This window comes from Carcharhinus amblyrhynchos, chromosome 9 (assembly GCF_965287045.1).
Source record: "Carcharhinus amblyrhynchos chromosome 9, sCarAmb.v2.hapA, whole genome shotgun sequence".
In the NCBI taxonomy this organism is placed as follows: domain Eukaryota; kingdom Metazoa; phylum Chordata; class Chondrichthyes; order Carcharhiniformes; family Carcharhinidae; genus Carcharhinus; species Carcharhinus amblyrhynchos.
The window spans coordinates 21,082,513-21,326,993 of NC_137332.1; the positions used below are offsets into that span (position 1 = coordinate 21,082,513).

At 43.7% G+C, this 244,481-nt stretch overlaps 1 protein-coding gene and 1 long non-coding RNA gene across 5 annotated transcripts in view; one reads left to right on the top strand and one right to left on the bottom strand.

Moving 5' to 3' along the window:
* The window catches only part of LOC145348315 (uncharacterized), a 21,342-nt gene extending 17,182 nt beyond the window's left edge, over positions 1-4,160 (bottom strand). Inside the window, exon 1 of the long non-coding RNA XR_013887927.1 lies at positions 4,076-4,160. This is a non-coding gene — a long non-coding RNA (uncharacterized LOC145348315). The remainder of the gene's footprint in view (positions 1-4,075) is intronic.
* A 105,717-nt stretch (positions 4,161-109,877) lies between these two features.
* On the top strand, positions 109,878-233,669 carry LOC145347635 (palmdelphin-like). Of its 4 annotated transcripts, none has more exons than XM_080195287.1 (9): positions 109,878-109,933; positions 162,512-162,559; positions 179,451-179,531; positions 183,454-183,584; positions 198,531-198,645; positions 200,909-200,933; positions 201,027-201,146; positions 214,987-216,096; positions 233,236-233,669. In XM_080195287.1, the coding sequence occupies exons 2-9, from the start codon at positions 162,515-162,517 to the stop codon at positions 233,280-233,282; spliced, it is 1,674 nt and encodes a 557-aa protein (XP_080051413.1). In that variant the 5' UTR covers positions 109,878-109,933; positions 162,512-162,514; the 3' UTR covers positions 233,283-233,669. The 4 variants fall into 4 exon arrangements, with proteins under 4 accessions (XP_080051413.1, XP_080051412.1, XP_080051414.1 ...); XM_080195286.1 differs by lacking the exon at positions 109,878-109,933 and adding an exon at positions 133,136-133,346; XM_080195285.1 differs by lacking the exon at positions 109,878-109,933 and adding an exon at positions 160,702-160,752.
* The last annotated feature ends 10,812 nt before the right edge of the window (positions 233,670-244,481 follow it).

Consider the following 244,481-nt stretch of genomic DNA (forward strand, 5'->3'; position numbering starts at 1 on the left):
TATTTATGCTTTTAGCAAAGGAGTGCAAATGATGTGAGGAAAACCATTTTTTAACCCAGAGCGTAGTTGGAGTACGGAACAAACTTCCTGAGAGACTGGTTCGAGTGAGATAATCAAAAGGGAACTGGATTCCTATCTGAAAAAAAATGGAATGTGCGTCGTTCCAGGGATAACCAAGGGTTAAGGCAGGGGAGTGGGACGGGATAGAATGCTCTTTCAGAAAGCCAGCACAGACACAGTGGACCAAATGGTCTCCTTCAACAGAAAAATTCTAGTTGAACTCCTGGGTAATTGTACAACTGACAGACACCACCCTGAGTACTCATGTTGACTCCTCCGACTCTTCCAATGTGATCTGACTACGGCCCACCACCCAATTAACCTACTAGCCTCTCTGGCCACCCCCTCTTCCTCCCCGACATCCTCTCTAACCTGATTTGACTAACCTCTGCAGCAGGAAGCACTCCCCAGCCCTACCCTGCCATGGGACCTCGACCCAGATGGGAGAATTCAACCCAATGTTTCCAGTTGTGACCTTTCAACTCTTGGTTCTTTTTGGGTCTAGTGTAATTTTGCATTTTACAACATTTATGCATTCATTAGTCTTGCTTCCAATAGGTTTAATAAATCTGCTCTTTTTTTTCTTGGCGGATAGGCCAACCCTTTCACTCTCTTCCACTTTCTATAACATGTCACATCTTCGTGGACCATCTTGGACCATGGCATTTGTCTTCCTAATGCTGATAGTCAAATCAAACCTTTGCAGCCGTGAGAGAGTTCAGAAATATAGATGGTGTCTTGAAGAGCGTTCCATTTCACTTCTGAGCGGGGGACATGCCTGATCAATTGAGTTGAGGAAATGTTGGGTTTCTTTGGGTGGGCAGTATTGCTGGCATTGATGCAAGGGCAAAATTTCTGCTTTCAATTTCAAGGGCTGCGTATAAATCTGGTGCAGAGTAGAGAGTGATCTGCATCGTAGTTAACACTGGTAACTGTATTTTGAGAATGTTGCTCAGAATGTCACATCTGAAAATGGATGGGATCCAGCTGGTGTCAGTGCCCTGAACTTGGACATATCCATGGCATCCTTGTGGTGCAGTTTATGTTGAAGGAGGAGTAAGGTACACAAAATCCTTGGTAACAGCAAAGCTCATGTAGTCTCTATTGATTCTCATGTATCTTTCCAGAGGCAGGATGTTCCTTATGATCTGCAACCACTGTTGTGTTGAAATCTCCCAGTTGATAATGTTGTTCTGGCTTAGTGGCTGGAACTCTACCACCTTACCCACCATAGGATCGGCATGGGCGATGGTCCAACAACAGAAATCTCCATTGACCTCAGGCGGGAATTTCCAATCTCGCCTGACCAAGACTGTAAAATCCCACCCAATGACTCTGCAGATAGCAGAACTGATATGTTGGCCTCCATATTTAGCACAGCATTGGAGCGCAGATACTAATAAGATTAACTGGTGCTGTTTGAGGTGAGACGGGTGGCAAGAACAGAATTTTGAATTTTTTGCAGGGGTTTCCATCATCGAGAGTATCAGGTTCCTTACAGAGAAGCCTGCACCTTGCTCACACATTTCCAGAAAAATCTTCACTTGCCAGGTGAAGTGGAAAAGGATGAGAGCTTCAATTTTCTAGATGTCCAGATAACGAAGAACCTGTCTTGGTCTCTCCATGCCAATGCTATTGTTAAGAAAGCCCACCAATGCCTATACTTTCTCAAGGAGCTAAGGAAATTTGGCATGTCTGCTATGAATTTTATCAGTTTTTACAGATGCACCATGGTAAGCATCCTGTCCGGATGTAAAGTTTAAAGTTTATTTATTAGTCACAAATAAGGCTTACATTAACACTGCAATGAAGTTACTGTGAAATTCCCCTAGTTGCCAAAGTCCAGTGCCTGTTTGGGTCAATGCACCTAGCCAGCACGTCTTTGAGAATGTGGAGGGGAACCAGAGCACCCTCTCCTTTCCTTCTCCTCTACAAATTCTATAAGCGGTAAGCTTTGTCCGTACAGTGCACAAGAAGCAATACTGAATACCAATACACGTGACAATAATAAATCAAATCAAATCAAACTCAAAAATGTACTGTTTTTCGTTCAGTGATCTGCTCTCACCAAGCCTAGTCTCTTGTAATGAAGCGATGTCAACATTGACATCACAGTTCAGCCTACCATACCTCCCCTTTCATTTGTCCATGATAAGTAAATTTGTAAGTGGGTGTTTGTATTTTCTTATCCTCCGAGTGAATGATTCAATTTGAATAACCTAGCAGCCAGATTTTGTGTATTTAAAAGCGACTAAGGTTATTTTCTTTCTCAGAAACATTCCCTGGAAGGTAACAAAAACATGGTGGGCCAAATTTTACAAGAATAACTTTAGATGCCCAGCTAGCGGGAAAATGGGGGAATTGAAGGACTGTTTTTGGTGAGTTTTCACACCCAATCTTGTGCACATAGTGCATGAAGAAATGGTTTAGACTATTTCTAGCTGCTACAAGCAGCAGGCTGGGCTTAATTCACCAGCCAGCCTGCAGAGGGATCTATTGAGCGTGCGCAGATCTTTGATTCTGACCATGCGTAATAGCAGCAGCAGAGGTCTAACAGACAGAGAGGTGCCAGCACTCTACTGCTATAAGCAGTCTGAACAAACCATCCCCCCAGGGCTCACGACTGATCACAAGCCATACACCACCTGAAATGCAGCCCCCAGCACCCCACCACCTCTTCCCACCATCGCCCAGACCAATTGCACCTCCCACAATGATCGCAATGCAGAGCAGGTCCCCCCTCACCGTCCCCCCTCATATTGATTGCCTGCAGATTGGCAGTGGCCCCCCTCCCTCCCTGATGGGGCTGCCCCTTCACACCCCAGCCCACCTATGAGGCTGCACCGTTTATAAACCCTGCCTCATAGGTTCCACCCCCGACACTACTTGATGGGTGTTGCAAAATGTAGGTTGGCACTGCCAGAATGATACTGCCCAAGGGGCACCCATCTTTGCCCTCAGCCTACCCTAAAGGCTTCAATGGCCTCTGGTTTGGCTAGTGAGGAAAACACTACTGTTCCTCGTTCATGAGGCACAGGTGTATTCCTTGCCAAAGAGAACCTCTCCTGGCAAGGCCAGAAAGGCAAGTGACCCCAGAAGGTTGAGTTCCGGGCTTGCTCATGCCATGTAAATTAACATTATAATACTAACCTCACTGGAAACCTGGCTCCATAAGATCACAAGTGCTGAGAAATTGAGCGTGATCCTGATTTCTTGGCTCCCATGCAATTTTACTGGTTGGTTCTGCCCATCGATGGGCAGGCCGAGCTAGTAAAATCCCGGCCGATATCTCACTCACTCGACTTACTTACACTAACACAGACATACACAAAATTAGATATAGATAAAGAAAAGTAGTAATTATAAAACGTCTCTATTTTGGTGCAGGCTTGATGTTTCTTAGATGAGTTGATACATTGGTTGGAATGAAGGTCTTGAAAAAGCAGCAAATTCTCTCAGTGTTTGCGTAAGTTCTTGTTGTTGATCTGTCCGCAAATGGATTTCTCAGGTGAACGTGAAGGTGGAACAGGTTCAGGAGAGAGTGTCCTTATTTCTCTTTCAAGATATGATAGGCAAACTACTTGGCTGCTTAACTAACTGCAATGATCTGATTTTGTTTTTTGTAGGACTGTCTCTCTCTCTGATGGAATAAATTTGAAAGTCTGAATATCAATTTGAATTTGTGCTCTCACAGTAGCAGGGAGCAATGATGGCCCCCATATCATGTGACCTCAAACCACTAAAACGTCTGAAAGGAATGAAACAGGATGCACCAACCAACATCGACCAGGGCACCAGCGATATCATAGAATTATAGTATCAGAGAATCCTCCAGTGCAAAGGGAGGCCATTCAGCCCATTGAGCCTGCACTCACTATAATCCCACTCAGGCCCTATCCCAATATATTGTTGTTCATTCACTGCCGCTGGGTCAAAAAATTGGGACTCCTTCCCCAACCACACTGTAGGTGTACCTTTGCCACATGGGTTGCAGTGGTTCAGGAAGGCAGCTTACCTGAATGAAAAGAAGTCTATTCTCTAACCTAAATTACTGGGAGTCACAATCTAAGGTTTCTTTGTCCTCTCAAGAGATAAAACATTCCATCCAATCCACCTAGATAAAGAAAAACAGTAATTATAAAATGTCCTCAGAATCTTTTTCAGTCTTTTTAAAATGTAGCTTTTTAAAAGTATATGTAGTTGTTAAAATTCACAGCATTGTTATTTTGGTACTGGTATGACACTATCAAGTTCCATGTCAATCATTGCTGTCTTACACACATTATGAACTTGACCATATGAACAATAATCATTAGTCAGTTCTATGCACACAACCCTGGCATCCCAGGTTGCCAATCAAGCGAGATCAGTAGATGGCGGACATCAGCACTGACAACTGGGAGATAGTGGCTGATGACTGTGACCTTTGGGGACTGATAGTTTGGCGAGGCATTGGATGAAGTGAGCAGAATAGTTTAGAAGCTGAGAAGGGGGCCTGTAGAAAACAGAGACACTTTCTCAGCCCACTATTGTCCTCTGCAGCAAAGACTGCCTGCCATGCCAAACTGGGGCCTTGAGCCTTGCCATCATCTTGCAAGATGGAAACTGCCATCATTATATCCTCGTTTAGCAAGAAATCTAGCCAGGATGTTGATAATTGGTCGTGTGAAGTACAACCATTTTTCAATGTCAGAAGGAACTGACCCTTTGAGTTTTTCGCTTATACACTGTATGTCCATTATTGTCACATTAGATCAGTGTACTTTAGAGCAGCAAAGTACATTTATTTATCATAATCAGTAATGAATAGCCTGCTTAATTTTATAATACATTTAATATTTGTTAACGCCATTTTAAGACAGAGTACCTTGACACAATTAAGTGAACAGATTCATCACAGTCATCAGTAAGATTGGAAACATGTTGAATGACCATATTCTCAATAGAATAAGAAAACTGAGAAATCTAAGAGTACAGATACACTGGTCTTTAGAAGGAAAATCCCCTTCTGAATGTCTTTGTAAACCTTTCTTGTAAATATCCACAAAAATGGCAGATGGGATCCTGACTGCTGAAAATAGTATAGTTGCATCCAAAAGCAAGTATCTGACAAGGAATCTTGACAAGATTCTGGTTAAATTATAGCAAGAGTGGTGGATAACTAATTATAGAGAGATTATCAGAACGAGGGGAAGAAGCAACATTTGATTAAAAGCAAAATACTGCGGATGCTGGGATCTAAAACCAAAAGGGAAAATGTGGAAAATCTCAGCAGGTCTGGCAGCATCTGTAAGGGGAGAAAAGAGCTGATGTTCCGAGTCCAGATGACCCTTTGACAAAGCAACATTTGATTTATTAAATAACACGGGGATGAGAAGGACTCAGCTTTACTGAGTGGTTTAGAACATTGTGCTGCGTTGTTTGAATGGATCAGGGGTTAAGGGGAAATCTAATGGAAATGTCCAAAAATTTGCAATGTGCTGAGGATATAAGTAATGAAGGATAATTTCCACAAGCTGGGGGAATGGAGAATCAGGTTCATAACCTGATACAGAATTACTGAATGACCTCCTTCTGTGCAGTAATTTCTGTGATTATATAATGCACTGACAGTCCATATTTAATGAGTTTGGATGCCAACCCTGTATTTTTGGCAGAACAATGTGCTTGTCCTATTATTAATTTCTGCATACTTTCAATGCCAGCCAAACTAGTAATTTATTGTAAGCTCTCCATAATGTTCTGCAGGTGAAAAGAGAAGGAAGATTTGTAATGGCGATGGAAATTTCAGAGACCAGGAGAGAAAAGGTGACCATCAAACAGCACCCAACCTTTTTTTTTCTATGTATCCTAACCATTTTGGGTGACATGGTGGTGCAGTGGTTAGTACTGCTGCCTCACAGCTCCAGGGATTTAGGTTTGATTCCTGGCTTGGGTTACTGTCTCTGTGGATTTGCACATTTCCCTGTGTCTGTGTGGGTTTCCCCCAGGGTGCTCCAGTTTCCTCCCACAGTCCAAAGATGTGGGTTAGGCTGATTGACCATACTAAATTACCCATAGTGTCCTGGGACGTGTAGGTTAGTGGGGTAAATGTGTAGGGTGTGGGCCTGGGGTGTAATTGTTGTAGGTGCTGTCTCAGTAGGCCGAATGGCTTCCTTCTGCAGCGTAGGGTTTCTATGATTCTATTAACAGTGTAAGCCTCCTACATATAAGCAACACTTAATTCTGGATAATCTGGGGCTTTGAAAAGTCGTAAGAGTTGTTTATGCGGAAGAATGTAGTTGGCATGAATCTCAAAGCAAAGCTTTTTTGGCATCAACTTTAGCAATGGAGGAAATGTGAGGTCAAAATTCCAGTACCTTTGTAAAATAAACAAGGGCTTTCATTGTCCAGTTGTAGGTCCAGTTGTAATAGAAATTAGTGAATAAGGTCAGATAAGTGGAGAAGACCATTGAGATAAAAGAGGAACAGAGGCTTCAGCTAATGGAAATTGGAGGATGAGCCATCAACTGCGTCACATGGAAACTCGGTTGCTATGGTTACGGCTTTACAATGATAAGTAGTCAGCTTTGAACAACCTCTGTGTATGATTGCATGCTGAAGCTAGATGAAATCTGGTTTAACAACTTTTTTCTCACAATCAAAGAAATTTTGATTAAATGTGATTAACTGATTAAGAACAGTTATGCTTAATTTAAGAAAAAAACAGACAACATAAGCGTTCTTATTTGTCACAGGAATTTGTTGCTGGGTGACAAAGTATTCAGAAAGGTTCTTCTGCCATCTACATAATGAGTGGCTTAAAGAAATTTATCAACATACACAGGTCATGTGACCTTTCTTTCTGTAAATATAAATAGAATCATAAAATCATGGAATCATAGAATGTCTACAGTGCAGAAGGAAACCGTTTGGCCCATCAAGCCAGCACCAACTAAAATCCCACCCAAGCCTGATCCCCGTAACCCCACATATAGAACATAGAACATTACAGCGCAGAACAGGCCCTTCGGCCCACGATGTTGCGCCGACCAATTAAAAAGCAATGACCCTCTAACCTAAACCAATCCCTTTCCATCCATAAACCTATCCACGGATCTCTTAAACGCCCCCAAACTAGGTGCATTTACAACTGCAGCAGGCAGGGCATTCCAATCCCTCACCACCCTCTGGGTAAAGAACCTACCTCTGACATCCGTCCTATAACTACCACCCCTTAATTTAAAGCTATGCCCCCTCGTGCTAGCTTTCTCCATCCGAGGAAAAAGGCTATCACTGTCCACCCTATCTAAACCTCTAATCATCTTATATGTTTCAATAAGGTCCCCTCTTAGCTGCCTTCTTTCTAACGAAAACAACCTCAAATCCCTCAGTCTCTCCTCATAGGACCTCCCCTCCATACCAGGCAACATCCTGGTAAAACTCCTCTGCACCCTCTCCAATGTCTCCACATCCTTCCTATAATGTGGGGACCAGAACTGCACACAATACTCCAAGTGCGGCCGCACCAGAGTTTTGTACAGTTGCAACATGACGATGCGGCTCCTAAATTCAATCCCCCTACCAATAAACGCCAAAACACCATAAGCCTTCCTAACAACCTTATCTACTTGATTCCCAACTTTCAGGGATCTATGTACACATACACCTAAGATCCCTCTGTTCATCCACACTATTCAGAGTCCTACCGTTAGCCCTACACTCTACATATCTGTTATTCTTGCCAAAGTGAATTACCTCACACTTCTCCGCATTAAACTCCATCCGCCACCTCTCGGCCCAGCTCTGCAACTTGTCCAAGTCTCCCTGCAAACTATGACACTCTTCCTCACTATCTACCACACCTCCGACTTTGGTGTCATCAGCAAATTTACTAATCCACCCAACTATACCCTCATCCAGATCATTTATAAAAATTACAAACAGCAGTGGCCCCAAAACAGATCCCTGAGGCACACCACTCGTAACTGAACTCCATGACGAATACTTACCATCAACCACCACCCTCTGTCTCCTATCCGCCAGCCAATTCCTGATCCAATTACCTAAATCACCCTCAATCCCATACATCTGCATTTTCTGCAGAAGCCTTCCATGGTGAACCTTATCAAACGCCTTACTAAAATCCATATACACCACGTCAACTGCCTTACCCCCATCCACCTCTTTGGTCACCTTCTCAAAAAACTCAATAAGGTTAGTAAGGTATGACCTACCTGCCACAAAACCATGCTGACTATCTCCAATCAATTCATATTTACCCTGCTAATCCCGCTGACAATAAAGGGACAATTTAGCATGGCCAATCAACCTAACCCGCACATCTTTGGAGAACTAGAGGCTTACAGTATTAAAATCTTAGGTTAAATTTGCCAATGATTGCAGATTTTCCTATTTGTTCTGGGACGGTAATAATGATGAATGTTATCATTGATATAGTTGCTAACAACTGGTGTCTATTTTAACATTATTTTCTATTTAACCTTTCACAGGGTGGGAACCTCACTGGCAAGAGTGAACATTTTATTATCTATCACTAATTGCCCCTGAGAAAGTGATGGTCAGCTACATACATACAAGCATACAAATTAGGAGCAGGGGTAGGCCCTTCAGCCACTCAACCTTGCTCTGCCAATGATTATGATGAACGCTGATCCATTATGGTACATAGTAAATGGTACATAATGCCACTACTTTGGCTAGTGGTGAAGGGGGTGAATGTTTAAGGCAGTGGAGGAGTTGGCAATTAAGTGGGCTGTCTTGTCTGGCACAAAATTGAGGTTCGTAAGTGTTGTTGGAGCCACAATCATCCAGGAAGTGGAGAGTATTCCACATGCCTGACTTGCACCTTGTAGATAGTGGAGCAGGTTTGGGGAGTCAGGAGGTAATTCATTTGTCACAGATTATCCAATCTCTGGCTTGCTCTAGTTACCGCATTATTTATTGACTGATTCAATTTTAAGCTTCTGATCAATGGTGACCACCCAGGACATGGATGCTGTGAGATTACACAGGAATAATGCTGTTGAATGTCAAGCAGAAGTGATTGGACTCACTCCTATTGGAAAGTGTCATGGCTTGGCATTTATGTGCCACAACGTTACTTGACAATTATCTGCCCAAGTCTGAATGTTGTTCAGGTCCTCCTGCATTTGTTCATGGATTGATTCCTTATCAGATGAGTCGCAAATGGAATTGAACACAATACAATCTTCAGCGAACATTCCCACTTCTGCCCTTTTGATACCAGGGAGGGCATTTATGAAGCACCTGAAGATAGTTGGGGCTAGAGCACTGCCCTGGGGGAGCTCCTGCAACCATGTCTTAAGGCTGAGAGAAGTGGCACCCAACAACCATAACCATCTCACTGTGTGCTAGTTATGACTAAGCAGTGGAGAAACTTCATTTCTACTAGGGGTTCTTGACGTCACACTCAGTCAAAAGTTGCCTAGTCATCAAAGACAATCCTTCTCAGCTCACCTCTAGAAATTAGCTATTTTGTCCATGTTTGGACAAAGCTTGTAAACAAGTTTGGAGCTGAGCACCCTGACAAAATCCAATCAGAACATCTGTGAGCAGGTTATCACAGAGCCACTGATTCACAGAATTGTTACAACAAAAAGGAGGCCATTCAGCCCACTGTGTCTGTGCCAGCTCTTTGCAGAAGTGGTTTACCAAGAGTCACTCACCTGCCTCCACACCCATTACCTTGCCTATTCTGTCTTTTCAGCTAACAATCAATCCATTCTTCAGTACCACGAGCGCCTCAGCTTCCACCACATTCTCAGGCAGTGCATTTCAGATCCTCACCACTCCCTGAGAAAGATCTTCCTTCATATCACCGTTACCTTTCTTGCCAATCACCTTAATTCTAAATTTTCTTATTGTCAATCCTTCTACCAATGTGAATGGTTTCTCTTTGTCTACTCTGTCCAGACCCTTGTATGTTTTGTCTGTATAGCATGCAAGAAACAATACTTTTCACCGTATGTCAACACATGTGACAATAATAAATCAAGTCAAATCAAAATCAAATCATGGTTTTGAAAAATCCAATTAAATCTCCTCCCAACCTTCTCTCCTCCAAGAAAATCCGTCCCAATTTTCCCAATCTATCTATGTAACTGAAGTTCCTCCATCCTTGTGATCATTCTTATGAATCTTCTCTAAACTCTTGTAAATGCTTTCACATCTAAAGTTATTGCTGAGTAGGTGCTGTGTGATAGTATTCTTGATGACCCTTTCCATCATTTTGCTGATTGAGAGTAGACTGATGGGGGTGGTAATTAACCAGATTGGGAATTAGTAGGGTAAAATATGTGGGGTTATGGGGATAGGGTTGGGGGAGGGGGTTTAGGCCAGAGTAAGATGCCCAGTTGGAGAGTTGGTGCAGATTTGAACGGCCAAATGGCTTCCTTCTGTGCTGTAGGGATTCTTTGATCTTCGACAACCACCTGAGAGGACAGACAGGGCTTTGGTTTAATATCTCATCCAGAAGAAGGGCATCTCTGACAGTGCCATACACTTAGGACTATCCTGAAACACCAGCTAAGAATTTGTACTCCAGTCTCTGGAGTGGGGCTTGAACTCATGACTTTCTAATTCTGAGGTGGGAGCGTTACCTCTGGGTCATGGCAAAGGACGAATGTACTCCTTTCGATGTCTTCTATTTTGCTCCATGCAGGGTCTCCAACCTCTGGTTTTGCTGGTTTAGTGCCTCCGATGTGACTGCCATTACTTGGCTTTTAGCATCAAAAACAGTTTTTATTTTTCCCACAAAACGTTACCCGATAAACCAAAACATAAAATTGGTGCTTTCATAGATATCATAGAATCCTACATTGCAGAAGGAGGCCATTCGGTCTGCACAGACCACAATCCCACGCAGGCCCTATCCCCATAACCCCATGCATTTACCCTAACTAGTCCACTAAGGGGCAATTTATTATGGTCAATCCACCTAACCCACACATCGTTGGAGTATGGAAGGAAACCAGAGCACCTGAAGGAAACCCACTCAGACACGGGGAGAATGTGCAAGCTCCACACAGTTACCCAAACTAGGAGTCGAACCAGGTCCCTAGCTCCGTGAGGCAGCAGTGCTAACCATTGTGCCACCATGCTACCCCTGGAGTATGTGGAAAGAGCGGCTGGTTCTAAATCTTTCCAAAAAAGCTTTTGGAAGCCTGTTGGTAAAAGATTTCCTGTTGGCAGCAATAGTATCTTAGGGAAGAAGCTATTCCAGCATTTGTCACATTGACAAAGAATTTCAAATCCTGAGGCTTTGATACTTACAGATTAGAAAGTTTAACAACATTTCACATGGAGACTTCAGAGGTCGGTAAAAATAATAGCCGAGATTTTCGCTCCCTGTTCTAGCGTGCAGAGACAAAGAGAATTCCCCTGCTCCGTGAACCAGTTCTTTATAAATGGCCTCCAATTTCTGTTCTGGGGAAGGCAGGCTGGATTAGACCCCTGGTGCGATTGTGGAGGCTTTTGGGTGCAGAGGTGGGCTGGATGGAAGGCCTGCCTCTGTGTTCTGGCAAATTTGTTTATGTTATTTTAAAAAAAGATTAAAATGATGAACAGGCCCCCAGCCTTCATCCCTCACCAATCCACCCACCCCTCCACGCTCCCCCTGTCAATTTTTGCCATCTCATGCCCCTCTACCCACTCGCCCTGGCCCCCTCATGTACCAATGCCTCCTTCATCCATCTGGTACTTTATAGCCCCTGTGGAAACTTAAGTGAAAACTCATGCACCCTACCTACCCTGTGTCCTTTGCCTTTACCTGCACCGTGCCAAATCACCGAGTATCCTCTGATACTTCTTTGACAGGTCTGCGGTAGCCCCTTGTCAGCTTTGACAGTCGCTTGAAAGCTCTGACGGTTGAAAGTTTGACCATTCCTTAAAATCATGACTGTTTTTTGAGAGCTGGGCAGTTCTTTGACAGTTCCTTGACAGCTTTGGCAGTCCCAATGAGTTTATCTCTTTTTACACAATCATGTTAAAAGGTCTCCTTACCTGTCCCAAATGGGACCTTATCTCTCCCAAAGATATCTCAGGATCATATCTGAAGGGGAACCCTGTCTCTCCAAAGGGGTATCCTGGCTATCCAAATAAATCCACCAAGTTCAGACGTCCTCTTATCTAGTCTAATTGCCCTTTTCTGTTTCACATTACTGATTTATCAAAATCCCAGTTGAGTGGAGCCAGCTGATGATTTAAATAGTCGGCTGCCTCTATGAATCATTCATGCACAATCCCAGCCCAGCTCCAGTCCCACCCCAAGAAATATAGGAAAAACTGTATTAGGGGTGCAGGAACTAAAATTTTCAGCTGTTTCTGGGATTTTCACCATGATGGAAAGCCTCTTTGTCATAGTGGATGTCTGGGGCTATGAATTTAGTTGCAATTGTTAAGTTTAGATTTCCTTTAAAATGCTGCACATGGCATAGTGGCACAGTAGGTGGATTGCACAGTGGCACAGTTGTTAGCACTGCTGCCTCACAGCACCTGGGACCCCGGTTCGATTCCCAGCTTGGGTCACTGTCGGTGCACATTCTCCCTGTGTCTGCATGGCTTTCCTTCGGGTGCTCTGGTTTCCTCCCACAGTCCAAAGATGTGCAAATTAGGTGGATTGGCCGTGCTAAATTACACCTTAGTGTCAGGGGAATTAGCTAGGGTAAATGCATAGGGTTACGGGGATCTGGGTGGGATTGTGGTCAATGCAGACACGATGGGATGAATGGCCTCCTTCTGCACTGTAGGATTCTATGAATATTTTCTATAAGCCAGCATTGAAAAAAATCAGCCAGAAGCAAATTAGGTCACCTCCCATGGATAACAACATCACATTGCCCAGTGTATAAACACAAATATAATTGCTCATTGCCCATGGCAATTACTAAATAAACTATCAGCTTAAGCAATAACTGTTACAAAAAATTGACAAACAAGCTCTTAATATTTCCATATGGCAATCTTTCGTCTATTACTCTTGGGGTGAAGTCAAACCATTTTAAACAAGTCCAGATTAAGATGGCATCAAAAGACCATGCAACTGTTAAGTGTTTAACCCCATTTTATTGTGAACAATAATTCATATGCAATCGTTTAATATGTTAAACAGTTATCTTTCACAGACCAATTAAATCACAGAATGTCATGCAGTAATAAATCAAATCTTCAAACCAGGATTGATGATTCACCTCATTGTAAATACAACTGATTTTTTAGAATAAGGTGACATTGTCTTTTTGGAAGAAGGGCAATATGAGTAATTGAAGCAATTGGAAGCTTCAACCAGGACATCACAGTAATGACTTGTCTTCCCATGACCTCTGGGATTATCGAATCATTGTGGCGTTTCTGCCTATTGCACCTTTGCCAGCTCTCTATTGAGCAATCCAGCTAATGGCCTGACTCCACTGGAGTGAAGAGGGGACATTCAGAGCACCCGAGAGAATTGGGCTGTGGGGAAGTGCTCCCTGGGCATTGGCATCTTGGCAGTGACAGTATGAGCCCCTGGCACAGCCCAAGGGGCAAAGTACCAATGCCCAGGGGGCACCTTGGCACTGACCATTGGGAATGGGGCAGTGCCAAGGAGGTGGGGCCTATGTGAGGTGGGGTCAGATGGGGCAGGCCTAATGGGAGCAAGGCCTAGGGGGCAATCGGTGGGTGTGAGGGGGTCCAGTTACCGCTCTGCACAGGGATCAGTGGAGGAAGGAGGGAGGTCCGTGATAGGGGCATGCTGCTGGGGTTGGTCAGCCGTTGGGGGAGCAGGGATGGGGGAGTTGCTAACCACTCTGCTAATATGCCATTACTTATCTTCAGGCCCAGAAATCTTGCCATTAATTCCATTCCCCCTAGGCACTGTCTCAACTGCCCAGAACTTTAGTAGCTTCTGATCCCTATGTCCTCCAACACACAAACTGACTACTTGCTACCCTATGCTATCACCTGCCTTTTTCCCAACCTGAACTCACCTGAATCTCCCGTCCATACCAGAATCTACTATTCCAACATTACCCACCATCCTGCATACCTATTCAGCTTATCCACCATTCTATTTCCCCTGTGCTAATTCTGACCCAGTCGTTGCCCTTGCCGAAACATATTAGCTCCCAATCCCCTAGGACCTCAAGTTTAAAATTCACATTCTCAGGATTCAATCACTTCATGGCATCAGCACTCTCGAGCCCTTGTGGCATTCTGCAGCCCTACAGATCATTTCCCCCATAAACATCCCATTATCTGTCATTTCCCTCTTGCATTTCCAGTTGGCTTCAAGCAGCCTTGCCTTCAGTAGTCTCGACTCCATATTCCAAAATTCCATCCCGAAATCAGTCTGCACCCCCGCATCCTTCTCCTCTCAGGCCCTCTCTGTCAGTCCTTTTGTTCAGCCCTTCTAATAGCTCCGTCTTTGGCTTGTCACCCATTTTGTTGACCGCCTGTCGAATCAACTTGGAATGTTTCCTAAATGGTGAATATGGTAATGGTATATATGGAAATAGTTGCTGTCTTTGCTGTCATGATCACTGAACACCCAAGAGACAGAACACAGCTGACAGCCTGAAAGATAACATTCCTGCTGTAGAATTGCAGTTTGAACAAAGGGATAAGTTCATCCTTCAGAACACCCGGTGGGAAGAGAGGAAGGGAGGTGTCTTACTTCAGATCACATTTCACAAAAAGTCAACCTCCATGGAGAACGCAAAATTAATTTTACAAAATGTTCCACCACAATTTTCTTTAAATACCTTCTGCAATTTAAGCAATTACATGATGAAAGGCTTGCCAGAGAATGTGAAGTAAATGGCGTCTATTATCCTGCTGCTGAGCTTCGAGGGTGCAGAGTCTATTCACTTGCTGTGCGCTACTAAGAAACGGCGACAGCCAATGGCCTCTAGAATAAGAATTCTGTGCTCGCCTTGTTTGTGAGGCAAAAAAAAAAGCAAATGCATGTTCTTCCTTGTTTGCCTGCAAACCTTCTGAGTCCCTCAAATGCCGCGACACATTTCCTTGGCACAGCAAGCCACGAGGATAGGGCTTTAATTGTCGCATAAATCAATCCTAAGCCACTTGCCTGCATTTCAAATTTTCCCGTCGCTCTCCCTTTCCATTATCGGGAAAGGAAGGATGCTGGCAAGGGTGCTGGTTCGTTCTGGGCAGAATGAGCTTCTCAGATTATTTTGCCACCAGCAGTTCATGCCCTTTTTTAAGACTGGCAACAAAATTGCAGCCTTTTTCAACAAGAGTCTGTTAGAATGACATGGTGGTGAGCGAGGCTGCCAGATCTGCAGGCACATAAATTGTAGGGCTCTGTACTGCCAGCTGTGTTGCCCTGAAACGATCAGTTCTCCCAAGAGCCTGCTGCTTTTCACACTAAACGCACGGGGAACAGAACAAAACATTCAGGCGTCTGCTGGATGAAGGAAGACCTGTTTTCTAAACATTACAGGGATTGGCGCGTTAAACTGGCTGCCACCATCTTGCCACGAATAAATTGACACAAATTGCGAACCGGTCCATTTATCAGCGGAGGGAATGAAAAGTTGTAATATGTTCATTTGTCGGGCCTGACTGTTTTACAACATTTGCAAAATACTTTCTCAAAGTGTGATAAAATCTCTTTGCCCATCGAGCCATATAACCTTGATTGATGGTGGTTGTAAACCACAGCTGAAAGGCCCTCACAATCCCAAGTCAGTTATATGGTTTTATGCAGTTTTTATTGGGCATAAACTGCTCAACTTTTTAAGTAGTAAATGATATAAGACTCAGAAATTAATGGAAAGGGAAATAATTCATACACATCCAATGTGTTATGACTAGTATATGTGTCATTATCACTTTTTCATCCACATAGGACATGTAAACTGTAAACTGAGCGACTGTTATACCAACACAGTCAATACATTAGAATTTCAAAGTGCTTTTAGTGATGAATCAGCTGGCATTTGCTTTTAGCTGGTTTGTGTTTATACTCTATGCAAACGCTGTAAGAAGCTTGGAATTATGGCCTGAATTTTTCGGAACCCCAGCATTTAGAGTTTTAAGTTTTATTTATTAGTGTCACAAGTAGGCTTACATTAACACTGCAATGAAGCTACTGTGAAAATCCCCTAGTTGTCACACTCTGGCACCTGTTTGAGTACACTGAGGTACAATTTAGCATGGCCAGTGCACCTAACCAGCATGCCTTTCGGACTGTGGGAGGAACCAGAGCACCCGGAAGAAACTCATGCAGACATGTGCAGACTCTATACAGAAGAGTGACCCAAACCGAGAATCGAACCTGGGTCCTTGGCATTGCGAGGCAGCAGTGCTAACCACTGAGCCACTGTGACACCCACTATGACGGAGTGCCAGTGGGGATTGTATTCCCACCCAACCTGACAGCCCAGTGCCATTTCATGCTCAAATGAGCATTGATTGGCAGGGGGTGAGACTTCCATGCACACTTGGAAGGAAGTCCGACCTTGGAGAACTGTCAGCCAATCTGATCTCCAGCCCATGCAAGAAGATTGCTGTGATGGCCACAAGAGGTACTGCAGTGCTGCGTCCAGGACTAAATTTTGGGAGCTGGTATGAAGGTAATTGGTAAGTGTCCTGGGCAGGGGAAGGTGTGGGACTCTTGTGGGAGCTTTGGTTAACAGTGGTTAGGCTGCTGCTGATGTATGCCTGGAGGTGATCAGTCCTTGAGAAGACGGTTCCCCAAGTCAATAGGGGGCTTTTAGTGGAGGTACCCACCACCTCCCATCACTGCGTTGCCCAAGATCAAGAATCTTTAACTGTCCTATTTCCCATTGCCCACAAGCCTAACAGTTGAGGCTGAATGGGAAAAGGTTGTTAAATGGCTGCAGGGTCCTTAACTGGAGCAACTTCTTCACTCAAAGGGTGGTGAATCTCTGGAATTCTCTGCCCGTTGAGGTGGTGGAGGCTGCCTCGCTAAATATTTTTAAGACGCAGGTTGTTGGGTTTTTGATAAGCGAGGGGATTAAGGGTTATGGGGAGAGGGCGGGAATGTGGAACTGAGACACGACAGATCAGCCATGATCTTATTGAATGGCGGGGCAGGCTCAAAGGGCTGGATGGCCTACTCCTGCTCCTATTTCTTATGTTCTTATGTTCTTAAAGACAGGCTTGTCATTCAAGATCTTGCCCACCTCAGCTTAAAATTCCATCAGGTCAGGGTGGGGGAGATCCTGGAGAGAATGCTTTACATGCAATTTCCCTCCTCCAGCTTCAAAACCATTGGAAGGACCATCAAATTCTGGTCTATGTTCTGCTTTGACATAGAAATCATGGAATAGAATCTCAGAATGTTGCCTTGGTACCGCTCCTCTTCTATGTCTTAACTTTTGCAAAAGTGCAGCCCTTTGTCCATTTCCAAGTATTAGTGGGGTGTCCACCCCACCTCTGGGATAATTAGTGGTGAACTTGGACATGCTCTGAAGAAATTTTTAGGATCCTGGGAGCTACAGCACAGAATGAGTTACTTTTGAGCTGCAGTAAATAGTTGCATAGACAAATGTCGCAGTCATTCTGTATCAATTCAGAAACACAACCAATGGTAGCGTTGGTTGAGGTAGGAATGTTAACCAGGACATCAAGTGAAGTCACTGATCTTCTTTCAAATGGTGCCCTAGCACGCTTGGAATTCAATCAAACCATTTCAACAAGCAGATGGAGCTTTGGATTAATAGTTCATCAAATTTATGACTATCAGTACTGCGCTCTCTCACTTATATGTTGTACTTGTCCTAATGTTACCTGTTATGCCATCGAAGACAGTTGAAGCAATTTTTAATGTCTATCATGCAATGTGCAATGCACTTTGAGATTGGGAGAAGTTAGTCATGCTGAGGAATAAGATGTCTTCCACTTAACACGTCAGTAGAATTGTTCCTTTGTACGTTTGAGCAGTGCAGTTTCCCCACATACTCTGTCTTGTGTACAACTGAGCTGGCACAGTGGTTAGCACTGCTGCTTCACAGAGCCAGAGACCCATGTTCAATTTCTGGCTTGGGTCACTATCAGTGTGAAGTCTGCATGTTCTCCCTATGTCTGAGTGGGTTTTCTCCAAGTGCTCCAGTTTCCCACAATCCAAAAGACAAGCTGATTAAGTGCATTGGCCATGCTAAATTCTCCCTCAGATTATTTATTAGTGTCACAAGTAAGCTTACAATAACATTGCAATGAAGTTGCTGTGAAAATCCCTTAGTCGCCACACTCCAGCGATGAGGAGATTTTTACAGTAACTTCATTGTGGTTCTAACGTAAGCCTACTTGTGACACCAATAAATAAACTTTAAAAATTTTAACTTCTCAAATCAGGAACACCATCAATTGGATATAATGCTATTGATTAGTTGGAGATAAGTACCACTGTTAAGTGTTCATATTGAGACTGTTTGTAATAGACTTGTGAATATGTAATTTTGCAAACTCCTTTTGGCAGGAGTTTAATAAAATTAGAAAGATCATGAGCAGTACATGCAGGACAAAGTGCAGCCTACATTGCATGCAATGGACTCTGTATGCAGGATGCTGCAACTGAGATATACTCTGCAGGATCTAATGGGCAGAATACGTAAGCTGTTGGGGAGGGATGGTAATCTTTTGAAGACAATACGAGCCTAAAAAGCAATCAGCTCCCAAATGACAATCAATCACAGAGCCCCTGAGTTAAGATAGGGGAAAAATAGGCAATGGGTACAGCAGGAAGTGTTATATATTTCATCCTCTTCAACTCTGGAGTGCTGAGGTTGATTGCAATGGCTGTGCTGCTGCCTGAAGTGATGCTAATTCCATGTGAATCAGGAATGAAACTCAAGGCTCTCCTGATCTGCCAGACTCAAGTACTCAGGAGAAACACTTGCTGAACTGCCAGGGTGCTTCAGCATAACACTTCTCACTGCGAAGCGCGCTCTCTGTGAAAGTAATGAATTCTGAAGTATTGAAATCACTTAACAAAAACACATCAAGCCTTCATTGAAATTTCTACTTAATTTTTTCCAACCTACAAGATCTGCAAAGGAACCAGTGTGCATGGATACTAGGATTAGATTCTTTTCTGAACTGCCTGTGATAATGAACTAACAATTAGTCATAGTTGAGAGAGGGCATTACCATGGCAGCAATTTTTCAGACTGCCAAGGCACTTTGTCCAATTATGTGATGCACGCTTATCTCCCAGCACTACATATTTCAAGGTGTGCTATTTTAACTTGCAGCAGATTGGGTGACGACTTGTAAACCACTAATTAAGCCATTCCTAATGTTTCTACGAATTGCAGGCTGAGAAACGTAGCCAATGTCCCCTGTAACACACTGAAAGGATAAACTGATTCAGAGCTGTGGACAGCTTTGAGGACTACTGAGAAGGCAAACTCTTCGAGGGCAGACAGGCAACACTAAGCTGTCAAATACAAAAGAAGGGTTGGCAGAGTTTCACTGACCTGCTCTCCCACAGATTGATGGCTGGGCGTCTGATGCATCTGAAAAACACAGCAGGTCAAAGCTTGAAATATTAAGCGTAGCATTATACAAATATGCAGGTCAATTCTGCTCCATCCTGCAGATCAAAGAGTTCTGAACAGAGATCAGAGCTCATCCTTTACCTAACACTCAATACGTAAGTGAAATGGGCACATACTTGACAAATTAATTTCAATATAGCTAAATGTGAAGTAGTGTATTCCGACAGGAAGAATCAGTAGGCCATATATTAGCTTAGAAAGTAAGAGTCTGAATAGGGTTGAAAAGTAAAAGGTTCAAGTGGTACTCATTCACAATCACTGAAAGTAGAGACAGGTTAATAAGGCCATGAAAAAAAGCAAGCCTAGCGCTGAGGTTAATTTTTAGAGGAATAGAATTGGAAAGCAGGGAAGTCATGCTATATTTGTCTGGTAAGACCTATATTGGTAACCATCCTTGCAGTGTTAGTAGACACAGTTCTGGTATTTATATTATAAGAAATAAAGACATTGGGGAAGATGGTAAAATGATTTGATTTGATTTGATTTATTATTGTCACATATATTGGCATGAAGTGAAAAGTATTGTTTCATGTGCACCAAACAGACAAAGCATACTATTCATAGAGAAGGAAAGGAGAGAGTGCAGGATGTAATGTTACAGTCATAGCTAGGGTGTAGAGAAAGATCAACTTAATGTGAGGTAGATCCATTCAAATGTCTAATGGCAGCAGGGAAGGAGTTGTTCTTCAATCGGTTTTGGTACGTGTCCTCAGACTTTTGTATCTTTTTCCCGGCAGAAGAAGGTGGAAGAGAGCATGTCCAGAGTGTGTGAGGTCCTTAATTATGCTGGCTGCTTTTCTAAGGCAGCGGGAAATGTAGATAGTGTCAACGGGTGAGAGGCTGGTTTGAGTGATGGACTGGGCTTCGTTCACAACGGTTTCTGGTTTGTTACAGTCTTGGACAGAGCAGGAGTCATATCAAGCTGTGATACAACCAGAAAGAATGATTATCAAGCTCAATATCAGAGGATATTTAGAAAGGATTGAACAGGCTGGGGTTCTTTTCTCTTCTGAAGAGAAGTCTGGGAGGGGGCTCGATGGAGGTTATTAAAATCCTGAAGATTTGATAGGACAGAGAAGATACTTTGGCTTGAGCAATATTGAAAAACCAGCCTGTGCCTTAAAGGTCAGTGTAGCTTACTTACCTTCACTTGGCCTTGGAAACTTGCTGCTGGACACAGATCTCACCAGCCTGAAGCAGACGGTTAGGTAAGATAGAAATGGCTGAATTTCAAGTTAATAATTACGAGTGGAGTGACAAACTATCTTAATTGTTTCTCCATTGGAAGTTACGGGCCTATATGTCCATTTGAAGAAAGTCCACCTTCACTAATGGCTTGCGGACTCTTCACCCTGATGTAAAACATCATTGAGCTCCTAGTTGTGATACTTCCCTCCAGTACTTAGTGCATGCACGAGGTGCCTATCCCAACAGGCAGAAAGAGAATTAGAATGACACCATGGCACTTCAAAGGCAGACCCAAGTTCCTTGAAGGGTGCAAGACTTTAAAGTACTTTCTTTCCTCAGTGTTTCCAAGAATCATTTGCGTACTATGGAGGAACGTGAACCTTTCCAAAATTTAACTCCACGTTCACCGTGGATTACATATCCAGCTTTCAACTGATGAGAGTTCCATTGTGCTTACCAGGGTTACAACCTATTAGGAATGATCATTTTGACAAGAACGCAAAAGGCAACAGCTACCCATGGAATTGCATCTCATATAATCATGGAATCCCTACATGTAGAAGGAGGTCTTTCAGTCCATGCACTGATTCTGACAGAGCATCTTAACCTCACTCTATGCCCATAACCCCTTGCATTTACCCCGCTAATCCCCCTAACATTCACATCTTGGGACACTAATGGGCAATTTAACATGGCCAATCCACCTAATTGGCACAACTTTGGACTGTGGGAGGAAACCAGACCACCCAGAGGAAACCCATACAGACACTGGGAGAAGATGCAAACTCTACTAAGACAATGACCCAAGGCCAGAATTGCACCCTGGTCCCTAGCGCTGTGAGGCACCTGTGCTATCCATTGTGTCACTCCTTGTAATCAGGGCAGAAAATGGACAAAGAGAGCTCTGACTGCTACAGGACAGCAACACAAATTTGTCATTTTCCATGAATTATAACTTATAATACTTAGGCTGGAATTCTCTGTCTTGTTGTTCTCTTGCTGCTACCACTGCCAGCAAGAATGGGAATTTGGCACTCAGCTAAACCTCCTTTCGCAGTGCCAAGACTGGAGAATCCCAACCGCAGGTGAGATCAGAGAATACCAGCCTTAGTTTATAATACCCAGGTCATTATAGTTGCTAAAAGGGGCATCATCTATTGTAACATGTATGGTAATAACATTCCCATTTACTGATATGCTTCACTTTATCAGATTATAGCCAAAATGTGAAAATGTGTGGGCACAACAACACTTTTGAAGAACCAAATAGGCATGAAAAGTCAAAGCGCCTCCTCTGTGAAGTTTTGATGTCCTTATCTGAGGAAGGATGTCCTTGCTTTTGAGGGAGAACAGCAAATGTTTACCAGGCTGATTCCCGGGATGGTAGATCTGTCACATGAGGAGAGACCAAATCGGTTAGAATTATGTTCACTGGAGTTTAGACGAGTGAGAGGGGATCTCATAGAAACTTAGAAAATTCTAACAGAGTTAGACAGGGTAGATTCAGAAAGAATGTGCCCAATGTTTCCCAGAACTAGGGGTCATAATTTGAGGATAAGGGTTACTCCTTTTGAGACTGAGGTGAGGAGGAATTTCTTCAATCAGAGAGTGGTGAATGTGTGGAATTCACTACCACAGGAAGTAGATGAGGCCAAAACATTGTTTGATTTCAAGAAGAAATTAGATATAACTCTTGGGGCTAAAGAGATCAAGGGATATGAGAGGAAGGCGGAATCAGGATACTGAATTTGGTGATCAGCCATAATCAAAAAGTATAGACTCAAAGGGCTGAATGGCCTCCTCCTGCTTTTATTTTCTATGTTTCAATGATTCTATAACTTTACATCATAGATTCATCAGAAATACAAGTAAGTCACTGATTAAAAAGAGAACAATTTTTCTACATGACAGATAATAAGAATCTATGGCTGACATCCTGAGGACAGAAAACCATGGGAAATTAAAACAACACAAATGCATATTTAGCAGCATTAATGCAAATTTTAAACTTACTCTGTGCATGCAACACCATCACTTTCAGCAACCCAAATTTAACATTACCTCTGAAGCAAATGAGAAACTGACTGTGAGGTACTGAAACGCAGCTAACTAAATGGTTTAGGCCTCTGCTTCCAGAGATAGTATTTACCCTACAGTTATTACAAGATTGCATTTGGAAATGTTTGTATCTGGATAAAGTGCATGCCTTGCACTACAAACGGGTCAGATTCCACAGCATCAGCAACTATAAGGTATGTTACAGAAATGACTTAAGTGATTTTTTAAGGTTAATACAACATCAAAACCCCTCAAAGCATGCTGCACAGATTTCAATATGAACATGCAAAGGCAGGATATTGCGATTGCAGTAAGTTGAAATTGTGAAAGAACAAATTGTTCCAAAAGTTTCACACAAATCCATGCTGAACTTTCTGAAGTCACCAGAAAACAACTGCTGCCAAATTACTAATGCCAGAAGATTCACTGACAATAAAAACAAAACTTAGCATGTCCAGGCAGCTTTCCGATATCCTGTGCCTTTGCACTCTTTGCTTTGTGCTTTTTTATTCTTTAAATTCTGCATCCACATCACTGGTGCTACTACCACTAGCAATTTCCCTCCAAACTTGGTGGATCTTGCAAGCTTTGAATTTCCATTGTGCCTTTTTCTGCACTTTGCATAGCAAGGGAAATTTCTCACACCTTCTTTACTGATATTTTTATTTCTGCTAGCAGTTCATTCAGTATGGCAGTATAATCCACCCCACACATTAACCGGTCTCTCAACATCACATTAAGGCAAACCCATCTGCACAACATTTAGCCACTTGCCTTAACCTCACCATGAAAGTTGCTGTCACCACCCTGGGGGCTCTTGACATTGGACTAAATTCATATCACTGTATAGTTACCAAGGGCTTCAGGTGATAATGCCTTTTTACTATTTCTATGAGTTCTTTGAATGTTTTAGTGTCAGGGATGTCCGGAGAAGTCAAGATCCTGATCAACTTGTGGGTTCAGTCATGACAATCTGTTAACAGAATGACCTTGTTTCTCCTCCACTCCCATTTATTTGATTTGAAGAGATATCGCAGGCGTTCAGTGTATTGAACCCAATCTTCCAAATTATGTTCGATTGGCTCAAGCTTTGTGAAAAGAGGCATTATGATAACTCAGTGGCTCCTGAATAGATATGCTTCCAACAACTTGTACATAAGGTCTGCTCTGCCATTCTTTGTGGCAAAAGGAAAGCGCTTAGTTAATCCTTGAGGCCAAATGCAATTTCTTGGAAAGTGTGGCGAGCACCAATTGGAGTAACCAAAGAACACTTTACTCTAATTAATTAATTAATTAACTCCATACAGAGAGCGAGAAAGATGATAACAATGACTTCGACTCCAGCCTCCACACTGACTGGGAGAGCCCACACCTAGCCGCAGGATTTGCGTGCTTCAGCCCGACTGGCCGAATGCATCACATGATCCTCCAAAACCCTGCCCCTTAAAGGGCCTCACCATTACAGTTATAAATGAAGGGCTTCCACCTTGAAAGAAGGGGAAAGGGAAGAAAATTTAATAGGTGATGCATGATAATCTATAGGACAGAAAAGATTGATCCTGAACATTACCTAAGTGACAAGGGTAAGTGGGGTAAACATTAGCAAGAAATGGATTCATTTCTGACAGAAAGAAATCTCACAAAACCAGCTTAAAGTCAACAAGTTTATTACTTGTTGGACTTTAAGCTGGTGTTGTGAGATTTCTTTCTGTTTCACCCCAGTCCAACACCAGCATCTCCACTTCATTTCTGACATCAGGAAGCATTTTGCCATACAATTAATTTCCTTTCAAATAATCCAATGGATACCTGAACTCTGGAATCATTCAATAGACATTTGGTGGCTTTGTTGGTGAGATGGATGAACCTCCTTTGCCTGTTTTTGTTTTCGCTCTTTAGCTATCTGTTCATGGGCAATTTAGGACCAGCATGGTTTCACAACCATGATAAATGCTGTGCAGGAAAAAGAATTGTTTGGACTATGGCTGGCTCTACAGCAAAAATATACTCATTGGTTGGAGCATCTCACAGCAATCTACATACAAATAAGCCAACTTGACCTGACCTGAGGAAGGAGTGTGGTGTATAATTAACATCATTTTGATTTTATTTGATTTGATTTATTGTCACATGCATTAAAATACAGTGAAAAGTATCGTTCCTTGGGCGCTATATAAAGCTTCATAGAGAAGGAAACAAGAAGGTGCAGAATGTAGCGTTACAGTCATAGCTAGGGTGTAAAGAAAGATCAACTTAACATGAGGTAGGTCCATTCAAGAGTCTGATGGCAGCAGGGAAAAAGCTGTTCTTGAGTCTTGGTAAGTGACCTCAGATTTTCGTAACTTTTTCCTGATGGAAGAAGGTGGAAGGAACAATGTCCGGGGTGCGTGGGGTCCTTAATTATGCTGGCTATTTTGCCAAGGTAGTGGGAAGTAGACAGAATCAGTGGATGGGAGGCTGGTTTGCATGATGGTTTGGGCTACATTCATGGTCTTTTGTAGTTTCTTGTGGTCTTGGGCAGAGCAGGAGCCATATCAAGCTGTGATACAATGAGAAAGAATGCTTTCTGTGTGCATCTGTAAAAATCAAACAAGGCAAAAAGTAACATTGAAAGTAGCCGACAGGCAAATCTGCTCTAATAGCTCTATAGTACTCACCGCTGTTCAAATTGATTAATAAAACAATGATAATTGCTGGGAACCTTTGACCTTGCCCATGGCTGGGACTCTCTGATCTCGCTGAAGTGAATGGAGTTTTGGCAAAGCGCCAAATTCTCCTTTCCCGCTGGCAGTGGTGATAGGGTGAATGTGATTGGAGAATCCTGTCCATTGAATCATGGTGTAAAATATGGCCAAGAATATCTCTGCACGTTCCAGGTCAATGATTTGATTTTTGATTTGATTTATAATTGTCATATGTATTAACATACATAGAAAGTATTGCTTCTTCCATGCTATACAGACAAAGCATGCCATTCATAGAGACGGAAATGAGAGAGTGCAGAATGTAGTGTTACAGTCATAGCTAGGGTATGGAGAAAGATCAATTTAATGTAAGGTAAGAAATTGAATTAAAACATTGTTAGAGAATTTAAAATAGTTAGAATGAAGTTTTAGAGGCATAGAATGAGACTAAAAAATAGAATTAGAAGACATGCTGGGCACAGCTTGTAAGAAGTTGCCTCGCTCCAGTGCCATCTTGGAAACGAGGAAAGAGAGAGCCAAATTCAATAAGAAGAATACTCATGAAGACAGCTAAGACCATGAATGCAAGCCAGCTTGCTACTGTTTGTTATCTGAATCTTCTATTGTCACTCAGATTGTGGAAAAGCAAATTGCGTGGAAGGCACGGAAAGTCTGCAGAGAGATCTGAATAGGCTGAGTGAGTGGGCGAGGACTTGGCAGATGGAGTATAACGTTAGCAACTGTGAGGTTATCCACTTTGATAGAAATAATAGTAGGAGGGATTATTATTTAAAGGGCGAAAAGCTGCAACATGCTACAGTGCAGAGGGACCTGGGGGTCCTTGTGCACGAATTGTAAAAACCCAGTCTGCAGGTGCAGCAGGTGATCAAGAAGGCAAATGGAATGTTGGCCTTTATAGCGAGGGGGATAGAATATAAAAGCAGGGAGGTCTTGCTGCAACTGTACAGGGTACTGGTGAGGCCATAACTGGAGTAGTGTGTGCAGTTTTGTTCCCCGCATTTGCGAAAGGATATATTGGCCTTGGAGGGAGTGCAGAGGAGGTTCACTAGGCTGATGCCGGAAATGAGGGGGTTAGCCTATGAAAAGAGATTGTATAGACTGGGTCTGTACTCGATAGAGTTTAGAAGGCTGAGGGTGAATCTTTTGGAGATGTATAAAATAATGACGGGGCTAGATAGGGTAGAGGTAGAGAGATTCTTCCCACTTAGAAAGGATAGCAGAACTAGTGCGCACAGCCTCAAAATAAGGGTGGGGGTGGGGCAGTTTAGATCAGAGTTGAGGAGGAACTTCTTCACTCAAAGGGTGGTGAGTCTCTGGAATTCTCTGCCCGTTGAAGTGGTGGAGGCTACCTCGCTAAATACATTTAAGTCACGGGTAGATAGGTTTCTGATAGACAAGGGAATTATGGGTTAAGGGGAGAAAGCAGGAAAGTGGAACTGATCCACTTCAGATCAGCCATGACCTTGTTGAATGGCGGGGCAGGCTCGAAGGGCTGGATGGCCTACTCCTGCTCCTATTTCTTATGTTCTTATGCTCTTATGTGATTGTGGGGCTTTGTTCATTAATGGATTAGAGGTGTTATAAAATGCTAAACTAAACAAATAATACATGAAATGGCAGCTTTATTAAGGGAACAGTGATATCAGATTTATCAGAAGCTTATGACTGGGATTTTCTGTCTGCCACAGCAAACAAAGATGGGGATGAGAAAAATATGATTGAATGGTGCAGCAGACTCTGTGAGCTAAATGGCCGAATTCTGCTCCTGTGTCTTATGAACTTATGGACCTGCTCTGTGAGTGGAAACAAGAAATAAATCAGGTGATTGAAGAAGGTGTGCAGAAATGTGCAGGAGATCACCAAGGTGGAGTGGGATGAGGGATTTGAAAATGAGGACAGGGTGAATTGCTGCAGGTGTTCCCCCACTCAGCCACTGTAGCTTCTGCTTTTACCTTGTTTATTCCTGGGGCTCTTCGGTGGATGGGCGGAATAATCCAATGTTCTTCCTGAAAGTCGATTTACTGGGGCCAGAGGCAGAGTGGAGCGAGAATGGTTCTGGAGCAGGTGAAGTTGACAAGCAAGGACCAGCAAGGAATGTCAGAGAAATCACACTGTGAAGGTCAAAGGAGTGGATGAAAGCATTTACACACACCAGTATGTTTGCGGCTGGAGAATTTTCATCTGTGTGTGTGTATGTACATTTTTTCTTGTCACCTATTTCAATAGAGGTATTAAAGCTGTTTATTTGAAAGGATTGATTAAAATTGAGGAAAAGGGAGCTCGTATAGAAGAGCTCTTTGACGATCCATCACAATTTATATCCATAAAGGCCCTTTGCGAAGATAAGCAAATGTGATCACCTATTTTAGTAGAGTTCTGACAAGTCTGCTTTTAATCCTTTTGCAATAGTGTTTGAGAATGCCCAGCTCCTTGCCATGGCAACAGGTAGCATGTTAGTGCATACCTTTAGTATGAGATTGCAGTGTTTCTGTACATGGCACTGATGTCACAGCACTTTTTGGTAGGGGTTGCTATGGTAACACCTTCTGCTTGCTGATGCAGAAAGTGAACATTTGAGTTTTCTTTTCACATATATAAAACCCCAATTTGATTGGATTGTAAAAACATAATCAACATGATGAAGCAATGTCAGATTAAGAGGCACAAGCAAATACTGTAAGAGAATGTGTTTTTGAAAAGGAGTGGAATATGCAGACCAATCCAGCTCAGCTGTCACAAGTATATTTGTTAAAATGATGCAATTAGCAATCATATTTCTGCGGTTGGAGCTAAGATTCGAGATACTGATTACTCATGGTCCATCTCCCCATTGTTGTGATCTCAAAACATGCCAGTTTCCATGTTCCCCTCTTTTTTCTAAATGTTCTCATTTTTAATGAAATACTAATTAATGTTATATTTGACGGAGTGACAGATCTACAGCAACAGTAATGAAATATGCAGTGATTCTCAAGATGAAGGGCCGTTCACAACCTTAGTTTATTTGCAGGTCTGCACAGTCGCACATGATAGGTAGGAATAATCGCAGTGCCCAATTTATCCAGTAACGCCCACCAGAGAACAATTTCACAGAACATAGAATGAATAACTTCCTCCTCCACAGCTCCAGTACATTTCTCGCTTTGAGGATTCCATTAAAAATCACTTCTTTGAGATGAGGGTTATCAAATGTTTCATTTTCATCCTCTGCAAGATGGTGAGAAAAGTTCCTGGAAGCTTTTTTATAATTTTCTTATACATGCTTGCCATGCCATATTTAAGAAAGCACACGAACCTCTCTACTTCCTCAAGAGATTAAGCAAATTCAGCATGTCTATTACGACTCTCACCAATTTTTATGGATGCAATACAGAAAGCATCCTTTCTGGATGCATCACAGCTTGGTCTGGCTCCTGCTCTAACCAAGACCGCAGGAAACTAGAAAGGTTTGTGAACAAAGCCCATCATGTAAATCAGCCTCCCATCCATTGACCCTGTCTACAATTCCTGCTGCCTCGGAAAAGCAGCCAGCATAATCAAGGATCCACACATCCCAGACATACTCTCCGCCACAATCTTCCATTAGGAAAAATGTACGAAAGTCACAGATCACATATCAACTGACTCAAGAACAGCTTTTTCCTTGCTGCCATCAGACTTTTGAATATACCTACCTTATATTAAGTTGATCTTTCTTTATGTCCTAGCTATGACTGTAACACAGGATATATGCACATTGGAAAAAAAAAATGGACTAGCTAGTGACAGGCAGCATGGTTTTGTATAGGGAAGATCACGTCTCACCAACTTGATTGAGTTTTTTGAGGAGGTGATTAATGAGGGAAGGCTGTGGATATAGGTTATCTGGACTTTAGTAAGGCATTTGACAAAGTCCCACATGGTAGACTGGTACAAAAATTAAAGTCACATGGGATTGAGGATGGGCTGACTAGATGGATACAGAACTAGCTTGGTTATAGAAGACAGAGAGTAGTGGTGGTGGAGTATTTTCTAGTATTGGCTAGTGATGTTCTGCAGGGATCAGTGCTGGGACCTCTGTGGTTTGTACTATATATAAACGATGTGGAGGAAAATGTGGGTGGTCTGATTATTAAGTTTGCGAATGACATGAAGATTGGCAGAGTTGCTGATTTTCGGAGGATGCAACAGGATATAGATAGATTGGAGACATGGGCACAGAATTGGCAAATTCTGGACAAATGCGAGATGATGCATTTTGGACGATTAAATTTAGGTGTGAATTATACTGTAAATGGCAGAACCCTTAGGGATATATTACATACTGAGCAATTGGGCGTGCAGGTCCACAGTTCCCTAAAAGTGGCAATGCAGTTGGCCAAGATGATTAAGAAGGCATATAAGCATGCTTGCCTTCATCGGCCAGGGCATTGAGTAAAAGAGTTGGCAAACCATGTTGCAGCTATATAAAACCTTGGTTAGGCTGCATTTGGAGTGTTGTGCGCAGTTCTGGTTGCCAAACTCCCAGAAGGACATGGAAATTTTGGAGAGAATGCAAAGAAGGTTCACCAGGATGTTGCCTGGTCTCGAGGGTGTTGACTATAAGGAGAGATTGAATAAACTAGGATTGTATTCACTGGAAAAATAGAAGTTGAGGGAAGACCTGATAGAGATCTACAAAATTATGAGAGGCATATACAGGATGGATAGTCAGGAGCTTTATCCCAGGGTGGAAGTTTCGATTACAAGGGAGTATAGATTCAAGGTGAGAGAGGGAAATTTTAAGGGAGATGTATGGATGTGTGAGGGAGGTTTTTCACACAAAGAGTGGTGGGTGCCTGGAACGCGCTGCCAGAGGAAGTGGTGGAAGCAGGCACATTAGCAACATTTAAGAGGCATCTGGATATATACATGAATATGGAGGGAATGGAGGGATACAGACTGAGTCAGGAAAGATTTTTTTTCAGTTTAGTTAGGGCATCATGATAAGCACAGGCTTGGAGGGTTGAAGGGTCTGTTCCTGTGCTGTACTTTTCTTTGTTCTTTTCTTTGTTCTACTACATTTTGTACCCTCTCCATTCCTTCTCTATATACGGTATGCTTTGTATAGCGCACAAGAAACAATACTTTTCACTGTATACCAATACATGTGACAATAATAAATCAAATCAAATCCGTGCCAACTCATGTGAACCTCTACCCCTACCCACCTACCTACGGCCCCTCCTGTCTACCAGGCCAAATATGAGATTCTGAGTGGACTTGGCAGGATAGATACTGAGAAGATATTTCGCCTTGTGGGAGAATCTGGAATGAGGGGGCACAGTTTCGAAACAAGGGGTCATTGGATTAAGATGGAGGTGAGCAGGAATTTCCTCTCTGAGAATCATTAGACATTTGGAATTCTCTTCAACAGCCAACAGTGATGGTTATGGAGGGGTGGGGGGAGTGGAGGGGAGGGGTGGGGGGCACAGTGACACGGTGGTTAGCACTGCTGACTCACAGCGCCAGGGTATCAGGTTCAATTTGGGCATTGGGTCACTGTCTGTGTGGAGTTTGCACATTCTTCCTGTGTCTGTGTGGGTTTACTTCAGGTGCTCCGATTTCTTCCCACAGTCCAAAGATGTGCAGATTAGGTTGATTGGCCATGCTAAATTGACCCTAGATCAGGGGGATTAGCAGGGTAAATGTGTGGGGTTGGAGCCTGGGTGGTGTTATGTGGTATAGACGCAATGGCCTGAATGGTTTCCCTCCGTACTGCAAGGATTCTATGTCATTGAATATATTCAAGGCTGAGTTAGAGTTTCGATTGACGAGGGAATCAAGACTTATAGACGACAGGCAACAAAGTGGAGGAAGGGCACATCAGATCAACCATGATTTTAATGTCTAGCAGAGAAGGCCGAATGGCCTGCTCCTGTTTCCTTTGCTCCTATGTTCCAACCGTTTAATTAAAGACTGATGTTTGGGGCTGAACAGCTGTTTTGATATTTGAGGCCAGCTGGTCTATTGTAGAGATGGAGGTTGGACATTTGATGAAGATGGTTTTTCGAATACAGCTTGAATCTGTGAAACACTCTGTATTTTTACCGAGGTGAAGGGAGGATTATGAAATTCTGCTTTCTCAATTTCCCCACTCCATCAGGTCAACTTCCAATAACATCTGTAAACCATTGATAATAATCAGAAAGGTTGTGACTGCTGTAAATTAAACTGATCAAACAGTATCCTTAATCTTTCTTCACAAAGATACCTTTTGCAGCAACTTGCCAATATCCTGTCAAAAAATAACATGTGTGTTTCTCCAGTGGAACACGGATAATTTTACAGTGGGGCTAGAATTGATCTGGGTATCTTGATCTTTAATAACCTTTGAATAAACTTTAAAACAGCAGATTTGCGCTCCTGAGGTAGGGCTGCCAAACCTCCAGATTGGCCTGGAGACTTTGGGAATTGAACATCAATCTCCAAGATACTGCTGTGTGCAACCCTGGAGAAATATTACTGGGATATTAAAACATTTCTCTTTACCAGCTATAGCAATGTTGAAAATGGGAACTAAAGGCTGTTTGGTTGACAGTCAATCACCATCCAATTGGGCAATGAGTCTTTTTGCTCTCCAATTTGTGTAGGAAGGTATTATATCATAAGAATGGACGTGTTGGCCAACCACTGACCATGTGGCAAGATCTTCAGGCATACACTTAATTACAGCTGGCAACTCTAGTGTACAGAGTGGGGAAACTACTTGGCTAGCTGAACCTGACTCAAGAAAAACTGCCCTGAATACTAGGATCTTCACTCCAGGGAGCCAGGTGTACACTGGATTCAGATACACCCGCCTCAGAAACAACATGGAGGTAGCCACAGGGCCTGCCATGTGCCAAGACAGACTATTGAAAAGGCCCGACTTGCTGCTCATTCAAATTTTTTTATTTCATATTAGACCCTCTAGCCCTCATCATTCGGACCACCACAGCCCTTACCCACTCCCCATCAATGCTAACTCATTCCACCTATGGTCCTACCCACACTTCATTGGCACAGTGGTATGAGAAGCCAATCAGTGCTCCTCTTGCATGGTCCTGTATGGTCCCTTATAATTTCCATACAAATATCTGTCCCTCCACCCAGCTATATGGTTCCTTATACCCAATATACCAAGTTAGTGTCAACTCATGACCACCCACACATCATCCTTTGCCCTTACATTGATGCCAGCTCACTTAGTATCTACCATTGCCGATTTCAGGAGCCATGCTGAGATGAAATAACATCTTGCAGTCGACCAAAGGCAGAAATATGAGCATGACAGAGAGATGGTTAATTGTTAAGGACGAGATCAGAAACTCCAAGTTATTTTATGAAGTCATTTATGAAGTTTACATCTGATTTTGGACATTCGAGTGAGCATAAGGTGTTTTACTTCAGATATTATTCAAATGATCCACTAGGAAGCTTTCATCAAAACAAATTTTATTTAAGAACACAGAATATCACAAAAATGTTAACATAACATTTACCAGTTAAAGTATCAAACATGACAAAATACAAATCTTAACAGCTGACCATCTCTATTGTACCAATTTAGTAGTATCCCCCACAGACTTTAATTCCTTCTTTTAGAACCAGTTAGCAGAGAAGCCAAAGTTTCTTATGTGGGTATTAGATTTTCTGTCTTTTGACACTTCTGGAGAATCACCCAGACAGAGACCTGTCTCATGCAACAACTTCAAGAGAAAACTTCAACCACAGACAGTAGAATCTCAGAGAAAAGGGCTTATTTCTTGGCAGATTCCAGATTCTACTTCAGACAGAGCAAGAGATTACAGAGAAAGCAACCTCTCTCTAAAAATCCTAAAATCAGACTGCTTTGAGTTTACTGTGAAAGCCTAGCCTTATCCAGTCATATGACCTTACCTGTCAATCAACCTAATCAAGTATAGCTCTACAATATCCCAGGGGAAAACACACAAAAAAAAAACGCTGCACTAGTTCAGATTTAAAAAAAACATTGCAGCCATTAAGATGAATTATGTTATTGCAATAATAATAATACAGTACTGCTTCATTCAGGCAAAAACAGCTCCAATAAAATGGAAGGGATGAGTAATCACATTCAGCACAGAAACATGACTAAAATACATTTCTTCAAGGCACTTTCAAGCGGTTATCAGATAGGCACATGGAGCACACCAGAATGACAGGGAGTGGAATAGCGTGATCTTGGGTTCAGATGTAGCTTGGCACAACATTGAAGGCCGAAGGGCCTGTACTGTGCTGTACTGTTCTATGTTTCTGTGCAGTTTTTTCAAACAGGCTCTGGTAGTTTAATTTAGGCACTTACTTCTGTAAGCAGTGACCTCTAATTGTTACTGAGGCAATATAACAGGCACTTTATTTATTTTTAATCTGGGCCTAATGCAGTGCACTGGAATTTTATGACCCTTTTGGAATTGTTGGGTGGAGCATAACTGACAGGTCAGGTGCTGCCTTTGGGCAGTTTTTTTTCTCTCCACAGGAAAAGTCCAAGGTTTTAGTTTCATTTTTATCAGAAGCTGTTTAGACTGCAGACTGAAAACAGTGTTTTTGTCTCTCTCTCTCTCTCTGTCTGGAGTGAAAATCCTGGTGTCTGTCGGTTGCTAATTAGAAGCCAAAGGCAAGCAGTGTTTCTCCCTCTCTCTCTCTCTCTTTCTCTCTCAAAGTGTGCTGAAGGTTCAAGGAGTAGAAAACCTCAGTGTTTTAATTCAACGTCCAAAGGACTAATTCATAGCAGGTATTGAAAAGGTGAAAAACCCAGCATCACGTGAGTATACTTGCTTTCTATACCAAGCCTGGAACAGGATAGAACATAGAACATAGAACATAGAACACTACAGCACAAACAGGCCCTTCGGCCCACGAGTTGCGCCGATCACATCAACACCTACCAACCTACAGACCTATCTATAACCCTCAATCTCATTAAACCCCATATACTCATCCAGAAGTCTTTTAAAAGACCCCAGCGAGTTCGCCTCCACCACCACTGACGGCAGCCGATTCCATTCACTCACCACCCTCTGAGTGAAAAACTTACCCCTAACATCACTTCTGAACTTCCCTCCTTGCACCTTAAATCTGTGTTCTCTCGTAGCAACCATTTCAACCCGGGGAAATAGCCTCTGAGAGTCCACCCTATCTCTTCCTCTCAACATTTTGTAAACTTCTATCAGGTCGCCTCTCAACCTACGTCTCTCCAGGGAAAAGAGTCCCAGCTCCCTCAACCTAACTTCATAAGGCATGCCTCCCAGTCCAGGCAACATCCTTGTAAATCTCCTCTGTACCCTCTCAATAGCTTCTACATCTTTCCTATAGTGAGGCGACCAGAACTGCGCACAATACTCTAAATGAGGCCTGACAAGGGTCTTATAAAGTTGCAGCATTACCTCCCGACTCCTAAACTCAATCCCTCGATTAATGAAGGCCAGTACACCATACGCCTTCTTGACCACCTCCTCCACCTGCGAGGCCGATTTAAGAGTCCTGTGGACCCGGACCCCAAGATCCTTCTGTTCTTCAACACTACTCAGACTTCTGCCCTTAATAGTGTACTCGTTCATCCCGTTGGTTCTGCCAAAATGGACGACTACACATTTATCCGCGTTGAAGTCCATCTGCCACTTCTCCGCCCAGTCCTGCATCCTATCTATGTCCTGCTGCAACTCTTGCCATCCTTCCAGACCATCCACAACACCACCGACCTTAGTGTCATCAGCGAACTTACTTACCCATCCCTCCACTTCCTCATCCAGGTCATTTATGAAAATGACAAACAACAAGGGTCCCAGAACAGATCCTTGAGGCACTCCGCTGGTGACTGACCTCCATTCAGAAAAAGCCCCATCCACAACCACTCTCTGCCTTCTGCAGGCAAGCCAATTCTGGATCCACAAGGCCAAAGGCCCTTGGATCCCATGCCCTCTCACCTTCTCAAGAAGTCTTGCATGGGGGACCTTATCAAACGCCTTGCTGAAGTCCATGTACACTACGTCCACGGCACTTCCTTCGTCAATGTGTTCAGTCACATTATCGAAGAACTCAACTAGGCTTGTAAGGCACGACCTGCCCTTGACAAATCCATGCTGACTATTCCTGATCATGTCAAACCTCTCCAAATGTTCGTAAATCTTGTCCCTCAGAAGCCTCTCCATCAGCTTGCCAACTACTGAGGTCAGACTCACCGGTCGGTAATTTCCCAGGCTATCTCTGTATGTATGTTTGTATGTTTGTGGGACTTGTTTGAGTTGGAACAGTATAGTTGGCTGCTAAGGTTCATACAATATCAAGGTTGTTCTCTTATAATTGGTAAATGTTATGCTAATTTTCCTTATTATATGTTAACGGTGTTCTTAAAGAAATTTTGTTTGGGATAAAAGCTTCCTAGTGGGTCACTCAAATCAAACCCGGAGTGAAACATCTTATGCTTATCTACGCCAAACTCAAAGGTAAAGTCTTATGGTCTCGGCTGACTTCATAAAATACCTTGGAGTTTCTGGCCTGGCTCATAACAAATATCAGTACCCCTTTTTGTTTCAGATGAACTGTGTGCCTGGGCAGCATGGTGGCACAGTGGTTGGCACTGCTGACTCATAACGCCAGGGATCTGGGTTCAATTCTCAGTCTGGGTCACTGTCTGCAGAGCCTGCACTTTTTCCCTGTGGTTTCCTCCGGGTGCTCTGGGGATTTTCACATTAACTTCATTGCGGTGTTAATGTAAGCTTACTTGTGACATTAATAAACTTTTTTTAAAAAACGTTATTTCGAAAAGCAAAAGAAAATACCCAACACCCAATAATCCCTACACCAGGGCAATCATGTGTTACGCAGCAGCACTCTGAACCAAATTGAACAGCAGATTATGTTGTGGTAGGAACAGTGGTACGATGGTTATTCAGTCTGTGCCTTTAAAAGACACTGAGCAACAGTGTAGGTTTAAAAAAAGAGCTAATATATGCTTACACTTTGCATTTGTGAAAATATTTACTGATGATTCTTCACTGCGTCTGGAGCACCTCAGGCGTTTCCTGTCAACGAGAGCCAGCTCATTCCAGGAATCAATCAGCATCCTTTACCAACATCACACTTTGGCAGCAGCTTGATATTTTCCTTTGAAATAAAAGCCCCGAAATTTGAAATAAATAGAACTGTCGCTGGATTTTGCTTCTCCTGCGACGCTGGGGGACCAGGCCACAATTGCTAAGCGCTGCTGCGTGATGTGGGGCTGGAGTGGTATATCAAAGAAAATGATTGGAATGAGAATCAGGTAGATTTGAGAGCAAGTGGGAGAGTCACACTGCCTGCTTACCACCTGTGCAGTGAAGAGACAAATCTACCTCAACATGCTGTCAGAAATAAACCAGGGGCTCATTAAACTCAGATACGAGACATGGGCAAGGTTGTGTTCTGTGTTATAAGACATATTCACTTCATTTATATACTATAAATACATAAAATGGCACTACAGATAATATATTCTGTTGCTAGACCTGAAATCCGATCTTAATTTTGGGCTTTCTGCCATGACTATGTTGTGTGTGACATTGTTTTCTGAACCTGTTCATCACCTCAAGTTACAAAGGATGACTCTGGCAGGTAACTTTTTTTTATCATGGTAATTTGGTCTTCTGATTTCCAACATGGTTTGTTTAGAAGCGAATTGTCAGTAAATCTGGTCCCAGGGGACTCACTATTCCTCCTACTTCATAATAGAATTGAATAGTAAGTGTAATGTGCAAGGAAGCTTTTGCTGGATATCAGGATGAACGGGTTGGAGGGACCACTTCAATTTGGGGAGAACTCATGGAAAGGCAGGTGAGTGGGAAGGCCAGAAATCCCAGTGACATGGTGATCCAGCTGAATTTGATGGTCGAATCTCATTGTCATTTTACTATTAATTAGAACTATAGAACCCCTACATTGCAGGAGAGGCCATTCGGCCTATCGAGGCTGCACCTATTCTCAGACAGAGGATTTTACCCAAGACCTCTGCCCTGCCCTTTCCCTGTAATCCCACACATTTAGCATGGCTAATCCCATCTAACCTACACATCTGGGACATTAAGGGACAATTTAGCATGGCCAATCTGCCTAACCTACCTCTTTTCCTATCTTTTCCCATCCACCAGATTAAAAGGCTGATCGAACAGTTTGGACCCGTATCCATTGGAGTTTAGGAAAATGAGTAGTGATTTTTTTTTAAAAGATCTATATATTTTCACAGGATGTGGGTGTCACTGACTAGGCCAGCATTTCTCCTGGGAGGGAGGGGTGGATGAGAGGAATGGCCTGGGAGATGGGTTGGACGCAGTTGAGAGCCGTGTCAACCACATTGGGTAGAAAACTATGATTGAGGAAGAAGGAAAACATATCAGTATCATTTTGGAAGTGAGACACTGCTCTCTACCTTCCCCTCAATCCCAGAACCAGGATAGGGCCTCACTTTTCACCTCACCAGTCTCCACATTCAAAGGATCATCTTCTGTCATTTCCACCAACTCCAGCATGAGGCCATTACTCAACATATATTCCCCTCGCCCCTGTTGTCAGCATTCCGCAGGAATCATTCTCTCCTGGTCCATTCCTTCATCACACCCAACAACTCACCCACTGCCAATGGCACCTGCCTACGCAACTGTAGAATGTGCAACATCTATCCTTCACCTTCTTGCTCACCATTCCAGGTCCTGAATGCTGTTTTCAGGTGAAGCAGTGCTTCACGTGTACCTACTTCAATCTGACCTATTGCATACGCTGCTCCCAATGTGGTCCATTCTACATAGGAGAGACCAAATGCAAGCTGGGTGATCACTTTGCGGAACACCTTTGGTTTGTCCGCAAGCTGGACCTAGACCTTTCTGTCACTTGCCAATGCAACACACCACCTTGCTCTCCTGTCCACACGTCCATCCTTGGCCTTTTGCAATGTCATAGTAAAGCCCAATGAAAACTGAAGGAACAGCACCTCATCTTCCGATTGGGCACTTTACAGCCTTCTGGACTGAACATTGAGTTCAACAACTTCAGAGCATGAATTCTCCCCTCCACCTTCACCCCATTTCTTTATTTCATCCCTTCTTTTTACCTCATTCATCTATTTTTATTACTTCATATACTTATTGTTGTTTTTCCACTTTTGAAATCTTGATCCCCATTTTGTTTTAAAAACCTGTCCCACCCCCACTCCCCGATCCCCCTCAGGGCCAACTGCCACATTCCTCAGGTTGTCCTCTGACAATCGCTGCCTTTGTTCTGCCATTTAAATATTCTGATCTCTTTGTGGACACTCTTAGCGCCTTTCTCAGCCTTTATTATAGAACATAGAACATTACAGCGCAGTACACGTCCTTTGGCCCTCAATGTTGCGCCGACCTGTCAAACGAATCTAAAGCCTATCTAACCTATACTATTCCAATATCATCCATATGCTTATCCAATGACCCTTTAAATGCCCTTAATGTTGACGAGTCCGCCACTATTGCAGGAAGGGTATTCCACACCTTTACTAGTCTCTGAGTAAAGAACCTACCTCTGACATCTGTCCTGTATCAATTACCCCTCAATTCAAAGTTATGTCCCTTCATACTGGCCATCACTATCTAAGAAAAAAGATTCACACTATCCACCCTATCTAATCCTCTGACCATCTTGTGTGCCTCTATTAAGTCACCTCTGAACCTTCTTCTCTCTAACAAAAACAGCCTCAAGTCACTCAACCTTTCCTCATAAGACCTTCCCACATACCAGACAACATCCTGATAAATCTCCTCTGCACCCTTTCCAATGCTTCCATGTCCTTCCTATAACGCGGCAAATAATTATCGCGATATATCTTTCCTTTGTCCAATTACAGCCTCCCACCCACCCTCATAGTATAAACCATGTCCAATTTTCTATTGTCTTCAGCTCTGGTGAAGGGTCATCCAGACTCAAAATGTTGGTGCTAATCTCTCTCTGCTGATGCTTACAGACCTGATGAGATCTTCCATCATTTTCTGTTTTTGTCTCTTTTAAGAAGAGCTGTACCTTCAGTGCTGTAAGATACAGGACTATGGGCCGGGATTAGAAAGGGCATCTGGGTGTCCTCGGGCTGACATGGACAAGATGGATTGAATGGCCTCTTTCTATGCTGTAACATTTCTATTGTTCTACAGTTCTAAGTGGTGGAGCTCATGCGATGTAGCTCCAATTATTTGGAGTGTGCATCAAACAGAATCAGGAACATGGAACACATAAAAGACCCGGTGAACCCCACATGCACGCACACCCAGGGCTTACCAGGTGACTCCCATGGTTATAGGGAGGCTGAGGTGGGGAGTTTTTGATTCTCCTTGGCATGACTCACATTATGCGACAAGTCAATAATGTTGGCATCATGGCTAGGCCACTAGACATGGCTCCTGGCTATGGTTTTCCCATGTAAGTGGCCAGCCTGGCCTTTTTGTTTCCTAAGTTCAGGAGCTGAATACCAGCTGGAGGTGATATTAAGTCTGATCCCCCGATGATGGAGACTCCAATCCCCATATGCATTTCCCTTTTTAATGGGTGGCCATTTACTAACAGCTCCACCATTATGAGGGCAACTTTTGTCATGGCAATGCCATTTAATTGCATTGTCTCAATTCCTGGTACTGGGCACATCTGCAAGGGACAGTCCAGTACTGGCCTTCGCCTTTTTTTGAAATAGCGTGTTTTTTTTTGTCTGTTTTTATATCTTAGCCTCAGTTGTGGTCTTCTGCAGCACGTGGAATAGCCCTCGATATGTCATCTACAACATCCTGGGACATACTCCCGAGGAGTCTGAAGGCTGTTCCTAACCGTCCTTGAATGGCTGGTAATGTGACTCAGGCTCCACCACTGAAAAGGATCCTGAGATATTTTATTAATACCAACACTCTCAGTTGAGGGACAGACATTGCATGAGGCCCCTCCTCCCAGTTGGAGGACACTGCTATCTGATGTCCCCTTAAGTTCCTGCGCTCCTTTCTCTGTACTCTCCAGTGATAATCTTTAGATCCAAATTGGGTTCTGCCAATAAGTTTTTTTAGGCTGTCACATTGTTTATTGTATAGACCAATCAATCTCTCAACATGTCATTCAGAGGTGGCCCAAATTCACAGTGCTCTACCAATTTTTGCAGAAATTCAGTGACAGATTCCCCAGGGGTTTGCCCTGTTATGTTAAAATGTCATCACTGCACTTTTATGGAAGGTTTTATAATAGCTTTTAACTGAGTCCATTAAAGGTTTCAGAATCAGGGACAGCCGGGTAGATCAGGCTTTTTGATACATTGAAGGTTGGGACCCACATGCCATCAACAGGATCACTTTCTGCTTCTTGTTCCCGTCAATGCTGTTGGCCCAGAAAAAGATTATTCATGTGCGCTGCGTATTGGGCCCAGTCTTCTGTGCTTGCATCATAAGCTCCAAGTTTACCAAAAAGAGGCAATTTTCTTACTGAAGGCTTACTTGTCTCAACAGTAAAGACAGTCCCAAGGGAAGATAAAACTCATTTTACTCTTCATTGCCAATGTAATAGTCTTATCGAGGCCAGTCTTATGTCACCAATCATCCATTTATTTACAGTGTGTTCAAAAAAGCATTCAATGACTACAGATAAGCCCCGAGTTCTTCGGCTGCCAGCCTGAATGGAGCCAGTTAGTCTTAAACCACCCCTTCTACCATCACCGCCACCCCCCGCCACTCCAATCCCACTGCTCCTTCCCTATATTAGGCAAACCTCCACTTGCCTAATTGAGGAACTTATATTATGATGAAGCCCACAGAGAGATCTGTTGATGATCCCTCATGGCCATCACCACACTAACCATGATGTCTTGGATGTAAATAGTTGTCAATAAATAGTTTCAATAAAAAATAGATACTGACTGACTATCTCCAAGTCATCAAATTTATTTACTTATTTGTGTCACAAGTAGGCTTACATTTACACTGCTATGAAGATACTGTGAAAATCCCCAAGTTGCCACACTCCAGCGCCTGTTCAGATACACTGAGGGAGAATTTAGCATGGCCAATGCACCTAACCAGCACGTCTTTCGTACTGTGGGAGGAAACCGGAGCGCCCAGACGAAATCCACGCAGATACAGGGAGGACGTGCAGACTCCACACAGACAGTGACCCAAGCTGGAAATCGAACCTGGGTCCCCGGCACTGTAAGGCCGCAGTGCTAACCAATATGGCTGTCCCTATAATGAAACCTCATTGGGTGAATATAGTGAATAGTGAGCTTGAAGACAAGTAAAGGGGAGTACACAAAACCAATACATTCACCACCTTTTAATTTTAATCCCACCCCTTCTCCCATTGGTTGTGGAGTGCAGGGGAGGGGTCTTGATAGCAACCCAATTTGAAGAAGATTACACAGTATTTGAAAGTATATTTCCATCAAATTAAGGTTTTCCCCTGTGTAAGTAGCAGTGGCGTAGCTAGAGGGTAGCTAGCGACCGCTCCCTCTGAGCACATTCTTCAACGGGGTGTTCCTCACGGGCCCCTCAGATCTCTTCCCGAGATCTGAGGTCCTCGATCCGTGCACTGCAGTCGTGGGATGCGATATGGATGCGGGGACTTCAGGCAGCGAGAAAGGCATGCAAACTCCTGAGAGGGCATGCAATCCCCCGAGAATAACTGCAGAGTCCACGAAGGACATAAATATTCAGCCACCCCAACGAAACCAACCATCCCTCACTGACGGACATCACCAGCCGAGATTGGTGAATAAATAGATTCGGTGATTATCACTTGAAGAATTTAAACCACTACAGATCCAACATTGGCTGCTTTAATTTAATTTATAATAAAGTAATAGATAACTTTGCTAGAATGAAGCCTAGACAAAAGAGGCTGTTGTAGTTGCTTCATACCTTTTTCATATAGCTTTGTTTTGTTTTACATTTTTACGTTTAAAATGTAAAATAATTAAATAACACACGTGTTTTTATGATGTTTTGATCTTAAATACAAAATAAAAATCTATAATGAATTTTAAGTTATTTGGTATGCGTCAGGGCACCTTTTTTACGAGCTCGTTCCCCCCTAATTTTAGAACTTGGCCACGCCAGTGGTTGGTAGTCAAAACAAATTAATTTTAACCAAGAAAGAAATGAATGAGTTCGATAAGAACTCACTGGCCAGATACGAAAACTGAAATAGGACATCAGGTCAATCATAACTATCGGATCAAGGCAGGTGAAGGGTTAACTTAAAAGTAAATGCAAATTAGCCCCATAAAGCAAAATATTTTACAGATCAAGTGTGTTTTCAGCACTGCCAGCCCATCTCCTGTATTAGATATAGATAATTACAGTGTTATTGCCAGCTTGGCTATTTTTCATGAATTGTGGGTGTAAACAAACTAACTGTAACAATGGCAAAATACTGGATATGTACAGTCACCATTTGTGAAGAGAATAGGCAGGTTAATGTCTCAGGTTATAGAAGATATTGTTTCCTGTTTTTGTTCCGGATTGCCCAGTGTTTTTCCCTCATTCTTTTGCTGCACATGACAGGTTAATGAAATGATTCAATGGTACATGAGGAATTGGCCAGCATCAATAGGCTGCCACATTGCATTTTCACCTCCAGGTCATGGGCTTGAAACCAGCCCTTTGGAGAGGTTTGAGGAAAACCCTTCTGAACACATGAATGCCAGTCCTGAAGATCATTAACCTGAAAGCATGACCGCGATTCATCACAAATAAGCAATAAACTGTGTTGATGAAAATGGCTGGTGTAAGGTCGAACAAAAATCATAACCATTTAGTACAAGGTGCTCCGCACCATCAGAGATTAAAAGAATATTTAAAAAGGGTTATCTTCATCAAATAGAGTTCAACAAACGCTTTTTTAAAAAAGTGCACAATGCAAAGATATACGCCATGTCAAACTGTATCAATACACAGCTGTTTCTGAGTGATTTAACATTATCTAGGTAGCACGCAACATCACAGAGGGTACAATTCTCCCATCTGGGTTAAGTCTCATGTCAAAGGGCAGGAATGGGGTGGAGTTGGGTCCTTAATTATGCTGGCTGCTTTGCCGAGGCAGCAGGAAGTGTGGACAGAGTTAATGGATGGGAGGACAGTGAAAAGCCACACCATATCTTCTGGTCCTGACATTATTAATTATACATCATGCATTATAATGAATCCATCACGCAAACCAGCCTCCCATCCATTAACTCTGACCACACTTCCTGCTGCCTCGGCAAAGCGGCCAGCATCATTAAGGATTCCACACACCCTGGACATTCTGTCCTCCACCTTCCCCCTTCCTGAAAAAGATACAAAAGTCTGAGGTCACGTACCAACCGACTCAAGAACAGATTCTTCCCTGCTGCTGTCACACTTTTGAATGGACCTACGTTGCATTAAGTTGATCTTTCTCTACACTCTAGCTATGACTGTGACACTACATTCTGCACTCTTCTGTTTCCTTCTCTATGAACAGTATGTTTTCTCTGTATAGCGCGCAAGAAACAATAATTTTCACTGTATGTTAATACATGTGACAACAATAAATCAGATCAGATCAAATCAAATCAAACCTGGGATTTTAGTGCCATTTTCCGTGGATGGGCATGAGTTCCACTATCACATTTTGGTGCCATATTTGAACAGGCGCCCAACATCACTGACCCACTGTTGAAGAAAGAAGATGGACTTCCTGAAAAAGAAGTTGGATCTCCGGGAACATTCTGAGACCGGAAGATGGACCTCATGAAAAAGTAGAGGGATCTCCAGAAACATTTTCAGGCTGGAAGAACTCCTTGATGACACTGAATCTTAAAGATCAACCTATGGATGCTGCCTCAACCATTGCTGTGGTGTACTGTAGTCCAGGCTTGCCAGCCACCTCCATTCTGAGATCTGGAGGCAGCCCCAGGCTTTTTCCTAGTAAGTCGTGGTGTGGGATTTCCCAACTGTTCCTGCCAGCGGGATTTTCCAGACCAGCCGATGGTGACCCTCTATCTCGTGTTTCCCAGCGGAGAAGGGTGTGAACAACAGGAAACCCCGGTGACAGCAGCGGGACTGGAAGATCTCACCTCCGACCAACTTCAGGGTGCCTCCACTGCTGCAAAGCACACCATGGGGGAAGAGGGGGATGTAAAAATCCCACCCCTGGCTTCTGCATGCCATGTTATTTCCCAATCCCCCCTGGGGTTGTGGAGAATCGGGTGTGGTGGGAAGATTCTAGTTGGGCTTTCATCTGCAGCCCAGTAGTGGGATGCAAATCAGTTTTACGTTGGCCTCCAGCAGGTTTCCTAGTATGCTATGGTGGGCATTAGGAGTAGATCCAGGAAATTCACAATGATATAAAACTGATTATTGGATCCTGCCAAATTCTCTGCACAACTGTCACCCAGCTCATCATTAATCCTGCCCACATGGACATGGGAAAATACTGCCCAGAATCTTCACAGCACAAAAGGAGGCATTCAGCCCATTAAGTTTGCACCGACTCTCTGAAAGAGCATTTAATCAAATCCCACTCCCAGTCTAATCCCTGTAACCTTGCATATTCTCGCTTTTCGGATCGCAATCCAATTCTGTTTTGAATAACTCGATCCAAGCTGTCTCCTCCACCCTCTCAGGAAGTTTGTTCCAGACTCCACCCATTCTCTGGGTGAAAAGAATTTCCTCACATCTCCTTTATTCCTTTTGCTAATTGTTTTGAATCTGTGTTTTCTAGCTATTGATTCCCAGTTGAGTGGGAGCACTCTCTCACCATTTACCATGCTGATACCTATCAGGATCTGGAATACCACTATCAAATCTCCTCTCAGCCTTCTTTTCTCCAAAGAAAACATTCCCAACCTCGCCAATCCATCGTCATAGCTAAGTTTCTTATCCCTGGAATCATACTCATGAATCTCCTTTGTACTCTTTCCAATGTCTTCACATCCTTCTCAAGCATGACATCTAGGATTGTACGCAATGTTCTAGATGAGACCTAGCTGGTCTCTCATAGAAATTCAACATGACCCCCTCACTCTTGTACTCAATGCTCTTATTAATAAAATCTAAGGGGTGATCTTAACCTCTCGCCACATTGGCCGACAGATGGGTTGAGCTGATAAGATTGAGAGAGAGCTGAGAAATCAGGTTCGCGCCCGATTTCTCGCCTCTCATGATCTTACCGGGCCGGATATCCAGCATTCAACCTCATGCCCGGAAAGGAGGCAAAGCTGAATATCTTATTTTTATTTAATTAAATGTTAATTTAAATATAATTAGCAAGGCTGGGACAGATTCGCTCGGGCTCACTTATCTATGTGGCCTTGTCAGGGAAGGTTCCCTCCGTCAAGGATCCCAGCTGGTCATCCACCAATGGGGACCTGTTGTGACAGCCTCACCGGTAGAACCGGAGGCCGTTGAGGCCCCACCAGGAGGTCGGAGAAAGGGGACTACCCTTTGGGCAGTGCCAACCTGGCACTGACAGCCTGGCATGCCAACTTGGAACCCTGGCAGTGCCCACTGGGTTCTGGGCAGTGACAAGGGGATGGGGCCTGAGTGGAATGAAGTCTACTGGGGAGTGGGGCCAGACTAGACATGGGCTGTTCGGTGAGGCAGAACCACTGTCACTCTGCACGGCCATCGGTGGGAGAAGAGAGGGAGACTGCTGCCACTCTGCAGCAGTGATTGGTGGGGCAGGGAGAGCAGCAATCATTCTGGGTGGAGGGGTGCTCGCAATCATTCTGTGTAGATGAGACTTGCAATCATTCCAGTGAGGTGGGGGGGGGTGCTCACAATCATTCCAGGTTGTGTCTGGGTGTGGTTCATGATAGGCCATGGAGCCCTGTGATAGCAGGGGGGTGGGTTTAGGCCATGGAAGCTGGCTATTGCAGCAGGGGCACTGACAGGTCTCCGTTGCTCTCAGAGTACAGAAGTCTGCACACGCTGCTCTCAACCAGCTTTTGGGTGATGTGGTCACTGCCCTCTCCCCTGCTGGCAAATTTCAATTTTACCAGTATTTTTTTTGAACCAGGGTGGTAAGATTTGACTTTTAAATTTTAAAAAAGGCATGAATTTCTCCTGTTTTCATGCTCATTTCGCATTTCAAACTTTTTTGGTAAACACGCCCCCTCAAATACTATATGCTTTGTTAGCTTTGCTCTTAACATGTCCCACCATCTTCAATTACTTATATACATATACAACAAGTTTTGTCTATTCCACCACCTCCTTTAGAATTTCACCTTTTATTTCACATTGACTTTCCATTTTCTTCCTGCCAGAATGAATCAGCTCACAAGTTCCTGCATTGAGGTTCTTCTGCCGCTTGTCTGCCCAATCTATCAATATGCCTTTGTCCTGCTGACATTCAAGGCTATCCTTATTGCAAACATTTCCCACCTTCGTATCATCTGCAAATTGTGAAAAGTCATGTCCTGCAGAATACCTACATCATTAATATACATCAGGAAGATCAAAGGTCCCAACAGTGATTTCCACCCCCACCACCCCCCTCCAGGGAACTCCACTATAATCCTTCCTCCAATCTAGAAAATAACCATTTACCACCACTCTGTTTCCTGCGACTCAGCCAATTTCTCATCCAAGTGCCAACTTCCCCTTTTATTCCATGAGCTAGAATTTTACTCACAAGCCTGTTGTGTGGCACCGTATCAAATGCCCTTTGAAAATCCATATATACCACATCAACAGTGTTGCTCTTACCAACCTTCTCTGTTACCCCCTCAAAAAATTCTAGCAAGTTATTTAAACATGATTTCCCCTTAATTAATCCATGCTGGCTTTCCTTAGCTATCCTGCACTTGTCTAAGTGACTATCAATTTTGTTCCGGACTATAGATTCCAGAACTTTCCCTGCCACTGTGTTTCCAGCTTTATGTGTGCAACCCTCTTTGAATATTTACAATTTTCCAGTACACTGTCACCATTACTGTTTCTAAGGCAGACTAGAAGATTATAACAAGTGTCTTGCAATTTTCACTCACACTTCCATCAGTACTCTTAGATTCATCTGATCTGGTCCTGTTACATTATGAATTTTAAATAAAGATAGCATTTTTAACACCTCATCCTTCTCAATTGTAAATTATTTAAGTGTTCCAGTTCTTCCTCCCTCACCTTGGTCTGGGAAACATATTGTTCCTTTCTGAAAACAGATGTGAAGTCCTCATTTATTTTGATGTGATTTGATTTGACTTACTATTGTCACATGTATTATCATACAGTAAAAAGTATTGTTTCTTGCGTGCTATACAGACAAAACATACCGTTCATAGAGAAGGAAATGAGAGATTGCAGAATGTGGTGTTACAGTCATAACTAGCGTGTAGGGAAAGATCAACTTAATGCAAGGTAAGTCCATTCAAAAGTCTGACAGTAGCAGGGAAGAAGCTGTTCTTGAGTCGGTTGGTACGTGACCTCAGACTTTTGTATCTTTTTCCCGAAGGAAGAAAGTGGAAGAGAGAATGGCCAGGGTGCATGGGGTCCTGAGGCAGAGGGAAGTGAAGACAAAAATCAGTGGATGAGAGGCTGGTTTGCATGATTGATTGGGCTACATTCACAACCTTTTGTAGTTCTTTGCGGTCTTGGACAGAGCAGGAGCCATACCACGCTGTAATACAAGCAGGAAGAATGCTTTCTATCATGCATCTGTAAAGGTTGGTGAGAGTCGTAGCTGACATGCCAAATTTCCTTAGTCTTCTGAAAAAATAGAGGCATTGGTGAGCTTTCTTTACTACACAATGTCAGCATGGGGGCACCAGGATAGGTTATTGGTGATCTGGACGTCTGAAACCTTGAAGTTCTTGACCCTTTCTACTTGATCCCCATTGATGTAGACAGAGTCATGTTCTCCTTTACACTTCCTAAAGTCGATGATGATCTCCTTCATTTTGTTGACATTGAGGGAGAGATTATTGTTGCCGTACCAGTTCACCAGATTCTCTGTCTCTTCATTGTCTGAGCTCTGATCCACCGCAGTGGTGCCGCCAAGAAACTTCAAAATCAAATTGGAAGGGAATTTGGCCACACAGGCATATAGGTATATAAGGAGTATAATAGGGGACTGAGAACACAGCCTTGTGAGGCACCGATGTCTCATCATTATTACCTTCACTATGTCTCCTGCCTCATGTACAAGTCTCTTTTTCATCCTTAATTGGTCCCATTCTATCTCTCATCATTCTTTTATCATTTACATGTTTAAAGAAGATTAAAGAAAAGGATTCTCTTTTACTCTACCACGCCAGAACAAAGATTAATCTTCGTTAAAGGCTTATTTTATAATGCTTTATAACCTGGATATTAAACATCACCTTAGTGGAGCATGGAGAGGATGATTTAGCATCTCCATTAGAAATCACCTGATTTTATTTAATGGAATGAAATTCAGGCAGGTTCTACAATGCACACACACATATACCACCTAATACCCCTCTCAGCCTCCTCAACCACCTCCATCCCAGCAATCCACCGTCCTGTAGTTCATGTTTCTGCATCACCACCACTCCCCCGCCCCAAAGATGTTTTAAAAACCCCAGATTGAGGTGGGGAGGGGACACAGTGGTTAGCACTGCTACCCCACAATCCAAGGACCAGAGCTCAATTCTGGCTTTGGGTGACTGTCTGTGTAAACTTTGTACATTCTCCTGTATCTGCACAGATTTCCTCCCAGACAACAACGGCATGCAGGTTAGGTGGATTGGTCGTGCTAAATTTCCCCTTAGCATCAGGAAGGTTAGCAGATAAATATATGAGGATAGGGCCTAGGTGGGATTGTCGTCAGTGCAGGCTCGATGGGCCAAATGGCCTCTTTCTGTACTGTAGGGATTCTATGATTCTTTGGTCATGAAAGTCTACCTCTGGAGCTTTTGAAGGAACAGAGAAGGACATCACACGTTAAGCTTCTCAGTTGCAGTCCAGTAATTAAAGACGATGCAAGTACAACTTCTTCACAAACTCATTTTATTCTCTTTGACAAATCCACATACACACCCAACACCCAGTGCCACCTGTAATCCCTTTGTATAGCCCAGTGAGCACAATTAAACAATTAACATACAAATTTGGTCTAAAGTGGAAGGTTGGAGTTAACCCATTCCTAACATCAGAGTTTTGGTCAACATCTTGTTCCTGTGTAATTGATTTTGGAAGCATTGCAGCCAGATATCAAAAGCGAAAAGTAAAATGTGTCCCATTTACCACCGTTTACCTCAAAGAGCATGAAACGTCACAAAAAAAGTCATTTCTCACTGCTTTAGCATAAGTATATGGCCTTCCTCCATTTTATCACAACATGGTTCTGCAGTCATGGCACATGCAGCCGATTATGAGGAAGGCCAGATCGTACAAGCTCCTGATCCTGGCAAAGAGGGATATGAGCCAAGATATCAAATTGGAAATTCAGGAGAAGACGAACACAGAAGCCTCATTTTAATGGACAAATGTCCTGTGTCGATCCTTGACCTCTATATGTCAATCCCCAAACTCATTCTCACACACAAAGCTTTGTGCCAAGAGCACATCTTTGTTAAAACTAAATTAAGTACAGACACAGATACGATTTGTATTTCACTATGATAAACCCATCAATGCCAGCTGCTGTAAGGATTAGGATCTTATTGCCTTCAAACCTAGATGACTTTATTGTAACAAAGACATGCTAAATGGAATTTTTGCAATTTCAGCAGATGAAATACAACACCTCATCTTCTGATTAGACTTATTACAGCCTCAGAATCATAGAATCCCTACAGGGCAGAAGGAGGCTATTTGGCCCATTGAGGCTGCGCTGATCACATTCCACCCAGGCCCTATATCTGTAACCCCCCATATTTACCCTGCTAATCCCCCTGACACTGAGGCCAATCAATCAACTTCACCCACACATCTTTGGATGTGTGGAATTTATACATTCCAGGCTCACTGAGTTCAATGGCTTTAGATTGTAAACATTCTCCTCCATCTCAACTCTCAACTTAAAATTCAAAAATTGTTTTTTTTTCCCACAATACAACCCCCACCCACAACTGCCAAACCCCCTCCCACTCACCCTGGCCCCCTCACTACATCTTCACAGGTATGTCATCTGTCACTTGTTCTTTAGTTTTGCTTTCACTGAGCACAGACCTTATTTCTCCCTTTAACACACAATCTGATATCTTACTTTTATACCACTATCAGCCACCTACTGTCCTTAACACAGTCATTAAACATTTCCTTTGTCTTGTACCCTACACACTTTTGTCACAGTCATCCAGACTTGACTCTATTCTGTCTTCACAGATGCTGAGATTTTCCAGCATTTTCTGTTTTTGTTTCAGATTCCAGCCTCCACAGTATCTTGCTTTTAGCCCATAGGCTTTGCTAATTGCTCTCTCAATATCTTCTGCCACATGCACATGAACCCCTAGGTCACTCTGTCCCTGTTATGTCTTAGATCAATGCAAGCAGTGGCTGTAACATTGGCCCTTGGGAAACACAACTTTCTATCATCTGCCAGTCTGACAAAACAATTGTTTGCCACAACTATCCTTGAGCCAATTTTTTGAAAATCTCAGTTGATATACTCCTACTCCATGTGACTCAATCTTGTTAACCAGCTTTTATTTGGTACTTTGTCGAATGATTTTCTTAAATCAATATAGACAATATCCACTGCTTTCCCTTCTTCAACCTTCTCATTCACTTCACCAAAAGGATCAATTAGATTAATCAAGCACAATCTGCCTATTACAAACCTGTGCTGCCTCTCCTTAATTAACTGAAACCTCTTCAAGTGCCTGTTGCATTTTTCCCTGATTATTCCCTAAGTTAATTTGAGTTTGTTTATTTGGTTGGTGTCAAAAAAAAAGAGATCCCTGATTATTGTGTGGTTGAGGTGGTGGCACAGTGGTGTTGTCGCTGGACTAATAATCCAGAGACACTCGGTGATGTTCTGGAGCAGGAAAACATATCCTTGACTATTATGTTCACAAAAAGAGTTTCCTGATCATTGTGCTCACAAAAAGAGTTCTAACCTACCACTGATGTGAAAAAGAACATAAGAACATAAGAAATAGGAGCAGGAGTAGGCCATCTAGCCCTTCGAGCCTGCCCCGCCATTCAATAAGATCATGGCTGATCTGTCGTGGCTCAGTTCCACTTTCCCGCCCTCTCCCCATAACCCTTAATCCCCTCTCTTCTCAAGAACCCATCAACCTGCTTCTTAAAAATATTTAGCGAGGCAGCCTCCACCACTTCAACGGGCAGAGAATTCCAGAGATTCACCACCCTTTGAGTGAAGAAGTTCCTCCTCAACTCCGTTCTAAACCGCCCCCCCTTTATCTTGAGGCTGTGCCCCCTAGTCCTACTGTCTTTTTTGAGCGGGAAGAGTCTCTCCACCTCTATCCTATCCATCCCATTCATCATCTTATACGTCTCAATGAGATCTCCCCTCATTCTTCTAAACTCTAACGAGTACAAGCCTAGTTTATTCAGCCTCTCCTCATAGCTCAACCCCCTCAACTCCGGTATCAGCCTAGGAAACCTCCTCTGCACTCCCTCCAAGGCCAAAATATCCTTGCGCAGGTGCGGCGCAGGTCTGCAGGTATAGGAATGTCCTTCTGGGCTTTGTTGAACAAGGGTATCGCAGTTGCCACTCTCAAATTCCCTCTTACCTCCCCCACATCTAAGGAAAATTAGAAGATCATGACAAACCCTTCAGCTATCTCCACTTCTGCATCTGTTAGCAATTTTGGAATGCAAGCCTTCTGGGCCAGGTAATGTATCCAATGTAAGCATAACCAGCCCTTCCAGCATGTCCTCCCTATCAATTTGTAAACTTCCATTGCCTCTACCATCTACACAACTGCCATTATTTTGTGAGCATCCTTGGTACGGGCAGCACGGTGGCACAATAGTTAGCACTGCTGTCTCACAGCACCAGGACCCAGGTTCAATTCCGGCCTTAGGTGGCTGTCTGTGTGGACTTTGCACATTCTCCCCATGTCAGCGTGGGTTTCCTCTGGGTGCTCCGGTTTTCCCCCACAGTCCAAAGATGTGCTGGTTAGCTTGATGGGCCATGCTAAATTGACCCTAGTGTCGGGGGGATTTACAGGGTAAGTGTGTGGGATTATGGGAATACAGCCTGGGTAGGACTGTGGTCGATACAGACCCGATGGGCTGAATGGCTTCCTTCTGTACTCGAGGGATTCTGTGATTCTATGTAAACTCCACTGCAAAGCATTCATTAGGTATTCTATGCTGGAATGGTGGACTGAGTGATGAGAGCAATGTTTTATTGGCTTAGATGAAACTATTGATGGATTCGTGTAAAAGTTCCAGCTAATGATAAAATCCCTACCGTGCAGAAGAAGGCCATTTGGTCCATCAAGCTGACAACAATCCCACCCAGACCCATCCCCATAATCCCACAGATTTATCCTGCTAATCCACCTGAGACCAAGGGGACAATTTTACCTTTGCTTTGCATCTGTTTTCAGGTGGTAAAATGCGTCGTAAAGCAAATAACGCGATTGGTGCCAGTTTTCATGACTGGGGCCATTTTATGAGCACTGGATTTCCGGTGCAGTCAGCCAGAAATGGGGGAGAGGCAGTTTAAAGTATTTAAATTTATTTAAATGCTGTTTTACATCTGCTTAGCGAGCCCAGCGCGCAATCGTCTGGACCTCCCTGTATGATCTCTTCGGGAGATGTTCGCACCAGTGAAAAATATATGTGCCCCCCATGAACAGGGAGCAGTGAAGTTGGCCTTGATGGTGTATCCGGAGGCCATTGAGGCCCCGCAGGAATCTGTGGGAGGGGGAGGGGGGGTTGATGTTCCTTGGGCAGTTCCAGGCTGGCACCTGGACAACTGGGCAGTGCCAGGAGTGGGACTAATGGGGCAGGGCCAGTGAGGGGAGGAGCTAGTGGGGACAGAGCTAATGGGAAGAGGGGCCACGGGGTGGGGCAAGTGAGGATGGGGCTAAGGGGGCAGTGGATGCAGGACGAATACAGGCAGGGCTGATGGGGAAAGGGGGCCCACTGCCACACTGCAGCGATCGGTGGGGAGAGGAAGAGGGATGGACAGGAGACTCACTGCCGCTCTGCAGTGATCGGTGGGGACAGGGAGGGAGATGGGGCCTACTGCCACTCCGCAATGATCGATTGGGCGAGGGAGAGGGACAGAGAGGGATCCACTGCCACTCTGCAGTGATCGGTGGAGGAAGAGCGGCAGGTTCACAGTTGGTGAGGTGGGTGGTCTGAGATCAGTCTGGGCGGGCGGGGGCATGGAGTGTCGGCGGGAACTATATCTCGGGCTGTGGGCCCTCACGATTGCTGGGGGCGGGAGAGGAAGCTGCTTCAGGCAGTCTGCACTAGCAGGGGACTGACAGCTCTCTCTTTTCTGTCAGGCCCCTGCGGCTGCAAATGCGCGTGTGCAGCACCAGAGGCCTGCACATGCGCACTACCTCCCTCTGCAGGCTTTCGGGCACGTTAAACTACACCCACAAGCTTCTGCAGTGAGCAACAGGCTCGCTTAGAATTTTGCAGGCAGAGTGTAGATGGGTGAGCCTGAAAATATGCCCAAAACACAGATCTGAAAGTCTCAGTTTCAAGTCCGCCCAGCACTTCGAAATAAAGGTAGAGTTGCCCCCAACGAATCAATTTTACCTTGGCCAATCTGCCTAACCTGTACATTTTTGCAGTGTGGGAGGAAACCAGAGTACCTGAAGGAAAGCCACACAGACACGGGGTAACGTGCAAACTCCAGACAGGCCAAGCCGGAATTCAAACCCAGGTCCCTGGAGCTGTGAGGCAGCAGTGCTAATCACTGCCACCACGCCGCCTAGATCTAATGGTTGAACTTAATCACTCCATCGTTTCCTGGCACTTTTGCTCTTATTAAGAATAGCACACGCCATTAATGCATCATTACTCTGGGATACATTTCCAGCAAACTGAGGCCCAATTTTATATGACCAAGCAGATTGGGCCATTGAATGTTTGAACCATGTCATGTGCTAACCCACATTCACGTTAAGAAGAGCAGGGAAAACAAGCTGGAAATTGATGACCATGGGTTTGTTTTTCCTGATTCTGTGCCTAAGTTCACTGAGTGACTTGGACACAGGAAACTATGGGAAGTTTCATTGAATGGATTGCATGCACACAAAGGAGTCCACCAAATTTCCCATCTATACGGGGGATTCTCCCAGTGCACTGTGCTGCTCTAACACATCAGCGGAGGCCACTTAGGGGACTCCACGTCAGGCATCATGGCTCCTGTGCATCTCCAGGCCCCGGATTTCCAGCAGCGTCAGCTCCATGCCAGAAATCAGCACGGAACTGATTTAACTATCGAAATCACCAATTTAATGCTATTAGCAGGCCCAGGACTGAAGTCTCCGGGCCCGCTAGTCTCTCCCCATGCCACTGCCAGGAGTGGTTCACTCCAGCAGGGTTTACAACAGCTCCCCACTATTAGGGAGCTGATGATTCCACACTGCTGGAGTGAAGGGAGACCATGGAGCCCCTCCAGGAGATCAGGGGTAAGGGGGGGGGGGGGTGGTGCTGCCTTGACATTGCCAAACTCACACTGCCAGCCTGATCCTTGGCACTGCCAAAGGGGCAAAGTGACAAAGCCCAAGGGGCACCTTGGTATTGCCCAATGGGCATTGGGCAATGCCAAAGGGGCAGGGCCAGAGGGGGCAATGCCCATTGAGACGGGGCCTATGTGGGGAGATCAGTGGAAGTGGGGCATTCGGCTGCCACTCAACACTTGGGATCAGTAGCAGAAGGAGGGAAGGGGCTAGTCATTGAGATGGGGGGGGCGGCGGGGACAGTCATGCTTCCACGGAGTAGTCACACTGGGGAGGTCAGGACTGTCGGGGCTGAGTGGGAGATGGGGTTCGGGCGCATTGAGGCGGGCCCAGGAAAGGGAGTAGGGAGTCAGGGCTGGGCCAGAACATCTAGGAGGCCAACAATCAGGGGGTGAGTGAGTCAGAGGGGCAGCGACGAGAGGTTGTGGAGCTGGCCAGCGATTGAGCAGGCTAGTGGTCAGGAGGCCAGCTGTGCATGTACCAATCCCCGCATTGATAGATTAGCACATGCACAGGGGCCCACAAGCGGGCCTGGATGGGGAACACAAGCGAGCTTGGATGGGGAACACAAGCGGGCCTGGATGGGGAGCACAAGCGGGCCTGGATGGGGAACACAAGCGGGTCTGGATGAATTCAGCCCCAGGTCCACTAATGAAATGGAAATAATGATTTCCATGTTGTAATCAGCTCCGCGCCAATTTCCGGCTTGAAACTGATAACTCTGGTCATCTCAGGTTGACCCAGTCGCGGAGACCGTGATGCCCAGCGGGAAGCCCGCAAGATGGCCTCGAGGGCTGATGTTTTCCAGCCCACTGTGCTGCCAGAGCAGCTCAATGAGCTGGGAGAATCATCCCCATGGTATTTGGGCTCCTTCTCTATAAAAATTGATAGGAGTAAACAAGGGTCTTTAAATAGTGATGGATGTTACTAAATTATCAAAAAATTATGACAAACCACTGTGGATATCATCATGAAAGATGTCATGCTAAGGACTGCGAATATTACTAATTATTGATCTAACAATTCTCATTCAACCCCACAGTTTCATGTGTCTATCTGCTATATTTGCCTCTGCGGAATTGATTGCATTAGCTGTCACATTACTCCTCTGAAATATCTAAACTACTTAATTTACTTTTATTAAACAATTTGTTGTGAACCTCACTGGAATTTCATTTTTTTCAGTTTGCAGCTTCGAAAAGGCATGCTGACAGATCGATAATACCTGACACATTTCAGCAAAACTGTTTTAAGGAGACAGGAAGTTGTTTAATGGTGTCCCTTCATCTCGAAGCCTTTTGCTTTCAATGTTTTCACGTCTTATTGAAATTTTCTTCTTTCTCCAATTATAATAACCTGGCTTAGTTGCGTTCATCTCTGAATCAACTGCCGCTCCAGGATTATGTAAGCTCCCTAATAGTGGGGAGCTGTTGTAAACCACGCTGGAGTTAACCACTCCTGGCAGTGGCATGGGGAGAGATTAGCGGGCCTGGAGACTTCAGTTCTGGGCCTGCTAATAGCATTAAATTGGAGATTTCAATAGTTAAATCAGCACAACAGAAATGCTGTATGTTTGGAAGTCCAAAACTCAAGATAGTTCTCCGATAGGATTCTCCAGCTGTTCGCGCCAGCGGGATTCTCCGATCCCACCGGTAGCACACATGTGTTTCCTGCCAGCACAGGAATTTCCATTGACAGTAGCAGGACCAGAGAATCCCACCGCTAGCAAACAATGCGCCACCTCCCACTGGTGCGAGCACGCAGCTGGGAGACTGGAGAATCTCACCCTAGGTATTAATTGAGAGTGCAACTTTAGACAGGGTGTAGAGGTTTGGTGAGAAGAGAGAGTTCAGTGAGGAGGAAAGGGTGGTGCTCCCGGGTTTTCTAACTTTTTTCCCCTGTGGGAATTAATTTCTGCTGTTCTACAGCGGAAGTGGAGAATTGTTGGTGAGTATCTGTTGACTATCAATAAATAGTCAAGGTCTACTTTTCCCAGGTTGGAAGACTCAATTATGAGGGGGCATAGGTTTAACGTGCGAGGGACAAGGCTTAGAGGAGATGTATGTGGCAAGTTTTTTACACAGAGGATGTTGGGTGCCTGGAACGCGCTGCCAGGGGAGCTAGTGGGAGCTGATACGATAGGGACTTTTAAGGCACGTCTGGACAAATACATGGATAAGATCGGAACAGAGGGATGTGGTTGCTGGAAGGGTAGGGAGATTTTAGTTCAGTCGGGCAGCATGGTCAGTACAGGTTTGGAGGGCTGAAGGGCCTGTTTCTGTATTGTAATTTTCTTTATTCTTTGTTCTATTTTCTGAAGGTTTAAATTTGCTCTGCAGTTTGTGATAAGACTAATAAATATCTAAAAGAAAATAATAGGATAAAATAATTAAGTAATTATTTAAAAATCATAAGTAAGGTGATGTGTCAAGGAGACAACATACAGAAGCCCATGGATACTAGTGTTACCCAAGGACAAGCACACCTGCAATAAGTTTCTGCAGCTTGAGGAGCTTTGGCTCTGAGTCATTGAGACACTGCAACACATCAAGTAGAGGGAGAGTTAACATTCCTTCATTGTCACTGGGTCAAAATCCTGGAACTCCCTCTCTAACAGCACTGTGGGGGCACCAGACATACATTACAGTGTTCCAAGAAGGCAGCTCACCACACCTTCTCAAGGGCAATTAGGGATGGGCAATATATTGCTGGTTTAGCCAGCAATGCTAACATTCCCTTCAGAAACAAAACAAAATGCAATTAGTTCCACTTCCCTAATATTTCTCTTTGAAACACACCAATTTTCTTTTGTACTCACTTGCACCATCCTTTCAGGCAGTTCATTCCAGATCACAAGAGAGTAAGATGTTTTCTCTTCATAGCTCCCCAATGGTTCTTTTGCTAATTATCTAAAATCCATGTCCTCTGGTTGTGAATCATGTATTGCTTTCTCCTTATTTAATCTTTCAAAACATCTTGAATGCTACCATTGCACCTCCCCTCAATCTTTTCTCTATGGGGGTCAATCCCATCAGTCCAGTTACCATTCCAGTAAATCTTCTCTGCACCCTATCCTCTTCAGCATGTGGAGTTAAAGTTCCAGGAATACTAGTTGTGGCTGAAAGGCAAGTTATTGCTGTGCCTTCCTTGGGCTGGTATAGACATGACAACTTAACTGTTCCTCTCAATGCTGTTTGCATGATCTTTGCTACAATTCAGGTGCTACATTTTCCCATGTTAAAATTTTAGTTGGATTTCGAAAGGTAATTTACTTTTGGGAATATTTTCAAGACACAGCAGACTAATGCAAAACGGGTTTAGCCCAACTACCTCAGGGAACAGTCACACAGAATGGAAACAATATATTTGACCTCATGCTGACTGACCCAGGTAAAGTGAATAATGGGTGGGGAGCTAGACAGCTTGGAAAATGGTGGAGAAGGGACAATATTTTTGGTCTTGTGCGAATCCAGATTTACATCCTCTGCACAATAGGAAACCATTATCTTCATTAATAAACATCTAACATTGACTTCACTTTGCTATAAGGAGGTTTACAAGAGGGAGAAAGATATGTTGCATCACTTCTTGTGATTATGTATCCTGACTCATTAGTATATCACATGGTTAGAATTAACCCCCTATACTACATCACATCCCAAGGCTGGAGTTTACCTGTCCTGCCCGCCACGGGAATCGGAGCGGGCGAAGGGTGGAACGTGGAAAGGTCTGCTGACCTCAGGTGAGATTTTACATTTTCAGGATGGGCGAGGCTGTAAAATCCAGACCCAAGTCTCTGATTCTTCCCAATACACTACAGAGAGCATTGGGAGAGAAGTCCAACATGCTCCGGCTGCAATAGCATATTAACAAAGGTGAGAGCAGTAATAGCTGTGCTGTTCAATAACCAGAATCCACAACCACCCTGGCCTGTGATGAGCCCTCCAGCAACATCAAGGTGGCCTCCTGGCAGTTCCTTTAAAATTCATTCAAGGGATGTCGGTGCCTCGAACTGGGCCAGCATTTATTGCCAAATTTGCAGACAACACTAAAATAGGTGGGAAAGCAAGTTGCAACAAGAAATAAGAAATTGACAAATTACTATGGATAGGTTAGTCGAGTGGGCCAAAATCCGGCAGATGTAATTTAACATGACTAAGTGTGAGGTTATCCATTCTGATCATAAGAACATAAGAAATAGGAGCAGGAGTAGGCCATCTAGCCCTTCGAGCCTGCCCCGCCATTCAATAAGATCATGGCTGATCTGTCGTGGCTCAGTTCCACTTTCCCGCCCTCTCCCCATAACCCTTAATCCCCTCTCTTATCAAAAACCCATCAACCCGCTTCTTAAAAATATTTAGCGAGGCAGCCTCCACCACTTCAACGGGCAGAGAATTCCAGAGATTCACCACCCTTTGAGTGAAGAAGTTCCTCCTCAACTCTGTTCTAAACCGCCTCCCCTTTATCTTGAGGCTGTGCCCCCTAGTCCTACTGTCTTTTTTGAGCGGGAAGAGTCTCTCCACCTCTATCCTATCCATCCCATTCATCATCTTATACGTCTCAATGAGATCTCCCCTCATTCTTCTAAACTCTAACCAGTACAAGCCTAGTTTATTCAGCCTCTCCTCATAGCTCAACCCCCTCAACTCCGGTATCAGCCTAGTAAACCTCCTCTGCACTCCCTCCAAGGCCAAAATATCTTTGCGCAGGTGCGGCGCCCAAAACTGCACACAGTACTCCAGCTGCAGCCTCACCAATGCCCTATACAGCTGCAGCAAGACCTCCCTACTTTTATATTCAATCCCCCTCGCTATGAAGGCCAGCATCCCATTCGCCTTCCTGACCACCTGCTGCACCTGCAAGCTGGGTTTTTGCGACTCATGCACAAGGACCCCGAGGTCCCTCTGCACTGTCGCCTGCTGCAGTTTTTCACCACGTAAGTAATAGGATTGAAAAGGCCAACTTCAAAATGTTTCGCTGCAGGCTGATTTGAGTATTCTCATGCACGTATCACTGAAAGTTAGTATGCAGGCGCAGTAGGTGATAAAGAAAGCAAATGGAATTTTGGCATTCTTTGCTAATGGAATAGAGTATAAAATTAGGGAAGTACAGTTGCAATTATATAGGACATTAGTGAGACTACACCTAGTGCACTGTGCACAGGTTTAGTCTCCTTTCTTGAGGAAGAATGGTTCAAAAAGGTCCACTAGATTGATTCGAGGGATGAAAGACTTGTCTTATGAAGTGAGATTGAACACTTTAGGCCTATATTTGCTGGAGTTTAGAGGTTTAATTGAGGTATATAAGATAGTAAAGGGGATTGACAGGGTGGACCTTGAACAAATGTTTCACTTGTTAGACATTCTAGAATGAGAGGCCATAGCTTTAGGTTTAGGATGGCAGATTTATAACAGAAATGAGGAGAAGCTGCTTCACTAAAGAGTCATGAACCTGTGGAACTTTCTCACAACAAACACAGAAAATGCTGGAAAATCTCAGCAGGTCTCATAGCATCTGTGGAGAGAGAGTAGATGCAATGATTCAAGTCAGGATGACCCTTTGTCAGAGCAGGTTTAGTCCTGAGTTCAGTGAATGCTGGAGAAGTTGGATAGGTTCTTGATTAGTACTGGAACGAAAGGTTATGGGGAGTGGGCAGAAAGATGGAGATGAGGCCGAGATGAGATCAGCCATGATCGTGTTGCATTGCAGAGCAGGCTCGTGGAGCTGAATTGCCTACTCCTGCTCCTATGTTCTTATGTTCTTATGTCCTTATGTCAAGGGCTGACACTCTCACCTCACCTCTGGAATTAAGCTCTTTTGTCCACATTTGAACCAAGGCCTTGCAATGAGGTCAGGAACTGAGTGAACCTGGCAAAATCCAAACTGAGCATCAATGGGCAGGTTACTGTTAATCAAGTGCTGACTAATAGCATTGTTGATGACCCATTCAACACTTTAATGATGATCGAAGTTGACTGCTGCTGCAAAAATTGGCCAGGTTGGATTTGCCCTGCTTTTTGTGTACAGGACATACGTGGGCAATTTTCCACATTATCGGGTAGATGCCAGTGTTGTACTGAAACAGCTTGGTTGACAGTGCAGCAATCCTGGAACACAAGTCTTCAGTACTACTGCCAGAATGATGCCAGGGCCCATAGTCTTTGCAGCATCCAGTTCCATTGGCCGCTTCTTGATATCACGTGGAATGAATAGAATTGGCTGAAAACTGGCATCTGTAATGCTGGGAGGCTGTGATGGATTCTCCACTCAGCACTTCTGGCTGAAGATTATTGTGAATACCTCAGCCTTACTTTTTTGCATTATATGCTGGGCTCCTATTACTGAATATATTTGTGGAGCCTCCTCCTCCAATGAGTTGTTTAATTATCCGCCTCCATTCTCGGCTGGAGGTAACAGGACTGCAGAGCTTAGAGCTGATCCATTGGTTGTGGGATTGCTTAGCTTTGTCTATCACTTGCTGCTTATGCTGCATTTTGCGCAGGTAGTGCTGTGTTTTTGCTTCACCAGATTGAAACTTCATTTTTAGGTATGCCTGATGCTGGTCCTGGAAGATTATTCAGTGAACCAGTGTTGATCCCCGAGCTTGGTGGTTATGGTTGAGTAGGGGACATATTGGGCCATGAGATTGTGGTTGAGTACAATTCTGCTGCTGCTGATGGCTAACAGTACCTCATGGGTACCCAGTCTTGAGTTGCTAAATCTGTTCGAAATCTATCCCATTTAGCACGGCGGTAGTGCCACACAACACAATGGAGCATATTCTCAATGTTAACACAGAACTTTATCTCTACAAGGGCTGTGCAGTGGTCACCGATACTGTCATGTAACAGATGCATCTGTGCCAGGAAGGTTGGTGAAGATGAGGTCAAAAATGTTTTATGTGGTAATCAGCAGGAAATTTCCTTCTCCATGTTTGATGCTGTGACATTTCATGGGATCTGGAGTCGATGTTGAGGACTCCCAGAGCAATTCCCTCCCAACTATATACTACTATGCTGCCACCTCTGGTGGGACAGGATATACCCAGGAATAGTGATGTCTGGGACCTTATATGTAAGGTATGATGTTGTCAGGCTGTTGCTTGTCAAGTCAGCGAGACAGTTCTCCCAATTTTGGCACAAGCCCTGAGATGTTAGTAAGGAGGACTTTGCAGGGTTGACATGGCTGAGTTTGTTGCTGGCATTTCCGATGCCTCAGTCAATTCCCAGTGATCTGGTTTTATTCCTTTTAGATGGTGGTGGGGGGGTGGTGGGGGGTTAGTACTGCTGCCTCACAGCTCCAGGGACCTGGGTTCAATTCCAGCCTCAGTTAACTATCTGTGTGGAGTTTCAAAGTTCCCCCTGTGTCTGCGTGGGTTTCTTCCAGGTTCTCCAGTTTCCACCCACAATCCAAAGATGTGTGGGTTAGGTTGATTGGCCATGCTAAATTGTCCCAAGGCGTGTAGATTCAGGGGATTAGCAAGATAAATACATGAGGTTATGGGCATAGGGGCTGGGTGGGATTGAGTCAGTGCAGGCTCGATGGGCCAAATGTTCTCCTTCTGCATTGTAGAGATTCTATGATTCTAGATTGTACAGTGGTTTAATATAACTGAGTGGCTTGCTGGACCCTTGAAGAGGCCATTTAAGAGTCAACCACATTGCTGTGGATCTTGTCTCATATGTAGGCCAGACCAGATAAGGAATGCAGATATCCTTCCGTCAAGAGAATTAGACATTCTTTCCAAAAGACCTTTATTTCCAAAGGCTCCCACCACCCAGGGAGGGCCAGCCAGTGATAATGGCCACTCACGTGACATCACCAGAGGTTTCAACCCTCCAATTGCAGGGACCTGCCTGTTTGCCTCTCTCTGATTCACAGGATACCTGAATCCTACGGTGCAGAAGGAGGCCATTCGGCCCACCGAGTCTGTACCAACCACAGTTCCATTCAGATTGTATTCCCATAACCCCACATTTATACCCTGCTAATCCCTAACACTAGGGTCAATTTAGCATAGTCAATCAACCTAACCTGCACATCTTTGGACTGTGAGAGGAAACCCATACAGACATGGGGCGAATGTACAAATTCCACACAGACAGTGACCCGAGGCCAGAATTAAACTTGGTCCCTGGCACTGTGAGGCAGCAGTGCTAACCATTCTACTACTGTATCCCCCTCACTGTGCCATCGCAATAGTTTGAAACACCGCTGGAGGAATTTGCGGACAAAAGTGAGGATTATAAATTTAATGCAAGTTTTCTTTTAATTCATTTTATGGGACATGAGTGTCATTGGCTTCATCAGCATTTACTGCCCTAACAGCCCTTTCAGAGGCAATCGAGAATCAACCATATTGCTGTGGGTCTGGAGTCACATGTAGCTCAGACCAGGTAAGGACAGCAGATTTCCTTCCCTAATGGACATTAGTGAACCAGATGGGCTTTTTTATGACGATCAACAATGGTTTCATGGTTATCATTAGAATTTGATTTTTTATTGAATTCAAATTTCACCATCTGCCATGGTGGGATTCAAATCCAGGTCTCCAAAGCAATACCCTGGGTTTCTGGATTATTACTCCAGCAGTTCTCCACCATTATAAAGCCTGGTTGGTATACACTGTACAAATATCAAACTACATAACAATTATACCATGACTTTCATGACCAGTGGACATTTCAAAGTGCTGTACAGCCACTGACATACAGTTGAAGGGTAATCACTCTTGTGGCAATGATGTGGAAAAGATTCTATGTGTTTTCCATGGAGATGCTGAAGACACAGCCTACTTTCAAAGAAAAGTTGGAACATCTGACTGTTGAACAAAGCTCAAGTTGTTGATTAACTCTTTCACCTAGCAGCCTATGAATATCTTTTTTAAATGACCAATTGACACAAATGGTTGTGTTTTCCCAAAAGCAATACAAATTAATGTTGTTCCCATTACAGACAATCCAACAAGGTAGCACAGTGAAGATCAGTAAAGTGGTAAGATCAGAAGAGTCATGGAGTCACAGAGGTTTATAGCATGGAAACAGGCCCTTCAGCCCAACTTATCCATGCTGCCCCTTTTTTCAACCACTAAGCTAGTCCCAATCGCCTGCATTTGGCCCATGTCCCTCAATACCCATCTTACCCATGTAACTATCTATATGCTTTTTAAAAAACTAAATTGTACCCACCTCTACTACTTCTACTGGCAGCTCGTTCCAGACACTCACCACCCTCTGTGTGAAAAAAATTGCCCCTCTACACCCTTTTGTATGTCTCCCCTCTCACCTTAAACCTAAGCCCTCCAGTTTTACACCCCCTACCTTTGGGAAAAGATGTTGACTATCTAGCTGATCTATGCCCCTCATTATTTTATAGAATCGATAAGATCACCTCTCAGCCTCCTACGCTCCAGGGAAAAAAAATCCCAGTCTATCCAGCCTCTCCTTATAACTCAAACCATCAAGTGCCGGTAGCATCCTAGTAAATCTTTTCTGCACTCTTTCTAGTTTAATAATATCCTTTCTATAATAGGATGACCGTGACTGTGCACAGTATTCCAAGTGATATTTGGGTAGTGAATACTGCTAGTATTAATAACTGCCTGTATTAAATTTTACTCTCTATTATGTTAACAGACCTGTAAACCTATTCATTCAAATATGATAACACCTTTTTTAGGTAGCAGCAAGACAAATGTTGTTAATCGTTTGTAGGATAATATCTTACAATATTAATTTCTTCCCTAATATTTTGCCTATTTTAAAATTCAACTAGTAAGAAAAATACAGGTATACTTACTTATGTAGATTTGGTCAGTTATTAATATTGATACAGCACTAGATCATATATTATACATATGTATTCTATACATATATTATATACATATATGTTAACAGCTGCTTATTCTGTGAGACTTGCAAATTATGATCCAGTAATTTGGTTTGCCTTTTATTTTCCACACAATATATTCATCATAAGATGACTTCCGTAATAACATAAGATTTTATATTCCTCATCAGTCGTGGTTCAGGGATACAATTGGCAAGGTATAATTCACCAAGAAAAATCAGGATGAATCACGGGAAAGTCTTTTGAGACGATTTAATGAAAGGCTGCATTAAAACGTCAAAAATGTAAAGTGCTCGAAACAAAAAGGAGTGTTTGCTTTTCTATTTTAAATGGTGCACAGTTTGAATCCGCCATACCCAGAACTCTGAACCCACAGCCACTGCGGCCCATGTAAATAATCGCCATGGAAACGATGCTGAGAAAATTGCCTGACATGCTGACAGCTGCTCTCACCTCCTTAATGACTAGCTATTTGCTTCCTTTTCCCTCGTCTCCCGAAACTATATTAAATTTAAATGCAATCAAAGCGAGAGCTTCAATGAATTTTGTAGCCAATTGTTGGAGAATAAATTCGCCCCATCTTCATCACTTCAGTGTGATTCGGATGATTACAATGTTGATTACCCAGTGTGTCTGCACAAAAGAAGAGGGCACTGCATCTTTAATTTGCCACCGCGGGAGATGTTTGATTGGGCTCTTAATGATAATGTTAACACCATTATGAAGAAGCAGCTCTGTTGATTGACCAACTCGGAGTTGGTCAATCCCATCCACCACAATCAAGAACAGGTTTATGATTCCCCTGGTGCCTTAATGAATGGGTTTAGGCAGCGAGAGATCAAGCAGGTTCCGAGGGTTGTCAGTGCCCATCACATTGGAGTTCACAAATGTACAGTGATTACTTGAACAGGGGAAGAATGGAAGACAAATGGAAGCAGCCAGCATAACCAAGGACCCCGCACTCAAGATCACAAGGAGCTACAAAAGGTCATGAACATAGTCCCATCCACAAACCAGCCTCCCATCCATTGACTCTGTCTACATTTCCCGCTGCCTTGGCAAAGCAGCTGGCATAATTAAGGATTCCACGCATCCCGGACATTCTCTCTTCCACCTTCTCCCATCAGGAAAAAGATACAGAAGTCTGAGATCACATACCAATCGACACAAGAGCAGCTTCTTTCCTGCTGCCATCAGATTTTTGAATGGACCTACTCCTCATTACATTGATCTTTCCACCTTAGCTATGACAATGGCACTGCATTCTCCACTCTCTCCTTGCCTTCTCTATGAACAGTATACTTTATTTGTTTAGCATGCAAGAAATATTTTTCACTGTGTACTAATACATGTGACAATAATAAATCAAATTAAAATGGTAACCGTGAAATTGTCCTCCAATCAAAAAGCAACTGCCCTCAAAAACAACATCACCCGAAGCTCTGGACACAAACACCCTTGACCAGTTAGACAATTTGGTTAAGGATCATTACAAACCCCGACGTTCCGTAATCGTGCAAAAATACTATTTTCATTCTGCAGCTACAGTCTCCAATCTCGTGGCCACACTTTGACAGCTAGCTGGGCACTGTGAGTCCAAGCATTCACTGGGAGATATGTTAAGGGACCGTTTAGTGTGCGGGATCAACAGCCCCACACCCAAAAGAAGCTGCTTGCAGAAACCAAGATTTCACTGGAGAAGGCACATGTGGTGGAGGTACAGGGCCTTCGAGTAAAGAAATATGTCAACCACTTACACAAGAAAGTGGAGCCAACTCCAAGTGATGAGAAAGTGTTCCCCGCATCAATTTTGACTGAGGTAGAAGAAGGATCCAACTAGACCTTAACTCCAGAGATGGCTGGCACATCCACCCATTCAGAGGATCCTGTATCAGCAGCTGCTGAAGATCCCCTTTAGAGAATTGCAGCACTCCACAAGGATCCGGATGTCTCCAGACCAGCTGATGTTTTGAAGTTATGATTTATGGCAGCATGGTGGCACAGTGGTTAGCTCTGCTGTTTCACTTCTCCAGGAACCCAGGTTTGATTCCCAGCTCAGGTCAACGTCTGTGCGGAGTTTGCACATTCTCACCATAGCTGAGTGAGTTTCCTCCGGGTGCTCCGGTTTCCTCTCACAGTCCAAAGATGTACAGATTAGATTGATTGGCATGCTACATTGCTCCTTAGAGTCCTGCAATGTGTCAGTGAGAGAGATTAGTAGGGTAAATGTGTGGGGCTGTGGGGATAGGGCTTGGAGTGGGATTGTTGTTGGTGCAGACTCGATGGGCCGAATGGGCACTGTGGGGATTCTATGAACTGTTCTCTGATGGTGTTGCATTTGTAATATTGGTGTTCCTCTGTCTACGCGTTAACTGTTTTTCTTTTGTTTTATCATAGGTAGCCCAAGAAGTTACAAGTGAAGGTTTGCGATAGCATGGCCCCTTTGAGGGGGGCGATTGTTCATGGGCTACGTGACCGGACCAGAGCCAATGGAGCATGAGCACATGAACCTAGGCCAATCAGGAGTAAGTGCGAGCAGTCCTGGTGCTGGAGGGCTTTGGTCGAAGTTAGAGCATTGTTAGGATTAGACCTCTATTGTTTGTGCTGTTGAATCCTCCGTGTAAATAGTTCTTCTGGCCAATAAACCCTTTAGTTATTTGTTTGCCACATTGAGTCAGCTTGGGTTATTACAGTGGGCAATGTGGCGTTGATGGAAATCATTGATCTTGGTCACAAATAGAATATGGCGTTGAATTATCAGCCGTTCATGCCAACGGGATTCTCCAGTCCTTCCGGCATTGCACGGGTTTTCCGCCGGCATGGGGTGACATCAATGGGAATTTCCATTGACAGCAGTAGGACCAGAAAATCCACTAGCAAGCTACATGCCACCTCCCACCGGTGGGAAACGTACAGCTGGGAAGCTAGAGAATCTCACCCCATGGACTTTGAAGTCCAGTTCAAGATCAGAGAGTAAAACCTAAAATGAATAGATGGAGATGGTGATGAAGTGTTAAATTTTTGCCTTTACTATTTGAACATCAAGCATTGTCGAGGCAAAGGACACACTGGAAAATATGGGGGGAGGTTTTCACACTGGTAAATGCAAGCTGTTCAGTTTTCTCTCCATTGAAATGAAGTGTAAAAATTGACACACTTTGTTTTGTGGGGCTTTTTGCACATTACACCACATCTCACTGAGCTCCCAAGGCAGCTTCTCATCACGATGAAAGACTAGAAATGAAGCAAACGGTGAGGCTAACCTTCATGACAGTGGTAGATCCAATGCTTTAGGTCTGATGTCATGTGTTACTTAAATAGCTTAAACCTGGTATGAAGGCCGTAAAGCCCCAGGGAAGGAGAGGCAGATTACTGACAGGCAAATAACGGGAACAAACTGTCATTTGCTTCTAATCATACAACCAAAACAAAAGTGTTCCGAGAACTGCAGATAGTTCCTGTGCACTGCTTAAAATACCCTGTCACCTTCCCTCTCAAGTGTCCACAAACTCTTAAAACATGTTAAGGTATGGGACAATAATCATACGTATAAGACCTCCTCCAAAAGCTGTGTTGGGAATAGTCTTTACCCTATAGAGATTTTTTTTTCCGTTAATGTAAGGATCTCCAGGAAATGCAATGCTGGCACTTACTGCTGGCATCTCACTGGGCAACGCCCTCCAAAACTGACCCTGCTGGAATTTTCAAGTTTAATTGGAAGGTACCTAATTTACATGAGGTCAGTAGGCACAAGTGCCACATGGGAACCTGCCTGGTGCCCACTTTCCATGTGGCCCTGCACCTGCCAATGACCTAGGATTTGCTGCCCAAGTAGGTCCTGATCCATCTGACCCTATTCCTCATACGATGACTGATGAATCTCTTCATACAGAAAATACCAATCCCCATATCTACCCTGGATGTCAAATGAGCCAGGATTTGCAAATTCTCCCCTTGAGGAAATCCCAAACTCTTAGTTCCGCACTTGACAACTCTCACTTTTTTGGGGGCTGGTGCAATTTCTCCACCGCTACCCCCTCCTCCCCCCACCCCCACACGCCCATCCCTCGACAAGGCTGGCTGCAAAATTGCGGAGACTCATTGCAACAAGATCCCTGTGCTTTTACCGGCATGTTCCAATGGTCTCCTGCCATTTTCCAAAGGCGCCGGTTGATTTCTGGGTGTACAGCTTATGCACTGGCCTGTTAAATGTAGAGTTGTTTCAATTTTTAATCTGTTGGCATTTGAAATGTAATAACCATTAATTTTTTTAGGGTTCCGCTAATGTTTGAACGGAAAGTTATCCTGGGTGGAGAGGGGGATGGGAAATGTGGGGAAGTGGGGCTGGAAAATGAGGGTGATGGAACAATGGGTGTTGATTTTATGTGATCTGATGAAACAGTGAATATACGGCATATTTATAACAAGCTACAGCACAAGTATAATCCACAATTAAAAACCATCACAAGCAAAATGTTGTTTTTCTGTGTTCTGAAGATATACTGTCACCATCAGGCCATTTGCTAAAAATTAAACAGTGCCAAAATATTGCAATGTTTTGCTCTTTTTTTAATGTATGTTTACATATTTCTGGCCAAGGTAGAAGGAAATTTAGGATTTTTTTGTTATGGGTTACTCCTTCATCCACCAAATTTCAATCAAAATGTTCATGCAAAATCCTCTGCCATCCTCATTCTCTCCTTCACCCTTAACACTGTTCACCACACCAACCTCCTCCCCAGTCCATTTTCATGGTTCCATCATGTTATCATTCATAATTGTTGCAACATAGTCTCTCATTTACTTTAACCATTCATGTTAACACTATTATCCCTGGCAACGCCAAGACACAGTTCTATTTTTTCCATCATCTAAGTGTTACCTCAGGAAACCACATAGAAACATACACCAGCTTCCATATATATGACACCCAACTCATTCCCTGCCTCCATTATGGATTGCAAATACAATTCCTTTGGCTATCATTGAGTCCTGGATGACATGCTGTTTTCTAAAGGGGCAGCATGGTGGCATAGTGGTTAGCACTGCTGCCTCACAGCTGCAAAGACACAAGTTCCATTCTCGGCTCGGGTTACTGTCTGTGAGGCATCTGAACGTTCTCCCCATGTCTGCATGAGTTTCCTCCAGGTACTCTGGTTTTCTCCCACAGTCCAGAAGATGTACTGGTTAGATGCCTTGGCCATACTAAATTCTCCCTCAGTGTACCCGAACAGGCACCAGAGTGTGGCAACCAGGGGATTTTCACAATAACTGCATTGCAGTGTTAATATAAGTCGATTTGTGACACTAATAAATAAACTAAAACTTAAAACTTAAACCGGAGTTCAACATTGGCAATGAACAATATAGAACCATGAGCAATAGAACAACATAAAATTTTCAGGCTAGAAGCTTGCCCATCCATGCTGGAATGTTCTACTCACCATCCCTTCCCTTACTTCATCTCACCCCATCAACGTATCCTTTAGTCCTTTCTCTCTATGTATTGATCTATCTTCCCCTTAAATGAACATGTTATTCTCTTCAATTATTCCATGTGCTGATGAATTCCACATTCCTAGTGCTGTCTTGAGAGAAAACAGTGGCATGTTGGCACGGTGATTAGCACTGCTGCCTCACAGCGCCAGGGACCTATGTTCGATTCCAGCCTTGCGTGACTGTCTGTTTGGAGTTTGCACGTCCTCTCTGTGTCTGTGTGGGTTTCCTCCAGGCACTCTGTTTTTCTCTCACAATCTAAAGATGCCCAGGTTAGGTGGATTGGCCATGCTAAATTGCCCCTTACTATTCCAAGATGTGTAGGTTAGGAGTAAATAAGTGGGGTTACGGAGATAGGGTGGGGTGGGATTGGGTAGGATTCTCGATTGGCAAGTCGGTGCAGGCCCAAAAGCCCAAATGGCTGCCTTCTGCACTGTAGGGATTCTTTGATTATATGAATACAATTTTTCTGCAGTCCTCTGGGAGAGAAGAGCTAACGAGGCTCTGATGAAGGGTCATCCAGACCCAAAACGTTGACTCTATTCTCACTTCACAGACGCTGCCAGACCTGCTGCGATTTTCCAGCATTTTCTGTGTTTTTTTTTCTGATTCCAGCATCCACAGTATTTTACCATTATTTTCTGCGTTCCTAATTGGATTTATTGGTGATGAGATAGTATTCGTGGCCCTTCGTTTTGGACTCCTCATGTCAGTCCTCAGTCTTTTCTTCTATTCTGAAGCCTACTTTTCATTCTTACGAGCACTTGGTGCCGCTAGCATCAACTCTAAAGCTTTAAGTATCTTCTCAGGCTGAATTAGTGAGACTCTGACCTCCATTTTCACCAAGCCAGGTTGACTTAGGGACCCTTTACAAATGGCAGTTGGCCCCCAATTCCGGAATTCCTGACCGCATTCCCAGGGTATCGAATTCTTGGGAGTACCTTCACGGACTGGCACTTAGCCAAGCCTCATTATGTATGCTTGACTGAGAACTCAAGTTACCATAATAATAGAACATGCAATCTGCAAAGAAAACATTGCTTGATTGACAGTGTAGGTGCTCCGATTTCTGCAATGCTTATTCACACAAGTTGCAGTTTCAAGGTTTTTTTAATTTTTGAAAATTCAAAAAGCTTGAATAATTGACATTTTTATTAGCTGGCAATCAAGACTTTCTTTTCAAACATAGAGTGAATTAGTTTTTTTTAACACATACCAAGATACATAGAATAACAGAATTGTTACAGTGCAGAAGAAGGCCATTTGACTATTCTGTCTGCATCAGCTCTCTGACTGACATGCTGCCATTTTCCTGCCTTCCCCCCACAGGCTGGCATGGTGGCACAGAGGTTAGCGCTGCTGCCTCACAGCAAAATTAAACCTGGCTTTAATTTCAGCCTCGGATGGCTCTGTGTGGAATCTGCACATTCTCCCCATGTTTGCGTGTGTTTCCTCCAGGTGCTCGGGTTTCCTCCCACAGTCCAAAGATTTCAGTTTAGATGCATTGCCCCTTAGTTTCAGGGAGATTAACAGGGTAAATACATGGGTTTATGGGGATAGGGCCTGGATGAGATTGTTTTGGTTAAGTCTTGATGGCCAAATGGTCTCCTTTTGCACTATGTCATGTGCAGGGTTCCATGACAACCCTGCACATGACTCTTTTCAAATAATCATCTAATTCCCTCTTGGATGCCTCAATTGAATCTGCCTCCAATGCTCTCTCATGCAGTACTTTCCAGACCCTAACCATACATTGTTCAAAAGAAGTGTGTTTTTTACTTATTTCCTTTGCTTCTTTTATTAATTAGTTTAAATCTGTGCCTTCTGGTTCATGATTCACCAATGGGAACAGTTTCTCACTGTCTATCCTGTCCAGGTCCCTCACGATTTCAAATACACCTATTAAATCTCCCCTCAGTTTTATTTTCCCCAAGGTAAAAAGTCTCAGTCTTTCCAATCCATCTTCATAACTAAAGTTTCTCATTCCTGGGACCATTCTTGTAAACTGCTTCTGCATTCTGCCTTCGCATTCTTAATGAAAAGTGTTGTCCAGAATTGTATGCAGTACTCCAGCTGAGGCCTAATTAGTGTCTTGTACAAGCTCTTATACTCTATGCCAGCTTAAATAAAGGCTAGAATACTTTATACTTTACAAAATGCTTTTTCAATTCATTCTATCATCTTTATTGACATGAGCATATATACCCAGGTCCCCCTACTCCCGCACCCCTTTTGGATTTGTAACCTTTATTTTATGCCTTCTCTATGTTCTTACTATCAAAATGTGTCACCTCACATCTCTGCACACTGAACTTCGTTTGCCATCTACCATCTACTCCATCAATTTGTCTATGACTTTTTGAAGCTCTACATTCTCCTTCCCATAGTTTACACCAAGGGGTTCATTGGTTCTGGAAGGTATACAGTGGGTCAATAGGCGTAGCTTGGCACAGAGGGCCTGAGGGATCTGAGAGGGCGGATGGTTGGACAAAGGGTTCATGAGGAAAATGAGAGGCATGGGGTGCTTTGAAGGGCAGAACTTGTCATGGGGGAATGCAGGGCCTGAGGGGCTGGGTGGCGGGGCACATAGGGAGCATGAGGGATCATCGGGAGTGAGTGGGGAGGGTAGAAGGGGAACATGAGGTGGCATGGATAGAGCATGTGGAGTGTTTGGAGAGGGTAGGGGATTTGAGGGCCTTTGTGTGCTTTATTTTCATTGAGACAAAGTCTGGTGGCACCAAGGCCAGATCTTTTAATCAGCCTATTTCCACATCCAGCAGGTCATGTGGCTGCCTCTGCACTTCTTCCCATGTCAGTTAACCTTACCCCAGCCCACACCCAGTCTCCTGCAATAAAGCCCCCGCCTTTGTGGGCGTTTTCTCACAAGATGGATGGATTGAGCCAGGAATTTTTGCAACTCCCCTTACCTACCTCGAGGATAAAAATCTAGACCTCTGGATCTGGTTGGATTAAGACTGCTCCTTTCCACCTCTGATGAAATATCCCATCCAACTGCATCATTTGCCACATCTTTATTGCCTCAGAACTTGACATCTCCAATATTTTCCTCACCAAACTGCTGCCCTCAACTCTTCACCAAATTCTAGCTTGTTGGGCAATCCATGTCCTATAGTCATTTTACATTCAAAAGTACCTCATTGGCTACGAAACAGTTTGAGGCATCCTCAAGTGTTGAACGACCCTGAAGAAATGCAAATCTTGCTTTCTCTATCTTCTCATAATCCCATCCTGAATAACTGTGATCAGCTTCAAGGTTCTTTTTTCATCATCAGTACCTAGGGTCTTTTCACAGTAACTTCATTGCAGTGTTAATGTAAGCCCACTTGTGACTAAGAAATAAACCTTAAACTTTTATGGCTTCACTTAGTCCTTTTCCCGTCCCTGCCCTCACACACCAGGTATTTTTATTCTACAAAACTAAAGAGCCAGCAATTATTGTTTTTAAATCTCCTTCAGAGATTCAGACCTAATCTCAGCTTGGGCTCAGATAGGGATTACTTCCACTGTTTGGTACATTTGGAAGTCTGGTTACAACCACTCATAATCATTAGAACTTAGGGGTGGCATGGTGGCACAAGGTTAACACTCCTGCTTCACAGTGCCAGGGACCTGGGTTCAGTTTCTAGCTTGAGTCACTGTCTGTGCAGTACATAGAACATAGAACATAGAACATTACAGCGCGGAACAGGCCCTTCGGCCCACAATGTTGCGCCGACCAGTCTTATTTTAAAAAAAAAACATTGACCCTCTAATCTAAACCAATCCCTTTACGTCCATAAACCTATCCACCAATCTCTTAAACGCCCCCAAACTAGGCGCATTTACAACTGCAGCAGGCAGGGCATTCCAGTCCCTCACCACCCTCTGGGTAAAGAACCTGCCCCTGACATCCGTCCTATAACTACCCCCCCTTAATTTAAAGCCATGCCCCCTCGTGCTAGATTTCTCCATCCGAGGAAACAGGCTATCACCATCCACCCTATCTAAACCTCTAATCATCTTATATGTTTCTATAAGATCCCCTCTTAGCCGCCTTCTTTCCAGTGAAAACAACCCCAAATCCCTCAGTCTCTCCTCATAGGACCTCCCCTGCATACCAGGCAACATCCTGGTAAACCTCCTCTGCACCCTCTCCAAAGCCTCCACATCCTTCCTGTAATGTGGGGACCAGAACTGCACACAGTACTCCAAGTGCGGCCGCACCAGAGTTGTGTACAGTTGCAACATGACGCTGCGACTCCTAAATTCAATCCCCCTACCAATAAACGCCAAGACACCGTACGCCTTCTTAACAACCTTAAACCTGCGTGGGTTTCCTCCGGGTGCTCCGGTTTCCACCCACAGTTCAAAAGACGTACTGGTTAGGTGCATTGGCCATGCTAAGTTCTCCCTCAGTGTACCCAAACAGGATCCAGCAACTAGGGAATTTTCATAGTAACTTAATTGCAGTATTAATGTAAGACTAATAAGTAAGGAGGTTCCATTTCCCCTCCGTCCCTTGCCTCTCTCAATGACATTCTTCTTTGCTCTGGGTGGCCACTGTCCCTCCAACAGGCCTAAGAACACCCTCTCAACCTCCTGTCACCTCCTTCACCATGCTAGTCTAATATTCCTTTCCAGTATACTACCTGAAGAGATACGGCAGGAGTGTGTCAGAAGGGCCATGGACATTTGTTTGGTTCCAAGCTGCTTATGTCCAGCACAATTTCCTGCCAGCATCCATTCATGAACAGTTACATTTGCGGATAGGTGTTGGTACCAAGTGCAGGGACATTCATAGGATTCCTACAATGCAGAAGAGGCCATTCAGCCCACTTATTCTCCACCAACTCTCCAAAAGAACATTTCAACCAGGCACATGCCCCCCCTTCTCTGCCCTATCCCCATAACTCCACACATTTATCATGGTCAATCCACCTAACCTGCACACCTTTGGTGCTAAGGGGGAATTTAGCATGGCCAATCCACCTAACCTGCACATTTTTGGCACTAAATGGAAATTTAGTATGACCAACCAACCTAACCTGCACATCTTTGGCACTAAGGGGGAATTTCACATGTCCCATCCACCTCACTTGCATATCTGTGGCACTAAGCGGAAATTTAGCACGGCCCATCCACCTAACTCGCATGCCTTTGAAGTGTGGGAGGAAACTGGGGCACCCAGAGCAAACCTACGCAAACACGAGGAGAACGTGCAAAATCCACACTAAGTAACCCAAGGCTGGCATCAAACCTGGGTCCCTGGTGCTGTGAGGCAGCATTGCTAACCACTGTGCCACCGTGCCACTAAATGAGAAGAGGCCATGCCATATTAGAATAGACAAAACTCTTCATCCAATATTACAATCAAGGAATGGGTTAAATTCAGCCAAAGGAAAATCTCCCACTTTTAGACTGATTCTGAATGTATTCCGGCACATTCACCAGAATGTATTCACTTCTCCATCAAACCTCAACAGAAAAGATCCTTTGACTTAACATAGTACTTCAACATAGTAAAAACGGATGATGCTGGTTTTAATGGAAAGAGCGCTGGTCGATTCTAGCCTTGGAAGTGTATAAATATAGAGAGCAAAATACATGAGGGAAAAATAAATGAAAGGGGGTTAAACATTTATTTAATTTTCTAGTTAACAGAATGACTATTGCAAATCAAAATGAAGCATGAATGAAATATTTCATCTCTTTTGGTTCTCGGTGTAACTGAGTGCTGTGAAGCAGTTCAATGGCTGTGGAACGTTTGAGCATTCAAAGCTTGTCCCTGTCTTAGAACATAGTCTGCTATCATCAATAAAAGCTTTTACTTTTGAAAGACTGCAAAACACATCCATTTTGAAGGGAATTTTTAATGAGGAACGGTATGCATTAAATATTTATCTGCTGGCCCCACATGTGACACAATATGGGAAGAAATTAACTTTGCCTCCATTAATTAAAATCTGAATATATCTTCAGGAAGTACAACAGTGTGGTTGATAAGAGTCATGTGTTTCTTGCTGGGTTAAGCAATGAGCCTTTCCCATTAAAAATATAATATATACTGGAACCCCGGTTTTAAATTGGCACTTGTTTAAAAAAATCAAATACATTTAAAAGAATGTTACATTTAAAAGACCGTTACATTTCAAAGACTGTTACATTTAAAAGACTGTTACACAGAATTATTTAATTCAAAGTGTGATTTAAGGTAAAGGGGGAATGATACAGAAATGAAAGACGTTCTTATATCATTGATTGTACAAACTGTCTTTCTTATGTACCGTATTTCAATAACTGCACTACACGTCAATCTAAATCTATCCTGGGGTGTGGTTAATTAGATGCTTCTTCCTGAGCATCTTTTGTGCAGCTTTCCACTGCTTAAGTATAGAATTGTCATTAAGCATTCTGATCATGAACTATCTGGATCTGTCGGGGCAAACGCTAAAGGGACTACTCCTTTTCTCCCCAGTCATCAACGCTACACACCATTCCTGTCCAATCCCAGTTGCAGTAAGATGATTCCGAAGTTGACGTTAAACAAAAATCTTGACTGCTGGTGGAATGTTATTGTGTGAGTTAAGCACTTAGAGTCTTCCAGCGTGTCGGAATTCAAATCAAACTGTGAATCACCTTGATCAGCCCCGACATGGAGATGATAGTTGATTTCCAAGCTATAAACAGATTTACACATGGAGGGAGTTCATGGAAGAGCAATTTATTGGTTATATTTTAAAGGTCACTTCTTTAGCCTTGAGTGAAGCTTTGCATGTGAATTATTACTTTGGGGTGGCGAGAGAGCTAAGTTGTAATTTATTGCCATCTAGTGGTCATTTTTTTAAAAAAACAATGGCCAGGATTCTCCCAAAAAAGTTCTAAGCGCCAAATTCGCATAAACACGCTGTTCTTTTGCAGCAGGATTTTCAAAATGAGTCTCCCACACTCTGTGCACTGCAGAGTGCCCTTGTGTGAATCACGATGAAAATTGACGGGCTGGGTCTATACTTGCTGGAGAGGCTGGCAGCATAGCGCTGAGAAGGCCACTGTGCATGTGCCGATCTGTCATAGTGCTGATCAGTGCACGCGCAGTGGCCCCGCACTGCCGGCCTCCTGATCGCTGGCCAGCTCGATCGTTGGCCAGCACAATAGCCCTGCATTGCTGCCCCTTCGACCTCCCCAACCCCACCAATCGCTGGTCTCCCAGGCATCTCTGGGCCAGTGCTAGAACAGCGCAGCAGCCTGGGAGAATTGCCCCCAATAAATAAAAAGGTGTGTGCGGTTAACTTGGGGTGGGAGCAGGATCTGACATAAAGACAGGGGGAAAGTAGGATCACCCAGATTTGATTAATGTTCCAACCTTTGGTCAGAAATGAGATTTGGTCTTCTGTGAAATACAAGTCAGCACATGGCACAGGAGAGCAAAAAGGGACTATCTAACCTGTCCTGTCAACCATTATGATCTGCAGGTTAACGTGTAACAGACATGTTATGAGTAACATTGCTATACCTTATATATCTTGATCTCTCTCTGCCTTGTTTATTTCACTCCATCCCATGTGACGTTTGCTGCAACTGCTCGTGTTCAAAAATTAATTTAAAAGGTAGATGTTACATATAAAATCAGTTCAAGTTTTATTTATTGGTGTCGCAGGTAGGCATACATTAACACTGCAATGAAGTTCCTGCGAAAATGCCCTAGTCACCACACTCTGGTTTCTGTTTGGGTACACTGAGGGAGAATTTAGCATGGCCAATGCACCTAACCAGCACGTCCTTCAGACTGGGGGAGGAAAGCCACTCAGGCACAAAGAGAACGTACAGACTCCACATAGACAGTGACCACAGCAGGGATCGAACCTGGGTCCTTGGTGTTGTGAGGCAGCAGTGCTAACCACTGTGCCACCGTACTGATATTGGTCATGACATCATAACTCTTTGATCTTCTCCGAATAACACCACAGGATCCTGCTCTAAGGATGTGAGGACAAAGTCTAGATTCTAGTGCAGAACAGGGGAGTGCTGCAGCATTAGAAAACCTGAAGCCTGTTTCCCCACGCAGCCACGGGGAGAATGCGTAGACTCCATACAGACAGTGACCCAAGCTGGGAGTCGAACCTGAGTCCCTGGCATCTGAGGCAGCAGTGCTAACCATTGTGCCACTGCGCCATCCACAAACTGACTTTCAAATGCCTCCTTGTTTTCCTTATGTAAGGGTCCTCTTAGTTCTCTTGGGTTTATTATAGGCACTGAGATCCCGTAAATATCAGAATACTTAGAGTTGCCCAATAGTTGAGTTGGTAAAGGCAGCATAATGTGAAGATGCCAGCGTTGAACTGGGGTAAACAAAGTAAGAAGTCTCACAACACCAGGTTCAAGTCCAACAGGTTTATTTGGTAGCAAAAGCTATTTAGTAGTGAGTCACGTGACAAAGGGTCAGAGGCCCGAAAGCTAGTGGCTTTTGCTACCAAATAAACCTGTTGGACTTTAAGCTGGTGTTGTGAAGCAGCATATAGCAAAGTATTACAGATCAGGGTGTCTCAGGTTTGATTCTTGATCAGTGCTCAGTCAACTAATCCCAGCACAGGTTGCGACTGGGCAATCCAATTGGCATTAGTACCCTTGCAATAGGGAAAGGGCAATCTGCCAATGCTCTTGTTCTTAATCAGCATGCAGTGATCCCTTGCTGTAAACTAAACATATGTGACTCCTTTTTTTTGAATAGCTCCCAGCACTCATTGCCCTGGACCCACAATGACCATCTGGAGGGCGGAACTCATATCACATCTGGGCTTCATGCCTTAGGAACAGGAGAAAACTGGCACAAGAAAAATAAGAAAGGCTTTACACAGAAGCAGATATGGGAATGATTGCAGGAGTTGAAATGAAGCACTGAGGTGCTGGCTTCCATTAAAATCAACATGGTTTGAAAGTTAAGATATTCCTGTCACAACTTAACATCAATAAATGAAGATTTGAGTAGATAGAACGTGTAACTACGGTGCAATTAATCACCTCGAAGAACATTTAACACAAACACTTTAAAATAAATTCTTTAAATATACTAAAAGCAAAATACAACTCTGAACAATGGCCAACAATCTCAAAGCATTAATTCTATTTTCTCTCTCCACAGATGCTGCCAGACCCTCTGGGTTTTTCCTGCACATTCAGTTTTTGATGTGATTTTATATATATTCTTCCAGATTTAATGCTGGCTTTTGAGTGTGTCACCACTGTACATTATTCAGAGAATTGTAAAGAACATGCAGTGCTGCTGATCTATTTGGAGTCACCCATGCAATCTCCAAGCAATATTTTACATGTCTCACTACAAGTAGGATGTGGAAGGTATTGAGAGGGTGCAAAGGAGATTTACAAGGATGTTGCCTGGATTGGGAGGCATGCCTTATGAAGATAGGTTGAGGAAGCTAGGTCTCTCCTCCTTGGAGAGACAAAGATTGAGAGGCAACCTGATAGAGGTTTATAAGATGTTGAGTGGTATAGATAGGGTGGATTCTCAGAGGCTATTTCCCAGGGCTGAAATGGTCGCTACGAGGAGACACAGGTTTAAGGTGCTGGGGAGCAAGTACAGAGGAGATGTTGGGGGTACGTTTTTCACTCAGAGGGTGGTGAGTGAGTGGAATCGGCTGCCGTCGGTGGTGGTAGAGGCGAACTCACTGGGGTCTTTTAAGAGACTTCTGGATGAGTACATGGGATTTAATGGGATTGAGAGTTATAGACAGGCCTGGTAGGAATGGATATGATCGGCGCAACTTGTGGGCCGAAGGGCCTGTTTGTGCTGTCATGTTCTATGTTCTATGTGGTTAAATTCAGTTTAAAAAAAAATTCCAATAACTGCACAATCAAAAGCATCCCATTCTCAGAACACTACACCCACTGTTGAATTATTTCCTTTTTAGGCAGTCCCTCTGGATCAAGGATGACTTGGTTCTATTCTGGTTCAATGGGTTCTGAGATCACTATTAAGCCCGATGCTAAATTTGCAGTCTCTGCCCCACCCTTCACCTCTATGTGACATTCTGACAGTACATGTAAAATGACAAGGATCAAGAGCCATGCATCTTACAACGTTCTCAATCGCATTTGTGTGCTTGCATGCTCTAGCTATTTTCCCTATGTCATCAATGAGTTCTCTTGAGTGGTGGAGTAGGAAATAGCTCTGCACAAATCCATGGTGGCAAGGATATTGCGAGTGTCAATTCCAGACAGAATTTTGTATTCATTCATTCATGGGACATGGGCAACGCTGGTTGACCATCATTTATTGCCCATCCCTAGTTGCCTGAAGGTAGTTGAGAGTCAACCACATTACAGTGGCTCTGGAATCACATGTAGGCCAGACCAGATAAAGATGACAGATTTCCTTCCCTAAAGGACATTAGTGAAGCAGATGGGGTTTTCCAACAATCGGCAATGGTTTCATGATTATCAGTAGATTATTAATTCCAAATATTTTTATTGAATTCAAATTCTACCATCTACCGTGGTGAGATTCAAACTCAGGTCCGCAGAACGTTAGTTGAGGTTCTGGATTAATAGTCTAGCAATAATACCACTAGGCAAAAGCCTCCAATATATTGTGCTCCTGACCACTAGATACCCTATTGGCTTACTCCATCTGAGTTACACAGTGTTGCCATGACAACGTGCACTGTGAGGGGCATGGTCAAGGGTCAACTGAGTGGGTGCATCCTAATGGATGGGTGGCAAGAGGGCAGATGGATGGGCAAAGGACTCTGGCGGGTAGTTCCATCTATCTGCCCTCGTTGAGGCATAATGGCAAGTGGTATTAATGCTGAATGCCTTTAGCAGCTAGCAGTGCAAAGATGTGGCCATCTTTATGCCTGTTACTTGCAATGCCTTTCCATATTTTAAGAGGTCCAATCTTTCAATACAATATGAATAGGCAGCAACAATAACTGACTTTTCCTCAGGAAAGTACATGATGGACCTTCCGTCCAGGGTCAGGATTTCTGCAGAAGGAAGCTCTTCGGTCATCAAGTCTGCACGGACTCTCTGATAGAGCATTTTACCCAGGCCCTAACCCCATGCATTTATTTCACAAATTCCCCTTACCATCTTGGGACACTAAGGGGCAATTTAGCCTGACCAATCCATTTAACCTGCACACCTTTGAGCTGTGCGAGGAAACCAGAGCGTCCAGAGGAATGCCACGCAGACACGGGGAGAAGATGCAAACTCCATCACAAAGAAAGAATCACAAATAACATCTCAGAAAATGTCTAAATGCATACATATGCTTCACATATGGCAAGTGGTTTTTTGAGATGCAGCCAATATAGCATAGGTAAACATGGTAATTCTGCAAAACAAGCATTTAGAAAGCGTTGTGTTAAGCAACAGGTCAACCAATGTATTTTGGAGATCTTAATTAAGAAGAAAAAATTTATTTTTAGTTTATTTATTAGTGTCACAAGTAGGTTTGTATTAATACAGTAATGAAGTTACTGTGAAAATCCTCTAGTCACCACACTCTGGCACCTGTTCAGGTACATTGAGGGAGAATTTAGGATGACCAATGCATCTAACCAGCATGTCTTTCAGACTGTGGCAGGAAACTGGAGCACCCGGAGGAAACCCATACAGACACGGGCAGAACATACAGGCTCCACACAGGCAATGACTCAAACTGGGAATCAAACCCAGGTCCCTGGTGCTGTGAACCAGCAGTGCTAACCACTGCACCACCGTGTTGATGATGGGCATAGTATCATAACTCTTTGATCTTCTTTGAATAACACCTCAGGATCCTCAAAGCCCTGCTCCAGGGATGTGAGCGCAAAATCTAGATACAAGTGCAGACCAGGGAAGAAAGTGGTAGAGAAACTGAAGCTCTGTTTGCCCCCTCAGGTGAACATAATGATCACTATGATATTTCAAAAAGGAACAAGGAAGCTCTCTCTGATCTGCAGGATAATAGTTATCCTAATAATAGCACCAAAGCTGCATTGGTTATCTACTATTCCAGTAATGTTTTCTGCATGAAAATTGGCTGCCATATTTCCTACTTTACAATTGTGGCTACACTTGAAAAATGCTTAATTGGATATAAAGCACTTTGGGCTGCCCTGTGGTCATAAAAGATGCTATATAAATACAATTTTTTAATCCTGTCTTTAATATAATTGATTGCGCTACTGGACCAGCAGCTTGAGGTTAAGAGTTCGGACAAATGAAAATGAATTAAATGATTCTGACAATTTGTAAGATGGCACCAGAAATAAATGACCATGATAGCTGCTGGATTGCTGTAAAGACGAAACTGGCTTATTAATGTACTCCAGGGACACGCTTGCCAGGACTGGCCTGCACGTGACTCCAATACTGCACAGTGTGATTCAGTCTTAATGCACTCTGAAGTGGCCTGAAAGCTCTCAGTTGTCAGGGCAATCAGAGGTGGCAATAATAGCTAGTGTCATCTGGACTCTCAAGACAAATTGTAGTAATTATCAAGATACTCGATGGTGCACTGGGTTAGAACTTTGCCCTTTCACCTCTTCCATCACTACATTTGAACCCAGATCAGACTGAAAGAATGGGGACAGTCCTTGTCTTACGATCTATCACTCAACTTTTCAGACTGAATGGGGCTAAAACCATGTGATTTTTATGTGCCAAAAATATAGCACTTATTTTACCTAAATTCACCAGGTACACGAAAGTCAACCCCAATGTTTCCATTCAAACAAGTATTTCAGATTGTTTGGGGGATACCCAACTCTGAAATGGGTGAGCAATGGATTTTCTTGTCGTACGTATCTCCTTGGGTTGTCTGTCATTCCAGCGGATTGTAAATGACTGCTGAGATTTTTAACTCAAACGTGTGATCAGCGGCTTGTGCTGCTGTACACTTACTCACCGACTACTCTGTTACCTGGCTGGGCACACAAAATGGCCAAAAGACACTCTTCTCAAGTATATAGGCCCGAGGAGTAAGTCGTGGTCTAACTTTCTATCACAAAACATGACGCACCAGGATGTGGAATGTCGGAGACGAGAACGTTTTCTGCTCGGCGCAGCTGTATCGTGGATGCAAAGTCCAATTACAAAAGCATCAATCAAATCTCTTTTATGCATTAAGTAAATCCGTCTCCACGAACGGCCTGATTACATGGAGAGAATATTTAATAGGGGGACCTGATTTTAAAGTTCGAAAGTGGGGAGCTAAAAATGTTTGAATTTGGAATCAACCTAAAATGTCGCAGCTTTTTTGTTCATGGCTGAAGTGCATTTGACCATAGTTTTTAAAGCCAAAATCAGCTAAAAAATATAGTTGTGTTCTCCATTGCTTTAAATGTGATCCCACTGTTCTGTGCCTGCAGCATTTGTACTTCATTCCGTGCTTTAGACTTTATTATTTAATTTAATGTTAAATTATGCTTTTGTTGTGAAAAGAGACAGATGCAAAATAGCTTTAACTTAGTTAAAAACATATTAGTCGTTTTAAATGGACCTTCATCATTTGTGAAGGTTTTCAATAAAAAATATACACATTATAATTTTGTTATTAAAATCAGCTGAGGCATTTAATTCTCAATGGTCAAGTGATTAGATCCATGAATAATTTTGCAGTCATGAGTAGTTTTTGGTTGCATAATTGTCAATATTTTAACACATAAAATATCCACAGCAACGGTGGTGCTGACTCAGCTGGGATTTAATTGAACAACAGATCCAGTGCAGGAAGCTGTTGTCTTTGGGAAATGGCAGCATCAGGTCACTTGACCATTGCAGCATGGTGGCATAGTGGTTAGCACTGCTACCTCACAATGCCAAGGACCCAGGTTCAATTCCTGGCCTGGGTCACTGTCTGTGTGGAGTTTGCACGTTCTCCCCGTGTCTAAGCGGGTTTCCTTTGGATTCTCAGGTTTCCTTCCCCAGTCCGAAAGACGTGCTGGTTAGGTGCATTGCCCATGCTAAATTCTCCCTCAGCATACCCGAACAGGTGCCAGGGCGTGACAACTAGGAATTTTCACAGTAACTTCATAGCAATGTTAATGTAAGCCTACTTGTGGCATGAATAAATGAGCTTTAAATACTTTATATACATTGTAGATGTCTCCATTTTCATTTTTGTCAGTGAGTCTCCTATGGCACTGCTCAATATGCATGGTATAAGGATGAGTGTTGTATCATAAAATATACAAAGCCTTCTGTTTGTTAATTCCTGCACAGAGCTGCGTCTCACTGGCAAAGCCTGCCTGATTCAAGATGGCACCAAAGTCAGACGTCTTCCTGCAAGTTGTCCCCAGCGTGCCCTCTAATTCTATCTTTTACTCTTGTTCTATGTTTTTCTATGACTGTAACACTATATTCTGCACCCTCTCTTTTCATTCTCCCCCAGATAGTCTATGACCGGTATGTTTTGCCTGTATAGCGTGCTAGAAACAATACTTGCCTCTGTATCCCATACATGTGTCAATAATAAATCAAACAAATCATTTATTGCCCATTCTTAAATGCCCTTGAGAAGATGGTAGCAAGCCAGCACCTTGGATCACCACACTCCATGTAACACTTATTTATCATAGCAGTTTGATTCAAAGAGGACATTTACACTTTGCTGATGTCAGAACTTACATATGGACAAGGCTAGTTAAGAATAACAGACTTCTTTGCCTGTAAAGATCATTAATAATTGCCTTGTGGCACGGTAGCACAGTGATTAGCACTGCTGCCTCACAACGCCAGTCAGTTCCAATTCCCAACTTGGGTCACTGATTGTGTGGAATTTGCACGTTCTCCCTGTGTCTGCATGGGTTTCCTAGGGGTGCTCTGATTTCCTGCCACATTCTGAAAGACATGCTGGTTAGGTACATTAACCTGAACATTGGCGACTAGGGGAATCTCACAGTAACTTTATTACAGTGTTAGTGTAAGCCTTACTTGTGACAAATAAATAAACTTTAACTTTAAACCAGGTCACCCTTTAAGTCAAATCAGTTGTCTCATGGACACCACTGGACATTTTTCATTCCAGATTTATTTAATTAGTTGAAGTTAATTCCCCTGGATACCAGAATGGGCTTTGAACTCACGCCTCAGGATCATTTGTCCTGTATTAATTATTAATCCAGTAACATAATCATTATGTTACCATATCCCCATTACATCTTGCCTTACATTAACTTGTAAAGTCACTCAGCAATTACAGAAGTTATGCTGCTGCGTAAAATTAATGCCTTTAGTGTCCACATGGGGGTCCTGAGTCTACTCATGATGGCAGATCACCCACTGGCAAACCATCTAAGAAACTGCCCACTCTGGTGGCACAGTGGTTAGCACTGCTGCCTCACAGCTCCGGGGACCTGGGTTTGATTCCCAGCTTGGCTTACAATCTGAGCGGATTTTTCACGTTCTCCCCTTGTCTGCGTGGGTTTCCTCCGGGTGCTCTGCTTTCCTCCTACAGTCCAAAGATGTGTGGGTGAGGTGCATTGACCATGCTAAATTGCCCCTTAATGTACTGGGATGCTTAGGTTAGAGGGATTAGTGGGGTTATGGGGATTGGGCCTGGGTGAGATTGTTGTCAGTGCTGACCTGATGGGCCAAATGGCCTCTTTCAGCACTGTAGGGATTCTATGATTTTCCTATGATTCTATATGGCACCTCTGAGTTTATGTCCTATTGATGATGGTGGACAGGTTCCCGAGGTGGGAGGCTTAATCGGAGAGCAGTCAGTGCTGCTGAGGTAGGAAGATGATCACAAGGCCCTCTCAGACATTTCTGCAAATTTGTGAATGAAAAATGCTGAAGGGCGATCAGTGGTGCAGGAACCTCTGTCACAGGATTGGATTTAGCCATTACTGCAGCTTTTCTTCTCGGCAATGTCTTCACTGAGACAGGAAGCCTTTGCCTCCGTTACAAGCCACAATCCCTCCACCCCTTGGCCTGTCACCAGCAGGCTACTTCCAATGTGCTAAGCTCCACACTTACCAGGTGATAACTGCAATGAAGGAAGGCTTCTGTCACTTTCGAAAAATGAACCCAAAGCGGAGTCTTAATTGGCCACTTGCTTCTGTGGTGGGCTACTGACTTTGTGCCCAACCCAACACGTGGAAATTTCCCTGGAAGTGGGAAAGTGTCAGGGAGACATCCCCTTACGATTTCCCCTATTTTCTCCACCCTACCAGTCTCTAAACCCACCTCCATGGGGCTGGAAGAACTCAGCCCTTTATTTCTTTAGTTGCGCTGCATAAATCTGCATATGACCCGAAGCGTGTGAGATGGAAGCGGTTATGTGTCAATAGATATATGATCTCTATATGTTGCGTATGTGGGCTCCCAACCACAATGACACTGAAAATATCAGTTCATTACTGCGGATAAAAAGTAATGCCCCGCAAAGTGTGTTTGTACAGTCAGATATTGAAAATAATATCAATACATGTTTTAAATTTATTTTAAATTTTTTTTACAAGGTATGCCTGAAAAAGACGTTTTTATTGCCCATTGCTAATTGCCATGGGAAAACAGTGGTGGATTTCCACCTTGAACTTCTCCATACCCAAGAATGTGCATCATTCCTAAACCAAAGAGACTCAAGAACCCAAGAAATAGAAACAGGAGTAAACCATGTGGCCCACCAAGCCGGCTCTGCCATGGCTAATCTTAGGTTTCAACTCCATTTTCCCACCTGCTTCCCATACCTCTCAACCTCTGGGAGGCACGGTGGCACAGTGGTTAGTACTGCTGCTTCACAGTGTCAGGAGCCTGGGTTCAATTCTGACCTTGGGAGAGTGCGTAGAGTTTTCACCTTCTCCCTGTGACTGCGTGGGTTTCTTCCCGGTGCTCTGATTTCCTCCCATAGCCCAAAGATGTCCAGGTTAGGTGGATTGGCCATGCTGAATTGTACCTTAGTATCCCAAGGTATGTCGGTTAGCGTGATTAGTGGGGCAGCTACGTGTGATTACGGGGATAGGGCCTGGGTAAGGTGCTCTGTCGGAGAGTCGATGTAGATTTGATGGGCCGAATGGCCTCTTCCTGAACTGTAGAGATGCTAGACCAAAAATTTGCCTATCACAGCTTAAATGTATTCAGTGAAGGAGCATCCACAGATTGAGAATTCCAAAGATTCACAACCCTTAGTGAAGTCATTCCTCCTTTATATCCTAAATGATTGGCTCCGTAACGTAAGGATGTGCCCCACGTTTTAAACTTCCCAACCAACAGAAACAATGGCTGGAATTTTCAAACTCCGCTGTGACAGGACCCGCTTGGGGGATGCAGTGCGCCACCCAGGAGCCCATTGAAAGATCCTGGCAGTGGGCAGGGCCAGGAAATCCAGAAAAGGCAATCTTTCAATTGCTAACTGAGTTGGCCTGCCTTTGGGCAGTGAACTCAAGCTATTAAGAAAGTTTATTATTTATTTATAAAGTTTATTTACTTGTTAGTGTCACAAGTAGGCTTACATTAACACTGAAATGAAGTTACTGTGAAAATCCTCCAGTCACCACACTCCGGCGCCTGTTCAGGTACATTGAGAGAGAATTTAATATGGCCAATGCACCTAATTAGCATGTCTTTGGGACTGTAGGAGGAAACCAGACTCCATGCAAACATAGGGAGAACGTGCAAACTCTACACAGACAGTAACCCAAACCAGAAAGCGAACCCTGGTCCAAGAGAGAAAACGCTGGAAAATTTCAGCAGTTCTGGCAGCACCTGTAAGGAGAGAAAAGAGCTGACATTTCGAGTCCAGATGACCCTTTGTCAAACTCGGGTCACTGGCGCTGTGACGCAGCAGTGTTAACTATTGTGTCGCCCAAGTGACACAAGTACAAACTACGAAATACAAAGACACCCTTTTGAACACGTGTTACTTCGATTGCTATTGGAAGTGATCAGGCTCACTGTAGCCATGAGTGGGGTTCACAAACAAGCCAGTACAAACTGGGCATTGGGATTGATGGTTCTACCAGAACAGAAAGGCCCACGACCCATCCACTAGTTACAATATTCATAAAATATACATGTATGTATAAGATAAAAATTCTTGGGATCTAAAGCAGGATGATGTACAATGTACATCACAGTCATGTTGCAGCGATGATGTCAAGAGTCTGGTTTGAAATACACAGCTTCCTATTTAATATAACTAATTACGCAGTTAACCCAGCACAGCATGTTGGCTATAAGCTGCTGTAAGCTGCCACAGCTGTTGCTAAGTCAGATGTAGGACAATTAACCTCATTAATTCAGGTATGTTGTTCTTCTATGAATAACCACAGACTGCTAGTCCGTACCAGGGTGAGAGGATTATAATTAACAGACTCTCTCACTGGTGATGGCAGTTCTTCCACCAATAATGGGCAATGCGTTGTGCAAAAACAATTGAGTTGCAATAGCCCTTCCCATAAGCACAATTGCCTAAGCATTAATGTTGCTGAGATAGATTGATGCATATTGTTTTCTCGTACAAGCAGTATCCACAAGTGAGCTAGATTTCACGTTTGCAATGCATATTCCACTAGTTCCCCACTATGAATTCTATCTTTCATACCACTTAAATATGATTCATTCCTGATAATTCAAAATCATTTATTTTGTACAAAATAAAATCAAGTTGTCTATCATTAAGTTATCTGATGTAATTAAATTAAAAAGAGTGCAGAAAAGATTTACTAGGATGTTACCAGAACTTGATGGTTTGAGTTATAAAGACAGGCTAGATTGACTGGGACCTTTTTCCCCTGGAGTGCATAAGGCTTAGGGGTGATCTTATAGGGAGGTCTATAAAATATTGAGGGCCATAGATCAACTAGATAGTCAACATCTTTACCCAAAGGCAGGGGAGTCTAAAACTAGAGGGCATAGGTTTAAGAATCCATAGAATCCCAAAGTGCAGAAGAAGGCCATTCAGCCCATTGAGTCTGCACTGACCACAATCCCACAAAGGCCCTATTCCTGTAACCCCACATATTTATCCTGCTAATCCTCCTGAAACTAGGATCAAGTTAAGACGGCTAATCAATCTAACCCACACATCTTTGGACTGTGGAAGGAAACCGGAGCACCCGGAGGAAACCAGCGCAGACACGGGGAGAATGAGCAAACTACACACAGTCACCTGAGGCCAGAATTGAACCAGGTCCCTGGCGCTGTGAGGCATCAGTGCTAACCACTGTGCCAACACGCCATGCAAGATGAGAGGGAGAGATACAAAAGTGCCCAGAAGGGCAACTTTTTCACACAGAGAATGGTGAGTATCTGGAACGGGCTGCCAGAGGCAGTAGTAGAGGTGGATATAATTTTGCCTTTTAAAAAGCATTTAGACAACAAGGCAATTGGAACTGGCTTACAGGTTAAAAAAAGGAGCGGCATGGACAAGTTGGGCCGAAGGGCCTGTTTCCATGCTGTAGACCTCTGTGGCTCTATGATTATATTTAAGTAATTGTGGTTATACAGGAGGCTTTCACTTTGTTAAAGAATTCAAATGACCTAGCAATTCATTTTGAATTCAAGCGGGGAGATTTTAGTATGATAAAAAATCTTTACAATCAAAGGTTTGCATTAAAATAAAAATAAATAAAATTGCAACCAGGGTCTGCGTCTGAAAGCTTCTCCTCTGCAAGTGCACACTTGAAATCTCAGTCCACTGTCTCAATCCTATCATGCACCAACTGAACACATTTTTATTTGCGCAAAGCATTACAAATCATTTCTAATAGGTCAAATCATTAATAAAGCAAATGTGAGTGGAGGGGATGTCTGAAATATGAAACAGACCACATTAAGTGATTCAGAAACACACAACTATTTTTCAATGTGTCATCTGTCAGACAAATTAAAAGATAAAAATGATCTCGGTTTCTATTATTCTGTTGATTTAATCTACTGATATGTTCAACTTTGGCATCCATCTCTGATTTAAAATGTGTAAGCAATAATAGACATTTAAAATTCATGAAAATTCTTATCAGACGATGAAGATGGTGCATCAAAAATTACTTAAGGAGGCTGTCATATTTCAAATTGAGTGCAATTCTGATTTTGTGCCTAAATGTGGAGGGAAAGTAGATAACCATACTAAGAACACAAAGTGCTGGGGAGAACTCAAGGAGGAAATAAGAGGGACAAAGAGTGTGTCTAAGAATGGCCTAGCAGATGATAGAAAAGGGAAGCAAAAGTCTTTCAGTAGCATATAAATAATAATAATGTGGCCAAGAGGAGAATGAGACCAATTAGGAATCAGAGGGTAATGCTACAGTGGAGGCAGATGGTGTGGCTGAGATACTGTACAGCATTTCTTGCTGCAACTGTACAGGGTATTGGTGAGGCCGCAGCTGGAGTATTGTGTGCAGTTTTGGTCGCCGCACTTGCGCAAGGATATATTGGCCTTGGAGGGAGTGCAGAGGAGGTTCACTAGGCTGATACCGGAGAAGGGGGGCTTGGCCTATGAAGAGAGGCTAAATAGACTGGGCCTGTACTCGTTGGAATTTAGAAGGATGAGGGGGGGATCTTATAGAGACGTATAAGATAATGAAGGGGATGGATAGGGTGGAGGTAGAGAGATTCTTCCTGCTTAGAAAGGATAGCAGAACTAGAGGGCACAGCCTCAAGATAAGGGGGTGGCAGTTTAGATCAGAGTTGAGGAGGAACTTCTTCACTCAAAGGGTGGTGAATCTCTGGAATTCTCTGCCCGTTGAAGTGGTAGAGGCTACCTCGCTAAATATATTTAAGTCACGGTAGATAGGTTTCTGATAGACAGGGGAATTAAGGGTTATGGGGAGAAAGCGGGAAAGTGGAACTGATCCACTTCAGATCAGCCATGATCTTATTGAATGGTGGGGCAGGCTCGAAGGGCTAGATGGCCTACTCCTGCACCTATTTCTTATGTTCTCATGTTCTTATTTTGTGCTTTCTGACTGCACACTGTTGGGCGGTATGGTGGCACAATATTTCACACTGCTACCTCACAATGCCAACGACCCGGCTTGGGTTACTGTCTGTGTGGAGTCTGCACGTTCTCCCCGTGTTTGCGTGGGTTTCCTCTGGGTTCTCTGGTTTCCTCCCACAACCTGAAGGACATGCGGGTTAGGTGCACTTGTAATGCTAAATTCTCCCTCAGTGTACCCAAACAGGCGCTGGAGTGTGGCAACTAAGGGATTTCCACAGTAATTTCATTACAGTGTTAATGTAAATCTACTTGTGACACTAATAAATAAATTTTAGCAACAATATTGGAGTCATATGAGGGTCACAACTCTGTACTGTGTGACAAAGAAAGTCAGTGGGCAGTGACTGTCCCTGAATTTGTCAATCAGCAGCCGGAGCTGGACAGGGTGGAGTGGGGAGGTGGAGGGGGCTTGTGATGCAATTAAGATGGGCTATCGAAGTTGAAGAGTCAGTCAGAAGAACGGCTTGGGTGAAGGAACAGCATCAAGAGAGAGGGTGCCTTTTGGGGTGCTGTCTCTTCAGCTTTTTATTCTTTTGAAATTAAGGGTCTTCAGCAGTTGTGTCACCATACGTGGAGGGGAAAATGCCTCCGCAGAGCAGGCTGTAGTCGCAGTTGGACCTGAGGTGGTGGGAAGGACCTCAAAGCCAGCCAGGAAAACTGCCTCACCCTTTTCTCCACAGTCTGATGTCAGCAGGCTTTCTCCAGGCAGTTGTCCTAGGCCTCGTTGCCTCCAGGGTCAGGGCCAGAGACTGACTGGAAAATTCAAGCTGGCCTCTGGAAATGGAGCTTGATAGGCCTTTAGCTATCAAGTAGCCCTGCCTTCTTGGATCATACCTCTGGAAAAATAGCCCCGCCGCAAATTTTCACATCCATCTCCCTCTGCATGCGTCTCCACTGGATTCTAAAACATTCTTCCCATTAACTCGATGCATCTGTCTTCAATAGAGGATGCTGCCAATATCACAGTAAAGGAGGAAGCAATCGTGGATTTGGATAGAATAAAAATAGAAAAGACATGATACTTAAAAGGTTGAAAGTAAAGATGTCACCCAGTCCAAATCAAATGTATTCCAAATTACAGAGGGATGCGTGGGTGGAAATTGTGGAAGCTTTATAATTTTTCAATCCTCCTTTGATCAGGAGGTGACATCAGAGGCCTGAATGACTGTAAATGTTGCACCCTGATCTAAAAAGAGGAAAAGGTAGGAACATAGGAGTAGGAGCAGAAGTAAGCAAATTCAACCCTTTGAGCCTGTTCCGCTATTCAATCAGATCATGGCTAATCTCTCCTGGTCTCAGATCCACCTCCCCACCTGTTCCCCATATCCCTTTATCCCCTTTTTTGTATGAAATTTATCCAGCTCCCTCTTGAAGCCATTTAATGATTCAGACTCCACTGCACTATGGGGAAGCGAGTTCCACAAATTCACCACCCTCTGTGAGAAGTAGTTCCTCCTCATCTCAGTTTTAAATCTATTGCCTCTCAAACTATACCCGTGTCCTCTTGTTTCAGATTGCCCCATAAGAGGAAGCATTTGATCCACATTTACTTTTTCAATCCCGTTTAAAAGTTTATATACCTCAGTCAGATCCCCTCTCATCCTTCTAAGCTCCAATGATGACAAGCCCAAACTGGTTTTTAGTCTCTCCTCATATGTCAACACCTTCATCCTTGGAACCAATCTGGTGAACTTCCTCTGAACTACCTCCAATGCCATAACGTCCTTCCTCAAATAAGGAGGCCAAAACTAGACAGAATACTCCAGATGTGGTCTCACCAACATCCTATACAATTGCAACAACAGTTTTTTACTCTAGTCCTTTTGCAATAAATGCCAACATCCAATTTGCCTTTTTTCTTACGTGCTGTATCTGCGTACCAACTTTCTGTGATTCATTCTGGATAAATACAGCAAGCACAGTCAGTCAGCCTACTGTTGGTCATGGGGAAACTTTTAGAGACAATAATCCAGGTGGGGTGGCACAGTGGTTAGCACTGGTGCTTCACAGCGCCAGGGACCTGGGTTCAATTCCCAACTTGGGTCACTGTCCCCGTGTCTGCCTGGGTTTCCTCTGGGTGCTCAAGTTTCCTCTCACATTCTGAAAGAAGTGCTGGTTAGGTGCATTGGCCATGCTAAATTTCCCTCAGTGTACCCGAACAGGTGCCAGAGTGTGGTGCCTAAGGGATTTTCACATTAACTTCATTGTAGTTTTAATGTAAGCCTACTTGTGACACTGATAGATACACTTTTAAAACTTCAATTAGCGCTTGGAAAAACATTGGCGAGATTTTCTGGCCCCAAGCCACTGTAGGGACCTTCTGGTTCCATCGAAAATCAATAGACTTTTGGCTGGGCTGCCAAATGTTCTACAGTAGATCAATGGAGTCAAACAATCCCAGCCCATGGGTAAATAAATTAAATTCAACTTGGATTTGTTGAGCACAGATAATATTTAATAATTTGATAAGCTTGTTTAATGAAGGAGTAGATAGGGTTGATGAAGGCATTATGGTTGGTGTACTTGGACTTCCTAAAGGAGTTTGATTAAATATCAAATAATAGACTTGTTTCAAAAAGTAGAGCCTATGGAATTAGTGCCAATGGATGGATATGAACATAGCTAAGGGGCAGAAAGTAAAGAGTAATGTTTGGTTTTCAGAATGCAGGAACTTGTGGAATAGGGTCCCCCATATTATATAGGGCATAATTTCAAAGCATGCAGATGGCATGAAACTTGTATATTTTCTATATAGTGAGGAGGATAGAAACAGACTTCAGGAAGGCATGGACAGACTTTTGAAATGGGCAGACACATGACAGTTGCAATATAATGCAGAGATGTGTGAAGTGATTCACTTCAGTAGGAAGAATGAGAAGAAGCAATGTAAACTAAATGGTACAACATGTAAGGAGGTGCTGGAATAGAAAAAGCTGTGAGCATATGGCTGAAATTTCTCTGTCCCACCCTGACGGGTTTTCCCACAGCTGAGTGCTTGCATTTGGCTTCCATCAGGACGTTCTGGTCCCACCACTGTCAACAGGGTTTCCCATTGTATGCACCCCCATTTCCGGGAAACCGGAGGCTCACCATCAGCGGGAACGGAAGATCCCACAGGCAGGAACACATTGAAAATTTTGGCAATTGTCTTTGAACATGGCAGTACAAATTGTGAAAGCTGATTTCAAGAAGTACAGGATCTTTGGCTTTATAAATAGAGGAAAAAGGGACAGTAGTTCATGCTAAACTATTATACAACACAGGTTCGGCCTCAGCTGGAGTACTGTTGTCATTTCTCTGCACCACATTTTGCACAGGGAGTCAAGGCCTTAAAGACAGAGCAGAGCAGATTTATTCAGAATGGCACCAGGGATGAAAGATTTCAATTATGTGGAGAGGCATAAAAAACTAGAGTTGTTCTCTGGAACAGAAAAAGTCCAGAGGATATTTGATAGAGGGGTTCAAAATGTTAGGTGCCTGCGTAAAGTAAATAAAGGGAAACTTAATGATTAGAGAATACAGATACAATGTAATTGGCAAAAGATCCAGAAGCCACATAAGGAAGTAAGTAAAATACATTGTTCTGGTCTGGAATGCATTGCCTGAAATGGTGGTAGAAATAGATTCAGTGATAACTTTCAATTTGGAGTTCGATACATTCTTGAAAAGGAAAAAGTTGCACAGCTTTGGGGAAAGGATGGGGAATCCAGACTCAACTCTGAAAGCACAATGGACAGGGGCAGCACAATGGCACAATGGTTAGCACTGCTAACTCACAGGTCTAGGGACCCTGGTTCAATTCCAGCCTTGGGTGAAGTTTGCACATTCTCTCCATGTCAACATGGGTTTCCTCCCACAGTCTAAAGATATGCAGGTTGGGTGGATTGGGCATGCTAAATTGCCCATTAGTGCATCAAGATGTGTAGTTAGATGGATTAACCATGAGAAATGTGTGGGGTCACAGGGATAGGGTGGGGAAGTGGGCCTGGGTAAAATAATCTGTCAGAGAGTTGGTTTGGACTTGATGGGCCAAATGGCCTCTTCTGCACTGTAGAGATTCTATGATAGTCTCTTCCTGTGGTGTATCATTCTACGAAAGCAACCTTGAAAGTTAAACATGAACATTGATAGATCAATACAAAATTTATACTAATCTGGTCAGCAGAATTAACACACAATATTGACGGTGGAAATGAATGCTAACTTAATGAAGTCCACCAGTCAAAAATATGGGAAAGATTAAGGATTTGCCAGCATTCCATTTATGAAGCTAATGTGGGAAAAAGCATTTCTAATATTTCAACTTAAACTAAGAAATTCCTGTTTTCTAATCCTTGCTCTGCTGGAATTCAATACACCAATAAAAATGAGGGGAAGGAATTTAAAGCTGTTTTTTGCCCTGGTTAATTGGCAGGTGGAAAGATCGATGTTTCACATGGTTTAGAGTAATTTACTAAATCAGACGACACCCGCACATCATAATGCCTGGAGGTGATGGTGCTAAAATAATTCATAATAATGTACTGTAATGTTTCAGGTTCACAGGAGGTCTACCAAGGGAAAACCAAGCATATTCCTGCAGGGCTTTGAGCAAACAGTGGATTTAATGCAGAAGTGCCAATTCCAATTGAGTCACAGTAATTACAGCTTTCCGCAAGGATTTCATACTCTCATTAATACCAGCATATGCCTTGCAGATTGGTTTAACACTTGCACAATGCGTTGCCATTGAATAGGGGGGCAATGTCTGGAGTTTTCTGGATTATTATAGACAAATAGAGGAAGAAACAGTGAGCTTTTATGAGTCAGTGGTTAGACCTCAGCTGAAGCAGTGTGTCCAGTTGATGGCACCACGCATTTGGAAGAATGGCAATGCCGTAGTGCAGACGAGATTTTCTTGAACAATGCCAGGGAGAGAGGACTGTAATTATCCAGAGAGACTGGAGAAGCTGGTCAAAAAGAGAAACTGAGAAAGCTCTCCTTAAGAACAGTGAGGGCAAAGGGACAATATTAAAGGCATGTTCAAAGTTATGAAGGGCTTTGACAAGAGTACCTGAGGAGAAACAATTTCCACTGTCAGAAGGGTGAGTAACAAGATGGCACAGATTTAGATAATTGGCATAAGAAGAGAGGAGATGAGGATCATTATTTTTATGCAGCAAGTGATGATCGGGGAGGCACTGACTGAAAGGGTGAGTGCGGCAGGTTCAGTCATACTGCTCAAAAGGTAATCAGATCAGTATATAGTCACAGGTGGGACTTTCCGGCCACGCTCGCCTCCAAGGCCAGGAAATCTCACCCGAGAAAAATGGACCTTAAAATGGTCCATGTCCTGCCTGCTACAACTCCCATGGCAAGTGGGATGGGAAAATTCTGCCTTAGATGTTTTCCCTCTTTCTGGCTAGAATCAACATGTTGTGTGTGGAAAGCTGCGTGGTGCTTTTTCCCTTTGAGTGTGTATTTCAATTAAATAATTCAGCAGCAAGCTTCCATGAGTTTAACATAAACGAAGTTATTTATTCTCACACCTTCAGTTTGAATTAATGGAATGACACACACACACATACACACACTCAAATATTGGATACAGATAAAGATAGTGCACTTTTACTGATTACAGTTAATTCAGTCGCTGATTTCCAATTTCTGGTCTCTGGTGTGGCAGGCTTGTGATTTCTTGAATACATTTGATGATTTAAAGTTGAATTGAGGGTGTTGTGAAGGGAAGATTTCACAGCAGTTTGTAGGGTTTCCCAAATTTGAATACCTATTTGATGGACTTTGAAACTGGAGCTGGTTGAGCATTCTGGCTACTTGATGACTTACATCTTGTTTCAGAGTCTTGTTGTCAGACTGGCCAACAATTAAAGGTTTTAATGAGTTTATTGGGCCCTGGGGTAATAAAGGTGCAGTCCTCAAGACCAGATTTAGTCAATTGACTGCTAGGTTTACATTTCTGAATCTCAGCAAGCCTAATTTGGATGGGGGAGGCTATTGTGATACAATGGGAAGTTGATAGTGGCCATTAAGTTACAATCTTTCCTTTCATCCAATATGAATCATGGGTGGAATTTTACAGCCCTGTTGTAGCAGGAGGGGGTTGGGCTAAAATGCGGCAAGCCATTCAAAGGTCCAATGAGTGGTTAGCATTGATGCTTCACAGCGTCAGGGACCAGGGTTCAATTCCAGCCTTGGGTGATTGGCTGTGTGGAGTTTGAACATTCTCCCCATGTCTGTGTGGGTTTCCTCCGGATGCTCCAGTTTAAATTTTGTTTATTAGTCACAAGTAAGGCTTACATTAACACTGCAATGAAGTTGCTCTGAAATTCCCCTAGTCGCCATACTCTGGCGCCTGTTCGGGTACACTAAGAGAGAATTTAGCATGGGCAATGCTTGTAACAAGACTGTGGGAGGAAACCGGAGAACCTGGAGGAAACCCACACAGACACGGAGAGAACATGCAAACTCCACATAGACAGTGACCAAAGCCAGGAATCAAACTCGGGTCCCTGGTGCTAACCACTGTGCCGCTGTGCTGCCCTTATCCTCCCACTGTTTAAAAATGTGCGGTTTAGGTTGATTAGCCATTCTAGATAGCTCCTTAGTGTCAAAGGATTAGCAGGATAAGTATGTGGGGTTACAGAGATAGGTACTGGGTGGGATTTTTGTTCATGTAGGCTCGATTGGTCAAATGACCTACTTCTGCACTATGACTCTATGAATCTGGTGAAACCATAAAGTCCTCTGCCATAAAATTTCAATCACAGAGACAGGCAGTGTGGGAAAGCCAAAATTTTTAGGCGTTGCCCATTCTTAAAGAATGAGATGTGTGAATTGCACAATTGGCTGTGAGGTACACTCTCCTACGTCCATATTTAAATACAGATTCTCCAGGGATTTGATAGCATCTGTAATCCAAATGCCAAAAGTCACATGAATTGCAGCAACCTGTTTGTATCCAGTTTGTGACAGTGTTGACTAAAAGTTCGTAGTACGGTATGTCTAAATTAGGCATGACAATATATTGGAAAAGGAAAGATATGCAAGACAACAAGGATAGAGCAGGGTTGTGGAACTGGTTGGACATGTTTTGCACAGATCTAGCACAGGTACAATGAACCAAATAGATCCCTTCTGTGCTGTATAATTGACATGATTCTAAGATTGGCTCTCCAAAACCAACTGACCCGAGCATCGATTTTCTCTTAGTCACTTTGTGCTATGAACATGCACGCTCAATAGATATGGTCCTCCAGCTCTGCAGTTTGGGACATTGATGGCTGTTATTGACCGGATATCGAGATATGCTTTTGTTCATTTGGTGAGACAGTCAACATCTCAATCTGGACTGGACCGTTGAGAAATTCTGGAGAATTTCCATAGCCGGTGCTTGACATTGGGTTCTGTATCCCGAGAACGTTTGTGCAGTTACCAGGGAAACCGAAGAGAAAAATAACAAGTTTTCCAAGCTGCTCGTAGGAACAGGCTGCCTACACGTCACGCAGAAATCAGTCTTTTAACCAGAACAGCGTACATTATTAAAATTGACCTTTCGGAAAATCAGTGAGAGATGAAACTGCGAGATTTAATGGGCTTCCTGTCATATGCAAGAAAGGGCAAGTCAGTGCTGCAAGTTTAAAGTTACATCCCCCAAGAAAAAAAAACAGCTGTTGGACCCGATAGTAGGAAGCATAACACTGCAGATGGCTATGCTTGTAGCCATAACAACAGCATATAACGTCTATTCCATACAGCAAGCTGCCTTCACCACCAGCACTTTAAACTGGCTGTGATCTTGGGAATTTTTTTAAAATTCTAATCCATGGAACATGGGTTCAAATAGTTAATCCATGGAACACAGACTCGTGTTGGTTTTTATTCTTCCTCGGAGGACATTTAAGACGCGCGTATTGTTCTTGGCTGCAAAAAAAATTTCACAAAAAAAAGGAATGAGTAAATTTAGTAATGGAAACAACTAACCTTCTTTAAGCTACTAGAAGAACTAATGGCGACACAGTGGTCAGCATTACTGCCTCATAGTGCCAGAGGCTTGGATTCAATTCCCAGCTTGGGTCACTGTCCGTGTGGAGTTTGCATGTTTCCCCCGTCTCTGTGTGGGTTTCCTCAGGGTACTCCGTTTTCCTCCCACAATCCGAAAGACGTGCTGGTTAGGTGCGTTGGCCGTGCTAAATTCTCCCTCAGTGTACCCGAACAGTGCCAGAGTGCGACAACTAGGGCATTTTCACAGTAACTTCATTGCAGTGTTAACGTAAGCCTACAGGTGACTAATAAATAAACTTTAAACTTTAATCTACACTTGAAAAAGGTGCAATTCGTCAAGCTGTTAAATGCTCAAACAACATTTAAATATTTGAGTTAAAATTGTGTCCCGAGACTCCCTGAAGCCGCACTTCATTGACGGACATGGAGTGGGCATGTATTTCCACCCACCCACTGATTCCAGTGCTGACCCTGGCAGATTTGCTGATGCTAGCCAATTTACATAATTATCATCAGGGGCCCATCAGTGACTGGATGTAAGTGCATGTGGAGGGGGCGGTAATCAGAGTGTAGCAATGAGACTAAACAGCCTAGAGTGGTTAAAAGGGGAAGCGGCAACAGAAGGAGCATGGGAGGAGGTGAGAATTAGTGATGACAGCCCAGGAGACCTGCAGGAAAGAGAGCATCAAACTTCAACATCACTGAGATTGAAGGAAGTCTTCCTGCAAACAGTAATAGCAGGAATCGCAGGGCTATGGCACATTGGAGAGGAGGCCACATTAGAGCACCAGCAAGGACAAGAGGAGGGAGATGGTTTGCATAATCCCTACTTGTGCAGCCAAAAATATAACTTGATTTGATCTGATTTATTATTTTCACATGTATTGGGATACAGTGAAAACTGTTGTTTCTCGCACGCCATACGGACGAAACGTACCATTCATAAAATACAGGGGGAAAAAGGAAAGGAGAGGATGCAGAATAAGTGTTTCAGTCATATCTACAGTGCTAAGAAAAATCAGCTTAATGTATGGTAGGCCCATTCAAAGTCTAATGGCAGCAGGTAAGTAACTGCTGTTGAGTCAGTTGGTACATGATCTCAGGCTTTTGTATAGTCCTCCCGACGGAAGAAGGTAGAAGAGGGTATGTCCAGGATGTGTGGGTCCTTGATTATGCTGGCTGCTTTTCTGAGTAGCAGAAAGTATAGGTGAGTCAATGTATGGGAGGTTGGTTTGTTTGATAGACTGGATTACGTTCACAACATTTTGTAGTTTCTTGCAGTCTTGGTCAGAGCAGGAGCTATACCGAGCTGTGATATATCTGGAAAGGGTGCTTTCTATGGTGCACCTGTAAAAATTTGTGAGAGTCGTAGCAGACAAGCAGAATTTCCTTAGCCCTCTGAGAAAGTAGGGGTGTTGGTGGTTAACATGACCAAAGCAGACATGATAACAATGTCACCTAGTCTATTAAGCGTTTCTAAGGAACATAAGAAAAGTGAAGTTTATTTATTAGTCACAGTTAAGGTTGCAATGAAGTTACTATGAAATTCCCCTAGTCGCCACAGTCCAGCGCCTGTTCAGGTCAACACACCTAACCAGCACATCTTTCAGAATGTGGGATGAAACCCACACAGACACAGGGAGAACATGCAAACTCCGCACAGACAATGACCAAAGCCAGGAATTGAACTCAGGTCCTGGCGCTGTGAAGCAGCAGTGCTAACCACTGTGCTACCAACAGACTGAATGTCAGTAACTCTTGAGCACGGTCCACAGTCCTTAATAGAGATGGTGGGCTGTTAATTAGCTGCCTAGGATCCTGCTAACCATCAAAGCAATTTTACTGCCCTTTCCCTCGTTGGCATCTGAACCTCTGGCAGCTTCAGAAAATGCAGCCCAATGTCTCAGTTTTCTGATTCATACCAATATGGACACAGTGAAGTTCCATTGCTCCTGTACATGACTGTAATTCCACAAAAGTTCCAGCTGAGTAATCCACCATCATTTGATCCTTAAATGCTCCCCATTTAAGCTCTTATTACTGGACTTCAGAGTGTCATTGTTATAAATCTTATATGTGGTCACTGGATCTCCTTTCAAACTCCCACAAGCTGAATGGCATGGTCATTTAATCTCAACTGCATTGTGTTGGACAAAACAATGGTGCATAGCATGAAGGAGCAAAAGGTCAGACAGATGAGCAACAGATATTCATTCTTTGACCTTCTGCAAGAAGGAAGCTCTCAGAATAATAGGAAATCAGGTCCTGGGAAGATGTGCAGTCATAGAATCCCTACAGTGCAGAAAGAGGCCATCTGACCCATAGAGTCTGCACCAACCACAATCGCACCCAGGCCCCACCCCCATATCTCTACACGTTTTACCCACTATTCCCTCCAACCAATGAATCCCAGGACACTAAGGGGCAAATTTAGCATGACCATTCAACCTAACCCGTACATCTTTGGACTGTGGGAGGAAACCAGAGCACCCGGAGGAAACCCATGCAGAGACGACGAGAATGTGTAAACTCCACACAGACACTGATTCAAGCTGGGAATCAAACCCAGGTCCCTGGAGCTGTGAAGCAGCAGTGCTAACCACTGTGCTACCGTACTGCCCTATCTTCTATGTTTCTATAGCACAAGGGGCAAACAGGATCAAAGGTTCTGGGAAGAAAGCAGAATTAGGCTATTGAGTTGGAGGATCAGCCGTGATTGTAATGAATGGTGGAGCAAGCTCAAAGTGCTAAATGGCCTCCTCCTGCTCCTATCTCGTTTGTTTCTATGTTAGGTGGATTGGCCATGCTAAGTGTCCCAAGATTTGAAAGTTAGCTGGGTTAACTGTGGAAAATGTGTGGGGTTGTTTGAATAGAGCAGGGGAGAGGGCCTGGATAAAATATCCAGTCAGAGAGTTGGTGCAGACTCAATGGGCCAAATAGCCTCTTCTGTAATGTAGGGATTCTATGATTCTATGAAAGTGCTAGAGAAGGCGAGGTTGATGTGCAGGTGACAAATGGGTTTGTACATACTCCTGAACATGTACCCTCATTTAAACTGCAGTTTCACATTTTGGAAGGTAGGAGGCAGCTCCAGTGTTGAAAGGCTTCAGTTTTCTGTATTCTATCGGCTGAAAGCTTGTATTTACGTACCCATGATCTCATTAAATAGTGAAAAAAGCTTGAAGGACTAAAAGGTGTACTCCTGTTTCAATGTTCATGCACAGTGGAATTTGTAGGTTTAACACAAGCAGCATACAGAATGTTGATCTAACATCACATAACTGAGTGAGAGAGACCTGGAAGGAGAAGAAGCTCCAACCTTGCAGAAGTCTGAATATGTAAATAATAATGTAAATAAAATGCAATAGATTCATAGAGGTTTACATCATGGAAACAGGTCCTTCGGCCCAACTTGTCCACGCCACCCAGTTTTTACCACTATGCTAGTCCCAACTGCCTGCATTTGGCCCATATCCCTCCATACCCAACTTACCCATGTAACTGTCTAAATGCTTTTTAAAGAACAAAATTGTACCCACCTCTATTAATGCCTCTGGAAGCTCATCCCAGACACTCATCACCCTCTGAGTGAAAAAAATTGCTCCTCTGGACCCTTTTGTATCACTCCACTCTCACCTTAAACCTATGCCCTCTCGTTTTAGACTCCTCTACCTTTGGGAAAAGTTGTTGACTTTGATTTAAGAAACTACAGTCTCGAGCAGTTTACTTTGGGAGAATAGACAAGCCCCAAAATAACCCTATTTAGACCCTAAACAGTCCGAAAGATGTGCTGGTTAGGTGCACTGGCCATGCTAAAATTCTTCCTCAGTGTATCCAAACAGGTGCCGGAGTGTGCAACCGGGGGATTTTCACAGTAACTTCATTGCAATGTTAATGTAAGCCTACTTGTGACACCGATAAATAAAGTTTAAAATTTTAGCCTACACTTAACCACACAACGCAACAGAATTGGAATCCTGTGTAAGTTACAGGAAACCCAATTTTCACAGGCTCATAAGGTTCAATGGATACCAACATCATAAGTGATTCATTCACTGTCCCATATCAATTCTTATTTCTGAGCTGTTCCAAGCTCTTTGCTCATGGGTTACCAACCTGTGCTCATAATTTTCTTAATCTCCGGCCTCCAGCAGTGATACTATGGTCTGGCTTGCAGCCCTTTATTTGTAATATCTTCTGGCATGACAAGGTTTCACTTAATCTACAAGTTATTTGGAAACATCAGCATTTAGTTTTTCTTAAAATTATTTATTTAGAATTATCCGAGACTTAACGATAAGTACATTGTTCTCTCGGCACAGACTGTCCTGTGCTTTTATTCACTTGGAATCTCTTTGCCATCTTGGATCACTGTCCATCTTGGAGTTTGCACGTTCTCTCCATGTCTGTGTGGGTTTCCTCTGTGTCCTCCGGTTTCCTCCCACAGTCCAAAGATGTGCGGGTTAGGTTGATTGGCCATGCTAAATTGAACCCAGTGTCTGGAGATTGACAGCGTAAATGCGTGGGGTTACGGGAATAGGGCCTGGGTGGGATTGTGATCGGTACAGACTCGATGGACCGAATGGCCTTTTTCTGTACCATAGGGATTTTATGATCCTATGATCTGAACGTGGATTAATCATTAACCTTTTACTTTACACTTTGTACTTAGGTAAGCGCACTCCCTTGACCCATAGTGAGACAATGGTTAGCACTGCTGCCTCACAGCACCTGGGACCAGGGTTCAATTCCTGGCTTGGGTCACTGTCTGTGTGAGGTTGGCACATTCTCCCTGTGTGTCCATGGGTTTCCTCTGGGTACTCTGGTTTCCTCCCACAATCCAAAGAACGTGCTGATTAGGTGCATTGGCTGTGTTAATTCCCTCTCAATGTATCTGAATAAGCGCCAGAGTGTGGTGGATTTTCACAGCAACTTCAATGCAGTGTTGATGTAAGCCTATTTGTGACGCATAAATAAACTTTACCCTTAATAAATCAATGCTCCCTGTTGAGCTGCACAGGAAATTTTGAGTTAATTTTTATTTTTGTTGGTGTTGCTGCTGAAACAAACTACCCATAAGACCATAAGACTATAAGACATAGGAGCAGAATTAGGCCACTCGGCCCATTGTATCTGCTCCACCATTCAATCATGGCTGATATTTTCTCATCTTCATTCTCCTGCCTTTTCCCCTATAACCCCTGATACCCTTATTAATCAAGAACCTATCTAGCTCTGTCATAAAGACACTCAATGGCCTGGCCCCCACAGCCTTCCACGGCAAAGAGTTCCACAGATTCACCATTCCCTGGCTGAAGAAATTTCTCCTCATCTCTGTTTGAAAGATACGTCCCTTCGTAAGACCATAAGACATAGGAGCATACCCTTGGAGTTGTATAGGTCTCAACAGAAAGTGTAAAACTCTATTCTGGTGGAGTTCACAAAGAGGGGAAAGAAGTAAACCATTTAGACCTTTAAGCCTGTTTATCATTCTGTACCATGAATGTTCTGCCCCCTCAAAACAATTCACCGGCTGTCTCTTCATGTAATGCTTGCTTGACAACAGTGTGCAGTAGAATCAGAGCTCGAGCTTCTAACCAAGCCTACTCACTGATGTGCAGAGGATTTTTTTTATTTTTCCTAGCTCAATCAGGTCCTCTAGTGCCCAAGAAGGGGTAATATGGTTTTAATATCATAGATTATAAAGAAATTATTGTTGATGACATGAGGCAACAAATGTTTGATATCGTCCTATGATACTGCTCTGATCACAATCATGTTGTAAAAATAGTACTGGATTGGTCCCAGCAATTTTTGCAACGTTTATTTTTTAAAGTTTATTTATTAGTATCAAAAGTGGGCTTACATTAACACCGCAATGAAGCTACTGTGAAATTCCACAAGTGGTCACACTCCGACAATTGTTTGGGTACAGTGAGGGGGAACTTAGCATCGCCAATGCACATAACCAGCACGTCTTTCGGAGTGTGGGAGGAAACTGGAGCACCTGGAGGAAACCCACGCAGACACATGGTTAATGTTCAAACTCAGTACAGACAATGATCCAAGGCAGGAAATGAACCTGGATCTCTGGCGCTGTGAGGCAGCAGTGCTAAGCACTGTGCCACCCATATTTCACTGGTGACTGTCTGTTACTTCCCATGTTCTTCCATGATAAACTAATTACAGAAAATAATATATGAAAGCTCAGGAAGATGTATTTCTGCAGTAAATTGGAGAGAAATTGCTATGGAATCCTCCCCCTCCCTTATCAACCAACATACTTTAACTACAGGACAAATTCGCAGTAGTGCTGTTGTATTGCGAGTCTCATATCAGGCATACAGTTGATGTGGACCACCAAACAGAGCTGATTGAGCCTGGTCAATGCTTTGATGCTGGGGATATTGGCCTGAGTGAGAATACTCATGTTGGTGCACCTATCCTGCCAATGGATTTGCAGGATCTTGTGGAATCTGGTGGTACTTGTCCAGGGTTTGAGGTGTCTTCTGTATATAGTCCTCGTCTCTGAGCTAGATAGGAGAGTGAGTATCAATACTGCTCTGCAGGCCATCAGCTTGTTGCTGGATCTGAAGTCCTGACCTTCAATCTGTTCCTCAGGTGACTGAAGGCTGTGCAGGCCCACCGTGAATGGTGTTGAACCACTTCATTGATATCTATCCCTGTTAATGTAGGTTCCTAAGGTATGGAAAGTGGTCCATGTTGTTCAAGGTCCTGTCATGGATTTTGATAACCAGCGGGGCAGTGCTGTGTGATTGGGGCAGATTGGTAGAGGACCTTTGTCTTATGGATGTCTAGTGTAGGCCCATGCTCTAGTATGCATCAGTGAAGGTGATGGCGATAACTGTGCATTAGGGTTAGACAATGGTTTGGAACCTCTGAGCAGGTGCAGACATCATCTGCACACTATGGTTCAATGATAGAGGTTGGAATGGCCATGGACCTGGCCCACAGGCAGTGGAGATTGAAAAGATCCCCATTTGTTTTGTAGTTGAGCTCCATTCCAGCAGGGAGCTTGCTGAGAGTGGGATGGAGCATTGCAGCAAGGAAGATCGAGAGGAGCGTCTGTGTGATGACACATTCTCGCTTGACCCCAGTCCGAATGTGAATTGGGTCTGTGATGGATCTGTTGATCGGACCCACAGCTTGTATGTCATCGTGAAGCAGGCAGCGGGTAGACAGTGACAAATGTTTAGGAGCAGCTGAAACAGAGGAAGACACTCCTTAGCCCTTGTGGTTGACAGCGTCAAAGACCTTTGTGCACTCAAAGAAGACCGTGTACAAGGGATGGTGCTGCTTCCTGAATTTCCCTTGTAATTGTTAACAGCAGGGACTGCTAACCCTAAATGTGCCAAAAGGGATTTGTGCTAAATCGTTGACCGTTGAACAGATCCAAAAGAAGTACGAAGATACGTTTACAGGATTTAAATGCTTGAAGTAGACTTAAAATCTTGAAGTGGACGAGTGTGAGAACAATTCAGCATCTGCCAAAAAGACCATAAGACAATAAGACATAGGAGCAGAATTAGGCCACTCAGCCCATTGAGAATTTCAACTGCCCTCAATTCAAGCCTAAAAAACAAGACTGGAGTAGAAGGGAGTAATCAAGAAAGTAACAATTCCTACAGACTGGATAAGCAGCATGGTAATAGTGAAGTGTATGCTTAGACCCAAAGGATCTGAATAAAACTTTGAAGAAATCACAATATCCCATTCCACCATTGAAGAAGTTTTGCCACAACTTGTAAAGGTAAAAACCTTTACTATCTTCAATAGTAGGATGGTTACTGGCAAGTGAAGCTGGATAAAAACAGCAGTTTTGCAACAACATTCTAGATGCCACTCAAGAGATACAGATGGCTGCACGTACTATGTGGCGCTTCCATGGCTCCAGCAAAGTATCAGTGCAGGCATCATGAGATAGGCAGTGATCTTCCTGGAGTAGAAGCTATAATGGATCACTTACCAGTCAGGGACGTGGAGACACAATGGAGGAAGGAATCCATTCATTCCTTCGAATAGATAAAGATAGCACTGGTACTGAGTTGAATTTCTCTTATTGAAAATCATTTAAAACTAAAACATTACAGAAAATGAAAAATTGGAGCAAGTGATATTGCCTTTTGTCAGTCCTATATTGATTAAAGCAGCACTCAAAACTGACCCAAGTTCCTGGCACTGTGAGGCAGTAGTGCTAACCGCTGTGCCACTGTGCCACCGTACCACCTGGGGAAACAAGTCTTCAAGGGAAATAGATTTTGCCCAATATAACCTCACCTTCCTAATCTGGTGAGACCTCTGAATTTTACCACACTTATCAACATAGTCTCTGTGTGTTTCTGACAAGGAGGATCATTCCTTGTCATGCAATCCATACAGTTGTGGACCATTCTTTTGTGCTAAAATGGACCATAAACCCTCCAGCTGTACCATTGCACATTGAGACACTGTGATATCTAGACCTCTGCTCCATGTTCCTGATGTCATTGAAACATCTGCACCTCTACAAACCGCTGCTGTAAACCTTTTGTTCACCACAACGAGTGCAGGGTATTTTGCACCAGATCAAGGCTTTACAGCGAAAGCCAGTAGTCGCATTGATAATCCCAAGAAACATTTAAAAAATCACTTAATCTTTTACTGACATGGATTTTCCTTTTGATCAAGTGAGGCCCCTTGCCATTCAGTTCCTGCCTTTTTGGCAAACATCACAGACAATTCAGCATCCCCTTTTTAAAAACAAACCGAGAATTTGTTTTGTTTATTTGTGGGACAGTTTACTTCTGAGTTATGTACAAACCTTAATGACCACTTACAGTGTCATGATCCAGCTCAATGGTTTTCAGAGCATAAACAATCCATAAAATTATAGATTGCCATTTAAAATCATAGAATCCCTGCAGTGCAGAAGGAGTGATATGAAGATGCCGACATTGGACTGGGGTAAACACAGTAAGAAGTTTCACAACACCAGGTTAAAGTCCAACAGGTTTATTTGATAGCAAACGCCACTAGCTTTTGGAGCTCTGCTCCTTCATCAGGTGAGTGGGATTTCTGTTCACAAACACGGCATGTAAAGACACAAACTCAATTTACAGAATAATGATTGGAATGCGAGTCTTTACAGCTAATCAAGTCTTAAAAGTACAGACGATGTGAGTGGAGAGAGCGTTAAGCACAGGTTAAAGAGATGTGTATTGTCTCCTAATAAGACAGTTAGTGAGATTTTGCAAGCCCAGGCAAGTCGTGGTGGTTACAGATAGTGTGACATGAACCCAAGATCCCGGTTGAGGCCATCCTCATGTGTGCAGAACTTGACTATCAATCTCTGTTCACTGAATCTGTGCTGTCATGTGTCATGAAGGCTGCCTTGGAGAACGCTTACCCGAAGATCAGAGGCTGAATGCCCGTGACGATTGAAATGTTCTTCAACAGGAAAAGAACAGTCTTGCCTGGTGATTGTCAAGCAGCGAGAACCTCTCCAGCTATGTCAAGGGCATCCTGAAACCCATTGTACAAAGAACCCCCAGCTTTTGTTGCCACTCTACGGACTTCCTACAGAAACTCAGCGCACATGGAGCAGTTGAACCAGGAGCACTCCTCGTCACAATGGATGTCTCAGCACTCTACACCAGTATCCGCCATGACGATGGCATTGCTGCAACTTCCTCAGCACACAACGCCAGTTTCCAGATGCAATTTTACAACTCATCTGCTTCATCCTGGACCACAATGTCTTCACCTTCAACAGCCAGTTCTTCATCCAAACACGCGGAACAGCCATGGGGACCAAATTCGCACCTCAATATGCCAACATCTTCATGCACAGGTTCGAACAAGGATTCTTCACCGCACAGGACCTTCAACCGATGCTATGCTCTAGATACATCGATGACATTTTCTTCCTTTGGACTCAGGGTGAATAATCACTGAAACAACTATATGATGACATCAACAAGTCCCATCTCACCATCAGACTCACCATGGACTACTGTCCGGAATTGGTTTCATTCTTGGACACACGCATATCCATTAAGGACAGTCATCTCAGCACTTCACTGTACCGCAAGCCCACAGATCAGACAGGTTTGCCGATGTGTGGTGACTAATCTTGCATGCAAGAGTGTCACGTGCAACACGAAAAGTGATAGAATAACTGTGACCTCTCAGAATGGTCTCCAACGTAGCTGACTTTTACTGCACCCATTTATTTGAGCAGCAGAACTTTACATAGGTCCAGAACGTATATGTTAATCTGCTGCTCAATCCTGCCCATATGACTGTGTGGTTTTAAACTGTAGCGCTCATTATTCTGTTAAATGGTTTCTTGTGCCAGGCTGTGACCTGAGGAATTTATGATATGATGATGTATTGCAGCACTTACCAGCTGTGAGAGTCCAAGTGAGAGTAGAGCTCCCAGACTGAGCACTTCACTGAACAACTGGTGGGACGGCTGTACCTCCGCACTGCCTTTGAGGTAAAATCTGTTACAAGCTTTTTATAAAATGATAAATCTGCCTAACTTTGTCTTGCTGCTGTGGGTTGGTATTGCTTGTTAAACTTTTCTGTCCTTTCCTATGGAATTAGTCAAACTAATTACAGCAATGAATGTTCAAATCAACCTGCATAAATATTGTCTCATTAGGACAGAACTTATAAAGGGCTTTGATTTCTTTTATGTAAGGTTATAATCAGAGGGGGTGACATGGTGGCACAGTGGTTAGCATTGCTGTCTCACAGTGCCAAGGACCCCTGGTTTGATTTCCAGCTTGGGTCTCTGTCCGAGTGGAGTTTGTACGTTCCCCCTGTGTCTGCGTGGGTTTCCTCCGGTGCTCCAGTTTCCACCCACAGTCCAAAAGACGTGCTGGTTAGGTGCACTGGCCATGCTAAATTGTCTACATTGTCCCTCAGTGTATCTGATCAGGCACCAGAGTGTGGCGACTAGGGGATTTTCACAGTAACTTCATTGCAGTGTTAATGTGAGCCTACTTGTGACACTAATAAATAAACTTTAAAAACAGCCAAGGCGTTTTATACTTTTAATATACGTTCAACCATGTCATTAATTCTGCCGTGATTTTTGCGATCACTGATAAAGCAGTCACTCAGGATATCTCGCTACACATCTGCTCTTGAAGATAAATGAGTATTTATATGGAACATTTAACTGCTTGAAGCTCTCAGCAATATTGCCCTGACATCAGTTAGTATTGATTCTGGACATCTTTTATAAGTGGTCTCTTGATCCCAGCACAAATAAATCTGCTGAGAAAATTTAAATGGATTTTCCAGTTCAACATAGTATCCTTGTGTCTTCATGCCAGATTTGTTATTTTATACAATTAATAAAAAACTTTAAATTAGCTACGTTATGTCCCCACGTAAATGGATTGAATGCTGAATGTCCATCATCTCTCATTGATTTTTTTCAGAGTAACTTGATTGCAGCGTTAATACAAGGCTACTTGTGACACTAACAAATAAACTAAACTAAACTAGATGGAATATGCATTATGTTCCCTTAAGACTTAAAAAGACCTCTGCATTAAAAAACCTCCAACTTGTTTGACATTTAGTGTACAGTGTCAGGGCTCACGTTTTTTTCAGAAAATTCTTCCATATAAGCGCTGTGATCCAAAGGTGTACTATTGATCACAGCTATTCCCAGATCCTTCATCAACTTTCGAAACTTTGCCCAAAATAACAATCGAAAATGTCTGAAACACACAAGAGGTTGGTTGGGCGGTACAGTGGCACAGTGGTTAGCATTACTGCCTCACAATGCCAGAGATCCAGATTCAATTCAAGCCTTGGTTCACTTTCTGAGTAGAGTTTTCACTTTCTCCCCGTGTCAGTGTGAGTTTCCTCTGGGTGCTCCGTTTCCTCCCACAGTCCAAAGATGTGCAGATTAGGTGGATTGGCCATGCTAAATTAACCAAGTGTCAGGGGGATTAGCAGGGTGCATGTGCAGGGTGACGGGAATAGGGCCTGGGTGGGATTGTGGTCGGTACAGACTTGATGGGCCAAATGGCCTCCTACTGCATTGTAGGGATCCTATGGTGAGGTCTGTCAATCTTTTTAACAAGAAAAGAAAGGTTAAAATTTTTGATGCTGAAGCGATGCAGATGGTAATACAGGCGATGAGGCTGAGATTGTACCTGCTGGTGTTATCCACCACTGACCGCACTGGAGTTGGTAAGGCCAGTGGGAGGGAACCTAATTTGCACTGGGTCAATGGACATTAGCTATGCCACTACTAGCAACATCTGCGCAGTTAGAAAATATTCCATCTACCCCATAGTGCCTCTCTCCAGCCTCTCTGAACATTCTCTCTTCCACCTTCTTCCATCAAGAAAAAGATACAAAAGCCCAAGGCCACATGTCAACGGACTCAAGAACAGCTTCCATCAGATTTTTGAAGGTGCCTGCTTATATTAAGTTGACCTTTCTCTACTCCTTAATTATGACTGTAACAATACATTCTGCAGCCTCTCCTTTCCTTCTCCCCTATGTACTCTATGAACAGAATGCTTTGTCTGTATAGTGCAAGACACAATACTTTTCATTGTATCCCAATGCAAGTGATAATAATAAATCAAATCAAATCAATATCAGATTTTTAAAAAAATACTATCTCCCAGTTTTGGGAAATACAGTCTATTTCCCATGCCTGGAATATTCCCTCTGCCTTGGTGGGAGCTACTTTTGTCCATCTGGGGACAGTTCACCTCATACCACTCAATATATATCAATCTTCAGTTTCACACTCAGTTCTAGCACAACCAAGCAAGGATTAACTACAGACACACAGGATCTCTGTTAAACCACTCTCTGATGTTGTTGGCTTTGTACGGAACAAGCATGAATTTTGTCCCCAATAAGACAGATCAGAAAATCCTAGATCTGACAGAGATTCTGTCAAAGTTTCAGTAGATATTTGGTGGAACCCCGAAAAAAAGATTGGGCATTATTTCAGAAATGTACCTCATGTTCGCTCATTTGTTCAACCAGATGTCCCCTCACTTTATGCATATGGCCATAAGGACATTCTGAATTTCAGAAATGTTTGCTGTTCCACTGATGCATTTATACTGCTGTTTATATGATCTAATTTTGCTTTGTAATACACCTGTGAAACTTTGTGACATGAATATAATCTGAGATTATTCGAACATGATGGGTGCAATTTTCCCGCCTCACCCACCAGCGGAATCCTACGGACGGGACAGGAACGTGCAGATGTCCATTGGCCTTGGGTGGGATTTTCCAGTCTTAGGACAAGTGTGGTCGGAAAATCCTGCCCACTATGTCTCATGAATTGTGTTTTGGTTACATTATTTAAGTTTTAAGTTTATTGTGTTAGTGTCACTAGTCGGCTTACATTAACACTGCAATGAAGTTACTGTGAAAATTCCCTAGTAGCCACACTCCGGTACCTCTCTCAGAGAGAGAGAATTTAATATGGCCAATGCATCTAACCAGTATGTCCTTCTGACTGTGGGAGTAAACCAGAGCACCCGGAGGAAACCCACTCAGATGCGGGAAGAACGTGCAGACTCCACACAGAGAGTGACACAAGCTGGGAACTGAACCAGGGTCTCTGGCACTGTGAGGCAGCTGTGCTAACCACTATGCCGCCGTTCTGGTAGAACTTTGCAACACAGTAATAACGTTCAGTATTGGAGGGGGTTAATGCATCAAATATTCTTCATAAAGAGTCTATTGTATGTAGTTCCTGATGCCCTGGGTATATAAGTCTGAACATTTACTTTTAGGAACGGAATAAAAGTCCTCTCTAACAAAGGAGAACTATTCTATTTTAAAAGTGACACAACTTGGAAAAAGTTACGCACAGTCGTATACAGAGGAAACCATGAGTCAGAAGGTGGCAGCGATCACGCTGAAACAGGAATAAAATAAGGAGTTGACAGTTTCGCACAGCCAGAGGTCAATTCGAGTAACTCGACCAGAAGTGTGAATGTTACACTTTAGTGAAATGCATTTTAGTGATGCAGTACCGGTGACTGCACTGCCAGAATGATGTGGCATGTCAAATATTTGACTCAAAGCTGCAACCTTTGAACAGTGACAATGTGTCAGGTCTAACCATTCGAATGTACATTCTGAACCACTGAGGTAATGGCTGCAGATTTGAAGTAGGATCCATTGTGCCCAAAATAAAATCCATTCACCAGCAGGTCTTTAAAAAACATAAAAGAACATAAAGCAAACTGAGAAAAACATATTTAAAACAATCCAATGGTCCTTTTTGTGTCATTTGACCATCTGTAGAACTGTGACAGCAAGACAAACGCAAAAGTAAGGCTACCTTTTTAAAGTTTATTTGGAGAATTCTTTCCCTATCTAAACTTTCTGTGATTGTGTATAATTCATTATTTGTGATTACATTTCCTGTAAGAATTTTTAAAAAATAATGATTGTAATTGAAATCAGAATTCAGAATGTTATGAAATCACTGTGTGATAGAATAGCCAATCCTGAGAGCATATATTCTGCATTGTCCACACTGAGAGTTCTGTCTATTTTGGCCGAGATTAAATATTGTACTTTATTTGAATTTTTTCCACTGGACCTTTGAACTCAAGGCCGCACTCGTCCCGAAACTGTAAAATGCCACCCGAGGTCAACAGATCTTTCCATTGTCTGCCCCTGGCCCACTCCGATTTCTGTGGCAGACAGGACAGTAAAATTCCGGCCGGAGACTACAACACTACATATGGCAAAAAGCTAGCAAGGTAAATTTGGCATAACATAGGGATGTTGGTTTCAAGAGAAATAGAGGCTTCAATTTTGGCCTCAACAAAGTGGGTCTCTAACTTAGCCAAAATGGTGGTGGCAACCACATTCCAGAAGTCCCACACCTGAACCCGGCACCAACCATTTTCATAGAAGGGAGGACCGAGAGCAGGTTGTACCTTGCACAACAGTGGCTCACGGAGGGAGTTGTACATGTTAAAATGCAGCTGCCTTCTGTCAGATCCAATTCTCATTAATTGGATTTCCAAAACATGACTTGTGAGCTTTAGACCTTTCAGGAGCAATAAAATTAAGTATTCAATGCAGATTGATGTTTACAGTACTATCATTTTCATATGGGGAGATGGTGGCATCATGGTAATGTCACTGGACTAATAATCCAAAGCGTCAGGCTGATGTTCTGGATACAAATCCCACCACAGGCAGAATTTGAACTCAATTAATATAATCTGAAATTGAAAGCTAGCCTCATCTATTGCCTCAAAAACCCGTCCGGTTCTCAATCTGCCATCTTTGTCAGTGGCTATTGTTAATGATAATGTTTAATCTTGCTTTGGAGACCATTTTAAGCGTCTATCCTAGATCATAAGAGATAAGACAGACAGATAGTTGCAATGTTAAATCTTTACAATGCACTGGTCTGACCACAGAAAGATTATTGTGTTGTAATAGTGCCAATATGCAGAAATTGGAAAAGATACAGAGAAGACCAGCAAGACAATCCTATGTGATGTGCCATGAGGAAAAATTGAATAAGAGGATAGGAATGCACTTGACTAGAAAAGTTCCTCACATTCTATATGCTCTCAAAAATTATCAAATATAATATGATTCTTGTCTCCCAATCTAAATATGAGGATGCAATGGTACAGTGATATTGTCATTGGTCTAGTAATCCAAGGACTTAAGGTCACGCCCTGGGGTCCCAGGTTCAAATCCTGCCATGGCAGATGGTGAAATTCGAATTCAATAAAAAAATCAGGAATTAAGTTTATTTATTAGTCACAAGTAGGCTTCCATTAACACTGCAATGAAGTTACTGTGAAAACCCCCTAGCTGCCACCTATTCAAATACACTGAAGGACAATCTAGACTGGCCAATGCATTTAACCAGCACGTCTTTCAGACTGTGGGAGCAAACCCACGCAGATACGGAGAGAACATACAGATTGTGACCCAAGCCAGGAATCCAACCCGGGTCTCTGGCGTTGTGAGGCAGCAGTGCTAACCATTGTGCCGCTGTGCCACCACTAAAAGTCCATGAAATGACCAGAAACCATTGTTGATTGTCGTAAAAACCCATCTGGTTCACTAATGTCCTTCAGGGAAAGAAATCTGATATCCTTAGTCAGTCTGGCCTACATGTGACTCCAGATGCAGAGCAATGTGGTTGACTCTTAAGTGCTCTCTGAAATGGCAGTTCATTGGCAATTAGGGATGGGTAAGAATGCTGGCCCAGCCAACGACACCCACATTCTGTGAATGAATCAAAAAAAAATCTCTTGTCAAAAATCTATTCAGCTCCCTCTGAAATTTGTCCAACATCCCTGTCTTCCAGGGTGATACATTTCGCATATCCACCTCCCTCCATGCAAAATAGAATTGTTTTTTCACCTGTTTGCTTCTGAATGCGACTCTGAGCGGAAAAGTGGAAGATTTATTGTCTAAAATGAACATGTTTGAAGAGACAACTTAATTTCAGTCAATAAAATATGAAATGGCATTTGTAAACTGAAATATTAACCAGGATTCTCTGAAGTCACATGCCCCGCCACCGCTGCCAATGAGAACGGAGGATTTGGTGCTCAGCCAAATCTCCATTCCCCACAGTGGGAGAGAGAATCCCAGCCAGCTTGAGGTCAGAGAATTCCAGCCTTTATTTCAGAGTATATGGCAGTGGGTAAGATCAGAGGGCATAACATGAAATTAGTGTGAAGTTTGCACATTCTCCTCGTGTCTTCATGGGTTTCCTTTGGATTCCTCCCACAGTACAAAAATGAGTGGGTTGGGTTGATTAACCATGCCAAATTGCTCTTTAGGGTAATGAGGATTAGCAGAGTAAATAAATGGGGCTAAGGGGATAGGGCCTGGGTCGGATTGTTGTTGGTGCTCGCTCGGTGGGCTGAATGGCCTCCTTTTGCACTGTAGGGAATCTATGATTCTATGAAAGGTTATACTTTCACTTATAAGTCCAAAGCTGTGCAGGTTAGGTGATTGGCCATGCTAAAATTTCCCCTTAGTGTCAGGGGAACTAGCTAGGGTAAGTGCATGGGGTTATGGGGATATGGTTTGGGTGTGATTGTGATCGGTGCAGACTCAATGAGCCAAATGGCTTCTTTCTGCACTGTAGGATTCTGTGATTCTAGGATTCTATAAGCTAGGCAGCCACTTTAATGGCTCAACATGGTTCTTGCTTCCTGATTTCATCTAGGTTACGAGGTGACACATGGCCTTGTCTCTCTCTTTCTCTTTCTCTCTCTCCCTCTCTCAGTCAGTTCTGTGATCTGCTTCCAATCAAAAAGCAGTCTCTTGTCCTTAGCTTCAAATTCAGTGCACCTGGTAGTCAAAGCTGGCAGTCGGACATAGGAATATAGGAATTAGGAGCAGAAGTAAGCAATTCAACTCTTCGAGCCTGCTCCCCCATTCAATCAGATCATGGCAGATCTCCTTCTTGTCTCAAATCCACCTCCCACCTGTTCCCCATATCCTTTTAACATTTCTTTTATTAGAAATATATCTATCTCCTTCTTGAAACCATTTAATGATTCAGACTCCGCCACGCTATAAGGCAGCGAGTTCCAAAAATTCACCACTCTCTTCGAGAAGTAGTTCCACCTCATCTCAGTTTTAAATCTACCGTCTCTCAATGTATACCTGTGACCTCTTGTTCTAGATTTTTCCACAAGAGAAACATTTGGTTATGTCTACTTTACAGGGGAAATGATGGCCTAGTGGCATTATCACTAGACTATTAATCCAGAAATTTAGCTCATGACCTGAGGACCCAGATTCAAATTACGCTATGGCCGCTGGTGGAATTTGAATTCAATAAAAACTGTTTAAAATTAAGAATCTACTGATGACCATGAAACCATTGTCGATTGTCAGAAAAACTCATTTGGCTCACTAATATCCTTTAGGGAAGGAAATCTGCCGTCCTTACCCAGTCTGGCCTACATGTGACTCCAGAGCCACAGCAATGTGGTTGACTCTCAACTGCCCTCAGGCAATTAGGGATGGGCAATAAATGCTGGCTAGTCAGCAACCACTGATGTCTCATGAATTAAAAAAAAAACCCTTGTAGCATTTTCTATATTTCAATCAGATCCCCTCTTGCCCTTCTAAACTCCAGCAAGTATAAGGCCAAACTGCTGAATCTCTCTTCATTCGTCAAACCTTTTATCCCCAAAATCAATCTGGTGAACCTTCTTTGAACTGCCTCCAATGCCACAATATCCTTCCTCAAACAAGGAAGGCAAAACTAGACACAATGTTTCAGATGTGGTCTCACCAACGCCCTATACAATTGCAGCAACACTTCTCTCCTTTCATACCTCAATCCTTTTGCAATAAACGCTAACATTCCATTTGCCTTTTTTATTACGTGCTGTACCTGCATACCGACTTTCTGAGATTCACGAACAAATAACCCCATGATCCCTCTGCCCAGGTGTGTTTTGAATCTGCTTTGCATTTAGATAATAATTTGCATTTCTATTTCATCAGCCAAAATGGATAACCTCACACTTATCCACATTAAACTCCATCTGCCAAATTTTGGCACATTCTCCCTGCTGATCTATATCTGTCTGTAAAATCTTTACATCTTCTTCACTTCCTGCTTTCCTACCTCTTTTAGTATGGCATGTTGGCCTTCATAGTGAGAGGATTTGAGTATAGGAATAGAAGTGCTTACTGCAGTTGTATAGGGCATTGGTTCGGCCACACCTGGAGTACTATGTGCAGTTTTGGTGAACTTATCTGAGGAAGGATGTCCTTGCTATAGAAGGAGCACAGCAAAGGGTTTACCAGGCTGATTCCTGGGATGGCAGGTCCGACATATGAGGAGAGTCTAAGTCAGTCAGGATTGCATACATTGGAGTTTAGAAGATGTGAAGTTGCTGGTGTTGGACTGGGGTGAGCACAATAAGTAGTCTCACAACACCAGATTAAAATCTATCAGGTTTATCTGGTAGCATGAGCTTTCAGAGCACTGCGCCTTCATCGGGTGAGTGGCCTGATGAAGGAGTAGTGCTCTGAAAGCTCGTGCTGCCAAATAAACATGTTGAACTTTATGTTGTAAGACTATTTACTGAGTTTAGAAGTGTGACAGGGGGTCTCATGGAAACTTACAAAATTCTAACAGGGTTAGACAGGGCAGATTCAGAAAGATAAAAGCAAAATACTGTAGATGTATCCGATAGAATTTAGAAAAGTAAGAGGCAACTTGATTGAAGCATATTAGATTCTGAGAGGGCTTACCAGAATGGATGTGAAGAGGATATTTCCTTTTGTGAGAGAATCTAAAACTGTAATCATTGTTTAAACATAAGGCGTCACCAATTTGATTTGACATAAATTGATTTGATTTGATTTTGATTTATTATTGTCACGCATTTTGGTATACAGTGAAAAGTATTGTTTTTTGCACACTATACAGATAAAGCATGCCATACATAGAGAATGAAAGGAGAGAGTGCAGAATGTAGAGTGTAGAGAAAGATCAACTTAGTGTGAGGTTGGTCCATTCAAAAGTCTGATGGCAGCAGGGAAGAAGCTGTTCTTGAGTTAGTTAGTGCGTGATCTCAGACTTTTGTATCTTTTTCCTGAGAAAAGAAGGTGGAATGCATGGAGTCCTTAATTATACTGGCTGCTTTTTTTGAGGCAATGGGAAGTGTAGCCAGTGTCAATGGGTGGGAGGCTAGTTTGAGTGATGGACTGGGATGAGGAGCCAGTGATGAGGAGAATATTTTTCTCTAAGGGCTGTGAGTGTTTAGACGTCTCTTTCTCAAAAGCAGTGGAAGCAGAGACTTTGAATATTTTTAAGGCAGAGCTACATAGATTCTTGCTAAGCAAGGGGGTGAAAGGTTATTAGGGGTAGGTGGGAATGTGGAGTTGAGATTACAATCAAATCAGCCATGTTTTACTGAATGGTGGAGCAGGATTGAGGGGCTGAGTGGCCTAGTCCTGCTTGTAATTCCTATGTTTGTATGTGTTCACATTCTTTTTAACTCTTTCCAAACCACAACCCTGTGTAGGATCAGTCATGTTCCTGAATTCTGATTGGCTCGGATAGCACATCATCAGTCTCTGATTGGATTAAGTGGTGTATGATCAGTTTCTAATTGGTTTCCAAAGACTGGTGGTCATCCATTGATGTCATTTCCTGTTGTCTCTTGACTCACCTTTAAAACTGGGACTACCCCCTTTATAGCTTTTTCTGTTGTTTCAAGGAATTACAGAACTTAATTTTAAGCTTACCGAACCAAAAGATGATTACATGTTGTAAAGAAACTGACTGCTTCTTCTCTTTTTGCAATACTACAAGGTAAAAGCACTAAACGAGTTTGTGACATAAGGTTGAATATTTCACAGTTGTTTTCTTTACACAATAGGACTTTCTAACTCCCCTCAGAGTCACAGGTATGAATACCACTGATTAGTTTTAATTGCCACTGAGTATACAATGGTGCCAGACTCGGGATGCTCAACCTTGACACTTTTGACTTCCTTTAGATGTGGTTCAGAGCTAACATAGCATATTGCTGTTGGTTTGCACCACTCGAACAGTTCTTAACTAATTTCTAAAATATAAGTGCAGTATAAAGTTTTTCCATTGTTTTGTCTTTAGAAAACAGAAGACAAAATTAATGCTGTCAATTAGTATGTGTTAGGGACAAGATCAGAAACTCCTAGGTACATTCTGAAATTAGCCAAGACCCTAACTTTTTTTTGATTTTGACATTAGGACGAGTATAAGATGTTTCACTTCAGGAATGATTCTATTGACCCACTAGGAAGCTTTCATTAAAACAAACTTCATTTATCAACCAAGTTAAAATATAACAAAAAGAATCAGTGTAACTTTTCCCAATTGACAATACTTAAACATGAAATTAGACCATAAATATGTAACTTCATATGGCTTGTGGCCATGGGATGTTTTTCACTTGTCAAGTGGGGAGAATGAAACTGCTAACGAATAGTTATTTATGTGATGCATTAGTTTCCTGCATTGACTGCAATCAAGCAAAATATCAGATTGAGTTAATTGATTAATTATCACACAACAAAACTCCAAACTACAGTCAACTCCCACTGGTCGTGGGAGTTGCATTCCCTTGAATTCTTGCCAAGTGTAGAATCGCGAACGGCGAACTTGAGCATGGACAGAGTGGGCACAAGTGGTGCGCATTTTCCACTTGAGAGTGAGATGGAAAAGGAAAGAGTTCATCATTCTAAATCACAGATGAGTGAAGCTTTGGGGCAACAATTACAGGTACAGCAACATTCACGCGGACAAACAAATTTGCAACAGAAGAGGTCATGAGCGACAGATGTTGACTTTAATTGCAAATAATTATTAAATCTAAACTTTTCTACACATGAATAACATGACTTGCTTGCAGCTTGTAACTGAATGGGAGTAAGTTGTGTGATAAGCAGATCACATAATTAACACTGGCAACTTACATCTTGATGCACAGTGACAAGGTAAATGACAGGAACAAACACTTGTAGACCACTTACATGAGAAGGTGGATTCCCAAATCGCTTCTGAACTTGTTTAGGGTTCCCCCAACTATTCTTTTAAATGATAGGATTTGTTTGTATGAGTATGTACTAAGGGAAGAATGAATAATAACAATATAATAACAATAAATAAAACATTCTTATGATGAATTTTGTTATTTTATAAGGTAACAAACTAACATCCACTTGAACATATTAAATCATTCCAGAAATGGATTAATATTTTTCTTCTCACTGAAGCATTGAAGTGAACAGTGTTAGTCAATGCTTTACAATCGATTAACGTCTATGTACTTAGACTGTGCCATTCATTGGGCCGCAACTCTCAAAGCTGATACAAAGGCAAGGGAAGTGGTTGATTTGTTGTTTGAGATGGATTAAAGGAAGTGTGATAACTTGCGAACCTTTCAAAATGAAAATTCTATGCACCAAATGTCAGGCCTCACAGTGCAACAGCTCAGAGAACACTTGGAATATTAAAAGACAGACAAAATAAACCCAGAAAACTATTTCAAAATAAAGGTGTACAAAAAGACCTTGAAAGTAAACATAAACAGATTTTAAAATGACTTTCTTTACTTAATTATGTTGAAATTACATTGCATAACATGCAGATTAACTGCTTTTGTAGCAATGCACTTGTCGTATATATAAAATTTCACATGCGTTCCATTGCTGGTGAGTGCATTCATCTATTTGTTATATATATATAAAATTTCACTTGCATTCCATTGTTGGTGAGTGGAGCTCTGTACATGCATTACAGCATGCATGTGGAATGCTTCACTTTCCCCTACTTTAGACGTGGTATAGAGCTAACATAGCATATTGCTGTTGGTTTGCACCACTCAAGCAGCTTTTAACTAATTTCTGCCATATAAGTATAGGATAAAGTTCTGCCATTGTTTTGACATTAAAAAACATAAGACACAATTAATGCTGTCAATTAGTATGTGTTAGGGACAAGATCAGAAATTCCAAGGTATATTCTGAAATTAGCCGAGACCCTAACTTTTTTTTGATTTTGGCATTAGGACGAGCGTAAGATGTTTCACTCCAGGAATGATTCTATTGAGCCACTAGGAAGCTTTCATTAAAACAAACTTAATTTACCAACACAGTTAAAATATAACAAAAAGAATCAGCGTAATTTTTTACCAATTGACAATACTTAAACATGACAAGGTAATACTCTTAACAGCAAACTATCCCTATGGTAAGGAATAACCCCACAGACATAAATCAGACTAAGGGGGTGATTTTACCATTGTGTACTTTTGAGCGTAACGCAGATATAAAGTGGGGCGTAAAGCAATTGGTGCGTGTTTTCACAACTGGTGCCATTTTAAGAGTGCCAGATTTCTGGTGTGGTCAGCCTCTCACTGGAAATGGGCAAGAGGCAGGTTAACGTATCGAAATTTATGCATTTACATGTCATTAGTGAGCCTGATGCTCAATCATCCAGGCTCACCCTCCTTGATGACCTCGTCAGGAAATGATCTCATCGGCGAGAAATAGACATGCTTCCTATGAACAGGAAGCAGTCGACTTGGCCTCGCTGGTAGAACCGGAGGCCATTGAGGACTCCCGGGTAGGCTGAGAGCGAGGGGTGGGGGATTGCCCATTGGGCAGTGCCAGGCTTGCATTGCCACCCTAGCACCTGGGCAACGCCAGTCTGGTACCTGGGGCATGCCCACTGGGCAATGACAGAGGTGGGATTAATGGGGAGAGGGGCCAGTGGAGAGGACTAATGGAGTGAGGGGTCAGAGGGAGTCAAGTGGGGGGGCTGGGGCCTGTTGCCATTCTGCAGTGATCAACGGGGGAGGGCAGTGGAACCGCGATCAGTGGGGGGAGGGCAGCAGGGCCAGGATTGGTAGGGGAGGGAGGAGTCCATGATCCATCTGGGTGGCAGGGGTGTTGGCAGAGACTAAATTTTGGGCCATGGGCCCCCACTATTGCAGGAGGGGAGCTACTTCAGGCTGCCTGCACTAGAAGGGGTCTGACAGCTCTCTCATTGTCTGTCAGGCTCGTGCACATGTGGGCCTGCACATGCGCATTACCTCCCTCTGTAGGCTTTTGGGCATGTTAAACGGTGCACACAGGCAATTGCAGCAAGTATAAGGCTCACTCAGAATTTTGCAGGCAGAGTGTGTATTGGAGAGGGCCTAAAACCACACCCAAAAGACAGATCTAAAACTGTCCTAGTTTCAAGTTCAGCCAGTACTTAGACAAGGTGTGGTAAAATCATCCCCTAAGTAAGCACCAAAAGAATGGGCTCACATGTATGCCTTTTAACACCTCTGGACAGATACAGAAAGACACACGTCTTCTGACTCCCATACAGCAGCCTCCTGAGAAAGGCACTTATTTCCTAGCAGATCCCTGTCTCCAAATCCAGAGAGAGAGAAAGAGTCACAGAGAAAGCTACCTCTCTCTAAAGATTCCCCACACAGCAACTGAGCTGATTTCTCTTTATAAGTGTGGTCCAGACAAGATTCAGTCCCCGCCAACCTAGTCACATGATTTTCCCAGTCTATGTACGTAATCAGGCCCTACTCTGGAAAACCCCAGGGGAAAGCACTAAAAGGACAAAACTGCAGTCCAAATTGAAACAAACATTTTAGCAATAAAGATCAATTATGCTGCTGCAGTAACAACATGGGCTGCCGGTTATGGACAAAGTAGCACCAATTAATAGAATTGACTACTAAAACAAATCTTGCTCAAGAAACATTTCTTAAAGGAACAATATCATCATAGTATGTCAACATTATGTAGCATCAATAATTTAGTAAAACATAAGTTTGTATCAATAAACTCAACTAAGACATCAATGGAAGGCACCTTTAGAGACCAATGGAAGAAATATCTGAAGAAAATCTCTCAGGCTGCTGTCCATCACCTCAATATGCTCATCTACAAACATTTTTCATTTAAGTGGTTCTTCTTCAGCTTGAGCTTTCTGATTTGAGGGACATTCCGGCTGCATTCGCCCCAAAATCAGAAAATCCTGCCCGAGGTCAATGGACCTTTTCAACCCTCACCCGCTATGGTTCCTGGGGTGGGTGGGACAGGAAAATTAGCCCCCTAAATACCAAAGTTCCTTCATGGATAATCTCCTTAAGGAAATGATACACCACAAGAACACTCCGGTCAACACAGCTACTAAGTGGACACCAACGCTGTTAATTCAACTGGTGTTCCACATGATGAATTGATCTTATTGAATGGCGGGGCAGGCTCGAAGGATTTGATGGCCTACTCCTGCTTCTATTTCTTATGTTTATGCTTCTTATGAATTGATCTCGTCCATTCAGAGGGCAGCTAGTAGCAGGCTATGTCCCATGAAAAGAATGGGCCCCCTTCCTATTTCTGACCTTTGATTAAGGGCTGTCAGAGAGAAGATTTGATTGATGGCCATGCAAACAATTTGTCAAGCTACCCTCTTGCTAGTCACTCTTATGTCATAAAAGGTACCACTGAATCGAAAAGAAAAACAGGGATACATGGATTTGGAAAAAGAGAGAGGAAAATTGAAGCTAATGTAACAGAGGTCTCAAACATGAATAATTTGGGGATCAGAATTGAGTGATGTAACACCAGGCCTAGTGCTGCTAAGGAGACCCACTAGAGGTTCCTTTGTACCCAACTATCAAGAGGCCTCAGCCTGTGCTCCAGTGAAACTTAGACAATGGTCAGTAATCATTCTGGGATATGTCAGTTTCATAGAGCTGTCATGGAGCTGCAGGCATATTCACTCTTGATCACACAAGTGAGATTATCATATTTTTCTCTGCCTTATCTTTGGAGTCACATTCTGGGCAAGAACCATATTTTTCATTGGTTTCCATTCCCTTCCGAATGCTTCCTGCCCCAGACAGAAAGGTGGCCTCCTCCCCTGGCCTCCAATGGTGCCACTTCCTTCAAGGCAGGTTCGCCTAGCTGGGTGCCCTTCCCTGGCTCCCTGCAATATACTCCTTGGCCTGAAGTGTACCAAAGGGATTATCTGGCAACCTGCAGTCAATTAGTGCAACTTTCCTGTCATAGGGACTGCTTCTTTAAAAAGATGCTGAGAGCATGTTTATTCACAATGCTAGTCAGGCCCCTACGATGTGTAGAAGCATCGCTGGCAGTGTTACAGAGAGCAGCATAATGTAGAAATCAGCTGGGACCATGCTACAGTCATGTAAATGAGGCAGGTGGACCAGTTTTACATGCTGCCTACCCCTTTCAGAAGTGCTGCGGACAGGTCATGAATTGCATCCCCGATGTACCAAGACACAAAATTCTAGCCACCCTGCTCCCCCGTTGCCCATTTGGTAATAATGAAAAATCTTTGAAAATCACTTAGTGAAGTTGGAGAAACAATATCATCCAAAAGCATGTGAAAAGATGCTAAGAAAAATTTTTTAGAATCTCACAGTCATGTCGCTAAAACTTTGGGATCAAGAGAACATAAAGATAATACATAACTCATAAACTCAAATTGAGTAACATTTTATTATATTAATCAGGAAATGGACTGAAATTGCTACCATGCATTATTCAGGTAGAAGAGCTAGTCTGAAGTTAATGTTTAACTTAAACTAAGGCCACCTCTGAGTGCTGACCTTGATCTTGACGTCTGATACAATTTATTGCCATTAGATTCTCTACCTGCCTCTGCAGTGAACTGGATTCAGTTCAGGTCTAACAGAGTCCTTTTGTTCATTTATTACCTTCTTCATTACTTCTGTCCCAGGAGATTTTAATGGTCACGGAAATAATTCTGGCCACAAATTGTTCTCCAGGGCAATGGACCTTGTATGTTCCACAGGGAAAGGGATGAAGAATAATCTACTAAACAATAATCTCCAAATAAACGTGTATGCTCAGTCTATAATGAATCATAGAATCCTTGCAGTGCAGAAAGAGTTCATTCAGCCCATCGAGTCTGCCCTGACAACAATCCCACCCAGATCCTATCCCTGTAACCCCATATATTTTTTACCCTGTTAATCCCTCGACACTAAGGGACAATTTATCATGGCCAATCCAGCTAACTCGCACATTTTTGAACTGTGGGTGGAAACAGAAACACCCGGAGGAAACCCATGCAGACACAGGGAGAATGTGCAAACTCCACACAGGCAGTGACCCAAGCTGGGGATTGAACCTGGGTCCCTAGTGCTATGAGGCAGCAATGCTAACCACTGTGCTACCGTGCTGCCCTATGCATGGATAATCTTCTGATTCGTTGTTCATGGGGAGAATGTACTAATCCTTCAATAGGTCAATAAAGACAGAACTGACTTGCCCCAAACATGAATCAGCATAACAATTACCTCTTTAAGGCCATCATGAATATAATTATCAAATATATAGACTAGCCAAAATTAAAATATGCCAAGATAAACAATGAGATCCCAACAAAACCTGCAGTAATGTGATTGGCATTGTTCATAAGACATTCCCTTCTCTGCGATGCCCCTTGATCACAAAAGAACTTAAGCGTACTGAAGGCTGATTGATGCTCCCTCTTCAAGGCCTCTTGGATTTATGATTACCAGGGAAGGGTAGATAGCCAGAGAAATCAGTTCCCTCCCTCTAGAGCTACATCTCACGGTTTCTCATCTGTCAATTTCCAAAGTTATTTGGAAATAACTTAAAGTGCATCCGATATTTTTCCAGCCCAACCACTTTTATTTTTGTTCCCAAAGCTACAGCTGAGGACTAGTTTCATTCCCTTTAATTGCTGGCACCTATTTTGATGTAGATTCCCAGATTATGCTGTCTTTCTGACTGTCAATCCAAGTGCATGGCAGTTCAGTAAATCTCAGCATCATTCCAACTCCAGTCTCCATTTTATTCCCACTTGCTCATAATTACAAAAATATAATGACAGAAATTCTCAAATAAGAATTAATAAATTCGGACCAAGGAGCGTCTCAAAAAGCAGTTCCAAATACTATTGAAGCAATTAAACCTTTGCCTAGGGTAATAACCAAAATGAACTAAGTAAGACCCTTTGAGTAGCTTTATTTATTAAATATATAAATTCTTGCGTAAGAAAAACACAACGCCTGTGACAGTTTCTCAGAAATAGGGTGGCACAGTGGTTAGCACTGTTGCCTCACAGCGCCAGGGACCCAGGTTCATTTCCTGCCTCAGGTCGCTGTCTGTGTGGAATTTGCACGTTCTCCCCGTGTCTGCATGTGTTTCCTTCGGGTGCTGCGGTTTCCTCCTGCAGTCTGAAAGATGTGGAAGTTAGATGGATTGGCCATGCTAAATTGACCCATTATGTCAGGGGGATTAGCAGGGTAAATATGTGGGGTTATGGCGATAGGGCCTGGATGGGATTGTTGTCAGTGCTGGCCTGATGAGCCGAACGGCCTTCTTCTGCACTGTAGAAAGAGTAACTCATTTTATTTTTTCTCTGCCAGAAATTTGCATGCAACAGACTGCAATATCTGATTAGTTCATGTGTCAAACATCCACCCAGTTTGGTTCTGACAAGCTCCAGTGCAACGTTTGGAGTGATTGATATTGACAACCTCTACTCCTAGTGAAAGGAAGGGCTGCTTCTCCGGGAGAATTGCTGACAAGCTGATACATGGGTCAAAATACTGACTATCAGCTAAAAAGAATCCGACAGTTGGCATGTGTGCAATTAGTTCCAGTCTATAAATAACACAGCTTTATATGGGGGTTGCATATTCATACATCAAAATGCAATAAGAACGAATCCATTCACATGGCATCTCTCCAAGAATGTTGCTGTCACCTCCAATAATTAGCTTTGTTTTTCATCATTTAGCATTTGTTAACACCTGATGGGAGAAGGGAGCACCTTCAGGTGATATTAATAAACTTGCCTGTTTTCCATTTATTGATTTTTAGTTGCTTCCTGGGCACCTCAATCATCTTGTAACAGGCTGTGTATAAATGAGAAAGAACTGACTTCCCTAATGAGTTTGTTTCAATGGAATAATCTATTAGCTGACACTCCTTCTTTGTGTGGTGTAGAAGCTGTCAGACTAAGGAGTGGAGTGACCCAACTAGCTGAATGCGCCGCTGATTTATAGTTCTATTTAGAAACATAGTAACCGTAGAAAATTAGAGCAAGAGAAGGCCATTCGGCCCTTCAAGCCTGCTGCATCACTCATTGCGATCGTGGCTGATCATCCAACTCAATGACCAGATCCCACCTTCCCCACACGTCCTCTGATCCCCTTTACCTAAAGTGATATATCTAACTACTTCTTGAAAACATGCAGCGCCCGATTTTCCCACCTCGCTATGCTAATCAAGGAGCATAGCAGAGCGGAAAATGTAGGCGGGAGGCCAAAAGTGGGAATCGTGCCTGGCCTCTGGCCGGTCGTGTTCGTCCCAGGCCATTTTTATTGGCGTACTCAGCCTGGTGTTGTTCCCCGATCTGTCTGTGGGGAGATTGGCGCATGCGCACTGCGTCTCCCCACCCCACCCCACCCCCTGTTTCTTCAGAAGGAACTCTTCAAAATGCAGTTTATAGAATACAACAAAACCTACTCTAACTTATAAATCAAAAAAAGGGTTTAATAAAGAAACATCATTACTCCAGGCTTGGGGCCTCACCCTGAGTCACTCCAAGCTCCCCACAATGCTACATTGTTGCTTATTTATTGTGAATCAGCTGGTCAGCTGACTATTACATCACTCTGTGATTGGTTCCATGTTTTACTGGGTCAGCTGATCCTTATAACTTGTTCCCATTGGACACATTATATCTAATCAAAGATGTCATTGGTTACATTCTAAATCCTCTCCCTCCCCTCTCCCCTAACCTCATCACTGGCCTACTGATCACCGGACCTTCCCATTTCTTCCCAGGTCCCCTCCCAGTGCCAGCCTCCCTGACTACCTTCAAATCACCGGTCCATCCAACCCTGCCCCCCCTTGATCACCAGCCTACCCAACCTTCTGCCTCCCCTGGCCCCTGATCATGGACCTAACACCCACCCACCCCACAGGCTAGCCCCAATTGCTAAGCCCTCCATGGCTAGCTCTGACCCCATCCCAATCTGCAGGCCCAATTTCCCCCCTCTCCCTCCACCCTCCAATGTGAGCCCCTACAATCCCAGGCTCACTAAGGATATTGAAATTGCGATTTCAATATTGTAATCAGCCTTGCACTGATTTCCGAGGCTGGTTACGACAAAAGAAAGGGCCTGGGAGACATGCAATCAGCCAGATGCCAGTTGTGGCTCCGGGACAAACCCCCACTGGTATCTCCTGGCCTGCTGCGCTACTCGAGCAGTGCAACAGGCTGGAAGAATCACTCCAAGGCTTTGCTTTTCACAGCCCAAAACTTTTTGGCTTAGGTTTGAGTTGGTTTGATTTATTATAGTCACATGCATTGCGATACAGTGAAAAGTACGGTTTCTTGTGTACTAAACAGACAGAACATACTACTCATAGAGTACACAGGAAAGAAGGATGAGGGTGCAGTCACAGATAGGGTGAACAGAAAGATCAGCTTAATATAAGATAGGTCCATTCAAAAGTTCAATGGCAGCAGGGAAGAAACTGTTCTTGAGTCGGCTGCTACCTGACCTCAGACTTTGGTATCTTTTTCCCGATGGATGAAGGCGGAAGAGAAAATGTCCAGGGTGCGTGGGGTCCTTAATTATGCTGGCTGTTTTCCTGAGGCAGCAGGAAGTGGATTGACTGGAAGGCTGACTCAAGCTGTACCTTCTAAACATAAGAACATAAGAAATAGAAGCAGGAGTAGGCCATCTAGCCCTTCGAGCCTGCCCCGCCATTCAATAAGATCATGACTGATCTGTCGTGGCTCAGTTCCACATTCCCGCCCTCTCCCCATAACCCTTAATCCCCTTGCCGATCAAAAATCTATCAACCTGCGTCTTAAAAATATTGAGCGAGGCAGCCTCCACCACTTCAACAGGCAGAGAATTCCAGAGATTCACCACCCTTTGAGTGAAGAAGTTCCTCCTCAACTCCATTCTAAACTGCCCCCCACTTTATCTTGAGGCTGTGCCCTCTAGTCCTACTGTCCTTTCTGAGCGGGAAGAGCCTCTCCACCTCTATCCTATCCATCCCATTCATCATCTTATATGTCTCAATGAGATCTCCCCTCATTCTTCTAAACTCTAACGAGTACAAGCCTAGTTTATTCAGCCTCTCCTCATAGTTCAATCCCCTCAACTCCGGAATCAGCCCAGTAAACCTCCTCTGCACTCCCTCCAAGGCCAAAATATCCTAGCGTAAGTGCGGTGACCAAAACTGCACAAAGTACTCCAGCTGCGGCCTCACCAATGCCCTATACAGCCGCAGCAAGATCTCCCTACTTTTATATTCAATCCCCCTCGCTATGAAGGCCAGCATCCCATTAGTCTTCCTGACCACCTGCTGCACCTGCAGGCTGGGTTTTTGCGACTCATGCACAAGGACCCCGAGGTCCCTCTGCACCGTCGCCTGCTGCAGTTTTTTGCCATGTAAGTAATAGTCCTTCCTACCATTATTCCTACCAAAGTGGACCACCTCACACTTGCCAACATTAAATTCCATTTGCCAGTTCCTGGCCCATTCGCCCAGCCTATCTAGATACTTCTGCAGACTCTCCACACCCTCCGCACAATTTGCCATTCCACCAATCTTGGTGTCATCAGCAAATTTCGACACCATACACTCGGTTCCCTCCTCTAGATCATCTATATAAATGGTAAAAAGCTGAGGCCCCAGCACCGACCCCTGGGGCACTCCACTAGTCACCATCCACCAATCCAAATAGTACCCATTGACCCCCACTCTCTGCCTCCTATTTGACAGCCAATCCTCTATCCACGCTAACACCCTACCCCCAACTCCATGCCCCCTGACCTTCTGTAATAACCTCTTGTGAGGGACCTTGTCAAACGCCTTCTGGAAATCAAGAAACACCACATCCACCGGCTCTCCTCTATCCACCGCCCTAGACACATCCTCATAGAACTCCAATAAATTCGTCAGACACTACTTCCCCTTAACGAAACTGTGCTGTGTCTGCTCGATCAAACAATTCTCCTCAAGATGCCTCGCAATTTTCTCCTTGATCACGGATTCTAACATTTTTCTTACAACAGATGTGAAACTAACTGGCCTATAATTCCCCGCCTTTTGCCTGCCACCCTTCTTAAACAACAGCGTAACATTAGTCGTTTTCCAATCTTCCGGCACTTCCCCGGAATCTAGCGACGTTTGGAAAATAACCACCAAGGCATCCACTATCACCTCCGTCATTTCTTTCAGAACTCTTGGATGCATTCCATCCGGTCCTGGGGACTTTTCCACAATCAGTCCCTCCAGTCTGTCGAGCACCGCCTCTCTAGTAACAATAACGTCATTCAGGCCCTCCACTCCTACCATCTTTCCATTGCTAACACCCGGCAAATTATTCACGTCCTCCTCCGTGAAGACCGAAAGTTATTCAAGACCTCAGCCATTTCCCCGCCCCCTACCACTAAGTCCCCCCTCTCATCCTCTAAGGGTCCAACATTCACCCTAGTCAGCTTCTTCCTTTTTATGTATTTATAAAAACTCTTGCTATCCTTTTTTATATTAAGCGCTAGCCCAGCTTCATAGTTTATCCTACCCTTCTTTATCAGCTTCTTTGTCATTCTTTGTTCTACTGGCCTGGAGCTGTTTTCACCAGGAGGTCTTCCTCACATGGCCAGCCACACATTGTCTCAATACTTCTCCTTAAATATCTTTTCATCTACTAACCCATTGTTCTCACCACTTCTTTGAACTCAACTTTTCCCAAAATATAAACATCCTTTGAGCTATCCTGTTGCCCTCCACACCTTTTCAGGTCAAATTTAGTCCCCATTTCAACGTGATGCTGCCACTGGGAAAAGCAGTGCTTCCCACAGGAGCTGACACCACTTTCCAGGTGGGGTTCATCCATCTTTAACGTGTAAAAATATGCATGATGGGAGTCATACTGGTCAGCTCACTTTCACTGAGATCAGGGCCCTCTCTCACTGCCATGGAAATGGTTACTTCTCACCCCCCCACAACCCACTGGCGAGGAGGCTCCCTATAAAAGAAGGGTGTCCTCCCCTCTCCACTCAAATAATGGGTGGCTCTCCCCCACACCATGTAGGCATGAGGGCGATTCACCCCTCCCCTCCCCCAGACATCCCCCTTCATATCACCTCACCCATCCCTCCCTTTCAGGTGCCCCACCCCTCCCCCCATCCCTCCTTTTGCCCCACTCTCCTTGGCAATACCAATGATACACTGCCACCTGGGTCCCTGACAGCTACTGATATGTTGATCCCCAAGGGGGTTCAAGGAGATAAGTGCAGTGCCCACGTGCGATGTACTCTCTGTCACTGCCACTGTGGCACGTCAGAATGTCGATCGACAGTGCTTGGCCCTCTCTCCACTCACATTGTCTGTACCTTTAAGATCTGATTACTTGTAAAGAGTCGCATTCCAAGCATTATCTTGTAAATGGAGTTTGTGTCTATATATGCCCTGTTTGTGAACACAACTCCTCACTCACCTGAAGAAGGAGCCTGAGACTCCGAAAGCTTGTGCTGCCAAATAAACCTGTTGGCTTTTAACCTGGTGATGTGAGACTTCTTACCCCACTACTTCCCCTAGGGACACTGGGAGAATGTGTCGACTCTGCACAGACAGTGACCCAAGCTAGGAATCGAACCCAGTCAAGGAGCAGGGAAACAAATAAGTAGCAGATCGAAGAGACTGACAGTAGCCAGTGACATGGTTTTGAAGGGGGAAAGGATAGTGTAGTTGGGTTGTCATTCTCTCAGCTGTTGTTTGTTTGGAAAGTACAGAGAGGCAGCTTAAAAGGACAAGCTGATTGACATGACGCCAAAGTATAGGAAGCTAATTTAGGAGAAAAGTAATTTGCTAATTGCCTCTGACTGCCAGGGCGCGCCGAGCAGCAGAAGGCAGCTGACGAGCCAAAGGAAAGCAAAGCAAGTTTGAGCATTCAGCAAAGAAAACAACACTGAGATGGATGTGGGCACTGACTAATTGCAGTCAGGAATGGTATAGAACTGGCCTGAGAGAACTGTGGTTGGTGGCAGGGTGGGATGGGTGTGTGGGGGGGGCGGTGGGGTTGGAGGGGGTGGTGCAAGGAGACGGTGGGAGGGGGGCATTTGCACATGAGACCACAACTTGTTCATTGATGGTCGTGATATCCAGCAACTGGCCTCTGGCTTCGGCTCAGCACTTGATTTGCCCAAAGGTCTCATTATGATCCCGGTGTGAAGCCACAAAATAGGGAGAAATTTTCCATGAGCAAAGAATTTTCTTCACCTCGTGAGAAACATTGCTTTGTGGACTGATCTGCACAAGAGCAGAGCTGGGTAAGAATAAAACATATTTTTGTTTAATAATAACTTGGTGCTAACACCTCTTTCAGTGCTGCATTATTAAGAATTTATTGTTTACGCATTTTAGAAATAAAACCATATTTCCACAGGTTTGTACCTTTAGGTCTATTTGCATTTGAGTGAGTCACAGGAAAAGCAAAGACAGCATTATTTTCATCTTGTAGTAATCTTTTAATTATGCATAATCTTGTCACCAACTCGGCATTAAGCACTTGCAATATGTTTAAAACCAGATGGCCAAGGCTTATAATGTTTGCACTGCAACAAAGCAAGTATAAGACACAACATTTGTATAAATTAAGTTCAATATTTTGGCGAAGTTGTAATTTAAGTCAGGTTCTTCAAGAAGTTTATCCTCATCAGCATTTTATAAAAATATGGGCTCCCACCATCTGACAAATCAGTGGGAAAACTCATTTCCGCTGCTCCAACTGCCCCGCTGCCATTTTATGCTATATTGAGCATTGATTAGCATAAGGTGAGAATCCGCCCTTCACGCTAAAATAAGTCATGCCATGGAGAGCTGCTGGCCAATGTGATTGTCTGGCAGCTCCCCAATCCCTCCAGGAACAGCGCTGCAGTGGCCGGAAGAGAAACTGCATGGAGCTGCCTGAGACTCAGGGTCCGATTTTACCACTTTGATTGTAAGTGCTGAATCTGGGTGTAATTCAAATCCGACCTGGAAACCTGTTCTCAGGTGGCCCCATATGCACTTAGCCTGAAAAAAATGGCGGGTCTGAATCACGCTGTGGGCAGGGTTTATCGCAGCCAAAATGCTGTAGCTCTGATCGGAGCTTTGAACTGCATATATGCAGTGGGAAAAAATTTGAAAAACGTTCCCCTGTCACATCGCTCCCAGGCCACAACAAGCAGATAAAACAGCCCGGGAGCAAAAAGTGGAAGTGATGGCCCCCACAGACATCGCCCCACCTGCACAACATGACTGTCCCCCTTATCCATTCACCTCCCCCCGCTACCCAGATGGATCATGACCCACCGATCGCATGCAGAGTGGCAGGAGATCCCCCCTTTATCCTCCACCAATTGCGTGCAGTGTGGCACTGGTCCGCCCTGTCCTTGTCCCCCTCCACCGCAACACAGATCCACCTGGCCTCTCTTTTCCCATCCCCCCACCACCTGAGATACATCTGACCCGCCTTTCTCGCCCTCCCACCAGAGAACGATGTGGCCTCCCTCCCCCCCTCCACCCTCCCTTCCAGAAAACCATCTGATTTCCTCCACGCCCCCCCCACCAGAGAATGGTTGGGCCTTCCTCCTCCCTCCCCACCAGAGAATGGTCAGGCCTCCTTCCTCCTCCCCACCATAGAATGATCGGGCCTCCCTCCTCTACCACCCTCCTCACCAGAGAATGATCTTCCCACCCACCCACCCCACCATCAATCTGAATTAGGGAGCCGCTGGAAGCTTTGAACTTACCTCTTCAGAAGCTGGAGCGCCCGAAACAGCCCTTTATTGAGCATGTCTGTTTTGCTCCGAATCTGGATGGGCGAACGCAATGGTACAGGGGGAAATGCTGGTAAAGTTGGGCGGGCAGCCCATTAATTCAATTTAAATGCACGCAAATGCATTTAAACGGTGTTGCGCCTGTTTTGGATCTTCGCAGACATGAGCATGGATCACGCTAATCACCTCACGCCCAACTTTACCAAGGTTTCACGCCCGAAAACGGGCGCGACGCAATGGTAAAATCGGGCCCTAAGTTCTGTGAACATAAAATCCAGGGAAGTGCAAGTGGCCCCAGGGTAGGGAGGGTAGGGAAAGCCTGGGGATTCACGAGGCAGGTGTCCAGGTCTCAGGGCTTAGACTGGAGGGGAAAGGGGTGGGCGGGTGGGGGTGGGGAGCGGGTGGGATTAGTGCAGCAAAGGAAGTCGCTGGACTCTAAGGGGAGGGGAGGGCCCTCAATCAGAAGGGAGTTTCTGGTGAAAGCATAGCTGTACCCTCTCCCCCCCCGCCCAGGATCGAACTTTATTTCCATGTTTTACCCACAGGGCGTTAATCCAACCTAAAAACTAGGGCTAAGTGAGAAACAACCCTTAAGTGGCCAGTAATGGGCCACTTACATGCTTCAACAGGGGCGATTAAGACCAGACTTCCCATCTGAGAACTTGCACAACCCAAATTAAAACCCTATGAGTTTGGGGTGGTCAGGAACCCAGAGGAAATCCCCTTACCTGCAATTTCATGCTACACCTCCACCTACAAACCTGCCAGGGTGGGTGGCGGGGGACATGTGGCATAAAACTATCAGATTAAAATCGTAGAGTCAAAGGGTCATGGAGCGCAGAAATGACCCTTCGGCCCATCGAGACTGCACTGATAGTGATTACCACTAAATGCGCGCTAATCCTATTTCCTGCACTTGTCCCATATCCTTGAATGTTATATTTCAATTGCTCGTCCAAGTAATTGTTAACGGTTGTAAGGATTCCGGCCTCCACCACCTCCCCAGGCAGCACATTCCTGATTCCCACCATCCTCTGAGTGAGAAAGTTTTTCCTCAATTCCTTTATACTGTAAGATTATACAATAATCAAAAAAATATAATCATGAGACTTTTTCGCTGGTTGTTATTTCCAGTAAATCTGAAGAAGCTCATTTATTACATTGTATATTGTACATTTATTGCATTATGTCTGATATTTGTTTTGGATATATAATGTTGGGTGGGATTTTACAGACTCGATCATCCCAAAACCGTAAAATCCTGCTTGAGGTCAACGGACCTTCACATTGTCTGCCCTCGCACATTCCGATTCCCATGGCAGGCACAGTGGTAAAATTCCGGCCTTTATATGTGTTACATTATACATTACATTTAATGGTATATAATATATTGATTTCATTATACATTGCTACCAGATCAAATATTTCCCCACTGGAGGGGAGTTAGTTGTTTGCTCTTTTACCACTTAATAGAAGATTATATTTTGTTCTTCTTCATTGTATGGTATACATTTTGAGTTCTCAACGCATCTTGAATACTCAGCTGTGAGGGAGCTTAGTGCGGCTTGTTTGACTGTTCCATCTGCTACTAGTATCAGTCAAATGATCTGTACATGTGAAAGGTTGGATACAGCTTTCACCAAAGCTAAAATTCATACTCTAATCTGTTTAAAAGTACAACAGATAATCTTTTCAATGCTGTGCCTTTGGAGAAAATTAAAATTTAAAGTGGGTTACGCAGGAATGCACAAATAGTGTATCTAAACTGCAAACCTTTCTACTGGAAAAGCACCTACGTGTTTCCGTATTGATTCACTAACCACTTAGAAGTTTTGACTGAATTTGATTTATTATTGTCATATGTATTAACATACAGTGAAAAATATTGTTTCTTGAGCGCTATACAGACAAAGCATACTGTTCATAGAGAAGGAAAGGAGAGAGTGCAGAATGCGGTGTTACAGTTGTAGCTAGGGTGTAGAGAAAGATCAACTTAATGCAAGGTAAGTCCATTCAGAAGTCAGAAAGCAGCAGGGAAGAAGGTGTTCTTGAGTTGGTTGATATGTGACCTCAGACTTTTGTATCTTTCTCCTGACGGAAGAAACTGGAAGAGAGAATGTCCGGGGTGCATGGGGTCCTTAATTTTGCTGGCTGCTTTGTCGAGGCAGCAGGAAGTGTAGACAGAGTCAATGGATGGGAGGCTGGTTTGCGTGATGGATTGGGCCTTTTGTTGTTTAACTTAGACCTAACTTAGCTTTGGTACAATTGGGCGTGTGTTGACATCGGTACAATTGGGCAGCATCTGTGAGGGAAAAACAGAGTTGAGTCCATGTGACTCTGCGACAGAACTGAATGTATTCAAAATGCTTGTTAAGAGCTTCTTGAAAGAGAAGGGTGGAATCTTGAAGAGAGTGTACGGGTTTCAGGAAGTGACTGAAGGGAGGTGGATACAAAGTGGCAAGCCAGCTGTGGCTGGTGCAGGGTTTTAATTCGGTCAGGTCAGTGGAGCCACAATAGATTAGGCATTTAATAAGGCCTTGGTACTGCACAAGTGGTAGGGGAGGTGGACATTCAGTGTCAGGCAATTGATGGGTTTTGACTCACCCCTGAGGGCAGCGAAGCAGTGGGTAAAGCTGTCAAGCAGCATTGGACAGCACCTGCCCAGGAGGAAGGTGCTTGCTGGCAATGGAGGCATGGCTATCAGGCTTGAGCCCCTTGGTAATGAGGGGCAACCCCCTCCAGAGGAAGGGTGGATCCCCATGCAGCTGAAGGGCACACGAGAGAAAGAAAGAACAACAAGGCAACGGAGAGTAAATGCTCAACAAAAGTGCCACAGGAGACTGTTTCACTCCAGGTGGATGGTCACACTGCCCTTGTTGCTAATGACCTTGCAGCTCACATCAGTGGATTTGTTAGTAGCTGTTCAAGGCACTGCGCCCTTGATCTTCTTCACTTCTAGCTTCTTCCCAGAACCAGCTCTGGATTTTAATGGTTACTCCTAAACAGCTTCCACTCTGCCAGCGTTAAGCAACTACACAAGCTTCCCCCACTAGACTTCTTCAGATCTTCACCTCAACCCCAAAGTGCATAGATGGATCTTATGTGATAACGGATGTTCTTTATTAAAGACACGGCTCCTCACTCCTCTGCTGGATCACCAGAGATACAGGCCGGAAATTTACCGTCACGCCCACCCCGATCCGGGGGGCAAGTGAGGCTCAGAGAACAGCATTCTCTATTGGCCTCGGGGGGGAGGGGGGAATTGTATGAACCTTGGGTAAAATTTCGCCCACAGAAGGAATGCAACATGTTACAGTCCCCTGTAGGAATAGTTGTATGAAATACAATCCCTCATGCTTTCTCCCCTTTCAATTAGATTATTGCTAATCTTTTACCCAAACTCCATTTCCACACCCTATCTCCATGTCTTTTGATTGTTTCACTGCTCAAGAATATGAGGAATTTGATTATTAAAGAGATGCTTTACAATTTGTGATTTCTAACAGATCTTTGATACCTGTGCTTATCAGTACTATGAATAATAATTGGCCTCTGTCTTTTCTTCCAATTCTTCGCACCATCTGAATTATTTTGAGTGAGAAAATCCATGTTGAGGAGTGGGGCACATTTTCCGCTTTGTCACTTCAAGGACTGTTGCATAAAACATAACCATAACAAATGTTCCTTATAACCTCGGAAGTTCAGATGATAAATCTGGGTGATGCTATTAATGTCGTGTGTAAAACTGACAAAAACTTGACTGAGCCATAAACTGTAAGAAGTCTCACAACACCAGGTTTATTTGGTATCACAAGCTTTTGGAGCACTGCTCCTTTATCAGGTGAGTGACTCTAAAAGCTTGTGATACCAAATAAACCTGTTGGACTTTAATCTGGTGTTATGAGACTTCTTACTGTGCCCACCCCAGTACAATGCCGGCATTTCCACACCAGAGCCATAAACCAGTGACAAAATGTTAAGGGCTATAATGTTCTCAAATACCTCATGAACACTCAATGTTGTGGGAGGACCCGCACTTGGTTTATATTTACCCAGAACATAGCACTACTGTTTAAAGTAGAACATTTTTGTGACCAAGTTAGCAATGTTAGGTCCCACAGGACTTTGTATGCTAATTCCCAAAGTTGCCTTTCGTGGCAACGCATATTTTGACAATCTGTTCAGTTCTCTTAAATGCTGAAGCTCACTAGTTACTCATATTATACAGACCGGGCTGCTCTCTGCGAGGGAAACGTAACAGTTTATACCTATTCTGTATATTTCTGAGTGAAAAGCATAGCAATTTTTAGATTCTATCATTGGGGAAATGGATATTCTATGCTTAAAATTAATCACCAAGGGCTTCTTTCAACGCTAGAATGTGCGTCTGCCAAGATTGTGCCCCACACGTACATTCCTAATTTGAAAGATTGGGCAACTCTGGCCTGAAACTTTTAAGATAATGCTGAATGACGGCATTTTGTTATGCATCCAAGTTCCAAGTGAGATCAAACTGTGAGATTTCCGAGCCCAGGGAAACCAAGATTTCTATGCCCTGAACTGCACACAAAAGCAAATTTCAAGGTCCCAGAGGTAAGACATTGATTCACTTGTTTAAATCTGTTTCTGCACTGAGTTTTTCCTTTTTTACCCTTCTCCCATTGATAATTGTTAAGAGAAATTCCTACCAGAGTTTACCAGAGCTTGGAATGCTTCAATATGGGGAATAGTTAAAGGAGTGATCATTGCATTTTTAATGGAAAGAGTAAGTAAGTGGGGTGGCATGGTGGCACAGAGTGGATAGCACTGCTGCCTCACAGTGCCAGGGACCTGGGTTCAATTCCTAGCTTGGGTCACTGTCTGTGTGGAGTTTGCATGTTCTCCCCGTGTCTACATGGGTTTCCTCCAGGTGCTCCGATTTCCTCCCACAATCTGAAACATGTGTTGGTTAGGTACATTGACCCAAACTGGAGTGCAGTGACTAGGGGAGTTTCACTGTAACTTCATTGCAGTGTTAATGTAAGCCTTCCTGTGACTAATAAAAATAAACTGACAACATCTGGGGCAAAGGTTCTAAGGCAATTGAATAGGGCAGTGAAATAAATTTGTATATCAAAGAGTTGGCATAAGTTGGATAGCCCATTGGCATCCTTTGCTGTAAGCTTCTAATGTTATTTTCTGATGCCCTATAGCCTATCTGAAAAATCTATAGAACAAAGTGTGGATCATTGATCACTTATCTTCTAATAATTTCTAATATTAATTTGACTTGATTAAATAAATGGAAACTGTACGGCCGAGAAATGTATACCCAAAGGCCTGTACTGCTTAGCCTCAATATGGACATCAACTTGTCCAATTACATACGCTTTGAGAGCTCCCCTCCTACCCTGCTTGTTAGAAGTTCAACATTAATATGTAGAATCTTTCCTGCGCTCTTCCACGTAAACAGGAGAGGGTCATCATGAGTGCTGAAGTCCAGCTGTGGTGATAAAACAGTGAATTATGCCAAACAAACAGAAACTATGAAACAAAAACAGAAAATGCTGGAAAATACTGGCTACATCAGTCTGGAAAAAAGAAACAAAGGCTTTGATTTGTGCCCCCTGCTGGTGGCTTTGAAAGTAGGAGACTTGGAAAATCTAACGCGTGGTGTTCTCACCATCTATGTGCCCACCCCCAACCTGTATGAAAGGGCTATTAGGCTCTGAAATGGCCATTAATGGTGCTTAAGAGCCTCACCAAATCCTGTCCACTATTTTACCTGCAGCAACAAGTGGGTAGCCCAGTAGCATTTATTTTGCAGATGATGCCAGGCAAGGGGTGGCAACCTCTCTTTCAGATCTCTTGTGCCTGTCGGATGCAAACCACTCCCCTAATATCAAACTTCTCCTTTTAATCCACCCATCATCAGCCGCAAAAACCCAGCTTGCAGGTGCAGCAGGTGGTCAGGAAGGCGAATGGGATGCTGGCCTTCATAGCGAGGGGGATTGAATATAAAAGTAGGGAGGTCTTGCTGCAGCTGTATAGGGCATTGGTGAGGCCGCAGCTGGAGTACTGTGTGCAGTTTTGGGCGCCGCACCTGCGCAAGGATATTTTGGCCCTGGAGGGAGTGCAGAGGAGGTTTACTAGGCTGATACCGGAGTTGAGGGGATTGAGCTATGAGGAGAGGCTGAATAAACTAGGCTTGTACTCGTTAGAGTTTAGAAGAATGAGGGGAGATCTCATTGAGACGTATAAGATGATGAATGGGATGGATAGGATAGAGGTGGAGAGACTCTTCCCGCTCAAAAAAGACAGTAGGACTAGGGGGCACAACCTCAAGATAAAGGGGAGGTGGTTTAGAACGGAGTTGAGGAGGAACTTCTTCACTCAAAGGGTGGTGAATCTCTGGAATTCTCTGCCCGTTGAAGTGGTGGAGGCTGCCTCGCTAAATATTTTTAAGAAGCGGGTTGATGGGTTCTTGATAAGAGAGGGGATTAAGGGTTATGGGGAGAGGGCGGGAAAGTGGAACTGAGCCACAACAGATCAGCCATGATCTTATTGAATGGCGGGGCAGGCTCGAAGGGCTAGATGGCCTACTCCTGCTCCTATTTCTTATGTTCTTATGTTCTTATGTTCTCTCAAACCCAGCCTCTAACCCTCTCGTCCCCCCTCAACTGAACCTAGAAATATAGAAACCCTACAGTACAGGAATAGGCCATTCGGCCTATCAAGTCTGCACTGACCACAATCCCACACAGGCCCTACCCCCCCATCCCTACATATTTACCCACTAATCCCTCTAACCTACGTATCTCAGGACACTAACGGCAATTTTAACATGGCCAATCTAACCAGCACGTCTTTGGAGTGCCAGTGTAACGGTGTGACAGTGGCAGTGACACTCCCACTACTTACCCTGGTGTTCAGCTCCTGCAACAATTTCCTTTGTGAATTGCCTTTGGTTCCAGCAGTGGCCACCACTCCAGTCTATTGCCAGTGGGACTACAGAGCTACCAGCTGGTCAGATGGTTGGACTTTGAGGAGGCCATTAAATGTCTTTATAAATTAAATGTTTTTATAAATATATAAAAAGGAAGAGGCTGGCTAGGGTGAACGTTGGTCCCTTAGAGGATGAGAAGGGGGACTTAGTGGTAGGGGATGGGGATATGGCTGAGGTCTTGAATAACTTTTTTGTTTCTGTCTTCACAGAGGAGGACGTGAATAATTGGCCGGGTGTTAGAGATGGAAAGGTGGTAGGACTGGAGGATCTTAATGACATTACTGTTACTAGAGAGGAGGTGCTCGACAGACTGGAGGGGCTGATTGTGGACAAGTCCCCAGGACCGGATGGATTGCATCCGAGGGTTCTGAAAGAAATGGCGGAGGTGATAGTGGATGCCTTGGTGGTTATTTTCCAGACATCGCTGGATTCCGGGGAAGTGCCGGAAGATTGGAAAACGGCTAATGTTACGCCGTTGTTTAAGAAGGGTGCCAGGCAAAAGGCAGGGAATTATAGGCCGGTTAGTTTAACATCTGTTGTAGGTAAAATGTTAGAATCCGTCATCAAGGAGGAAATAGCGAGGCATCTTGAGAGGAATTGCTTGATAGAGCAGACGCAGCACGGTTTCATTAAAGGGAAGTCGTGTCTGACAAATTTACTGGAGTTCTATGAGGATGTGTCTAGGCAGTGGATAGAGGAGAGCCGGTGGATGTGGTCTTTCTTGATTTTCAGAAGGCGTTTGACAAGGTACCTCACAAGAGGTTATTGCAGAAGGTCAGGGGGCATGGAGTTGGGGGTAGGGTGTTAGCGTGGATAGAGGATTGGTTGTCAAATAGGAGGCAGAGAGTGGGGGTCAATGGGTGCTATTCGGATTGGTGGATGGTGACTAGTGGAGTGCCCCAGGGGTCGGTGCTGGGGCCTCAGCTATTTACCATTTATATAGATGATCTGGAGGAGGGAACCGAGTGTAGGGTGTCGAAATTTGCTGATGACACCAAGATTGGTGGAAAGGCAAATTGTGCGGAGGGTGTGGACAGTCTACAGTAGGATCTAGATAGGCTGGGCGAATGGGCCAGGAAATGGCAAATGGAATTTAATGTTGACAAGTGTGAGGTGGTCCACTTTGGTAGGAATAATGGTAGGAAGGATTATTACTTACGTGGCGAAAGACTGCAGCAGGCGACAGTGCAGAGGGACCTCGGGGTCCTTGTGCATGAGTCGCAAAAACCCAGCTTGCAGGTGCAGCAGGTGGTCAGGAAGACTAATGGGATGCTGGCCTTCATAGCGAGGAGGATTGAATATAAAAGTAGGGAGATCTTGCTGCGGCTATATAGGGCATTGGCGAGGCCGCAGCTGGAGCACTGTGTGCAGTTTTGGGCACCGTACTTACGCAAGGATATTTTGGCCTTGGAGGGAGTGCAGAGGAGGTTTACTAGGCTGATGCCGGAGTTGAGGGGGTTGAGCTATGAGGAGAGGCTGAATAAATTAGGCTTGTACTCGTTAGAGTTTAGAAGAATGAGGGGAGATCTCATTGAGACGTATAAGATGATAAATGGGATGGATAGGATAGACGTGGAGAGACTCTTCCCGCTCAGAAAGGATAGTAGGACTTGGGGGCACAGCCTCAAGATAAAGGGGGGGCGGTTTAGAACGGAGTTGAGGAGGAACTTCTTCACTCAAAGGGTGGTGAATCTCTGGAATTCTCTGCCCGTTGAAGTGGTGGAGGCTATCTCGCTAAATATTTTTAAGACACGGGTTGATGGGTTTTTGATAAGAGAGGGGATTAAGGGTTATGGGGAGAGGGCGGGAATGTGGAACTGAGCCACGACAGATCAGCCATGATCTTATTGAATGGCGGGGCAGGCTCGAAGGGCTAGATGGCCTACTCCTGCTCCTATTTCTTATGTTCTTATGTTCTTATGTCTGCAGGGCAACTGATAAACTGGCATACCGGCTCATTAAAATTTACAGCATTGTAAATGTGGATCTTAACTGGGGTTTTTTTGTTCAACTTAGGGAAGCTGTTCTTCTGATGTAGGGACAATTGTAAAATTTGATTTCTATTGATTGGTGTGGATTACAAAATGGAAAAAGAAACCCATTCACATAAATAAGGTGCAAATCCCTTTTGAAACTTGTTAGTAATTTTTTCCAGAATAATACTGCTGGCAACTGGACACTGGAATGTTCTGACCATATGCTGCACATCCCAGAGTCATTGGGAAAATATAGAATAAAGAGAAGTACAGCACAGGAACAGACTCTTCGGCCCTCCAAGTCTGTGCTGGTCATGATCTCCCAACTAAACTTAAAAAAATACCTTCTGCCCTTACTTGGTTCATATCTCTCTATTCCCTCCCTATTCATATAACCATCCAAGTGCCTCTTAAATTTTGCTAATGTGCCTGCTTCCACCACCTCCGCTGGCAGCGCGTTCCAGGCCCTACCAGTCTCTGCATGAAAGACTTCCCCCGCACATCTGTCTTAAATTTCCCCTGTCTCACCTTGAACCTGTAATCTCCTCATAACTTCCATCATTGGAAAAAGCCTCTGACTATTCACCTTGTCTATGCCTCTCATAATTTTGTAGACCTCTATCAGGTCTCCCCTCAGTCTGTCTTTCCAGTGAAAACAATCCTAGTTTATGCAACCTCTCTTCATAGCCAATGCTTCATAGCCAATCCACCTATCCCACTCATCTTTAGAGTGTAGGAGGAAACCGGAGCACCTGGAGGAAACCTATGCAGACAAGGGGAGAATGTGCAGACCCTGCACAGACAGTGATCCAAGGCTGGAGTTGAACCTGTGAGGCATCTGAATTATTGGCTTCTATCTTTACCCACTGTCCCCTTCCCCGTTAAATGGCAGAACAGAAAGATTGGTTTGGGAAGCAAGGGTTAAAATATCAGAATCCCACAGTTTGTCTCAAATTCACCATATCCCTGGCCAGCATACTTACAGTAATGTTTCAGGCCCTGGGATAATGTGCCCACTGAATGTAGTCAGGGACAAAATTCAAGGTGGGGTGATATTCTTACCACCACCTCACCACAGGTGATAGTACTGTTGCTTTTGCCCAAGAGCAGAAACGCAATGGAGGCACCAACAGGCTAGAGGCCCAACTAAGTTGCACAACTTTCCTCCTCCAGAACCAGAAGGAGCCAAAATATTCCCAGGAAGGCCAAATAAAGGAAACCTTTAGGCTCCTCAGGCCCCACTTCCCATCAATCATGCATGCCCATACCACCCACTTGTTGACTATTGGAGACTGTTCACACATTGCTGAGTATCAGATGGGGATCTGCATATATGTATAAATACAGCCCTATCATTGACAGAACTTGCACATCCTTACCCTTTTGCTAGTTCTCCTTGCCTTCTTATCTCCTATCTCCCTGTTAAGAGCAGGGCAATTATTCACAATTTCTGACTGGAACAAACAATCACTTAATCTGTTTATTGTAAAGCTGGAGTACTTTTGTTATACTTGATCTCTTATCTTCAATTGCCTCAAATAAATTAGCTGCCAATAAGACTTGGGCACAGTTCTCTTTACTATCTACAAGAATCAGCTGCATTGAGACTGACTTACTTCCATGGATTTTGTTTAAGGAGTTTCAGCATCCTATTTCTGAAATGCCTTCAATCAATTTGGAGTTTAAAATGGAAGAATTAAAAATTAAAGATCCTAGGATAGGACTTTCCTGATTCTGCTTCTAAACTGTTGGGATAGGATTTGATTTTTCTTTACTCATTCGTAAGACATGGACATCACTGGCTGGCCAGCATTTATTGCCCATCCCTAGTTGCCCTTGAGAAGCTGTTGGTGAGCTGCCTGCTTGAAACACTGCAATCCATGTACTGTGGGTTGACCCACAAGGCCATTAGGGAGTGAATCCCATGATGTTAGCCCAGTAACTGTGTAGAAATGATGATATATTTCCAAGTCAGGATGGTGAGTGGCTTGGAGGGGAGCTTGCAGGTGGTGGGGTTCCCATCCATTGCAGCCCTTCAATTGAGTGGCTTGCAAGGCCATTTCAGAGGGCAGTTGACAGTCAACCACATTACTGTGCGTCTGGTGTCACATGTAGGTCAGACAAGGTAAGGATGGCAGATTTCCTTCCCTAAAGGACATTAGTGAACAAGGTGGGTTTTTCCGACAATCAACAATGCTTTCACGGTCAGCAGTAGGTTCTTAATTCCAGATATATCTTATTAAATTCAATTTCCACCATCTGCCATGGTGGGATTTGAACCAAGGTCCCAGAACACTAGCTGAATTTTTGGATTAATAGACTAGTGATAATACCACTTGGCCATCGCCTTCTATGCCTATTGCCTCAAATGACCTCAGCCTGGTGGGTCGGTGATTTGTAGCATAATGGGGCTTCTTCCGGGGCGGCACAGTGGCACAGAGGGTAGAACTGCTGCCTCACAGCACCAGAAACATCGGTTCGATTCCCAGATTGGGTCTCTGACTGTGTGGAGTTTGCATGTTCTCCCTGTATCTGTGTGGGTTTCCTCCAGGTGCTCCAGTTTCCTCCCACAGTCCAAAGATGTGTGGGTTAGGTGGATTGGCCATGTTAAATTGCCCTTAGTGTCAGGGGGGCTAGTAGGGTAAATGCATGGGGTTATGGGAATAGGGCCTGGGTGGGATTGTGGTCGGTATAGACTCGATGGGCCAAATGGCTTCTTTATGCAGTGTAGGGATTCTATGATTCTTCTAGACCCTCTCCCTCTAATTGCTGAGATCATTCCTGCCACTCTCTAAAGTTTGCTATAGTGGTTCACCTGGTAGCCCTGAAGAAACATGTGGGTGAGGGAGTGGGGGAAAGATAAAGAAGGGGAGATGAGTAGGAACCTAAGCCCTGCTCTCAGCGCCCCACCTGCATTTGCATGTGGACAGGACAGAAACAACCAGCGACAGTTTCGATGGCGCAGGGTGAGGAAAATTCAGTACAGCCCCAAAAAGCTGGTGGTGGACTTGGTGACCATTTTTCCAGCACCAAGGCATCTGATTGTGGAGGAAAATACATTCCAAGCTGTCCCTCTGATGCTGGGACACTGGCAGTGCTCGAATGGATACACGGATCATTATATAACAATTCTGCTCTAATTTTCCACATTGTAAAAAAGAATTCAATCAAAATAATTTTGCATATAGAAATCCTTTTAACAGCTCTCCTGAGTAAATTAATATCCTGGCAAGCATGATGATAAATTGATTGGTTGGAAAGAATGAGTAAATGTGGTGTGGTCTAAAGAATATGTATTGATTTCATTTCTTGTAGTTCAGACAAAAGATTAAATACTTGACATATGGAAAGTCAAAATGCCATCCATCAGAGTCAGTGTGGTTTTATGAAGGACAAGTCATGTTTGACTAACTTGCTAGAGTTCTTTGAGGATGTAACAAGCAAAGTGGAGAATGGGGGTCCTGTTGATATAGTATATCTGGAGTTCCAGAAGGCATTTCATAAAATCATAGAATCCTTACAGTGCAGAAGGAGGCCATTTGGCCCATTGAGTCTGCTCCGACTACAAACCCACCCAAGCCCTGTTCCCATAATCCCATGCTAATCACCCTGACACTAAGGGACAATTTAGCATGGCCAATCAACTTAATCCACACATCTTCAGACTGTGGAAGGAAACCAGAGCACCCGGAGGAAGCCCACACAGACGCAGGGAAAATGTACAAACTCCACACCGACAGTGACCCAAGCCGAAAATCAAACCCGGATCCCTGATGCTGTGAGGCAGCAGTGCTAACCACTGTGCCACCGTGCTGCCCCAAAAAAGTTTGATAAGTTGCCATACAAAAGATTGATTCACAAGGTTAAATCACATGGGATTTGGGGTATTAACTTTGATAGGTTACTGGCTGATAGATAGAAGACAGAAAGTTGGGATAGATGGGTTTTTTTCTGGATGGCAAGAAGTAACTAGTGGGGTGCCACAAGGTTCGATTCTTGGGCCCCAGCTATTTACAATCTAGATTAATGATTTGGATATAGGAATGGAAGACTCTATACCCAAATTTACAGATGCCACAAAGATAAGCGAGACAGTAGGTTGCAATGAGGAAATAAGAATCTTATAAATGGATATATGTGGATATAGAAGAGTGGGCCAGAATGTGGCAAGTGGAGTTTAACATGGATAAGTGTGAGGTCATGCATTTGGTTGGAAAAATGTGAAGGCGACTTATTATTCAAATGGGAGAGACTTTGGGGTGCTCCAATGCAGAGGGATCAGGGTGTTCTCATTCATGAATCACAGAAAACTAGCATGCAGTTCAGCAGATAATAAAGGAAGCAAATGGAATGTTGCCATTTATAGCTAAAGGAATAAAATATAAAGGTAAAGAAGTCCTGATGAAACCACTTGAGTCACTGGTGAGGCTGCACCTGGAGTATTGTGCATAGTGTTGGGCCCCTTATATGTGGAAAGATGTAGTGGCACTGGAGGCAGTCCAGAAGATGTTCACTAGATTGACTCCAGAGACGCAGGGTTTGTCGTATGAAGAGAGATTGAACAGGTTAGACATATACTCTCTGGAATTTAGAAGAATGAGGGGAGATCAAATTGAGGTATACAAGGTGATAAAACATATGGATAGAGTGGATGTGGAGCAGATGATTCCGTTGGTGGGGCATTCTAGAGTGAGAGGTTATAATCTTGGGATAAGGGGTAGCAAATTTAAAACAGAGTTGAGGAGAAACTACTTCTCCCAAAGGGTTGTGAATCTGTAGAATTCGCTACCCCAAAGTGTGATGGATGCTGGGACACAGAGTAAATTTAAGGAGGAGTTAGACAGATTTTTAATTGGTAATGGGTTGAAGGGTTATGGGGACCAGGCAGGAAAATGGGCATAAGGAGCATATCAACCATGATCAAATGGCAGAGCGGACTCAATGGGCCAAATGGCCTAATTCTGCTCCTATATCTTATGAACTTATGAACTTATATTGCAATGACTTGTCAACACGAGTATTTTGTCACTTGATAGTTCTGAATTGGGGTATTGCTGAAAAAAGAGAAAAGATGTTGAAACTTTTCATCTTGCAGGACAGAGGCAAGAATTCTTGTAATTGCCCTGTTGAGTTCAAGATGAAAAGCTTTGACAACAGGTCTTCTTTTTTCAGCATCATATAAGCATTTGGCCATATTGGAAATAAATTCCACAGCGACTTTAACATGGTGCTTCAGCACATCTTGACCTTAGTGCTACAATATTCCTTAGGAAGACCACAGCTTTCAAAGTCATTTCACAATGAGGTTATAGAAGGCTTTATATTGGTAGTTTTGTCATTTTTTGAGAACCCCAGTAATATTGTGATGAATTGTAATAGGTAGAAATCCATTACTGATTTTAGTCAAAAAAACTTTATTCTTGCTTGAAATGTAACATGTTGTTTTTGTTTAATATATATGACTAGATGTTTTAGAAATCAAGTTAAATAAAATCCTTTTGAATCCAATACTATGATTCAGGAATGGAACCAATTTCTTGATGTAACCTGAGGTGGAAGCAATTTCCAATTCTTGTATCTCTTCCTGCATGGCTGTTTGTTAAATTAACTGAATCTTATCTATTAACTGCGCTGAAATTGTACATTTCGTCTCATCCATTATTTGCCATTCAGGAGAGTTACTGTTATAACATTGTTATTATCACAAAGGACACGTCCTGGAACTCAGAGGATTTTTTGTAATAATCCAAACATGACGCTGTTATTTATGTTGTGTTCTATCAAAATGGAAATGATTGATATATTTAAATGATACTCCACTTTTTAATACAGGCTGATGGTGGATGGACATTGTTGTAAAACTATTTTCTTCAATACTGCAAATCTTGTTTTCAAAAGAAAACTTTTGAGGAAAAAAAATCACTTTTGGTAGCATATTGTGCAGACCTGGTTTTAGCTTGTCTGTCGATAGTTTTTTTTTGACAGTCTGTAAGTTATGTGAATCTGAGAACTGTTGTACAATTTTTTCCCTGAATATTGAACAGCTCTTTAGAGAAATTGTAGTTTTCTATTAAGTTTGGGGTCCTGTGGACATTTAAATAAAGCTAATTAGTCACAAATAGGCTTACATTCACACTGCAATGAAGTTACTGTGCTAATCCCTTAGTCACCACAGTCCGGCGCCTGTTCGGGTACACTTAACTTTAAGGTAGAGTCTGGCTTTTCCCTTAAGCCACTTGTTGGCCACCCATCATGAGAACATAAGCTAAATAAGCACTGCCTGAAGTCCATGTGAGGCAAAGCTTTGTAGATTGGTAAGTGCTTAGGAAGCTATTGGCTCCTGCTCTTTGGAAAGAGACCATGTTGGCTAAACAGGACATCATTGCTTTTTTTCTCCATTTATTTTTATACTGGTGATGCTTTGAACTTCGATCACTGGATTCTCTGGCTGCATTTGAATGCAAGCAGTGTATCTTTTCAAAATTTTCTATTTAAAACCCACTTCAATATAAATGTACTGCAAATTTTCAGTTGATTGAATCACATCATAAATGTCTGCGTTTGGGCAAATGGTTCTCATTCCTGTTCAGGGATGAAATGATCATTGATTCTTAAATAATCAATGACCTGAAGTGCAGAATAATTCCAATGTCCTGGAGACGCATGAACTCATTGTAAAACAATGCACTTCACTGCTGAAAAGCATATTAACAAAACTTTATATTTAGACTCGCTTAAGTTAGTACTGTCCTGACTTTGTTACAATGGACTTAATCCACGTAGGGATCAGATCTGAGTCCATTCATACAATAGGATAGAAATAAACAATTGGGAATAAGCATCATAGAAACAAAGAAACATAGAAAATAGAAGCAGGAGTTGGCCATTCAGCCCCTCAAGCCTGCTCCACCATTCAATGTGATCATAGCTGATCCTCCATCTCAGCGCCATACTCCTGGACTCTGCCCAAACCTATTGATGCCTCTGGTATCTAAAATCTATTTCTTCTTAAATATATTCAGTGACTTGGCCTCCACAACATTCTGTGGTAGAGAATTCCACAGGTTCACTACATTCTGAGTGAAAAAATATCTCCTCATCCCAGTCCTAAGTGGCCTATTCCGTATCCTGAGACTGTGACCCTTTGTTCTCAACCCACAGCCAGAAGAAACGTCATTCCTGCATCCAGTCTGTCCAGATCTGCCGGAATTTTATATGTTTCAATGAGATCTCCTGTCTTTCTTCTAAACTCCAGTGAAAACAGGCCTCACCATCCAAAGCTTACCTCATACAACAATCCTGCCATTCCACAAATCAGTCTGGTGAACCTTTGCTGTACTCGCTCGAATGCAAGTATATCCTTACTGAGATATGGAGACCACAACCACTCAGAATACTCCAGGTGTGGTCTCAGTGAGGCCCTGTACAGCTGCAGCAAGGTATCTACACCTTCTTGCATGTAGGCCAACGTACTATTTGCCTTCTTAACTGCTAACTTCTGAACACACCTCAATCTCCCCAACCTCCTCCCAACTGGGCAGTCCCAATCTCCCCAACTAACCCCCACCCCAGGCAGTTCCCATTCCCCCCCTCCACCCGAAGGCCAGCCCTGATCAGCCCCTTCCCTCCCTCTCCCATGGATCCCTATGCAGAGTGGCAGCAAGACCTCCCACCCCACAAATCACCCCCAATAGGCCCTCCGCTCTCTGGCCCTGTCACCTTCGCACTTTCTGATGCCTAGTGGGCAGTGTGAAGATGTGCCTCGGGCATTGCCACTTTGCCCCTTGGGCAGTGCCTGGGAATCAGTTGGCACTGCCAGATTGGCAATGCCCAGGTGGCAGTTTCCAACTCCCAAACTCCTGGGGGGCCTCCATGGCCTCCCTTCGCTCCAGCAGGGTCTGGCCACCAGCTCCCTACTAGTGGTAAACCCCGCTGTAGTGAACTACTTCTAGCAAGAGGGGAGAGGCTAGTGGGCCAGGAGACTTCAGTCCTGGACCCGCTAATAGGATTAAAAAGCCGATTTAAGCATTTTAATGAACTCTACGCCTATTTCTGGCGTGGAGCTAAACTTGCCGGAAATCCAGGTTTCCTCCAGGTGCTCCAGTTTCCTCCCCCCAGTCCAAATGACATGCTGGTTAGCCATGCTAAATTCTCCCTCAGTGTACCCGAACAGGCACCAGAGTGGGCGACTCAGAGAATTTCACAATAACTTCATTGCAGTGTTAATGTAAGCTTACTTGTGACACTAATAAAAAAACTAAGTGCCCAAACACAGCAAATATTCAGCTACCAAATTCATTACTAGTGACTTCGAGACTATGATTAGAATGAAATCTTCCGTTAAATGAATGAATATTTCTTCTCAAGGTGTAACATCTCTCAACACACTACCAGAATATTTAAATATTTTCGACTGAAAGATTTACACCAAATGCTATTTACTTTGTACAGTGATTGGCCATGTTAAATTGCTACTTAATTTCCCACGATATGTAGGTTAAGGAGATCAGTGCAGTAAATAAATGGGGTTCCATAAATAGGGTCCATTGGAGAGTCACTGCAGACTCTAGCCTGTTTCTGTACTAGAGGGATTCTGTGATTTATGCAATTATTAGTTAGTATAATGTTGATGAAAGACATTGCCTTTTTTTCAAACTTTCCCCCACTTCTGCTCTTGACACTCCGTCCTCAGCATCTTCCATCTCTCCATTGTAGTTCAATGCAATCTTAAAGGATCGCAAAGGGCCCAGAGGAGCAATTTTCTCACACAGAGGGCGGTGAATGTCTGGAATGAGCTGCCAGAGGTAGTAGTACAGGCGGGTACAATTTTGTTTTTTAAAAAGCATTTAGACAGGTACATGGGTAAGATGGGTATAGAGGGATATGGGCCAAATGCAGTCCATTGGGATTAGCTTAGTGGTTAAAAAAAAGGGTGGCATGGACAAGTCGGGCCGAAGGGCCTGCTTCCATGCTGTAAATCTCTATGACTCTATGACAGCACCTTAATTTTGGTTATATCATTCTAGCCTCCACATTACGTTCAACAGCTTCCAGACTATAACCACCATCGGTGATGGTTCTGCCTTTGCCATTTGCCCCTCCTCTAGATCCATCTTCTGTTTGTTACCTGCCCCATTACCGTTCTTCTTTGTCCCGCACCATCATCCCTTTTGTTATTTTATCTCTCCGGCCTTCCACAAACTTTTCCCTTTGGTTTCCCACATTCCCCCATGCCTCCTCTCCCTCAGCCCAACCCCATGAACCACTTCTCCTGCCTCTGCCTCTGTAATCTTTGCCTCCATTCAGTTCTGATGAAAGGATATTGGCCAGAAATGTTGCCCCTGATTTGACATCTTTGCTGTTTGTGGAGCAAAGGTATGTTTGGGTTTTCCAACGGGCGGAATTCTCCCATTTTGAGACTGAGTGTGGTGGTCTAGGTGACTCTGCCAGCCAGAATGGCAGGATCCCACACCAGATTCAGCGTGTGAAAGCTTACTAATTATATGCAAACGCATTCCCCTCTGAGTACCTGGTGGGTAGGCAGCTGACAGGTTTGAAGGTCCCAGGGCCATATTTAAATAGCAGACCAGCACCCTCATATATCACTCTCTCCAGCCCACCTTTTGTCACTGTGCTGTACAGCATGTCAGCAGCCTAAAGGGAAAAGGCTAGCATCCTCAACAAGAAGTCTGTTCCTCAATTCACCTCCCTTCTACTGAACCCATCACCTGCAAGACGTCCATGCCCCATTCTGACCTCTACCCACCACATCTGGAGTCCTCATCCATCGCCTTCCAGTAAGCTATATAATATCCCTTTGACCCACTTGCTCTTGTTAGACATAGAATCCTACAGTGCAGAAGGAGGCCATTCGGCCTATCAAGTCTGCACTGACCACAATCCCACCCAGGCCATATCCCCTTATTTGTATGCATTTACCGTAGCTAGTCCCCCGACACTAATGGGCAATTTAGCATGGCCAATCCACCTAACCCACACATCTTTGGACTGTCGGAGAAACTGGAGCACCCGTAGGAAACCCACACAGACATGGGGAAAACATGCAGACTCCACACTGACAGTGACCCAAGCTGGGAATCGAACCCAGGTTCCTGGCGCTGTGAGGCAGCAGTGCTAACCACTGTGCCATTGTGCTTCCAATGTTATAATTGATCCCCTTGTTTGTGAGCCCTTCAAGCAGATTTGTCAGGGTCCAGCTTCCCTCCCCTCAGTCTTCTCTTTGCCTTCCATTGTACATCTCCTTCATCCACCTCCTTGCCCCTCTGCCTGCCATCATGCATCCTCGCCCTCTCACATTATTCCTCCTTGTCCTCGTTCAGGCCACCAGAAACCTTTACCTCCACCCGGGACCCTCCTCCCTTCACACTCCACCTCAGTCAAACTTTAGATCTTTGTCGCAATGGCTGCATAAGGCCCACAGCACAGTGCTGTGCCAATAGACACTGCTGTGTGGCACCATAGAACATAGAACATAGAACATAGAACATTACAGCGCGGAACAGGCCCTTCGGCCCACAATGTTGCGCCGACCAGTCTTATTTTTAAAAAAAAACATTGACCCACTAATCTAAACCAATCCCTTTTCGTCCATAAACCTATCCACCAATCTCTTAAACGCCCCCAAACTAGGCGCATTTACAACTGCAGAAGGCAGGGCATTCCAGTCCCTCACCACCCTCTGGGTAAAGAACCTGCCCCTGACATCCGTCCTATAACTACCCCCCCTTAATTTAAAGCCATGCCCCCTCGTGCTACATTTCTCCATCCGAGGAAACAGGCTATCACCATCCACCCTATCTAAACCTCTAATCATCTTATATGTTTCTATAAGATCCCCTCTTAGCCGCCTTCTTTCCAGTGAAAACAACCCCAAATCCCTCAGTCTCTCCTCATAGGACCTCCCCTGCATACCAGGCAACATCCTGGTAAACCTCCTCTGCACCCTCTCCAAAGCCTCCACATCCTTCCTGTAATGTGGGGACCAGAACTGCACACAGTACTCCAAGTGCGGCCGCACCAGAGTTGTGTACAGTTGCAACATGACGCTGCGACTCCTAAATTCAATCCCCCTACCAATAAACGCCAAGACACCGTACGCCTTCTTAACAACCTTATCTACTTGATTCCCAACTTTCAGGGATCTATGTACACATACACCTAGATCCCTCTGCTCCTCCACTCTATTCAAAGTCCTCCCGTTAGCCCTATACTCAACACATCTGTTATTCCTTCCGAAATGGATTACCTCACACTTCTCCGCATTAAACTCCATCCGCCACCTCGCAGCCCAGCTCTGCAACCTGTCCAAGTCACCCTGCAAACTTCGACACCCTTCCTCACAATCTACCACACCTCCGACTTTGGTGTCATCAGCAAACTTACTAATCCACCCAACTATACCCTCATCCAGATCATTAATAAAGATTACAAACAGCAGTGGCCCCAAAACAGATCCCTGAGGCACACCACTCGTAACCGAACTCCATGATGAATATTTACCATCAACCACCACCCTCTGTCTCCTATCTGCTAACCAATTCCTGATCCAAGTACCTAAATTACCTCCAATCCCATACATCTGCATTTTCTGCAGAAGCATACCATGGCACCAGGAGGAAGGAGACCCTTTACTCCTCAACCCTTGGTGTAATTGATCTGAGACGGTGACACAGTAGGGTCCATGGGTCTAGCAACACGGTGCTGTCCACGAAGACTAGCTCAGCATGGAGATGGAGGACAGGAACTGGTCTGCTCCGGCTGAGTGCTGAAAAGGGGACCACGAGAAGCGCGGCGCTACGACAATGTTGCCATCACCACAAAGCCTCTGGAGAACTGGGGACCATCTTGTACACGCCAGCCTTTATCAATTGGATTTGATGCTGAAGTGATGTCCTGCTGATATGATGCAAGACTTGAATGTACCACCCCAGCGAGCAGCTGTTTTAATGAGCATCCATGACATGCAAATTAATGCAAATGACATTCATGCCACTAGCCAATGGAAAGATCAACGCGCCAATTACCCACCTTGGGAAAATTGCGAATGATTTTACACTGACTGGTTCTCACTTTTTGGCTCCTGTCAGATTCATCCTGCCCATCACCAAATCCACCATGAGCGAGTCACAAGAATTCGGTCCACTAAGTGAAATGCTTCTGTCAGTTTTTAATTCAACAATTTCAATGGAATGTTACCTGCAGGGTTCCTGTCCAAACAGCAGCAGTTGGTGTGATGTGCACCCACATGGCACGATCCCAAAAGGACACTCCAAACATACAATTTCAGGGAGTGTGGAGTTAGGAATTTAAGATAAGGAAGTACCAGGATGATGTCAGTATGGACAAAGGCTGCACCTAATTTCACTATCCACCATCTACAAGGCACAAGTCAGGATTGTGATGGAATACTCCCCACTTGCCTGGATGGGTGCAGCTCCAACAACACTCAAGAAGCTTGACACCATCCAGGACAAAGCAGCTCGCTTGATCAGCACCACATCTACAAACATCCATTCCCTCCACCATCAATGCTCAATAGCAGCAGTGTGTACTACCTACAAAATGCACTACAACTGACCAAAGATCCTTAGACAGCACCTTCCAAACCCACGACCACTTCCATTGAGAAGAACAAGGACAGCAGATACATGCAAGTTCCTCTCCAAACCTGACTTGGAAAAATATCGCCATTCCTTCGCAGCCGCTGGATCAAAGTCTTAGAATTCCCTCCCTAACGGCATTGTGGGTCAACCCACAGCACATGGGCTACAGCAATTCAAGAAGGCAGCTCACCATCACCTTCTCAAGGGCAACTAGGGATGGGCAATAAATGCTGGCCAGCCAGTGATGCCCATGTCCCACAAATGAATTTTAAAAATCCTAACGCATCCTGAATGTTTCTCTGAGGGCTCTGGGACTTTCTGCCAACAGGATGAAGAATCTTGCAGCAGACTCTGAAAAGTCATCGTTGGAGGGAGTGGAGGAGTAGTAGCTGGTGCGGTGCCATGCTCTTGGCTTTACTGCAGTTAGTATTTTAATGAGCTAAGCAAATCAAGAAAGGTGAGTACAGAGGAATATTAATCTCCATCCCCCTCTGTGCAACATCCCACTCATCACTCTGTCTTGTCAAGCACATCATTCTACACATCCACACAGCGTGTCATCAAGGAACCCAGCAAAACATATTGGCATCGAAAGAAGATTGGCTAGCTAACAGGAAACAAAGAGTTGGCATAAATCAGTCTTTTTCTGGTTGGCAGGATGTAACAAGTGATGTACCACAAAGATCAGCGATAGGGCCTCAACTTTTCACAATTTATATCAATTACTTGGATGAAGAGAGTGAAGATATAGTTGTGAAATTTGCTTATGACACAAAGATACATAGGAAAGTAAATTGTGAAGAGGGCATAAGGAGGCTACAAAGGGACATAACTAGGTTAAAAAAGTGGGAAAAGATCTGAGAAATGGAGTACAAAAGTGTGCAAATATTAAATTGGTCTGTTTTGGCAGAAAAAGAATTAATATCTAAATGGTGAGAGACTGCAGAACACTTAGATTCAGAGGGACCTGGGTACGCCAGTACATGATTCACAAAATACTAATATACAGATACAGAATGTAATTAGGAAAGCTAACAGAATGTTATTATTTATTGTGAGGGGAATTGATTACAAAACTTGGGAGCTTATACTTCAGTTGTACAGGGCATTGGTGAGCCCACATCTGTGGTGCACAGTGGCATGGAAGTGAGGTGGTCAGCACGAGTGACTCATAGCGCCAGGGACCCGGGTTCAATTCATCTGTTAACAATATAAGGGAGGGAGATGGTTGCAGGAAATCACAGATCATCTAGATAGAGTTAGAGATTGCAGCAAAGTTACTATTGCTTCAAAATGTCCCTCAATACTGCCCCTGCAATGATGAGAGAAATAGAAGAGAAAAATTCTACAGCACAGTTTAAAGTTTATTTATTAGTATCACGAGTAGGCTATCGTTAACACTGCAATGAAGTTACAGTGAAAATTCCCTAGCTGCCACACTCCGGCTCCTGTTTGGATGCACTGACGGAGAATTTAGCATGACCAATGCACCTAACCAGCATGTATTTCGGCCTGTGGGAAGAAACTGGAGCACCCAGAAGAAACCCACACAGACAAGGGGAGAAAGCACATTCTCCGCACAGACAGTGATTCAAGCCTGGAATTAAACCTGGTGCTGTGAGGCAACAGTGCACAGTTTCATAGTTTCACAGTGTTAAACTTCAGTGCCATTCCTTGTGCCTGCCAGCTAAGCCTGAGATGGAGCACAATGTGGACAACAATGTAATATGATCAGATATTTCTGACATTCCTGGCTTTGCTACAGGCACAAATACTATGAATCATTGTGCAGTGAACCTTGCGCATTCAGTTTTAAATAAAAGTGTTGCATCATCAGTAGCTCACCCTTCCTGCCAATAGTAACCAGGGCAGAAATGCGTAAAAGGTGCCTTCAGTTCAATTTCAGAGAAAGAAAATTAGCCTTGGCAAAAGTAGTTGGAAATAATAGTCACTCAGTATATTTAATACAGTTTTGGGGTACAATAGATGGGAGTGGCACGGTGAGACAGTAGTAAGCACTGCTGCTTCACAATTCTGATCTTGGGTGACTATGGATTTTGCACATTCTTCCTGAGTCTGCCTGGGTTACTCCCACAGTCCAAAATGGGCAGGTTAGATGGATTGGTCATGCTAAATTGCCCCTTACTGTCCCAAGCTAGATAGGTCAGATGGATTGGCCATGGTAAATGTATGGTGATATGGGAATAGAGGGCCTGGGTAAGTTACTCTGACAGAGTATTTGGGTTGAATGGCCTCTTCTGTATTGCTGGGATTCTATGATTCTATCAAAGTAATGGCCGGGATTCTCCCAAAAAAATTGTTAAGTTCTCAACGTGCAGGAAAACAGGAGTAATTCCTGTCTGTTTTTTAGTGTACTGATCAGAGCAAATCTTGACACTAAGCACTGCAGAGTGTGTCAGCGGGATTCAGTCTGGTAAGGGTTGGGCGGGATCTATTCCTGCCCAAGAGGCCAGCAGCATAGTGCTGAGTGGGCCACTGCGCAGGCGGTGATCTGTCAGAGCGGAGTTCATCGCATGTGTAGTGGCCCCCTATTGCTTGCCTTCCAATCGTTGGCCTTCCAGATTGCTGGCCAGCAGAGAACGCCCCCCCCCCCCCGCGCACCCCCCCCCCCCCCCAACAATCTCTGGCTTGCCAATCACTCCCCACCCCCTACCCTCATGATGATCAGCCCTGACTACCTCCCCATCCGATGGCCAGCCCTGATAACCCACATTCTGTCCCTCCCCATCAGTCCTTTTTCAGAGAGGCAGTGGGTACACACTCTCTCTGGCCCTTTCCCCTTGGCACTGCCTGGTATCCAGTGGGCAGTGCCAAGGTGCCTGGTGGGCATTGCCAGTTTGGCCCTTGGGCAGTGCCAGGATGCTAGGCTGGCACTGCCCAAAGGGCACACCCTCTGTTATCCCCAACCTCCGGGGGGGGGACCCTTAATGGCCTTTGTTCCCTCGAGCAGGGTCAGGCGCCTGTTCCCCATTGCTGGGGAGCAGTCATAAATGCAGCAGGCAAGAACCCTTCCTGGTGGTTTGGAGAGATGCCAGTGTGCCCAGAGAATACAATCCTGGGCCTGTTAATTATATGGAAATGTCAATTTCCATGACATTTCCAAATGATAATCAGCTCCACACAGATTTCCAGTGCAGACTTGATGATGCCAAAAAGCTTACCCAGGGAAACGCTCAGGATCTGTGGTACCTAGCGTGAATCCAGCAAAATGGCCGCCCCTGTTGTCTCCTGGCCCGCTACACAACTCGAGCAGCGCAGCGGGCTAGGAGCATCACCCCCAGTGTCCAAAACACTTCCAAGTGAAGCTGACAAGTCCCAGTAACAGATAATTATGGAGTCAAGCATAATAATGAAAGGGGTTATTCTTTTCCCAGGTGAAAAGCAGACGTTATTGAGCTTTAAGTTTAATACTGAATGGAATTGACCAAAACATGTCCTGAATTGAGCAGTTTAGTTAATTGTTAATGAAATATCATTGATCTCAAATATTAACTCTGTTTGCCTCCCCACAGATGCTGCAAGACTTATTGAGTATTTCCTGCATTTCTGTTTTTAATTTAAGATTTCTGGCACCTGCAATATATTACGTTAGTATTTGTATTGGTAATTAGTCTTGTTTTCCTGGCTTTATATTTTGGAAGTCTGTAAAACTGCTATTTTAATTTTGCTAATTATTCTTTTATGCGTTTTTTTTGAAAGAGCAGAAATTCTTTCCACACAAAGCTATAAAATAAAAGTTTGTTTCTGACTCCAATAGTTTATGCTCTGGAATGCACCACCTTTGGTCAGAATTTCCTTCTCCAGGCAGGGGTTACAATGAGAGTTCTCAAAGCCAGGAGCAACCCCACCTCAGCCATTTTCAGGACCCTTGGCCACATTTTATGAGGCAGGCCAGGGTAGGGGTGATCAGGCAATAACTTGGTTGCCTTCCAGCATCCTTTAAAGACCTGTCGCCAGTCGGCAGGAGCCGCCGTCCAATCGGAGGGCAGCTCAACAGTCTCAGCAGTGCCAATCAATGTGGTGGCCACTGCTGGAACTGCACCCGGGATAAAAAGGACAACATGGAAGGACGTTGCCTTCTCTAGAGTCCGAGAGTGCTGGGGCTTCTCAGGCAGCTACCTCTGTCTGGCAAAGGAGGAAAGGGTGGTGAGTGCAGATGGCACTTTTGCCATGGAGGCCAGCCATTGCTGCAAGGGCAACACTTCCATGGCCCAAAGAGTGTCCAAATAGGAGGCATCCCCTGAGCTCGCTGGATTGCCACTGGGGCTCCTTGGATGATCTCCCCACACTGGACAGCCCACCCAGCACAGGTAAGATGCCAACGGTGGCAGAAAAATAACCTTGATTGACCACCGCTTAAGTGGTTCAGTTGACCTTTGGGTTGGAGGGCTTTCGACCAACTTCCCCACTACTGGCAGAATGGCATGGTGGCAAGGGAAGGCTACCATTTTCACACCCTAACTTCAATTGTGATGGCCTCCCCCACCTGCTCCCAACCTCCCCAGTGGAGGGGGATGAAGTTCAACCTTTTGCTGTACCGAGTCCCGTGGGTAAGGAAAGTTTCAGGTTTATTTGAGGGTTGAATTGGTCAATGCCAAAGCCACAAAACAGGCTGAGAGTAGATGAGCAGTCCGAGAGCACTGTGTAAAACAAGCTGAGGATCCATTCTCTGGTTGTTTTGTGCCATGGAACAATTTGACAATATCAGTGCATGTGCTGGGACAGAACTGGGAGCAGGAAGATGCAATTAGCTAGATTTTCTCTTCCAATTACCCCTGCTAGGCGATTTTCCCTGGGTGAGGGAAAGATCTGATCCATTTGCACCGATCCTCATGCATAAGAGGTCACCAACACTTAGACTCTCACCTGATGCATCCCCATTTGAACATAAGTTTCCAACATCTGTTGAGGTGCCCTCTAGGGAGGGCAGGGAGAGAAAGCAGATTTTCAAAGAAAATCGCTGGTCGGAACCAATTGAAGAAAATGAGAAGATGGCCAAGCTATTGACATTTAACAGCGCAACCAGAGCCCCTTAAAGTCATCTGTGGTCACAGAACAAATTATTTCTTAATCTTTTATAATTCCAATTCACTGCTGGCTCCTGAAAAGCTGTTCTCACATCATAGGATCCTGACAGTGCAGAAGGAGGCCATTCAGCCCATCGAGTCAGCAATGACCACAATCCCACCCAGGCCCTATCCCTATAACCCCTTGTGTTTAACCTACTGATCCCCTGACACTAAGGGGGATTTCAACATGGCTGATAAACCTAACCTGCACATCTTTGAAGTGTGGGAGGCAACCAGAGTAACCGGGGGGAACCCACACAGAGAGAATATACAAATTCCGCACAGACAGTTACCAGAGCCGGAATTGAACCTGGGTCCCTGGTGCTGTGAGGCAGCAGTGCTAACTACTGTGTTACCATGCCGGTCCCTCTATATTTAGAGCTACATGATTTCCCGCTTACCCATCGACCAGCAAAGCTAGTCCAAAGTGCCAATTTGGTATTGGCCCTGGCCTCAATCGGCCCCGAGCTCATATAGTAACATCAGCCAGTCAACAAGTGTATACTTCAGTCTCTTATTTCTCCATCCCCCCTCCCCCCACCACATCTTTGCTTTGTACATCTAAAATTAAAATTGTCCCCTTTCAATCTAAAATAACGATCATATCACAATGTGATTCCTAAGGTTCCGCATCAACTTTTTCTATCCAACATGTTAATGTAACACTAAAGTTCCTAATCTCCAGTTTATAGGAGCAGCGTTGGTCACGTTCACTCAGCACGACAGTAAGCTATCTTACCTCTTGAAACAATCCAACCAAAAGAATTCTGGACTAAGGGGAACATATGGTCTGTCACTCAAACGTGACAGTCAGGCCAGCACTGTGTGTCTGCACCTCTTCATCACATGAGTCAGGCTAGCACCATCATCTGCTGAGAGATGTCCTGACAAGTCAGGAATAATCTCCACCCCAGCTGTAGCACACGCCAGCAATCGCCTCTCCCTCTCCTTCTCATGCTGTTCATCCTTCCACTTCTCTTCTTTCTGCTTTGATTCTCAGGAGATGGAAGAGACTCGTTTGCTGAAAGAAAGGCTGCAAGCTATCACAGTAAGTTCTCTAAAGGAATCTTCTGTGTAATCTCGGGCTGTCGATTATGTGTGTTGTGTGTGTGTCTGTCTGTGTGTGTGTGTGTGTGTGTGTGTTGGTGCATGAAGGACATTTTCAGGTCAAAGTCTCCAAGGACTTTCAACCTTAGATAACTACTCCCGGCAGACAAGAGTCAAAGTCTGTCTTAGCAGTCCCGTAGTTTATACCCTCGGCAACCTCCTGATTTTCTTCCACAATCAAGGCTGACATGGTTGTATCTTTATTGTTTAAGTAAATAACCTTTGATGATGAAAATGGGAATCTGCAAAACAGCAGATTCTAGCAGAGGCACGTGTCGAGGCATTGATTTTAAAAGTATCAGTTTCTACATGAGGCCAGAATCTGCGCCAAGTACCATGACGCCAATGTGCTGGAGGGCAAGCTGTTTATTTTCTAGGTGAGAATGGGACATGAAGCCACACCATTGTAATTATAGCATAGCTTTCTGTGTAGTAGGCACTTTCACAATAATTTCATGTTAGAAGATTTGTTTATTGCAAAAGTTCCAAATGCATACAACATTAAAACAATGTTAAAAGTGTCAATCATCTTTTTAACATCATGGAAAGCAATGATTGAATAACATTGTTTAAAGCTTTCTTCCCCCAGTTTATAATGGGGCAGCACTGTGGTTAGCACTGCTGCTTCACAATGCCAGGGACTTGGTTCGATTCCCAGATCGGGTCACTGCCTGTGCGGAGTCTGCACATTTTCTCTATGTCTGTGTTGGTTTTCTCCAGGTATTCTGGTTTTCTCCCACAATCTGAAAGACATGCTGGTTAGGTGCATTGAACATGTTAAATTCTCCCTCAGTGTACCCGAACAGATGCTAGAATGTGGCGACGAGGGAACTTTCACAGTAACTACTCATCATAGGCAACTGGCTTGTCAACATCTGGAACTATTCCAAACAGATTGGGATGATTTTATGCCGATCTGAATAATATTCTACAGGTTTGACCATTGGAAATCACACTTGCTATATGTTGAAAATGACATCATTGAATGCATGCCATCATAACTTCTAATGACTACAGATGGTGCAGATTGCATGGTTGTGAACATTGCTTGAGTCTCTATGGAATACTGTATTAATGGCAGATGATTAGATCATGGGGTAAAAACCTAAATTAGAAATTGGCACGTCACAAAATTATCTAGTCACTAAGCCAGGAAAATTATACACCATAGCATTAGTATAGAAGTGTTGAGCAACTGGTCTTTTATAGAATCCTTTAAATCAATCCTTTTTTCCATTGTTTTATGCCAATCCCTCGAATGATTTTTTTTTAGATAATGTCATTCTCCTATTCATATTACATAGTACTTTCTTTTTCAATCTGTTGTACATATTTTCTTTTAAAGACGTTATTAACCTATTTTTATCTGCCTGGATATATTGGCCTGGATTTTCACATTGAGGTGGTTAAGGAGAGTTAGGAAGGTGCCTAACTCAACATGCCTGCTCTGGAGAAAGTGCCTGTGAAGGTGGGAATCTTCATTTCCAGAGGGCAGCCGACCTGGGAAAGAGGTCAGCGGCCAGCCAAATCTCCATTCATTGCGGCGGGATGGGAAAATCCTGCCGGCATGAACGGTGGTAAGATTCCAACCCTTGTGTTTATTGGCCTCATACTCACTTTACTCCATTCCTGTGGTTACATCAACTAGCTGATGGATTTATATCACTAGATTTTGTTTTAATCTCATGGTTTATTGAGATAAGCCTCAGCTCTTTGCAACTGCTCAACCACAGGATTGCAGCACCATCTGTTTCAGTGAGGTAGAACATATAGTTAACATTTATAATAAATGATCTTCTCAAGAAGAATCATACAGACTCAAAATGTTGACTCTATTTTTTCTCCACAGATGCTGCTGGACCTGCTGAGTTTTTCCAACATTTTCTGTTTTTGACAGTGTTAACATCTGTTCTTCTATTTATACCTTTTCACAGTAACTTCATTGCAATGTTAATGTAACTTGTGACACTAATAAATAAACCTTAATCCCTCTAATTTGGGTTATTCCTAGCTGTCAAATCTCAGTTCCCCCATATGCCATTAACATGAAGTTAGTTGATATCAGAGTGCCTCCCTGTGAGTACCAATTTTCTTACACAATTTTAGGAAAGATCTTCCAACATAGTCTAAGTGGGATAATAGAACATAGAACATAGAACATAGAACATTACAGCGCAGAACAGGCCCTTCGGCCCACGATGTTGCACCGACCAGTTACAAAAACAATGACCCACTAGCCTATACCAATCCCTTTTCGTCCATAAACCTATCCAGAGATCTCTTAAACTCCCCCAAACTAGACGCATTTACAACTGCAGCAGGCAGGGCATTCCAATCTCTCACCACCCGCTGGGTAAAGAACCTACCCCTGACATCCGTCCTGTAGCTACCCCCCCTTAATTTAAAGCCATGCCCCCTCGTGCTAGCTTTCTCCATCTGAGGAAAAAGGCTATCACTATCCACCCTATCTAAACCTCTAATCATCTTATATGTTTCAATAAGATCCCCTCTTAGCCGCCTTCTTTCCAACGAAAACAACCCTAAATCCCTCAGTCTCTCCTCATAGGACCTCCCCACCATACCAGGCAACATCCTAGTAAACCTCCTCTGCACCCTCTCCAACGCCTCCACATCCTTCTTGTAATGCGGGGACCAGAACTGCACACAGTACTCCAAGTGCGGCCGCACTAGAGTAGTGTACAGTTGCAACATGACGCTGCGACTCCTAAATTCAATCCCCCTACCAATAAACGCCAAGACACCGTACGCCTTCTTAACAACCTTATCTACTTGATTCCCAACTTTCAGGGATCTATGTACACATACACCTAGATCCCTCTGTTCATCCACACTATTCAAAGTCCTCCCGTTAGCCCTATACTCGACACATCTGTTGCTCCTACCAAAGTGAATTACCTCACACTTCTCCGCATTAAATTCCATCCGCCACCTCTCGGCCCAGCTCTACAACCTATCTAAGTCTCCCTGCAGACTATGACACCCTTCCTCACAATCTACCACACCTCCAACTTTGGTGTCATCAGCAAATTTACTAATCCACCCAACTATACCCTCATCCAGATCATTAATAAAAATTACAAACAACAGTGGCCCCAAAACAGATCCCTGAGGCACACCACTCGTAACTGAACTCCATGATGAATATTTACCATCAACCACCACCCTCTGTCTCCTATCTGATAGCCAATTCCTGATCCAACTTCCTAGATTACCCCCAATCCCATACATCTGCATTTTCTGCAGAAGCCTACCATGGTGAACCTTATCGAACGCCTTACTAAAATCCATATATACCACGTCAACTGCCTTGCCCCCATCCACCTCTTTGGTCACCTTCTCAAAAAACTCAATAAGGTTAGTAAGGCACGACCTACCCGCTACAAAACCATGCTGACTATTTCTAATCAATTCATTACACTCCAAATAACTATAAATCCTATCCCTAATAATTTTTTCTAAAACCTTGCCCACAACAGAAGTAAGACTCACCGGTCTATAATTCCCGGCAAAGTCTCTGTTCCCCTTCTTAAACAATGGGACAACATTCGCTATCCTCCAATCCTCCGGGACTACACCAGAGACCAATGACGACCTGAAGATCAGAGCCAGAGGCTCTGCAATCACCTCTCTAGCCTCCCAGAGAATCCTAGGGTAGATCCCATCCGGACCAGGGGACTTATCTATTTTCAGCCCCTCAAGAATTTCCAGCACATCCCCCTTATCAACCGTAATACTGTCTATTTTACACCCCTGCAACCCAATGTCCTCCTCAGCTATATTCATATAATGTCAGTCTGTACTCTAGTATCAAGCTTCAGCTTCAGATTTATAATTCTGGGCTTATTTCTCACTCTCTTCTTGATCTGAATAGTTGTGTGAATTTCTTTTCTCAGTCACTTCCCGCCATTTCATCATTCCGATATCTGTAACATCGATTTAAGGTGAATGGCAAAAGGACAAAACACGACATGAGGATAAGCTTTCCAATGCAGCAAGTCATTAAGGTCTGGAATGCACTAGCTGAGAATGTGATGGTGGCAGATTTAATCGTGGCTTTCAAACGGGAGTTGATATTTTTCCGAAGAGAAAACATTTGGAAGGCTAAGGGGGGAGGTGGGGGAGTGAGATTATCTGAGTTATTGGAGAGCTGACACAAGCAGTGGGCTGAATGGCTTTCAACTGTAACCATTCTATGTTTCCATTCCAACTCACGTTTACATAACCTGCCCTCATAATTTCAAACTAGAGGTGTGAAGGCAGGACTAGAGGGCACAGCCTCAAGATAAAGGGGGGGCAGTTTAGATCAGAGTTGAGGAGGAACTTCTTCACTCAAAGGGTGGTGAATCTCTGGAATTCTCTGCCCGTTGAAGTGGTGGAGGCTACCTCGCTAAATATATTTAAGTCACGGGTAGGTAGGTTTTTAATAGACAAGGGAATTAAGGGTTATGGAGAGAAAGCGGGAAAGTGGGACTGATCCACTTCAGATCAGCCATGATCTTATTGAATGGCGGGGCAGGCTCGAAGGGCTGGATGGCCTACTCCTGCTCCTATTTCTTATGTTCTTATGTTAAATTCAAACACTGATATTGTTCTGGTGAACCAATATTTTACCCTTCCAATATATAATTTTTTAGGCAGGAAAATGGGGATGAAAATCATATCAGCCATGATTGAATGGTGGAGCAGACTCGATGGGCTGAATGGTCTAATTGTGCTCCTATATCTTATGTCTATTGTGTCCTCAAACCCATCATCACCTGCCAGGGTATGGATGTCATGGTTTCTTTCTTATTTCATTTACCCTGTCATTCAGATTCTGATAACTTGTTTAGCCATGTTCTTTATTTATTCTGAGCATCATCCCCCAACAATTTGGCTTTCTGCACTCTCTGTAGTTTGACCCGTATGCTGAACTTTTCCTTCTGTCTCATGTGGTTGTCCACAGCACCTGGACATTTTCTCTCTGCCCAGTGTGCACTCTTTTATACTGTTTTGTGGTATCAACCTGGCTGCTTTTCCTTTAACTTAACGGAAAGCTAGCTGGTCGGCAATTAATGTCTTCAGCTGTCTACTTGCAGTTTGGCAATGTCTCCAGCCTGCAATATAAGGAGTTCTCCTGATCAATCAATTCTTTTCATACTTCTGGGTGTACAGAGGCCCAGGTGAACTAATCTAGCAGCCTTTCACCTATGTCCATGAATTGATATAGTCTGGTTACCTTTTCCGTTTGGGTTCTAAAATTTGTCAGCAGGCTCACCTGATTCCAGCTTCTAGCCTTGAAATTCAAATCTAGGCTCCTGCTGTCATCTTCACTCAGCTCCCTGCTAGTAAACAGATCTAACTTTTTGCCTCCTGCCCATAAAAGGATGTAGCTAGTCCTTGCCTCTTCAGTACTGCCTTTAAGAAAGCTATGGAAAATGAAGATGCAAGGTCTTTTAAACTTCTCAAATGCCCCTACGGCATTATCAGCCTTCCAATTCATCATGGGCTATAGCTGTGTGCTTATTGTCATTTTGTTTTCACATAATTCACTCATCTTTGCTCTCTCTCAGCCATTAATTCCAGTTGATTTTTTAATTTATTGAATATCAGTTCAGTTACAGAATCATAGAAATCATAGAAACTCTACAGCGTAGAAAGAAGCCATTTGACACATTGAGTCTGCACCAACCACAATCCCACCCAAGCCCTACCCCCATATCCCTACACATCTACCCACTAATCGCTCTGACCTATGCATCTCAGGACTCTAAGGGGCAATTTTTAACATGGTCAATCAATGTAGCCTGCACATCTTTGGACTGGGGGAGGAAACCAGAGCACCCAGAGGAAACCCACATAGACACAAGGAGAATGTGCAAACTCCACATGGACAGTGACCCAAGCCAAGAATCGAACCCAGATCCCTGGAGCTGTGAAGCAGCAGTGCTAACCACTGTGCTAACGAGCTGCCCATAATTGAAGGGTCAGTAACAGGGGGACATAGGTTCAAGGTGAGGGCAGGAGGTTTAGGGGGGATATGAGGAAAAACATTTTTACCCTGAGGGTGATGCTGGTCTGGAATGGGCTGCCTGGGAGGGTGGTAGAGGTGGGTTGCCTCATGTCCTTTAAAAAGTACTTGGATGATCACTTGGCACACCATAACATTCAAGGCTAGGAGCCAAATGCTTGTAGATAGGATTTGGTAGGAGTTTAGATGTTTTTCAGGTGTTGGCACAGAGCCGATTGTCAAAGGGCCTTTTCTGCACTGCACTGCACTGCACGAATGCTATGATTTGATGAAAATTCTGGGGATTTTACTCACAGATGCCCGCTGCCACCATGTTATGTCTTCTGGTTCCTGTTAGAAATAATCACACTTTAGACTCAAACTGCTGGAGCTTCATCAAGTGCATTCCTTTCAGTTCTCCATTTGGCTGGTGGACTGACACATTGCTACTAGCCATATGACTCCAATGCAGCTTCTCTTCTTGAACTCATCAGGACAAATGCAAGAATTCCAATTTTTAAAAACAATCAGAACAATTTTTACAACAGGGGAAATGACTGCTGATTGGTTGGCAGTTTGACTCTGATTGGCCAACGTGTTACCATGGAGAAAGCAACAGAAAACCACAGGCTTCCCAGACTCTAAGGTATTTCAAAAAGGTGCAAAAGTTGTTTGTAAAGAACAGATCTGTCCATATGAATATATATCACTCCTAACAAGTATAAATGAGCTACATTACGAACTTGATTGATTACCTTGAATTGGTTGTTAGTATTTAGAGTTATAGAGTCATAGAAGTTTCCAGCAAGGAAACAGGCCCTACAGCCCAACTTATCCATGCTGTCCATTTTTTTAAACCTCAAAGCTAATATGAATGAATGCACTCAGGATTGTTCTGTTTTTAAAGGTAAGAGTTTATTTATTAGGTCACAAGTAAGCTTACATTAACACTGCAATGAACTTACTATAAAAATCCCCTGGTCACACATTCTGGTGTCTGTTCAGGTACACAGAGGGAGAATTTAGCATTGCCAATACACCTAACCAGCACATCTTTTGGACTATGGGAGGAAACAGGAGCACCCGGAGTAAACCCGCACCGATGCAGGGGAGAAGGTATAGACTCCACACATATGGTGACCCAAGCCAGGAACTGAACCCAGGTCTCTGGCGTTGTGAGGCAGCAGTGCTAACCATTGTACCACCATACCGCCCTGTTTAGTAAGTGCTGCTCACTTGCAGAATCACATCTAACAATAGATGCCTTGTTTTAGTTTTGCAAGCTCAGGCTGGTTGAGTATGGTCTGTACTCTGCTTGAAATGAACAACTGACAGAATGAAATTAGGTGGGAAAATGTCCCATGCAGCAAACTTCTGAGATTAAAAACAAGCTTTCTATCATAGTTCTGGGTATGGAAGATGGTGTAATCATAATGTCATCATTATTAAACCTCCTACTATTGTATTCCCGAAAGAAGATGAGTGATTTTTAACAACAGGTCCCATTCCCTAATATTATGCAAGCTGAAACAGTTCAAAATGCTTTGCATAACATACTTGATGCAGAATTTCCTGTTTTAATTTGTAATTAACAATTCTAAACTAAGACAAATGTCACATTTCTGGAATGTTCCAACATCAATTGCTGACTCTTTAATTATTATTTCCTTTGGCACCTGATGATGAAGAGCTGAAAGTACGTGTAATTAATTAACTTCAGTTCAATTAACCTCCACATAGCCAACCCTGGTGTAATTAATCTCCATGTGATTAACCTGTAGTTTCTCCAGTACATTAGACAATGTACTGATCACATTATCATGTACAGCGGTTTAGATATTCTCCTTTCTCCAATCAGTTAACCCCACAGAATTCTGGCTCCATTCACATAAAGTAGAACATCATGGGCTTTAATTCAATTGGGGTGATTTCCCAATTACCTGACAGCTACTGGCTAAACGGATACTTAAAAAGGAACACCCTTTTGACATTGTACAGTTACCTTGGTTCATGTTCACTCAGGGGCGAAATCATCCCCCTTTCCCCTACCACGGCAGGAGGGGTGCCTTAATTTGGTGTGAATGAGAAAATTAGTTTCCCACCAGTGCAAAGTTCATTCAGCACTTCATTCTCACAACTTTTGAGGCAGGATCAAGGCAGGTTAGGTTTCCCGCTGAGCTAAGTCGGAAATCACATTTACATTCATTTGCATCTTGTTGAAAGGCCAACTTGTCGGAATCACTTTCCCGCTCCAAATTAAGTGCCCCACCAGTGGATAATTAGCATTGTTGGTTTTACAACTGTATATAAGTGCCAAGCGCCTGGCAAGCTTCCCTTCATCCATGAATTGGAGGTCAATGGATGCTGCTTTCACCTTCCATTAACACTGTAACTGCTAAATATCAGGTGTCTGGAGCACAAGCTATGCCAAGGCTTGGCACAGGCAGGCATAAGAAGCTGGGAGGGGTGAGAGAAAGGGTACTCCAAGAAAATATGGCTAATCGTGAAGTTCGACAGCCACAGAGTGCATCTGTGGAGAAATACAATGCAGCACATTTTGCCACAAGGTCCTTAATTGTGCAAACTTTTGGCCTCCTGAAGATACATTTCCAGTGCTTGGATTGGTCACAAAGACTGACCCACATCATCATTGTTTGTTATGCTTTGCACAACCTTGCGCTGTAAGTCAGGGGTTGGGGATGGGGGGGTGGTGATGTGTTGCCTGAGGGAGACTTCATCACCTTGGGCGAGGAGGGCTTTGAAGGGATGACTCTGAAAAGGGTGAGGGTTCACGTGACCCACTTGAAGATGCCATTGCAGGGTAACAACATGACAGATGTGCCCATGGCAACCTTATAGCTACAAAATTCCAGAAGTAATAAGGCAAAGACTAATTTTTGCAAGAAGTTTTCTTCAGCTTTAGATGCAAGAGACTCAAAAACACCTTTATTCTTAGCATCCAGAAACTCAGCTAATGTTCTGGGGACGCACTTTCAATTCATGCCATGGCTGATGGTGGAATTTGAATCTAAAAAATCTGAAATTAAGAGTCTACTGAGGACTATGAAATCATTGTTGATTGTTGGAAAAACCTATCCGGTTCATTAATGACCTTTAGGGAAGAAAGTCTGCCATCCATACCTGGTTTGGCCTCCATGTGACTCCAGAGCCAGAGGATTGTGGTTGACTCTCAACTGCCCTTGAGAAACTAGGGATGGGCAATAAATGCTGGCCAGTCAGCGATGCCCTTGTCACATGAATGAATAAAAAAAAGTAGCATTAACCAACCCAAGGAGTTATCCTTGAAAAGCTTATAGCCTTTGCAGCATGTACCCACTGAAAATCTAATCAGCATTCCCTTAGCGCACATTGCTAAGCAACTCCGTATAGTACAATCCTATCAATCATTGCATCACCAAATCAATGAGAATGGCAGCTTTCAAGCTGCTGAGAAGCCAATTCACACATGGATGCACTCATGCCAGTAAGGCACCAGCTTAGTAAGGTGTAAGATGACTTTGGGAGGCATCCTGTAATGGCCTGAGGCCTTAACAGCCCCAGCCTGCTGAGAGTCCCCTGTTCCAAGGCATCCATCTAGGCCTGACCTATGGGAACTAATGGTGTCACTGACAGAGGGGAGTTGCAGTGGCAGAACACTCTTGGAGTGGATGCTCAAGGGCTGCCTTGTTGGTGTTTCTTCTCCTCCCTGCAGGTGCCTGATCCTTGACAAGTCACTCAAAGTCATTGTCTACAAGTTGTCAATGTATATGGGATGTGTCCTCACTGGCTAGTTGGCAAAGGCCAATCTTGCCTTCCGCCTGGGAACAATGCCTAACCTCAGGAATAATAACTAAAAACAGAAAATGCTGGACAAACACAGCAGGTTTGGCAGCATCTGTGGAGAGAGAAACAATTAAGGTTTCAAGTCCATGTGACCCTTCTATCTTATTTTAGCAGCCAGCTCTGAGGCCTGTCCCTTGAATGATGAGAGAGCCTACAACTCTGGGGTCCCCCCACTGACTTTGGCTCTCTGCCTTTTGTTATAGGAGGTTTTGTCTTGCATAAAGGCAGATGGATTGATTGTGAGTGTTATGGAATGGAAGAGCAGTTTCGAAGCATGCTGTGAGCAAAGAACAAAGAACAACCCAGCATGGGAAACAGGCCCTTCGGCCCAACGAGCCCGCGCCATCATCTTACAAAGCATTTTCCTACACCTACATTGCCCCGTGTATATGCAAATGGTACCCCTTTGTAACCAGATTCAGGGGAGAATAGTATAGGGTCAATTGGTACACCAATCAGCCTAAGAGCACATCTTTGGGGTGTGGGAGGAAACCGGAGCGCCTGGAGGAAACCCACGCAACTACAGGGAGAATGCACAAACTCCCACAGGCGCTGGCCCAAATCCATGTATCTGCACAGCTAGCAGTGATAGTCACTGAGCTGTGGTGGTGCCCATCTGCTGGTCCAGGTTTAAGCATATACCACGACGCGAAGTACTAGGCCACTCTCGAAACATCCAAGAGCAGCCCACGCACGACCCACCGTGTGCATGCCCCTCGTTTGACAACAAGGTGGACCGACACACCTGCTGATTAAAAGAGACAAAACATTAACATGTAGTATTACATTTCCAGTATCGTCCCGAGGCTCTGACCCTTTTTAAAACCGTCTCCTATAACCCTCCATCCCTGTTTCATTCATGTGCCTATCTAAGTAAACCTTAAACAAGTCCAGCATGCCTGCCTCCACCACCTTACTTGGTAGTGCATTCCATACCCCCACAACCCTCTGTGTGGAAAACCTCCCTCTAGTATCCAAATTATACTTCTCCCCCCCTCACCCTTAGTTCGTGACCTCTCGTGATATTTGTGCCTGCTGACCCCTCCCCAGTTAGGGATTAAGGTGCAGTTTGTGCAGGAAATGAAATAATGAGCTTACAGTGGCTGACAGACATTCAGTGTCAATGTCCCTGAAGGTAGTGTGACATCCCTGTTGACTCTAACCTTAGACTGCTTGTTGCCTTCAAGAGTGTGTGAGTTTGGAGTGAGTAGATGTTACACTTACTGTGGTGGAACAGAGCAGATCAATCTTCCTTCTGTTACACTGCAGGAAGGTCCAATTTTGTTTGCCATGAGCACTGATTTCCCCAACAACCTCCTCCTGGGCCTGCTTGGTCAGACAGGAAGACCTCCTGCTTCCATTCCTCATAAAGAGGAGCTCTGAGCTTTCCTAAGCATGGAACAGGGGTTGTTAGGGGAGTTCAGGCTAGCCCAAACTTTCATTGCCAATCTCAGAGGATGCTTCAGATCCTCCTGGCTCCACAAAAAAAAATCATTTTTACATTAGTCCTCCATTTTTTACCTGCTAGGCTTTACTGAGCGGATTATCTGCAAACGATATTCTGCCCAGTGGACCATTCAAGGGAAGATGGTGGTAAAGCCATTGGACTAATAGTCCAGAGGCATGGCTAACGGGGACATAGGTTCAAATCCCACCATGGCAGCTGGTTGAATTTGAATTCAATTAATAAATCTAGAATTGTGAAGTTAGTCTCAGTGAAGGTAACCAGAAAACTATCATTGATTGCCTTAAGAGCCCATTAGATTCTGATTTTACAGAAGGAAATCTACCATCATTACCCACTCTGGCTTTGATGCGACTCCGCACCCACAGCAATGTGGCTGGCTCTTAATTGTCCTTAAGTGGATTAACAAACCACTTGGTGCAAGGGCAATTAGAATGGGCAACAAATACTGGTCTTTTGGCAGCGACACATGCATCTCATGGACGAGTGAACAAAAACAAACTTTGGGATCCCATGTGTAATATAGGAGCAAAATATTACAGGTACTGGAAATATTCAGGCCAGAATTTTACCTTCTTGCTACCCCAGAGTCGGGGTAGGTGAGGCTTGCAAAACAGAAATCTCCTTTAGCCTCGGGCAGGATTTTATGATCTCACCTGAGTGAAGTCATAAAATCCCGCCCTCACTCTCCATGGGGATAGAGAAACGTTATAGGATTCTGATCTACATGTACTGATTTAATAACTATGGAAGAGTAATAGGTGTACTACTGTTGGATCTTAACTCACCTTTTGCCCAGTTTCGCGGGGCAGATGTAGTTAAAATGCTCCCTTGTTGTCCCAGCTTTCTCTAACATGAATAATTTCCCTGTTTTATGTGGGTTCAGAATTGGAACAGAATTTTTTTCACACTTGAGAACTCAGGAAAAAGTTTAAAATTTTAGATCTATTTAGTATGTGTCACAAGTAGGCTTACATTAACACTGCAATGAAGTTACTGTGATAATCCCCTGTGAAAAGTCGCCACACTCTGACACCCATTCGAGTACACTGAGCGAGAACTTAGCAAGGCCAATGTAACAGCACGCCTTTCGGACTGCGGAAGGAAATTGGAGCACCTGGAAGAAACTCACATAAGACACCTGGAGAATGTTCAGACTCCGCACTGACAGTGACCCAAGCCAGGAATTGAACCCAGGACCCTGGCTCTGTGACCAAACAGTGCTAGCCACTGTGCCACCATGCTGCAAGTTATTTGCATTATTTAACCGGTTCTTCAATTCACTGCAGCCACAGTTCTACCTCTGAATCCTTGCAGTTCTTGTTGTCAGTGAGTACGAACACGTTTTTCAGTAGGCCTTACAAAAGTTGTCACTGGGATTAAATCCAGCAGTTCGCCTCTGTGGTCCCCAATGTTGGCTGTAACCATCAGGTTATGGTTGAATAATATTCTTCTTATGTTTAATGCACACAGTTTCCACTGGTTCAAAAATCTGGCCTGACGTTAATTTTTTATTGATTTCCAGTTTTTGAAACTTCTTTATTATGCTCCTTCCCAGGTGCTGTGATGCTGCTTAGTTAAGGTCAGAACTTCAACAGAAGTGATACCACAGTCAACCTCACTATGTTAGCTGCATTTACCATTGGGTGACATTGAAAGGATCAAGGACAGATAGGGATAGGGAGATAAGAATTAGGAATGGGAAGACAACTTGATCTAACAATTCAACACTTCTCCATGGGTCAAAGCTACCTGCCTGTCTTTTACGACGCACCTCAGTCCCTTCTCATCAAAAGTGCATTCGTACAATCCCCACAGTGTAAAACAAGGCCACTCGGCCCATCAAGTCCACCATGACTCTCCGACAGACGATCTTACCCAGGCCCACACCAGGCCCTAGTCCCACAATCCAATGCACTGACGCCATTAATTCCCCCCTTAACCTACGCATCTTGGGACAATAAGGGACAATTTAGCACGGCCAATCCACCTAACCTGCACATCTTTGGAGTGTGGCAGGGAACCCACGCAGATATGGGGAGAAGTGCAAACTCCACACAGTCACCCCAGGCTGGAATTGAATCCCGGCACCTAGCGTTGTGAGGCAGCAGTGCTGACCACTATGCCGCAACCAATTGAGTTGAAGCTTTGGCCCATGTGTGCGCTTGTGTCTCATATTCCACAACTTCAATACTGCCATATTTCCCTGCTGGAACCTATACTCTGAAGAGCTGATTTTATGCATGTGGCTATCCATGGGGAGTTTTACCCGCTGAAAATACATCCCTGTAGTTTCATAAGAAAATGTGATTGTGTCATTTTTTTTATTCATTCGTGAGGCTTGAGCTTCACTGGCTGACCAGCATTTATTGCCAAACCTTATTTGCCCTTGAAACTGAATGGCTTGCTCAACCATTTCAGAGGGCAGTTGAGAGTCAACCACATTGCTGGGTCTCTGGAGTCGCATGTAGGCCAAACCAAATAAAAACAGCAGATTTCCTTCCTTAAAGGATATTAGTGAGCTAGATTGATTTTTCTGACAATTGCTTCATGGTCATCAGTAGATTCTTCATTCCAAACAGTTTTTATTGAATTCAAATTCCACCAGCTGGAATTGAACCCAGGTGTCCAGCGCATTAGCTGAGTTTTCAATTAACAGTCAAGCAATAATACCATTAGGCCATTGGCCATTTAACTTAACTTTTCTTCCCTCGCTGTTTGACCCCTGGATAATTGATCCACATCAATGTGTAATTTCTGTTCAGTGGGCAAAGTTTCCCATCTGCTCTGACTGTGGTAAAGTCATGAATAGACACAGCTGAATTCTTCAACCATACTTCCATTTTGTCACCTCTTATCCAAACTTTCTACAACTTAAGTTTCTGTAACCTGAAATGATCTTTGCTGCCATTCTATTGAACAATGGAATGCACGGTAGGGCCACTTGCGCACCAATAGTGCACCATCTTTTTGGGAATTTAAATTGACTACTTTTAGTACAAGTTGGATGTCTAGTATAATCTGAAGAATACAGTGCACTGAGTATTTATCGAAAAACTTGGATACAATGCTGTGGATTTCAACACTGGAACAAATATAAAGCCTATTTCAATGACTAAAAAATAAATAAAAATGGTTAAAGATGATAAAATCTTCTTGCTCAAAATCCTTTTCAGTCATGACAAAGATAGCTCTTCCCATTAAATAAATATCTGTTAAATGAATAAAATTAACTAAGTGAATTGCAAAAATCTGGATTTATTTCTTGAAGTGTTGTACTAAAGCTGATTAATGTCATTTACCAATCAAGATGTGCTTTTATCCAGGTGTGATCATAAAATCCTTAAAGTGCAGAGGAGGCCATTCAGCCTGTCGAGTCTGCCCTGACTATCCAACAGAGGATCTTACCCAGGCCCACTCCAGGCCCTATTCCCATAATTCCACATACTGACTCCATTAATCTCCCCTAACCTACACATCTTGGGACGATAACGGGCAATTTAACATAGCCAATCCATTTAATCTCCAGGTCTTTCGGACTGTGGGAGGAAACTGGAGCATCCAGAGAAAAACCCGGGAAAAGGAGCAAAATCCAGATAGTCACCCAAGGTTAGGACAGAACCTGGGTCCATGATGCTGTGAGGCAGCAATGCTAACGACTATGCCACAGTGCCACCTTACTAATCGATTCAGTATTAAGTTTTACACTTTATCAGGTGTTTTTCAACCTTATCAACTGTATTTTTGGCAATCAGTAGGACAAATGCTTTTATTATTCCATGTGAGAATGTCCTCATCTGGTGGTGTTATTGAGTGTACTCAATACCTGGCTGTATTATAATATGTGATTAATTGGTCCATTCTGAAGATAGATTGTGCTGTTCTGTAATACATATATCGCAGTGAAGCAAAAACCTTTTAGACAATCCATAACAAAGGTGTGATCATTTTTACAACACTGTAAAATTGCAACCCATTTTGTGCCCATTGTTAGTTTCTTGCCAAACTGATACAGCAAGTAAAAGGACAGAACAATTGAGTGAAATCAATTATTTGACAAAATTATTTTTTATTTAATCATTTCACACAGTATTTCAAAAGGTTAAGTGTTGGAAAATACTGCAAACAATGAGAAATTACTGAACTGATGACAGTTTCTGCTTGTTCCAAAAGTGTTAGTCATACAGAAAAAGCTGCAGATACTCAGTCAGCCTGCCAGCATCTGTGGAGAAAGAGAGAGAGAGAGAGTCAGAGGTTGGAACTTTACCAGCACTCCTGCCCCAATTATAGGGGTGGGTGAGGCTTGGAGAACGGCATTCTCCGTTAGCCTGGGGCAGGATCGTACGAAACTCAGGCAGACATCCTGGTAATATTCTGCCCAGAGTTAACATTTTAGGTCTGTTTCATTAAAACTTAAAAATGCTATACCTTGTTAATGATGTTTAACTGAGGTCTAACTGGTATTTTTAAACTGTGCAGTAAGTCATAAATACTGCTGAAGAACCTATCTGGCCCTTGAAACTAATTTTATGTATATATTTTTAATCCCTACAATGCAGAAGGAGACCATTTGGCCCATTGAAACTGCACTGACCATAATCCCACATAGTTAGACTGCTAGACCCCTGATACTAAAGCACAATTTAACATGGCCAATCAACCAAACCCACACATCTTTTGGCTTGTGGGAGGAAACCAGAGCACACCTAAGCAGACACAGGAGAACATGCAAACTCCACATACACAGTTACCCAAGGACTGGAATTGAACCCGGGTCCCTGGTGCTGTGAGGCAGCAGTGCTAACCACTGTGCCACCGTGCTGCCCTAATCATTAGTTATGTCAGCTTTTTCTAAAATGATAAGTTCATTTCTAAAAATTTTTTTTGTTTGACATTTCGGTTTCTAATGTGTATCTCCCAATCTTTGCTTCCTTTAAAATTCATTTCTTTAAAAATGGAAAATAATCAAAGCCTTTTTTGTGCTCTGGCAAAGGGTCATCCAGACTCGAAACCTTGGCTCTATTACCTCTCCATAGATGCTGTCAGACTTGCTGAGACATTCCAGCATGTTCTGTTCATGCTTCAGATTCCAGCAGCTGCAGTACTTTGCCTTTATTTTCTAGTTTGCTGTCTCTGAGAATACTTCAAAGTGTTTGGCCATTTACCCTGCTTGATGTGATCACTGTTGCTACCTACCTGACTTGGCGCCTGATTCAGGTTAACATCAGTAAATATGAACTCCATGATACAGAGATCATGGCTGGAATTTTACCACCTCGCCTGGCCCAGAATCAGGGGTGGGTGAGGGTCACAGAACGGTATTCTCTTTTGGCCTGGGATGGGATCTTACGAGATTCGGATGGACAAGGCAGTAAAATCCCGGCACATTTGTTCCTTTTGGATAGTATTGTTGCTATCAGTGGCCAGTGCCATCACTTTGCTGTTGATCACAGAACGATGTTGTACCTAATGTTATTGAGAAACAAAACCTGATTTTCTACTCTAATCTTACAGGACAAAAGGAAAATACAAGAGAAAATTACCAGACAAAGGTTTGAAGTGGATGAGGAGAAACTGAAGCTTAAACACTTAAAGGTATAGTACCATTGAGCCTATTACGCCCAATCCCCATCATTTCCTAGTTTTCTATTCATCATCTCCCTGGCAACTGCCTGAAGCTGAACCAGATGTTATGTGATCTTGATTTCATACTTGATTCCAGTGAGTTCCAATTACATCACTAAGACCAGCAGTGTACCCGAACAGGCGCTGGAGCGTGATAACAAGGGGATTTTCACAGTAACTTCATTGTTAATGTGAGCCTGCTTGTGACAGTAATAAATAACCTTAAGCTCAATTTCCATAATCACAGCAATACGGTTGTGGCTCTTAAATACCCTCTGACCGATTACGGAAGGGGAGTAATCGCGGGCCTGGCCAGCAAAGCCCACCTCCCATAAATGAATTTTTTAAAAAAACATTGGCAACTCTGTCCTTGCTTGGGCTCACCTGCTAAAATCTTCGTGCTTGCCTTTGTTGGCTTTAGTCTTAATTATTCCACTGCTTTGCTGGCTGACCTATCATGTTCTATCCTTTGCAGACATGACGTCATCCAAACGTTTGCCTCTGTTATTATTTGCACCAAGTCCCCTTCACCCATTATCTTTGTGCTTGCTGATCTACATTGCCTCCTACTCAAGCAACACCTCCACGTTAAAGTTCTCATCCTTATTTTCAAATCCTTCCCTATGTCTGTAACCCTTTGTATTCACAGAGTCCATAGAATCCCTATAGTGCAGATGGAGGTCATTCAGCCCATCCAGATGCACTGACAATTCCACCCAGGCCCTGTCCTCCATAACCTCACATACTTACCCTACTAATCCCCTGACACTAAGGTGCAATTTAGCTTAGCCAATCAACCTAACCTGCACATCTTTGGACTGTGAGAGGAAACAGGAGAACCTAGAGGAAACCCACGCAGACACAGGGAGAATGTGCAAACTCACACAGATAGTTACCTGAGGCTGGAATTAAATCCGGTTCCTGCTGCTGTGAGGCAGCAGTGCTAATCATTGTGCCACCCTGCCACCTTACTGTCCTCCAAAATATTTGCATTTGTCTGATTCTGGCCTTGACTAATCCTGATTTTACTCACTTCACCTTTGGTAGCCGTGCCGTCAGCTGCCTGAGCCCCCAGTGCTGGAATTCCCTTTCTAAGTATCTTCACCTCACCTTCCTCCTTTAAGGCACTGATAAAATTGCTCTCTTTGACCATCTGCCCTCATATCTCCCTCTGTGGCACAGTGCCAGGCCAAGTTTTGTGTTATAATATTCCTGTGAATCTTACTGCGTTGAAACTGCTATACAGAAGCAAGTTGTTGCTGCTTCTGTTGTTCTGTTGGGTATGACTCACAAAAAGGATAAATGTGTGAAGTTCTAATTACATGTTTTCACTCAAAGAAGCATTGTGAATAAGAGCCTTCACAATAGAATTGCATAAGATAAATTCGCTTTTAACTCATTTTGCAGAGATTGTGGTAGCAAATTGCCTACTAACGCTATTGTCATTGTACCTGATTTATGATTGAATTAGTTAAACCTCTCTTGCAAAGTTAATTTCAAAATAATATAATGTCTATACTGTTTTCAGATATAACGTGTTGGTGCACTACTGTGCTGTGCTACAGACTGCACAGCATTATCTGAATCTATGTATTAAATGTAAAATTTGTCTGAAACAAATTATACTTCTCAGGTCCAAAGGGGTGGATGTCAAGGGTTGGAGTGGCACAGTAGCACAGTGGTTAGCACTGCTGCTTCACAGCTCCAGGGACCTGTGTTTGATTCCTGGCTTCGGTCACTGTCTGTGTGGAGTTTGCACATTCTCCTTGCGTCTACATGGGTTTCCTCCTGATGCTCCAGTTTCCTCCCACGGTCCAAGGATGTGCGGGTTAGGTTGATTGGCCTAATTGCCCCGTAGTGTCCTGAGATGCGCAGGTTAGAGGGATTAGCGGATAAATATGTAGGGATATGGGGGCAGAGCCAGGATGGGATCGTGGTCGGTGCAGACTCAATGGGCCAAATGGTCTCTTTCTGCACTGTCGGGTTTCCCTGATCTATGAAAAGTCATTGAGTGCCTACAGTGCAGAAGGAGGCCATTCAACGCATTGAGTCTGCACTGACAACAATCTCACCTACATCCTATCCCTGTAACCCAACATATTTACCCCACTAATCCTCTAATCTACGCATCCCGGAACACTAAGGGTTTCAAACTCTAAACCTTAGCTTGGCCAATGCACCTAACCTGCACACCTTTGGGCTGGGAGGAAACCAGAGCACCTGGAGGAAACCCATGCAGACAACATGCAAAGATCACACAGATGGTGACCCAAGCTGGGAATCGAATCCAGGTCCCTGGAGCTATGAGGCAGCAGTGCTCGCCTCATGCCTCCCACAATAATAATCTCAGAGAGAAATCAGACAACTGAACAGAAATATATTTTTCACAGTTTAGTGGCCGGAATAAAAAGATACTTGTGATGATTGAATAAAATTTCCATCATAAATATTCCACACTTTCTAACGAGGTCAGTTCCTCTGTAACTGGAATGGCAAACTGCCTTTGTGTTTTTAAAAGTCTGCCGATTGTCAAAGACATTCACTGGCACCAGAGGAGTTTGAATTTCGACTCTGCCGCTCTCATTCCCTGGACAAAATGTGCCAACTCCCAACAAACAGTATTCGGTTCTGAGACCAGCGAGATCTGGATGACTTTTTGAAGTAGGATACAATCCATTCCCCTTGCATTGGGCGAACCATCCAACAGAATATAATGTGTGGTTAAAGATGAAGCACAGAATTGGTTAACTTGTGAACCTACTTGTAAAGCATCTACTTTTTATAGCCTGCAGAAAGTCTGCACAATGGACTGGATTTTCTTGCTGGTGGGTGGGCGAAACACAAGTTGGGGCCCAAATCCTTTCCAAGCTCTCTCAGGCTGGGATTTTCAGAGGGGTGATTAGAGACATGGAGACAGGTTGTCTTTCCAAGTAAGAGTTATGAGCAGACCCTTGAAGCTGGGAGAGGATGGGGAAGGGCAGTGTGTAGTGGGGGGGGGCTACTAATCAGATACTTTCCAGATGGAAAGAAAGGTAAGAAGGTAAGAGAGTGATCCTAAAAAGAACAGGAATGTGCCCTCTCTCCAACTTTTACAAATCTTTATTTTAGAAAGGGATTCAGCAGCCAGGATGCCAGTGCGGTAGGCGTAGGGAAATCTCTCTACACCCAGGTAGGCAGGCAGGCACCTGGGGCTGCCTGGAATATGGGCAATCCCAGGCTTTGTCATCTGGTGTTAACATCCAGGCACCTAAACTCCCATCCCCATCAGTACATTCCATCTGTAGTGTCTCAACAATGGGGGTAATCTTTGCTTTGGCTATCTGTGCAAAAAAGTGGTGCAGAGACCATAAAACCATAAGACATAGGAGCAGAATTAGGCCACTCTGCCAATCGAGTCTGCTCCACCATTCAATCATGGCTGATTTTAGAGAAGATTGCCCAGCCTATATTGAAATTGAGAAATTTCTGTAAGTGGAAAATCCACTGTTGATTCATTGCCCAGGTGGCAAAATTGAAAACTACCTTAACCCCAAGCAAAAAAGAGCACCCTCTAGTGTACTAATGAGGTTTTCTAATTCCATACTTCAACCATTAATATCAATTAGGTCTGTACAACTGTGTCATTAACTTATGCAACAATAGAGGAGGTCAAATTGACTAAAACCTAGCATCTTTGCAGCGATGGACAGGGTTTGAACCCAATACTCTGAGGTGGACTGAAATCCGGTGGTTTAAAGTTCTCTCACTCTCTTGACTAACAGCCAAGAAGAGAGATTTTAGTCATTAAACTCAAGCTCAGGATGAGACGGGAAGTTGATAAACATTGGCAGAATGAAAAACGATGTGTACTGTTGGTGGAAAACAATTCCTGATGTTGTGTTGTTCTAAACAGTCAAAGAGTTTGCGAGAAAGATGGCTCCTGGAGGGAGTAGCCAACATCTACCCTCAAGAACAAGAGGCCATGAGAAAGCAACACCAGGAAGACCAGCTTCAATCCAAGAACCTGGAACAAAATATTCTCAGGTAAACCTCTGGATTAACAGATTTATGTTGTAGCTTTGTTACTAAAACAGAAAAATCATTTCAGCACTTTATCAATTATCTCCAGTAAAGTTGAACATTCTAAGTGAAGCCATTATCGTAGAATCATAGAATGATTTAGTGCAGAAGAGGCCCTTCTGCCCATCGAGTCTGGTCTAGCATGCAATAGTTTATTTATTTGTGTTACAAGTGGGCTTACATTAACACGGCAATGAAGTAACTATGAAAATCCCCTAGTCACCTCAATCCGGTACACTGAGGGAGAATTTAACATGGCCAATGCACCTAACCAGCACGTCTTTCAGACTCTGGGAGGAGACCGGAGCACCTGGAGGAAGACACAGGAAGAATGTGCAGACTCCGCACAGAGACCCAAGTCAGGAATCGAGCCCAGGCCCCTGGCACTGTGAGGTAGCAATGCTAACCACTGTGCCACCATGCTACCTAACAAACACCTGACCTCCCATCTAAGCATTTAGATAGTTACATGGAACAGAGGGATATGGGCCAAATGCAGGTAATCAGGATTAGCTTGGGAGGTTTAAAAAAAGGGTGGCATGGACAAGTTGGGCCGAAGGGCCTGTTTCTGTTCTGTAAACCTCTATGACTCTGTGACTCTAACCCCATTTATCAGCACTTGGCCCATATCTTTGAATGTTACGATGTGAGAGGTCCTCTTCCAGGTACTTTTTAAAGGTTGTGAGGTAACCTGCCTCTCCTGCTCTCCCCAGGCAGCACATTCCAGACCATGACCACTGGGTAAAAAATGTTTTTCCTCACATCTCCCCCAAACCTCCTGTCCCTCGCCTTGAAACCTTAGGCCCTGGTGACTGACCCTTCAAATAAAGGGAACACCTGCTCCTGATCCATTCTGCCCATGTCCCACATAATCTTGTACACTTCAATCAGATCACCCCTCTCTGCTCCAGGAAAACAATGAAGCCTATCCAACCTCTCTTCATAACTTGAATAATCAAGAGAGAATAGCAGACAATTTGGACTGAGTAAGCTGCCAGGAAGCTTGAAGGATGAGTTGCATCATTGGTGTTACATCTCATTTTCCTCCATTGACATCAATGGGAAATTATATTGGTTAGATGTACCCGACCTAATCTTGTGGGTTTCTCACCCAGTAAATTAAAGTTTTCCCCATGTACATGAAGTGTATATTATGGTCAGTCAATTGGCTACATTTTGCTGCTGTAATTTCCTTTATGTAATACATAGATTCTACAAATAGCCTTGGGGCCAATAAAATGCATGTATATCTTCTTCCTGTGGAGTCCTGGTAGATATCCCTGCCCCCTATGAACTGGCACCAGTCACCAGAACGTGGCCTCTGTGAGAAGGCAAATATCCAAAATGTAGCCTTAGTGATTATGGGTGTTGTTAAATCTACAATTATTATAGCAAGTACATTTATAGTTGTTAACTGTATTTAAAGTGTTTTTTAAGTCTGTAAGTGGAATGGTGTTTATTTGGAACTGAAACAGTGAGAAGTTAGAATTAAAGTTGTTTTAATTTTCATTTTTTAAATATTGTCCCACTGTTAATAGTTAAGTTGTTTCATTTGTTAGAGTTATAGTTAAACTGTGTTATTAAAGAAAGTTTGTTTTCCTATAAAGATATCCCTAATTTGGCAGCATCATTGGATCCCTGTGGACCCAGTTTGCTATTCAGCAATCTTTTACATTAGTTGTTCAGCTTGAATATCAGGGCCAAGATATTTGGCTATGCCAAAGTGGGACACATACATAGAGAGATCCCATTGCTGCCCTTGCACTGAGTTGCATTTTCCAATCATGACCCCAGAGATGATCACTAGCGCTGAAGAGCAGTGTGATCATTTGAGAGAATTCAGTGGGCCTGAGGAGGTTGGAAATTGGGGAATGAATCTGGATTGATTATTACAAACTGGAGCCAGCATGCAGCGGCCAACCTGGAGATTTAAGGTGGATTTGGGTGGAACTTGCCCGCAACTTTTGAATTTCCGCATCCAACTGCATTTGTACTTGCTGTCAGTTTTAGAGACTTCTTGCTAGCAAACCTTGCCAGCTTCACTGTTATCATGACCACGTAATCCCCGTCGTGATCTGTTCAAGCAACTGCCGTTTGGCATCTTCCACTTGCATCATCTCTCCCAGCCGGTAGACACAGCGTGCAATCTGAGCCTCACAATGACTGGTAAATTCCAGTCTCTTGCGTTGTTTCATTACTCCGAGCGTGTTGAAAGGAAGCAGGGATTATTCGGGCACAGCTGTTGCAGTCAATTGTTTAAATTCTTTTACAATTCAGTTATAGAAAGCTGAAAGGAAAGTCACTTGTGCTCACACTATTACCGCCGCATTCAGTCATAATGTCGCTATCAGTGTAGAATGACACTGTTAGGTTCGTAAGCATTATCAAAGCTCTGTTAGAATTCTGTGAATTGAAATAAAATTGAATGAAACCTCTTGGACCAATAGGGTTTGATGCAGTACAACGTTTGGGCATTCGAGGGATAAAATTAGCCCCTGCCTGATAAGAGAACATATTTGCAGATTGAAGCTTGACCCATTGACAAAATGTGTCATATATAAGACGCAAGCTTCAACCTATTAGATTTCTGTAGGAATTAAAGTTACTTATATCCTTTTCCCTTGTGATGTTTTTAAGAACAGGCCTTGTCAAGTGCAAAATGATTAATGTGGAAAATATGTCAAATATGATTTCTATATTTAAACTGCCGCTCCGGCTTATGGCAGTGCACAAGCAACTTCGGTGACTTCCTGGAGACTGCAGAATAATATAGTCCCATTCAAAGGTCCATTACACTTACACATTCATAATCGGTGCACAAAGCCCAGTGCTGAATTTGAGAGGAATGTGTGCATGTTCTAACTAGTACCGCCATTATACACACCAGCCTGGACTTAAGCTCGTGAAGTGGGTAAATCAAGCTAAGTTCACTACACCTTCCATCTCAGGAAAACTTCTGCAGAAAGCGAGATATTTGTTCCAGATGGTAGTGAGAAAGGCTGTAAAATCTTGCCATACCCCTTCATGTCCATGCATGCCAACCCATGTCTCCCACCCACCCCACTGGCCGCTTATAGCTCTTATGCCAGTTTACTGCCAATTTATAATCTGTGCGCCACTCGCTCCAGTGGCCACCCAAGGCCCCAATGCCAACTTAGTGCCAACTCGTGAGCCAATAGCTCTTGCAGTCCCAGCAACATCAGAACTCAGTAGTGGGCACTGCTGGAACTGCAAGCAGTCTTGCCAAGGGGAACAATGGTGGTCAGATCCAAAGTTTTTGGGTGAGGAGAAATTGGGAACCCTAAAGGGGTGCCAATTTTGGAGGCCAGAAAGAGAGGCATTAAGTGTGGGCTTACAAGCTTAAGCGGGGTGGCTGCAATATGCATAGAGCAGTCCATTCTGTTCCTGCTATTTCATCAACTTTGGTGAAAAAACAGCATTCCCAATCACACCCACCGCTACTGCCCACCCTATTATGACAGTGGAGTGGACTGAGGTTCTTAAACAGCCATTAATGAGCTTGAATAAGCAGAATAGTGGATGCTTTACCCACCAAATAATTCTGGGGCCTGGTTGAGGCAGGAAAGCAGTGCTACCCACCCATCAAACTTTCCATTCCATAATCTCCGCCATTCAAAAAATGCCCAGCAGGGGGCTTTCAACTCCAGCCCATTGAAATTGCTGGAATTCTTTTCAACTCCCCCGGAAACAGGCAGGCAGATTTTATTTTAAATTTTTAAAGACTGGCCACTTAACAAATCTTCGTCCCTCTCTGTCCCCTCTTCCTTCCTCTTTCCCTCAATGCTTCCCTCTTTCCCTTCCCCCTCTCTCCCTCCCCCCATAACTCTCTGTCACTTCCCACCTCTCCTTCATCCTCTTCCTCCCTGTATCTCCTCCTCTCCCCCTTCCACCCCACTCACAACCTCTCTGTCCCTCCCCCTCTCTCCCCTCCTCTTAACTCTCTCTCTCTCTGGTTTCCCCCTGCAGTCCAAAGATGTGTAGGTTAGGTACTTTGGCCATGCTAAATTGTACCGGAATGCATAGGTTAGAGGGATTAGTGGGGTAAATATGTGGGGTTACAGGGATAAGGCCTAGGTGGGATTTTTGTCAGTGCAGAAGCAATGGACCAAATGGCCTCAGCTGCACTATAGGGATTCTATAATTGCCGGATACAAGATCTTCGATTTAAATTCTTGCACTGCCTGATTTCAGCCAACAGAGGGAACTAAAATCCCACCCTGGATCTCTGAATTAACTCAACTTTTTATCAGAGTCCTTTTTCATATTTTTCACTGTTCGGTTGGTTGTTCAAGTTGTGACCCCATGAGTGAGGGTTCTCTCCAGACAGGAGGGAGTCAGGGGCTGACCCGGGGAATGAAGGGAAGGTTTTTATTTTCCTTTTAGTTTGTTAAAAATGTCTTTCTTTGTTAATTTGTTATTTGTGTACGATTGGGAGAGCAGATTACGGCACATTGGCACTGATATGCTGAAAAATCAATGGTTAAATTGGCTTTTGAGTATTACAGGGAATTACAGCAGACAGATAAGCCACTGAACTCAAGAACAGCTTCTTCCCTGCTGCCATTAGACCTTTGAATGAACCTATCTTCTGTTAAGCTGATCTTTCTCTGTGTCCTAGCTATGACTGTAACACATTCTGCAATCTCGCCTTCCCTTCTCCCCATGATCTCTATGAACAGTATGCTTTGTCTCTATAGGGCGCAAGAAACAATACTTTTCACAGTATCCCAATACATGTGACAATAATAAATCAAATTCAAACAAAAACTGAACTTCAGAATCCAGCCAAGCCTCCTCCTACTTTCTTTTCCCTCTTGTGTATACATCAAAGCTCCTCTCAAAGTGTCAATGTGACCGGCTTCAATGTAGCAGTGAGGCCTCCAGGCTGGAATTTTACCACCTGGCCCGCCACGGGAATCAGAGCAGCAAGGGGCAGACCATGGAAAGCTCTGTTGACCTTGGTAGGGTTTTATGGTCTCGGGATGAGCGACGCTGTAAAATCCCACCCACAGTCTCCAAAATCCTTTCCCAAACTCCATTCAAGCTGTTTGTGGTCATCTCATATTTCCATCTCCTTACTCTGGATGCACCTTCAGATGGAAACAGTTGCTCTTCGTGCATCTAATCAAACACCATCACAACTTTGAAGATTCCTTTAGTCTTCTCTTCTCCAGAGAACAGAGCCCTATCTTAAGGAGACCAGAGCATCACACAATGGGTGGAATTATAATAGGTGCCAGATTCCACCGCCAGCAGCAGCACCCCTCCCACCCCCCACACACCATCCCTCCACTCCAAACACTACCAGCAAAAATGTCAGTGTGTGGGCAGATGGGGTCAGAGTTTGCCTTACAGCTAATAGGAGGAATGAGGTGGGATAGTCATCCCCGCAGGACTGGAAGTCCCTTCTCCTGGAACACTGGCCAGCAGAGGCGCGTATTCCAGAACTCCAGGACAGAGACGTGCAATGTTGGATTGGGATTTGGGGAGGTGTTTTGGAGCTCTTGGTGGGTGTGTCAGGCTGGCAGGGGCCAGTGAGAGCGCAGAGAGGGGGTGGACAGTGGGGGATGGCGGGAAGTGTTGGGAGTTGGGGTTTGAGAGGCTATGGATGGAGGAGGGCATCTGGTGAGAGCTGCCAATGGACCCAGTGGGCCTGCTGAGGAGGGATACCTTCCTTGCCCACCAGCAGCATATGTAAGGCACTTGGTGCGTGAGGGTTGCTCCTGCCACTGGTTAAATCCCAGTGCTGATCCTTAAGTGGAAATTAATTCCAGCTTAAAGGGATTAATTGACCTATTGACAGGTAGTGAGTGAGAGAGGAATAGCACAGAAATGTAACATCCAACACCATCTTCGAAAGGGCAATTAGGGATGAGCAATAAATGTCAGTCTTCTCATTAATGCCCAGTCCCATAGAAACATAGAACATTACAGCGCAGAACAGGCCCTTGGGCCCACGATGTTGCGCCGACCAATTAAGAAAAAAGCAATGACCCTCTAACCTAAACCAATCCCTTTCCATCCATAAACCTATCCACGGACCTCTTAAACGCCCCCAAACTAGGCGCATCCACAACTGCAGCAGGCAGGGCATTCCATTCCCCCACCACCCTCTGGGTAAAGAACTTACCTCTGACATCCGTCCCATAACTACCACCCCTTAATTTAAAACCATGGATGAAGTGAAACAAAAGGTAAAAACCTTGTCTTCATTCAAGAATCAATTCAATGATAAGTTAAGATCATAGATAGATCTTTGAATCCCTACAGTGCAGAAGAAAGCTATTTGGCTCATTGAGTCTGCACCGAGCACAATCCCACCCAGGCCCTACCCCCAAATCCCTACATATTTTACCCACTAATCTTTCTAACCTACATGTCTCAGAATATTAAGAGGAAAAGATAGATGGAGTTACTTCTCTCATTTTTATCTACCACAGGATCATTGTATGGTTACAACACACAATGAGGCCATTTGGTCCATTATGTCTATGCCAGCACCCTACACGAGCAGCTCAGCTGGTTTCACTCTCCCGTCCTCTCTTGCATTTGTTTTTTTTTCCTACAATTATCCACCGCCATTTCTGAAGCTCTGATTGAATCTGTCTCCATCAGTCTTAGACATTGAATTAAATATTCAAATCATTCATTCAAAAACAAAGCCTTTCCACACCAACTTTAATTCCATTGACAATCACCTGAAATCAATGTCTGCATCAAAGCCCTTCTGCCAATGGAACCAGTTTCTCCCTAGCTGCTCTTGTCAGATCCCTCATGATTGCAAACATCTTAATCAAATCTCCCTTTAACCTTTCTTTGTATTTATTAATGTCACAAGTAGACTTACTTTAACACTGCAATGAAGTTACTGTGAAAATCCTCCAGTCCCCACACTCCAGCATGTGTTCGGGTACACTGAGGGAGAATTTAGTATGGCCAATGCACCTAGCCAACACATCTTTCAGACTGTGGGAGGAAACCGGAGCACCTGGAGGAAACACATGCAGACACGGGGAGAATGTGCAAACTCCACACACAGTGACCCAAGCCAGGAATTGAACCCAGGTCCCTGGTGCTTGTGAGGCAGCAGAGTGAACCACTGTGCCACCATATCGCCCCTTCACAACCCTTCCACCAATGGAACCAGTTTCTCCCTAGCTTCTCTTCTCTAAGGAGAACAACTTCAGTACCTCCTATCCGCCTATGTAATTGAAGTCCCTCATCTCTGGGATCATTCTTGTCAATTTTTTCTACACCCTTGATAAGGTTTTACATCCTTCCTCAATTGTAGTGCCCAGAACGAGAAACAATTGTGACCACTTGTAGAATCTCCTGTTGCAACTCTTGGATGTGCAGCTAACACAGCAGGAATGGAGCTGCAATGTGTTACACTATGGGCTGACAGCAAAAATGTTGGCACAGAACATCCTTCCTGCCACGATAGGTCACTGGTGAGCTTTGTAACTGTTGTAGAGCTGTCAGCCACAAGCTGTTCACCCCCTCGGAGCTTGAAAAGCAGCATCTCAGTAGTTAAACTCAACCGTGATCCAAGCATGACTTTAATGTAATGTTCACTTAATAAAATGCGGACATTATCCTGTATTAATCCATATATTAATGAGCAACTAGGTTCATTCGGTTCCTTTTTGTCAGGTATATTTGCAGACCACTGTTGTAAAAAATCTGTAAACTCGATGCAAAGTGAAAGTTCACACCTGACTACATGGTAGGGCAATCCTGAAATATTTTATGGGAGTGCCAGAGTTTTGTGCACAATTAAATCACATCAAACTTCAGATAAAATGGATCAATGTGCAAATTTAAAACAAAATCAAATAAATTTGATTTTATTTGAGTCGACCTTATCAAATACTTTAATACCTTCCACTCACCTTTCTAAATAAGCTCCCTTATTATCTCAAGGGGTTCAGAATACTTGGGCGGCACAATGGTTAGCACTGCTGCCTCAGGCGCCAGGGACCCAGGTTCGATTCCCGGCTTAGGTCACTGCCTGTATGGTGTTTGCACGTTCTCCCCGTGTCTGCGTGGGTTTGCTCCGGTTTCCTCCCACAGTCCAAAAAATGTGCAGATTAGGTGGATTGACCATACTAAATTGCTTCTCAGTATCAGGGGGATTAGTAGGATAAATGTGTGGGGTTACAAGGATAGAGACTGGGTGGGATTGTTGTCGGTGCAGGCTCAATGGGCTGAATGGTCACCTTCTGCACTGTAGGGATTCTAGGATACCTCTGGGTGCCAGTGTCTGACTGCAAGCTGACAACACAATTCTCTGTATGAAGGAAAATGCAAGTGATTTACAGGCATTAACAAAGTTTACATGTTATGAAATTTGGCAGATTAGCAATTGATTTTCAACGCTTGTGATTCTGGTCTGGAATGCGATCCAGGAATTCCGCTCAGCGGGGCCCACCATGTTAATGTGAATGATGGGCCTGGCCACAATGCTAATTGACAGCAGCGTTCCCTGGTGGGTGCAACCCGAATATAATTGCTGGGATCGCATTCAGAGGATTTTAACAGCCTCTATTTCTAGCAAGTCAATCGTCATTGTGTAGGGTAAAAATAAAACTCTGTCTATAAACATTCCTATTTATCATCAGTCAATAAGAACATAAAATCATAAGAAATAGGAGCATGTGTAGACCATTCAGCCCCTCAAGTATGTTCCGCCATTCGATAAGATCATGGCTGAGTTGATTGAGGCGTTAGATCCACTTTTCCATCTGCCCCCTTTCCCCACAATGCTTGACCTCCTTGCAATCAGAGAACTGTCTAACTCAACCTTCAATAAATAATTTTGGCTCCATCGCTCTCTGCAGAAGAGAATTCCAAACACACTTCGAGAGAAGAAATTCCTCCTCATCTCCATCTCCAATGGGTGAATCCTTATTTTGAAACAAAGCCTCCCTGAGTTCTGGGTGAGATCTTGAGCCCGTGTTTGCCATCCATGGGAATGGCAGCGCGGGCTCCAAATAAAGAGAGTTTGTAACAGCATTATTCTCGCTGGCGAGATTGTGTTTTCCGATTTTGAGTTAAGCTCGTTGGCAGAGTGATGTGGAACATGCCAAGGAAGGGTGCAAACCTAACTTGACTGTATCAGCATATCATTAGCGAGCCCTCACACTGGGTATTAGGCCCACGACAAATATTCAGCTGGCGTGTTGCCACGTCAGTGGCATTTACAACAGATAAGCAGGTAAACATGACCCTAGCACCATCACCTTCATGAGGGATATCAGAGATAAGCGCTCTGACTACACAGTGGTTAACACTGGCACAGTGGCACAGTGGTTAAAACTGGTTCCTCACAGCGTCAGGGACCAGGGTTCAATTCAAACTTTGGGTAGCTGTCTCTGCTAAGTCTGCATGTTCTCCCCATGTCTGCATGGGTTTCCTCCGGGTGTTCCGGTTTCCTCCCACAGTCTGAAAGACATGCAGGTTAGGTGGATTGGCCATGCTAAATTGCCCCTTAGTGTCAGGGAGATTAGCAAGGTAAATACTTCTACGTGCTTCCCCAGGATCTACAGCTGAAGTTAGGTGGCCTGCTGACTTCCATGCCCTTTTGCCTGAGATGACCTTGGCAGGCACCCTCTGGGGGGTCTGCACCATGAGGGCCCTGGCCTGCTGTCAGGCAGCACAGAGTATTGCAGTGCCACTCTCATAGGTGTGTGGGGCTGGAGGTGTGTCGCTCACAGGAAGGGGAGACTCAGATAGGCTGGACACCCCCAGGGTCTCCTGGGTGGAAGGCCCCAGGATGTGCACCAGATGATCCTCATTTTTTTGGGTGCCCGATGAGCCCAGTGTTTCTCTATAGGATGGAGGGGCAGCTGGAGTGAGGTCCAGATGCCCACCATCCTGTGGTGCAGATACTCATGGATTCCCCCCAGTGCATGCACCATGCTGTTGAAGCCCACAGACATGGAGATCATGAGCTGAGCCACAGTGCAGACATCTCCTGCCATAGAGTGCATGTCCCGCGCAAGATCTGCACTGCAGACATCAGCCTGTTGGCCAATGTGCGCTGGAGTGATGGCACCATCACCTGGGATAGAAGGTGATGGGATTCCTCCAGTGGGGCTTGCAGTCCGAGGAGGGATGCTCTCATCCCCTCCTGATGCTCGTGACTCTGCCTTTGCAGCTCCAGCAGCTCTGATACAACGGGACTCAGGAGCAAATCATCAGCCAAAGGGCCAGCAGGGCCCTGGCCTCTGACATCCCTCTGAGTACTGGTTCCATGGGACGTTACTGCCCCCATCTGCTGTGGAACTGAGCTGTGAGGTACTCACCAATGAGTAACCCAGAAGTCTGTCTACTTCATGATCCCACTGAGATGTGAGAATCTGCACTGATACTGGTGACAGCTGTGATCCCCCTTCAGCTGTGGGGTCTGAGAAATCTCCCTTGGAGTCTGGTGGGTCAGAGGGTGCAAGGGTTGTCCAGCCTGCTCTACTGCTTTGCCCGTAAGAGAAAGGAGATTGCATTAGTGCATTACATGGGGTAAAGGAGGGAACAGCAGATGCACCACAGGAAGCATTCTTTCTGGTTGTATCACAGCTTGGTATGGCTCCTGCTCTACCCAAGACCACGAGAAATTATAAAGGGTCATGAATGAACCCCAGACCATCACTCAGACCAGCCTCTCACCCATTGACTCTGTCTACACTCGCCACTGCCTTGGAAAAGTAGCCAGCATAATCAAGGACCCCACACACCCCAGACATTCTCTCTTCCAACTTCTTCTGTCAGGAAAAAGATACAAAAGTCAAAGATCACAGACCAACTGACTCAAGAATAGCGTCTTCCCTGCTGCCATCAGGCTTTTGAATGGACCTACTTTGCATTAAGTTGATCTTTCTCTACACCCTAGCTATAACTGTTACACTTCTGCACCCTCTCCTCTATGTAAGGTATGTTTTGTCTGTATAGTGCGCAAGAAGCAACACTTTTCACTCTACATTAATACACATGACAATAATAAATCAAATAAAGCATTGATTACTCACTTGAGACTTGAGGAATGACACCATATCTTGAGGATTCATGTGTTTGTCTGCTTCCCCCACTTCACCACTAGCGCAGCCGCGCTCTTCCTCCTCCCTGGCCAGCTCGAGGGCTCTCTCCTCAAATGGCAGAAGGATTCTGAGCTCCGGCATTACACCGGCTGGGCGAGTTTGCTCATACTTACTGTGGCTGAGCTTGTTGCGTAATGACACTGAGAGGAAGAGCATTGTCGGCAGTGTTGACATTGATGGTGATGAGGTGTGGCAGGCATGGGTCTTGAGTGGAGCTGGAGTATGAGGAGCCTAGCAGCAAGTAGGAGGAGCATAGTGATTGGGGGAAGGGGGGGGAGAGGGCCTTTTTACAGGTACTGGCAAAGGCCGAAGTGGTTGAGTGAGAAATGAAGGCGGAGGTGGGAGGAGTGTGCGATGAGGCTGCATGAGGCTCACTAACCCTTATTGAGTGCAGAAGATCATTCATTTTCTTGCAGCACTGCCTCATGAGCTTGCACTCATCAGGGCTGCCACTGCCTACCAGCCGAGGGTGATGACCTTGGTGGGTGCCGTCTCCTGGAGAGACTGCCTCTGCTCCACCCCATCGGAAAGTCTGGTCAGGTCTCCTTCTGAACAATGCAGTGACTGCCATCCCCTTTTGTTGCTGTGGAGCAAGTGCTGGGGAGCCATTTATATGCAACTCCCCGGTGATAGGTGTGATTGAGCAAGTGAATCAGAGGGATGTTGTTGTGAGCGCACTGTGATTCTTGTGGCCATGAAAACTTTTGCCAAAGAGGCTCAAATTTTGATCACAAATTATGCTGGAGCTGACAATGGGATTCACTCCATTTTTCTCACTGGAATTTACGCTTTACCAAATTTTGGTAAGATCCCTCTCCGTGGGTTCCAAATAAACCTGTTGGAATTTAACCTGGTGTTGTAAGACTGTGCCCAGCCCAGTCCAACACTGGCATCTCCACATCTAGATACCCTTCCAAAGGGAAACCCCCTCTTAGCCCCCTCAGAGATCACCTCTCATTCTTCTAAACTCCAAAGAGTATAGGTCCAACCTTGTTCAAGTAGGACCTTAACTGAAAGAAAATTCATTATGACACTTGAGGTCTAAATCCTGGAACTCCCACCCTAACAGCACTCTGGGGGCTACCGACACCACAGGGATTAAGGTGGTTCAAGAAGGCTGCTCACCGCCACCTTCTCAAGGGCAATAAGGGGTGGGCCGGCCTAGCGAGTGATGCCCACATCCTAAGAAAGGATGAAAGCAGGTGTCAAGTTGAAGTTCAGATTCCAACCACAGTGAAAGATGCATGCTTCAGCAAAAGATTCGACTGAAATACTTGGCACTGTGCTATCAGTGGAAAATTTCAGTGAGCTAGGCTGGGGGAAGGCTTTTGCCTGAAGCTATGTAAGCGGTAGTGACATTGTGACCATGACTTGTAGAAGTATTGTAAAAGATACACTTGCTATTTTGCTGGAAATAGCAATCAAAAGCAATCTTTACCTTCCATTGACAATATTGCTGCTCACGGCAAACAAAGGAAATCGTCTCCATTTGTCACAGATTGACATTGTGCACTGCCACGTTAAAGGATACTGCTTGTTCAGTTAGATTAAACACAATCTGATTGGGCTGGAGCCCTTGTAGATCACAATTTCCCTTGAGCTATTTGCGACCTCACTTCAGTGATTCAGGGTCAGATGGAAAAATACTTTCTCTAAGGCAGGATTTTTCATTTCCTGATTGATCTTGCAATCTCGCCTTGGCACACTGTCAGAGTGGAGAACTACTGCCTGAGGGATGTTTCCATCATCCTTGTATCTTTTAAGCAATTTTTTAAAAAAGATTAAAAAAAACGGTGTTGGAATATGTTCAGTGGGTCAGGCAGTATCTGTGGACAGAGGGAGGCGCGGGTTTTCACTCCCAGGTTGGGTGTACAGGGAGTTCCCAGCTCTGCAAACCCAACCTTTAAAAAATGGATGCCTGCAGTTGGGATTTTCTTTCCACGGGGGATGAGGCAGAAGGCCTCAATTCGACCAGCCACTGCCAAAATGATTGCAGAGGCCGCCAGATGCAAAGCGGGCTGGACAGAAAGCCTGACTCTGTTCTTCGGCACTTAGTTTAGATTATTTAAAAAGACGACTTACCTTGTATCATTTGACAGTTCTTCGACAGTTTGACAGCTACTTGACGGCTTGACAGTTTCTTGGCAGCTTTAATAGAACCAATGAGTTTATGCAATTTTTAGGCGCAATCAGTTTTGACAATCCAAAGGGTACGTTACATCTTCCAAAGGTATCACAGGACCATACTCAAAGGAGTGCCTTACATTTCACAGAATTACAGAATCATGGATTACTACAGTGCAGAAGAGGCCCTTCAGCCCATCGAGTTTGCACCAATGCATGAATTGCTCTGACTTGCCCACCTAATCCCACTTGCCATCTAGAAACACAAGAGCTGCAGATACCTGGGAACACCATCACTTGGAGATTCCCCTCCTAACTTGGAAATATATCGCTGTTCCTTCACTGTCGCTGGATCAAAACCCTGGAACACCCTAACAACACTATGGATACATTCACACCTCAGGAGCTGCAGCAGTTCAAGAAGGCAGCTCACCATTATCTTCTCAAGGACAATTAGGGATAGGCAATAAAAACTGGCAACGATGCCCAGACTCCATAAATGAATCAAAAAAGTTGTTGGTCTTGCAGGACAGGTGAATGGATAAATAGGGGTGATAGCGTTGTCAGTAATTCATTGTAACTTTCATTCATAAAGCAAGATAGAACTGTAAAAATTCCTTTTTTTAAATTAACAATAAAGCGTGTAGTTCAGAATGGGATGCACTGCCCTGAAATAACACAGGGAGTAATCACAGACAGGTGAACATTTAAAGGCACCAATTAGAGGGGAGGTATAGCCGTGTGTATACTCAGAATTTATTCAAACTATCTCTCATATATTCTTCAATGAGCCTGGTTCCAAAATGGTGCAGGTCCATTAGCAGGTTTGGGGTGATTTAATGGCAATATTTGCCATTAATGCCATTTTTGCCATTATTGCTGGGGCACTGCCAAGGGGGTGGACCCTGAGTGAGAGTGGAGTTTGAGTGGGGATGAAGCCTGAGTGGGGGCAAGGACAAGGAAGCAATGAAGAGGGTACTATGAAGGTGGTAGGAGGGTGAGGGGGTGGGGTGTGAAGGGGTGGGACTTGAACAGTTGGGGCATGAAAGGATGGAACATATCAGTTGCGGCATGTAAGGGGTCAGGCAGTGAGACCCAGCGAGAGGACCACACTGCCCTGATGCCACCAATGAACGTAGGGGAGGGGGTGGGAAAGCTGCCACCGATGAGGGAGTGATCTCAATGCCCTTGGGGAAAGAGAGAGAGAGTATTTCAGTGCAATTGGGATGTCCTTTCAAAATGGCACCCAATAATTTTGCAGCCAGGTTCACTGACATTTTAGGTCCCACCATTCACAGAACTGGCGCGTAACCCACCGCTCTCCTAAAAAAAGACTAAGTTGAATGTTTTGCAATCTGGTCCATGTTGGTCCAGTTTTCCCGCTGTTATGATACTTGGAAAAGTCACGGCCAATGGAGAATCCAGCTGCAGAGGAGGTTAGAGGTTTCTGGTGAATGTATTATTCCGTCTACAGACTGCTGATTTTGACAGAAAACAAATTTGCCACAGGAGATGAGTTCATATCAAATTTCAACCTGGCACAAACCCTTTGGCGTTTTCTGGATACACGTTTGATGAAGGAGAATGCGTTTCGCTGCAAAATATACAACTTTTCACTAAAGTTTTATTGAATTTTTAAAACTGATCATTCTAAAATTGACTTTATCCATAGGCTTGAAGAGGAAATCAAATATCTCGAGAGCCAAGAAGCCCAGATTTCATTTAATGAACAACTGTTACTGAAAAAACTGAAAGCAGCAGAAAGATCTACAGCGGATATAATAAAGGTGAAACATTCAGAATTATTTAACAAGTGAATAACAAAAGTTAATCTGTTTCTGGTGCTGCTGATTTGGGTAATGATTGCCAGGATATCACAGGGACTCCCTATTTATTGGCAAATATTACTACAAGGTTGTGGACATCAATGCAAGCTGTAGAGTAAGGCAGGGCAGGGCTTCAGTTCAACAACCCATCTAAAAGATAATAGCAATGACAATAGAATTCCTCATCTTGCTGCTATATCCATCGAGGTAATTTTGAGCCAAGTCCACGGGACATAGGCAAAAAATCCGGAGAGAATCTTTTCCTGGTTTTCCACACCGCTCACCTGCGATGTCACAAGGGCAAGACCTCATTTTAATGGATTGCCATAAATTTTAATGCCCCTCCGCCACATGAATTCCACCCCCACCTCCCCCTCCATCGCAGTGAATATTCATCCCTCAATGACATCACATCATCGAGGTTTACAGCAGCTTTTAAAAACATGATTTAACCGAGGAAAGCTCCCCGGAGGCGCAAAGATCAGTATAGCCCCTAGGTTGGCACTCCCACATTGGCACAGCCCTTCACCCCAAATTTTGCACCCTATTTTTAAAGTTTATTTATTGGTGTTATAAGTAGGTTTACCTAAACACTGCAACTAAGTTACTGTGAAAATCCCCTACTTGCCACCCTCCGGCACCTGTTCGGGTACACTGAGGGAGAATATAGCATGGCCAACGCACCTAACCAATTTGTCTTTTGGACTGTGGGGGGAAACCGGAGCACCCAGACAAAACCCAGGGGACAATGTGCAGACTTCGCACAGATAGCGATCCAAGCCAGGAATCGAACCTGGATCCCCAGTGCTGTGAGGCAGCAATGCTAACCACTGTGCAGTATATTCTAACTTTGAGGTAGCAGTAGTAATAGCTGTGCAAACTGTCACTCTGTAATGCATGAAAGAAAGACTCTGTTGTGGGTTTAGCAGGATCGAGCAGGATGACTTTAACTTAAAATAATCCATGCGAGCAATTCATGCACAAGCACAAGCCCTGGCTTGCCTTTGAAAACATTCAACTGTTAATTAAATAAGTTGGCTTAACACTTCTCTGCTCATTAACATGCCAACGTAAATACCAAAGTTATACATTCTTCAGATTTTATTAGGTCCAAAGATATGCAGGTTCGGTTGATCAGCCGTGCTAAATTGACCCCAATGTCAGGGGGATTAGCAGGGTAAATATGTGGGGTTACGAGAATAGGGCTTGGGTGGGATTGTTGTCAGTGCAGACTCGATGGGCTGAGTGGCCTCCTTCTGCACTGTAGGCATTCTATGATTCTATTTTTGTAAATATAAAATTGCTTGAAATTAAGGGTTTAGAGCAACTTCTGAAATAATGTCCAAATGCTTTACTTGTGTCACGCCAGTACTCTTGGTTATTCATTTCATGTGGGGCATTTCTAGATGTTTCTGATTGAGAAGATAAAATTCTATATAAATGTAAGTGCTTCTCTTTCTACAGATACCCCATCAATTGTAAAAAAATTGGCTTTTTACTAAACTATAAACTAAATGGCTAATAATTAACGTACTCTGAAGCAGAATAGGCTCTGATGGTCCTAAATATTATCACACCACCTAAAAACTGAAATATTTTATGGATTTACTCACGTCTTGGGGCCCTGAGTGTGCTAGGCTTATTCAATAAGTATTAGAGTTTCAGAATAATAATTTAAATATATAAGAGAGATATGTAGTTTTATATTATTCAGAAGATAGCTTCATAGAATCCCCAGAAGGAAGCCATTCAGCCCATTAAGCCTGCACTGACAACAATCCTGCCCAGGTCCTATCCCCATAACCCCATGTATTGTTAATCTCCCTGATGTTAAGGGGCAATTTAGCATGGTCAATCCACCTAACCCACATATGTTTGGAGTGTGGGAGGAAACCGGAGCACCCAGAGGAAATGCATGCAGACATGGGGTAATGTGCAAACTCTATACAGTCATCTGAGGCCAGAACTGAACCCAGGTCTCTGGCACTATGAGGCAGCAGTGCTAACCACTGCGCCACTATGCCGCCCTTGTTTGAACCTTTTTGGGTTCCAAAAATACATTACCACCTGAGTTGAAACAATTGCAGGTATTACTTTAACAATACAGTCGAAACACCTTCTATTTGCAGAGTACAATATATATATATTTTATGGTATCGCTATGTTGCTGGAAGCACATTCAGTTTTATAAAATCACAAAATTAATTTAACTGTCTCTTCACAGGCCGCACAGGCTGAGAATGATGAAGGTGAGAAAATGAACCTTAACATTTCTTTCATCAGTTTTGCAACAATAACTATTAGTGTGGCATATTATTAATTATTTCTGTTATTGTTCATAGACCATGTGAAGTTTGCACGCTCAGAAATTTCTGATCTTCCAAAATCATATAACCTTCAAATCCATCAAAGAACACCAAGTCCAGATACAGCAACACAAGATGATGGGCAGCCTAAAGAAGGTACAGTTGTGATGATTCATTCACAGCTTTTTCTTGAAGATACTGGCAGGATTTTCCAGCCCTCCTGTAGTGTGTTTTCCAGCAGCAAAGGAGGATTGCCACTGGTAGTCGGCAGGATCTTTCAGTCCTGCCGATGTCTGTGGTGCTTTGCATGACTCGTCCATCCTTCTGTCAGGGATCCTGCTGCGTGGGGGGTGTGGGAGGTGCAGAGAATCATCTTTGCCAGAACTGGAAGACCCTGCAGGTGAAAGGGCTGGAAGATCCTGTCCATTATCTCTTTTGAAATTAAACAAATAATCTGGGAGGATTAGCTATTTCTTTCAGATTTCAAGTTCCATTAACAAATCAGGGAATCATACAGAAGAAGCCATTTAGACATTCATGGTTCTGTCAACTCTCTGAAAGAAATATCCATTTAATCTCTCTTTCCTCATAACCGTGCAAATGATCTCCTTTCAAATATGTATCCAATTCCTTCTTGAATGTTAATTTTGAATATTCCCACCAGTCCTTCTGGCAGTGCCAAATCTTAGCAACTCTCTGAGCTAAAAAAAATACTCTCATCTCCTCACTATTTTTTTTTTGCCTGCTATTTCATGGTTGAAAAGTATTCATTAAATAAGCAGCTAATGTTTTGTCATGTGTTCGAGAGTCAGACAGATTTATTGGAGGCTGGTCTATTCTCCCAAAGTAAGCTGCTTGAGGCTGTAATTTGTTAAAATTACTATTGATTTGCAGTTACTTGTACATATTGGAAATTCTGCACCCAGTTTGGAACTTCTCCCCCCTCCAGATTTGTCACCCATTCATGTGATGTTACATCATCATTACATCAACATCATGTGATTATGCTAATCCTTAATGCTACATTTCTCCCTAAGTCTTTATCTCAATCATATTTGCATCTTCCTTAACACCATGAAGGTCTTGTGGTGCAGTGGATAGCATCCCTGCTACCTAAGCCAGAAACTCTGGATTTGAGTCCTATTCCAGGACTCGTTGGCCAAGGAAGGTCCATTCATAATGTGGCTAAACAGGTTGAGTATCAGTTTGTAAAATCCTTCCAACGCGCCGATGACAGGCAGTAAGAGCGGGAGAGATCCCTGGTCAACCAAGCTTGATGCTGAGTGGTGCCCCTCAAGCTATAAACCTGGAACAGATAACTATTAGTGTGGCATATTATCAATTATTTCTGTTATTGTTCATAGACCATGCGAAGTTTGCACACTCAGAAATTTCTGATCTTCCAAAATCATATAATCTTCAAATCCACCAAGAACACCAAGTCCAGATACGGCAAATATAAGGCTAGTGATCTGTTCCAGGAAAACCTTGTTATAGGAACTGGTGAAAGTCTGATTTGAGCACCACGGGGTTCAGGAAATGAAACACAACAAGTAACACTTACATTTTGATAGCCAGGTAATGTCATTCTGATATTGCACTCAGTGATTTCAAGTCTAAGAGTGACTTGGTGAATATAGCTTCATAGAAACATAGAAACCAGAAGCAGGAGGAGGCCATTTGGCCCTTCAAGCCTCCTCCGCCATTCATTTTAACCATGGCTGATCATCAAATTCAATATCCTGATTCCCCACCCTTCCCCACAGAAACATTCCTCCATACTAGAATATCTTTATAGGGCTAAGTTGAGTCAACTTCCATGGAGAGGCGATGGCCTAGTGGTGTTATCACTAGACTATGATTCCAGAATCTCAGCTAATGTTCTGGGGACCCAGGTTTGAATCCTGCTATGGAAGATGGCAGAATCTAAGTTCAATAACATTCTGGAATTTAGAATCTATTGATGACCATGAAACCATTGCCAATTATCAGAAAAATCCATCTGGTTCACTACTGTCCTTTGGGGAAGGAAATCTGCTAAATTACAGTGAATAATGGAGGGGCATGTGATGTGTGGTTTGTGTATGATGTGGGAACTGGCAGACCCCAGGGTCCTTCCCAGTGACCATGTCTGCAGTAAGTGCAGGTTGCTGGAGGAGCTCCAGCTCAAGGTGGATGAGCTGGCCTCTGAGCTACAGACACTGAGGCTCATCAGGGGGAGAGAGGGTGCCCCTAGACTGGCTAAATCTAAGGGTCAGGGACAAAAGGGGGCTGCTGGGAGGAGGAGGAAGGGGGGTGAGGAGCGGAGGCCTCAGCCTCTTAATCTGCATAACAGGTTTGAGGTTCTTGCTTCCAGTCTGGAAGAGGACGAGGCAGGTGAGGTTGGTGAGCAAACTGCACACGGTACAGTGATGCAGCAGGACATAGGCAAAGAGAAGGGGAAAAGGAACATAGTAGTGATTGGAGATAGTGGGGTGAAGAGTATTGACACTGTCCTTTGTCACAATGACAAAGTGCACAGAAGGGTGTGTTGTCTGCCTGGTGCTCGGGTACAGGATGTCACAGCTGGGCTGCAGAGGAACCTGGAGTGGGAGGGTGAGAACCCGGTCGTTGTAGTACATGTGGGTGCCGGCGACGTAGGCAAAGTGCGGACTGAGGATCTGCGGAGGGAGTATGAGAAGCTGGGAATGGAATTAAAAAGTAGAACCGACAAGGTGGTCGTCTCTGGGCTACTGCCTGAACTGAGTGCAGACGGGCGTAGGGTTGACAGGATAAAGGAAGTGAATGGGTGGCTCAGGGATTGGTGTGGGAGGAATGGGTTCGAATTTATGGGGCATTGGCACCAGTATTGGGGTAGGTGGGACTTGTTCGGGCGGGATGGGGTTGGTCTGAATCGTGCTGGGACCAGAGTGTTGGCGAATCGAGTAAAGAGGACTGTAGACAGGGCTTTAAACTAATTAGGGGGGGGGAGGGTGCGAGGGTAGGTGACGCTACGAGGTCTAAAGTTAAGGATAGGGTACAGGTAAGGGAAGAGGCCGAGGATGTCCCAATTGGTGGCGTTACGGCAAATAGGGTCCAGGTGAAGGCTGGGATGAAAGCGCTTTATCTGAATGCACGAAGCATTCGGAATAAAGTGGATGAGCTGGTGGCGCAGATCGACACAAATGGATACGATCTGGTGGCCATTACAGAGACGTGGCTGCAAGGTGACAGGGACTGGGAGATGAATGTACAGGGCTATCAAGTGTTTAGGAAGGATAGGCAGGAGGAAAGAGGGGGTGGCGTAGCTCTGCTGATTAAGGATAGTATCAAGGTGGTAGCAAGGGATGATATCGGAGCCAAAGAGCAGAACGTGGAATCGTTGTGGGTGGAGATTAGGAACAGCAAAGGGAGGAAGACGCTGGTGGGTGTCGTCTATAGGCCCCCGAATAATGATCTGGAGGTGGGGCGGGCTGTTAACACGCAAATAAGTGCGGCGTGCGCGTGCAGGAATGGGACGGCAGTAGTTATGGGAGATTTCAATCTGCATATTGATTGGTCGACCCATGTTGGACGAGGTGGGCTCGAGGAGGAGTTCTTGGAATGCTGCCGGGATAATTTCCTTGAACAGTGTGTGTTGGAGCCGACGAGGGAGCAAGCTATCTTGGATCTGGTGCTATGTAATGAGGCGGGTAGAATTAGGGACCTTGCGGTGAAGGATCCTCTTGGAGAGAGTGATCATTGTATGGTGGAGTTTCTGGTGCAGATGGAGGAGGAGAAAGTGGGTTCCCGGACACGCGTCCTTTGTTTGAATAGAGGGGAGTATGGTAGGATGAGAGAAGAATTGGCGAATGTGGACTGGGGGAATGTGTTGGAAGGTAGGTCTGCTGAGGAGCAGTGGAGGATCTTTAAGGAGATCTTTCTTGGTGCTCAGCAGAAATTTATTCCGATGGTTAAAAAGGAAGAGAGGTAATAAGCCGTGGATAACGAAGGAGGTGAAGGAAAGTGTTAAATTAAAAGCGGAGGAATTTAGAGTAGCTAAGAGCAGTGGGCGAGAAGAGGATTGGGAAAGGTTTAAATGTCAACAAAGATTGACAAAGAAGTTGATAAAGGAGGGTAGGAGAAGCTATGAGGCTGGGCTAGCACTTAATATAAAAAAGGATAGCAAGAGTTTTTATAAATATATAAAAAGGAAGAGGCTGGCTAGGGTGAACGTTGGTCCTTTAGAGGATGAGAAAGGGGAGCTAGTGGTAGGGGATGGGGATATGGCGAAGGTCTTGAATAACTTTTTTGTTTCTGTCTTCACGGAGGAGGACGTGAATAATTTGCCCGGTGTTAGCGATGGAAAGGTGGTAGGAATGGAGGGTCTTAATGACATTACTGTTACTAGAGAGGTGGTGCTCAACAGACTGGAGGGGCTGATTGTGGACAAGTCCCCAGGACCGGATGGAATGCATCCGAGGGTTCTGAAAGAAATGGCGGAGGTGATAGTGGATGCCTTGGTGGTTATTTTCCAGACGTCGCTGGATTCCGGGGAAGTGCCGGAAGATTGGAAAACGGCTAATGTTACGCCGTTGTTTAAGAAGGGTGCCAGGCAAAAGGCAGGGAATTATAGGCCGGTTAGTTTAACGTCTGTGGTAGGTAAAATGTTAGAATCCATCATTAAGCAGGAAATTGCGAGGCATCTTGAAGGGAATTGCTTGATAGGGCGGACGCAACACGGTTTCATTAAAGGGAAGTCGTGTCTGACAAATTTACTGGAGTTCTATGAGGATGTGTCTAGGGCAGTGGATAGAGGAGAGCCGGTGGATGTGGTCTTTCTGGATTTTCAGAAGGCGTTTGACAAGGTACCTCACAAGAGGTTATTGCAGAAGGTCAGGGGACATGGAGTTGGGGGTAGGGTGTTAGCGTGGATAGAGGATTGGTTGTCAAATAGGAGGCAGAGAGTGGGGGTCAATGGGTGCTATTCGGATTGGCGGATGGTGACTAGTGGGGTGCCCCAGGGGTCGGTGCTGGGGCCTCAGCTATTTACCATTTATATAGATGATCTGGAGGAGGGAACCGAGTGCAGGGTGTCGAAATTTGCTGATGACACCAAGATTGGGGGAACGGCAAATTGTGCGGAGGGTGTGGAGAGTCTGCAGAAGGATCTAGATAGGCTGGGCGAATGGGCCAGGAAATGGCAAATGGAATTTAATGTTGGCAAGTGTGAGGTGGTCCACTTTGGTAGGAAGAATGGTAGGAAGGACTATTACTTACGTGGCGAAAAACTGCAGCAGGCGACGGTGCAGAGGGACCTCGGGGTCCTTGTGCATGAGTCGCAAAAACCCAGCTTGCAGGTGCAGCAGGTGGTCAGGAAGGCGAATGGGATGCTGGCCTTCATAGCGAGGGGGATTGAATATAAAAGTAGGGAGGTCTTGCTGCGGCTGTATAGGGCATTGGTGAGGCCGCAGCTGGAGTACTGTGTGCAGTTTTGGGCGCCGCACCTGCGCAAGGATATTTTGGCCCTGGAGGGAGTGCAGAGGAGGTTTACTAGGCTGATACCGGAGTTGAGGGGATTGAGCTATGAGGAGAGGCTGAATAAACTAGGCTTGTACTCGTTAGAGTTTAGAAGAATGAGGGGAGATCTCATTGAGACGTATAAGATGATGAATGGGATGGATAGGATAGAGGTGGAGAGACTCTTCCCGCTCAAAAAAGACAGTAGGACTAGGGGGCACAGCCTCAAGATAAAGGGGAGGCGGTTTAGAACGGAGTTGAGGAGGAACTTCTTCACTCAAAGGGTGGTGAATCTCTGGAATTCTCTGCCCGTTGAAGTGGTGGAGGCTGCCTCGCTAAATATTTTTAAGAAGCGGGTTGATGGGTTTTTGATAAGAGAAGGGATTAAGGGTTATGGGGAGAGGGCGGGAAAGTGGAACTGAGCCACGACAGATCAGCCATGATCTTATTGAATGGCGGGGCAGGCTCGAAGGGCTAGATGGCCTACTCCTGCTCCTATTTCTTATGTTCTTATGTTCTTATGTTCTTACCCAATCTGGCCTACATGTGACTCCAGAGCCACAGCAATGTGATTAACTCTCAACTGCCCTTCAAGGACAACTAGGAATGGGCAATAAATGCTGGCCAGCCAGTGACGCCCATGTCCCATGAATGGACTTATAAAGACTATCGGCATGATGACACCAGGGACCCAAGTTCAATTCCGGCCTACCTGTGTGGAGTTTGCACATTCTCCATGTCTGCATGGGTGCTCTGGTTTCCTCCCACAGTCCAAAGAACGTGCAGGTTAGGTTGATTGGCCATGCTAAATTGGCCCTAGTGTCAAGGGATTAGCAAGGTAAATATGGGATTGTAAATATGTTGGGTTATGGGAATAGGGCCTGAGTGGAATTGTGGTTGGTGTAGACTCGATGGGTCATAGGAATTCTATGGGTGATCATAAAATTTGAAGGCTTCTTGGCCATGATAACATATGCCGAAAGATCTGGATCCCGTTCTGACAACTGAATTCTCCTCTGTACTTGCAACCAAATTTTAGAATCAGCAGAATTGCAGCACTGATTTGTAACGTTGAGTTACTGAGACAAAGAGCGATCAAATCCTGCTTCACTTATTCCCTGCTACACAATTACTATCCACTGGATTGCCAGTCAAGGTGTGCTGTTGACTTTGATAAATTTGGGTCTAAGTTTCACACTTTGTCATTCCATTCCAACACTAAGGATATTGAGCAAGCTATACAGAGGACATGTCAGGGGTATGTATTTCACTCAGAGGGTGGTGAGTGAGTGGAATCGGCTGCCGTCGGTGGTGGTAGAGGCGAACTCACTGGGGTCTTTTAAGAGACTTCTGGATGAGTACATGGGATTGAGAATTATAGATAGGCCTGATAGGTATGGATATGATCGGTGCAACTTGGGGGCCGAAGGGCTTGTTTGTACCGTAGAGTTCTATGTTCTATGTTCTATATCTCTCTGGCTCAACCACACCAACATTATTATGTTAATTAATCATTCCAGCAAAGGTACCATTTGATGTTGTTGCAGAAAATGTGATCATTTTCCTCACTAGTTGAATGGTGGATGTTGGTGTGTGTGTGTATTTTTTGGCATGCGCTGTCTGCTTATTCATGGGAAGGAGTTGGAAAATGATGGAGGTGGTGGTGAGTCAGTTACCAAACCTGACAATATATATTAGTATTAGTATTCTGTAATGAGATGGGACTGAATGATCTTGTAGCAAAGGATGCTCTAGGGAAGAGTGATCATTGCATGCATGAATTTCAAATTCAGTTTGCAGGCATTAAATGTGAGTTCCACACTAGTGTTCTGGTGTTAAACCAAGGCAATTGTATAAGCATGAGGACAGATTTTGCCCTCATGATAAGGCCAGAAAGGTTAAAGAGTAGGACAATTGATGAACAGTGACAGACATTAGGGAGATATTCAATTCCTTCTAACTAAAATTTATTCCACAAAAGAAGAAATACTGTAAAGAGGTTGTGGGGAGTGCATCCCTGGATAAGCAAGGAAGTTAAAGATAATTTATTTATTGTATTTACTGCTTTAAGAATTCTGAGGGAGTGGTTAGAAGGCAGTTGTGGGCCAACAGCTTTAATTATCAAGTGGCCACACGGTGAAGCCTTCCATTGTTTGCTGGAGCAGACGAGTGAAGGAGCAGAGAGAGAGCTAAGATTTTACCTGTTAAAAACCTGTTTAAAATAAGTTTAAAGCACTTTGTTCTTTGTAGAACTGTTTAAAGCATTTATTTATTGTATTTACTGCTTTAAGAATTCTGAGGGAGTGGTTAGCAGGCAGTTGTGGGCCATCAGCTTTAAAACAGCGCCAGGTTTAAAAGGAGGCCTGGTGTAGACAGCGGGCAGCGGCTGAGTGGGCAGTGGAGTGAGTGGGAAGCAGAGTGAGCTATTAGGGCTTAATATCAAAAAGGGCTGGAAGGAAAAAAGGCCAGGTGAGTTCGTTTGAACAACAAAGAAAAAAAAACAAAAAAAAAATTTTTCCAAAACTACTACAGTGAATAATGGAGGGGCATGTGATGTGTGGTTTCTGTATGATGTGGGAACTGGTGGACTCCAGGGTCCATCCCTGTGACCATGTCTGCAGTAAGTGCAGGTTGCTGGAGGAGCTCCAGCTCAAGGTGGATGAGCTGGCCTCTGAGCTACAGACACTGAGGCTCATCAAGGGGAGAGAGGGTGCCATTGTCAATGGGGTGCAAGTGACATCCACCCCCCCTAGACTGGCTAACTCTAAGGGTCAGGGACAAGAGGGGGCTGCTGGGAGGAGGAAGGGGGGTGAGGAGCGGAGGCCTCAGCCTCTTAATCTGCATAACAGGTTTGAGGTTCTTGCTTCCAGGCTGGATGAGAACGAGGCAGGTGAGGTTGGTGAGCAAACTGCACATGGTAGAATGATGCAGCAGGACATAGGCAAAGAGAGGGGAAAAGGAACGTAGTAGTGATTGGGGATAGTGGGGTGAAGAGTATTGACACTGTCCTTTGTCACAATGACAAAGTGCACAGAAGGGTGTGTTGTCTGCCTGGTGCTCGGGTACGGGATGTCGCAGCTGGGCTGCAGAGGAACCTGGAGTGGGAGGGTGAGAATCCGGTCGTTGTGGTACATGTGGGTGCCGGCGACGTAAGCAAAATGCGAACTGAGGATCTGGGGAGGGAGTATGAAAAGCTGGGAATGGAATTGAAAAGTAGAACCGACAAGATGGTTATCTCTGGGCTACTGCCTGAACCGAGTGCAGACGGGCGTAGGGTTGACAGGATTAAGGAAGTGAATGGGTGGCTCAGGGATTGGTGTGGGAGGAATGGGTTTGAATTTATGGGGCATTGGCACCAGTATTGGGGTAGGTGGGACCTGTTCGGGCGGGATGGGGTTGGTCTGAACCGTGCTGGGACCAGAGTGCTGGCGAATCGAGTAAAGAGGACTGTAGACAGGGCTTTAAACTAATTTGGGGGGGGGGGGGGTGCGAGGGTAGGTGATGTTACGAGGTCTAAAGTTAAGGAGAGGGTACAGGTAAGGGAAGAGGCCGAGGATGTCCCAATAACAGAGGGAGTAGGGGGCGTGAGTATGGTTGGTGGCGTTACGGCAAATAGGGTCCAGGTGAAGGCTGGGATGAAAGCGCTGTATCTGAATGCACGAAGCATTCGGAATAAAGTGGATGAGCTGGTGGCGCAGATCGACACAAATGGATACGATCTGGTGGCCATTACAGAGACGTGGCTGCAGGGTGACAGGGACTGGGAGCTGAATGTATAGGGCTATCAAGTGTTTAGGAAGGATAGGCAGGAGGGAAAAGGGGGGGGCGTAGCTCTGCTGATTAAGGATAGCATCACGGTGGTAGCAAGGGATGATATTGGAGCCAAGGAGCAGAGGGTGGAATCGTTGTGGGTGGAGATTAGGAATAGCAAAGGGAGGAAGACGCTGGTGGGTGTCGTCTATAGGCCCCCGAATAATGATCTGGAGGTGGGGTGGGCTGTTAACGCGCAAATAAGTGCGGCATGCAGGAATGGGACGGCCGTAGTTATGGGGGATTTCAATCTGCATATTGATTGGTCGACCCATGTTGGACGCGGGGGGCTCGAGGAAGAGTTCTTGGAATGCTGCCGGGATAGTTTCCTCGAACAGTGTGTGTTGGAGCCGACGAGGGAGCGAGCTATCTTGGATCTGGTGCTATGTAATGAGGCGGGTAGAATTAGGGACCTTGTGGTGAAGGATCCTCTTGGGGAGAGTGATCATTGTATGTTGGAGTTTCAGGTGCAGATGAAGGAGGAGGAAGTGGGTTCCCGGACACGCGTCCTTTGTTTGAATAGAGGGGAGTACGGTAGGATGAGAGAAGAATTGGCGAATGTGGACTGGGGGGAGCACGTTGGAGGGAGGGTCTGTTGAGGAGCAGTGGAGGATCTTTATGGAGATCTTTCTTGGTGCTCAGCGGAAATTTATTCTGATGGTCAAAAAGGACCGTAGGAGGAGAGGTAATAAGCCGTGGATAACGAAGGAGGTGAAGGAAAGTGTTAAATTAAAAGCGGAGGAATTTAGAGTAGCTAAGAGTAGTGGGCGAGAAGAGGATTGGGAGAGGTTTAAATGTCAACAAAGATTGACAAAGAAGTTGATAAAGAAGGGTAGGAGAAACTATGAAGCTGGGCTAGCGCTTAATATAAAAAAGGATAGCAAGAGTTTTTATAAATATATAAAAAGGAAGAGGCTGGCTAGGGTGAATGTTGGTCCTTTAGAGGATGAGAAAGGGGACCTAGTGGTAGGGGATGGGGATACGGCTAAGGTATTGAATAACTTTTTTGTTTCTGTCTTCACGGAGGAGGACGTGAATAATTTGCCGGGCGTTAGCGATGGAAAGGTGGTAGGACTGGAGGGTCTTAATGACATTACTGTTACTAGAGAGGCGGTGCTCGACAGACTGGAGGGGCTGATTGTGGACAAGTCCCCAGGACCGGATGGAATGCATCCGAGGGTTCTGAAAGAAATGGCGGAGGTGATAGTGGATGCCTTGGTGGTTATTTTCCAGACGTCGCTGGATTCCGGGGAAGTGCCGGATGATTGGAAAACGGCTAATGTTACGCCATTGTTTAAGAAGGGTGCCAGACAAAAGGCGGGGAATTATAGGCCGGTTAGTTTAACGTCTGTGGTAGGTAAAATGTTAGAATCTGTCATTAAGGAGGAAATTGCGAGGCATCTTGAAGGGAATTGCTTGATAGAGCAGACGCAGCACGGTTTCATTAAAGGGAAGTCGTGTCTGACAAATTTACTGGAGTTCTATGAGGATGTGTCTAGGGCGGTGGATAGAGGAGAGCCGGTGGATGTGGTCTTTCTAGATTTTCAGAAGGCGTTTGACAAAGTACCTCACAAGAGGTTATTGCAGAAGGTCGAGGGACATGGAGTTGGGGGTAGGGTGTTAGCGTGGATAGAGGATTGGTTGTCAAATAGGAGGCAGAGAGTGGGGGTCAACGGGTGCTATTCGGATTGGCGGATGGTGACTAGTGGAGTGCCCCAGGGGTCGGTGCTGGGGCCTCAGCTTTTCACCATTTATATAGATGATCTGGAGGAGGGAACCGAGTGTAGGGTGTCGAAATTTGCTGATGACACCAAGATTGGTGGAACGGCAAATTGTGCGGAGGGTGTGGAGAGTCTGCAGAAGGATCTAGATAGGCTGGGCGAATGGGCCAGGAAATGGCAAATGGAATTTAATGTTGGCAAGTGTGAGGTGGTCCACTTTGGTAGGAAGAATGGTAGGAAGGACTATTACTTACGGGGCGAAAAACTGCAGCAGGCGACGGTGCAGAGGGACCTCGGGGTCCTTGTGCATGAGTCGCAAAAACCCAGCTTGCAGGTGCAGCAGGTGGTCAGGAAGGCGAATGGGATGCTGGCCTTCATAGCGAAGGGGATTGAATATAAAAGTAGGGAGGTCTTGCTGCAGCTGTATAGGGTATTGGTGAGGCCGCAGCTGGAGTACTATGTGCAGTTTTGGGCGCCGCACCTGCACAAAGATATTTTGGCCTTGGAGGGAGTGCAGAGGAGGTTTACTAGGCTGATACCGGAGTTGAGGGGGTTGAGCTATGAGGAGAGGCTGAATAAACTAGGCTTGTACTCGTTAGAGTTTAGAAGAATGAGGGGAGATCTCATTGAGACATATAAGATGATGAATGGGATGGATAGGATAGAGGTGGAGAGACTCTTCCCGCTCAAAAAAGACAGTAGGCCTAGGGGGCACAGCCTCAAGATAAAAGGGGGGCGGTTTAGAACGGAGTTGAGGAGGAACTTCTTCACTCAAAGGGTGGTGAATCTCTGGAATTCTCTGCCCGTTGAAGTGGTGGAGGCTGCCTCGCTAAATATTTTTAAGACGCGGGTTGATGGGTTTTTGATAAGAGAGGGGATTAAGGGTTATGGGGAGAGGGCGGGAAAGTGGAACTGAGCAGCGACAGATCAGCCATGATCTTATTGAAAGGCAGAGCAGGCTCGAAGGGCTAGATGGCCTACTCCTGCTCCTATTTCTTATGTTAAAAACCAAGACATACCATATTGCAAAAGTCAGTGGTAGGCTGGAAGATGGGAAAACCTTTAAAGACCAACAAAGGATTATTAAATTATAATAAAAAGAGCAAAGGTAAATTATTAAAGAAATCTAGTGCAAATATAGAAACAAATAGCTAAAGATTCAGTAAGTATATAGAAGGAAGAGAGTAGCTAAAGTCAATATTGATCCCTTAGAAGACAAAAGAGTTAATAGAGACACTAACTCAATATTTTGCCTAGTTTTCATGGTGGAGGACACTAGAACCTTCCCAATATTAACAGGAAATACAGATGTTATTGAAAAGGGGGACTTAAAACAATCTTCATCAAAAGACAAAAAAGTACTGAGCAAGTTATTGGGATTAAAGGAACCAAGCCCACAAGGTCTGATGGCCTTCATCATAGGAGCTTAAAGGAATTGGCAGAAGAGATGGTAGAGGCATTAGTTATAACATTCCAAGATACTGTGGATTCCAGAAAAGTCCCAATGAATTGGAAGAAGGCGAATGTAAAGCTCCTGTTCACTAAAGTAGCAAACTCAAGACCAGTTAGTTTAATGTCTGCGGTTGAGAAATCTATTATTAAGGAAATAGTAATGGGACATTTGGAAAGTCAAAACACAATCCATCAGTGTCAGCATGGTTTTATGAAGCATAGATCGTGTTTGAATAATTTGCTGGAGTTCTTCGAAGATGTAACAAGCAAAGTGGAAAATGTAGTGTAATGTAATGTAGATATAATAGATCTGGACTTTCAGAAGGCATTTGATAAATGCCACACAAAAAGGTAATTCACAAGGAAAGATTCCATGGGGCTGGGGGTAATATATTAACTTGGATAGAGGATAAGCTAACAGAGAGTGGGGTGAATGTTTTTTTTCTGGTTGAGAAGCTGTAACTAGTGGGGTGCCACGGGATTCTGTCCTTGACCCCAATTATTCATAATCTATATTAATGACTTTGATGCAGAGATAAAATGTACTGTAACCAAATTTGCAGATGACACTAAGATAAGTGGGAAAGCAAGTTGCAATAAGGAAATAAGAAATTTACAAATGGATTATTATTAGGTTAGTGGGATAAAATTTGGCAGATGTAATTTAATCTGGATAAGTATGAGGTCATCCATATTGGTCAGAGGAATAAAAAGACAACTTATAATCTAAATGGAGAGAAACTTCAAAATTGCAAAAAGTTAGTGTACAGGTGCAACACACAATAAGGATGGATTTTGGCAAACATTGCTAATGGAATAGAGTATAAAAGTAGGGAAGTGCTGTATAAATTGTATAGGGGGTTGGTGAGACTGCATCTGGAGTATTCTATGAAGTTTTGGCTCCCTTACTGAGGAAGGTCATAAATGTATTAGAAACAGTTCAGAGAAGATTCACTAGATTCCAGGGATGCAGGACTTGTCTTATGATGCAAGACTGAACAGTTTAGGCTGATACTCATTAGAGTTTAGAAGAATGAGAGGTGAGCTAATTGGGCCATATAAGATGCTAAAGGGAATTGAGAGGTGAGAATTAGAATGGATGTTTACCCTTGTTGGACATTCTAGAAAGAGAGGCCATCTTTTTAGGCTAAGGGGTGGCATATTTAAAACAGAAATAAATAGGAATGACTTCATTCAAGAGGTCATGAATCTGTGGAATTCTCTCCACTCAAGTGTTGTGATGCAAGAACACAAAACAAATTTGCAGAAGAGATAGATAGGTTTTTAATTAGTAGCGGGATGAAGGGTTATGGGGAGAGGGCAAGAAGGTGGAGATAAGGTTGAGATGAGGTCAGCTATGATTTAATTGAATGGCAGAACAGACTCAAGGGATTGAATTGTTCCTAGTTCTCATGTTCTTATAAATGTAATCATTTCTTATTATTGGTAAATCACGTTAATAGCTCTTTGACAGTCTGCAAGGTTCTATCCTAGTGGTAATTAAGTACTAATCCATATAAATATTTTCTTAACAGCTTTGTTTGCAGTGGAAATCAATGTACAAAAGGATATGAAGACTGGAGAAAGTACTATCCTATCAACTGCACCAGTGACGGTCGACGAAATCAAAAACAAAGGTGTTAAAGTCTATGAAGATGGGGTCAAATCTGTCTATGCTTTACGGAGTGATGGACAGTTGGCGCAGAATGGCATAGATAACATGACTCATGAGGAGGTGGAGGCACTTTTACAACAAGCTGGTGAAAATCAAGCCACTATTTCTGCAGTATGTCACGCACCTGTTTACTCAAGTTCCCATAATATCCCCCAGTCTCCGAAAACGTTACTCACTGGGCAGGCAGGTTCTGAACCAGTCATTCAAGAAACAATGACAAAAAGTGATAGGATTGAGAGGCACAACCCTGTAATGGCTCAAACCTATAGGAGCAATGACACTGCTGTGTATCAGGAAAGGAATTTGCCAACCTCTCCACAGCCAACTTTTATACCTGCTCCCCTCTCACCATGCCCAGTAGCCAATCTGAGGTCCCCAAACTCTACACAACGTCAGAGTCAGCAATGCAATGAGTCACCGTTAAGCGAAAAGAAGTTGAATTCAGTGCAGGTTCGGTGCCATCAGCCAATGGACAACCATCGTGAGGCCGTGTTTATCAGTTCAGAGACTGATCATGATGGCGGATCATCGTCTGCTTCCGACGAAACGGTCATTAGTTCTAATGTTGTCCATTCCTTGCCTTCCACTAATCTTGAGGAGCCAGTTACCATGGTGTTCATGGGGTACCACCATGTGGATGATGAAAGTGAAACCAGAAAAGCTTTGGGGTACGAAGGAGCAATCCGAGCAGAACTGGTTATTATCAGTGATGATGACGATGGGGAAGTGCTGCCATATCAAGAAAATAATCACACTATCCCAGTACTTCCTCCAACCCCATCACCAACTAGGGATGAGGTGCATAAAACATCGTATGCGGCGATAAATCTAACTACAGGAGGTAGCTCTCTTCCAAAGCAATCTGCTCTAATTTCAGGTCAAGATACGACTACAAATCATTCTCTCTTTAAAAATTACTCTGATGGACATATGGATGGAATTGGAAACTGTGATGACGCCTCTGTGTCAGGTACAAAAGTCAAACGAAAACGTGTTTGCTGTTCTATCTTGTGACTGCTTAATCAGTCATTCTTCAAGCTGAAGCTTAACCCTGACTTTTCCTGCTGTTACTAATGGATTAATAATACTGGCTTGAATCTTGAATAGTATCCTTTATGCAAACCCTTTTGACTAACGTTCTGTTTTCTGTTATGTCACTTATAGACTAACATAATCTGAAGCGGTTAATGGAATTGTGTATTCTGCTCAAATTTCTAATTCAAATTTTAAAAAAATATTTTGATCAGTTGTCAAAATTTAAGAAACATGGTTTAGTTTATTATTGTCACAACTCGGCTTACATTAACAATAATGAAGTTACTGTGAAAAGCCCCGAGTCGCCACACCCCACTGCCTGTTCGTGTTTTTTGAGGGAGAACTTAGCATGGCTAATGCACTTGAGAATTTCATAAGTCAGGAAGTTCCTCGCCACAGACCCTGGTCAGTTCATGAGGGTACCACAATGTGGATGGTGAAAGTGAAAGCAAAAAAGCTTTGGGGTACGAAGGAGCTGTCTAGGCAGAACTGGTTATAATCAGTCTTTCGGACTGCGGGGGGAAACCGGAACACCAAAAGGAAACCCACGTAGACATGGGGAGAATATGCAGACCCCACACAGACAGTGACCAAAGCCAGGAATCAAACCCACGTTCCTGGCACTGTGAAGCAGCAGTGCTAACCATCGTGCCACCGTGCCACCCTGAGTTTAATTAGGTAGATTCAGACTGGGAATACATTGGGGGTGGAAATTTCCTGGGCCTACGTTTGAGCCTCAATGCATAATAATATACGTGCCTTAAGCAGGAGGCCTGAGGTTTTCTGAAATTAACTCTCATTAACATTATTTGGGCGAGGTGCTTTCTCCGCTGGCAGCTCTCCCATTTCAAAAAAGTGTCCTCTTGCCCCATTAACACTTCCGGAAAATATGTGAGTAAAGAATTTTAAAATCAAGATGTTCATGGATCAACTAAAGATGCATACCACCAAATGCCCTTCTCCAGCAAAGTCTGACCAGGAACTGTGGCCAGCAACATCTGGACCTAGGAAATTCTTAGGTGTCAGGACCATCTGCAGGCCACAGCCAGTGTTTCTCAGCAGCACACCCTCTGGTACATGTTGAAGAGAAGCAGGTTACTCTGTTTTAGCTATCTAATTGAAGATGGCAGGTGGGACACATATGTGTGGAGTCCAATCAGAGGGACCTAATAGCTGGTAGTCCCATTGGAAGAGTTGATTGTTGCTCACGCAGTGGGGGGGGGGAACCATTCATAAAAAGGTCAGGTGACCAGAACTGTTAGGGTCAGCAGCGTGCAGGGCAAAAAGTTTCCACAAAAATACATTTCAGCCTTTGGGATCATTGATAACAGCATACGTATCAGGCTTTGATTGCCCTTCAACACCTACCTGTACCCCAACACCTGACATATGCTGTGATATCGCTGCCTTTAAAGCATTGCCAGGATCTAGACACAGTATTGGACCTGTGTGATACAGGCAGACCTGCGTCCACCTCTCAAAATGACCACTAAATGAAGCCTTAAGTGTCTTGATTGCCTATGCAACTCTGAAAGCCTGTCCCTAATAAACTCGAATGGAAGTGAGACCACGTTGGAAAGACATCCAGTGGGTTTTCCGTTACTTTTCCAGCCTCAGGCTTCCAAGGGGATTTGTGTATTGATGCATTTCACATTTTGTCTTGGGAACATGAGCATGACTAGATGATTATATTGCAGTTCATCTAACTTGTTCCAACAAATGCCTTGGTATTTTGCATACCCTCCCCATCTTTTTCTATGCCTACTATCAATTAAATTCCCTTTTAAATCTTCCAACATAATCCATGTCCAATCTCTCACCAGTCTGTTTGTGCAGTAATGGAACCTCCATTGTTCACCTTTCCTTTTCTGAGCTGTTAGTCTGTGCCCCAGTTGGCAGACTCATTTTACGGACTCACTCGAACCGAGACCAGACAATCCCTCTCGAGGTCAATGAAGCTTCCCATTGTCCGCCCCATTCTGATTCCGATTTCCAGGATGGAACAGTACTGGGGAGCTGGTCGGACTTGAAATCAGATAGAAAAATAAAGTGTGCTCCAAAATTTCAAAAGCACACTACCCTGCTGCAGTTTTCAATTTGATAAATTTAGCTACTTGTTGAATTGATAGGTGTGGTTGGAATCCATTTAGAAGACAGCATTCAGTTCTGGATACCACACCATAGGCATAATACTTTGCCCACAGACGGGATGTAACACAGGTTGAGTAGAATGATATCCAACTAAACTGGTTAAATCATGATGATAGGTTGCACAAATTAAGTTTGTATTCTTTTGTGTATAAGATTAAAGAGTGATCGAAGTGAGGTGCTTAAAATCAGCTGCCACCTAAAGATTTTACAGAATAAGGTTGAGAGGTTGAAGGGCCTGCTTGTTTTGTAAGCATCTCCACAAAGATTAATAACTTCCAAAAAGTGATTTCAACTTCTAGTTGAAAAGAATAACATTTCAAAATTTCACATTTTAAAAACATTTACTTTACCAAATGACTAAAAATGTCACCATGCCTAAACATTTTTTTTGTAACCAACTTATATTTTAAACAACTGAAAGTATCATTCCCCATTTATTTTTATTACCTATTGCACTCTCCATGGAACAACAGTCCTATTAGCAAACAGTCCATAGTTGCTCCCACCTTCCAAATCAGTTCCCATATTCCCATTTCGCCAAGTAGTAACTTTGAGGTAAATTTTCCGGTCCTGCCTTCGGCATGGCAGGTTGGACAACTTGGTGGACCGTTTAAAGGTCCGTTGACCATGGTGGGAATTTCTGGTCTTGGGGCAGTTGCAACCTGAATATCCCACTCTTTGGGTGACAATCTCTTGGCACTTCCCTCAGTTTTCAATGAGGACCTTGAAGCCACCACCAGCAGTGAAGCTTGTTCCAATGTTTCTTATGGATGAATCTGCTGAAATCGTTGGGTAGCTACAAGAGTCTTCCCGCATCCAAATGTTGTAACTCGCAAAGTCAAGCAGCCTGTTCCTCAGATGACCACACAGAAACTGATGTCCGCTTGCGATATTCATTTATTTGTAGAGAAGCCTGAAATCTGATCTGAAAAAAACTTTCTCCACTCTCCTCCATATCACCATGGCAATAGGAAAGCACCCCAACTTTGCATTCAGGTGTAAATACTAAGTAGCTATCTTCAACCTCGATTTTCTTTCATTTTAGAAGTAAATAGACATTGTACAGCACAACAGTTTGCAAATCACTACATCAACACCTCTCTGGGATTTGGTAAACTCAAGGCGGAATCTTGTTTAGGCATCGGTGGTCTCAGCTGCCAGTTGGAGATCTGGCAAGGGACTGGCACTGCCTCTTTCTCAGAAGGCCCACCAAACCACAAGCCAATCAGTCAGTGGTGAGGCCACCAATGGACCTTTCACTAGGATCAAGACCCTAAGGCAGAGGCTTCGCTTGTTGCTGCAGGAAAAATACCTAGCAGAGTCCCAGGATTGTGGATTGACCCAGGCCGCAGGTAAGTAACGTAGGGTGGACTTACCATCAAGTAGATTGCAGAACAGGTCACATGACCTTCATTTACCTTCAATTTAAAGCTACAGTCCCAAAATATAATATTCTTATAAACCTCATAGCCGTAACACTAGAACGCCAAAGTTCTAGTGCAAAAGGAGACACATCAAGTCTGCATATTACTCAGGCCTTATCCCCATAAGCCCACATATTTACCCTATGACCTACACATCTTTGGACACTCAAGGGGCAAGTCAGCATGGCCAATCCACCTAACCTGCACATCTTTGGACTGTGGGAGGAAACCAGAACACCCAGTGGAAACCCACTCAGATATGGGGAGAACATACAAACTCCACACAGTTACCCAAAGCCGGAATCTAACCCAGGTCCTGGCACTGTGAGGCAGCCTTGCTAACCAGCGTGCCACTGAACCGCCCCATATGACCATATCAAACAATAAAATATTAATTCTATAATAATGAGTATATCTTCATTCTGTGCTTTACTTTGGAATCTTCCATATTTATAAGCTTTTTTATGTTGAGAATTGATTCACGTAAACTGTAGATGGAATGCAAAACACATGTTTTCTTCAGCCTTAGAGTAGCGGGCTTTTAGCCTTATATTTTTGTTCTTCTCGATCCTTCTGTGAACTATATTGTGAAAATAATTCTACTGGTCTAATCTTTGCAAAATTAGCTTCAATGCATCTGTACACTAATCATGTAAGTTTGTTGATACTTTATGCTAACATTCTTCACCTTTCTGTCAATAAAAGTGCTTCATTAATTCTTTCCTTAATTTTGTCTCACTTCTTGATAGTGATTTGGAAAAAATGCTCAACATATTTCCAGGGACATTGGGCTTCTGTCTATAAATACATTAATATGGAATGTCTTGTAATGCTGACCTATCTGCATGAATCTAATACAAGAAATATAGTCTTAATATTCAAAAGATAATGAACTGCTTGGAAAATATTTCTTATTGCTGCTATATCCGGGTGCTTTACTTAAATATATTCTCTATTTTTCCTTTCCATTCGTGTTTTTCTTTACACGCTATCTTTTTAATATTTCAGTCATGGAAAATATTTTCAAATTACTGGCATGGACTAACATTTTCCGTCTCTTTGTGACAATTCTGTGCAAAAGGTCAGGGAATAGTTTTCCTCCACAGTCACAAAAGAAAGTACCTGCTGATTTCCATCAATACATTTTGTATGTATTTACATTTGCAATTTAGATATAGTCTTAAGATTTATAGAATCATAGAAAGAAAGAGGCCATTCAGCCCATCAAGCCTGCACCAACAATAATCCCACCCAATCCCTAACCCTGGAACCCCACATATTTACCAAGCTAATCTATCTGTCACTAAGGGACAACTTAGCACACCAATCCACCTACCCACACATCTTTGAGTGTGGGACGAAAATGAGACATTCGGAGGAAACCCATGCAGACACGGGGAGAATGTGCAGACTCCACACAGTCATCCAAAGCCAGGATTGAACCCGGTCCCTGCCGCAGTGCTAAGCACACTGTGCCACTATGATTTACTAAGGTTTATTTTGATCTGTAGTACAATATAACCCAATGTAAAGCATAGCATTTAAAGAACAGATAGATAAAGGCCAATTTTATCTTGATTTGAGTGGGAAGTCATCCTCACTTCTGCAGCTGAAGCTATGGCTGACTTTATACCCTGGCCTCCTTTACAAACTCATTGTCAGTTGCTTATAAAGGCTGACAGCCAGGGAGAGAGGAGGGGAGCAGAGCATTGGACAGAATGATCCCCAGCACTTAGTTCAGCTGGAGGGGAGGATTTTAGTGGGGCTTCATGATTGGGGTTCAAGTTGAGCCTGGGTCAGGGGAAGACTGAATTTTCCTTCCTTCTGAGCCCCACAGGGAAAGGTAATATTTAAAAAACAGATTTGATTTGTTTCATGGTCTCAGCTGCTTTCTAGTTGGATCAATCTGGAATGAAAGCCACAATAGCTCCCCTATTTAAGTCAATTGTTAAAACAACAGGTGGTCCCAGAACTTATATTTGGAGTCCGTTCATCACAGTTAAAGTTCAAGCAAGCTGATCTCCAGCACGTATCTATCCCTCTGTTTAGTAGACAAATGCAGGAAGATAGCAAAACATACATGGGTAATTTCAACTTCTATCTGGTTTTGGTTGGGTTGCAAATACCCCTTAGTTATATCAGAGCTCATGAATTTACAGGTCCAATTTTGCACTCTATATTAAACTCATATTTTATAATATCTGTGGTGTTCATGAGTTCTGAAACATTCATGTGTCTATCCAGGTACGTCTTGAGCGTTACTAACATGCCTGCTTCCACCACCTCTACTGGCAGTGTGTTCTAGGCACACACCATCACTGTGTGACCTGGACAGCAGTCAGATTGGTGCTGATAAGTTGCAAATAATACTCACACCACACAGGTGTCAGGCAATGATTACCTCCAACAAGAAAGAAACTAACCATCTCTCCTTGTCATTCAATGACATTGCTGAATCCCCCATTACCAACATCCTTGGTCCTTCATCGAGCAGAAACTGAACAGGACTAGCCATACAAATACAGTGGCTACAAGAGCAGGTCAGAGACTTTTCTTATGAGTAACTCGCCTCCTGATTCTCCAAAGTCTGTCCACCATCTACAGTTCGCAAGTCAGGAATGTGATCAAATACTCTCCAGTGATGTGTGAGGAAACTTTTCACACAGAGGTGATGGCTGCCTGGAACACACTGCCAGTGGAAGTGGTGGAAGTAGGCATGTTAGTAACATTCAATATACATCTGGATAGACATGTGAAGGGGAAGCAAACAGAGAGATAGTAACTATGTATGGGCAATAAGTAGTGCGTCTAAGTAAGGATTGGGCATTGGCGCAGGCTTAGTGGTATTATACATTGTTCTTTGAAACCAATTTTCAGATTTCCCACAGCATTCCACCGCAACCCCACCACCCCCACCCCCCCTCCACCACCACCACCTCCCCGGCCATCGTTAAACCCATTGTGGGGAACACAGAGGGAATCCCATCTTATGTTTCAAGTCAAACGCGATGGCACAGTGGTTAGCACTGCTGCCCCATGGTGTCAGAGACCCAAGTTCAATTCCAACCTTTGATCACTGTCTGTGTGGAATTTGTATGTCCTCCCTGCGCCTGCTTGGGCTTCCTCTGAGTACTCCAGTTTCCTCCCACACTTTAAAGATGTGTGGGTTAGGTTGATTGGCCACGGTAAATTGGGCCTTATTGTTAGAGGACTAGTAGGGCAAATCTGTGGGTTTAAAGGGATAGGGCCTGGATGGAATTGTGGTCGGTGCAGATTCAATGGCCCAAATGGCCTTCTTCTGCACTGTAGGGATTCTATGAAATATGACTCTTCTTCGGAAAGTGAAGCAAAGTATATTCTGCAATGGAACTCGCACTTTCATGACACTTACTGAATTAACTTTTTCCTATTGAAATGTAGCACTAATTTATGTTCTGTTGCATTGGATTACCATATTAAGAGCATTCATACCATTTCCATAATGTACAGCACAAAGTATCCTGTCCCCATACTCTCAGTAAGAGAATCAATATGCAGCATATATGCTACACTCTGAGCATACATTTAGTGCTACTCTTTGTACTGTTAACCCAATTTATTGACACATTGTTAACAACATTATGTTATGGATGTTTAATTCAAAGGGACAAGTTTACCAGTTAGCAACTGTTTAAGGTCAAGTATGGTTTTGTTCTGGTCTACTGTGAAATTATATGGTCCACGATCCATTATGTCCTGACATGGCATTTGGAGCTAATGATGTGCAATAAGAAAGGATTAATTAATGACCTCATACTAAAGGAGATTCTAAGTAACACATAGAATTTCACATTCATTTTGATGGTGAGAAATTTGGATCTAGTATGAGTATCTTAGGCATAAATCAGTGCAATTATAAGACAAGGGAGTTGGATGAATTGGACTGGGAAAGTAGATCAAAAAGAAGTATGGGAGAGAAACAACAGCACATACTTAAGGAGATATTTCATAACTCAGCAAAGCTATATCTTCCATTCAGAAAGAAAAATTCTTAGAGAAGGATGCACCAACCATTGTAAAATAAGGAAGTTAAGGATAGTACCAAATTGAAAGAAAATATGCATAATGGTATAATGATTAATGGTAGATCAGAAGATTGGACACATTTTAGAAACCAGCAAAGAGTTACAAAAAAATTAAGGGAAAATTTAGAGTATGAAAGAAAGCTAGCTAGAAATATAAAAAGAGACTGTAAATATTTCTACAAGCAAATAAAAGGAAAATAATAGCTAGAGTAAATTTTGGTCCCTTAGAGGGTAAAGTTGGGAATTAAAAATGGGAAACAAGGAAATAGTGGAAGAGTTGAACTGGAATTTTGTATCAGTTTTCACCAAGGAAAACACTAAATCATCCCAAGAATAACTTAAAATTGAGAGGGAAAAGGGAGGGAGGAACTTAAAACAATCACAGTCACTAGGAGAAAGATACTAGGAATATTACTGGGACTAAGAAGATGCCTGGACCTGATGGCCTGCATCCTAAGCAGTTGCAAAGATAGTGGATGCATTTGTTGTAATATTCCAAAGTTTTCTGGTTTCTGCAAAGACCCCAGCAGATGGAAAACCACAAATGTAGCACTTCTATTCAGGAATGGAGTGAGGCAGAAAGCAGGAAACTGTGGGCGGGGTTTTACAACCTCATTTGAGCCGAGACCGGAAAATCCTGCCTGAGGTCAACAGACATTTACAATGTCCGCCCCTTGCCCGCTCCGATTCCATGATGGATAGGGTGATAGAATTCCAGCACATTTGCCAATTAGCCCAATGTTATTCATAGGGAAAATATTTGAATACTTTATTAAAGCTGCAATAGCAAAATATTAAGAAAATCATAACAAAGTGAGGCAGAGGCAACATGGCTTTGTTTAATTTCTAAGAGTTTTAAGCATCAATAAGAGGATGGATAATGTGGTATTTAGATTTCTAAAAGGCATTTGACAAGGTCACTGAACAAGGTAGGAACTCGTAGTATTGGAGATAATGCATAAGCACAACAGTTAACAGGAAGCTTGCAGCCTGGATAAATGGGTCATATTTCAGTTGGTAAACTGTAATTAGTGGAGTGCAACAGGGATCAGCACTGGAGCCTCAACTATTTACAATCAACATCAATGTACTGAATGAATGGACCATAGGCAAGCAATTTGTTCAGAGCTCGCAAAAAGTCTAAAAAGGGATATTCAGAGGTGAGGTGAGTGGGTAAGTATTCAGCACCTTGAGCATAGGAAAATGTGAACCTCTCCACTTTGGCAGGCTGAATAGAAAAGCAGAATATTAGTTAAATGGTGAGCAACTGCCAAACTCTGATGCAGAGGAATCAGGGTGGCCTTGTACATGAATCACAAAAACTTAGCGAGCAGGCAGATGTAACAAATGGTTGGGAGAACAAATGGAATGTTGGTATTATTGGAAGAGGAATGGAATATAAAAGTAAGGACATGTTGCTACAGCTGTAAAGGCCTTAGTGAGACTGAATCTGGAGTGCCATGTACAGTTTTGGCCCTTAATCATGAATCCCTACAGTCCAAAAAAGGTCTTCAGCCCATTGAGTCTGCACTGAGTCTCTGACAGACGATCTTAACCAGGTCCTCTCCCCCAGTGTATTCCAGCGATCCCATATATTTACCATGGCTAATCCATCAAACCTACATACCTTGAGATACTAAGGAGCAAGTTAGCATGGCCAGTCCACCAAATCTGCACATCTTTGGACTGTGGGAGGAAACTACAGCACCAGGAGAAAACCCACACAGATATGGGGAAAACAAGCAAATGCAGTCACCCAAGGCCGAAATTGAACGTGGGTCCCTGGAGCTGTGAGGCAACAGTGATAACCACTGTGCCACTGTGCCAACCACTGTACCACTTTGGCAGGAAGGTTCATTCCAAGGCTGAAGGTGTTGTCTTATGAAGGAAAGGTTGAGCTAGTTGGGCCTACACTCATTGACAATTAGAAGAATAAAAGGTGATTTACTGAAACATGTAAGGTTCCAAGATGATTTAACAGGGTAAATGATAGAAGGGTGTTTCGCTTATGGGTGTGTCTAGAACTAAGGGGCACAGTTTCAAAACAAGGGGTCTCCCAATTAAGATGGAGATGAAGAGGAACTGTTTAATTAGAGGGTTCTTAGATTTTGGAATTATTTTCCAAGTGAAGGTTGGGTCATTGAATATATTCAAAGTTGAGTTAGACAGGTTTTTGATTGCCAGGGGAGTCAAGGATTCTGAGAGGTCAGTCAGAAGGTTGAATTAACGTCACAGTCAGATCAGCCATGACTTTATTGAATGGTGGAGCAGGCTTGAGGGATCAAATGGCCTACTCCTCTTATTCCTCCTCCTATGCATATAGCATTTCATGCTGTTGCACAATCTCTAATTAGACCGTAAGACTATACAACATAGGAGCAGAATTAGGCCACTTGACCCATCAAGTCTGCTCCGCCATTCAATCATGGCTGATATTTGTTGCATCCCCTTTCTCCTGCCTTTTCTCCATAACCCCTGACCCCCCTTATTAACCAAGAACCTATCTATCACTGTCTTAAAGACACTAGGACTAGGGGGCACAGCCTCAAGATAAAGGGGGGGGGCAGTTTAGAACGGAGTTGAGGAGGAACTTCCTCACTCAAAGGGTGGTGAATCTCTGGAATTCTCTGCCCGTTGAAGTGGTGGAGGCTGCCTCGCTAAATATTTTTAAGACACGGGTTGATGGGTTTTTGATAGGCGAGGGGATTAAGGTTATGGGGAGAGGACGGGAATGTGGAACTGAGCCACGACAGATCAGCCATGATCTTATTGAATGGTGGGGCAGGCTCGAAGGGCTAGATGGCCTACTCCTGCTCCTATTTCTTATGTTCTTATGTTCTTATGTTCAATGACCTGGCCTTCACAGCCTTCTGCAGCAAAGAGTTCCACAGATTCGGGACTCTCTGGCTGAAGAAATTCCTCCTGATCTCTGTTTTAAAGGATCATCCCTTTAGCCCAAGCTTGCTCCCTCTGGTTCTAGTTTTTCCTACCAGTGGAAATGTCCTCTCAATGTCCACTCTGTCCAGGCCTTATAGTATCCTGTAAGTTTCAATAAGATTCTCCCTCATCCTTCTAAACTTCAATGAATACAGACCCAGAGTCCTCAACCATTCCTCATATGACAAGCTGTTCATTCCAGGGATCATTCTTGTGAACCTCCTCTGGATCCTTTCCAAGGTCAGGACATCCTTCCTTAGATATGGGGCCTAAAACTGCTCACAATACACCAAATGGGTCTGACCAGAGTTTTATACAGCCTCAAAAGTACATCCTCGTTCTTTGTATTCTAGCTTACATTGCATTTGCCTTCCTAACTGCTGACTGAACCTACATGTTAACCTTAAGAGAATCTTGAACAATGACTCCCAAGTCCTTTTGTGTTTCTGATTTCCTAAGCATTTTCCCATTTAGAAAATAGTCCATGCCTCCATTCTTCTTTCCAAAGAGCATAACCTCACACTTTTCCACATTATATTCCATCTGCCATTTCTCTGCCCACTCCCCTAACCTGTCCAAGTCCTTCTGCAGCTCACCTGCTTCCTCAGTGTTACCTGTCCCTCTACATATCTTTGTATCATCTGCAAACTTAACAATAGTGCCTTCAGTTCCTTCCTCCAAATTATGTTGTGTGTACATCAAATGCAAAACTATAATTGCATTAAAGCAGTTATCATTACCCTACCTCCATACCCAATTTCCCCTGACAATTGGCCATCGAATATATATAGGATAGACATCGAATATGTACAGGATAGACATGGTGGAACTCAGACAGGAGTTAATTAAAGAAAACACGAAGGGATCTGTAATTACAGTGGCAACTACTAAGCCCTAAGCATTAATCAACAGTAGTATTGAGTGAAAAATATAATTCTATTTAATCCTCAAAGGCTTCTTGGATGGAAGCAGGCAGGTATGTGTGCATGTTGATTATATGAAGATTTCAAATTTACCAGTTCAATTTACTGCCCGAATTCAATTCAATGGAAACAGGATTTTAATTGCCTGTGTATTTAATCCAGACCACTGCTAAATAATTCACTCATTTAAGTATTAGGATTACTTTAGCTTTCCAATATTATGGAAAAAAAAATTGATCATAATATCCACTGCTGGTTGTGACGTGCCTTTGGCAAAAGTCCTGTAATCCTTATGAGCTGTAATACATTTCAAAATTTATAAGGACAGTTTTATGATGACAATTTTAAAGAGCAACAGCTGCTATTTTTATTAAGCAAATTAAAATGTCACCCGGTAGACTTTGCATAGATGATCTTTGTCAAATGTAATGAAAGCGGTTGCTGGAATTCCAAAACAAAATCCAAAATTGCTGGAAAAAGCTCAGCAGGTCTGGCAGCATCTACAGAGAGAGAAGCAGAGTTAGGCTGGAACTTTCCGACTGTTCACACTGATGGGATCTTCTGGTCCTGTTGATGCCGTGCCCCGATGCATGTTTCCCAGCAGCAAGAGGCACATTCAACAGGAAACTGCTTATAATGGTGGGTTCATAGAATAGAATAGAATCATAGAATCCCTACAGTGCAGAAGGAGGTCATTCGGCTCATCGAACCTGCACCAACAACAATCCCACTGTGGCCCCACCCCCGCAACCCCACACATTTACCCTACTAATCCTCCCAACATCCCCCTAAACACTAAGGAGCAATTTAGCATTGCCAATCAACCTAACCCGCGTATTTTTGGACTGTGGGAGGAAACCAGAAGCACCTGGAGGAAACCCACACAGACACATGGAGAATGCTTAAGAACATAAGAACATAAGAAATAGGAGCAGGAGTAGGCCATCTAGCCCTTCGAGCCTGCCCCGCCATTCAATAAGATCATGGCTGATCTGTCGGGGCTCAGTTCCACATTCCCGCCCTCTCCCCATAACCCTTAATCCCCTCGCTTATCAAAAACCCATCAACCCGCGTCTTAAAAATATTTAGCAAGGCAGCCTCCACCACTTCTACGGGCAGAGAATTCCAGAGATTCACCACCCTTTGAGTGAAGAAGTTCCTCCTCAACTCCGTTCTAAACCGCCCCCCCCCTTTATCTTGAGGCTGTGCCCCCTAGTCCTACTGTCCTTTCTGAGCGGGAAGAGTCTCTCCACCTCTATCCTATCCATCCCATTCATCATCTTATACGTCTCAATGAGATCTCCCCTCATTCTTCTAAACTCTAATGAGTACAAGCCTAGTTTATTCAGCCCCTCCTCATAGCTCAACCCCCTCAACTCCGGTATCAGCCTAGTAAACCTCCTCTGCACTCCCTCCAAGGCCAAAATATCCTTGCGTAAGTGTGGCGACCAAAACTGCACACAGTACTCCAGCTGCGGCCTCACCAATACCCTATACAGCTGCAGCAAGACCTCCCTACTTTTATATTCAATCCCCCTTGCTATGAAGGCCAGCATCCCATTCGCCTTCCTGACCACATGCTGCACCTGCAGGCTGGGTTTTTGAGACTCATGCACAAGGACCCCGAGGTCCCTCTGCACCGTCGCCTGCTGCAGTTTTTCGCCGCGTAAGTAATAGTCCTTCCTACCATTATTCCTACCAAAGTGGACCACCTCGCACTTGCCAACATTAAATTCCATTTGCCAGTTCCTGGCCCATTCGCCCAGCCTATCTAGATCCTTCTGCAGACTCTCCACACCCTCCGTGCAATTTGCCGTTCCACCAATCTTGGTGTCATCAGCAAATTTCGACACCAAACACTCGGTTCCCTCCTCCAGATCATCTATATAAATGGTAAATAGCTGAGGCCCCAGCACCGACCCCTGGGGCACTCCACTAGTCACCAACCGCCAATCCGAATAGCACCCATTAACCCCCACTCTCTGCCTCCTATTTGACAACCAATCCTCTATCCACGCTAACACCCTACCCCCAACTCCATGCCCCCTGACCTTCTGCAATAACCTCTTGTGAGGTACCTTGTCAAACGCCTTCTGAAAATCCAGAAAGACCACATTCACCGGCTCTCCTCTATCCACCGCCCTAGACACATCCTCGTAGAACTCCAAAGCTCCACACAGACGGTCACCCAAGGGAATCAAACCAATGAGACAGTAGTGCTAATCACTGTGCCACTTGCCGCCCACAAAGCAGGTCGCTTCCGCAAAACAAGAGCGGGTTGCATGGAAAACCCCACTCAGTGTTTTGAGTCCAATATAACTTTTCTTCTCAATAGTTTCAAAGAAGAGTCATAACGTACTTAAAACATTAAACTCTGTTTCGCCTTCCACACATGCTGCCAGAGATTTTTTTTCCAGCATGTTCTGTGAAATGTAATAATTATGTAGCAGTACTTGACAAAATGAACAACGTGCAAATACACAACTTTTTTTGTTAATGCATTTACTTTGAGTGAGGTGTAGGATTAGATCCATATCCTCCTGCAAAATATGATCAGTTCATAAATTTTATTTTCAAAAAAAACTCACTAGGAAGCTGAGTTTAGCATCATAAATTGTGGATGAAATTGAAAATGGCAGTGTACTACTAACTTGAAGTAACTCTGCAACCAAACTGAGAAAAATAATTTACATCACTTTGAACAAAAACTCAGATGAGATTGTCTGTAATTTTGAGCATAAATTATAACATAAAATCTGTCTTAGGCCAATTCTATGTATTTTATTGCCACAGGCAAAAGATTTTCCCTTTGAAGATTTCACTTGCCTTATACCACCAAAGAAAATATGTGCTACATTTGAATTCTTTAGAATTTTGCAATGAATTTAAACTATTTTGTTGAAGCAAATTACTGCGGAAGCTGGAATCTGAAATAAAAACAGAAAATGCTGGAAAATTTCAAGCAAGTCTGACAGCATGAATGGAGAGAGCCAACGGTTTGAGTCTGGATGACTCTAAATTCTCTGTTTTTGTTCAATACGAGAGAACTAGAAACAGGAGCAGGAGTAGGCTACCAGGCCCTTCGAGCCTGCCCCTCCATCAAATATGTTCTTGGCTTATCCATGCTGGCTTCTGCTCCTTTTCTGTACCATTTTAACCATGGCATAGTGCCTCACAGCGCTAGGGACCCGGGTTCGATTCCCAGCTTGGGTCGCATTCTAAAGAATGTTTCCACACTCTCCCTGTGTCTCGTGCATTTCTTTTGGGTGCTCTGGTTTTTTTTCCCACAGTTCAAAGATGCATGTGTTAAGTGGATTGGCCACGCTAAATTGTCCCTTAGTGTCAGGGGGAGCTGGCTAGGATAAATATATGTGGTTATGGGGATAGGATCTGGATGGGATTGTGGTCGGTGCAAACTCAATGGGCCGAATAGCCTCTTTCTACATGGTAGGATTCCATGATTTCATAGCCCTCTAATCCTTGATCTATTAAATAATTCTAATTATCCAGCCTCCACTACTTTTTAGGGCACAGAATTCCTGATCCACCCTCTGTGAGAAGAAATTTCTATGCACTTCAGTTTTAAATGACCAGCCCTTTACCTTGTAACTATGTCCACTCGTTCCTGACTCTCCCAACAGTGAAAACATCTCACCATCCACCCTGTCAAGCCCCCTCAGGATCTTCCATGTTTGAATAAGGTCACCCATTAGTCTTCTAAATTCCAAGGAATACAGACACAGGTTATTTAGTTTCTCTCGATAGGACAACACAGGTATTAGCCTGATGAATCTCCCATGGACTGCCTCCAATGATACTATATCCTTCTTTAGTTAAGGGAGTCAAAGCTGTTTGCGGTATTCTAGGTGAGGCCACATCAACACCCTGTACACTTGCAATAAAACCTCCCTACTCTTAAACTCCAACCCCTTTGCAATAGACACCAAAATGCCGTTTGCCTACTGAACGACAATCTCTTGCTACTGTATTACATTTTAAAATGTCACTTTTAACATTAGACAATAGTAAATGAGAATTCCTCCAGAATTCAAAGAATCCTACAGTGCAGAAGGAGGAAACCTGAACACGCAGAGGAAACCGACACAGGCACACGGGGAGAATGTGCAAATTCGACTCAAAGAGTGATCCAAGCTGGAAATCAAATCCGTGTCTCTGGCGCTGTGAGCCAGCACTACTAACCACTGTGCCACCGTGCTGTCTTTGAAATTTAAAGGAGTAAATATTTCAGTTGCCTTTCTTGCACCATTTTCAACTTTATTATTTGAATTTCTGGATCAGCCAAAGCAGAATAGAAATTTGTTTCAATTGCTTCCTCCAAACTTACACTTGTTGATACAAAAAAGAAAATCCAAAATGATGCGCAATTCTATATTTTTAAAAAATCTATTGCATTGAAATTTAGATATTGTGAATAAATTTTCAATGTTGCAATCTAACTCAATGAGTCAACAGTTGATAAAGAATAATCCAGGTTATAGCTAGAAACTGGTTTGGTAGAGTGGGATAGGGCATGGGTGAGATTGTTTTTGGAGTAGGTTCCATGGGCCGAGTGGCCTCCTTCTGCACTGTATGGATTCTATGACTCTACGAAAGACATTTTTATTAAATATGCTATGTAGCATTGTAGCTACAACTGTTCATTTGCAATTAACAGTTTGTCTCAGTGATGCTTAGATTGTAAGGTTTGTTTCTTCCTTCGCAATGTGGGAAGAAGGCTGCGCTTGTTGAGTTTTGCAATTCATTTGATTGATTAAACCAATTCCTACCTTCAGCACTAAAATCCAAGCTACTGGACAAGCTGTTTGGTTCTATTTGCCTTTAGTCCTATGAAGATTTCAATGATATCTTTAGCGTAACAGCACTGAGTAGATAGTTATGGCTAGTAACATCTCAAACTCAACGTGCATTATGTGAACTGAAGTGATTGTTGCTAAGAATGTCTTTCTGTTATAAAGAACTTAGAATCATAGAATCCCTACAGTGCAGAAGGAGAACATTCGGCTCATCGACTGCACCGACCACAATGCCACCCAGGTCCTATTTCTGTAACTCTGCTTATTTACCCTGCTAATCCTCCTGACACCACGTGCATTTACCCTAGCCAGTCCCTCTGACACTAAGGGGCAATTTAGCATGGCCAATCAACCTAACCCACACATCTTTGGATTGTGGGAGGAAACCAGAGCACCCAGAGGAAATCCATGCAGGCACAAAGAGTATGTGCAAACTTCATACAGACAGTGACCCAAAGCTGGAATTGAACCCAGGTCTCTGGTGCTGTGAGGCTACAATGTTAACCACTGCTTCAATTCTGTTAATGTTTTCTGGGCTTCAACAAGACTTCTGACCTTTTCTAATCTAATACACTTACATAAAATGTTTCTGTGCTTTTAATGCATGCCATGTTGCCTTAAAGCTTTTCACGGCTAACTGTGTGCATGTTGCGATATATATCTTTCTTCCAAAAGAATTCTGTTGTAAAATGTGAAATCTGAGAATGTCATAGAAATATAAGTAACAATGTTCCTCTTTGTTCTCCTCCCTCAATTGACAGCCTTAAGATCTAAAATGACCAGGATAGGTAAAAAGCTGGTGATGTAAAGTGGAGCCTTCCGTCCAGCAATAACTTGACCATTAGTTCAACCTGGAACAGTGAGAGGTAATGTGCCCTTTCAAACACAGGACGAACAAGTGAAAATGATCCTCTATTCAGTTTGTTACGCTACAACTTCATCTACTGTTCAGCTACAACATATATATTCATTCAAAACGTTGTATCGATTACATTTGTATCAGCTATCATTTACCCAAACTTAATTGATGTATCCGATTAATTGTGCTCTATAGTATACATGGAAGACTGTAGTTGTTGGTTCAACTATTATAAACTTGCATTTAATTAACTTTAGTTTTTGAAACTGACTTTTGCTTACATTCTTAGTTTAAAAGACAGTCTTTGTGAGTAATAAAGTACTCTTGGCAAAATGATCTGTATTGTTATGTCTTTTTTTTCCATGTAAAATAATTGATGACCATTTTCTCCTTGTGTTACTGGCAACGGCCAGTAACTTCCTCGGAGTGGTGATCACCATTCCCCTGTCCCTAAGCTGGCTAAAGTCTCCTTGCCCAATGCCCCAGACTTACATACTTTGGAACCTGTTGTGCTTTCTTCTCAGGACTAATTGCCATTCCAGTAGTGGCCACCACTGAAATCTTGGCCAGCAGCTCCCAAAGGCAGATCTACCTCCCCAGTGAGGGCTGGAAGTCCCACTGTCAGTCAGATTAGCCCACCAGCAGCGTGGTATGGCAGTGGGGCAGGATTGAACAGAACAAATCGGTTTCTGGCCAATTTTCCTCAGAGAGGGATTGGTTACTGAGCCATTTGCCCTCCCTACCCCTGAAATGCAGCCTCAAGATTTTCTCCCCATGACTGCGTGATCCATTTCGCTGAATTAAGCCTCAACGATCCAATAATGTTTGGACAAAAACATACTCCACAAATAAATTGAACAATAAAATTGTTTCACGCTCAGAATCATTTTTGCTTCTTATTTATTTGTTTTAAGGGGCTAGATTTTTAAGCTCAATGTGGAGACAAGTTTGGATGTGGAACCTCTTTGAAAATAGCACTCCCAGGAGATGTGTTAGGCTTCCAACTCATTTGATTTAGTTTAACTGGCTTATCCAAATGACTTGAGGGGCAAAGTAAAGTGGGTAATGCCTGAAAGAGATACTGACTTCAACAAAATAAATCACAAATGAAACTTGAGCATCAAACTGAAATGTGAATAAAGGGGTCAATAAGGCACCCCAGCCCCTGAGGTGCCCAATGGGCACAGAAAGCCTCGATGGTGCCTGTAGACACTGCTTGCTCCCTTCCAGCAACACCTGACTGTGAATGTAGCTGTGGTAGAGGGGAAGACAAGCAGGCCAGATGACCCCCTTTGTTGCCCAGTCCCTGGATCAGTTGCTGGCAAGTTTAACCATGCCTAAGAGCGGGTTCACAAGGAGGTCCTCCTCCTTTCCCATCACTCTCATTTCCAGTACGGCAAACAGGAAAAGTGAACAGTCCAGGGCACATTGGTGCACACCTGTCAGCAACACTGTGGGGAGCTTGGGGGCCAAAATGTTGCTGCTGTGTTAAAATGCTGAAGAAGCAGAGTTATTCAAACTCAGGTGCTCAGCTGGTTCCTTTGATGGAGCAGATCGGGTCAGATACCTTCTGATTGACCACTCGGCCACTCATAGGCATCCTGTGCTGGCACTCTGCCATCCTGACTCCTGCCATCTGCAAAGCAACTGCACATCCAGTCTTGGCTGCTGGACTGTTGCACTCCAGAACCAGCTTCTGCAATTAGGTACAACCAGCATCAGTAATTGCACATTGAGCTCACCTCTGGCCCAATTAGGGACTTTTCATAATAAAGCAGTGTTATGTTACAGACATGGACACGGCACATGGTCTGAATCTAATAGTTTGACTTCTTAACCCACGATCCCCAAGTTAAAAAGTGTAAAACCCATTTTTCCAGAGCATGACCTGTGCTTAGCTGGTTAAAAAAAGAGAATCCAGAAGAACACAAGAACAAACAAAAGAGATTTGGGAATAGGCTTTGGAATTCCCTCCCTAACCATCTCTTGGACAGAAACACTGAAAGATTTACAGCGCAGAAAGAGTTAGAGTGTGTTGGGAAAAATTCTTTTCATTGCCAGGGTTCCATTGCTCAAGTGACTATGTCTAATGGTTTGAGTCCACTCAGTTATGTTTCCAAGTGATTGACTGGATGCTTTGATAATGAGGTAGGAAATGACCCCCTTGCATACTCCTTCAAGTCAATTATTTCTTTGCAGATATCAATGGTTTTGGAATGTAGATTGTACAATGATGCAAATTGTCTACCATCTTAGACTGTGATTTCATTGGAATGTGGCTATAGTATTTTTAAAAATTCAATTGGTGTTTTCCAGTCAGTAAATTCATGAAATAATTTTCTGATAAAATATGGTTAGCTAATGCTGGCCTGGCTAATGATGCCCACACTCCAGGATTTTTTTTGAAAAGGTTAATAGCTGGGAAATCTGCAGCCATTTCTGGTATGTGTGGTGTGAATGTGTGCATGTAACACACCTCCTGTCTACTGGTGAGTAGACATGCGTCAAGTGATGGAATACCCTCCACCCTTTTCTCATCCACCGCCACCACACAGTGGCAGCACTAGGGATCAAACACAAGATGTACTGCGGATGCACTGCAGCATTTCACCAATCCTCCTTCAACAGTACCTTCCAAACCTGAAACCTATGCCAGCTAGAAGAATAAGGGCAGCAGACACATGGGAACACTACTAAGTTCCACTCCAGGCCACCCACCATCCCGACTTGAGGCTATATCATTGTTCCTTCATGGTCACTGGGTCAAAATCTCAGAACTCCCTTCCTATCAGCACTGAGGGTATACCTATACTAGACAGACTACAGCATTTCAAGGTGATGGCTCACCACAACCTTGTCAAGTGCTACTAGGAACAGGCAACAAATGTTAGATTGGCAGCGATGGTCACATCCCATGAAAGAATAATAAAGAAAAGCTTTTGTGAAACTGAACTGTGGAATAACTAACGACATATTTTAAGTACTGCACAAATACTGTGTTATGATCGCCATAGAGACAGATAAAGGTCTGAACTTCCAATTACTCACTGAAAGATTGACAAAAACAACATTTCACTTTTCAAAACTTTTACTTTAACAAATTGAGCTACAGTAAGGAACATTCCCCTTTAATGCTTAAAACACATTTCTTTCTCCAGGGAATTACAGTGCTAATAGCAAATAGTGCATAGTTGTCCCAGTTTCCAAAGTGTTTGCATTTCCCTGTTTCGCCAATACTGCCTCCAGGCTCTTCCCTTAGTTTTTGGAGAGTTTCCTAAATCCATCACCAGCAATAAAAGCTGTCCCAATGACTCTTTCTGCTCTGACCACCTAGGAGGAATTACCCAGTATTCTGTATTCAGTATGGCTGCAGGATACACCTCTTCAACTCGAGACCATCTTCCTCCTACATCCAGTTGTGGTAGTTTGCGAGCCAATCGGTCTCTTTTCTCGACACAAAACTGCTGCCAATCTGTAATATTCATTAATTTGTAGGGAAGCCTGTAATTGAGCATGTAGTCAAAAAGTATTAGAACGTGGAAGGAGGTCCTTCAGTCCACCATGTCCACACTGGCCATCAAGCACCTTCTCTACTTTTAATCCCATTTTCCAGCATTTGGAAGCCTTGGATGCTATGGTGTTTCACATACTCATCTAGATACTTCTTAAATATTGTGAGGCTCCCCACCTCTACCATACTTTGAGGCAGTGAGTTCTAGATTCCCAGCATCCTCTAGGTGAAAGTGTTTTCCCTCACAGCTCCCATAAACCTCCAGCCTCTTAACTTAAAACTATGCCCCCTGGTTCTGATTCCACTACTAAGGGGAAAAGTTTATTTCTATTGTCCTATCTATGCCCCTCAAGTTTTTATACACCTCAATCTGGCGCCTTCTCAGCATTCTCTGCTCCAAGGAAAACAAGCCCAGCTATCCAGTCACTCTCGACAACTGAAACACTCCAATCCAGGCGACATTCTGGTTAATCACCTCTGCACCCTTTCTAGTGCATTCACTTCCTTCCAGTAGTAAGGCGACCAAAACTGCACACAATATTCCAACTGTGGCCTAACCAGTGTTTTATGCAGCTCTATTATAACCTCCTGGCTCTTATACTCAATGCCTCGTTTAATAATCTGATCTCAAAAATGGCTTCCTCTGCAATCTTTCCCATTGCATCCAGGCTGATTAGTTAGTCTTGACCCCAACTCTGTTCCATCTTAGAAGTAAATAGACAATTTATGGAACAACTATTTATAACCCAATATTTTCAACACATTTTCAACACTTTGATGATTCTGTGAACTCAGAGACTGTGGCTATTGTCTCCAGTGGTAAATGCCTTATATCGCCATCCCAAAAACTTGATCTGGGCCTACCATAATCTTTAAGAGCACCAGGCCTGTCATCAATAAGGCATCAAAATAATCACATGACCTCCTCCTAGTTTTCACCTTAAACTAAAGATAGTTCCAAATATTAACAAAATTATAAACCTCATAGTTATAACATGTGACCTATTATGCCGATTTCACTATGATAACTTCTTTAAATTAATTCAAATTTAGGGTGGCACGGTGGCACTGTGGTTAGCACCACTGCCTCACAGTACCAGGGACCTAGGTTTGATTCCAGCCTTGGGTGACTGTTTGCGTGTTCTCCCTGTGTCTGCGTGGGTTTCCTCCAGGTACTCCAGTTTCCTCCCACAGTCCAAAGATGTGCAGGCGAGGTGGATTGGCCATACTAAATTGTCCCTTAGTATCCCAAACTATGCAGATTAGGGGTATTAGCAGGGTAAATATGTGGGGTAATGGAGATAGGGCCTGAGTAAGATTTGGTGCAGAGTTGATGGGCCGAATGGCCTCTTTCTGCACTGTAGGAATTCTATGGTTAAATGGAATGCCTCTTTTTTAAATGTGAAGTTTTATTACAGCTTAATATATTACTTTTTCTTTATTCACTTGCATGGATGTGAATATGTTTGGTAAAACGGATGGAAAGGTAGTTGTCAGATGAGTGCAAAACAGTCAAGCACAAGGCAAATGTAAACAGCAACCATTGTTCATTTCTTTATTCTTCAAGTCATTGATATCCTTAATGATATATCCTTAATGGCAGAGTTCCTGCCACCCCAATATGCTCTAACTTATATTGATTTTAGCCAAATCAATGTGGTTGACTCTTAATTCTCTCTGAAATTATTTGGTTCACTGCTCATCACATCATTTATATAAACTATTTGGATTCTAGGATCATAAATACAATTTCACAACTGACACCAATTTGTGGTCATAATCAATACTGAAGAAAACTGCAACAAAAATACAAGATGACATGAATAACATTGCAGAATGAATATGTAATTGGCAAATTAATTTCAGTAGATATATGTGAGCTGGTGAATTTTGGTGAGAAGAATAAGGAGGGCAACACTACTCTGAACAATAAGTTGAAATAGGTTAGAAAACTAATGGGGATGTAGGGGATAAACAAATCACTAAAGGTAACAAAATGTTAACAAGGACATAAAAATAGAGCATAAAAATAGGCAAACCAAGCATCGGCATTCATGTCTACAGGAATGGAATTGAAAACCTGGGAAGTTATGTTAAATATGTATAAAACCTTAGATCACATAGTGTACAATTCTCTTTGCCCTTCTTAGAAAAGGAGGCACTGACAAAGATGTACAAAAAATGAGTGTAGAAGATGCAAACAGGTTATTCAACCTAATAGGTCTATGCCAGAGTTTATATTTATTAGGAAAGATTGAGCAAAGTGACTTGATAGGATATATATTCTGAAGACTTTACCCTTTATGGGGAGCACAAAACTAGTAGCCATAAGATGGTGATAAATAAGATTTATTAGTAAATCCAATCCAGAATTTGGGCCAGATTTATTTGCCAAGAGGAGGCAAAATGTGAAACTTGCTGCTACAAGGAGTCGGTGAGGTGACTAGCATAGAAGCATTCAAAGGAAAGCTTGATAAACACAGAAAAGAGAAAGGAATAGAATAATGTGTTGCTATGGAGGCTCAGGTTTTCCTTGGTTTATAAATTTGCTTCTATTTTTTAATGAATTTACCTGATGCTTTACACAACAACTTGTGGAGCATAAACACTGGCACATACCCAGTAGGTTGAATAACCCATTTGTATGTTCGACACTCACTGATCATTCATGCCTAATTTGGTTTAGGGGTTTTGATTCATTTGATTTAGCAGCAATAGCTGCCAGAATACACAGGTGAGATTCCACAATTCCTGGCATCAAAGTAAATTAAGGAAAGAGAGTCCCATGTTCAAGGTTAATCAGGTACAACAAAGGATCCAAGAAGGCCCACGTGGCTTGGCTTTAAGATACAACCAGCTTGTTTTTACAGTGAGAAGCACAAGGCAAAAAAATACAAGAAGTGACTACTCTGCCCAGTATTCAGGGTTACGTGCTGTATTTTTGTTATTTTGTAATTGTTGTGTGAATGTTTTTGAAACTTAGTCTGACTTGCTACTTTTGTTCAGTCATGTGCCTTCTGCAAAATAAACCCAACTTCTTGATGTGTCATCAGCCTTGCCTCAGAGTTCATTGGTTTCATTTGTCAAAAGGTTAGAGAATTGCACATGCCAGGTTGTGTGTCAAGTGAAGGTATTATTGAAACTGCTGAGCTTCTGAGTTTCCATTGCCTTAGATATCACCTAGCAATCTGTTGCCAGCCTGCTCTCCTCATTCCAACGAACCCGCTAAGAAAGATATGTAGCTTTATGAAAGCGATTAGATTCAATACATAAACAATAAGATATGACCTACTTGGATTCAGCATGAGAGTCTAACGGGAGTTAATTGTACCCTGATGAGGGTAAAAATAAAACATGGTCTTCTCAAGTTTGGGAAGCAGCACACAAGGAATAAGTTGTTCAAATTTATTGATTTAAACAATGCCAGTGTGAACTTATCTTGTTTTGATCTCATGCAGATAGATTTTCAAATGTCCTGCCCACTTGCGTCATTGCATACTTGCCTGTGTTGTCACTTAACAATTTTATTTTTTGTTTAAATTTTAAGCACTCAACAGAAGCAGATGGTTGTTTCTGTTTTTTACATTTTGGAAATTTTGAATATTTACATTTTTTTATCTTCGTCTGTTTAACTATTTCTACAATCAGTTTTCTGTACACCTGCCTTCTTATCCTTGTTCCATCTTTTTGTCCTAAGTGTTTTTTTTCTTCCTAAAGTTTCTTTATTTGTTTACTTAATGAAGATAGAAGATAGAACATAGAAAAACTACAGCACAAACAGGCCTTTCGGCTCACAAGTTGCACCGAACATATCTCTACCTACTATGCTTACCTATAACCCTCAATCTTACTGAGAGCCATGTACTCATCCAGAAGTCTCTTAAAAGACCCAATCGAATCCGCCTCCACCACCACCGCTGGCAGCCAATTCCACACACCCACCACCCTCTGAGTGAAACCCCTGACATCTCCTCTGTACCTACTCCCCAGCACCCTAAACCTGTGTCCTCTTGTGGCAGCCATTTCAGCCCTGGGAAAAAGCCTCTGAGAATCCACCCGATCAATACCTCTCAACATCTTACACACCTCTATCAGGTCACCTCTCATCCTTCATCTCTCCAAGGAGAAAAGACCAAGCTCTCTCAACCTATCCTCATAAGGCATGCCACCCAATCCAGGCAACATCCTTGTAAATCTCTTCCGCACCCTTTCAATGGCTTCCATATTCTTTCTGTAATGAGGCAACCAGAACTGAGCACCGTACTCCAAGTGGGGTCTGACCAGGGTCTTATACAGCTGCAGCATTATCTTCCGACTCCTAAACGCAATTCCTCGATTGATGAAGGCCAGTACACCATATGCCTTCTTAACCACATCCTCTACTTGCGAAGCCGATTTGAGAGTCCTACGAACCTGGACCCCAAGCTCCTTCTGATCTTCCATGCTGCTAAGAGTCTTATCCTTAATATTATATTCCTTCATTCCATTTGACCTGCCAAAATGAATCACCACACACTTATCCGGGTTGAAGTCCATCTGCCACTTCTCCGCCTAGTCTTGCATTCTAGCTATGTCTCGCTGAAACTTCTGACATCCATCCAAACTATCCACAATACCTCCAACCTTCGTATCATTGGCAAACTTACCAACCCATCCCTCCACTTCCTCATCCAGGTCATTTATAAAAATCACAATCAGCAAGGGTCCCAGAACAGATCCCTGGGGCACTCCGCTGGTGACTGACCTCCATGCAGAAAAAGACCCATCAACACCAGTCTTTGCCTTCTGTGGGCAAGCCAATTCTGAATCCACAAAGCAATGTCCCCTTGGATCCCATGCCCCCTCACTTTCTCAATAAGCCTTACATGGGGGACCTTATCCTTACATGAGGGCCTTGCTGAAGTCCATATAAATCACATCTACTACTCTTCCTTCATCAATGTGTTTAGTCACATCTTCAAAAAACCCAACCAGGCTTGTAAAGCTTTGACAAATGCTGACTATTTCTGATCATACTATACTTCTCCAAATGTCCATAAATCCTGTCTCTCAGGATCTTCTCCATCAACTTACCAATGACTGATGTTAGACTCACTGATCGATAATTTCCTGGGCTATCTCTACTCCCTTTCTTGAATAGAGGAACCACATCCGCAATCCTCCAATCCTCTGGAACATCTCCCATCTCCATCAATGAAGCAAAGATCATCGCCAGAGGCTCTGCAATCTCTTCCCTCATCTCCCACAGTAACTTGGGGTACATCCTATCCAGTCCCGGCAACTTATCTATCTTGATGCTTTTCAAAAGCTCCAATATGTCCTCTTTCTTAATGTCAACATACTCAAGCTTTTCAGTCCGCCGCAAGCCTGCACTACAACCACCAAGATCCTTTTCCACCATGAATACTGAAGTAAAGTATTCATTGAACACCTCTGCTATTTCTACCGATTGCATACAAACTTTTCCACTGTCACATTTGATAGGTCCTATTCCTTTACATCTCATCCTTTTGCTCTTCACATACTTGTAGAACGCCTTGAGGTTTTCCTTAATCTTACCTGCCAAGGCCTTCTCACTCCTGAAACTTACATTATTTAATGTTTTCTATAACTTTTACTTCTCTTAATTTTTCGTCATATATGTGCAATAATTCTTATTAAATGTGAAGCTCACTTCTTCTAAGGTGATAGTTGTGTATTTGTTAAGATAATTGATGTTCTATTTTGTCTTGTCCAAATTGCGGACAATTGCAAGCATACCTTTTGAAGGAGTTGTTGCACAATCCCATAACTTTTAAAAGGGGATATAAGAATATAAGAACATAAGAACATAAGAAATAGGAGCAGGAGTAGGCCATCTAGCCCTTCGAGCCTGCCCCACCTTTCAATAAGATCATGGCTGATCTGTCGTGGCTCAGTTCCACATTCCCGCCCTCTCCCCATAACCCTTAATCCCCTCGCTTATCAAAAACCCATCAACCCGCGTCTTAAAAATATTTAGCGAGGTAGCCTCCACCACTTCAACGGGCAGAGAATTCCAGAGATTCACCACCCTTTGAGTGAAGAAGTTCCTCCTCAACTCCGTTCTAAACCGCCCCCCCTTTATCTTAAGGCTGTGCCCCCTAGTCCTACTGTCCTTTCTGAGCGGGAAGAGTCTCTCCACCTCTATCCTATCCATCCCATTCATCATCTTATATGTCTCAATGAGATCTCCCTTCATTCTTCTAAACTCTAACGAGTACAAGCCTAGTTTACTCAGCCTCTCGTCATAGCTCAACCCCTTCAACTCCGGCATCAGCCTAGTAAACCTCCTCTGCACTCCCTCCAAGGCCAAAATATCCTTGCGTAAGTACGGCACCCAAAACTGCACACAGTACTCCAGCTGCGGCCTCACCAATGCCCTATACAGCCGCAGCAAGACCTCCCTACTTTTATATTCAATCCTCCTCGCAATGAAGGCCAGCATCCCATTCGCCTTCCTGACCACATGCTGCACCTGCAGGCTGGGTTTTTGCGACTCATGCACAAGGGCCCCGAGGTCCCTCTGCACCGTCGCCTGCTGCAGTTTTTCGCCACGTAAGTAATAACCCTTCCTACCATTATTCCTACCAAAGTGGACCACCTCGCACTTGCCAACATTAAATTCCATTTGCCAGTTCCTGGCCCATTCGCCCAGCCTATTTAAATCCTTCTGCAGACTCTGCACACCCTCCGTGCAATTTGCCGTTCCACCAATCTTGGTGTCATCAGCAAATTTCGACACCCTACACTCGGTTCCCTCCTCCAGATCATCTATATAAATGGTAAATAGCTGAGGCCCCAGCATCAATTTCCCAAAAACAAAAGCAAAAGATTGCACGGCAAGATTTTACATTTTAAGGCTTTTTTTATAACAAACAAATCTATAACTAGAATTGAGTAAACATCACTTAGAAGGCAACTAATCCACTACACTATAGAAAAGGTATATCTCCTTAACTGCTTAAAATAATGAAAAAACTCACATTATGTTTGTAAGTAACATCAGACTCCAAGTAGAAATATTAGGTTTAAAGTTGAAAGCTCCTTTGAGCTTCAGCAACCCCTTTAATAGCTTTAACGCTGTTCCCCGGTGTGGATCTTACAGTGCCATTTAATCTTCTGAGCATACTCAAATGGACTTTCTGTAGCAAGGCAGGCTCTGGCAACTCCTTGTTCCTTAACTTTCAATAAACCTAATTTCTTTGAACCAGGAATTCATCATCACCAGCACTCTGCTTGATGGTTAACCCCAAAAACAGTTAATTGATTCTGCTTGGCATGGCAGCATCTGTTGTGATCTTGTTCTAGTAGGCTCTCTGCCTCTGAGGCTGACTGCCTCTGAGAGCCTATGGATCTGTAGTGAGTAAGACCAGCTGCCTCTTACTTTGTGTCCTGATTTCTTATTATTTGTTCATGGGATATGGGCATCACTGATCACATCTATTGCCCATCTTACATCCAACACCTTAGTTTTGACCTAGCCCCTGTCTCCATGGCAACCTGATCACATGGGCTGGTCTCCAGTCAGATTCTGTGGAAGGCCATATTCCCCTCTCCAAACGACTCCATTTTAGCTTGAATTTAAAAGAGAATTTAAAACTTAAACATCTTTTAGA

Bases quoted from the DNA above. Each gene is read 5' to 3' on its own strand.
- LOC145347635 (XM_080195285.1), top strand. From the start codon at position 160,717: ATGATCTCCCCACACTGGACAGCCCACCCAGCACAG. The intron at 160,753-162,511 runs GTAAGATGCCAA...TTTGATTCTCAG, and splicing joins GGACAGCCCACCCAGCACAG to GAGATGGAAGAGACTCGTTT. The intron at 198,646-200,908 runs GTGAAACATTCA...GTCTCTTCACAG, and splicing joins CTACAGCGGATATAATAAAG to GCCGCACAGGCTGAGAATGA.